The following is a 288358-nucleotide window of genomic DNA, read 5'->3' as shown; positions in this document are numbered from 1 at the left end:
ATATCCATTTTTAAGTTTTACATTCTTACTCTACAAAGGCGGTCGAGGAGCTCGAGGACGCGAAGGCACGACCACGTGCAGCTCAAAGCTAGCAAACTGAGGTGCCTGGCATACATAGAATAACCAAAATTTTTAAAAATTTGAAGGCTAGCAAAAATGCAACCACTTTTTCTCAATCATTTTTTAATTAAAAAACCCAAATTATTCTACACTTTCTCCCTCTCTCTCTCTCTCTCTCTCTATATATATATATATATATATATATGTGTGTGTGTGTGTGTGTGTGTGTGTGTGTGTGTGTGTGTATAACAAAACACGTGGAGGGAGGGCCTTCTAAATGAAAATTTATGCTCAAGAAAATATATAATTTTAATATTTAAATATTCATTTTCAAGTTTTACATTCTTACTCTACAAAGAGGAAAAATATTTAATAGATTATTCACTTCAAAAATGTAATCTAGAATATAAAAAATATGTAATAGACTATTCACTTATAAATGAAAAAAATGCTTAAGAAAATATATAATTTTAATATTTAAATAAAAAGTGAGAGAGAGAGATAAAGCACTTTTTATTTTAAATCATTTTTCTCTCTCTCTCTCTCTCTCTCTCTCTCTCTCTCTCTCTCTACCACGTGAATGCGTGGGGATTGACGTGGAGAGAGAGAGAGAGAGATAAATCACTTTTTACTCTCTCTCTCTCTCTCTCTACCACGTGGAACTGGGGATTGACGTAGAGAGAGAGAGAGAGATAAATCACTTTTTATTTTAAATCATTTTACTCTCTCTCTCTCTCTACCACGTCAACGCATGCATGCATCATCTCCCCCCCCCCCCCCTCTCTCTCTCTCTCTCTCTCTCTCTCTCTCTCTCTCTCTACCGCCTCTACGCCACGTGGAGAAACATGCCATGCATGCATCATCTCCCTGCCTACCTCCCTCCCTCTCCCTTCCTCTCTCTCTCTCTTTCGCCTTTACGCAGACGCTTGGAGTCAGCTTCTTGCACAGAGGCTTGGAGTCGGTTTCTTGCACGTAAACGCAGAGAGCTTCTCAGCGTTTCTAGGCAAAGCTCTCAGCGTTTCTGGGCTACGTCAAGGCTTGGAGGCAGCTTGCAGCTTCTCACTGTTTCTGGGCGCGTTGGTGGCATCTACGTCCAGGCTGGCTGCAGGCTTGGAGTCGGTTTGCAGAGAGCTTCTCACTGTTTGTGGGCGCCGTGGTGGACATGCATGCATCATCTCCCTCCCTCCCTCCCTCTCTCTCTCTCTCTCTCTCTCTCTCTCTCTCTCTCTGCCGCCTCTACGTCCAGGCTTGGAGGCGGCTTGTGTTTCTGGTTTTTGTGTTTTGTCTTTGAGGACTTGGTCTTTGAGTCAGTCCAGAAAGCTAGCTCTCAGCATTTCACAGCTCTGTGGACTCACTCAAAGACCAAGTCCTCATAGAGAATGTCTCTTTCAACCTTTTTCTCTTCTCTCCTCCATAGCAGCGCCCCTCCCTGCCTCCCTACCTGCCCTTCGTGCCTCCCCACTCTCATGTAAGCACCTTCACAATCACCACCTTCACAATCTGTTTGCATGCAACACAAAGGAGCTGTTGTTGCATGCAAACAGAGGAGTTGTTTTTGTTGTTGGAACAGGCCATGGGGGCTGTGGGCGGCTCCGTCTTCCATCTCATCAACGCCATGAAGAACTCGCCCAGATGCGGGCTATGGACATGTGCTGCAACCCGACGCTGCACCCTTACGACACCCTTACGACGTGGGCGACAGGCGTATCATCGATGGGGTCCAGGTAGAGCAAACACGGCGCCAACATGCCAGTGTTTGCTCTCTTTTCTCTCTCTCTGTGTTGCATGTATATTCTAGGGCGTTTTTGACGCTATGAGGAATCCTCTTGCGTATTTTGACCTAACTGTGGCTTGCTGTCACTTGCAGTTGTCCTTTTACCCATGCAGCTCAACATAGTTGTGCTTGGTAGATCTTGGTGTCCCTTTGCTCCTCTGGCTCTTCATTATCGACAGATCGGTAGTTTCCGCAAGGAATTAACTAATTTGGTATTTTAGAATCTACTTATTATTAACTGTGAAACGCGTGTGATTAAAGAGAATTAAGTTGAGTTGAAACTCCTCCATCCCCTGTTTCAGTGGTGCATGGCCATGCGAGGAGGAGGGGGAGGTCCAAACCGACACGGTGGAAGAGGCAGAGGCGGTGGCGGGAGAGGAGGCGGCCGAGGTGGTGAAGGAGGGAGAGGAGGTGGCCAACAGAGATGGTGGGATCCAGAATGGCGAGCAGAAAAGCTGACACAAATTCGTGCAGATGCAGGTCAACTTGTTTTTTTATCAGTCCCTCTCATCTTTGTATTTTTGCCTTCCCTCACTTACACCACCCACGTTTCTCTGTATCGCAGTCCCGACATGAAAGACGTCTTGCAGTAAAAGCAGACAATGGACACGGAGTAAAAGCAGACAATGCACGTGGAGGGAACCTTAGAAACGTACCTGCACCGTGTGGAGGTCGAGGCGAACAGCAGGCGTGGAACAGCAGGCGACCCGAATTGACTGGACCCGGCTATTTTCAAATTTTCAAATCCAAGCGTGGCGTGACTGGCTATTTTCAAATTCAAGCGTGAACGTCACGCTTGCAAGGAGGAGGCAGTATTTTGAAATAGGCCCCCCTCCTTTGCCCACGTGGAGGGAGGGCCACTCTCCCTTAATCCTGTATAGATAAAGGATTTTTTTAATTACAAAAGTGTTATTCTCATTAAATTTGATTTCTATGCATTTAAAGATGCATAAAGGAAATTTTTTAATTAAAAAAGTGTTATTCTCATTAAAATTGATTTCTATGCATAGAAAGATGCATAAAAGATTTTTTTATTATTACTAAAGTGTTATTCTCATTAAAATTGATTTCTATGCATAGAAAAATGCATAAAGGAAATTTTTTCAATTACAAAAGCGTTATTATCATTAAATTTGATTTTTATGCATAGAAAGATGCATAAAGGATTTTTTTAAATTACAAAAGTGTTATTCTTATTAAATTTGATTTCTATGCATAGAAAGATGCATAAAGGAAATTTTTTTAATTACAAAAGTGTTATTCTCATTAAATTTGATTTCTTCTCATAGAAAGATGCATAAAGGAATTTTTTTAATTACAAAAGTGTTATTCTCATTAAAATTGATTTCTGTGCATAGAAAGATGCATAAAGGAATTTTTTTTAATTACAAAAGTGTTATTCTCATTAAATTTGTTTTTTATGTGCATAGAAAGATGCATAAAGGAAATTTTTTTATTACAAAAGTGTTATTCTCATTAAATTTGATTTCTATGCATAAAAAGATACATAAAGAAAATTTTTAATTACAAAAGTGTTATTCTCATTAAATTTGATTTTTATGCATAGAAAGATGCTAAAGGAATTTTTTTATTATAAAAGCGTTATTCTTATAAAAATTGATTTTTATGCATAAATAGATGCATAAAGAAATTCTTTTTATTTTAAAAGTGTTATTCCTATTAAATTTGATTTTATGCATAAATAGATGCATAAAAGGATTTTTTTTAATAAAAATGTTATTTCCACTGAAGTTGATTTTTTTTAATAAAAGTGTTATTTTCACTGAAGTTGATTTTTATGCATAAATAGATGCATAAAGAATTTTTATATCAAAATTAGAATTCTCTTAAATTCTATGTTTAAATTCTATGAGTATTTGATAAATGAATACTCTAAGAGAGAAATTTCTATCGTTTTATATTCACACGGATTGTAAAAAGAGAACTCAAGAAATCTATCGAGATCGAAATATTCACATAAATGATTAATCTATTTCTCATTGGATTTCGTAACTAATTTAGAAATCAGTTAAGTGAATATTCAAAGAAAGAAATTCAGTAAAATAGTAACTGAATTATCAAACCTTTTCGAGCAAACCTTTTCGAGAAAGATAGATCAGAAAAAATCTTATCCAACTCGAACCTTGAATCAGACTATGACCAAGACCAAACTCTTTTGTCAGTTTTTGAGGAAAGAAGGTGTGACCAGTTTAGAAAAATACACTCAAAACTCCCACCAAATCTGAAACTAAGTTTGAGACCCTTCGAATTGATCTGTGGATCAAGGTTATCGAATTCAAGGAATTCTAGTATGAAATTCAAAATTTCGATGAAGAAGTTTTGGGGATACTGATTCAAGAAATACTCCTTGTATTCAAAAGAAAATCAAACTGAAACTTACATAGAAATGAGATGATGTGATGTGAATAGATGTGATATGAGATGCGATGTGAATCAGATAGATGTGAATGAATGGATAGATGTAATGTGATGTGAATAGATGTGATGAGATGCGTGTGAATAGATGTGATGAGATGCGATGTGAATAGATGTGATGAGATGCGATGTGAATAGATGTGATGAGATGTGATGTGAATCAGATAGATGTGAATGGATGGATGGATGTGGATGTGTATGTGAAGAATGGATGTGGATGTGTATGCGAAGAATGGATGTGGATGTGTATGTGAAGAATGGATGTGGATGCGTATGTGAAGAATGGATGTGAATGTGTATGTGAAGAATGGATGTGGATATGTATGTGAAAGAAGGTGATGTGACATGAATATATGTGGATGTGAAGTGATAGATATGAATGTATGGATAGATGTGAGTAGTCGTACATGTGAATGATTGGATGGATGTGGATGAATGAGATGAGATGTGTATGAATGAGATATGATGTGGATAGAAGTGATGTGATATAATATGGATAGAATGCATGTGATGGGATGGTTATGAGAATGAACGTGGTAGATATGAATGAATGAATGTGATGGATATGAATGAATGTGATGTGATGGATGTAAATGGATGTGATGTAAATGAATGTGATGGACGTGAATAGATGTGATGTGATGTGAATCGGGATGTGAATGAATGAGATGTGATGTCATGTGAATCGGGATGTGAATGAATGAGATGTGATGTCATGTGAATCGGGATGTGAATGAATGAGATGTGATGTCATGTGAATCGGGATGTGAGTGAATGAGATGTGATGTAAATTGGGATAGATGTGATATGTGATGTGAATGAATATGATGTGATGAGATGTGGATATGGGTAGATGCGAATGGATGAGATCTGATGCGGATAAATGAGAAAAGATGTGATGAGATGGAAAATGATGTGATGAGAATGGGAATACATATGAAATAAATGAGGATTGATGTGGAACAATGTGGAAAGACGAGAATTTGTTATAGAAAATGTATTTATGACATGTTTTTAAATGACTGTTTTATGTCAAAAATACTGGGGAAGCATTTTGACCGTCTTGTGATGAATGAAGTCGTGGAGACCTATCTGATAAAGTTACAACAGCTGACGACGAAGAGTCAACGGAGGACGTCTCTTGTAGCAAGGTCAGCCGAGGTCTTGACCACACATGCATTGCAGAAGATATTGGAACAAGGAGTAAGAGTTGTTTTCTGAATTCGGTCATGGATCTGGTTGATTGACCTTACTGGTCCTCAACGGATGAGTCCATGGCTCTTTTATATGGATCTATTGGTTTATCTTGTTGATCTTCGACGGAGATTCCATTTTGATTTTTATAAGTGAATATATTGCCGGGTACTATGAGCTAGGAACTATGGAAAAGGCCCCTGAGGACAGGTGGTGAGTGTTCTGGTTGCCAATGATTCCATAAGTACACCGATGAAGGAAAAATTAGAAATTAGGATTCAACCGGATTAATTTTGGAGGATTATGATTAGCAATACTATAGTTTCATTAAATGATTGTTTTAAAGATAGCTGAATCTTTGAAAAAGGCAATTTCATATTGGGTGTGTAAATGGTGTGACTAGTTTTAAGTTTGCATGAATATCCGGCTAGGGGGCCTGGGAACTCTTTTCCCTGGTACCCGGGATAAAACCTAACCAAATTCTTAAATGGATCCCATCACTACAGTGGTTGGGCGGTTGGCTAACCCACGAGACTGGATGGGGTTAGGCTGGACTGATGGATCCTTAAAAGGAGACTCAATTCTGTTATGGTACGATAGATGAAGTAAATCCCGAATAAAAATTGTTCTATGGAAAAGAATCAACGGCTGTGCCTCTCAATGAGGAAAAAAGCATTGGTCTTTATGATCCAAGTACAAGTCTTTTCCTTGATGTGACTATGATACTTATGGGTTCGGTCAGATTAGTTCAGTTAGTTAAGGCTCTTGACTACGTTAGAGTAAAAATATCCTGGAGGAATCGCCAGTGCTTTCCGGGTGAGGGAAGTTTTTCTGGGTTCGGTTTTGGAAGAACTGAGGGATTAGTCTCTTTCTTGGATATTCATGGGCGAGGCCCCGAGTGAAGGACCCTGCCACCCTACGCAAGAAGTGCTACTTCCGCTGCTACACCCCAGTATTTGTTGCGCAAGGGGACAGGGATCTTTCAGTTGGTATCAGAGCGAATTGACTAAAGTGGATCAACCGAGAAGCCAAAAATGTCAAAAATTTATGAAGTAGCAGTAAAAGGTTGTAATTGTGTGATGAAATTCATACAAATTGATATTCACACTGAAATTCATACAAATTGATATTCACTGAAATTCATACAAATTGATATTCACTGAAATTCATAAATTAGTAATTGGGTCTTCGGATGGAAGTACCACAATTGCATGGAATCCCTCACTTGCTTGAGGCCCAGACATGATGGTATTTACCTTTTAATTTTAAGGACCGTGACTACCTGTATATATCGAGGGTATAACTGCAGCTCTTTACTAGCAGTATATACGAGTAAATCTAAGACCTTAAAATTTTGAGGCAAAAATGCTATCCAGATGATGAATTCGAATGTGGTTGATATGATTTTAAAGTTCTGGTTGAGAACTGATGAGTTAAATTAGATTCTGATTGAAAAATGATGATTCCTAAATTTTGGTTGAAAAGCAATAAGCTGAGCAAAACCACAATGAGGATGAATGGGACCACGAGTCCCTGTGATGATGTTTGTAACTGAAATGATGATAATGACTTCAGCAAATCACTATGAGATTTGTGGATTGTGCTGACAAATTGCTACTGTTAACACTTGACCGAGTGGATCAAGTTAAGGGTTGACAAATTAAAAACCTGTATAATTGAAATTCCCATGGAGGAATGTTCAGATGGAAATTTCGGTCTAATGGACCATTATTGTGTTAAAGATATGAATGATATGATCTGAATGAATTACTATCTGATGATGAGTTCTATATAAGGGATCTTTATCCCAGGATTCTGTTGGGTTGACTAGACTATAAGGAACCCCATAATCAATTGGATCTTAAGGGAAAGAGTTGTCCTCTAGTTTGCGAGATGAGGACATCTCGCGTTTTTTAAGTGGGGTAGGATGTAAGATTCCTCCCTCCAGCTTTTGAGGTGTACAGGTGTAAGAACCTCCCCTGCTGATCTTATAATTACTCCCCTTTCTGAAATAAAAGAAAGATCCTGTTTTACCCTGTTTTGGCTTGGAGAGAGAAAATATCTAGAGGGAGGTAATTCAAAATTGAGATATTTTTGGATATAAAAATCCTCCTAGTGCCTAAAATGGTTTCCCCTGAAACAAAAATTCAAAAAGAACTTTCCAATGTGCAATTGGAATTAATTAAAAATAGGTATAAAAGACCTTAGCCTAAGGGTCCAGATTTTCAAAAAAATTTAGATTATGGTCTAATTAAGGTTCCTATAGACCAATAAGATTAATCCAAATGTAAGGAGGAGATAAATTGAAGAATTAAAGAAAAACCCCCCAAAAATGAGTAAATGCTCACATAAGATGAAGAGTGGACTAAGGACAAAAGAAAACAATAAAAAATTGAACTAAGGACAAAAGATGAAGAGTGGACTAAGGACAAAAGAAAACAATAAAAAAATTAAATTTTGACATCTCAGTAGTGTGGGGATCTCCCCTCATGAAGTAGACACCTTTTTCTCATCATCATCCCCAATTTTTAATCAATAAAATGAGATATTTTTATCTCTCCTCTCTCCTATTTCAAAGCTAGATCCAAAAAGTAAGTTGAACTGACCCAAAAATGGTCGAAAATTGACCAAACTGATCTGGAAAATTCTAGAATTAGTTTGCTTGGTTAGAGGCTCACCTTTTCCTATAAATAGAAGCCTCCCCCTTTGTAAAAGCTTAATGGTGTTTTATGCACTGTTACTCTACTCCTGCCCTGAGCCATCTACATTGAATTTTTTAATAATTCAATTGTTTTTGGCCTAATCCTCTCCAAAGTGAATTGGTGGCCACTCTTGCTTCCAACAAGAGTAGAACCCTCAATCCCTCAAGCCAAAGGAGAGCTTACAAGCTCCATGTAAGCTAATTTTCTTACTTGTTTAATGAAGAATCTATGGTTTTCTTAATTTTTATGTTTTGCAGATGTTGAATTAAGTTCAAATGCTATGCCTTTGATAAAAAGGCCACCCCCTTCTCCTCTTTACATTCCAACCTTTCTCAATCCTAAAAAGATTAACTAAAGGATTAATTAAACTCTTCTTATTGTTTACTCTCTTGAATTTAGAAAATTGTGTAGATTAAAGTTCTATAAATATAATTTGGGTTAATTTAAGTTAAATAAAGAATGATAAAAATGAGAAATGGTCAGCCATACAAAGAAGGTTATGGCAAAATTTTCTTGAATTTTGTGGAAAAGAAAGTTTATTTTTATGTTATTCCAAAAGAGTAATTCCCACCATTTTTGCATCTAAAAGAAATATTCTAATTACTCCATGTACATATTCACCTATGAATATGCATGGATATCACTGATATTAAATATTTAAATTGATTTCTATGCATAGAAAGATGCATAAAGGATTTTTTTAAATTTCAAGTGTTATTCTCAGTAAGTTTGATTTTTATGCATAGAAAGATGGATAAAGAAAGTTTTTTTATTACAAAAGTGTTATTCTCATTAAATTTGATTTCTATGCATAGAAAGATGCATAAAGAAATTTTTTTATTTCAAAAGTGTTATTCTCATTAAATTTGATTTTTATGCATAGAAAGATGTATAAAAGAATTTTTTTATTACAAAAGTGTTATTCTCATTAAATTTGATTTTTATGCATACAAAGATGCATAAAGGAATTTTTTTATTACAAAAGTGTTATTCTCATTAAATTTGATTTTTATTTATAGAAAGATGCATAAAGAAAATTTTTTAATTACAAAAGTGTTATTCTCATTAAATTTGATTTCTATGCATAGAAAGATGCGTAAAGAAAATTTTTTAATTTCAAAAGTGTTATTCTCATTAAATTTGATTTTTATGCATAGAAAGATGCATAAAGGAATTTTATTAATTACAAAAGTGTTATTCTCATTAAATTTAATTTCTATGCATAGAAAGATGCATAAAGGAAAATTTTTAATTAAAAAAGTGTTATTCTCATTAAATTTGATTTTTATGCATAGAAAGATGCATAAAGAATTTTTTTAAATTATAAAAAACTTATTCTCATTAAAATTAATTTCTATGCATAGAAAGATGTATGAAGGAAATTTTTTAAATCACAAAAGTGTTATTCTCATCAAATTTGATTTTTATGCATAGAAAGATGCATAAAGAAATTTTTTAATTACAAAAGTGTTATTCTCATTAAAATTGATTTCTATGCATAGAAAGATGCATAAAGGAAATTTTTTTAATTACTAAAGTGTTATTCTCATTAAAATTGATTTCTATGCATAGAAAGATGTATAAAGGAATTTTTTTAAAATTACAAAATTGTTATTCTCATTAAATTTATTTTTTATGCATAGAAAGATGCATAAAGGAATTTTTTTATTGCAGACGTGTTATTCTCATTAAATTTGATTTTCATGCATAGAAAGATGCATAAAGAATTGTTTTTAATTACAAAAGTGTTATTCTCATTAAATTTAATTTCTATGCATAGAAAGATGTATAAAGAAAAATTTTTAATTATAAAAGTGTTATTCTTATTAAATTTGATTTATATGCATAGAAATATGCATAAAGAAATTTTTTAATTATAAAAGCGTTATTCTTATAAAATTAATTTTTATGCATAAATAGATGCATAAAGAAATTCATTTTATTTTAAAAGTGTTATTCCTATTAAATTTGATTTTATGCATGAATAGATGCATAAAATGATTTTTTAAATAAAAGTGTTATTCCCACTGAAGTTGATTTTTTATGCATAAATAGATGCATAAAGAATTTTTATATCAAAATTAGAATTCTCTTAAATTCTATGAGTATTTGATAAATGAATAATTAAATACTCTAAGAGAGAAATTTCTATTGTTTTATATTCACATGGATTGTAAAAAGAGAATTCAGGAAATCTATCGAGATGGAAATATTCAGATAAACGATTAATCTATTCCTCATTGAAATTTGTAACTAATTTAGAAATCAGTTAAGTGAATATTCAAAGAAAGAAATTTAGTAAAATAGTAACTAAATTATCAAACCTTTTCGAGAAAGATAGATCAGGAAAAATCTTATCCGACTCCAACCTTGAATCAGACTATGACCAAGACCAAACTCTTTCGTCAGTTTCGAGGAAAGAAGGTGTGACCAGTTTAGAAAAATACACTCAAAACTCCCGCCAAATTGGAAACTAAGTTTGAGACCCTTCGAATTGATATGTGGATCAAGGTTATAGAATTCAAGGAATTCTGGTATGAAATTCAAAATTCTGATCAAGAAGTTTTGGGGATACTGATTCAAGAAATACTCCTTGTATTCAAAAGAAAATCAAACTGAAAACTTGCATAGAAATGAGATGTGATGTGAGTAGATGTGATGAGATGTGATGTGAATAGATGTGATGAGATGTGATGTGAATCAGATAGATGTGAATGAATGGATGGATGTAATGTGATGTGAATAGATGTGATGAGATGCGATGTGAATAGATGTGATGTGAATAGATGTGATGAAATGTGATGTGAATCAGATAGATGTGAATGAATGGATGGATGTGTATGTGTATGTGAAGAATGGATGTGAATGTGTATGTGAAGAATGGATATGGATGTGTATGTGAAGAATGGATGTGAATGTGTATGTGAAGAATGCATGTGGATGTGTATGTGAAGAATGGATGTGGATGAGTATGTGAAAGAATGGATGTGGATGTATGTGAAAGAATGGATGTGGATGTGTATGTGAAAGAATGTGATGTGACATGACTATATGTGGATGTGAAGTGATAGATATGAATGTATGGATAGATGTGAGTAGTCGTACATGTGAATGATTAGATGGATGTGGATGAATGAGATGAGATGTGTATGAATGAGATATGATGTGGATAGAAGTGATGTGATATAATGTAGATAGAATGCATGTGATGGGATGTGTATGAATGAGATGAGATATGTATGAATGAGATATGATGTGGATGAGATGTGTATGAATGAGATATGATGTGGATAGAAGTGATGTGATATAATGTGGATAGAATGCATGTGATGGGATGGTTATGAGAATGAATGTGGTGGATATGAATGAATGAATATGATGTGGATGAGATGTGTATGAATGAGATATGATGTGGATAGAAGTGATGTGATATAATGTGGATAGAATGCATGTGATGGGATGGTTATGAGAATGAATGTGGTGGATATGATGTGGATGAGATGTGTATGAATGAGATATGATGTGGATAGAAGTGATGTGATATAATGTGGATAGAATGCATGTGATGGGATGGTTATGAGAATGAATGTGGTGGATATGAATGAATGAATATGATGTGGATGAGATGTGTATGAATGAGATATGATGTGGATAGAAGTGATGTGATATAATGTGGATAGAATGCATGTGATGGGATGGTTATGAGAATGAATGTGGTGGATATGAATGAATGAATATGATGGATATGAATGAATGTGATGTGATGGATATAAATGGATGTTATGTAAATGAATGTGATGGACGTGAAGAGATGTGATGTGATGTGAATCGGGATGTGAATGAATGAGATGTGATGTCATGTGAATTAGGATATGAGTGAATGAGATGTGAGTGAATGAGATGTGATGTGAATGAATGAGATGTGATGTCATGTGAATCAGGATGTGAGTGAATGAGATGTGATGTAAATTGGGATAGATGTGATATGTGATGTGAATGAATATGATGTGATGAGACGTGGATATGGGTAGAGTGGATGAGATCTGATGCAGATAAATGAGAAAAGATGTGATGAGATGGAAAATGATGTGATGAGAATGGGAATACATATGAAATAAATGAGGATTGATGTGGAACAATGTGGAAAGACGAGAGTTTGTTATAGAAAGTGTATTTATGACCTGTTTTTAAATGATTGTTTAGTATGTCAAAAATGCTGGGGAAGCATTTTGACCGTCTTGTGAATGAAGTCGGAGACCTATCTGATAAAGTTGCAACAGCTGACGGAGAGTCAACGGAGGACGTCTCGCGTAGCAAGACGGAGAGTCAACGGAGGACGTCTCGCGTAGCAAGGTCGACTGAGGTCTTGACCAGCCTCGGTTTGATTTAAATGGCGAGCTTCTGGTATGGTGGATGAGGGACTAAGGAAGCGGCCTATGAGTGAAGCGCTAGGTGACCTGCAAAGGATCCTAGAGGGTGCTGACCATACGGTGCTCGGGCTCTGGATCGTCGAAGATATCGACACGTGCATCGGGGAAGATATTAGAACAAGGAGTAAGAGTTGTTTTCTGAATTCGGGCATGGATCTTGTTGATTGACCTTGCTGGTCCTCAATGGATGAGTCCATGGCTCTTTATATGGATTTGTTGTGGTTGATCTTGCTGATCTTCGACGGAGATTCCATTTTGATTTTTATAAGTGAATATATTGCCGGGTACTATGAGCTAGGAACTATTGAAAAGGCCCCTGATTGAGTGGACAGGCGGTGATGAGCGTTCTGGTTGCCAATGATTCCATAAGTACACTGATGAAGGAAAAATTAGAAATTAGGATTCAACTAGATTAATTTTGGAGGATTATGATTAGTGATACTATAGTTTCGTTAAGACAGCTGAATCTATGAAAAAGGCAATTTCATATTGGGTGTGTAAGTGGGTGTGTAAGTGGTGTGACTAGTTTTAAGTTTGAATGAATATCCGGCTAGGGGGCTTGGGAACTCTTTTCCCTGGTACCCAGGACAAAACCTAACCAAATTCTTAAATGGATCCCATCACTAGAGTAGTTGGGTGGTTGGCTATCCCACGGGACTGGATGGGGTTAGGCTGGATGATGGATCCCTAAAATGAGACTCAATTCTGTTATGGTACGATAGATGAAGTAAATCCTGGATAAAAATTGTTCTATGGAAAAGAATCAACGGCTGTGCCTCTCAATGAGGAAAAAAGTGTTGGTCTCTATGATCCAAGTGCAAGTCTTTTCCTTGATCTGACTATGATACTTACGGGTTCGGTTAGATCAGTTCCGTTAGTTAAGGCTCTTGACCACGTTAGAGTAAAAATATCTTGGAGGAATCGCCCGTGCTTTCCGGCCGAGGGAAGTTTTTCTGGGTTCGGTTTTGGAAGAAAACGGAGGGATTAGTCTCTTGCCCAGATATTCGTGGGTGAGGCCCTGAGTGAAGGACCTTGCCCCGCGCAAGAAGTGCTACTTCCACTGCTAGCACTTGTGCATAGTATTTAATTTGTACAAGGTATATAACCTGTTTTTTGGGAGTTTACAGTTCTAATGTTGGTTGAATGCAGTGGCCAAAAATGCAGTGGCCAAAAAGGGCAAGAAGCCTACCCCATTGAGCAAGAATTGACCCCCGTGAAGAAAAAGGGTTAGAAATCCACACCTCCATCGTCCCAAAAAAGGTCATGGCCTAGACTGGGAAGGGGATGACTCAGATGAGGAATCTGAGGATACCCATTCCAAGGATGATGAGCATGAAGATATAAGCGACAGTCCCATGCATAGGGCAAAGAGCAAGTGACCCCTTCGAATGGCGAGACCCAAGAGCAGGGGTCGAAGAGTTCAAAAGATGATGAGGTGGACCTCTTGGGATCTAGTAAGTAAAGTTAACATATTAAAGCATTCATTAGATCATTTATTCATCAATGCTCATAACATGTATTTGGTGTTGTGTAAACATAGACTATCGTCCCATCGTGGTGAACCCCCTGCACTTAGTTTTGATCTCGAACATTGATCACCTCCATCTCATGCTTATGGGAAAGCAAAAACACGTATGATCTCTCAGCAGTAGTGCGAGTGACTCTCTCCATTCTTTGCCATTAGAGGCGTTTGCACTCCCCTTACATGGACGAGCTGGGGAAGCATGGATTCATGGGATCTCTGACGAGCTGGGAAAGCATGGACGCCTTTGATAGCCTTGGAGGCGTGCGCTTGGTGTGGGCTGATTTTCCTACAGGTACGTGTCTCCACAAGGGCACTTTAAAGGTTCCTCAGTAGAATGTTTTTCAGGAGATACTTGTCGAGTTGACTTTTGTGCTTGTTGCAGAGTTCCTACATGCCAATGGCACTATGGTGTGCACTCTATGTGCGGAGCACTTGGGGATTACTATGCGGGAGGCGAGAACTTGGAACTTCACATTGCAAAGGACTTTGTTCTTGTGCGTCCCAAGATATCTCTGTCATGTCAGAAGATGGCGGCTAAGAAGAGGTGAGTGCAAGATTCTTTGGTTTGTGAAAGTCAACCTCAATGATTCCCCTCCCTAAATTACTTACTAGTGTGTGCAATTAGGTCTCTTTTCTAGTCATCACTATATTCATGCACCCTAGTGAGAGTATGTCCACTCGTCCTCCTAAGTTGCAACTCAAAGAAAAGGAACCCAGATTGGATTCTGTTTTGGAGGCATGGACAACAACGTCTAAAGTAAATGAGCTCTATAAGAAGCTGAAAACATGCCAAGTAGTAGACCTTGTAGACAAGAACATGCTAGAGGGTGAAAGCAGCTTTAGCCATTGGGATGTGGAGAGCTTTTGGCATCATTGAAGAGGCAAAGGAGGATCCTCTAAGCGAGAGCTGAAGTTTCCACCTTCATTCGCGCAAGCTAGGGTAGATGGAAAAGACGTAGGTGTTTGCCATGTAATGTTGTGGCCTTGTAAGTTTTCTAGGGAATATAAAATGTAAGTTTAAGATCATAATATGGTGACTTTATATAAACAAGTTGCAATGGTAGTTATAACTTGATATGCATTGATAGTTGTAAATGAGTTACAATGTGTATAGTGCTCTTTTATCCATCCACTCCTCTCCTCTACTGTCACCATGAGTCATAATGTTTGAGACCATAGAGAGCTAATAGACACTTAGAAGTGTAGAGAAACCGCTCGCCTAAACACCAAAAAGAGCTCGCTAAAAAATGCTCGCCAAAAAAATATACCCGTCCGACTCTACACTTACAAATTTAGTAACTTGCTTCTGTCTGTATTTTCTTTTGCTATGCAACATGTCTGGAAACATCAATGAATTGTTCAACATGCTGTCCATTGAGGACAAGTTGGATGGAATCGACTATCCCATACATGTGGGTATATATGATGCATCATGTTATGGTGGCCAAGAGCTTGTGGGGATATGTATCTGGTGCTGAGATGTCAAGCTCAACATGAGCTGACACTCACAAGGTGCCTGCACGACTGTTCGACATTTACAACACTAGTGGGTTTGGTAGCTAGCATTGACATATCTTTGCCAGAGATTCTACAGTTGGACTACACCGACTAGTCCACATCTACCCACTCCACTTAGCGTGTTCACACTATGGACTGCTTGTCTATACTCTATTATGTGTGTTAGTCACTTTTATCTTCTTAGTAGACCTCCTTGTTATGTGAAGAAGAAGAAGAATTTTCAGCCTCTCACCTTGTGTGTTCTCTTCTAGGGTTTGCGTGAGTGTGTTTGTGCTTGCAAGAGCTCAAGCTCTCTTCTTCCATGCATCTTTTCATGGTATTAGAGCCTAGTTCATGCTAAGGGCTGAGCAGCATGCAAGAGAAGCACAGGAAGCGGTACGAGGATAAGAGCTTTATCTACTCTTCCCCCTTTGTGTTAGCTACTACACACTTGTCGAGAGCTCTTCGGGAGGCACTGGCAAACGAACTCCGATTGAGGAGATTTCTTCGTGTGGGAGCAGAGCTACAAAGGAACTATAATTTCCGTTGGACAAAATTTTTCGGGCCTTAAACGTGTTTTGAGCACGTTTGGACCTCCGTTTTTCAGTCCACGGGCACTACGGGTAAGTTTAGATTCTTTGTAGAACTGTGTTTTGGGAACTGCAGGAAGGGCAATTGGTTATGTAGACATTGTGTGTATTGCAAAGAGGTCTCAAAGTTGCCACCATTGGGTGTATGTATGCAAATTGAGGTCACTGGTTGTAACAGTTTGGGTGCACGGTATAGTACCACTCTACAGAGAATACAACAGTTTATGTAGGTCAAAAGAGTGCTAATTTTGGTAAATTTGTGTTGTAGACAAGATGTCTAATGATAGAATAAACTAGATTGTTGCAGAGAAGCTTGAAAAGAACAACTCCCATGTTTGGAGTTTTAGATTGACAAATTTCCTGATGGAAAAAGGTTACTGGCACTACATTAAAGGTAAACACATGAGGAGGCACCAGAGATACTGCAGATTAATCCAACTGCTGCAAATGTAAAAGAATTCAAGGAGCAAGGAAAGTCAAGTATTGGCTTTCTATCAGCATACATGACACTATGATTGGGCATATACAGGATGCCAAGTCACCTAAGGAGGCATGGAATACCTTGGTGAAGTTGTATGAAACTAACACCAAGGCACGAAAGATTGAGTTAAAGAATGAGCTTCATACTGTGGTGGAGAAGAAAAATATGTTTGTGATGAATGATTATGCCTTGAAGATCAAGGGCATTGTGGAATCCCTTGCATCAATTGGTGTTTCTGTTGTTGATGTGATGATAAGGTGAAAGTGTGTCTACGAGGTCTCGGGCCACAATACGAGGCATTCAAGATGTCTATTCAAACTCGGGAGAACATTCCCAACTTCATAGATTTGGTGTCAATGCTCATCATTATGCTGATCATTGAAGAGAAGAATTTGGGTGAAGATTAATAGTCTTCACAAAAAAAAAATAGTTCAGAGTAGCAGGCCTTCTATACAAGTGCCGGTAGAGGATGAGGTAGAGGTTGTGGACGTGGCCAATGTGGTGGCCAAACAGGTAATCAGAATTATGGTCAGCAGCAACAGTCCCAGGATTTGCCACAACAACACACTAGTGGAAGAGGCCAGTTTAGAGGTAGGGGGAATCAAAGAGATCATGGTAATTGGCAAAGGCAACATAACGATACATGAGGTAGTTTTTATTATGGTAAGCCTGGACATGTGTAAGCAGATTGCTATAAGAAGCAAAGTGGCATGTGAAATGAAAAAGTGTAGCAAAACAACTATGCATCCTCTAGTAGAATTAATGAGGATAGTGAGAGGTTGTTTGTTATGCAACATGTGGTTAATGTTGTGTTTGGAAATGATGTAGGAGCATGTAAGGATGATGTATGGTATGTTAATTCAGGTGCTTCAAACCACATGACAAGTCATGGTGGTGAGTGGTTCAAGGAAATGAAGAGTCTTGAAAGACTAGGTTTTGTTGAAATAGGGGATGACACTGCTCATCTGATTGCCCATGTTAGAGATGTGCCATTGTGTCTATGCAGGATGGTAAGGTGAAGTACCTTGCAGATGTACTTCATATTCCAAACATTACAAATAATCTGGTTTCTATTGGCCATATTATTGAGTAGGGTTTGTAGGTCTGGTTTTAACCCTGATGTGGCTGTTATTTAGAAGACTTTAAAGATAAGTGCAGGTTGGTTGCAAAAGGCAACAGAGTGGGCATAATGTTTACATTGAATGTAAATATGCTTGAAGTGAGTGCTATAATGTTTATAAATGATTCAGGAGTTGCTGAAAGTATATACATTTGGCATAAGAGAATTGGGCATGTAAATGTGCAAAGAATGAAGTCTATGAAGACTAAAGAAATTGTGACAAGGCTGCCTAAGTTTAAAGTTAAAGGTATGTAGAAAGTATTTGAAGCATCTCAATTTGGAAAGCAAACAAAGCACGTATTTCCACATGACATAAATGTGAGCAGGAATGTAATAGATGATGTGCATTCACATGTATGGGGTCATGCAAAGACTATGTCTATGGGTGGCTGCAGGTACTACGTAACATTCATTGATGACCACACGAGGAAAGTGTGGGTGTATTTCATGGAGAAGAGTGAAGTGTTCACTCATTTTCAGAATTTCAGAGTGATGGTGGCTGAAATACAGATAGGAAAGCATGTGAAGTGACTAAGGTCAGATGGAGGGGGAGAATACTTCTCCGATGAGTTCTCTGAATTCTTTGGCATTTAGAGACAATTTACATGTAGATACACTCCACAGCAAAATGGAGTTACTGAGCAAAAAAAATAGGCACATTGCAAAGATAGCACGTGCGTTGATGGCAGAGAAGAATATGCCGCATAGATACTGGGCTGAGACTGTGTCTACAACAGCTTATATCATGAATAGGACTCCTACTAGCCATACATGATGTAACACCAGAGGAGAAGTTTATTAGCAGGAAACCTAATTCGTCTCACTTGAAAGTTTGTGGATGTATTGTATATGTGCATGTGCCAGATGAGTTACGTACCAAGCTGGATCTAAAGGCAGAAAAATATGTGTTTATTGGGTATTCCCTTGAGCAAAAGGGATATAGATGCTATAATCTTGCTACACATGAACTGAGGGTAAGCAGGGATGTTGTATTTGATGAGATCAGTAGCTTGTACACTGCTGAAAAAGATGTTGTTGGGGGCTGATGTAAGTGGAAATGTGCTTTCACAGAACAGGCTACGTCATATACCAATCCTGGAAATGTTGTTGGTACATCACATAAAGACAAAGAGAAAGTGGTTGAGCCCCTTGGTATGCTTGATATTTCTGTAGGGCATTCTCTTGTTGATTGAGAGTCTAGTGGCTTGGAGATGAGCCTTGATGAGGAGCTTGGGATTCCAGCAATGACGACACTTGGTGTGAAGAAGGCTATGGAAGCCATGAATTCAAAGTTACAAAGATTTAGAAGAGTCAAAAACCATGTGCAGAGGTTGACTTATGATGGTTGTGTGGCACATCACTATGCTTATATGGAAAAAGTTGTGCATGTTGTAGAACCCACATGTTTTGATGAGACTATTGAAAATGTGTGTTGGGAGAAAGCTATGGATGAGGAGATGGATGTATTGTATGGAAATGAGACTTGGGATTTGGTGCCATTGCCTGAAGGCAAGATAGATATTGGTTGTAAGTGGGTGTATAAGGTGAAACATAACATTGATGGTAGCATAAGAAGGTATAAGGCTAGATTGGTAGCCAAAGGATATGCACAGACACATGGGATTGATTATGAGGAGACATCTTTCCCAGTTGAAAAGATGGCAACAATGAGAGTTGTGATTGCTGGTGGATGCAGCTAAAGGCTGGTTTTTACATCAGATGGATGTAAAAAATGCATTCTTGCATGGCGACTTGCAAGAAGAAGTGTATATGTATTATCCACCTGGTTTTGAGGATACATGTCACCCAGAGTATGTATGTAAGCTTTGTAAGGATTTGTATGGGGACTGAAGCAAGCTCCCTCAAGTGAATACTCCTAGCACACCTGGACCCTATACCAAGTTTCTTTCTTACTTGATAGCCCACGACCAGTGTCTAGCACACCTCCCCTCAAGTTAACTTAGCACACCTGGACCCTGTACCAAGTTTCTCTCTTACTTGATAGTCTGCGACCAGTGCCTCAAGTCCCTAAACTCGTAGTCCTTGACACACACTCTCTCTCTATATGTCCAAGGCTTACTACAAGTGCCCGCGACCTTGACTAAAGTGCTCACACATACATCTACCACGTGGCCTACATCATCGGTGGCTTAGAGGTGGTTTTACTTTGTTGGGGCAGGTTACATTGGGTTGTGGGGTCTCTCTCTCTCAGAGATTTTCACATGGCTTCTCACTCTTTGGAGCCTCACATCTTTTCTTGTGTTCAGTCTTCTTGTCGTGGGGCAGCTTCTCTTCTCGTGTCCATGTCTTCCTTCAATGCTTCCTTTAGATCTTCTTCTCAGTGTGGATCCTCTTCTTGGAAAGAGACCTTCTTCTTCTTTCATGGCTGGGGCCATGAGCTTGTCCGTCAGGTCTTCTTGCTCCATGCGAGCAACATGTTTAAACGTTTTGTTGACAGTTCTTTTGGGCTTTTGATGTTTATCTTGTATCATTATGCAATGCAAACCTAAATCTATGCGGGAGGTCTTACCTCGCCTTATTCTGGACAAGGGCAGTGTCTGATCCCATTTTTACATTGATGTAATGTGCCCAATACGTAATGCATATAGCATTCATTCTTATGCACATTCCCAAATGCAACTCTGGTTGCTATGAATAATCTTGATTTTGAGTGAGATTTACAGGCATTAACCAAGGGTTAAATGCAAAATGATGATTACCATAAATTTATCAATATAAAATCACCAGAAATTATATTAAATCAAGGGTAACCAATTTGTACGGAATGGTTGGAGTATTAAACCAACTCTGAATTGCAATCTAAAGTTATAGGGATCTGTATCAGATACCTAATGGTTAATTTGAACCCTCAATTGCACCAAAATATAGTTATTATTTCACTGATTAGCAAATTAATCCTCTATTTTGTGTGCAAAAAACAGAGTATGCAGGGAGTCCAGATCTGGGGCCTTAGACTTCAAATGAGCTCAAATGCTTTCAAGGCCATCAATAGCAATTAGTCTAGTAGAGGATTAAGCTAAGAAACACAAGATTTGACCAAACATTGAATGCTTAATCTCTGTTTTACCAAAGTCACCTGCTGGTGCTGCAGATTTGATGAAGAGCTTGGATCTCACTCTAGACTTGATCAAATTGAATTCTGACTTCACCAGCTTGTAGAGCATGCTTGAAAACACTTGGGGCTAAGAGGAATTAGACCCATTTGAACTGATGAAGAAGAGATCTCTGTTTTTCTCCCAGAAACAGGCGCCTGAGAAAATCATGATTTTTTTTACAGCATCCGCCGGCGGTTTGCGCTTCTTTCTTGATGGGCTGGATCGTGGAGAGGCTGGCTATGTTGGGCTAGAAGGGTTTGGCCTAATGTTGAGTGTGCAAGGAGCTAGAGCTCCTCCACCAGCTGGGGGTATAGAGGTTAGTTAAAAAAAGAGGGAAAAATTATAGTTAGTTACTAATCCTAATTAACAAAATGATTAGCAAGATAATGAGCTCACAAATTGATGGATTCTAGGCATGGCTCTGATACCATGTTGAAATTACAACAATGTGATGAGCTATGGTGGATCAAATACTAGAATCAACATCATTAACAAAATGATTAGCAAATAATTAAGATATGATTAGTGAGTAATCAAATAGCTTAATGTAGGCATGGATAATCAAAAACCAGCAAATTCTCATTAGGCCAATGCCTCAATTTATAGTGTTTACATCCAAGCATCTAATCCCACTGATTTCTCCTTGATTCACTCCACCTCTTTTGCTTGATTCTCTCCACCTCTCCCAAAATATCTCCACACTTCCTAAATCTTCTCATGCTACCCTTTATTCTCTCCCAGTAGATTCTTCTCACCTTTTCACAGGTTCTTTCACATTTACACATTCTCTTTTACAGCCTCTAACCAAGGGCTTGTTCCCGCACACACCCTATTTACTTGTATATTTCAACAATTCTCACACCTGAGGGTATTTGGCTGTCACATAAAGGTCAACATTGTGGGACACATGCATATCACTAAGGTTTTACATAAAGGATATATATAAGTTGTAGATATGTAACAATATTAGCCCCATTTATTATATATGTTGTAGATATAGATGTTCTACTATAGGTGTAGATAAAAACTACCTCACGTGTTAGATGGAAGTAGATAAAAAGCTTGCTATGAGAAATCACCTCTAATTACCTTGGCGTAAATGTGCACTATAAAGATATCCTCTCCTATTATCTATTTTTATCATCTTTGCATGTCAAGCAGTAAACTACACATCAAAGTAGCTCAATTTGCAATAGCACATTGAGTTGTGAGGTAAAGTATTTTTCTCATATTTTTTGGCCACAAATACTTTGGCTGCCCATTTTTTAGAGGTAAAGTAGACATACGTCAACATACGCATACATTTGCAAATGTTTCCATGGTCAAACATACACATATAAAAAAAATGGCTCAAATGATCATTACATAGGTGGTGGAGACTGGCATGCCTAAAACCCAACACTAAAACTACCATAGCTCTCTCTAACAGCTTTCTACTTTCTAAAACAAATCCAAAATTCAAGCTACTTGGACCATCATGGACACAGGTCAACATTGTGGGACACATGCATATCATTAAGGTTTTACATAGAGGATGTATATATGGTGTAGATATGTAACAATATTGGCCCCATTTATTAGAGGACATATATGTGTTGTAGATATAGATGTTCTACTATAGGTGTAGATGAAATCTACCTCACGTGTCAGATGAAAGTGGATAAAAAGCTTGCAATCACCTCTAATTACCTTGGCATAAATGTGCACTATAAAGATATCCTCTCCTATTATCTATTTTTCTCATCTTTTGCATGTCAAGCAGTAAACTACACATCAAAGTAGCTCAATTTTTCAATAGCACATTGAAGTGTGAGGTAAAGTATTTTTCCCATATTTTTTGGCCACCAATATTTGGTTGCCCATTTTTTAGAGAAAAAGTAGGCATACGTTAACATACACATACATTTGCAAACATTTCCATGGTCAAACATATGCATATCAAAAAACTATGGCTCAAATGGTCATTACATAGGTGGTGGAGACTAGCATGCCTGAAACCCAACACTAAAACTACCATAGCTCTCTCAAACAGCTCTCTACTTTCTCAAACAACTCCAAAATTCAAGCTACTTAGACCATCATGGACATAGGTCAACATTGTGGGACAAATGCATATCACTAAGGCTTTACATAGAGGATATATATATGCAGTAGATATGTAACAATATTAGTCCCATTTATTAGAGGACACATATATGCTGTAGATATAGATGTTCTAGTGTAGTTGTAGATAAAAGCTATCTCACATGTCAGATGAAAGTGGATAAAGAGCTTGCTATGAGCAATCACCTCTAATTACCTTAGCGTAAATGTGCACTGTAAAGATATCCTCTCCTATTATCTATTTTTCTCATCTTTTTCATGTCAAGCAGTAAACTACACATCAAAGTAGTTCAATTTACAATAACACATTGAGTTGTGAGGTAAAGTATTATTCCCATATTTTTTTGCCCACCAATATTTTGGCTCCTCATTTTTCAGAGGTAAAGTAGGCATATGTCAATGTATGCATACATTTGTAAACGTTTGCACGGTCAAACATATGCATACATTTGTAAATGTTTGCATGGTAAAACATATGCATATCAAAAACTATGGATCAAATGACCATTACATAGGTGGTGGAGACTGGCATGCCTAAAACCCAATACTAAAACTACCATAGCTCTCTCAAATAGCTTTCTGCTTGCTCAAACAACTCCAAAATTCAAGCCACTTGACCATCATGGACACACGTCAACATTGCAAGGCACATGCATATCACCAAGGTCTTACATAAAGGACATATATATGATGTAGATATGTAACAATATTAGCCCCATTTATTAGAGGACATATATACGCTATAGATATAGATGTTCTAGTGTAGGTGTAGATAGAAGCTAGCTCATGTGTCATATGAAAGTGGATAAAAAGGTTGCTATGAGAAATCAACTCTAATTGCCTTGGCGTAAATGTGCACTATAAAGATATCCTCTCATATTAGCTATTTTTTGCTTTTTTTGCATGTGAAAGCAATAAACTACAAATCAAAGTAGCTCAATTTGGAATAGCCCATTGAGTTGTGAGGTTAGTCAAAAAAAAATTAAAAATTCCAATCGTGTCAATGCCCAAGTTTCTCTTTGTTTTATAAATGTAATATTTATTTATATTTTCCTTGCAAATGTTATGATCCTAGGTTAGAATCTCTCTCTCTCTCTCTTTGTAACACACACACACACACGCACACGCGCACGCACGGAGTCAATGCCCAAGTTTCTCTTTGTTATAAATGTAATATTTTTTATTTATTCCTTACAAATGCTATTATCATAGGTTAGAATCTCTCTCTCTCTCTCTCTCTCTCTCTCTCTCTCTCACACACACACACACACACACACACACACACACACACACACACGTGTCATGTATGACATGCTCTCATAGGTTAGAATCTCTCTCTCTCATAGGTTAGAATCTCTCTCTCTCTCTCTCTCTCACACACACACACACACACACACACACACGTGTCATGTATGACATGCTCTCTCTCTAGCATATGAAAAGAAGGCTTGTGGCAAGCTCTTCACTTGTTTTTGTTTTTTATATGCAATCTAAGAGCATTGTGATATATTTAGGCTATTGCCCATATCCATTATTTTAATGGATATGAATCAATGCCCAAGTTTCTCTTTGATATAAATGTAATATTTATTCCTTAATTACAAGTGTTATCATAGGTTAGAATCTCTCTCTCTCGCATGTGCATGCACACACACACACACACACACACGTGTCATGTATGACATGCTCTCTCTCTAGCATAGGAAAAGTAGGCTTGTGGGGCGAGATCTTCACTTGTTTTTGTTTTTTATATGCAATCTAGGAGCATTGTGTTTTTGTTTTTTATATGTAATCTAAGAGCATTGTGATATATTTAGGCTATTGTCCATATCCATTAACTTAATGGATACACTAAGGTTTATACCTTATTTTTTACATAATTTTTTTATTTAGACAAAGCACATTTCCAAGCCAGGCCTTCAACCCAATATATATATTTGCTGAACTTAAGCACATAAAGAAAAAACATTTGATCAACAAAAAATGTATTATTGTGGTTCACAAGTCAGACATTATCGTTTATCTTTATCTCATTTATTTCTCTCTCAACAAAAAATGTATTATTGTGGTCCACAAGTCAGACATTATCTTTATCTCTATCTCATTTATTTCTCTCTCAACATTGAGGTATTTTGACTCAACACATGGTCAAACGTTTGCATGGTCAAACATACACATAGAAGCGACTTGATCTTCAATGCATAGTCATTCACAGACATACTCTTTTTCTCCACAGTATGAAGTTCATTCTTCAACTGTATCTTTCGTGCCTTGGTATTCGTTTCATAGAGTTTTACCAAGGTGTCCCACATCTCCTTGGGGGACTTGGCATCCTGTATGTGCCCAATCATGGTGTCCTATATACTGATAGAGAGCCAATACATAACTTTTCTGGCTCCTTGGTTCCAGTCCTTGAACTCTTTCACATCTACAGCAGTTGGATTGATCTCCGATATCTCTGGTATCTCTAGTGCCTCTTCATGCTCACCTTCTATGTAGTCCCAATAACCCTTTCCCATCAGGAAATTCGTCAACCTGAACCTCCAAGCATGGAAGTTGTTCTTATCAAGCTTCTCAGTAATAATATGGCTTATGCCATCATTTGACATCTTGCCAGACACATAAATTCATCAACTTGAACCTCCAAGCATGGAAGTTGTTCTTATCAAGCTTCTCAGTAACAATCTGGTTTATGCCATCATTTGACATCTTGCCAGACACACAAATTTACCAGAAACAGCACTCTGGTTTGTCTTACACAAACTGCTGTATTTTTTGCAGTGGTACTGTAGTACACTCAAATGTCACAACTAGTGACCTCAATGTGCATACATACACCCAATGGCAACTGTTGACCTCCTTGTAGCACACACAGTGTCTGCACAACTAATCTGTCTTCCTGCAGTTCTTAAAATAGAGTTCTGCAGAGAATCGATGACTTACCCGTGCAATGCTCGAAATCGCCTGCTTTCTGAAAAACGGAGGTCATGACGCACTCGAAACGCATTTTCGGCCCAAAAAACTCAGTCCGATAAGACAATATAGTTGCCCTATAGCTTTACTCCCACGAATAAAGCTCCTCAATCAGAGATCGTTTGCCGGTGCCTCCCGTAGAGCTCCCGACAAGGGTGTAGTCGCCAACACAAATAGGGAGGAAGAGTAGTTGAAGCTCTTACCCTCGTACCGCTTCTTGTGCTTCTCTTGCTTGCAGCTCAGCCCTTAGCATGAACCAGGCTCTAATACCATGAAAAGATGCAGGGGAGAAGAGAGCTTGAGCTCTTGCAAGCACACACACACTCACAAAACCCTAAAAGAGAGCACACAAGGTGAGAGGCTGAAAATCTTCTTCTTCTTCACTCAACACTCAACACACCATATACAAAGATAAGAGTACACACATATGAAAAGGTACTCAACCAAATACATACTAGGGTTCTCTATAGTGTGAACCCAACTAAAAGAATATTGAGCATATTTTATTTTCAAAAATTTAAGAAAGAGTGTGAAAATATTCATATAAATACATCGAGAAAACATGGATAATTCTTAATTAGAAATACGAACGGATGTAGGAATGATGTGAATGGATGTAGGAATGATGTGAATGGGTGTGAATGGATATGAATGGATGTAGGAATGATGTGAATGGATGTGGGAATGATGTGAATGGGTGTGAATGGATGTAGGAATGATGTGAATGGATGTGAATGGATGTAGGAATGATGATGTGAATGGATGTGAGTGGATGTAGGAATGATGTGAATGGATGTAGGATGATGTGAATGGATGTGATATGAGGTGAATGGATGTAGGATGATGCAAATGGATGTGGAATGATGTGATGTGAATTGATGTAGAAGAATGTGGAATGATGAGAAATGACGTGGAATGATGTGGAAAGATGGGAGTTTTTTGGAAACTCTATTTGTATATGAGACATGTTTTTAAAGATTGTTTTATGTCAAGAATGTTGGGGAAGCATTTTGACTATCTTGTCAAATAAGGTCGTGATGAGGACCTAAGTGAAAAGGTTACAAAAAGATGACACAGAGAGTCAATGAAGGACGTCTCGCGTGTGGCAAGATCGACCGAGCTCGGTTCGATTAAAATGGTGAGCTTCCAGTGGATGAGGGACCAAGAAAGAGGCCTATGAGTGAAGCGCTAAGTGACTTGCGAAGGAACCTAGAGGGTGCTGACTATACGGTGCTCAGGCTCTGGGTCACGGGCTCTGGGTCGCCCAGGATACCCATGCATGTGACGAGGAAGAAAAATGAGTTGGAGCTGTTTTCTGAACATGGGCATGGATTTGGTTGATTGGCCTTGCTGGTCTTCAACGGATGAGTTCATGGCTCTTTTACATGGATCTTGTTGATCTCCAACTCAGAGTCCATATGGTTTTTATGTGATTAACTCCTAGGTACTATGGGCTAGGAACTATTAAAAAGGTCCTTGAGTGAGCAGGTGGTGAGCGTTCTGGTTGGCCGATGATGCCATAGGTATACTGAGGAAGGAATGACTGAAATTTAATTTTATGGCTGGAAAGTGAAAAAGTTGAAAATTGGATATGGAAATGGAATCCTGAGGATTAGGATGGAAATACTATGGTTTCATTCCAATTTTGCTTTAAAAGCTGAATATGTGAAAAAGGCAATTTCATATTGTAAGTGGTCTGTCTATTTAATTTGCATGAGAGCCGGCTAGGGGGCCTGGGAACTCTTTTCCCTCGTACCCAGGACAAAACATAACCAAATTTTCATAATGGATCCTATCAATACAGTGGTTGCTAATCCATGGGATTGGATGGGGTTAGGTTGGACTGATGGATTCCTATAAGAAAATTCAATTCTGTTCAAGTTACGATAGTTGAAGTAAATCACGGATAATCCTTGTTCTATGGAAAAGAATCAACGGCTGTGCCTCTTTGACGAGGAAAAAAGCGTTGGTCTCTATGATCCAAGTGCAAGTTCCTTCCTTGATCCGGCCATGTGATCCGCGGGTTCGGTCGGAATGCAAAAGGGAAGTTAAGGCTCTTGACTACGTTAGAATATTTTTCTTGGAGGAATCGCTTGTGCTTTTTGGGTGAGGAATTTTTTTCCGGGTTCAATTTCAGAGGAACCACCGGACTAGTCCCTTGCCTGGACATTTGTGGGGCGAGGCCCCGGTGGGAAGCTCTGCACTGCGCGCAAGAGGTTGCTACTTCCGCTGCTAGCTCCTGGACTTTGGTACGCGGAGGGGGTAGGGGTCTCTGGTATCAGAGCAAATTGGCTAAAGTTGATAAAACAAGAAGCAAGAAATGTCAAAAATTTATGAGTTACCAGTAAAAGATTGTAATTGCGTGTTAAAACTTGTACGAATCGATATTCAGAATGAAAATTCATAAATTGGGAATTGTGTTTTTAAATGGAAGTACCGCAATTGTGTTGAATCCCCGACTTGCTTGAGGCCTAGATATGATGGCATTTGGCTTATAACACCAAGGGCCATGAGAACTCGTATATACTGTGGATATAACTGCAACTCTTTACTGACAATATATACAAGTGAATCTCAGACCTTGAAGTTATAAGCAAAAATGCTATCCTAGATGATGATTTCGAATGCTGGTTGATATGATTTTAGAATTCTAGTTGAGAATTGATGAATTGATTTGGATTTTGATTGAAAGATGATTTCTAAATTCGGGATGATGAGTTAAATAAGTCATGATGATGATGAATGGAGAGAATTCCAGTAATGATGTTGGTAGCTAGGAAGATGATCAAGTCTTTCAGCAGATCACTATGAGATTAGTGGATTGTGCTGATAGATTGTTCGCAGCTTGACCTTTGGTCCAGTGGACCCAATTGTGGAATGACAAATTAAGAACTTGTATAACTAAAATTCCCGTGTGAAATGTTCAGATGATAATTGAAAATTACTGGTATGATGGACCATTATTGTGTTAAAAGAATATGAATGAACTATTTTTTGATGTGATGAGTTTTGTATGTTCTTCTTGTAGAAGGGATCTTTATCCGAGGATTCTGAGAGGGTTGACCAAACTTTAAGGAACCCCAGAATCAGTTGGATCTAAAGTTTTACTCCTTCAGATTTGAAGTGATCTTTTCACCTCATCGTCTTGAATAAGTTGGAAAAAGGGACTTAACAAGGAATTTTCGTATTGATAGGATCATGGATCAAGGTTGTCGTGGTAGAAATGTTAGCCCCGCCGATGCGATGAGGAAGAGATCGACCCAGATGTTCACAAAGCTCTTCATAGATCTTAGCTTGGACCTTTCAAAGGTGAAGGGAAGCACTTGGGAGAAATAGTAGAGAAGTGGATCGAAGCTATGGAAGAGTACTTCGATGTCACTAGTTACAATGAAAAAAGTAAGGTGGCTCTTGCCAGGCTGAAGATCGTAGATGCAGCCAGAGTAGCATAGAGGAACCACTATGAGACAAACAGCTTGGATCGGAACACTCATACATGGGATGATCTTAAAGCATACCTCGGGAGGAAGAGATTCTATCCTCCCGACTTCTAAGAAACTAAGATGAATGAATTCTTGGAGCTAACCCAGGGAGGTCGAACCATGGAGGAATATCACCAAGCGTTCGCTCTCCTCCTCAAATACTCGCCACCACTGGATGAAGAGCAGCTGCTGATGGCTAGGTTCATTCGGGGAATGAACCTAGCCATTGGATACCCTGGTGAAGAATGCTAAGGGTTCATTCGGGGAATGAACCCTTGGATACCCTGGTGAAGAATGCTAAGCCAGTTTCTATGGCTGAAGTAGTGCGGATGGTGAAGGATTTTGCCAAGGCCTTTGTTGTCAAGATCCCGTTGAAGCCAACACCATCATCTTTTAAAAGATTCCTAGCTTAGGAAGGTGATTCCAACTTTCCACCTCCTAAGAGACAACAAGGTCAAACTCAGGATACGGGAAGTTCCAGAATATAAGAAAGGTCTTTTCCCAGAACACAATCCCCTGGAATTCAACTTCAGAAGTTCCACCCATGAACAAAGAAGTTAAACGCTTTAACTTCCAAGGATACGATCATCGTAGTATGGATTGCCCAACTCCTTTTGGATCAAGGTTTTCAGGACAAGGAAGTCAAGGACCAAGATTCCAAATGCTAGCTCCTTCCTTCCAGAGTAATCAAGGTCGTTCCTGTCAAAATCAAGGAAACCCCAGAGGAAGATTCCCTAACCAACCCTTAGCTTCAATGCAAAGTAATGCAAGACCTCAACCCCTTAGAATAGGGAAAGTCAAAGAAAGATATTCCCAAATCGGCCATCTACTTCCAAGGCAGTAACATTGGAAGTAATAGAAGAAGAAAGAGAACTAAGAGATTATCCTCTAGCTGCGCGAGATGAGGACATCTCGCATTTTTTAAGTGGGGTAGGATGTAAGATTTTTCCCTCCAGTTTTTGAGATGTAAAGGTGTAAGAACCTCCCCTTCAGTTTCTGTAATCATCCCCTATTTCAAAATGCAAGAAAACATTGTTTTCCCTTGTTTTTGGTCTAAAGAGAGAAAATGATCTAGAGAGAGGTAATACGAATTTAGATATTTTTGGATACAAAGTTTCTCCTAATATCTAAGATGAATTCCCCTAAAAAAGAAGTTCAAAAAGAATTTTCCAATGTGCATTAGAAATTAACTGAATATGTGTATTGGAGACCTTAGCCTAAGGGTCCACATTTTCAGAGAAATTTTTGATTAAGGTCCAAATAAGGTTCTAAAGGGCCAATAGGATTAATCCAAGTGTTGGGATGAGAAAAATACAAAGAATAAAAGAAAATCCCCCAAAAATGAGTAAATGTTCACATAAGATGAAGAGTAAGTACTGGGTTTATTAGTTAAAAATTAAGGTTTATTAGTAAAAAACTCAATGTTTGACACCTCAGTAAGGAGGGAAAGGGATCATGAAGGAGGCACCTTTTTTTCATCATTACCTTGCATTATTAATTTAAAAAATGAGATATTTTTATCTCTCCTCTCTCCTCTTGCAAACAGGATCAAAAAGTGAGCTAAACTGGTCCAAATCTTATCTAAATTGGGTCAAACTGAAGCTACAAACTGAAGCTAAAAGCCTCTAGAACCCAGTTGGACTTGGTTAGTGTCCTCCCTCACCTATAAATAGACCCTCATTCCTTTGTATTTTCATCTTTGTGTATTTTACATGCCAGTATTATCTTCAAATTAGTGTAATTTTATTATCCCTCAATTTTGCCTCCACTTTGGGAAGCTTTGGAGCTTCACAAATCTCCATTCTCTCTTGGAAATTACCCTCTTTATCTTGGTGGCCAAGTTCTCCCTTGTGGGCTTCACTTCTCTCCAAAGAATCAAGCCAAAAATCAAGGATAAGCCTTAATCCATGGTGTTTTTCTATCTTTCTCAATGATAATCTTCTTCCCAACCCCTCTAATGCTTGGGAAGCTTTTTAATCAATGGTTTTTTTCTTGAAATCAAGCTTTTTAATGATTCATAATGTTTAAATGGTTTAATGCTAATCTTTAATTATAATATTTTTGATTAATAAATCTCTCTTTTTAAAAGATTAATCATCTTTTTGGATGGATCCTTGCTAGAAGGATGGATCTTAATGCTAATTTCATTATCTTAATCAAAACTCTAGGCTTGATAAGCTAGAGAAGAGGATTAATTATTTTTATGATTTTAATCTAGTTAAAAATGATGATTAATTTCTTTAAGCTTGTTTATGATTAAGAAAAATCAAATTAATTCATTTTAAGATTGAAAGAGAGTTATGCTAACATTTTGTAAGTATTTCATGGATATTTTAAGAATAATCAAAAGGTTTAAATATAATTATGTTTATAATTATGCTATGTATGCATAAGAAAATTTTAGTTTAAAAGAGGAGTTCCTATCACATTTCAATTATGAGTATTTACTTAAGATTAGAAAATTGGACATTCTTTGAAATTGCAACGAAGCTATGGTAAATTTTCCAGAAAAAAGATGAATCTTATTTTTATGCATAAATTTAATAAAGCAAAAAGGGGATTTCCCATCATATTCTAGGCATAGACATTTTTATGCTAAAAGAATGATTTTTGTTATATTTATGGAAAATACTTTTATAGTATTTATGCATAATTATTTAAATAGAGAAAAGAAGAAATTTTGTTATATTTATCTTTATATATGTACATGCATAAATAAATTTTATGCTAAAAATGGAGTTTTGAGCATTATTTAATAGTCAAAAAAATAAAGAAGTTTATGCACAAATTTTATAGAATCATTCAATTTATGAGAATTATGGAAATGATTCATTTAGATAAATGGATTAGTGTTTATACTAAAAGAGTAAATGTGGGTATAATTGATTTTGTAAATCCAATGAATCTTTTATTTAAAAGAAGAATATTGAGTATATTTTATTTTGAGAAATTTGAGAAAGAATGTGAAAATATTCATATGAATGCATCGCGAAAACATGGATAATTCTTAATCAGAAATACGAATGGATGTAGGAATGATGTGAATGGATGTAGGAATGATGTGAATGGGTGTGAATGGATGTGGGAATTATGTGAATGGATGTAGGAATGATGTGAATGGGTGTGAATGGATGTGAATGGATGTAGGAATGATGTGAATGGATGTGAAGGACGTCTCGCGTGGCAAGATCGCGGGTTGAGGTCTTGACTAGCCTCGGTTTGATTAAAATGGTAAGCTTCCGGTACGGTGGATGAGGGACTAAGGAAGCGGCCTATGAGTGAAGCGGTAGGTGAGTTGCGAAGGAACCTAGAGGGTGCTAACCATACGGTGCTCGGGCTGGGCTCTGGGTCTCCCAGGATACCCACGCGTGTGACGAGGAAGAAAAATGAGTTGGAGTTGTTTTATGAACACGAGCATGGATCTGGATGATTGGCCTTGCTGGTCTTCAACGGATGAGTTCATGGCTCTTTTACATGCATCTTGTTGGTTGATCTTGCTGATCTCCAACTGAGATTCCATATGGTTTTTATGTGATTAACTCCTAGGTACTATGGGCTAGGAACTATTGAAAAGGTCCCTGAGTGAGCAGGTGGTGAGCATTCTGGTTGCCGCCGATGATGCCATAGGTACGCTGAGGAAGGAATGAATAAAATTAGATTTTATGGTTGGAAAAAGTGGAAAATGGAATATTGAGGATTAGGATGGAAATACTATGGTTTCATTCCAATTTTGCTTTAAAGACAGCTGAATCTGTAAAAAAGGCAATTTCATATTGGGTGTGTAAGTGGTATGTCTATTTAATTTTTACATGAGAGCTGGCTAGGGGGCCTGGGAACTCTTTTCCCTGGTACCCAGGACAAAACATAACCAAATTTTCATAATGGATCCTATCAATACAGTGGTTGGACAAACCCATGGGATTGAATGGGGTTAGGTTGGACTAATGGATTCCTATAATAAAATAAAATTCTGTTCAAGTTACGATAGTTGAAGTAAATCACGGATAATCCTTGTTCTATGGAAAAGAATCAACAGCTGTGCCTCTTTGACGAGGAAAAAAGCATTGGTCTCTATGATCCAAGTGCAAGTTCCTCCCTTGATCCAGCCATGTGATCCACGGCGGGTTCGATCGGAATGCAAAAGGGAAGTTAAGGCTCTTGACTACGTTAGAATATTTTTCCTAAGGAATTGCTCGTGCTTCCTGGGTGAGGAAAGTTTTTCCAAGTTGGTTTCGGAGAAACTGCCGGACTAGTCCCTTGCCCAAACATTCATGGGCGAGGCCCCGAGTGGGAAGCTCTGCCCTCCTGCGCAAGAGGTTGCTACTTCCGCTGCTAGCTTCCCGGATTCCGGTGCCCGGAGGGGGCAAGGGTCTCACAAAAAGGAATTCCTTGAGCAAGAACTTCACCACTTCAAAATGTGTACCATGATCACTCATAGTGGGTAACCAAAACGAGTAATCACATTCTCATAGAGGAACTTGGCAGTACCTCTCGTGTTATCTTTTTACATTGCATTGGTCTCAGTCCATTTTGTGAAATAGTATGTGGCAATGATGATAAAAAATGCCTGGGGTCCCCTAGGAGCAAGGCTAATGGGATCAACAAAATTTAAAACCCCATTTTTAAAAGGGTTGTTTTGAAACTACCAGGTTAGGGGCATTATAGATGATGACAAACCTTTGGCATTTATCATAGTGCTTGACAAACTCAACCACATCTCCAAAGAGTGTAGGCCACCAAATTTTGGCCTAGAGAACCTTGATGTGGGTAGTTGCATCCCCACCGACAATGTGTCCTCTACCTATGCTAGAATAGGCATGTTCAAGAATGGTGAGACAAAGTTATCTTCAAGAGCACATTTCCTAATGTATCGTCTTGACCCTTCTGGTAAATCATTACTACCACTATCACTTGATAGCGGGGCACCTGCCTAATGAAGAATTTGGATCTATCTTTTTTCACGAGATTGGCCACTAAGCAGTGGACGATGTCTTCAATCCATTTAGGTACGTGGTCAATGTGCATTAGTGGAGTGTCGAAAGATCATCTTCTTCCACCCTTAGAGTAGTTCTCCACGTAGAATTCTGGAAAGGTGGTTAGTATGGACACATTGATGGTGAAATCAAACTCCAAGAGAATAAGCAACCATGGTGATGCACCCTGTGGTGCAAGGCTTATTCACACCAAGTAAAGCAATGCTTGATGGTCGAAAAAGAACATAAATTTGGTAGCCATTAGGTAGTCCCTACACTTCTTCATGGCATATACCATGGCTAACCCCTCTATTTCAATGGTGGTGTAGTTATGCTCAGCCCATGTTGTGCTTCTCTTGCTATGCTAACATGCATCCAATTGGAAAGGATGAAGCATCTATATGCACACGGAAGATTAGATCCCAATTGGGGGATTCCAAGATGGGTGTGCTTGCTAATGCCTCTCGAGTCTCTTGTATGGCCATTGGCATTTGAATCTTCATGAAGACAATCAATAGCTTATATAAAGGGGTTGGTACATATGGCATATTATAGAAAGAAAATCTTTTGTAATACCCTACATGTCCCTTAAATCTTTGTGTTGCTTTATAGTTAATAAGTGGTGGTAACTCTAAGATCACATGGAGATGTTGTTCTTAGAGATGATGTGTGCATAGACAATGACTCCATGTTTAACCCAAAGTTAGCATTTGAGTTTGTTTAATGAGATGTGATAAATTCTTCACCTTTTTAAGTCTAACTGAATATGAGGAAGATGCTCCTCCACTTGGAGTGCAAACATAGATTGTCAATGAATATCTCCCAGGATCTTCCAAAGGAGATCCTTGAAGGCTATACACATCAACCATTAGAAGGTGGTGGGGAAATTTGTCAGGACAAATGGCATGACATGAGGGGTGAGGTCCTTGGCAATGAACATTGGCTTAGGTTCTTCACCTGGGCCATCAAGGTTTATTTTGTTTGCCTTGAACATGACATTATATATATGAGGCATGTGGTTCTCTGTTCAAGATTCTTTGAGCCTTCTCATTATGTACCATTGTGTCCTCGATGTTGTAGGACTTGGAGTACTCAAGCACTTGCCTCAGATCTTTCTCTTGAGGCTTGATAAGCTCTTTTAGTTTTTCTTCCTTATCTGCCTCGGCCTTAACTGTATTAAGCTTGCATTTGCATTAGGAGAAATATAGACTCTCCATTTTGTCCCTTAAGGAGTGAATAAAAAAAGATTGGCCTGACCAATGAGAGATCTGGGATTCTAGATCCATGTAACATGGATCTTTTTGTCATATCTTTACCCAAATCTCTTAAGACAATAAAATAATAGAGCCCATATCTTTAAAAAATAGAGAAATGTCAGATTTCATGTCAGATTCCATATCTTTCATGTCAGATGTAGCTTGTGGTAAGCACATGGAAGTTTGAAAATCGAATTTTATTTTTTTCTTTTTTTTATGTTTAACTTTTTACTTTCCCTCCTTTTGCATTTCACTACCTTTTCATTTCTCCCCCTTTTTTAGCGGAATTCAATTTTGCCATATCTTCTACAACTCTAGTTCTTTCTTCTTCACGAAATTTTACAGGTATGTTCTTCTCCCACCATAGCTCTCTCCTCATAAAATTTCATCTCATTTGGACAAATGTACGTTTTCTCACATGAACTTTCTCTTCTTTGCGCCACAAATAGCTATCTAGATCTGAAGTGGCATCAAATTCTTATGAGTAATGATCATATGTTTAGGGTTTTTGTCTTGATGTAAGATAGGTTTGTTTATGTTTTGTCTTGATGTGTTGATTATTTTCACAGGAGCAAGGTTATGAGGAACAAGATTGTCCAAATCAAAGCAGTAAGTTGTTGTTTATTTCGTGTTGTTTTAATCTTTATTTGTTGCTTATAATCTTCTCTACACCACAAATAACCATCTTGATTTTAAGTGGCATAAAATACTTGTGAGTAATGATCATAGGTTTAGGGTTTGTTTATGTTTTTTCTTGATGTGTTTATGTTCATTTTCATAGGTTGTAAGCAACAAAGGTTGTGTGAATCAAAGCAATAGGTTGTTGTTTATTTGTTGTTATAATGTTTATTTGTTGCTTACAGTCTTAACATAGATATTTATTAATCATGCAGTCTAACTTTGTTAATTTGGTGCTTTGTTTTTTATTGTAGATGTGTTCAAGGAGGAGGAATATCACTAATATTCACACAGTGGAGGTGTTCAATAGGAGAGATGATGAAGGTGATTGGATCCCTGATCAATACATTAAGTTAAATTGGATTTTAATGAGACCAAGTGCTCGTGGGAGTTTCAACATCAAGCTCAAAGATGTAACAAATCCCAACAAACAATGGAAAGGTAGAATCATAGAGTTTAGGAGATGCACCAATGGTACAATAACAGAGGCTTTCATTCAGCATGTTTATATGCACAAAGAGATTTGAGTGCATCATGACAACTTCAATGTGAGACATAAGTCTAATAGTAAGTTTATATCTCTGTGCTTTGTGTTCTTGTGCTTTGAGTCCATAGTTATTAGATAGAGTTTTAATACAAGCACGTTTGTTGCTTACAGCTTTATATCCATCAACTCTGCATGAATGGCAAAATGTAGAGTGCTTACGTGGAAAGCTAAATGTTTTACATGCAGAGATAGGTGCCTTGATCTATGACAACAAGAGTGCAAGTGAATTGGCATCTCAGAATGTTTACTTTTATGATTCCACATATGTTGTGGAGAGACAGTTTGGAGTACATTCCACTATCACCATTGTCTAGCCAGGAATGGTATAATCCTAGCTTAGACATGTCAGAAGCATGTAGGGTAAAGATAAAAATTGATGTTCATGCTGCCATGAAACACTCCACAGGCTCTAGAGATGTGCATCTAAGTTGGTTTGTACCATTTGGTTTGTTTGCACGTTTGTTTAGATCCTGTGAAGAAGTAGTAAAGAAAAATAAGATTACGTATCAATGTAAGTGCACATATGAGGATTGGATGACTCAGTTACTAGGTGAGTAATGGCATCTCAAGAGAACTCACCATGATGATTTCATTGAGTGCAGAATCACTATGTCAGATGTTAACTTTAGGTAAGATTACACTGCTGTTCATTGTTTATAGTTTTTATTCATAAGTACTTCATTGCAAGGGACACCGATCATTGATTGTTGTTGTTTTTATGTTTTTATGTTGATTGTTGTTTTTATGTTTTTATGTTGGTTGTTTGTTTTTTATGATAGGTACTTCATTGCAAGACAAGCTTTCTGCATTCGCTTCAAGTATAGGAGGTGGCGACTTCTATGAGGAGAGTGGCTCACAAGACATGCAGCAAGATGGCACGCATTCAACACTCATTGATGTGAATATTATTTCGGAGGGTCATGAACCTTTAAGCGTTAATGTAGAAAGTCATTGGCCCCTTAGTTTTCTGAGGCAGGAAATCCAACTCATGTCCAATGATCCTCCTTGTAATTTTTATTCCAAGTTGGATGGTAGGAAGGTTGGGAGTCAAAGTGAACATTGCAAAACATGCAAGTAGTGTGTTGCTCCACACATCCTTGAAATTGTAGAGTCCATGTAATTCTTATTCTTCCAAGTGAATATTAAAAATTGTTTCTCTAAAAGTGTTGTAAATTTAATTTTATTTCATTTTACTAAATTGTAGTGGTTTTTTTAAGTCTACTGTGTTTCGAATCCATTAATATGTAAGAAAATAAAGATAAGTATGAGTAAGTACAATTGTAAATATAAGTATAAATATATATTTAAGTGTAAATAATAATATAATTAATTATCCTAGAAATATGAATATGATTTATGATTTCTTATATTTTAATGAAGTGTCATTAATTTTAAGTCTATGGATATAAGTATAAAAATAAATATAACTTTAAGTATATATTTAAGTGCAAATAATAATATAAGTAACTTTGTAAATAATATAATATAATATAATAATAATAATAATATGTAACAAGAAATAGAAGTATGATTTATTATTTATTATATTTTATTGAAGTGTCCTTTATTTACTAAAGTATAAACATAAGGTATTAAATAAATATAAGTTTATAGATATTTTAAGTATAATAATAAACATAAGTATAAATTGCATCCATCTAGCCTCACAAAACCCAAATTCATGATCCACCACTAGCTTCATTGAGTGCCATCACCATTGAAGGGGTGGAGTACCTCCTCATGCACAGTGGATGAGTCAAACCCATTATGGTCAGATGTGGGACTAGATTTACCCTAGGTTTTTGGCAAGATCTTCCAAGACATCATTGTCTTTCACAAAGTATGCTCGCCTGATGGATAAGTCTCTCTCATGAAGATCAAGGCTTTAACAAAGAGTGCTGCATTCAAGTCTTTGCCTATGACATTAAGCTTAGAGAAGGTGGTGCTTGTGAAGTGCTCCAAGCTCCTATATTTGTTCGAAGCTCAGCATGGAGGGAAGATTCATTCACTTGTTGGCCTAGGCCTTGCTACTAGGAAGATTGATCTTCATGCTATCCAGCTCGAGCTCGAAGTAAATTTTGTTGTAATTCCTTCACTTAAAGCTCCTATACTGACTCTATTGAGCCTAGTACTGAGGCGCAGATTTTAGGGTTTTTGTACTTGCTTCTATGTCATGATGTAACAGTTTCTATATTAATACAAATATATTTTTGAAGTTTTGTTATATTCGTGCGATCAACAAATAATATTTAATCATTAATTTGAAATTGAAATCACAATACAATTATGATTACCAGGTATAATCAAGTAGACACTTGGCAAGGATTAAAAAACATATTTTCATTAAGTAAAGCATTTATATCATGATCACATGAGATTACATTGTGGCATATACGAGATACAAGATCTCCCTAAATCTGCGGCTCAATCTTCCCTCCACTTCTGCCTGCATAGAACTAGCCGCATATCTTTGTCATCAATGTAGTTATCCTAGCGGAGCACAAGCTATATAGCTTGTCTCTTGTTATGCCAACCATGATCACTCTCTTGGCATGGACTGCTACGTACACTGTGCCACCAAACATGTCCACCAAAAAAGCTTCAGCAGCCTCTTGAAGAGCTTCCAAAGCTACTGTTATCCATCGTGTGGGAGCCTCACTATTACCAACCCGACGATGCCATCGAGATATCCAGCTCACGTTCAAATCATCCATGATCTCCCTAACGAGGAGATGAAAAGGTCTCCTCAGGATTAGAAGGTCTGTCATCTTCTGATACTTTCTTATTTCTTGAAGAGCAACAGTGCCAAGTCTCCACCAACGTTTGCGATGTGTGGGCGGTATTGGGGGCCTGACCTTCATGGAATCAGTCCTGCTCTGGCAGTCTTCTGGTGCAAGCCATATTCTTGAAGAAGATAAATCAAGAATAGAATATAAATGAAAGACTCTAAACTTATACTTATAACTTCAAAGACTGAAAATATAACTTATATTTATATTTTTATAGAATGAAAATAAATAACTCTTGAATTTTTTAGTAATTTTTATGACATTTAGTAATTTCCTTATTTATAAGAGCCCCTCTGATGCAACATCTCACTAATTCCCTAGGGTTTCTAGAACTTCATTTCATATTTAAAGTAATCTAATTTTTAGAGTAATTTTTATTATATTTTTTTAGTAAATACAAAATTTTAAAATTTCTAAATTCATTGAAATTTTATACACTTATAGTCTTTTATGCATACATGTGTGAAAAATCCTAAATCCATATGAGTCCTGTGAACAAAAAAATAATGCTTTTGATAAACTTGAAAAACTATACGAGAGAAAAAGATAATAACACCCAAGATATTGAGAAATAAATATCAAATTGTACTTGTATTAAAAACACTTCTCATAGATTACAAGTACATTGAAACACAGGTTTACAACGCATCATATGATTTACTCAAATCATAATATCCATGTTCAAACTGAAGGCATCGCCATTATTACGAATCCTTCGTACAAGTCTCAATCCTTGTCCATAAGAGTGATGCACTTCGCATGAATAGCTGCCAACTGATGACCATCATGCATGAGGTCCACCAAATATGCCTCAGCTACTTCTTGAAGAGATAGCAACGCTTGGGCTGACCATCGCTGCACATTGTTGACTGTAGAACTAAGTCTTGCATAGAACCTATTACGAGACATTCGCTGGAGATCTTGCAATATCTCTCTCACCAGTCTTGCAAATGGCGTCCTTGGTATGATTAAGTTTGTACTTTTCCTATACTTCCTTATTTCTCGAAGAGCAGCAGTGCCTGGTCTCCATCTATGCTTCTTGTGATGTGGCAGATGTGGATGCATTGTACATGTAGTAGTGCGCTCACTATCAGTATCCGTTGGTATATTGACCTGGGGCTGTGTTGGGTGAGTCTTAGTAGGGTTCCTCTTAGTAGTTTGCTTGGTGTGTGCCATGCCTTGAAATCTAGAAGACTATAAAATGTAAGTGTATCACCACTTATAAGCACTTATAAGTAATAGTTTAGTCAACTTTAAAAATAACGCAATTGTTCACACACAAGTATGCATATACTCTCACACATAAAATCATTTAATATTATGGTTATAATTAGTGAGATTATGGGTGATATATCACATTGGTTTACAAGCTCTATGTGAAAGCCATTTTGGTTTAGTACAGTAATACTTGTATCAATAAAAAATTATAGAGTTTCAACTTGCATTTGCTCATTTGAAACACTTGACTCTCGAGTTTTCCACTTGCTTCCCTCTCTTTCTTGAGTTCTCAACCATTCAGCATGTTTCTCTCTACCTGATGAATTCTCAAATCGTGCCTTTATAACCTCACATATGACTCTGTGTATTGCCTGTGATCCATTGGACATAGGTTTCTTCTCCTCCCTTAACCTTATTACTATCTTTCTATACCACCATAGAAGTAATTGTTTCATTGGATTGACATCATAGATTCCACCTCCATGAGCAGTTGTCTTTTGGAGAGCACATCATGCTTGCCAATGAGATCGCTCCATGCCATGTGTAGACCATATCACTAAACTTCCTTCATTTGCAAAGTAAGGACCATGAGCATGCAATATATGCTACATCAATAAACAACATAATCATAGTTAGTCACTAAAACCATATAAATTAAATGTAATGTCACACTTACCATGCAATGTGTTATACTACTTGAAGTCCGGGCTTCAACACTAATGCATATAATATATCAATCACCTCCTTAAACTCCTTGGAATCATCTGGTGTCCAAATGTCATCTTCTTGCAAAGTACCGCCAATTTGTTAGGAGCAATCCACACATTTGTTAGGAGCAATCCACACATTTGCTTTTGCTACTCTAGTCTTTCCTCCATTGCTTCGATTTAGGAATGGCCATATGTAACTTTTTCCATGCTTCATATTTTTTTGGTTGTTGTGCTAGTAGTTCTCCATTTTCATTTCGTAGTGCAGAGAGGAATTTCCTTGATTTTGAGCCGCCAAAGCAAGGCTTTCATGGTACATTGCCGCTTGCTTCGGACTTTGTTTCAACCTGGCCTTAATGTAAACCCATCCCAGATAATAATTCTTCCACCCTTTTACATGTTTCTTGGGCATCAGAAGCTTCAAAACAAATTTTAGCTTGCCTCCACATTTTGCAACAGATATACTGTAAAATTTTACCATTAGATATTGTAACTTGCATACATCTAATACAAAATTGTTATTTGTGTACAAGACAAATAGCACTTCCTTTGACCCATACTTGCATACATGTCTGTGACATAAGTGCATTGGCTTACCAAATTAATTGTTCCACCTTACTATTTAATGATTGTCATGTGCTTGCACCACATGAAATGGTTTAGGAAGAGGCAATACCCTTTTCTTTTGCAACATTTTTTTAAACCTTGTATCTAAATGTTTGTATATCATGCCGTAAGACTGAGAGCTTATTCCTACCTTATCACATATTCCCTGCATATCATTTGATGTGAAGGAATCACTTACCTCTTGTAAGCATTGTATGATAACTTCATCACTACAACTGACTTAAACTTTGGGCATGAAGCGCACACTTCACCATATCTTTAGTGATGAGTACCTTTTCAATTCCTTGATTCACTTCATTTTCTAGATTGCTAAACATCTTTTTCATGTTATCACGTTGTGCATAGATCCTTTGCCTGTATTGTCTTTGCCAACATGTGTACAGGTTTATATGACCTTTGGCGTTCATGTAACTCCCGTGTTGTTGTGGGCCCATAAGTGACAGTCTTCTCTAGCATTGTCTTCATCTTCTTATTGCTACCTTGTAAATCATTAACATGGTTAATCAAATTGGCATTTTGCATTACCATGTCATGCATAGCATGTTGCAAAACATTGTTCTCTTCTTGTTTTGCCAACAATGATCTATATTGTTTCATGATCTGTTGTGCAGAAACATGGGCTTGGGTTGCAAGTCTCCAAGTATAACCCTGTAACCCTGCATTACCCTCACAAACATACTTGACAAATGATGTTAGTCCTGAGAATTGGGGAGATTGTTGTAAAATAGGATCAGGTGGATATATAGACCCATCAACCCAAAGGTCTATATGTTTTTTCCTTGCTATTCTGTGTAATTGCATCACCGATGGATTCATCATTAAAATCTCAATTCTCTTGTACAATGGGGCATACTCTTCATCTAGCTGGAAGTGTATACTTCTCTTCTTAGAGATTCTTTCGTCCTAAAACATCAAAAAATTGGAAACACTTAGATACATCACTATCTCATGATTATTGACACATATGTGTAACTTAACACCAACTTTAACACATATTATTATTATTAACCAATAGTAATGCACATATTATTATTATTAACCAACAGTAAAACATATCTTACTATTAACTTTATTATTTACGAATAGTAATGCACATAACCAATAGGAAAACATAACTTATAGAACTCAATTGAACATAACCAACATCAAAACATTGCTAACCTCCATTTTTGTTCTCTGTTGCTTCTCTATGTTGGCTCTGTGTTGTCTCTTTGTTGCTTCTTTCCTTGATAGCAAGATTAATGAAGAGGGAAATGGTTTGTTGGCTCCAAGAAAATGGCACCAAAAAATCAAATCACTCTTCATTCTCTAGCTTTGTAGTGAACAAGCGCAATAGAATAGGAGGGAAATACAAACTGTTCGGAGATGCAGATTTGAAAGTAGAAGAAGAAATGAGCTAAAGAGAAGAAGAAGCTCTATCACAAAAAAAGGAAAATTCGTAATGCACTATTCTCTAAAATAATAAATCTAAACACATTCTTAAAATCTTAAAAAATATCTATTCTCTTCAAATTTCTATTAAAAAACAAAAAAACGCACCAGAATGTAGATAAAGCACGGATCTATGTACTTATAAAAAGAAATTATGAAATATAAAGTACAAATCAAGATATCCCATTTTTAAGATAAAATCCTTCTAGAATCACAAAATGATTGTTTATTCAGTCATCATAAATGAATCTAGGCATTTAAGAATGCAATATCTTTTGAGATATTCGAAACCAACTCAAATAAAAAAATAGTTTTTGAGATATTCAAGTTCTGAGCAGGTCTAGTACAGTTCTTGGACAGTCAATAAAATATAAGTGAATATATTATAAAACTAATATTTTGAGATGTACAAGATTCAAAAAGAGAAGAGAGAGGAGCAATATTATAACATTATTTTTACACTTTTCCTTGATTCATGGAAGAGAGAGAAATCCCTTAGAGGGTCAGTTTGTGAGTCCAAATTTTTCCTAACGGTAGTTCTGCAGAGCTTGGCTTGCTCAGAGCTTGTGGGATCCTCATCACTTTTCTGGACCACTCTATTGATCTCAATAGTGACCTTGTTTAAGTTAGCTCCCCACTGTTGGTGGGTATATATTTCATATGAATCCACGGCCTCAAGATAACAAAGCTAGTGAAGATCCTTCCTCATGGTGGGGAGGAGATGCTTCTTAGGCTTTCTATATGGTTTCCTTTTTCTCGACTGTGAGTAACATAGACATGATTCTGGACACGTAAGCCATGAGATGATGAGCCATGAGATGTGAATCATGGCTTGGACACGTGAGCACCATGATTCTGGAGACGTGAGTCATGAGCCTGGACATGTGAGTTATGAGCTTAGACATGTGACTCGTAAGCCTGGAGATGTGGGCCATGAGCCTGGAGGTAGGTATACCCAATATAGTACATACATACCAATTATCACAGCCATAAAAATAGAATCTCCATTGTAATGGTTTATCCAAACTGAACCCTAATTTAGTATTAAATCCACATGTGCATGTGCACTAGGCTTTTCTCTCTCTAGACTATTTCTCCTAATTTTGAGGTCGACTTAATTTTGTTCACCTAATCTCTTTCAAGATAGGAAAACTAATAATTCTTTAATAATCCTAAGGTCAATCAATTTTTTGGTTTTTAGGATATGGTGTAGAACCTTAGCCTATTTTAGAAAATTAATAAAATACTCAACCTTAGTCTACCTCAATCTTAATTTATGTTTCTTTGAGAATAAAGGGTTAATATAGGCTATTAAAGCCTTACTGTTCAATAGGGCCTTGTTGATAGAACCTTAAGCTAAGGTGAAAATAGACCTAGCTAAGCTACAAGGTATTAAATTAAATAGAGAATTATTGAATCAACTTAATTTAATTACAAGAAATAATTAATTTTTGAATATGAGAGTTAATTGCACCTTTTTGGCCTATAGGTCTGGGTTGAACTAGGGTCTAATTGTGAAGTGGTCGAGAAGTTGCATAGGTTCCTAGAAGTCCATGAGTTTTTTTAGAGCTCCCCAATGTTATGCAATGGTCCCAAAGGTCTTGCACACGTGAAATCGAAGCATCGAGAGTATAATATAATGATTGGACTAGGTAAAATGATGTACATGTGTTGAAAACTATGCAAAGTATACTCTCCTCTCCCTAGATAAAAATTTGTGCCTTTGCAAAACGAAGATGGAGGCCCTTATATACATGAAATTGATAAGTGGGGACTAGTAATACGCTCACACATGAGACATGCATGTAGCCACCAAAATCCATGCAACTTAAACTCAACTAAGCCTTAATCTCCATGAAACCTCTCCTTTTTCATGCATTCAACCACTCCCACATGCATCTGAAAAGATGCAGGGGGGAAGAGAGCTTGAGCTCTTGCAAGCGCACACACACACACAAAACCCTAATAGAGAACACACAAGGTGAGAGGCTGAAAATCTTCTTCTTCTCTACTCAACACTCAACACACCATATACAAGAATAAGAGTACACACAATATGAATGGTACTCAACCAAATACATACACGGGTTCTCTATAGTGTGAACCCGACTAAATGAGCTGGCGCTATAACTATGCCAGTCTCTAGAATGGCTGTCACACAGCCTGTCATCCCACTGGCCGCATATCTCCCATGATCTCACCAACCATGCCAGTGGTGTAAGTGTGGGGCCTATCCCCCAGGCGGGTCATCAGTGTCCACCGCCTCACTAGAGCTCGATATCTCAACACTCCCCCTCGAGCTCAACTCCATCTCATGTACACCAAGCGAAGCCCTGAATCTGCGGAGCTTCTCTGTACCCAATGCTTTGGTGAAGATGTCAGCTACCTGATCCTCTGTGCTGACATAAACAAGATCAAGGTCTCCTGCCAAGACCTTCTCTCTGACAAAGTGGTAGTGGACCTCTATGTGCTTCGTACGAGCATGAAAGACTGGGTTCCTGGCCAACTGTATACTGCTAATGTTGTCATAGAAAATGACAACTTGTCTATCCATTGATAGACCCAAATCTGCAAGTAGCTTTCTTAACCAAGCTACCTCACATGCTGCCATAGAAGCTCCTCTGTACTCGGCCTCTGTACTCGATAGAGCAACCGTAGGGTGCTTCTTGCTGCTCCAAGTCACAGCAGCACTCTAAATGCAGTTTCCGTGGAACCTGCATAAACTGACTCACCAACCCAACAGCATAGCTCAAATCTGGTCTGGTGATCGTCATGTAGATCAAACTTCCTACTATACGTCTGTACATAGTAGGATCCTCCAAGATCTCTCCTGAATCTGCACTCAACTTGCCATTCTGATCCAATGGCACGGAAATAGGTTTACAGCCTATCATACCATACTTGGACAACATGTCCAAGCCATACTGTCTCTGCAGTAATCCAATACCATGTGGTGACCTAATCACCTCAATGCCCAAGAAATATCTGAGCTCCCCCAGATCCTTCATCTCAAACTTCTGTCTTAGCAGGATCTTTACATCAAAGATCTCTGCATCATGGTCCCCCGTAATGATCAAGTCATCTACATAGATGAAAACAAGCACAACTCCTCTATCACCATGTCTCACATACAGCGAGAAATCTGCATTGGCTACATGAAAGCCAATAGTGACAAGATATATAGAAATCTTGTCAGACCATGCTCTTGGTGCTTGCTTTAAGCCATACAAGGCTTTCTTCAACCTGCAAACATGCTCGGGGTGACCCACATCCTCATAACCAGGTGGCTGCAACATATACACCTCTTCTTGCAAATCCCCATGCAAGAATGCATTCTTTACATCCATCTGATGTAAAGACCATTGCTTTGACGTAGCCACTGCTATCACAACTCTCACCATTGCCATCTTGGCAACTGGGCTGAAAGTTTCCTCATAATCAATCCCATATGTCTGTGCATATCCTTTGGCTACCAATCTAGCCTTGTACCTGTTTATGCTTCCATCAATGTTATGTTTAACTTTGTACACCCACTTGCATCCAATGGCTTTCTTGCCTTCAGGCAATTGCACTAAATCCCAAGTCTCATTTCCATATAGTGCATCCATCTCCTCATCCATAGCTTTCTCCCAACACACATTTCCAACAGCCTCATCAATGCATGTGGGCTCAACAACCTGCACAACCTTTGCCATATATGCATAGTGATGTGCCACATAACCATCATAGGTAAATCTCTGCACAGGATTTTTCACTCTCCCAGATCTTCGCAGCTTTTTATTCATGGCTTCCATAGCCTTCTTTACACCAAGTGTTCTCATAGCTGGGATCCCAAGCTCCTCATCAAGGCTCATATCTGAGCCACTAGACTCTCCATCAACATGAGAATGCCCTGCAGAAATGTCAGGCATACCAAGGGGCTCAACCACTTTCTCTTTTCCTTTACGTGATGTACTAATCACATTTGCAGGACTGGTATTATGACGCAGCCTGCCACTCCATGGTCTATCAATAGACCCACTAGATGAGGACTCTCCTGGTCCACTCAAAGACTGTGATTGCTGACCTGCATTCTGTGTAACCACACTTCCACTCACATCAGCCCCAACAGCTTCTTTTTCAGCAACATACCAGCTGCTCATCTCATCAAACACAACATCCCTGCTTACCCTCAGCTCACGTGTAGCAGGGTTATAACACCTGTATCCCTTTTTCTCAAGGGAATATCCAATAAACACACATTTTTCAGCTTTTGGATCCAGCTTAGTTCTCAGCTCATCTGGCACATGCACATATGCAATGCATCCAAAGACTTTCAGATGAGACAAATCTGGTTTTTTGCCAGTAAACCTCTCCTCTGGAGTTACATCATGTATGGCTGCAGTTAAAGTCCTGTTCATGATGTATACTGCTGTAGAAACAGCCTCAGCCCAATAGCAATGTGGCACATTCTTCTCTTCCATCAATGCTCGCGCAATCTCAGCAATGTGCCTATTTTTTCGCTCAGCAACTCCATTTTGCTGCGGAGTGTATCTGCATGTAAACTGTCTCCGAATACCATTCTTCTTCAAAAATTCAAAGAACTCATTGGAGAAGTATTCTCCCCCTCCATCTTACCTTAGGCACTTGACATATTTCCCTGTTTGCTTTTCAACCAAAACTCTGAAATTCTGAAAGTGAGTGAACACCTCACTCTTCTCTTTCATGAAATATACCCACACTTTTCTTGTGTGGTCATCAATGAAAGTCACATAATACCTGTAGCCTCCCATAGATATGGTCTTCGTAGGACTCCATACATCTGAATGCACAACATCTAGTGCATTTCTGCTCACATATCTGTTACGTGGAAACACATGCTTTGTTTGCTTCCCAAATTGGCATGCTTCACATATTTTCTGCATACCTTCCACTTTAAATTTTGGCAGCCCTGTCACAATTCCTTTTGTCTGCATAGACTTCAATCTCTGCACATTTACATGTCCAATTCTTTTATGCCATATGTCTGTGTCTACAACAACTCCTGAACCATTTGCAAACATCGCAGCACTCATTTCAGGCATGTCTAGATTCAATGTAAACATTCTGCCCACTCTGTTGCCTTTTGCAACTAACCTGCACTTGTCTTTGAAATCTTCAACATAACACCCATCAGGGTTAAACCGAACCTGCAAACCCTATTCAATCATCTGGCCAACTGAAACCAGATTCTTTGTTATGTTCGGTACATGAAGTACATCTGCAAGGTACTTCACTTTGCCATCCTGCATAGACAATGGCACATCTCCAACATGGGCAATTGGATGAGCAGTGTCATCCCCTGTTTCCACAAAACCTGGTCTTTTCGGGTTTTTCATCTCCTTGAACCACTCCCCATGACTCGTCATGTGGTTCGAAGTGCCTGAATCCACATACCATACATTATCTTTTTGTGCTGCATCAACATTTTCAGACATGGCATTCACAACATGCTGCATAACAAACAACCTTTCATTATCCTCATTATTTCTGCTTGAGGATGCATAGTTGTTTTGCTGCACTTTCCCATTTTGCATGTCAGCCTTCTTCTTATAACATTCTGACTGCACATGTCCAGGCTTACCACAATAATAGCATTCACGTGCATCATTATATTGCCTTTGCCAATTTCCACGACCTCTTTGACTCCCCCTGCCTCTGAATTTGCCTCTTCCACCTGCGTGTTGTTGTTGTTGTTGATTCTGGGACTGTTGTTGTTGCTGCTGCTGCTGGCCATAATTGTGATTACCTGTTCGGCCACCTCCTTGACCGCGTCCATGGCCTCCTCTACCTCGTCCTCTTCCTAAACTCGTGTAGAAGGCATGTTGCTCTGAACTGTTTTTGCTTTGTGAAGACTGTTGGTCTTCACCCAAGTTCTTCTCTTCGATAATCAGCATAGACACCAAATCTGTAAAGTTGGGAATGTTTTCCCGAGTCTGAATAGACGTCTTGAACGCCTTGTATTGTGGCCCGAGACCACGTAGACAGACCTCCACCTTATCATCATCATCTACTGACACACCAATAGATGCAAGGGATTCCACAATACCCTTTATCTTCAACGCCGCATAGTCATTCATAGACATGCTCTTTTTCTCTACAGTATGAAGTTCATTCTTCAACTGTATCTTGCGTGCCTTGGTATTTGTTTCATAAAGCTTTACCAAGGTGTCCCATGCCTCCTTGGGGGACTTGGCATCCTGAATGTGCCCAATCATGGTGTCCTGTATACTAATGGAGAGCCAATACATAACCTTCCTGGCTCCTTGGTTCCAGTCTTTAAACTCTTTCACATCTGCAGTAGTCGGATTTATATCCGGTATCTTCGGTGCCTCTTCATGCTCACCTTCTATGTAGTCCCAATAGCCTTTTCCCATCAGGAAATTTGTCAACCTGAACCTCCAAGCATGGAAGTTATTCTTGTCAAGCTTCTCAGCCACAATCTGAGTTATCCCATCATTTGACATCTTGCCAAACACACAATTTTACCAGAAACTGCACTCTAGTTTTTCTGCACAAACTGCTGTATTTTCTGCACAGCGGTACTGTAGTACTCTCAAATGTCACAACCAGTGACTTCAATGTGCATACATACACCCAATGGCAACTGTAGACCTCTTTGCAGCACCCACAGTGTCTGCACAGTCAATCTGTCTTCCTGCAGTTCTTAAAACAGAGTTCTGCAGAGAATCGATGACTTACCCGCAGTGCTCGAAATCGCCTGCTTTCTCAAAAACGGAGGTCCAGACGCGCCCGAAATGCGTTTTCGGCCCGAAAATTCAGTCCGATAGGACGATAGGACTGTTTAGTTGCCCTATAGCTTTACACTTACGAAGAAAGCTCCTCAATCAGAGACCGTTTGCCGGTGCCTCCCGTAGAGCTCCCGACAAGGGTGTAGTCACCAACACAATAGAGAAGAGTAGTTGAAGCTCTTACCCTCGTACCGCTTCCTGTGGTTCTCTTGCTTGCAGCTCAGCCCTTAGCACAAACCAGGCTCCGATACCATGAAAAGATGCAGGGGGGAAGAGAGCTTGAGCTCTTGCAAGCACACACACACACACAAAACCCTAATAGAGAACACACAAGGTGAGAGGCTAAAAATCTTCTTCTTCTCTACTCAACACTCAACACACCATATACAAGAATAAGAGTACACACAATATGAAAGGTACTCAACCAAATACATACACGGGTTCTCTATAGTGTGAACCCGACTAAATGAGCTGGCGCTATAACTATTCCAGTCTCTAGAATGGCTGTCACACAGCCTATCATCCAACTGGCTGCATATCTCCCATGATCTCACCAACCATGCCAGTGGTGTAAGTGTGGGGCCTATCCCCCAGGCGGGTCATCAGTGTCCACCGCCTCACTAGAGCTCGATATCTCAACAGCATCTAACCCTTATAATTAAGCTCTCTCATTTAAGCATGGTTGAAGTTTTCTATTAATTTTCTCAAGATTATCTCCTTACTTGGAATTTATTTTACACCTCAAAAACTAGACATGAGGTTTTAGACTTTACCATTCAACCTTAGACTTTACACTTTAACCATTTAACCTTAGCCCAATGAATGTACAATCTTCTATTTACAATTTTCGAAGGCTAATGCTTTTATTTGCATATGGATGATGATGATTATCATTATTTAACTTAATGTTTTTAGAATAACGCATTTTCTTTCATAATATTTTATAATATCATTTTTCTTTTTCTAACTCTAATGTGTGCAGGGGGTGCATATGCGCACATGTGCACATGGGAAGGCTCCAAATAAATATGTGCATATACTAGCTTGGCCAATTCACCTAAATTTTATTTTTCTTATAATTTTAAATTTATTTCATTTAAATATAAACCATCTCTTATTAAACCTATATTCTCCAACTAGAATATACACTAGAGAACAATACTTCAAATTATTTTATTACATAGAAAGAGGGATCGTACACTATCAAATCCACAAGAAAAAGGAGGAGAAACAAGAGGTAGGTAAACAAAAAAAGGGGGTGGCATGCCTCAAGGTGATTACCTGACAAAAAAGAACCAAAGAGATCATAATTGTGTGCAGATCTCTATACATAAGTATATGCACAAAGCCAACCTTCATGATGCAGTTGAAATAGTAACAACAGTGGAAGCCAACCTTCATGATGCAGTTGAAATAGAAACAACAGTGGAAACTTCTCACCTTGAGTTAGAGTTCATAAAGAAGGACCACCTAGCTGAGTGGCCAACCTTGACAGTGGGGCTAGTCACAACATAATGTTTTAGGAGACATAGCCACCCATCCCTAGCACCATGTGCACAACTACCCTCACTATGGTAAACAATAATTGCCTATCCTCACACTAGAAAATGTGTATGATTCCTGATGATGCATGTCTCCGCCATAATTCCTGTTATATGTACTTTATGTGTGCTATGTTATATGCACATTATGTGTGCATATACTAGGAGGCTAACCCACATTAGGCTTGTGAGCATGGGAGCATGGGAACAAGATCTAGTGGAGCATGGGTTAGGACTAACCTTAAGGGTGAAGGTTAGGGTCAAGCATCTAAGGGTCACACATGGGGAATGGAAAGTCAAGAGTCACTTGAGGGCCCTCCTATATAATAGGGGCATGGGGCACACTCAAGGAGGCTTGGAGGCTTGGAGACTTATGCTATGGTATCTTGTGTAGAGGTCCATATCTACTCACCTACCATTTCACACTATAGCTACATGCTATTGGATTGAAGTTATACCTCTTGATGGTATGGGACATCAAGGTAGAGGTATGATGTATTTCATTTATGATTCATGTGTGCATCCCTTGGGGTCGAGGGTGGTTGGGTGGTTGAGTTTATGCCTAATTTATGCATGTTTATGCATAACAATTATCTAGAGAGATCTTAGGGTTTTCACAATGGTATCAGAGCAATCTCTAGTTATTTGTTGTTGATTTTTTTTAGTAAATTTTAATATTTACTAATAAAAATGTTATTTTGTTGATTTGTGTTGATGAATTGCACGTGGATCATTGATATGGTGATTGGAACGTGTGTTACTACAATTCAATGGACGAATCGACGTTGCGGGGGAATTCCGTGAGTTTAATGCTATTTTCCCTATTTTTATGGTTAAAATCAAGCATTAATGGAATTTTTTACAAAAATACCACATATTTTATGGTGGATATTTTTGGTAGAATGGATTCCCTGAATTTCTATAACTTTTAGAAATTTTTTCTAATTTTTTAGGAATTTTTGAGCATTTTTATGATTAAAAATGAATTTTTTATACATTTTTGCAGGTTTTTTCCGCAGGTATGCGATCAAATTTCTGTCAATTTTCTACTGAAATTCAGTAGGAGACAGCGTGTTGATGCATGAAATGCTCTCCCATGTGCGTGGGACTCTCTCCGCCTCTCAAATCTGATTTTTCCTTCTTTTTTCCGTGAGAAATTCTCTTAAAATGTTTTTTTAAACATTAATCATGATTAATAATTATGATTAAGTATTGTTTAATTACAAACTTTAATCAAAGATTAAAGTTAATCTCCCTGTGGTTAATAGAGGAGAGATAGGAGAGGAGGATTGTATTTTGGATGGAGAAAGAAAGGAGAGAGGGGAGAGGGAGGATTCCCTCTCCATCACCTCCATCAGGCGCAACGCACCGGGGGGGGGGGGCTACGCTGTAGCCGCCGCCGCCGCCGCTGGCGAAAAATTCTCCCCCCCTTAAAAAAATCAAAACCCACAAAAGCTTAATTAAGATTTTTTATTTTTATTTTTTTAAAAAATAAGTTTTTTATATTTAAAAACAGCTTTTGATAATATTTCAAAAAAAGCTTGAAAAAAGCCTGAAAAATAGTGAGAAATTATGGGATTTGAGATAAAATTCTGTGAAAAAATTTTGAAAATTTTTTCTTGAAACTTTTTGGCTTTTCATCTTCCGGAAAACCTTTTAACCTTCCGAATTCCGGAAAAACTTTTGACCTTCCGTATTCCGGAAACTTTTGACCTTTCACATTCCGATTTTTTTTGTCTTTTCATTTTCCCAAAACTTTTGGCTTTCCGTATTCTGGGAAAACGTTGGAATTCAAAAAAATTTTGACCATTCGTATTCTAAATGCGTTCAAGGTAATTTAAAAATTTTAAAAAATTCTTAAAAATTAGTGAAAAATTAGACAAAGGTTATTTTAAATTTCGGGAAAATGTGGGGTTGGTGTTTGGCATGTGGTGTGTCCATTCGGGCGCCCGTGACCATTCAAATTCCTTTAAAAATATATTTTTTGACCCAAAAAATTAGAAAATCCATTAAAATTGTAAATTTTCATTGGATTTGAGGCGGAATTGGAAATTTCGTGAACGATGGGATTCTCAGAAAAAATTAGGAATTTTCTAGAAATTATTTTTAGAAATCCTAAAAATTTGGTATTTTGGCAAATTTGATTGCTAAATTTTTTTTGAAAAAATATAGGTTTGGAATGCCATAAGATAGGTTTGGTGGAATTCAAAATTATCATATTTTGAGGCCCTATAAAATTAGGAAAATTCAAAAAAAAATCATGATAATTATTTTTCTCGAGAATTTAATATTTTCGAGAGTTATTTAATGTTGAAATACGTTTTCTCGTACTGACATTAGATAGATGCGGGTTATTCGCATATTATTAATATGATTATATCTCGTATTAATGGATATTTATGTTTGGATTAATTCTAAACGATGTATTCATGATTTTTTACCATTATTTAGCCATTTTTGGACATGTTCCTTAATTTCTTTTGATGGCTATAATTTGTGTTCAAAGTGTGTTTCACCTTTGACACTTTTCCATGATAACTTATTTTGCACTTATTTAAGTGTGGTTTGTGCTTAATTTCTTAGGCCTAAGACAAATTCTATCATGGGTTAGTTGATCGGTTTGTTTTGGTGGATTTTTATTGGATGTTTTCCAAGTTTTATATGGACTCATCAAGTTTTGCCTAGATCACTTGTGTCTAGGGGTTTTTTATTGAGTGCTACACATATGTGTTTCACTTGCTTACTTTGGAGTTTCGCTTGAACGACACAATGTTCATATACTCCGGATTGATGAGTTGGCCACCAATTTTAATGCTTCTTTTGGCATGATTAATGTCCATTAGATGGTATGCATTGATTTTTATGATCAACTATGGTCTTTATGGATTCAAGGAGCTTCTATGCTTTTATCCATGGTTTTATAAGGATCTTTTGAATCATTACATGTGCTTTGAAGATAGCATTGGCCTTCGTTTTTTGCAAGTAATTTTGGAGTATATTTCTTGTACTCTTGTACATATTCCAACTTGGATACCTAGTTGCTTATATATCTAGGTGAGTTATTTTTCTACCCTAACTTTATTGTGTTTTGGGTAGTTATCATTAGAAAGGCACCAATAATTTAATTTCTTTTCTAATGATGTACTCGAAAGGAGTTATTCCTAATTTCTTTTCTAATGATGTACTCGGAAGGAGTTATTCCTTGATGTAGTCTTAAGTATATAGAGACAGGTTTTAGTATGTGAAAGTCTGGATAAGGCCATCTTATTCCTTTTATACAGGATTTTATTCATATTTCCTAGATGACATACTAGGGAGTTTCAAATTGTTAAGGTATGTATGGGTGGTATCATGGTGGTATGGGACGCTAGTGATCCCTCACATATATTATCTTATGGGATAATTTGGGCTCAAGATTGTTGCCTTGCTTACATCACTTAGCATGTTGTCCTCAACATTCAAAGATAATCTCATTTTCTAAATTCACTAGAAGTTATAGTGTGGGCATTCTTCTAGATAAACTTCTTTTATCTATAGCCTGCATGTTTTGATGAGGGTAATCTCATCGGCATTTTCACTTGTTGAAATCTCTTTCTTTAGAGTTCAAACAAGTTTATCTTGTTGTGTTCGGATATAAGGAAATTTGGATTCTTCCTTTGTTGGCATTTCTTTCTCTAGTTCCGTACTTTAGGTGATTTATATAGTCAACCTGATTGTTTACGGATGGACATATGTGACTCATCGAGACGCTGATGACTCTCTATGTTGATATGGGTAATTCGGGACGTCGATCATTCCATATGCAGATGTGGGTATGTCGGGGCGCCGAGATGAATCCCTGGTTTCTGCTGTTGTAATGCCATGTTTTCCTACTTTATTCTGAATGTTTTACAACGAGGAAGTTACTTTGAATGTGAATTGCTCTGATCATCCGCAGAGTCTAATGGGCAAACAGAGGTGGGCAAACAGAGTGTATGAATCAGATTGTAGAGTATATGCTTCGTGCATATGTCTCTAGAAAATCATCATATTGGAAAAAATATCTTCCCAATGATGGAATTTGCCTATAACAGTTTTAAATATACGGCTATTGGTTTTTAGTCCGTGCATACTTATGTATGGGTATCAACCCAGGGCACCTATTGATGTCGGTCTTAATAAGGACATCGAGCTTGATGCATCGAGGGATTTCTTGCATGATATGTAGGAAATGCTGATCGAAGCTCGGAATTCTATCAGGAGGAGTGCTCAAGATAGGGCACAGTTTTATGCTGATAGGGGACGCTCATCTCGATCTTTTGAACCAGGAGCGTTGGTTTATTTTAGTGTTCCTAAAGATTCTTAGACTTTGTCAATAGAAAAATGCTCGAATTTATCTCCTAGATATTGTGGTCCATTTTTTAGTTATACATCGGATTGGCACGGTTGCGTTTGAACTTAAAACTACCTCCACATGTTAGAGTTCATCCAATCTTTCATATCAATAGATTGAAAGGGAAACTGGGAGGAGAGGATAACACAGTTACTCCTCAAGAACTCGTTGAAGTTGAAGATTTATCCTATGTTCCACATGAACCTGATAAGGTACATGAATTCAGGGAAAGGAAACTTTATAGTTGACTTATCCTTGAGGTTAAAATTAGGTGGAAAGATAGGGAAATAAGAGGTTTCCACTTGGGAGTCGGTTGAGATTGTTCAGCACAGTTCTCCTTCTTTTCATTGCAAGAGTGCAATGTTTTGAGAGAGGGAAAGTATGTTATATGTACATTATGTGTGCTATGTTATATGCACATTATGTGTGCATATACTAGGAGGCTAACCCACATTAGGCTTGTGAGCATGGGAGCATGGGAACAAGCTCTAGTGGAGCATGGGTTAGGACTTACCTTAAGGGTTAAGGTTAGGGTCAAGCATCCAAGGGTCACACATGGGGAATGGAAAGTCAAGAGTCACTTGAGGGCCCTCCTATATAATAGGGGCATGGGGCACACTCAAGGAGGCTTGGAGGCTTGGAGGCTTATGCTATGGTATCTTGTGTAGAGGTCCATATCTACTCACCCACCATTTCACACTATAGCTACATGCTATTGGATTGAAGTTATACCTCTTGATGGTATGGGACATCAAGGTAGAGGTATGATGTATTTCATTTATGATTCATGTGTGCATCCCTTGGGCTCGGGGGTGGTTGGATGGTTGAGTTTATGCCTGATTTATGCATGTTTATGCATAACAATTATCTAGAGAGATCTTAGGGTTTTAACGATTCCCATAAGTAAGAGAATATTGGAAACTCTGGGGATCAACCACAATCAACGTCTTACTCCTCGATTTCGAAGGTGATAGCCTTGATAAGTTAAAATATATGATTCCTATGCCCTAATGTCTAATTTCCTACTTTATCTCAAGTCTCTAAATTTAAAAAACAACTTTTGGTCTCATTTGGAAAGCACACACTTGTGGTCTCGTTTGGTCTCTAATTTTTTTAAAAAAATTAGTCTCGTTTGGAAAGTACCCACTTGCTTGAGTCCACCACCCTGCCACCCGCTTTTTATCCTTTTTCAACTTTGCCCAAATTTATAGGCTCAACCTATACCCCATCCAATCTTAATAGACCTAATCTGCCACCCTACCATTGGGCCTATGGAGCCAACGTGAACTCACACACCCATAATTGATCTTCCTTATTTATTACTCACACACTCAACTAAAAACAAGGACAAAATTCATGAACGCACTCCATGATATATATCTCTTTTCTATTCATACACACAACTATAGAATAATATTATAAAAGAGATGAGTAACAATATCCAAAATATACTTTTTAAAAAACATCATTTGTCAATGTATATCTCTTGGCACCATGCTCGTGATCCTTGGACCAAGAAGATATGCACTACTGAGTCTAAAAACTCTACCACTCCTCCCAAGGCAACTGACACTTAGTCCAAGTCCTCACTCACTGCCTAGTACAACGAGAGCTGTCTCTTATCTATCACACCACCATCACACCACCACCACCATCACACCAAACCATGTCAGGAGCACACCCCCATCCACCACCACCACTGAGATAGGTCAAGGTCTCGAACTACCATCTATGTGATAGGATTCAGCACTTGGGTAGCATCCATCTGGCAACACAAATGTCTATGTGGTACCTTCATAGGCTTCCACAATAATACATATAATGAAAAATTTTATGTTGGAACTAAATCATCTTGTAAGTTGTATGTGACCCCCATAGGTACACTAAAAGAATGCATCATCCTCGGAAGGGGATGGATTGCACGCACTGGTTGAGGAAAGTGAACCCTGTAGGTACACTGAAAGAATGCATCATCCTCCGAATCCTCTGAAGGGGATTGGATAATGGGCAGTGATTGCTTTAAAATTTTACATTGGAGCTAAACCATCTTGTAGGTTTTCTGTGACCCCCACAAGTACACGAAAAGAATGTATCATCCTCAAAAGGGGATGGATTACAAGGAGTGATTTTATAATCAGTTGGAAAAAGTAAACCACTACACTCAAGCTTCCCCTCAGGATAGTTACTATACCTTTGGTGGATGGACAAGGGTACTACCCTTCAACATCCTAAGCATCATCTTCCAAATATATGCCATCACCTTAGGTAAACCCTAAAACTTAACACTCCTCTCGCCTCATCGTATCATGACCCTGCCCCCTCAAATCATATTCTCTGACCTCACCGGTAGAGATAAAGACTACCTCCCATCATGTGCCAACCTCAACAATTCCACATGAAGTCCCACATCTCCCATGGCTCCACATGAAGTCCCACATCTCCCATGGCTCCACATGAAGTCCCATTCATCCACCTCCAAAATTCCACATGAAGTCCCATATCTACCATGGCTCCAAATGAGGGTAAAATTTTGGCTATCATAGGTATGTGTAAGACACTTCATATAACTCCTTGCAGTCCCTCTCATGGAGAGCAACTCTTGTAGAAGACGACTATCACGTCATTGGCAAGTTTGCTAATGTACTCCTTGAGCGGTTGAGTCCTGAACCCTTCCCTGCCCCCCCGGATCTTCCACTCTGCCTCAACGTAAACTCATCGAGATACACAATTTCTTGCTCACACCAATTAAAATTGATGTTAGCATCGAACATGCAATGCATGGGAGAGGCATATTTTTTTTCCATAATTGAATCAAAAATTTTTCCATAATTGAATCAAATTTGCTGTGTGGGGTCTCCATGGCATGTAGAGGCCTTGCATGTGATGGCATGTCCATCTAGGCCATGGAAGCCACCTATCCGAAGGCTCATGTGGGTAGGCCTACTTTTCAAAGCACTCTTGACCATATGAGCCTTTGGATAGGTGGCTTCTAGGGCCCAGATGGACATGCCATCACATGCAGCCATGGAGGCCCCACAAATCAAATTTGAAAAGCAGGCCTACCTACACGAGCCTTTGGATAGGTGGGTTCCAGGGACCAGATGGACATGCCATCACGTGCAGCCATGGAGACCCCACACATTAGATTTGGGGAGCATGTGAAAAAAAAAATGTTCTCTGGTTCATTGAGATCCTTCTACATGGGTGTCTCTAGGTTTTCTCCTAGAGTGGGTCTGCTTGACTTGATGACAGGTGTGACATGATCTGGTCGAGGTCCGAAGAGTTTCTCTTGAAATCACTCAAAATCGGCATCATAAATCTCCTTTGGATAGGTGGGTTCTAGGGCCCAAATGGACATGCCATCACATGCAACCATGGAGAACCCACATATCAGATTTGGGGAGCATGTGTTCTGCTTCATTGAGCTCCTTTTGCATGGGTGCCTCTAGGTTTTCTCCTAGAGTGGGTTTGCCTAACTTGATGACAGGTGTGACATGCTCTGGTCAAGGTCCAAAGAGTTTCTCCTGCAGCAAAACAAGAACTCAAACTTGGTATCATAAATCTCATATTGAGGAGATGCATTCTAAATTTTCCTTTGGAAAACAATGATAGCAAAGATGTCATCTAGAGTGCTATCATAATATCACCCAACCTCGTCGACGTGTGGTATAGCTTCTTAGATGTCAAAGTCTAAGAACTCATCATTAGCATCTTTCATAAGTATAATGTAGAGCCTCTCCTCCCTCAACTGCAAGAGCTCCAACGTCGGGGATTGCACTACTAAGAAACCCTATGTATCACGTGCATTCAAGGGGTATTTGAAAGACCCCTTACCTGTGAATTTTTCATGAATGTTTTGTAATGTTCACTCCAACTTCCACCCTTCTTACCATCCAACTTGAAATAGAAGTCACAAGGGGGATCATTAGGATTTCTTACCTAAGAAAAATAAGGGGCCAATGACTCTCTACATTAATGCTAAAAGGGTCATGACCCTCCCAAAGAATAACCACATCAATGAGTGCTAAATGCATGCCATCTCACATGTCTTGGTCCAAGCTAAACCATTCCCCTCGTAGAAGGCCACTTCCTATACTTGAAGAGAATGCACAAAGTGTGTCTTGCAATGAAGTACCTGTCATTAAAAACAAACAGCCCGACATAAGTGCAATGGAGTACTTGTTAAGAAAAACTATCAATGATCAACATAAGTGCGGTCCTACCTAAAGGTAACATCTGTTCAAAGTGATTCCACTCAATGATATCATCGTGGTGAGTTCTCTTGACATCAACATAAGTGCGGTCTTACCTAAAAGTAACATCTGTCAAAATTAATTCACTCAATGATATCATCATGGTGAGTTCTCTTGACATGGCATGACTCACCCAGTAATTGAGTCATCTAATCCTCACATGGGAGCTTGTATTGGTAAGTAATCATAGTTTTCTTCACTACTTCATAGGATCTAAACAAATGTGCAAACAAACCAACTTAGGTGAGTTCTCTTGACATGGCATGACTCACCCAGTAATTGAGTCATCTAATCCTCACATGGGAACTTGTATTGGTAAGTAATCATAGTTTTCTTCACTACTTCATAGGATCTAAACAAATGTGCAAACAAACCAACTTAGGTGCACATTTCTAGAGTCTGTGAGAGGGTTTGATGGCATCATGAACATCAGTTTTTACCTTGACCCTACATGCTTAGATATGCTTCTAACATGTCTAAGTTAGGATTATACCATTCCTATGGTAGTGGAATGTACTCTAAACTACCAAGACTATTATGTCTCTCCACAACATACAATGAATGATAAAAATAATATTTTGATATGCCAATTCGCTTGCACTCTTGTTGTCATAGATCAAGGAATCTATCTTTGGATGGAAAACATTCAACTTTCCTCTTAAGCAATCTATGTTGTGCCATTCATGCAAGGTAGATGGATATAAAGCTGTAAGAAACAAACATGGTTGTATTAAAACTCTATCTAATAACCATGGATTCAGAGCACAAGAACACAAAGCACATAGATATAAACTTATTGTTAGGCTTATTTCTTGCACTGAAGTTGTCATGATGCACCCGAATAACAATATACATTGTGTCATTCATGTAGAGTAGATGGATATAAAGCTGCAAGTAATAAACATGCTTGTATTAAAACTCTATCTAGCAACCATGGATTCAGAGCACAAGAACACAAATCACATAGATATAAACTTACTATTAGGCTTATGTCTTGCACTGAAGTTGTCATCATGATGCACCATATCTTTGTGCATATAAACATGTTGAGTGAAATCTTTTGTTATTGTACACCATTGGTGTCTCTTGAACTCTATGATTCTACCCTTCCATTGTTTATTAAGGTACGCTACATCTTTGAGCTTAACCTTGAAACTCTCACGGGTACTTGGTTGCATTAAAATCCAATTTAACTTACTATATTAATCAAGGATCTAGTTACATTTATCATCTGTCCTCTTTAACACCTCCATAGATTAAAATTCTTCCTTCTTGAGGACATCTAGTTAATCAAGGATCTAGTTACATTTATCATCTGTCCTCTTTAACACCTCCACAGATTAAAATTCTTCCTTCTTGAGGACATCTACAATAAAAAACAAAGCACCAAAATAACAAAGTTAGACTGCATGATTAAGGAATATATGTGTTATAAGTAGTAAGAAATAAATATTGTAAGCATAAATAAAGATTAAAACAACAAGAAATATTACCTTCTACAACCTACTTCTTTGATATTAACACAGCCTTGTTTCTCACAAAGGCTTGCTCCTATGAAAATAAATAGCAACACTATATTAGGGTTCACATAAAGACAAAACATAAATAAACCCTAAACCAGTGAAAATGAGATATAAATGAGGACATTGTCCACAAGAGATGCCACTTTAGATCAAGATAGCTACAATGTACTTGAATCTATCTGTAGAGAAATAAAGATAACAAGTTAGCTATGGTGCAGAGAAAAGAAAGTTCATGTGAGAAAACAAGCATAACTCACTGAGGTTTTGTCCAAATGAGATGAAATTTTATGAGAAGATAGCTATGGTGGTGAATAAGCTACATGTAAAATTTTATAATAAGGAAGGAACCAAAGTTACAGAGGATATGACAAAATTGAATTTCGTCAAACAAAAGGGGGAAAATGGAAATGTAGTGAAATGCAAAAGAAGGGAAAGTAGAAAGTTAAACATTAAAAAAAAACTAAAAAACGAAATTCATTTTTCACACTTCCATGTAATGACCTCAAGGTACATTTGACATTCACACTTCCATGTGCTGACCACTACAATGTACATCTGACATGAAATTCATATTTCACACTTCCATGTGCTCACCCATCTGACATGAAAGAATAGTTTATGGTGAGAACTACAAGGACATCTGACATTTCTCTATTTTTTAAAGTTATGGGCTCTATTTTTATATTGTCCTAAGAGATTTGGGAAAAGATATGACAAAAAATCCATGTAACATGGATCTAGAATTCCAACTCTCTCATTGGTTAGGCTATTCTTTTTTAATTCACTCCTTGAGGGACAAAATGGAGAGTCCATATTTCTCCTAATGCTAGCTCTGATCTCAGGACTCGTTCACCTATATCCTCATGTAACTTTACCTTTCACCCTTTGAACATGATCCTTATTCTATCTTTTGACTTCATTTTCAAATTCATTAATTCCCTCTTTAATCTCAATATATTTGCTAGATTCCTTGACTTGTAAAGTCTAGAGAATGTCTCCCTTGTCTTGGACTTTGTGCGTGACGTACTTCTTCGGTCGGTCCATCCCTTAAACTTAGGCAGGCAAGGATGTATGCAGGGTGCTCTCTTTGTTGATAGTAATCGAGTTCTCTCTACTCCTCATCATCCATTTATTCATCACGTGTCATCCCTTCATCGGTCATCTCACGATCCCCACACCCCTTTTTCTTGTAGTATCATTTGCCGTCATTTCCATAGCAGGTAATTTTGCCCATCTACTCTTTATTAAACACAACTTACTCTCCACGTGGCCAAACTAGATGGAGAAAAGGGGGCTAGGGAGAAAGGAGGATTTTGAGATTTTTGAAATTTGAAATGAAGGTATACTTTTTCATGCTTGGGTTCAGGCGTGATTGCAGCAACGCGTGGGTCACCTACTTATTGAATTTATCTACGATCCTATTATCTTTATGGTTTGCTATGTGTGCCCTTGCAGGTTGTGTTGGTGTCTACATTATGCAGGATTCTAACCTAACCACTCTGGCGATGTCTAGCCCTATTGTAGCATACTTGAAGAGACTGTGCGTTGATAGAAAGAAAAGCTCTGATGGTTGATTAGTAAAATGATTATGGACATAATCAGAGATCAACAAATTTAGAGATAGAATAGCAAGATGCGCGTAGAAGTGGACTCTAACAGGGAGTATCCCATTGTTGATTGAATGTTGCCGAAATAGGCATGACAAGTCACATCAAGGAGTTGACTAAACTAGAATCCATTCATTTTTTTTTGGGTGGTGGTCTTCGTCACTTTTTCCTAAAGTTACATTATGGTTACTCTTTGGTATTAATGGTCCAAAGCGGCAACAAGCTGCATGCTTTGTGTGGGGTGCACTTTGCAACTCCTATCATCGTCATACAAACTGCACCACCAACTTGTGTCACGAGTGTGCCATGGCGGCCAAAACTCCAACACTCTGCCTTATAGCTTGCTATCCCATGATGCTCGCTCAGGCTCGTGACTCCTCAACAACACCTCGATGTGATTGACATCAACAAATCGACGATTAAAATCCTCCCCTCGGCCTTCACCGCATAAAAACAAAAATTTCAGTTATAAAAACTAAGGAACCCATTTTGGTTCCCAACATGTCATATATCATAAATCAATACTTTAATAAAATATATAATAAACGAATCCTTCAAAAATAAGCCCCATATATGAAAATTCCTTAAATAAGCCTTATGACAAATCCTTAAATCAGAGCTATATGAATCAGAGCCTTATGACAAATCCTTAAATCAGACCCTTATGACAAATCCTTAAATCAGAGCTATGTGAAAAATCTTACACGTTTCTTCATATGCCCCTCCCTCCTCCTAACCCTCCGGAAGAATCAGCTAGTTTCCCTTCCACCTCGCCCATTCTTTTTTTTTTGGGACCAATAATAAGTATATATATATTACCTCAAAACTGATTTTACAACTAGACCTTTTAAACCAACCAAGTCTACAAACTCAACACACCCCCTAATTACAACATTCCACTTCATTCAGAAGATTACACAGCAGATTCCATCATCCTCCAAAACAAAATTGGATTGGCCCCAAGAAATCTGATACCCCAATTGGATGCAAGCTTCCATCATAGCCTCAGTAGTACACCCTCTAGGAGTTTGCTTTTCCGATATGTCCCCCATTTTTGGCCAGATTTTAACCGTAGGTCTGGTTCGAACAGGATTTTCTATGTATGCCACAAATGTATGATCCACTTGCTTCTCCCTAAGGTGCCATCTTCTAGTTTCAGGTCCAAATTTGAGCAGTTTAGGCTTCAAATCCTCACCAATGCTGACCTGCATCTTATGAATCATAAGTTAGGTTACCCTAGTATGCTTGAAGGCTCCCCTAGTACATATAGAAATTAAGCGATGCTTATCTGCAGTTTCTGCATTAGCTGACTCATCCCCTCTTTTTCCAACTTATTCACACATTACTGAGGCTATGGAGAAAGTAGGGAAGGCCCTTACTTCCCTAAAGTCTCGATAAGAATGGGCGAGGTGGACTGTATCCCTTACAAAAAGCTTTTTAAACGAAGAAGCTTAATTTCAACGAAAGGAACTAAAAGTAACAAGTATTTCAACCAAAGGCACTAAAAATAACAAGTGAAACAAGAGGGGAACTGTATTCCATACAAAAAGCTTTTTAAAAGAAGGAACTTAATTTCAACCAAAAGAACTAAAAGTAACAAGTAAAACCATTACATCAGGTAGACCCATGTGAGTCTGAAATTCAACTCGTTTTAAAATATAATTGATGAGTTCAATTTCTCTCCACTTACTAAAAATCTTGAACATTTGATGAGCAATTTATTGCATTACGGTTGTCTTTTTATTGCTTTTATCAAGGTGAAAATCATTCTTTAGGTTATTTTTTTGGGAATTGGGAATGTCTGGAAAAAATGTGAAAGAGGAAAAGAAAACCCTTCTTTTTCAAGCATTACTCACTACATACTAAAATATACTAAAATGAAACCTTAGAAATGAAAATGCAGAAAACATTTTGGTGCCATTTTAAAATTGCAGTCGTTCAATTGGCCTTTGAGTTTAGTGGAGGGTTAAACGATCCTCTATAAAATAAATTAAAAATCTCGATTGTTAAAAAAGCAAAAAAAAAAAAGGCAGCCCACCACTCACCAAAAAAAGCAGAAAGTAGTTGTGTGGGCAGGTGTTTTTAAAAATTTAAAAAAAAATCATAAATAATCTCAAGACTAGAAAACTGACTAAGTGCCAACAGTACTATATATTCAGAAAAATGTGCGCGGATAATAAACGAAAAATTAGGAAGCGCTAATTATACGTAATGATGCATTCCGACTTTTTATATTTAAATCCGATCGGTGCGTGGGGTGCGCGCGATGTCGAGCTTTTTTCTGCTTTTTAATCTTTTCTCCATTCTTATTAACAGAAAAATTTCCAAGGCAAATAAGCCCCCCCCTCTCTCTCTCTTTTTTCTGCTTTTTAATCTTTTCTCTATTCTTATTAACAGCAAAATTTCCAAGGCAAATAAGCCCCCCTCCTCTCTCTCTTTTTTCTGCTTTTTAATCTTTTCTCCATTCTTATTAACAGCAAAATTTCCAAGGCAAATAAGCCCCTCTCTCTCTCTCTCTCTCTCTCTCTCACACACACACACACTGTTTTTGTAGATGGGAGACGCTCCTGTAAAATATGAAGAGGTGTGGATTATTTTTGCTTAAATTGATCTGGCTTTACCATAACGTGACATTTCTAGGGTGTTTTATGAATTGGCTGTCATGTTGAAATCTCAATTGTGCTTTTAAAATAAATAAAAACTTCGGGGTATTTCGAGCTGTGGATTAATGGGCTTTCTTGTGTGTTGTTTTCTGCATTTGCAGGAATTCGTGTTGAGCTCTAGAGGGTCAAAACTCTTCACTTGCAGATGGTTGCCTGCGCAACGCAAAACCAAAGCCCTTGTTTTTCTATGCCATGGTATCTCATTTTGCAATGTCTTGAACAGGCTTTAAAACACAAAAATTATGTGTGTGTGTGTGTGTGTGTGTGTCTGAGAGAGAGAGAGACTTTCTCATACACACACAAATTCATTGAGTAATCTACTTAGAATTGCAAAATAGTTATCAATATATATATATATATATATATATATATATATATAATAGTAGATATATATTATAATATATATATATATATATATATATATATATATATATGTGTGTGTGTGTGTGTGTGTGTGTGTGTGAGAGAGAGACACTCTTACTCAGACACACACAAATTCATTGAGTAATCTACTTAGAATTGCAAAATAGTTATCTGTATATATATATATATATATATAATATATCTCTATTTATAATAATAATAATAATAATATATATATATATATATATATAGAGAGAGAGAGAGAGAGAGAGATTTACAATTGCAAAATATCTTTATCTGACCATTGGAATTGCAGGCTATATATATATATATATATATATATATATATATATATATATAGAGAGAGAGAGAGAGAGAGAGAGAGATTTACAATTGCAAAATATCTTTATCTGACCATTGGAATTGCAGGCTATGGAATGGAGTGCAGCATCTTCATGAAAGGTAATTTGTACTACTATTCTGATTTTCTCTCGACATTATTTCAATTTGTCTAATTGAATAACCTTCGCGCCAATTATTCTTTTGAGAGTTTAAATTGATGATAATATATCAATGCAACACAGGCACTGGCTCAAGGCTGGCAGAAGCTGGGTATGCAGTGTTTGGAATAGACTATGAGGGGCATGGAAGATCCGAAGGCCGGAGGTGTTACATCCAAAGCTTCCATGACCTTGTCAATGACTGCGTCATCTTCTCCAGAACTGTCAGAGGTAAAGCTTGATGTATTGATTAGTTCATAATTATTAATCTTAATTATGGGTTTATAATTATGACTCCACATAACTTGATTAAGGTTCTCAGGGTCTTCCTCTCCTCAATTGGAAGCTATTAAGTATTGGGTTTTCTCTTAGGGCTATGGGGATCAATTATATACATATATATACTAACATTATTTTGGCTCCAGATTTGGAGGAGTACAACAACCTCCCGAGGTTTCTCTATGGGGAGTCCATGGGAGGTGCGGTCGCTCTACTCATCCACAGAAGAGAACCCATGAATTGGAATGGAGCGGTTCTTGTGGCACCCATGTGCAAGGTGAGATACTCATTTACTTCAATCTTGATTATATTTCTCACCTTGCACCCATGTGCAAGGTGAGATACTCATTTACTTCAATCTTGATTATATGTCTTTGAGTTTTGTTGTTGCCCTTCCAAACATGTGGCTGCTTTTCCGATATATGAGAAGCTCATCCTCTAGCTTTCTCATAAGCTCCACATCACCATCCACCAGCCATTGCATCAAAATCTTATTAACCCTTGCCCCTGCATAATAGTGATTGAAATGCCTTTTTGTTGTCTGAAGCAGATATCTAAGGAGTCGAAAACGCATCCGCTTATCGAGAGCATTTTGATAAAGTTAAGTTCTGCCTTCCCTACGTGGAAGATAGTACCCACCAAGGATGTGATTGAGGCTGCCTTCAAAGATCCCAAGAAGAGACAAGAGGTAAGGAATGTTTACATGAGCTGTCTAGAGCTCATCTTTAGATTAAATGCAATGTCAATCTGAGCCAGACTGAAGAAAACATATGCTTTGGAATTGCATTTAGTTTTGGTAATATTCTCTTTTGAAGCCGCAAAGGAGGGGTTCTGAGCTTGATGCCAAGCTTGGACCTTATAAAATATGCATGGTGTTTTTGCAGATAAGGGAGAACCCTTATATCTATCAAGATAGACCTCGTCTCAAAACGGCTTTAGAGATGCTCAAGGTCAGCGTAGATTTGGAGCAGAGACTTGAGGAGGTGACTCTCTCTCTCTCTCTCTCTCTCCCTCTCTTTCTATCAACCAAGTGTGGTAGATCGACTAGTGGAATTGCCCTTGGGATGACACGAACCCACCTGGGTTCAAGTCTCTCCATCGATTGGGTGTATAACCCTCTAAGTCAACGTAAAGCGACTCCGTCTCCGCCTCACTCTCTCTCTCTCTCTCTCTCTCTCTCTCACACACACACACACACACAGTTTTCATTATTGCTTAGTGTGAATTCAACAAATCATGCAGGTGACATTACCTTTCTTAGTGCTGCATGGCGAGGCCGACATCGTGACAGACCCTTCCATCAGCAAAGCTCTCTTTACCTCAGCATTGAGCTTTGACAAGGAGATGAAATTGTACCCAGGCATGTGGCATGGCCTCACTTCCGGTGAGCCGGACGACAACATACAAACGGTCTTCCAAGACATCGTTGCCTGGCTAGACAACCGAAGCTCCACATACAGGAGGAGGTACACCATCATGTAGGAAAGAGTGAAGGAGTTGTACGGCCTGAAAAGTTTGTATCCACCACCCATTCACCTATCCATGCACAACATTTGTGGAACTCATAGTAGGTAAGTGCTTCCATTGCAGTGGCCCAACAAGAATGTTTTTCTGTATAGTTACTTGATAGCTCGGAAGTTGTTTCTAGCTCTGTGAGAGGAGAACTATGGTGTTGGTTTGGTGGACGGGGTGACCGGATTATCAGTGTTGGTTTGGTGGATGGGACAACTGGATTATCAATGTGGACGACTGGATTATCAGTGTGGCTGAGTCTTCCCTTCACCTCTGAAGAATTCATTGAAGCAAAGAATCTCTCTCTCTCTCTCTCTCTCTCTCTCTCTCTCACACACACACACACACACACACATTTTAGGATTATTCTTTGCAGTTATCTCATGGTTGCTTTGCATTTTTGGATATATCTGAATGTTTTGGGGTGGGGTTTCATAAGTGCCATGTATTTAAGGATTTTTGTCTTTGTTATGCTAGAGTTTGCCTTTGAGATTTACGGTTCTTCTCTTTATTTTGGGAGGGTGAGAGGGTGCGTGTGCATTTTAGGGTTTTCCCTATTTGCTTTGGGGTTATTGTGTACATTTTAGGGTCTTCCAATTCCAACAGTGCCTATAAGGGCTGTAGTTTTCATCAGACATGATATGGGGAGTGATGGCCTACGAGGGCTTCATTTTTCATCAGACATATGGGGAGTGATGGCCTAATACAAGGCCATAATTGGTAGGGATTGCACACTAGGAGGGCTCTTAAGAGACATTTGATTTTATCATGAGACTTAGGCCGTTTGACAAGGGGATACACAACTCTAGTCCGCTTAGAGCAATGGGGGTTTGCCTGTTGTTAGTTACAAGGGGTAAGCCCACCCCCCAATATCCGCCAGCCTCACCCGATACAAACTTTCTTTTAAAGGAAAGTGGATTTTACCTTTTGGACGGTGAACAGTTATTTTAAAAATTGTAATTCTAAAAAAACAAAATCTACATTCTTGTACATCTACGTGAAAGAGAGATTTTGAAATTTCCCTCCATGCTACGAGCCCATTGATCTCCCTCAACCTTCATGCTCTCTCTCTCTCCCTCTCTCTCTCTCTCTTTCTCCTATTACCTGCAAGAAATCTCTCTCTCTCTCTCTCCCCCCCCTTTGTATCCCAAGTAGAAATCTGTCTCTCTCCTTGATACACTATCTTTCCCTTGCTAGAAATCTCTCTCTCTCTCTCTCTCTCTCTCTCTCTCTCTCTCTCTTCGTAATAGAAGATATATTACCAAAATTATTTTACAAATGGCCACATGGCCGTCATATTATGATGTACTAATTTTTTTTCACTAATTACTCCAAACCACAGGTGCAACTCAAAGTACCCTCATCCAATATATAGTCGTGTCATTCTTCACCAAATGAGCTGACCACAAGGAAGAGACTTGTCACAATAGTAGCCCTTTTATACAACTTAAGTGAGTTGTAATACCCCATTCCTAGTTAACCAGATATGCCATAAACCTATCCACCTGAAAAAATGAAAAAAAACTGAATGTTCCAGGTTATTCGGCCCACTTGGAATCTTGCCAAAAAAACCAGTCTTTAACCTTTACAAGCCTATCTATCAACGGAATCCATGCGCGAGAAAGGAAATCCCACACCTTCTTTACCACCGGACATGAAATGAAAAGATGTGGGCATGTTTCCACGCATGTAGTACAAAATACACAATTATCAAAAGCAATCCTCCGCTTTCACAATTGGTCCCCCAATGGTAGGCCTCCAATTAGCATGCACCATAGGAACACCTTCCCTTGATATGGAATCTTAGACCACTAGCCCTGTAAGATTTTTTCCTTCCACCAAGCTCTGCTTTTCATGATGTTGCATACAATATTATTAGCCTTCTCATTGATCCAGCGCTTATCTTCCACAATCATATGGTACACTTGATTTGTTGTACGCTAATGCCCAATCTAACCAAGGTTGCTGATTCTCCAAACAAGGAATATCACCAAACGGTGTAAGGCTTGCCCTCACCTTCTCTCATAACTGTATATATCCATGTGGAACCCGAAAATATTGACAAATTTTTTGAAAAGACAATAAGTAGCCTTTACGTGGAAACAAAGTATCCATAATTCTCACTAGTCCCAATCGAGCCATTCTATTGAATTTTAGTCGCTCAACAAGTTTGTCATGCCGCTCCGGAAGTCGTGAAGTAGCCAACAGCTCACCTGCCACCATAGAATTCAATTGCAACCTTGTTGATTTGAAGGCTTCCCTTTAGTGTGTGCCAACACCTCCTTCCATGAGATCATTAAATGAGAAAGGAGAGCGTGAGAGAGTTGCGTAGCGGAGTGAGAGTGTGTGGAGTTCATAAGTAGAGTAGTGTCCTGAGTGTCCCCATGACGACTCTAGAGTTGGTGTTTGAATCCAGAAGCTCTACCAAGTGGCTACAGCCCTCCCACGGCATTGCCTGTTGATTGTTCTGTCACCTGAGACCATTGTCTTTCCATTCCGCTGGAGAGAGAAATTGGCGAGAAACACCTGGCGATCCTATTGGGGAAACAACTCTACTGCAACTCCGCTCGAAAACATCCTATTGGAGGAAACTCCACCGTAACTCTGCTTGAAAACTTCCTATTGAGGGAAACCTCTACCGCAACTAGGCCAGAAATCTCAAATCCGCTAAGTAGCATTCTGCACCTTCAGACAAAGGAAACTCTGAAAAAGAAAGTTCTGGTTCCGCTCAAACTGATCTTTCTAGAAATAGATTCCTAAAACAAGTCTGCGAAGAAGCCATAACATGGAGGGGATTTTCTGGGAAGGTCGGTGTGCGGAGGACCTTTCACCACATAACCCAACCAGCAAAAATGGATTCAAGCATGCCTTTTGCATGATTGTGAACCTACAAATGGAGAAAAGCAATGCCTTCCTCTGGGAAGCTCGCATCTGGGAGTGTCTCGCGCTGTTCCAACTAGGAAGATAGTGCGAAAACTCTACACCCTTACACGAAGCGTCAGATTTCAAGCACAATTTAGACCAAGAAAAGGAGTTCTAAGAGCTAGAAGCTGTGTACAGTCCAGGTCCAAGAAGCCCAAGAAGGGTGAAGCAACAAAACCAAGAAGAACAACCACAACAACAAAACCCTCAGAAAAGGTTCAAGGGAGCCATGGCATTATTAGCCAAAAATTTCTCGGTGTTCTAAGGAGTCTTGAGCAATACTAAGTGGCCAGACCTCGGGATGTGGAAGAGCCAAAGCATCCGCAAAGATGCTTTCATGAACACCTTCAAAGAAAGAGCCACTGAGTGGGTATCAAGATACCAAGACAACCATTTCCAAACTTATGAAGAGGTTACGATTGCTTTTCTAGGGAGATTTCACAAGATAAATTCTGCAACTTAACTATGGATCAAATGAGAGAGCTCTGATGATAAGAAGACATGGATGTAGAGGCCTATGCAACAAAACTATTGATCTTAAGGCAAAGAGTGGCGGAACAAACTTGACTCTCAATGCAAGTAGTTGCAGATTGGTTTGTCCAAGGGCTTAAGCCGGAAAACCTTGCAGCAGTAACACAAAGCAGGTGGAAAAACTGAAGAGGAGTTTGAGGAACTAGTCGAGCTGGGCAAAATGGTAGAAAAAAGAAGTCGAGAAAGAAGACAAAAGAGGAAGCCCAGGAAAAGTGACACTGAGGAGGGTGATTCAAGTGACACCTCAAAAGACACTCCAGGTGGCAGTGAAGAAAAGGAAGGACAAAAAGAAGAAAACTGTGAAGGCAAAAATGAGTCCCAAAGAACGTGTTGCAGGTGAAGCAGCTCATGCAAGAGATGAAAAAGAGCAAAAAGCTCAGAATTCCGTAAAAATGTGTTCTAATCTCAATGCAAATAGGAAGGCCACCTTAAGGAGGAATGCCCGGTTACCACCAACATGTACCATTTGTAACATATACAATCATAGTACATGGAACTGCACGTACAACATGAAAAATAGAGCTCCCATGGTGAATAGCATGGAAGGAACAGAAAGAAGACCCCCATGAATGGGAAGGTATAGGAGCAAAGGCCGCGAAAATTACTTAGGAAGAAGAAGCCAAGGACATGCCGGCGGTTCTACAACCTTCACATCCTACTATTGTCAATAGCCTGGGCACACCAAGGTGGAATGTGCCATGAAGAAAAAACATGATGAAGAAAGACAGGCGGAATCGATGCAACTCAAGGAAAATCCACCAACATGATGCAGGCGAATGACATACAGATGGAGGTTCAAGACATCTTGGCAGTCCACAAGGGCTAAAGCAAATGAATCCAGTGTAGTAATAACTCTGCTAATCGGGACTCACCCCAAGCCCACAAGAAGGCAGCTGTGGAGACTGGGAACAATATGAGAAGTTGAGGATTCAAACCACTAAGGAAATAGAAAGAAGGCAAGGCAAGCAACAAGATGGCTCATGGAAGCAAGTGAAAATCGGCACAAGATGCGTGCAGAGCACAACAATGAAATCCGCTTGGAAGAAAGCAAGAAGGATGTTGAATGGTTGCAAACCAATGTAGTATCAATGCTACTAGATAGACAGTTTTTGTTGAGACAAGTGCTAGACTTATGTCCAAGATTCAAGGCTAAAATATTGATGGCAGGTATTGAAGGAGGACTAAGCAAGGAATTGAAACACTCAGAAGAAGAAGAAACCCCGGAATGTAGTAGAATGCAAGCTGCAGAACCTCTAGCATATAGAGATGATGAAGTGGCCAAAGTTACAATCCAAGTGAACAATGTGCTCATCAATAATGCAATACTAGATGGTGGACCAAAGTAAATGTTATTACCAAGGAAACTACAGTAGGATTGGGTCTCAAATGAGAGCCCATTCCATTCAACATAAGAATGACAGATAATAGAATGGTGGTTCCTAAAGGAATTATCGAAAATGTCCAAATGAAAATCAAACAAGTAGACTTCAAGGTCAACTTGGTGGTCATAACCATTGAAAACCACACCAGGACTTAGCAAGTATTATTGGGAAGGCCCTGGTCTTGAGACATGGCAACGTAAAGCAGGACTGGGGTAGAAATAGAATCTATATTAGAAAGGGGAAGCGAAAATTCCATGTTGATCTTTCCGATGTAAGGGGATCAGGAACACCAGCTCAAAGGCCAAATGCAGAGACATTCAATATGTTAGAAGGCTTTGATTGTTATATGCACATTATGTGTGCATATACTAGGAGGCTAACCCACATTAGGCTTGTGAGCATGGGAGCATGGGAACAAGCTCTATTGGAGCATGGGTTAGGACTAACCTTAAGGGTTAAGGTTAGGGACAGGCATCCCAAGGGTCACACATGAGAGTCAAGAGTCACTTGAGGGCCCTCCTATATAATAGGGGCATGGGGCACACTCAAAGGAGGCTTGGAGGCTAGGTTATGTTGTGCTCTCTTGTGTAGAGGATCATAACTACTCACCTACCATTTCACACTATAGCTACATGCTATTGGATTGGAGTTATACCTCTTGATGGTGGTATCGGACATCAAGGTAAAGGTATGATGTATTTCATTATATTTCATGTGTGCATCCCTTGGGCTCGCAGGTGGTCGGGTCGATGAGTTTATGCCTGATTTATGCATGTTTTTGCATAACAATTATCTAGAGAGATCTTAGGGTTTTAACAGTGGTATCAAAGCAATCTCTAGTTAATTATTGTTATTTTTCTTCTTTATTGTAATTTTTGGTATTTTTTGAAGTACATTTTAATATTTACTAATAAAGATGTTATTTTGTTGATTTGTGTTGATGATTTTCACGTAGGGGGAGAGGCTGCAGCGCAGCCTGCGGGCGAAAATCGCCCCCCCCTAAAAAATTTTCCAAAGCTTGTTATTAAATCTTAAAAGCTTTAATTAAATTTTTTTATTTTTTATTTTTTTTAAAAGAGTTTTTTATCTATTTAAAAAAAAGCTTTTCAAAGCTTGGAAAAATAGGAGAAAATATGAAATTTGAGGAAAAAAATCTTTGGTTTTTTCTAAAATTTTCTCTTCAAGCTTTTTGGCTTTTCATCTTCCAGGAAATCTTTTGGCTTTTCGCATTCCCGGGAAACCTTTTGGTTTTCCGAATTCCGGAAAATCTTTTGACCTTTCGGATTCCGGAAACTTTTGACCTTTCACATTCCGATTTTTTTTTGTCTTTTCATTTTCCCGAAACTGTTGGCTTTCCGTATTCCAGGAAAACCGTTGGGATTCTGAAATTTTTTGACCGTTCGTATTCTAAATGCGTTCGGGGTTAATTAAAAATTTTAAAAAATTCTTGAAAATTAGTGAAAAATTAGACAAAGGTTATTTTAAATTTTTGGAAAATGTGGGGTTGGTGTTTGGCATGTGGTGTGTCCATTCGGGCGCCCGTGTCCATTCGCGCACCCGTGACCATTCAAATTCCTTTAAAAATATATTTGACCCAGAAATTTGAAAAATCCATTAAAATTATAAATTTTCATTGGATTTGAGAATTGTCGGGCGGAATTGGAAATTTCTTGAACAATGGGATTCTCAGAAAAAATTAGGGATTTTTTAGAAATCCTGAAAAATTGGTATTTATTAAACATCAATGATATTTTGGCAAATTAAATTGCTATTTTTTTTTGTAAAAATATAGGTTTGGAATGTCATAAGATAAGTTTGGTGGAATTCAAAATTATATTATTTTGAGGCCCTATAAAATTAGGAAAAATTAGAAAAAAAATCATGATAATTCTTTTTCTCGAGAATTTAATATTTTCGAGGGTTATTTAATATTGAAGTACGTTTTCTCGTACTAACATTAGATAGATGCGAGTTATTCGCATATTATTAATATGATTATACCTCATATTAATAGTTATTTCTGTTTGGATTAATTCTAAACGATGTTTGCATGATTTTTTACCATTGTTTAGCCATTCTTTTTGGACATGTTCCTTAAGTTTTTCAATGATGGCTATAATCTGTGTTCAAAGTGTGTTTCACCTTTGACACTTCTCCATGATAATTTATTTTGCACTTGTTTAAGTGTGGTCTATGCTTAATTTCTTAAGCCTAAGATAAATTCTATCATGGGTTAGTTGATCGGTATATTTTGGTGGATTTTATTGGATGTTTTCCAAGTTTTATATAGACTCATTAGGTTCTGCCTAGATCACTTGTGTCTAGGGGTTTCTTATTCAGTGCTACACACATGTGTTTCACTTACTTACTTTAGAGTTTTGCTTGAACGACACCACGTTCATATACTCCGGATTGATGAGTTGGCCACCAATTTTAATACTTCTTTTGGAATGATTAATGTCCATTAAATGGCATGCATTGATTTTTATAATCAACTATGGTTTTCATGGATTTGAGGAGCTTTTATGCTTTTATCCATGGTTGTATAAGGATCTTTTGATCTTTTGGATAATATCTTGTGCTTTGAGGGTAGCATTTGCCTTCAATTTTTGCACTTAATTTTGGAGTATATTGCTTGTACTCTTGCACATATTCCAACTCGGATACCAAGTTGCTTATGTATCTAGGTGAGTTATTTTTCTACCCTAGCTTTATTGTGTTTATTGGGTAGTTATCATTAGAAAGGCGCCAATAATTTAATTTCTTTTCTAATGATGTACTCGATAAGGGTTATTCCTTGATGTGGTCTCAGGAATATAGAGATAGGTTTTAGTATGTGAAAGTCTGGGATAAGGCCATTTTATTCCTTTTATACAGGATTTTATTCATATTTTCCTAGACGGCATACGAGGGAGCTTCAAATTGTTAAGGTATGTATGGGTGGTTCATGGTGGTATGGGACGCTAGCAATCCCTCATATATAAAATTGTTAAGGTATGTATGGGACGCTAGCAATCCCTCATATATATTATCTTATGGGATAATTTGGGCTCAAGATTGTTGCTTGCTTACATCACTTAGCATGTTGACCTCAACATTCAAAGATAATCTCATTTTTTGAATTCACTTGAAGTTATAATTATGTAGGCATTGTCTAGATAAATTTCTTTTATCTATAGCCTGTATGTTTTGATGAGTGTAATCTCGTCGGTATTTTCATTTGTTGAAATCTCTTTCTTTAGAGTTCAATGAGTTTATCTTGTTGTGTTGTTCGGATTAAGAAAATTTGGATTTTTCCTTTGTTAGCATTTCTTTCTCTAGTTCTGTACTTTAGGTGATTTATACAGTCAACCTAATAGGTTTACGGATGAACATATGTGACTCATCGAGATGTTGATGACTCTCTATATTGATATGGATAACTCGAGACGTCGATAATTCCATGTGCAGATGTGGGTACATCGGGGCACTGATGAATCCCTGGTTCCTGCTTTTATAATGCCATGTTTTCCTACTTTATTCTGAATGGTTTACAATGACAAAATTACTTTGAGTATGAATTCCTATGATCATCCGTAGTGTGATGGACAAACAGAGCATATGAATCAGATTGTAGAGGATATGTTTCGTGCATATCTCTGGAAAAGTATCAATTTTGAAAAAATATCTTCCAATGATGAAATTTGCCTATAACAATTTTAAACATACGGCTATTGGTTTTAGTCCGTTTTCATGCTTATGTATGGGTATCAACCCAGGGCACCTATTGATGTCGGTCTTAAGAACATCGAGCTTGATGCATCGAGGGATTTCTTGTGTGATATGCACGAAGTTTTGACCGAAGCTCGGGATTCTATTAGGAGTGCTCAGGATAGGACACAGTTCTATGCTGATAGAGGACTCTCAATTTGGTCTTTTAAACCAGGAGCGTTGGTTTATTTAAAAGTTCCTAAATATTTTCAGACTTTGTCAAAAGGAAAATGCTCAAATTTATCTCCTAGATATTGTGGTCAATTTCGAGTTATACATTGGATTGGCACGGTTGCGTATGAACTAAAACTACCTCCACTTGTCAGAGTTTATCCAGTCTTTCATATCGATAGATTGAAAGGGAAACTAGGAGGTAAGGATAACACAGTTACTCCTCAAGAACTCGTTGAAGTTGAAGATTTATCCTACGTTCCACATGAACCTGATAAGGTACTTGAATTTAGGGAAAGGAAACTTTGTAGTTGACTAATCCTTGAGGTTAAAATTAGGTGGAAAGATAGGAAAATAGAGGATTCGACTTGGGAGTCGGTTGATATTGTTCAGTGCAGTTCTCCTTCTTTTCATTGCAAGAGTGCAATATTTTGAGAGAGGGGAAGTATGTTATATGCACATTATATGTGCATATACGAGGAGGCTAACCCACATTAGGCTTGTGAGCATGGAAGCATGGGAACAAGCTCTAGTGGAGCATGGGTTAGGACTAACCTTAAGGGTTAAGGTTAGGGTCAGGCATCCAAGGGTCACACATGGGAAATGGAGAGTCAAGAGTCACTTGAGGGCCCTCCTATATAATAGGGGCATGGGGCACACTCAAAGGAGGCTTGGGGGCTAAGTTATGTTATGCTCTCTTGTGTAGAGGATCATAACTACTCACCTACCATTTCACACTATAGCTACATGCTATTGGAGTAGAGAAAGTTGCTTGGATATCCCCAATTTTGGTAGTGCCCAAAAAGAACATGAATATCAGAATTTGTGTGGACTACCGTAACCTAAATGCCGCAACCGTCCTCGGATCCCTTTCCACTTCCGTTTATGGACTTTTTGCTGGATGAGGTAGCCGGGAAGGAAATGTACTCATTTCTCGATGGATCCAGTGGGTACAACCATGTAAAAATGACGCCAAAAGATAGGGATAAAATAGCCTTCATCAGTGAATGGGATATCATCGTGGCAACTATCATGATGTTCGGCTTGAAAAATGCACCGACTACTTTTCAGAGAATGGTGCAAAAGATTTTCTATGATTACCTGACAAACTTCATGAAAGATTTTGTAGATGACTTCAGTGTGTCTGGTGATAAGGCAAAACACATCTATCATTTGAGGTTGTGTCTGCAGAGATGTAGAGATACAAGGCTTAAGCTAAATCCAGCCGTGTGCATTTGTAGTAAGATCAAGAACATTGTTAGGATACATAGTGTCCATAGATCCTACTAAAGCAGAGGCCATACCCAGAATGTCTACTCCTCAAAATATTAAGCAACTAGAGAGGCTCTTTGGTAAGGTTAAGTGGCATGCTAGATTTCTAAAATATTTAACACATGAGGCTAACCCATTGTATGCACTTACCAAGAAAGATGCATTCCAATGGCTAAAGAGAATGGTGGCAACTGCACCAGTGGTAACCACCCCAGACTAGAATGAAATGCTTCATGTATACGTAGGTGCTTCAGACAAAGAAGTGGGCAGTGCACTGATGCAAGAGAAGCAAGAGGGGTATCTGAAACCCATTAATTATGCTAGAAAATCCCTCACAAGGGCGGAAAGGAACTATAGCACAACAGAGCGGGAGGCTCTCTCAATGATTTATGCTGTGAACAAGTTCCAACACTACCTCTTGGGAAACAAATTTGTTTTCCACGTGGACCACCATCAAGCCCTCATTTATTTGGTGAACAAAGCCTAATTGGAGGGAAAGATCGCAAGGTGGATGCTTCTACTGCAAGAGTTTGAATTCACCATCTAGCACACGCCTGGAAAAGAGAATGTGGTGGCATACTTTCTGTCCAAACTGGATTTTGGAGACCCTACCCTAGATGGAGTGGATGACCAACTCCTAGATACTAACCTACTCATCACAATAGCAAAGAAAATTGGTATTATGATATGATGCAGTTTCTAGAGGATGGAACATTCTCAAAAGGCTACACTGCTGACAGAAAGAAAAGGATTGCCTTAAGGAGCAGAAACTTCACTATGATTGCCGGATAGCTCTACAAAAGAGGCATAGACCAGATCCTACACAAGTGTCTCTCGGCAATAAATTTAAAGCTTTTGAATAGGAAGATTTTTTAACCCGCTTTTGGGAACTTTTTTTGGGTAACAAAATATATGAGGAGGGAAAATGTTTAAAGCTTTTTAATTCAAGCCTTATATCAATAATCTTTTGAGTATCAAACTGTAAGCTTTAATAATATAAGCTTTAAAGTATGTATAATGAAGCTTTATATTATAAGCTTTAGAACATAAATCTTTAATGTTTAAGCTATTACAATAAGCTTTTGAGTAAGTGTTGGAAAGCACGGCGGCTAACAGCACACAGTAAACCAAAGAAAGGGGCGAAAATCAATTGGAAAAACACATAAATTTCCATTTATGTTTAATTTTAATGGTTTTTAAGCATTTCTCTCTCTCCCCCCAAAGAAAGGTCATTCCTATGACCTATTCTCAATCCAAATGAAGCTTCTCATCAGGCATTTCTCTAATCCAAAAGTAATTTTTATACTTGTTTAATTTAGAGGCCAAAATAATGGCTTTTTAATGCTTTTATGATATTTATTTCATAGAGAAATTATGAATCAATCCATAATTGGATAATGATCCAATTAGTGGTCATTCTAATCATACTAATCATATTAAACTTCATTCTCTCAATTAAATTGAGAATTATCAGTAATAGCAGCGGAGCTATGGCAAAATTTTTATAAAATAAACACATAAAATATTTTCATTCATAATATGAAAAGAGGACTTTCTACCATATTCTAGAAATTATCATCCTAGATTAATTGAATGATTCTCATTGTAATCATGAAGAAATTTATTTTTATGATTATGCATAATTAGTAAATTAGGAAAAAGAGAAATTTTTGGTCATTTATTTTTATGTTAAAAGAGTAATCCCCAAGACAATTGAAGTTCATGTATTCCAATGATTTAGAGAATAAAATTGGAATGCTAAAATAATGTATAATTTATGAAAGATTTTAGTTAAATTTATCTTTTTGTATAAATAAACTTTTATGATGAAAGAGGAATTCCCACCATATTGAAATCCAATATTTAAATAAGGGAAGTATAATTCCTAGTGCAAAGGAATAAATGAAGATTTTTATTTAATTTTTAAGAGAAAATATAATTAAATTTATCTTTTTGTATAGATAAATTTTTATGATGAAAGAGGAATTCCCACCATATTGGAATCCAATTAATTAAATGAAGAAAGTGTAATTCCTAGTGCAAAGTAATTAATGGAGATTTTTATTTAAATTTTAAGAGAAAAAATTAATTAAATTTATCTTTTTACAGAGTTTAAGTTTAAATGATAAAAGAGGAATTCCTACTATATTGGAATTCAAATGTTTAGATGAGAAAAGTGGAATTTTTAGCTTAAAGGAATTAATGGTTATTTTTATGTATTTTTTAAGAAGACTTTTAATAGATTTAATTTAGGGAAAAGAGGAATTCCCATGATAAATTGGATTGCACTCATTGAAATGAAAAAAAGAAGGATTTCAAGTATATTCAAAAAAAATAGGTATTGATATTTTAGTTAAAAGATGAATTTCCATGATAATTGAGAAAATATGGATTTGAATTAAATTCTAATGTCAAAAGATGAATTTCCATCATAATTCTACCTAATGAATTAAGGTTGAGAATTTATGTGGGAAAAAGAAAATCTTGGATAATTGAATTGGAAAAATCACTAAATGGATATTTACCCAAAAACTAGATGTTTAGTTGAAAGGAATCTTGGTAGAACTAAACTGAATGAATTTAGTTAGACTACGTGAGGTCAGACAGTAAACCTAATTGTCCTTCTCTCCATCTGAATCAGACAAAAACTTCGTGACCAATTCCAGTTACTAAATCCAAAGAATAGACTGCCGGAACTAATCTAGTTTTTCCCTGACCAATCTCACCAAGAATCTAGTTGGATAAATGGATAAAATGACGGGTAGATTACCCTCATGAGAGATCAAGGATCCTCATTATGAAACTGGGAATTATTGGAAAAAGTGTCTTTGGAACCAATCTCAAACTGGAATCTCACTTGCATTGGAAACTCTGTTTTTCATTCAAAGGACTGTTTTACGCCAGAATGCTAGAGGAAGCATTTGGCTTATGTTTTTCTAAAGGAGGTTCGTTGGAACAGCTGGCAGGGAGTCGTCAAGGAATGTCGCCCGCCGCGGCAAAGCCTGTCGAGGTCTTGACCAGCCTTGGTACGGTTAAAATGGTGCGCTTCCGGTACAATGGGTAAGGGCCGACGAAGCGGTCCCTGAGTGACGTGCTAAGACACCTAAGGAGGATCCTAGAGGGTTCTGACCAGGCGATGCACGGGCTCGCGGTTGCTAGGACACCCATGCGTACATCGAGGAAGATATCTAATGGACAAAAAGGAAAGGCTTTGGGGAACAAAAATTTGATACTGGATCTCGTTGTTGGTTGGCCAACTGGTCTTCAACGAAGAGTTCCGATGATGCATTTTTGTAATACAATGGACTTGGAATTTTGGAAAATGATGATCGGAAATATTATGATTTTATTCAAGGATTGTCTTAAAGCCAGTCGAATCTGTTATAAATGGCAATTGCATATTGTGTATGTGGTGTGCCTATTTGATTTTTGTATGAATCGTCGGCTAGGGGACCTGGGAACTATTTTCCTCGGTACCTAGGCAAAAACCCAATCAAGTCTTTATAAAGGAATCCCACCAATTCAGTGGTCGGCGACCGAGTGGTTGGCTAACCCATGGGCTGGATGGGGTTAGGCTGGATCGGAGGATTCCTGAGAAACAACTAGATACGATTAGTTACGTTAATCAATTTAAATCCTGAGAAGACCTTGTTCTGTGGGAAGGGATCATCGGCTGTGCCTCAAAAATGAGAAAAAAAGCGGTGATTCCATGGACCAAGTGCAAGTCTCTTCTTGATCTGACCATGTGACTTCAAGCTTGGTCAAATCAATTTAGTTTAGTAAAGACTTGACTCGTTAGAGTAATCTCCTAGTTAAAAGACCTTTCCTTCCTGGCGGAATCACCCATGTCTTCCGGGCAGATTCGCCCGTGTCTTCCTGGCGGAATCGCCCGTGTCTTCCGCGGGCGAGGGGAGTCTTCCGGGCCTGGCCGACTGCCCCCCGGGCTAGCCTCTCATCCCAAACATCCGCAGGTGAGGCCCTGAGTGTGTAGGACCCCCGCCCCACGCGAGAGGCCGATGCCGCTTCCACCGCCCCGGCAGGAGCCCCCGGAGTGGGCAGGCGGGGACCTCACAGAGCTCATTTCAACATTCCTCTTTTCCCAATTTGTTACGATAATCCATTTCTCATTTAGAATGAATTAGAGTAGTTTTTAACTACTCATAAATAATCTAAAAGAATTTACCATTATTTTAATAGCACTCCCAAAGGTAGGACTCTGAACTGACAGTCATGTATATTCCCATCTAGATTGAACTGAATACAATCTGTATCATGGTGACAGTCACTGATAGTCAGTTATATTCCTATCTAGATTGAACTGAATACAATCTGTCTCATGGTGAGTGAAAAGGATCTTCCCACTTGGCCAATTCAACTTGCATAGGTTTCCCTGATTTCTGATCTAAGACTAGCTTACGCAAGCATCCATGGGAAATAAATGAATGAGTACTGCCTGAATCAATCAAAAGTTTGAATGACTTACCCTTATACTCAGCTGGAGTATGGATGACTGAGAATTGACAGTTTGGCCCTTGGTTTTCACTTGCGGCATAAATCTGGCCTCTTTCCTCTTCCACTACTTCTGCTATTGTAACCGCTCTGGCTACTGCAGACTGGGGCGGAACTCTTTCTCTTTGGTTACCCCAGTTCTGGGAGGGAGTTCTGAGATTACTCTATACAGAGGCAGATGGCTTAGCTGGATTCCTCCTCGGATTGCCTTGATTTTAACGAGATGGACCCTGATTTGTTGACTGATAGGAAGGGGCTGGTCTCTGCATTCTAGGTCCTTGACTTCCCTGCACTCTTGACATGGCAGGAGTCGGGCAGTCTTTAAGCTGGTGTCCGAAACCCTGACATCCAAAGCTGGTGGGGCTCCTGAGAAAGTGTTCCGAGGGAAGGGTCTTCCTTCACTTCTGAATCTGCCAGCATCTTGATTCTGACTGGGGCCTTGCTACCTCTTTGGGGGTGGAAAGTTTGAAGCACTTCCCGGGGTTTGGAACCTTTTAAAGTTTGAGGGTGTAGGCCTTGGCGGGACCTTGACAACAAATGCCTTGGCAAAGTCCTTTGCCATTCTGACAGCTTCCGCCATTGAGACTGGTTTGGCATTTTTTACTAAAGTATCCAATGGCTCATTCATTCCTCGAATGAATCTGGCCCCTCAGCTGCTCTTCATCCAAAAGTGGAGAATATTTGAGGAGAACGGCAAATGCCTGATGGTACTCTTCAATTGTCCGACTATCCTGCTTCATTTCCAAGAACTCATTCATTTTGGTTTCCAGGAGACATCCTGAAGCAGAAAAATTGGAGGTTACTAGCAAGGTAGCCACCCAACAAAGGAGTAAGGTGTAACAATCTATATGAGCTAAGTGCCCTTATAGCAACTAGCGGGGCTCCGGGGGCAGGAGCCCCCCGACAATATGAAAAGTATTCATAGAATATTCTCTAGGATATCTAAGTTCATTATTAGTGGGTGGTGGTGGATGGTTGGCCGTGTTCTTGATACCCGAGTGGTGTGATTACATCCATATAGCATAACCGAACCGTGTTGTGTTGTATACGTGCCAACAACCACACCACTTGCAACACTATATATGGACATAGTGACCACAAAATAAGGTATCCAAAGCTTGTGAGTATCCACACACACACTACATTTAGTATGTCCCCCATCCAGAGTCTGTCTAGATTTGTCATCTAAGTTCTACTTGAGAGTGTATGGGTGGACAACACCATCACATTGTACTATCTCAGAATTTTTAAATTCTCTACCTATTGAACTTTCTTTTGCTATCTATCTTTTTGTTGTACTATATTCTTATATAGTCAATTAATGGGGCTTGTTTTGGATACCCTTATAAATTATATTGCTCATATGACTTATAGCTCTCTTGTTTCTTGGCTCTCGAAGGCTGTGAAAATGTTGCCAACAAGTACTATTGTACTGGTCCATATGAATTGAATTTCTCATATGACTGATAGCTCTCCTGTTCTAGACTCTCAAAAGGCACTTCTCAAAAGGCACGGTTGGGATGTTAATACCCAAGGTGGGTATGGCATTGGTTGCTATCTATACGGACTTCTCGATAAAGGGTTTTGAATAATGGACACTTGATTATGTGCCAATTGAGAAGCATTTAATATGGAAAGTAGGGCTAGTGGTTGCTTTTGTGCCAGAATCATAGGTTATGGTTTCGATTTTCCTTGGCACCAACAATGGGGTATATCGTGATTTCCATGGCACTAGCAATGAGCACAATACTCTTGTTATCTAAGCCTCACCATCATACACTCTGTGCTTGTATGGTTTTGGGCAATATATTGTACACCAAGCCATCTCTCTGTGGCCCAAAAATTATCGATGTTCCACTTGAGGAATTGGCAGGCCACCCTACCATTGCTGGCCTAAACAGTTGAGCAGATTTTCTGCAACTCGTTCATGCTCATATATTGGCTAAACCATTTAGGCCATTACTGACCTAAATGGTTGCACAAATTTTCTGCTAATTTGTCCATGCTCATTTTCTTTACTAGAACTCTAGCATGTGTTGGTTGGGCACCAATAGAGTCCTATAACTCATCCATGATGCTCACATCCTTGACTAGGACTATATCATTTGTTGTTGGTTGGACACCAACTAGAGTAGTCCTAAGACTCATCCATCTCATGTCCTTAAACAGAACTCTAGCTGGTGTTAGTTAGGCACCCTTTATTGATGACGCTTTGGATGATGAGTCCTCTATCTCTTTGTTTGGATGGATAACTTCTACATCCTTGTCTTGTTTGCAGATTGTCTAGGTCTACTGTCTCATGGTAATACTCATTGAAAACATAGTGTTTAGACGTCTAGAGATGATCATGAAGCCACTTGCTCTCTTAAGATCGATCATAAATCGATTAAGCGATAAGTCATCTAGTCTCTCATGTCAGGGTTTCATCTCATGTGGTGGAGATACTTGGTTTTAGCAATGTAGTCTCGCATTATTTCACCATCCTCTTGCTTGAGGTTATAGATTTATATGATGGGGCTCCATCTAGAGCTGTGTGGTGAGAATCCCATAATGAATGTGTATCTCAAGACCTCGTAGTATAGCTGGCCTTTTAATAAGAGTTTAGAAACCTAAACCAGCATGCTTTGCCTTTAAGGCAAAGTCCAAACAAACAAATCTTGGTGAGATCATTAATCCTTTCGATGGCCTCACAAATTTGATCAAACTTCTCTAGATATTGAATTGGATCTCCAATGTTGTCAAATTTGGTCATCATCCTTGAGATGTGGATTGGCCCAACTTTGAGGTATTATATTTGCAAACCCCTTTCCCATTTCAAATGCTATCCTAAGCATGTATTTTGCATATTCATGTTTTTCAGGGAGGAGTGGTTACATAAAAACCTATGTTTTTTTCAGGGTTTGGAATTTCTTGCTTCACGGGGTTGGGCTATATGGTTTCTAATGGCAATCATCCTACACTAGCTTCACTATGAGACTACTGCTGCTCTGCACGACAACTAAGGACATGTTATGTAAATGCCCTTGTGGATCCCTTTGGTTTTAGGTGGTATTAGACATTGTCTCTTTAGCCTTCCCCATCTTCCATGTTCCTCGCGTGAACGAAGAAGAATTGAACTTGTTTCCATGGTGAAGATGCTTCTATAAAATGAGCTCCTCTGGAAAGTGGGACTTTTGCTTGTGCTATGTGCACCTTTTAGGAACATTCCTAATGGTACAACAACAAAGGAGGCATGTCCCGATTATTGTAAATGTGGTTGTTGGGTTGCTTATTATTTTTTGCAATGAACCAACATGAAGCTACTTCCTAGAGTAGAACAGACATAGCTACTCTATTGCTGCAAAGCCGAGTATAGAGCCTTCAAAGGAGACCAAAGTTTATGACTTATCTACTAATATTGATGTAGATAACTTTGAAATCAAAGTTGCTACTTTACATAGGCTACTACATTGACCAAATTTGGCTACGTTACTAGAACAAATGTATGTAGACTACATTGACCAATTCTAGCTAAACTTGGACCCGGACTGCCACCTTGATAGCCTTCAGAAAATAGTGCCTCATGATGATATCGGTGGCACCATGGCTCTAGTAAGTGGTTCTAGCCATAAGTAAATAGGGTCAGAGTATAGCTCATCTAGTGAGGCGGTGGACACTGATGACCCGCCTGGGGGATAGGCCCCACACTTACACCACTGGCATGGTTGGTGAGATCAAGGGTGATATGCGGCCAGTGGGATGGCAGGCTATGTGACAGCCATTCTAGAGACTGGCATAGTTATAGTGCCAGCTCATTTAGTTCGGTTCACATTATAGAGAAGTTAGAACCCTAGTATGTATTTGGTTGAGTACCTTTTTATATTGTGTGCTCTTATCTTTGTATATGGTGTGTTGAGTGTTGGGTGAAGAAGAAGAAGATTTTCAGCCTCTCACCTTGTGTGTTCTCTTTTAGGGTTTTGTGAGTGTGTGTGTACTTGCAAGAGCTCAAGCTCTCTTCTCCCCTGCATCTTTTTTTGGTATCAGAGCTTGGTTCATGCTAAGGGCTGAGCTACAAGCAAGAGAAGCACAGGAAACAGTACGAGGGTAAGAGCTTCATCTACTCTTCCCTATTTCTGTTGGCGAGACTACACCCTTGTCAGGAGGAGCTCTACTAGAGGCACCGGCAAACGATCTCTGATTGCGGAGCTTTCTTCGTGGGAATAAAGCTATAGGGCAACTATATTGTCCTATCTATCGGACACAATTTTTCGGGCCGAAAATGGGTTTTGGGCGCGTTAGGACCTCCATTTTTCAGAAAGCAGGCGATTTCGAGCACTGCGGGTAAGTCATCGATTCTCTGTGCAGCTCTATTTTAAGAACTACAGGAAGACAAATTGGTTGTGCAGACATTGTGTGTGCTGTAAGGAGGTCAACAGTTTCCATTGGGTGTATGTATGCACATTGAGGTCACTGGTTTGTGACATTTGAGTGTAGTACAGTACCGTTGCAGAAAATACTGCAATTTATACAGGACAAACCAGAGTGCTGTTCTAGTAAATTTGTGTGTCTGGCAAGATGTCAAATGATGGCATAAACCAAATTGTTTGCTGAGAAGCTTGATAAGAACAACTTCCATGCTTGGAGGTTCAAGTTGCCAAATTTCCTAATGGGAAAGGGTTACTGGGACTACATAGAAGGTGAGCCCATGAAGAGACACCGGAGATACCGGAGATCAATCCAACTGCTGCAGATGCGAAAGAGTTCAAGGATTGGAACCAAGGAGCCAGAAAAGTTATGTATTGGCTCTCTATCAGTATACAAGACACCATGATTGGGCACATACAGGATGCCAAGTCCCCCAAGGAGGTGTTGGACACCTTATTAAAACTCTATGAAACGAATCCCAAGGCACGAAAGATACAGTTGAAGAATGAACTTTATACTGTGGAGAAAAAGAGTATGTCTGTGAATGACTATGCATTGAAGATCAAGGGTATTGTGGAATCCCTTGCATCTATTGGCGTTTCAGTAGATGATGATGATAAGGTGGAAGTCTGCCTACATGGTCTCGGGCCACAATACAAGGAGTTCAAGACGTCTATTTAGACTCGGGAAAACATTCCCAATTGCACAGATTTGGTGTCTATGTTGATTATAGAAGAGAAGAGCTTGGGTGAAGACTAACAATCTTCACAAAACAAAAACAGTTCAGAGCAACATGCCTTCTACACAAGTTCAGGAAGAGGACGAGGTAGAGGAAGCCATGGACGCGGCCAAGGAGGTGGCCGAATAGGTAATCAGAATTATGGCCAGCAGCAACAACAACAACAACAGTCCCAGAATTCATAACAACAACAACACGCAGGTCGAAGAGGCCAATTCAGAGGGCAAGGGGAGTCAAAGAGGTCGTGGAAATTGGCAAAGGCAGTGAAATGATACATGTGGATGATTTTATTGTGGTAAGCCTAGAAATGTGAAGGAGGCAGATTGTTATAAGAAGTAGGCTGACATGCAAAATGGAAGATTGTAGCAAAATAACTATGCATCCTCAAGCAGAAACAATGAGGATAATGAAAGGTTGTTTGTTATGCAGAATGTCGTTAATGCCATGTTTGAAAATGTTGAAGCAGCACATAAAGATGATGTATGGTATGTTGATTCAGGTGCTTCTAACCACATAACAAGTCATGGGGAGTGGTTCAAGGAGATAAAAAACCTTGAAAGAACCGGTTTTGTGGAAACAGGGGATGACACTGCTCATCCAATTGCCCATGTTGGAGATGTGCCATTGTCTATGCAGGATGGCAAAGTGAAGTACCTTGCAGATGTACTTCATGTTCTGAACATAACAAAGAATCTGGTTTCAGTTGGCCAGATGATTAAGCAAGGTTTGCAGGTTCGATTTATCCCTGATGGTTGGTTGCAAAAGGCAACAGAGTGGGCAGAATGTTTATATTGAATGTAAACATACCTGAAGTGAGTGCTACGATGTTTGCAAATGGTTCAAGAATTGTTGCAGACATAGACATTTGGCATAAAAGAGTTGGATATGTGAATGTGCAGAGAATTGTGACAGGGCTGCCAAAGTTTAAAGTTGAAGGTATGCAGAAAATATGTGAAGCATGCCAATTTGGAAAGTAAACAAAGCATGTATTTCCACGTGACAGAAATGTGAGCAGAAATGCACTAGAAGTTGTGCATTCAGATGTATGGGGTCCTACAAAGACCATGTCTATAGGAGGCTATAGGTATTATGTGACATTTATTGATGACCACACAAGGAAAGTGTGGGTATACTTCATGAAGGAGAAGAGTAAGGTGTTCACTCATTTTCAGAATTTTAGAGTTATGGTTGAAAAGCAAACAAGGAAACATGTAAAGTGCCTAAGGTCAAATGGAGGGGGAGAGTACTTCTCCAATGAGTTCTCTGAATTTTTGAAAAAGAATGGTATTCAAAGATAGTTTACATGTAGATACACTCCGCAGCAAAATGGAGTTGCTGAGCGAAAAAACAGGCACATTGCTGGGATTGCGCGAGCATTGATGGGAGAGAAGAATATGCCGCATAGCTATTGGGCTGAGGCTGTTTTTACACCAGTTTACATCATAAATAGAACTGCAACTGTAGCCATACATGATGTAACTCTAGAGAGGTTTACTGGCAGAAAACCTGATTTGTCTCATCTGAAAGTCTTTGGATGCATTGCATATCTGCATGTGCCAGATGAGCTGAGAACTAAGCTGGATCCAAAAGCTGAAAAATGTGTGTTTATTGAATATTCCCTTGAGCAAAAGGGATACAGGTGTTATAACCCTGCTATACGTGAGTTAAGGGTAAGCAGGGATGTTGTTTTTGATGAGATGAGCAGCTGGTATGCTGCTGAAAAAGAAGCTGTTTTGGGACTGATGTGAGTGGAAATGTGGTTGCACAGAATACAAGTCAGCAATCAGAGTCTTTGAGTGGACCAAGAGAGTCCTCATCTAGTGGTTGATAGACCATGGAGTGGCAGGCTGCATCATAATACCAGTCCTGCAAATGTGATTAGTACATCACATAAAGGCAAAGAGAAAGTGGTTGAGCCCCTTAGTATGCCTAACATTTCTACAGGGCATTCTCATGTTGATGGAGAGTCTAGTGGCTCAGAGATGAGCCTTGATGAGGATCTTGGGATACCAGCTATGAGAACACCTGGTGTAAAGAAGGCTATGAAATCCATGAATGCAAAGCTGCGAAGATCTGAAAGAGTGAAGAATCATGTGCAGAGGTTAACCTATGATGGTTATGTGGCACATCACTATGCATACATGGCAAAAGTTGTGCAGGTTGTAGAGCCCTCATGCATTGATGAGACTGTTGGAAATGTGTGTTGGGAGAAAGCTATGGATGAGGAGATGGATGCACTATATGGAAATGAGACTTGGGATTTAGTGCAATTGCCTGAAGGCAAGAAAGCCATTGGATGTAAGTGGGTGTACAAAGTAAAACATAACAGTGATGGAAGCATAAGCAGGTACAAGGCTAGATTGGTAGCCAAAGGATATGCGCAGACATATGGCATTGATTATGAGGAAACTTTTAGCCCAGTTGCCAAGATGGCAACAGTGAGAGTTGTGATAGTAGTGGCTGCATCAAAGCAATGGTCTTTACATCAGATGGATGTAAAGAATGCATTCTTGCATGGGGATTTGCAGGAAGAGGTGTATTTGTTGCAGCCACCTGGTTATGAGGATGTGAGTCACCGTGAGCATGTTTGCAGGTTGAAGAAAGCCTTGTATGGCTTAAAACAAGCACCAAGAGCATGGTCTGACAAGATTTCTGAATATCTTGTCACTATTGGCTTTCATGTAGCCAATGCAGATTTCTCACTGTATGTGAGACACAGTGATAGAGGGATTGTGCTTGTTGTCATCTATGTAGATGACCTGATCATTACGGGGGACCATGATGCAGAGATCTTTGATGTAAAGATCTTTCTTAGACAGAAGTTTGAGATTAAAGATCTGGGGGAGCTCAGATATTTCTTGGGCATTGAGGTGATATAGGTATGACAAGCTGTAAGCCTATCTCAGTGCCATTGGATCAGAATGGCAAGTTGAGTGCAGATTTAGGAGAGATTTTGGAGGATCCTACTATGTATAGGCGCATAGTAGGAAGCTTGATCTACATGACGATCACCAAGCCAGATTTGAGCTATGATGTTGGGTTGGTGAGTCAGTTTATGCAGGTTCCTCGGAAGCCGCATTTGGATGCATTGAGACACATACTGAGGTATGTGAGGTCTACTTTGCATTGTGGACTATTTTATGAAACTGGGATAGAGATATGTGTACATGGGTACACAGATGCTGATTGGGCTGGTAGTATCTCAGATAGAAGATCTACTAGTGGCTTCATGTTTTCTTTGGGGAGTGCTGCTGTGACTTGGAGCAGCAAGAAGTAGCCTACGGTTGCTCTATCCAGTTATAGAGGTCGAGTACAGAGGTGCTGCTATGGCAGCATGTGAGGTAGCTTGGTTGAGAAAGCTACTTACAGATTTGGGTCTATCAGTGGATAGACAAGTTGTCATTTTCTGTGACAACATTAGCAGTAAACAGTTGGCTAGGAACCTAGTTTTTCATGCTCGCACGAAGTATATAGAGGTCCACTACCATTTTGTCAGAGAGAAGGTTTTGGTAGGAGACATTGACCTTGTTTATGTCAGCACACATAGGATCAGGTCACTGACATCTTCACCAAAGCATTGGGTACAGAGAAGCTCCGCAGATTCAGGGCTTTGCTTGGTGTACATGAGATAGAGTTAAGCTCGAGGGGGAGTGTTGAGATATCGAGCTCATCTAGTGAGGCGGTGGACACTGATGACCCGCCTGAGGAATAGGCCCCACACTTACACCACTGGCATGGTTGGTGAGATCATGGGTGATATGCGGCCAGTGGGATGACAGGTTGTGTGACAGCCATTCTAGAGACTGGCATAGTTATAGCGCGAGCTCATTTAGTTGGGTTCACATTATAGAGAACCCTAGTATGTATTTGGTTGAGTACCTTTTCATATTGTGTGTACTCTTATCTTTGTATATGGTGTGTTGAGTGTTGGGTGAAGAAGAAGAAGATTTTCAGCCTCTCACCTTGTGTGTTCTCTTTAAGGGTTTTGTGAGTGTGTGTGTGCTTTGCAAGAGCTCAAGCTCTCTTCTCCCCTACATCTTTTCACGAAGGTGTTTTTGGAGGCAATGCTCAGGGTGGCTCCGATGGTCATCTAGCTTCGATTGGCAACTCCATCGGTACTAGTGGTAATGTGTGCATGCACCTACCGCTACTATGTAGATAAGAAAAAGGCTCCAACATGTAATAGTAGTAGTGTGTGCATGCACCTACCCTGTTGATATGAAAATAAGGAAAAGGCTATTTTAGAGACAAGCCCTGAAGATATAATTGCCAAGATGAATAAAAACATGTCAAGGAAATCACTCTCACCTGCAGGCTGTCAACTGTAAGGTCCCTCCCAAGCCATGTATCTATCTCTTTTAATATAGATTTCAATAAGGAAAGAGAGTATACTTAGAGAAGAGTGAGACAATAACGCTAGAAACATTCGAAAAATGTTAGAATAAAAATATTAGCTCCAAAAATCCTAAAAGAAATAAGAAGACAAGAATAGATCTATTAAGAGATAAGTATGGAGAAGTACTCTCCCCCTCCATCTGACCTTAAGCACTTTACATATTTCCCTGTTTGCTTTTTAACCATAACTCTGAAATTCTGAAAATGAGTGAACACCTCACCCTTCTTCTTCATGAAGTATAACCACTCTTTCCTTGTGTGGTCATCAATAAATGTCACATAATACCTACAGCCTCCCATAGACAGTCTTCGTAGAATCCCATACATCTGAATGCACAACTTCTAGTGCATTTTTGCTCACATTTCTATTTAAGAAATACATGCTTTGTTTGCTTTCCAAATTGGCATGCTTCACATATTTTCTGCATACCTTCAACTTTAAACTTTGGTAGCCCTATCACAATTCCTTTAGTCTGCATAGACTTCATTCTTTGCACATTTATATGTCCAATTCTTTTATGCCAAATGTTTGTGTCTGCAACAATTCCTGAACCATTTGCAAACATCGCAGCACTCACTTCAAGCATGTTTACATTCAATGTAAACATTCTGCCCACTCTGTTGCCTTTTGCAACCAACCTGTACTTGTCTTTAAAGTCTTCAACATAACAACCATCAGGATTAAAACGAACCTGCAAACCCTGCTCAATCATTTGGCCAACTGAAACCAGATTCTTTGTTATGTTTGGAACATGAAGTACATCTACAAGGTACTTCACTTTGCCATCCCTGCATAGACAATGGCACATCTCCAACATGGGCAATTGGATGAGCAGTGTCATCCCCTATTTCCACAAAGCCTAGTCTTTCAAGGTTTTTCATCTCCTTGAACCACTCCCCATGACTTGTCATGTGGTTCTTCGAAGCATCTGAATCAATGTACCATACATCATCTTTATGTGGTGCTTCAACATTTTCAGACATGGCATTAACGACATGCTGCATAACAAACAACCTTTCATTATCCTCATTGTTTCTGCTCGAGGATGCATGGTTGTTTTGCTGCAATTTCCCATTTTGCATGTCAGCCTGCTTCTTATAACAAGATCAATGAACTACCCTTGAGTTCGTTGCCTAGTCTTGAAAGAGAATACCTTAGTGCAGATTCTGTTGTTTCGAGAATGATGCAATAATGTATCCAATTGCGTACTTGAACAGTTTGAACTTAGGTGGTGGTTACCCTCCTCACCGCTTACTTCTAATAAAGATTAATGCGTCTATCATTTTGCTCCGCAATTTTACCACTCAAGTATTCACACATGGACAACTGTATGTTGCTATGTCATGTGTTAGATCATCCGATGCAATGAAAGTGTGTGTAAGGCATATTGTGGAATATGAAAGTGGCACATCAGGTTCAAATGAAGTCTTCACAACCAGTGTTGTCTACAAGGAGGTTTTGCAAATGGCATGCCGAAGAATTTAAATGTAAATGGCAGCTTGCAAATGTTAGAGACTACATTTATACGTTTCTTTGTGCAATGAAGTAAGCATTTAATTGGAGAATGTTTGTGAAGATGTGCAAGTGCAGTCTTTGTTTACTTTTGGATTGCTTTTATATACAGTGCTCTTATATTATTCGTTGCTTGGCTCAAGCTACTGAGCACACACACACACACACACAGCCATATGTGTGTGTGTGTGTGTGTGTGTGTGTGTGTGTGTGTGTGTGTGTATATAGAGAGAGAGAGAGAGAGTGTTATATTTGATATCAGGGATATATTGCTTAGGATGGATGTGGCAAGGAGATCATTTTCATTCGTTTATGGTGATGGACAAGATATTGAAGGTAAATGTTTTAGATGTTTGCTATAATTTAGGTATTATTGTTTTTCAATATCTATTTAATATTCATGGGCTGAATTGTAGACCCTCCATTTTGGGAAGGCCAAGCAACATCTTCTCTAATTATCGAACTGTTAGAGAGCACTGGTGTTTTACCATATATATACAAACTTCTTTTTTATGTAGCTTTTGTGTTTTGTTTGATAAATTTATATTTTTATTGAAACATTCTTTTTACAACAGGGAATATCTTCACTTTTTAGAACCCAGATTATTGTTAGGTTTGTATGGTTGAGACAATTACGACCGACGAGAGCTTTGGGCTCCTAGGAATTTACAATCTACGATTGCAGAAGGTTGCAGATCAACTTCATGTACGTGTAATATTTGTGGATTATGAAAAGTCTGATAAGTTTGATTTTCGGTGCATAGGCACAGGACAATACAGAATTTTTCGATTTGCTGTTTACAAGCCTGTTCAAATGACGTTCGTCTCAAATATTGATCAACCAAATGAGTTTTGTAAGCTTTTATCCTTATCCAACTTTTTTCAACGAGAGTTATATTTTCAATGCTAATATTTTTTATTACATACATTTTGCTAGATGGAGGCGTGGGGTATAGGCTACCAAGGAGAGATAATCGAGTTGTCCGAAGATTGTTTTGAGGCCGTGTTCAAGTGTGCTAAGATAGTCATCATTTTATGGATTTATAATGCTATAAGTTTGGTGATTTAGAAGCTTCTATATGGATATATATGGCAATCATGATGTGTTTATATATAAGGTTGGCAAGTTGAGGGCGATGTATACGTATATGTATAAGTGTGACTAGTATCTATGGATATTATGAGTGCGTGCGCATACACAGACACATATTTACATGTGTGTATGTGACATGCACACATGCATTCATAGGCGCACACACACTTACACATATCTTCCAGTTATGGCATGTATGGTTTCAATGGATTTCATGTGCACGTACATGTACATACATACGTAAATCTTTATGTATGTTTGTGTGTAACTCAATCTGCCTAGCTTCTAAAAGGAAAGGAAGGGTGATACATATTTCTTTTGCATATTTCTTTATGTGTGTTTGTGTGTAACTCGATCTGCCTAGCTTCTAAAAGGAAAGGAAGGGTGATACATATTTCTTTTGCATGTACCTACATGGAAAGTGCTTCCTTGAAAATGCAAAATGCTTCTTCTAGACACTAGTGGTTGAAATAAGGGTAGCTACACTAGTGGTTAAAATAAGGCTTGTTTTTAACCATTGGGTAACCAATCTCTATGAATCTATTGCCCAAGTGGTTAATTAAAATAAAGCTTGTTTTTAACCATTGGGTAACCAATCTCTATCAATCGCTATTGCCCAAAAAGGTAAACCTAGATGGAAAACCATCAAGTGGGTTTCCCAAAACCACAAAACCACCTTCCTCAACACTAATCCTCTTCATAATTAGTATGTATGGATTGAATCAGCAAATAGAAGAGATTAGAACCTTGATTTCAAGATTGCTAAGCTATCTCTCTGTTCAATTCCTATAATGGAAGGATGAGGGGTTCCCTTTGATTTATTTTCTCCCAATTTACTATTTTCCTCTTTTTCTCTCTTCTGAATGCAAAAGCTTGTGAACAAGCTTAAAATTTATTTTATATATATATAATTATTAAATCCCGGGGAGCGCAGCGCGGAGTTAGGATTCTTCTCCTCTCTCTCCATCCGAACACAGGGGGTGGATTATAATTAATTTCATTTATTTTTTCTTTTTTTCAGTCGCGCTGGACGCCTTCTTTCTTCCAGTTGGCCGTGATCTTTTTTTAGCCCGTTGAGAGGCTTGATAACTCAAAACTTATAAAAGCTTTGATAAAGATTTATAAAACAAGCATAATATATATGTGTATATATATATTTGTTGTTTTATTTTTATTTTTTTAAATTATTTCTCCCTCCTTCAGCCCAGATGTGCTGCGCTAGTCTCAACCATGGAGGGGAGTTATTTAATTTCAAAGCTTATTAAGCTTTGTGAATAAAGCTTTATAGAGATAAAGCTTTACGATTGTTTCCTAAGCTTTATAATATTAAAGCTTTAATGCTGCGCTGATTAGCTGACCCATAAAGGCTTGTAAGCTTTAATTAATAAAGCTTGGTTAGGCAAAAAGCTTAGTTAAGCTTTAATACTAAAGCTTTGATAAGCTTTATATAACCAAGCTTTAAATATATATATATATATACACTTTATCCCTTCTCCATCCCTCTGAAGCAAATTATCCTATTAAACGATGACAGCTATTCTTCCTCGGCTCTTCATCGCTGGAGTCATTTACCGCGAGCTGGTCGTTTACACAGCTTTAATAAGCTTTTTGGAAAAGCTTTTACTAAGATTTATTAATTCCTATATTATGGATCGCAAAAACTTTAAAATAAAACTTCCAAAAGGATCTACAAGAGTAGATTGTGGGTTGCTTTATAATTTTTGTAATTTTAAAAAAATATATAGAGAGAGATATCCTCTTTACCTTCCTAGAGGCTCCAATTGGTTGTCTCTGTCCCCTTTATGCTATGCGTTTCAGGTTATAAGCCTTGCCAAGCTTTATTTTATTTATTTGTTGTTATTGTTATTATTATTTCAAGGCTTTTAAATATATAAATATATATTGCTATCTCTAGCGTCAATTTTCCTCCTTTCAGTTTCAAAATTGGCCATCGCCCATCTCTACACTACTGTGTCCTGGCCACCATCATTTGCCACAAAGCTTTAAGCTTTGATTATTGAAGCCACGTAATAAAGCCTTATATTATAAAACTTACAATATAAGCCTACATAGCAAAGCTTATAAGCTTAATATATTGATTGCTATAATTAGGGACTTTTGTAATCTACCAAGATAAACAAATACTTTAAAGATTCTTCTACCATTGCTTTTTGGAGGTTAAATTAAGGATTTTAAGAACTACAACCAACAATGGATTTTCAAAAGTTTTGTCAAGGTTTGTTTTTTACAGATTTCATAAGGGGTTGTTAATTATCACAAGTCAACTTGGAGGACAACTACTTCTCTTCAACATACAAGCTTCTAACTTTTATGAATTACAGGTGAAAGCTAACTAATAACTACACCCTCTAAATTTTAGAGATTAACAATTGAAGTTATGAATTAAAACTTACGTACAGATTAGTATATGCAAAACTTTTGATGATTTACCAGCTAAGTATTCATCTTCTGTAATTCGATTACTTGTATAAAATGAAAATTGTTACTCGTCGATTTGTTTTCTTTTAACTGATATTTTGCAGTCCAACACAAGCAAGTTTCCCTAATTTCCATAATTAAAATATCACATATACTTGCGATAGTTGTGACATTTTAATGATGTATTTTATAGCAAGGTTGTTCGACATTTGCAAGTAAGTTCCTATCCTTCATAGCTTAGTAAATAATTCTTCAAAATATTTCTAAATAAGTTTTATCTTTCAAACAATGATTCAAACACTTTCCAAGTAAGTTTATCATCCCTATTCTTACAATAGTGATCATGCTTAAGGATTTTATTTCTTATACTCATAAACAGAAGTTATGTATGAAACTATAATCCGTTCACGTTCTTTCTCATTTTTCTCAATGTAAAGTATCATTTCAATTGAATAAATATATATATATAAAGGTACGATTCTCTACTCTTGAATTTCGTGTCTATTATTTAAATTTATATCAACTTCAAAAGTAAATTAACATTTAATCATCCACACTTGTTTCATCTGCTTTCGGCTTATAATTACTAGTAACCTTGAATGTCAAAATTCTTTTGACATCTAATTTCAATGACACCAACAATGGAGGTATGTATACATATTCACCTTCTTTTATACATCTTTTCATAAGTTTTTCTATAATCTCTTTTCAACCTAATAATCTAATTCGTAAACCTTACCTTAAGATCAGTTCAACTTCAATAAAATCTGGTGGCATGGGACATCAGATTGGTTTCATATACTTTCTCCAGACACATTTATATCTTCTATATTTCTACCATCCTATTGTATGTACAACGCGCCTATGTGGTATGGGACACATAGACTCGTCTTACATACATTCATTTGATTGGTTCACTGCATATGCACTGTTTGAATAGATCTAATCTTGCACATCGATCATGAAGCCATCCTCTCATGCATTTATACTACTATATATTGGGGACGCCCGTATATGGCATGTTTTTGTGCCCTCACTATTTGTTTTGGTTGGTTCATATGGAGGGGTGATTCCCTGGGTACTTACACCTGGCAAACATGTGTGTGGCTACCTTCACTGTTTGTTTCAATTGGTTCGTGGAGGGGTGATTCCGTGGGTACTTATGCTTGTGGCAAACATGTGTATGGCTGTTATTTGATTATTTATGGGTTGTCTATATCTCTGGATGACGTGGAGGGGTGATTCCGTGGGTACTTATGCTTGTGGCAAACATGTGTATGGCTGTTATTTGATTATTTATGGGTTGTCTATATCTCTGGATGACGTGGATACCATCTAAGTATATAGCAACAAGAGTACGAGGATACCGATTGAGGTGTCGCACAGCATGAGATGTGCGAGGGTACCGATTGAGGTATTGTATGGCTGGTGGATTGAGAGGTGGTGTGAAGATGATGATCATTTTTCTTTTGTATTAAACTTTTTGTACATGTTATGTTAATTTGATAATCAGTGTGATGATCACCAATTTTGGTGTCGCATGAGTTTTCTTGTTTGGCATTCCATGTTCATGAGAAACTCTGAGCCATGTCGTTGTGCCTTTGAGCCATGTTCAGACCTCTGAGTTTACCTTGCAGGGAATCACAACAACAATCTTGTTCTCAATTACGCAATTGAGGACAATTGCTTCCTCAAATGGGAGGACTGTTATAGATATATATTTATTCATATTTTTGATGAATTAATAATCTTACAAAATTATGTTTAATTTAATTTGTGCAGGATTCAGTTTAATGGAATATGCAAATGTGCATGAGATTAATCTATAGGTATAAATGTGCACATAGTCATTTTATGTAATAAGGCCCACTAGCCATTTTATTTGGGCAAGGTTTATTTTTTATGAGATGCTTTAAAAGAATTGAACTAAGGTTCAATTTTGTAAAAAGCCCAATTTTTGAAAAAGTTATGTTATTTATGGCTCCAAGGGCTAAATTTATTAATATGATTTAAATACTGTATGTGGGAGTGAAGCCACGCACGTCGGGGGGGAGATTGCACCCAAAGGCTTGTGTTGATGGTGATGTTATTCTTTGTTATATACACATTATGTGTGCATATACTAGGAGGCTAACCCACATTAGGCTTGTGAGCATGGGAGCATGGGAACAAGCTCTAGTGGAGCATGGGTTAGGACTAACCTTAAGGGTTAAGGTTAGGGTTAGGCATCCAAGGGTCACACATGGAAAATGGAGAGTCAAGAGTCAAGAGTCACTTGAGGGCCCTCCTATACAATAGGGACATGGGGCACACTCAAGGGAGGCTTGGAGGCTTGGGGCTTGTGAGGCCAAGGCTATGTTATGCTCTCTTGTGTAGAGGATCATACCTACTCACTTACCATTTCACACTATAGCTACATGCTATTGGATTGGAGTTATACCTCTTGATGGTATGGGACATCAAGGTAGAGGTATGATGTATTTCATTATATTTCATGTGTGCATCCCTTGGGCTTGGGGGTGGTCGGGTGGTTGAGTTTATACCTCATTTATGTATGTTTATGCATAACAATTATTTAGAGAGATCTTAGGGTTTTAACAGTGGTATCAGAGCAATCTCTAGTTGATTGTTGTTGATTTTTCTTTGCATTTTTTTGTATTTTTTGAAGTAAATTTTAATATTTACTAATAAAAATATTATTTTATTGATTTATGTTGATGATTTGCACGTGGATCATCGATATGGCGATTGGAACGCATGTTACTACTATTCAATGGATGAATCGACGTTGCGGGGGAATTCCGTGAGTTTAATGCTATTTTTTCCTATTTTTTGTGGTTTAAAATAAGCATGAATGGAATTTTTTTATGAAAGTACCACATATTTTATTGTGGATATTTTTGGTAAAATGGATTCCCTGAATTTCTAAGATTTTTAGAAAAATTTTTTCATTTTTTTAGTTAAAAATGTATTTTTATATATTTTTGCGGGTTTTTTCGCGGGTATGCGATCAAATTTCTGCCAATTTTTTGCTGAAATTCAATAGCATGTTGATGCATGGAATGCTCTCCCATGTGCGTGGGACCCTCTTCGCCTCTCAATTTTGATTTTTCGTTCTATTTTCCTCTCCCGTGCGGGTGAACTCCTCTTAATATGAATTAATTTTTAATCATAGTTAACTTTTAATTATGATTAATCAAATCTTAATCATGTTTAACCTCTTTGATTAGCAGAGAAGAGAGAAGAGAAGGAGGAGGGTTGGAGAGTGGAATTCATTTGTTGAGGAGAAGGAGGGTTGGAGAGAACAGAAGCTTCTTCTCTCTTCCATAGTTTAGTGCACACAAGGGGGGGCTGCGCAGCAGCCGCCCGCCGCGCCGGGCGAAAATCCCCCCCCCTAAAATTAATTCTATAAGCTTTAAAGCTTATTAAGCTTTTTTTATTTTTTTTAAATGAGTTTTTAAATTCCAAAAAAAAGAGGCTTTTCAAAGCTTGAAAAAAAAAAGCTTTAAAAATGGGGAGAAAATATGAGATTTGAGAAAAAAAAATCTGAATTTTTTTCTCTTAAAACCTTTGACTTTTCGCATTCCCCGAGAAACCTTTTGGCTTTCCCGAGAGACCTTTTGGCTTTTCGAATTCCGGAAAATCTTTTGACCTTTCGTATTCTGAAAACTTTTGACCTTTCACATTCCGATTTTTTTTATCTTTTCATTTTCCCGAAACTTTTGGCTTTCCGTATTCTGAGAAAACCATTGGAATTCCGAAAATTTTTGACCGTTTGTATTCTAAATGCGTTCGGGGTAAATTAAAAATTTTAAAAAATTCCTAAAAATTAGTAAAAATTTAGACAAAGGTTATTTTAAATTTCAAAAAAATGTGGGGTTGGTGTTTGGCATGTGGTGTGTCCATTCGGGCTCTCGTGACCATTCAAATTTCGTTAAAAATATATTTTTTGACACAAAAAATTAGAAAATCCATGAAAATTATAAATTTTCATTGGATTTGAGAATTGTCGAGCGAAATTGGAAATTTCGTGAATGATGGGATTCTCGTGAAAAATTAGGAATATTCTAGAAATTATTTTTAAAAATCTTTAAATTTGGTATTTATAAAATATCAATTGTATTTTTTGTAAAATTAATTACTACAAATTTTCTAAAAAAATATAGGTTTGGAATGCCATAAGATAGGTTTGGTGGAATTAAAAATTATCATATTTTGAGGCCCTAACAAATTAGGAAAAATTAGAAAAAAATCATGATAATTCTTTTTCTCCAGAATTTAATATTTTTGAGGGTTATTTAATGTTGAAGTACATTTTCTCGTGCTAACATTAGATAGATGCGGGTTATTCGCATAAATTAATACGATTATACCTCGTATTAGTAGATATTTCTGTTTGGATTAATTCTAAACGATGTTTGCATGATTTTTTGCCATTGTTTAGCCATTCTTTTTGGACATGTTCCTTGATTTCTTTTGATGGCTATAATTTGTGTTCAAAGTGTGTTTCACCTTTGACACTTTTCCATGATAATTTATTTTGCACTTGTTTAAGTGTGGCTTGTGCTTAAATTCTTAAGCCTAAGACAAATTCTATCATGGGTCAGTTGATCGGTTTGTTTTGGTGGATTTTATTAGATGTTTCCAAGTTTTATATGGACTCATCAAGTTCTGCCTAGATCACTTGTGTCTAGGGTTTTCTTATTGAGTGCTACACACATGTGTTTCACTTGCTTACTTTGGAGTTTTGCTTGAACGACACTATGTTCATATACTTCGGATTGATGAGTTAGCCACCAATTTTAATGCTTCTTTTGGCATGATTAATGTCCATTAGATGGTATGCATTGATTTTTTATGATCAACTATGGTTTTCATGGATTCGAGAAGCTTTTATGCTTTTATCCATGGTTTTTTAAGGATCTTTTGATCTTTTGGATAATATCATGTGCTTTGAAGGTAGCATTTGCCTTCGTTTTTTGCACGTAATTTTAGACTATATTTCTTGTACTCTTGTACATATTCCAACTCGGATACCTAGTTGTTTATGTATCTAGGTGAGTTATTTTTTCTACCCTAACTTTATTGAGTTGATTTTATTGGGTAGTTATCATTAGAAAGGCTCCAATAATTCAATTTCTTTTCTAATGATACACTCGGAAGGAGTTATTTCTTGATGTAGTCTCATGAATATAGAGTCAGATTTTAGTATGTGAAAGTCTGGGAGGATAAGGCTATCTTATTCTTTTTATACAGTATTTTATTCATATTTCCTAGGCGGCATACTAGGGAGTTTCAAATTGTTAAGGTATGTATGGGTGGTATCATGGTGGTATGGGACACTAGTGATCCCTCACATATATTATCTTATGGGATAATTTGGGCTTAAGATTGTTGCTTTGGTTACATCACTTAGCATGTTGACCTCAACATTCAAAGACAATCTCATTTTCTAAATTCACTAGAAGTTATAGTGTGGGCATTCTCTAGATAAACTTCTTTTATCTAGAGCCTACATGTTTTGATGAGGAAAATCTCGTCGGCATATTCACTTGTTGGAATCTCTTTCTTTAGAGTTCAACGAGTTTATCTTGTTGTGTTCGGATTAAGGAAATTTAGATTTTTCCTTTGTGGGCATTTCTTTCTCTAGTTCCGTACTTTAGGTGATTTATACAGTCAACCTGATGGTTTACGGATGAACATATGTGACTCATCGAGATGCTGATGACTCTCTATGTTGATATGGGTAACTTGGGACGTCGATTATTCCATATACAGATGTGGGTATATCGGGGCACCGATGAATCTCTGGTTTCTGCTGTTATAACGCCATGTTTTCCTATTTTATTCCGAATGGTTTACAACGAGGAAATTACTTGAGTATGAATTACTCTGATCATCCACAGTCTGATAGGTAAACAGAGCGTATGAATCAGATTGTAGAGAATATGCTTCGTGCATGTCTTTGGAAAAACATCAAATTAGAAAAAATATATTCCAATGATGGAATTTGCCTATAACAGTTTTAAATATACGGCTATTGGTTTTTAGTCCGTTCATGCTTATGTATGGGTATCAACCCAGGGCACCTATTGATGTCAGTCTTAAGGACATCGAGCTTGATGCATCGAGGGATTTCTTGCGTGATATGCAGGAAATGCTGTCCAAAGCTTGGGATTCTATCAAGAGTGCTCAGGATATGGCATGGTTCTATGTTGATAGAGGACGCTCAATTTGGTCTTTTGAACCAGGAGTGTTGGTTTATTTTAATGTTCTTAAATATTCTCAGACTTTGTCAATAAGAAAATGCTCAAATTTATATCCTAGATATTGTGGTCCATTTCGATTTATACATCGGATTGGCACAGTTGCGTATAAACTTAAACTACCTCCACATGTTAGAGTTCATCCAGTCTTTCATATCAATAGATTGAAAGGGAAACTAGGAGGTGAGGATAACACAGTTACTCCTCAAGAACTCGTTGAAGTCGCGAAGAATTATCCTATGTTCCACATGAACCTGATAAGGTACTTGAATTCAAGGAAAGGAAACTTTGTAGTTGACTTATCCCTGAGGTTAAAATTAGGTGGAAAGATAGGGAAATAGAGGATTCGACTTGGGAGTCAGTTGATACTGTTCAGTGCAGTTCTTCTTCTTTTCATTGTTGCAAGAGTGCAATGTTTTGAGAGAGGGGAAGTATGTTATATGCACATTATGTGTGCATATACTAGGAGGCTAACCCACATCAGGCTTGTGAGCATGGGAGCATGGGAACAAGCTCTAGTGGAGCATGGGTTAGGACTAACCTTAAGGATTAAGGTTAGGGTCAGGCATCCAAGGGTCACACATAGGAAATGGAGAGTCAAGAGTCACTTGAGGGCCCTCCTCTATAATAGGGGCATGGGGCACACTCAAGGAAGGCTTGGAGGCTTGGGGCTTATGAGGCCAAGGCTATGTTATGCTCTCTTGTGTAGAGGATCATATCTACTCACCTACCATTTCACACTATAACTACATACTATTGGATTGGAGTTATACCTCTTGATGGTATGGGACATCAAGGTAGAGGAATGATGTATTTCATTATATTTCATGTGTGCATTCCTTGGGCTCAGGGGTTGTTAGGTGTGGTTGAGTTTATGCATAACAATTATCTAGAGAGATCTTAGGGTTTTAACATTCTTTCTCTCTTGCCTTATGTTATGCTATGTGATTTGATTTTCAATTCAATTCAAAGTCTGTTTTAATTTTGATATATTTTTATGAGTTTTTAATTATTTCTTCAAGAAGATTAAAGGGTCTCGTGACATTAAAACCAATAGCTTTTTTGCCTTCAGGTAATGGCACCAAATCCCAAGTCTCATTTTCATACAATGCATCCATCTCCTTATCCATAGCTTTCTCCCAACACACATTTCCAATAGCCTCATAAAAACATGTGGGTTCTACAACCTGCACAACTTTTACCATATAAGCATAGTGATGTGCCACATAAGCATCATAAGTCAACCTGTACATAAGGTTTTTGACTCTTTCAGATCTTCGTAACTCTGCGTTCATGGCTTCCATAGCCTTCTCCACACCAAGTGTCCCCATTGCTAGAATCCCAAACTCCTCTCATCAAGGCTCATCTTCAAGCCACTAGACTCTACATTAACAATGCTCTGCAAAAATATCAAGCATAACAAGGGGCTCAACCACTTTCTTTTTGCCTTTACGTGATGTACCCAACTACATTTCCAAGACTAGCATGCCTACCACTCCATGGTCTATCAATAAAACCGCTGGATGAGGACTCTCCTGGTCCACTACATTTCCAAGACTAGCATGCCTACCACTCCATGGTCTATCAATAAAACCGCTGGATGAGGACTCTCCTGGTCCACTCAATGACTGTGATTGGCTGACTTACATTCTATGTAACCACGTTTCCACTTACATCAGCCCCAACAGCATCTTTTTCAGCAGCATACTAGCTACTCATCTCATTAAATACAACATCCTTGCTTACCCTCAAGTCACATGTAGCAAGATTATAGCATCTATATCCCTTTTGCTCAAGGGAATACCCAATAAACACACATTTTCTACCTTTGGATCCAGCTTAGTACGCAACTTATCTGGCACATACACATGCAATATATCCAAAAACTTTCAAGTGAGACAAATCACGTTTCTTTGCCAGTAAACTTCTCCTCTGGCATTACATCATGTATGGCTGCAGTAGGAGTCCTGTTTATGATATAAACTGATTTAGACACAGCCTCAGCCCAATAGCTATGCGGCATATTCTTCTCTGCTACCATCAATGCTCATTCTATCTCTGCAATGTGCCTATTTTTCCGCTCAACAACTCCATTTTTATGTGGAGTGTATTTACATGTGAATTGTCTCTGAATGCCATTCTTTCGCAAGAATTTAGAGAACTCATTGGAGAAGTATTCTCCCCCTCCATCTGATCTTAGGCACTTCACATGTTTTCCTGTCTGTTTTTCAACCATCACTCTGAAATTCTGAAAATGAGTGAAAACTTCACTCTTCTCCTTCATGAAACACACTCACTTTCCTGGTGTGGTCATCAATGAATGTTATGTAGTACCTCAGCCACCCATAGACAGTCTTCGCAAGAGCCTATACATCTGAATGCACAACATCTAGTACATTCCTGCTCACATTTCTGTCATGTAGAAATACATGCTTTGTTTGCTTTCCAATTTGACATGCTTCACATACTTTCTGCATACCTTCAACTTTAAACTTAGGCAGCCTTGTCATCACAATTTCTTTACTCTACATAGTCTTCATTCTTTGCACATTTACATGCCCAATTCTCTTATGCCAAATGTTTGTATCTGCAACAACTCCTGAGCCATTTGCAAACATTGCAGCACTCACTTCAGGCATATTTACATTCAATGTAAGCATTCTGCCCACTCTATTGCCTTTTGCAACCAATCTATACTTATCTTTAAAGTCTTCTACCTACATAACAGCCATTAGGGTTGAACCGGACCTGCAAACCTTGCTCAATCATTTGGCCAACAAAAACCAGACTCTTTGTAATGTTCGGAACATGAAATACATCTGCAAAGTACTTCACCCTACCATCCTACATAGACAATTGTACATCTCCAACATGGGTAATCGGATGAGCAGTGTCATCCCATGTTTCAACAAAACTTGGTCTTCAAGACTCTTCATTTCCTCGAACCACTCACCATGACTTGTCATGTGGTTCGAAGCACCTAAATCAACATACCATACATCATCCTTACATGCTGCTACATCATTTCCAGACACAACATTAACCACATGTTACATAACAAACAACCTCTCATTATCCTTAATATTTCTGCTAGAGAGCGTATAGTTGTTTTGCTGCACTTTTCCATTTCGCATGTCACTCTGTCCAAGCTTACCACAGTAAAAACAAGCCTCGTGTATCATTATGTTGCCTTTGCCAATTGCCATGACCTCTTTGACTCCCCTTGCCTCTAAACTGGCCTCTTCCTTCTGTGTGTTATTGTTGCGAATCCTGAGATTGTTGCTGTTTTTGTTGATCATAATTCTGATTACCTGTTCGGCCACCACCTTGGCCATGTCCACGACCTCTACCTCATTCTCTACTTGAACTTATGTAGAAGGCCTACTGCTCTGAACTATTTTTGTTTTATGAAGACTGTTGATCTTCACCCAAATTCTGGTCTTCAATAACCAGCATTGACACCAAATCTGTGAAGTTAGGAATGTTCTCTCGAGTCTGAATACACGTCTTGAACGCCTTGTATTGTGGCCTGAGACCACGTAGACGCACTTCCACCTTATCATCATCATCAACAAAAACACCAATTGATGCAAGGGATTCCACAATGCTCTTGATCTTCAAGGCATAATCATTCACATACATATTTTTCTTCTCCACAGTATGAAGCTTATTCTTCAACTGAATCTTTCATGCCTTGGTGTTAGTTTCATACAACTTCACCAAGGTGTCCTATGCCTCTTTAGGTGACTTGGCATCCTGTATTATATGCCCAATTATGGTGTCTTGTATACTAATATAAAGCAAATACATAACTTTCCTTGCTCCTTGATTCCAATCCTTGAATTCTTTTACATGTGCAGAGTAGTTAGATTAATCTCTAGTGCCTCCGCATGTTCACCTTCAATGTAGTTCCAATAACCTTTTCCCATCAGGAAATTTGTCAATCTAAACCTCCAAGCATGGAAGTTATTCTTGTCAAGATTCTCTGCAACAATCTGGTTTATTCCATCATTCGACATCTTGTCTACAACATAAATTTACTAAAAATAACACTCTTGTTTGACCTACACAAACTGTTGTATTCTCTGCAGCGATACTGGACCCAAACTATCACAACTAGTGTCCTCAATTTGCATACATACACCCAATGGCAACTTTAAGATCTCTTTGCAGTAAACACAATGTCTGCACAACTAATCGCCCTTCCTGCAGTTCAAAAAATAGAGTTCTGTAGAGAATTGAAACTTACCCGCAATGCCGTGAACGCCTGCGAACTGAAAAACGGAGGTCGAGGCGTGCCCAAAACGCGTTTTCCAACAGATAGTATAGTTGCCTTGTAGCTCTAGTCCCGCAAAGAAAGCTCCTCAATCGCAGTTCGTTTGTCGGTGCCTCCCAAAGAGCTCTCGACGAGTGTAATAGCCAACACAAAGGGGGAAGAGTAGATGAAGCTCTTACACGCGTACCGCTTCCTATGCTTCTCTTGCTTGATGCTCAGCCCTTAGCATGAACCAAGCTCTGATACCATGAAAAGATGCAGGGGAGAAGAGAGCTTGAGCTCTTGCAAGCACACACACACACTCACACAAACCCTAGAAGAGAACACACAAGGTGAGAGGCTAAAAATTCTTGAGGACATGCCAAAACAATGAGTAGTAAGGTAGGCTACAAGAAGTGCACAATAAGCAAAGGTTGTCATTTTCACTAGGTCCACACAACCAGACCGCGAGTGCTATTGCCAAGTTGAAATCACCAAGGTCTAGCAGATATATTGGATTATCACCAGGTCAAACCCTAGGCAAAAGCAAGGTGTTTGGATCCGCGTCTACGGCCATGGTCCAAGTGACAGCGGGCATGTGGATTGCATTTTACAGCAGCCCTATTTTTTATGTTACAGAGGACATCGACATGGGTTTTGATACTGAGATGAGTATTCTCAATGTGCATACAGGTGAGCCATCAAGTTTGAAAAGTTTGGACATGTTGCTCCTAGGACATGCCAAAACAATGACCAGTAGGGTAGTGCACAACAAGTAAAGGTTGTCCTTTTCACCACGTCCGCACAACCAGACCCCAAGTGCTATTGCCAAGGTGACATCACGAGTGTCTAGTAGATATACTGGATAAAACCCTGTGCAAAACCAAGGCACGTGGATCAATCTACAGCCTTGGTCCAGGTGGCAGTAGAGGCGTGTGGATTGCATTTTACAACAACCCTATTTTTGATGTTTTTGATGTTATAGAGGACATCCACATGGGTTTTGATATTGAGATGAGTATTCTCAATGTGTATACAGGTGAGCCATCAAGTTTGAATAGTTTGGACATGTGGGCCCCACTAGGACAGGCCAAAACGATGAGCAGCACGGCAGGCTACAAGTAGTGCACAACGCGCAAAGGTTGTCATTTTTGCCAGGTCCACACGACCAGACCGCAAGTGCTATTGCCAAGATGACATCACAAGGGTCGAGTAGATATATTGGATTATCACCAGGTCAAACCCTGGGCAAAACCAAGGTGTCTGGATGCGTCTACAACCTAGGTCTATGTGGTAGGAGAGGCATGTGGATTGCAGTTTACAACAGCCCTATTTTTTATGTTTTTGATATTACAGATGACATCCACATGGGTGTTGATACTAGTATGAGTATTCTCAATGTGTATATAGGTGAGCCATCAAGTTTTGAATAGTTTCGACATGTGGGTCTCACTAGGACATGCCAAAACAATGAGCAACAGGGCAGACTACAAGTAGTGCACAATAAGCAAAGGTTGTCATTTTCATGAGGTCCGCACAACCAGCCATGAGCATTATTGCCAAGTTGACATCACGAGTGTCTAGTAGATATATTTTATTATCACCACGTCAAACCCTGGGCAAACCAAGGTTTCTAGATCCACCTATAGCCATGGTCCAAGTGGCATTAGAATCATGTGGATTGTAGTTTACAGCAGCCTTGTTTTTTATGTTGCAGCAGATGACATCCAAATGGGTTTTGATACTGGTATGAGTATTCTTAATGTGTTGCAGGAGATGACATCCAAATTATGGGTTTTGATACTGGTATGAGTATTCTTAATGTGTTGCAGGAGATGACATCTAAATGGGTTTTGATACTGGTATGAGTATTCGTAATGTGTATAAATGTGAGGCATCAAGTTTTTACTAGTTTGGACATGTGGTTCCCATTAGGACACGCCAAAACAATGAGCAGCAAGGCAAGCTACAAGTAGTGCACGACAAGCATTGTCATTTTCACCAGGTCCGCACAACTAGACCGTGAGTGCTATTGCCAAGATGACATCTCACGAGGGTCTAGTATATATATTGGATTGTCACCAAGTCGAATTCTGGGGAAAACCAAGGTGTCTGGATCCATCTACAGCCATGGTCCACGTGGTAGCAGAGGCATGTGGATTGTAGTTTACAGCAGCCCTGTTTTTTATGTTACAGATCACATCCACATGGGTTTTGTGATACTGATCTGAGTATTCTCAATGTGTATATAGGTGAGCCATCAAGTTTTGAATAGTTTGGACATGCGGGTCCCACTAGGACATGCCAAAGCACTGAGCAGCATGGCATGCTACAAGTAGTGCACAACAAGCAAAGGAGGTCATTTTCACTAGGTCTACACAACCAAATTGCGAGTGCTATTTGGCAAGATGACATCACGAGGGTCTAGTAGATATATTGGATTATCACTCGGTCAAACCCTAGGCAAAACCACTAGGACATGCCAAAGCACTGAGCAGCATGGCATGCTACAAGTAGTGCACAACAAGCAAAGGAGGTCATTTTCACTAGGTCTACACAACCAGATTGCGAGTGCTATTTGGCAAGATGACATCATGAGGGTCTAGTAGATATATTGGATTATCACTCGGTCAAACCCTAGGCAAAACCAAGATGTCTTGATCTGGTCCAAGTGGCAGCATAGGCATGTGGATTACGTTTTACAACCACCTTGTTTTTATAATTTTATGTTATAAAGGACATCCACATGGGTTTTGATCCAAGGATGTATACACATATGAGATAGGCATATATATTGCCACACATACGAACCATTTGGATTATTCAAACCACATAATGATTATAGAGACCACAAAAAAGATCACATGGATCCCATTCTAACCATGCATGCCACACTGAGACAATAGCGCCCTTGTAAAGATGTCTAACAACCTACTTTGACTATGTGTACAAGCCATATAAACGATACATACCACATCGGGATGACAATGAGTATGTAAATAACTCAAGAGACTTATTCCGACCATGTAGAGAAAATATGGACCTTACAAACCACACCTAGATGACACCAAGCATGTAAAGATCTCTTGGAGGCCATCCCATTTGGACCATGTATAGATCACAAAGCACAGTTTTAGAAGACCATGCAAATAGAAATCACATAGAGCCTTTTCCAACCATATATGGATCACATGGCCCATACAGAGCACAGCGGGAGAAGAATAAGCATATGAAGATTCCATATACAAATCACATGGACCATGCAGAGTACAGGAAGACTAAGCATATGGAGATTCCACACATGTATGGACCATCCAAGGCCATGATCTATGACATCATGCATGGCCATCATATTTTATGGATGATGCATGTATGTCGATGGTACACATGATAGCATGTATGTCCATGATGCATCTATGTCTGTGTCCATGCCATGTCACATGCTACATGGACATGTCACATGTTGGCATGGACACATCAAGTGCCACATCATTAGGGTAGTCCACATAAGCAAAACCCATGGAACTAAAGCTCGCCAAAAAAAAAACTCACTATTAAATGCTCACCAAAAAAAATTCCCCCTTTCAACTACGAGTGTCTCTGTTCTCTTATGAGCTTGTCAATGATATATATCTATGCCATTCTACTTAACTAATCCTCTTTTTGCAGGTGTATGATTTCATTGGTTAATTTAAGCTTTAAGTTTCTAAGGCAAAAATGAGCATTCCCTTACTATGTGAGATTCACTAGAGAGTTTTCATCATGAACAAAAATTGGGATTTGTGAGCCTATTTAGGAAGAGGAAAAGTTTATAGCTATAAGGGAAGGAGTTGGAAAGGCGGAGGAACAAGGGAGTGACACAAGTAAAGGTAGGAAGAAAAATTGTAGAATGAGGAAATAGTATAATTAACTTGCTATAGTTCTAGTGAGGAAGACTCTACTAGAAAATTGCTACATAATTGTTTTTCTAAGTGATGGGCTATGCTGGAAATTGAAGTTAGCAACTAGAACAAACACAACAATTGGTGAAAATAGCAACTATTTGGTGAAATTGGTGACTGCCAATTGTGACCCATGATTGGTAGCTAAAATTGGAGTTGTTATGGTATGGGGGTTGGTGACTGGCAATTCATAGCTGGAACTAATGATTGTTCTCACAACTGGAATTGGAGGTTGCTCATGGTGATTATTTTTTAGTAAATAATTATAGAAACCTAAATTTGCAACCGTTTTCATTGCAACATAGGTAGATTCGAGGATAGGAGAGTAGAAGTTGGTGAGAAATAGGAGTAGGATAAGTAGTCAAACATGTGCAACCACAACCATTAGACAACCCATGCAATAAATCAAGGCCACAAATAGAAGTAGGATAAGTAGTCAAACATGTCCAACCATTACCACATGAGAGAACCCACAAATAAAGGAGCTAGTTATTTAACTTTGACTAGAAGGTGTTAAATTTATCAAGCCTTTGGAAATTTCTATAGGCACTCTACACTAATTTATCAAGCCTTTGGAAATTTCTATAGGCACTCTATAGGCACTCTACACTAATTATTTAATGCAAAAAAGGTCTCTTAATATGGCACCAAAATTACATTTCCATTAAATATATTATGTGAGATTTTCAAGAATAAGAGTGTTTTTCTAAGGTTTCATTTTAGTATGTAATGATTAATGCTTCAAAAAGTCAATGAAATGATGACCCCATATCCTCTTTATTTAAGGCAATAAAATGATGATCCTCCATATCATTTCTGTCTACACCTACATTAATTATATAACTAGGCCATTGGGCTTGGTTAATTAATTAATTAACCTTATGAATTAATTAATTAATCAAGGTGAATTAATTAATTAAATTAATGCCTCTCTTCCTCTCTCCCTCTCATATCCAGGTCTTCCAACAACAGCAATGGACGCGCAAGGCATACAAACCACCATTCTCTCTCTCTCTCTCACAAACAAGAAGATACATTCATCTCTCTCTCGTTTTGTAGTGGACGGCAGCACACAGGCATACAAACCAACGTCCTCTCTCTCTCTCTCTCATGAATAAGAAGATACGTTTATCTCTCTCGTTTCGCAACCATTAGACCACCGTCCTCTCTGTCTCTCTCGCCCATGTGGGGGCTATTGCCTCGGATTGAAAATGGGAGGAGAGAGCTTTTAAACCCTTCCCCAGAACTCTCCAGAAAACTCGAGTCTTCCATGCCACGCGTAAAGAGCCAAAATTATTCACTAAGGTTCTCTTCTTTGAAAACCACATCACTAAGGTTCTCTTCTTTGAACTAATTAATTTATCCCAAAGCAAATTAGGGACCCATATTTGCATACATTCACCTATATGTTTCTATTTGCAATCCTATCTATTTAAGTCAATAAAATGATGACCTCCCATATCGTTTCTATTTGCATGCATTCACTCATATCTTTTCTATTCAAGGTCCACAATTCTCTATAAAAAGCTATTTGCATGCATTCACCCATATCTTTTCTATTCAAGGTCTACAATTCTCTATAAAAAGCTTCAAAGGGCTGAATCAACGAGAGGAGGGAAAGAGAGAAGAAGAAGCCCTTTTTAAGGTCGTAGGAACAATCCCAAGAGACCAAATATGATCTATCCGATGGGAGTGAGATTCAAACACAAGACTTGTTGAATAACAACTCCATGAGCTAACCAATCTACCACACTTGGGTGATAGAGAGAAGGAGGGGTAAAAGAAACCCATCTTTTAAGGTTCTAGCATTTAATTTTAATACATATCAAATAATTTGTATATATACATGTCGTTTCCTATTTAAGGATATATACAACAATCTAAACCTATGATGAAATTCTTCTGGTAGTATCGAGTTTTAGTGAAAGGAGAGTGTGGACTTGTGATGGCTCCTGCAGGATTCACAGTGCGAGCTTTAGGGATATCAAGGACAGGTAGCCTCTTCATGCGCTCCATGGAATTCTCATCACTCTCGTATATCCAAACACTGCACAAGCCGTTTTGTCCGCTGCTTCTCCACCCTCGCCTTTCTGGCCATCGTCCCCTTTACCAGCATCGACAGGCAGCTCGAATGGCCCTTGCCCCTGCAACAGCAGCACCGTCATCAACAGCGGCTGAAGATGACCCCGCCATGGCTGCCTCCCTCCTTGACAAGCTGAGAACTCGGCAATTGAGAGACCTTCGTAGCCCCGCAAAATCCAAAACCCTAAAAGAAACTTCAGTGAAGAAGAAGACCTCCCCTTCTCCTTCTTCTTCTTTGCTGTCGCAGGAACCCTCCCTTGCCATGGCTTCTTCCTTCACAGAGCTTCCCCTTAGCGGCGAGCTCATGGCTGCCGTTGCGGAGCTTGGCCTAACTCAGCCTACTGAGGTCCAATGTCGCTCCATCCCTGCAGTTCTTGATGGACATAGCGTGGTCATTGCTTCCCACACTGGCTCTGGCAAGACCTTAGCCTACATGATTCCCCTTGTGCAGGTATTAAGCTTATAGACGCACACACTGTCACATGCACATATATGTGCTTAAATTTGCTCACATTCAATGCACACGCAGCAAGTGTGGAGAGAGATATAAACGTTCATATCGTGCACATATGTATGCACGCATCAATAACATATGCAGCACGTGTGTATATGTCAGTCCATACTATGCGTGGTGGAGTTGACGATGTGAGTAGACTCTCATGGAGTCAAGATTGCACGTTAGTTTTTGTTAAGTTTGGAAAATAATGTGAACTTTCTGTTAGTATATCGTGTGTATACGTGTGTGTGTGTGGGGGCCGAGAGAGGGAGAAAGAGAGAGAGAGAGAGAGAGCAGTTGCTCAAACAACTCTAACTAAATATGACATCGTATACATATCACACTGCATACTTTTACATAGATATGTTTGCATGTTTATCATGGGCATGCAGGCGTTCATGTATGCATGCATAGATGTTTGCTTGCAGGCCTATGTATACATAAAGAGCCTGCTTTATGCACTTTTAATTCTATATATGCATAATGTGTGTAGGGTTTGTGTGGTTGGATGATTAGATGGGCTTCAGTTCTGAGTGCTTTACTTCTGTCCGAAGTGTTGTACAGATTCTATTTTCTTAACAGTGCCTTGGTTTCAATGGATTTCCAGTCTCTGAGGAAGGATGAAATGCAGCAAGATAAAGCTCCTAGACCCAGAAGGCCTCGTGCTGTAATTCTCTGTCCCACCAGGGAACTTGCAGAACAGGTATATCCACACACAATCTAACAAACAGGACATGCTGTGATTTTGTTTTGGTCCAGCTAGGAAGGCCTATGTGCATTGGACCGCAAGGGAGGTCATCTATGTTTGTGTGTTCACACTCGTGCAGCACAGAAGCATCAATGGATGATTTTTACAGAGCATCTTTATTTGTCTTGGTCCAAGTTATGATTTGCTGAGCGTCTTTGAGCTTAGGTTCTCTTTTTCTCTGTGCAGGTTTTTCGAGTAGCAAAGTCCATTTGCCATCATGCAAGGTTTCGTGCAACGTTGATTGGTGGAGGTGTGCGGATGAGACCTCAAGAAGATGCCCTGAATTCTCCTATTGACATGCTGGTTGGCACACCAGGGAGGGTGTTGAAGCACATTGAAGACGGGAACATGGCATATGGAGATATCAAGTATGTGGTGAGCTTTTCTTTACCCTCCTATCTAGCTTTGTAATTTTTAGGCTTTCACACTATTGTAGTGTAATAAAGTAGGAACTTTATTCAATAGGGTTAATAATGGGACAAGTCCATGTATAAAAGAGGGGACTTGGACCATGGTTGTAACTTTTGATGATCATTTTTAGAAATGGAAACTTATGTTTCTTGGAGCTCATGGCTTCTCTCTTGGCTTGTGGAAGGCTATTTCCATTCTCTTGGTGAGAGACTAAACACACTTAGGCATCATGTTTACATGGTGATTACTCATATTTTTCATGCATTACATCCCTTCATTCCAATTGGTATCAGAGCTCTTGATTTTGATCATGGGCATGCATGGGTTGTTGGGAAAATTTTTCTTTTAATTTTTTTCTCATTTTCTTGTAATCCTTGAGTGATTCTTGACAAATCTTCTCTAATCTTGATTAATCTCATGGGGATGGTGAGCATTTCATGTAGATTGCTTAGATTTTGAGTGATTTTGGTCATTTTTTTGTCCTTTTTTGGACCAAATCTGGGAGTATGGATCAAATTTTTTAAAAGTTTTGGACCAAAAATTGGGAGAAATTACTAATCCTGCTTAAGCATCACTAATCCAAAACGTTTTTGATTAAAGGAGCTTTCCTGCAAACCCTAGCTATGGTGGGAGCAAACCGGGTCATTTTGGAGCACCTTTAGCACTTTCTATGAGCAATAGGGTTGCATCTTCACATAAAGGAGACCTCTCTGATGAAAACGCGTCGGTCGGGGCAGCCTAACGGCGCACGGCGTCAAAATTAGGGCTAGGAAGCTAAGCTAAGCTTAGCTTAAGCTTAGCTTAGCTTAAGCTTAGCTAATGCTTGAGATAGCTTAAGTTTAGTTGATTGGTGACTTTGGTGGCTATTTGCAAGCTTCTTTATGGGAGAATGGTGGATTTTCTTCAACTCCTCCATGGCTGAAAATCAGAGGTAAAATGGCTCAAATCTTCATCTCCATCAACAAATCTCAAGCATTGAAGCTTTTCCGGGACCATTGGTGAGTTGCTACATCCATCCTTTGCAAGATTTGAAGCATTTGTGAGCAATGGAATGAATTAGGGTTTTCCACATGAAGAAACCCTAATTTCCAGAAATTAGCCATTAAAGCTTGACCATTCACATGCCAATATTGCTTCTCCATGCATTATTGATGGCAATGGTGAAAGGAATTGATTCCACATGAGCTTGGCCAATTCATAGATCACATTTTGGGGTATTTTCTTCATTATGTCTCATTTGGCATGCCATTGATGGAATAGCAAGCTTATGCAATGTTTTTGGAGTCTCTCATGCTCATCTTGATGCCATATGGACACTATGGATGCTATACATAGCCATGCCAATGCTATGTTTTACACATGGGCATAAGAGAGCATTTGGAAGCATGCATTTGTCAATATGATGTGAAAGGGATTGTTGGAATGCAATTGCAAATGCCTTGATTGTGGTTAACAATTGCTTATGCAAATGCCATGGTGAGGGCATTGTGAATTGTTGGTTTGTGTTGGAGCTTTTGGATGATGGATTGAGGCATGAGTCCATGCTTTATTGATGAGTTCTAAATTGTAAAAGGGCATGAGTCATGCTCAATACTTGTAAGCCAACAAACTTGTTCTATCATTTGATATTATCCACATCATTTTGTACCTACACTCACCATTGCTACCACTTCAAGTTTCTATAGAATCTAGCAATGTGTGAGGGTACCTTGGCATTGGTTGGAGAGGCCAAGGGGAGAATGGCTTGAACTCTTTGTGCCGTGATTGCCTTGGAAAAGCGGTACAAAGGGGGATTAGGTACACCGGTGTGAAGAAATGGCCTCAACCTTCACCTTGGAGGAAAACTCGGTGAAGGGGTGAGAAGAGCTTGGCCGGGAGATCGGCAAGCTTCAACGCGCGTCCTCAACAATCCTCACCATCGACTTTGTGGATGCATTTGGGCAATGGGGCTCTTTTTCCGTCATATTGTGTGGATATTGCAAATGCTTTGATGGACAAAGAGTGCATATGATCTTTCATGACATTGTGGGATACAAAGAGTATTGCATTGTGATTTGAGAAGTTGCATTTCCATTTGAGATTTGGTTCCAATTACAAAGGAGACTATGGCGGAATTTTTCCAACAAGGGAGCCAAACAAGCTTATTGATTGGAGATTTACCCCATGGATACACTTGAAGAGTTATTCACAACTACCAAGGGGAGAAACACCAATCATTTGTAGCCGGATTGAGCTTTGGGACCGAATTTTGGAAATTTCTGGGATTTTACAAAACCCTAATTCAGTCCTAGGGTTTTTGGGATTAGGTCCGAGTGATTACACGACTCTATTCTACTCATTGAGAGTTTTCAAATGAGCCATAGAACCCCTTAATCGGATATCACAATCTTGGTCAAAGTAGTCATGTTGACTTTCTGGTCAAAGTCAAACAGAATATACTTCCACTTTGACTGAATCAAAATGCTTTTAGGGGTAGGTTCTATCTTCCGTTAGCTTTCTATAGAGCCGTCAAAATCCTAATTCCGACATATATTTTGCATTTTAGAGCCAAATTACTACTTTCAGCTGTCCCGCACAAACCCTAAAACAGAGAGTACTTGCCCACACCTAATTCTTACTGTGTTCATTTGGGAGGATAGTAGACACCATTACCTACCCATAGAACCTTCTTTTGTCCAATTCTGACATCATTTGGGCATTCTATCAACATCTTGCATTTCTTCACTATGCCGAAGGGAAGACCACGCAAGGGTGGGGATGTTGTGCAAGAAATGATCATTGGTGATGAGGACATGGAAGGTAATATGGATGCAAGGGATGCATTCATCAATGAAGACAATGGGGGGAATGTACATAATCAAATTTCTCAAGGGACACAAGCGGCGGTTAACCATGACACCCTCATGCGAATGCTTGTACAACGGTTGGAGACCTTAGACTCCAAGCTTGATTCTCATTTTGAAACATTATCCTCACGGATTGGTGTGATGGAAGACAAGTTTGGGAAGTCTCAAGCACAAGAAAAGCATGGGAATTATGGTGACTATGAGCAAAGAAAAGGCAAGGGCATCTTGAATGAGGATTCCATGAAGGCCGTACAAGAGGATCCATTGGGAGCATCCACTCGGGGATTCATGGCGGATGCACGGAAACCTCTTGTCAAGGATATGTTTCCTCCTTCTTTTCATTCGGGTTTGTCTCACCCTAATGCATCAAAGGGTCCTACCTCTTCTAGGGCAATGCATTCAAGGGAAGAGGATGAGGCGTTTGTGAATGATGAGGAGATTGCACTCGATTGGAATCAAACGTCCTTTGCCCAAAGACAAAGGGATGCTCACGAGAAGTGGATGGGATTGTCGAATATCATCAAGAGGGATTACAAAGACTTTGCACAATTTATGGAGTCATACTCAAAGATGCAAAGATTCAAGCCCTCTACCCAACATGATAACCCATCCCACATATCTTCCAAGGATGTCAAAGACAAAATCTCACTATCAAAGTTCAAAGGTGACGGGTCATCTCCGCAAGAGTTGGAGGAGTGGGCTACCAAGCTTGACACCTATTTCCAACTTTACCCAAAAAGTGAGCGTGATATGGTACAATTTTCTTCCTTACATCTTGAAGATTATGCTCATCAATGGTGGAGGCACTTGGTCAAACAAGGGAACACGCCATCAACTTGGGAAGGATTGAAGCGGGAGATGAACTTGGCCTTCATTTCACCCTTAGTGCTTGATCGATACCATGAAGAATTGTATGAGCTTTGTCAAAAGGGAATAATGGTGAGAGATTACATCAAGAGATTTTTGAAGCTTTCAATGTACGTGGAAGGCTTGAGTGAAGACATGAAGATGAAAAAGTTTGTGCATGGGCTTGAACACTTCATCAAGGCGGGTGTGTCGGCTCAAAGGCCTAGCTCTCTCAAAGAAGCTATGAGGTTAGCCGAACTCTATGAGCCAAAGTACAAGAGGTCTCAGCCCATGACCTCCACCAAAGACACACTCAAACCAACCACTACTTCTTACAATTTTGGGAAAGGTCCTACCTCTACATTACCATCCTCTAATCCAAGAACTCCTACATCATTTGGGGGTGGACAGCCAAAGAATGGGAGTAGTGACTTCATGAAGAAGAAGCCCTTTCAACCCTTCAAGAAGACTCAAAGAATGGATGATCCAAAGATTGAGGAGTTGAGAAGCAAAGGGCTATGTTTCAAGTGCAAAGAGAGGTGGTCACCCGGGCATGTGTGCAAATCAAAGAAGATTGTGGCCACTATGATCCTCATGGATGAGGAAGAGAACAAGGATGACTCTCATGACATTGAAGAATGGGAGGATTGCAATGAAGAAGCACATGAGGAGTCACTTGAAGACCATTCTTTCATCACGGAGGATGGTGAGTTTCCGTTTGATCCGGGAGGTGGAGTTAAGGAAAGCCTTGTGGACGGAGACATGCCTACCAATGCAGAAATTTCAGCTTGCATATGCTCTCTCTCACAAGAGTTGTTGGCGGGTTGCAAGAACCCAAGCACACTAAGGTTGGTGGGGACCATCAATGGGAGGGTTGCACATATTCTTGTGGATTCCGGGAGCACTCATAGCTTCATCAACTCTAAATCCATCAACTCTCTCAAACTCAACACAAAGAAGTATACATGCTGTAATTTCTGGACAGCTTTGGGAAGGTCTACTATTGGGCCTATTTTTCTACTCCAACAAGCTTCATGGCGTATCCTAATGAAAGATTATGATGTGGGCTACATATGGCTGAGTGTACATATCATTTTCAGCCCAATATATGGAGTCTAAATGAAGGATTTTCAAGGGTCTTCATCGACTAGAAGGGCTGTCATAACAGTTCCACTCATACACTTTGGGCTTGAAGCTTTGTGGACTTGTATACATCCGGATTTTCATTGTATATGTGCTTTGGATGTACTTGAGAACTCTTAACCACTTCCCATTGATTACATTAGAGTCTCATACTTTGAGATTGTACATGTTATTGATTTTGAGGACAAAATCTTTGGGAAGGGATGGTTTGTAATAAAGTAGGAACTTTATTCAATAGGGTTAATAATGGGACAAGTCCATGTATAAAAGAGGGGACTTGGACCATGGTTGTAACTTTTGATGATCATTTTTAGAAATGGAAACTTATGTTTCTTGGAGCTCATGGCTTCTCTCTTGGCTTGTGGAAGGCTATTTCCATTCTCTTGGTGAGAGACTAAACACACTTAGGCATCATGTTTACATGGTGATTACTCATATTTTTCATGCATTACATCCCTTCATTCCATGTAGTGGTACGAGTCTGTCTGAGTGTTGGCTTAGGAGGCTGAGTGGGCTGAGTGTTAGGCTGTCTGGTGAGGACCAAAGAAGTTAGTATAGATGTTTGTGACTCGAACGAATTGGTGGGGTGTGCATACCAGCATTTCTATGACCCTGCTGTGCCAACTGTCTAGAACTGTGGAAGGCGATCTCTATGGACATACTGTATGTATGTGATGGCTTGGAACATGGCGTATATGGGGAGAGGGGTTGATCCAAAGGATTCCAAACTCGACCAATACTATGGCACGTGGCTTGGAGGGCTTACTCTTGATCATGCTAGAAAGCATAATAACCTGCAATCTCCACTCTCCTCTAGTCCTTCTCTGCCAAATTTGGTCCCAAAAAGACACCTTTTACTACCACTTTGCTTCCGCTATGTGCACTCTTTCATGGTATCATCACTCCCGGTTCAGCGACTCCTCTGCTGCCCCAGATTCAGCCCTATTTTCAGCACCCTCTCCTCTGCATTTTTCTCAGATTTGCAGCCTCTTTGTTGCTGTGTTTTCTGGACAGCACCTGCTGGTCACTTTCTCTCCAGATTGGCTTCATCGCTTGCAGCCATTAGGTAATTTTCTGATCAGTGTTTTTCTCCACGTGGAGTTTGGACATTGGCGGCCTGTTTTTTCAGGACAGCGGCCCTCTTCTGGCTGCGTTTTCCTCTCCGGTGGTCTTTACCTTTTGCAGAGGGGGTTTGTGGTGTTTTGGGCTTTGGTGGCACACTTGGTACTTCTGGAGGACACTTCTTCTTCTGAGTTTGTGCATATTTCTGAGATTGAGCCCAAGCTTTTGTGATGGCTGCTTCGACTTCTCTTCATATATTCTCTGAGTTCGCAAAGTTGGATGGTTCCAACTACACCCTATGGAAGGTGAAGGTGAAATCGGTCTTGCATGGCGTGGATCTTTGGGATTGGCTTGTTACACCGGCCAATGCCACCGCTCCCAACCTTTCTTCCGGTGGTGTGACTTAGGCACAGATTGATACATGGTAGGGGAATGATCGTCGCGTTTTCTCCTTTCTGATGTTGAGCTGTCAGGATTCTGTTCTCTCTCATGTGTGTACAACAGGTGCTGCACATGAAGTTTGGAAGGCTTTTGTAGATCTCTACGAGATTAAGTCTCCAGGTCGGATTTTGGCGTTGGAAAAGCAACTTATGAACTTATCAGTTTTTGCCTTTCCATCTTTATCTGCTTTCATTTCGAAGATGAAAGAACTCTGGGACGAGCTTGCTGTTTGTGGTGGCAAGGACATCTCTATAGAGGATATGGCTATTCGGCTTCTTTCCAAGCTTCTAGAGAGGTTTGATGTATATTTTTAGTCTCTTGTTTCTTCTCCTCGTCCTGTTCCAATAACTTAGAGGAAGTTCTCCCCTCCGTTATGCAGATTGAGTCTCGCTTTGAGGAGCGGACTGGCACCTTTGGTGGCCTTGATGGAGCTTTGGTAGCGCGAGAGGGAATAATCAACAAAAGAAAGGGAAAGGGGTTTCTGACAAGAACTCCAAGGATTCCGACAAGGATAAAGACAACAGTAAATCTTCTAAGAGCAAGGACATTGAATGTCATAATTGTGGCAAGAAGGGTCATAAATCACCCCAATGTCACAAGAAGAAGCATGATGAAGCAACAAAGAACTCTTCCTCTATAGTGGTGTCCCAGACCAAGAAGGATGATGGCATTCTTCTTTTAGCAGGTACTCGTCGTATACTTGCTCTTGTGACTTCTCAATCACGGTCGTGGATTGTGAATAGCGGTGCTACTGCTCACATGACACTCCATTGAGATTGGTTCGAGGACTTCACTGCCAAGTCAGGCGAGATCACTTTGGGCGATTCTTCTTTTGTGCCGGTGCATGGACATGGCACTATCCCCATCTTCGCTCTTCCGAGGACAAGAGGTACTTCTCTGACGTTATGTATATTCCAGATTTGGCTTTTAATCTTTTGTCAGTGAGTGCTCTTACAGCTTAGGGTGCGGAGGTGATCTTTTCTCGTTATGAGATTACCATTCGTGATAAGGCGACTGGTAGCATCTTGGCTCAGGGAGTCCGAGATAGTGGTCTGTACAAATTGACCGCTCTACTTTCTTCTGGTACTTCTTTTGCTCTTTGGCATGCTTGGTTTGGCCATTTGAGCTATCGGCTTCTGCAGCGAGCTTCGAAGGATGGGTTGGTTGAGGATTTACCGACCATCAAGGCTCCGTCTTTTGCTTGTTCCTCTTGTTTACAGGGTAAGAAACACTGAGCCGCCTTTCCGAAGGAGGCGACATAGATCTTCGGCATCACTTGCTCTCATTCATGCAGACTTATGTGGTCCTATGAGTACCGCGTTTTTGAGTAAGGTGTTGTACATGCTCGTGATGGTGGATGATTTTTCTAGATATAGTTGGGTTTTCTTTCTGAAGATCAAGGATGAGGCTTTTCAGCACTTCTGTGAATTGGAGAGTTGAGGTGGAAAAAGAGACCGGTCATTCGGTCAAGGCTCTCAGGACTGACGGAGGGAGTGAGTTCACAACCCAGGAGTTTCAGCAATATTGCAAAACACATGGCATTCGGAGACAGGTTACTACATCATATACCTCATCACAGAATGGAGTTGCAGAGAGGAAGAATAGGACCATTATGGAGATGGCCCGTGCTATGCTTGAGCATTCTTCATTACCTCGACGTTTTTGGGCTGGGGCGACTTTCATTGCTGTCTACATTCAGAACATGTCTCCTACTGTTGCTCTTCTCGATAAAACTCCATATGACGCTTTCCATGGTGAGAAGCCCTCCATTGTTCATTTCCGGATATTTGGATGTTCGGCGTATGTTCATGTGCCTAAGGAGCATCGCTCCAAGTTGGACTCGAAGTCTCAGCGCATGACTTTTCTTGGATATAGGACTGTGTCCACGGCATATCGTCTTTATGATCCTTAGGCCGGCAAAGTTGTTGTGAACCGTGATGTGGTGCTCGATGAGACTCCTACATCTTCAGACGGGGGTGGTGAGCTTCTTCCTCCACCTCCGTCTCTCCGCCTTCTCCTCCTCCTCCTCCTCCTCAGTCAGATGATGATGATGATTGCTCCTCCTCCAGCGAGCTCGAGCAGATCTGGGCCTGGATGGTATTATCAGACAGTTCGTGATTCTGGGTTACGTGAGCTTCCTTTTGCTCCTTTGCCTGGTTCTCTTTGGCGTTCTTCCAGAGTTACAGGGAAACAAATTCATGAGGGCAACATGTTTGTTAACTATGCTCTTATGTCCTCGATCATTAATGGTCCTCCTGATCCCACTTTTGCCTTGGCGTCGTACTATGCAGGCATAGCTGGATGCTATCGAACGGAATGGCACTTTGATTTTGGTGCCTAGACCACTGCAGCGTAAGTGATTGGTGTGCGTTGAATCTTCAAATCGAAGTTCCGAGCTGATGGCAGCTTGGACAAGCACAAGGTGAGGTTGGTTGCCAAGGGTTATGCTCAGCGCCTTGGAGTTGACTTCGATGAGACCTTTGCTTCGACGGCCCGAATGACTACCATTCTCACTATTCTTGCTCTTGCAGGTCATCATAGATGACCCGTTATCGAGATGGACGTCAAGTCGGCTTTCTTGAATGGAGAGCTTACACAGGAGGTTTATGTTGATTAGCCGTCAGGATTTGTTGTTCCAGGCAAAAAACAGGATCACGTGTACCGGTTGAAGAAGGCTTTATATGGTCTGAAGCAGGCTCCGCGGGCTTGGTACCAGCGAATTGATGAGTTCTTTTAGAAGCTCGGCCTGCGCTGTTCTCATGCAGATTCAAACCTTTATATCCTCCTTGAGAGGGGGTTGATTGTTATCTATGTTGATGACCTTATCTTTTCAGGTTCTTATTCTGTTAGGATCCGTTTTGTCATGGATGCTTTGGAGACAGAGTTTGAGATGACGCATCTTGGCCTTTTGCATTATTTTCTCGGCTTTGAGATTTGGCAAACCTCGAAGGGCATTTTCTTCTCTCAGTAGAAGTACACACAGGAGATTCTCGACAGATTTCAGATGACTGGGTGTAGACCAGTATCTTCTCCTATGGATATTAGTGAGAAGCTTTCTCTACTAGATGCTTCTCCAGGGATTGAGCAGGGACAGTATCGGGTTCTCGTCGGTTGTTTGGTTTGGTTGACCTACTCCCGATTGGACATATGTTTCGCAGTCAGTTTATTGAGTTCTTTCTCATCCAAACCCCGTTAGCAGCATTGGCAGTGTGCTCTCAGAGTTCTTCGGTATTTGCGTGGCACTCTGGACTTTGGCATCTTCTATGGCCAAGGATGCACTCTTGTTGGATGGTCTGATTCAGATTGGGCTGGAGATCCAGATACTCGGCGTTCGACCACTGGTTGTGTTTTTACACTCGGGTTTGGAGCCATTTCATGTAGTAAAAAGCAGCCTACTGTGGCGCTTTCCTCTACATAGGCGGAGCACTGTGCGGTTTGTTATGCTGTATGTGAGCTGATATGGTTGCGGAGATTATTGGAGGAGCTCGGTCGTCCTCCTACCGGATCTACTCTTTTTTGTGTGACAATCAGAGTTGCATCGCCATTGCCAAGAACCCTGTGTTTCATGCTTGTACGAAACACATTGAGATACAGTATCACTATGTTTGTGAACGGGTTCTTGCTGGAGATTTGCGTTTGGAGTATTGTCCTTCAGCGGAGAACACTGCAGATTTGTTCACCAAGCTGGTTTCTCAGGCTTCCTTGGCTCCTCATCTTCGGCTTCTTGGAGTTTGTTCAGCATCTGGTGCTGAGAGGGGGTGTCAGCACATTCATCCCCAGTTTTTGCCCATTTGTGGTGCCCATTTGGTCCCTTTTGTATGGCCCTTGATTGTGGGTTGGCCACTTCTTCCCAGTTGTTTTGGTATTTTACCAGTCGGCCAGCACATGCTCTAGTCGGCCAGCATATTCATTCCCAGTGGGCCAGCATACCTCACCTATAAATAGGTGGTGCTGGCCTCTTATTTCTCATTCAATCTTGTATATAGTTTGCTCCCTCAATTATAAGACGTCTAGTGTCTCTTGCTTGGGACTGTTTTGCTTCAGTATATTCAGCATAGTTGCTATATCTCTCTCTCTCTCTCTCTCTCTCTCTTGCACTCTCTTTTCAGCACACTCTAGTGCCACTTTGCTTCCGCTCTGTGCACTCTTTCATTATAGGCCTTGGAAAAACTAGAGATCAGGTCGACTGCTGGTCGGCCAGCCGCCTGGGTTAGCCGCCTGGACACCAATATCTTTGACCTGTTTTACTGCAGCCGACACAGTCTCTTCTTGCATTCCCCGCAGCCGACAGGTCATCATGTCCACTCCAATCCATCACTTGCCATAACTTACACATCCATGCTCCAAAATCTTGGTTCTATCTGGTTCTTAATCCTTCTTTATCTAGTTGCACTCTAGGATTAGTCCTGGGATTAGCATGTACATGTGCATACACATGACATCCCCTCCTTCTAAACTTGGTGACGGATTCCAATCTGTCTTTCTTGGATGATTGTCATCATCCCATTCTATTCCCGGAGTCTCCTTTTCATCCTTCCTACTGTGGCAACCTTTTCACTGAATACTCGGCCCGGTCTCCAAATTCACTCTAACTCTGAAGAAGATCTATCCATCTGTTCCATCCAGTCTCCATTCTGTTCCTACCCTTTCTTTGAACATTGTCTTGGTCTTCATTCTCGAGAAATGAGTCTGGCACTCTCACTACACCCCTTGGAGGATCATCCTCCCTTGGAACCGTTGCCTGAAAGCCTTTCTTGGCATGCCCCAAGTGGCATCTGACTCACAGGACTGCCACACCAGTTCTTCTCGGTCTTGTGTTACTTGCCTTGGGCCTCGTACTTGTGCACTTTCTTGTACCTTGGATCTGTACACCTTCATATGGGACTGAATCAGTGTTTAGCTTGAAAGAATGGCTGTAAAACAGAAAAAACAGCAAATAGATCTTGCAAAGAAGCACATGTGCAAAAGAACGGAAGTAAAAAACTTGTTATCTGCTGAAGTAGAGCACGAGGGCTCCTCGTAGGTGCATACAACCAACAGCAATAGCTGAGCTGAATAATGATGTGCTAATGATGCTAACCCAAGCCACCTATTTATAGGTTGGACAAGAGCTGGTCGGCCAGCATAAAAACAGTGGGCCGGCCGACTATGCAAAAAATACTAGAATAATGTCTAAAAAATAGAAAAAAATAGCATAAAAATATCTAAAATAAGATGAATGCATGGCCTCATAAATTTGGCCAGATATAGCATGAAATATGCACATATATGCCCAATCTGGAGATGATAATGCCAACACCTTCTCTTCAGCGCTAGATGGGCGGACCAACTCCAGCACGCTGACGAAAGACCTCCAAAGAAGCTTGAGGGAGCGGTTTGGTGAAGAGGTCAGCAAGATTGTCCTGAGTGGAACAATACGCAAGTCGAAGAAGACCAAGCTCAATATAATCCTGAACAAAATGATAGTGAACCTCAATGTGTTTGGAGCGGCCATGTATCACAGGATTCTGAGCTAAAGCAATGGCACTCTGAGAATCTGAGAAAATGACAACAAGGGAATCATCCGCACAACATAAATGCTCCAAAATTTGATGTATCCACAATGTCTCGGCTGCGGAGAGAAGATAGGATTTGTACTCAGCCTCGGTAGAAGAAGTAGCAACTGTCCTCTGCTTCTGAGATTTCCAAGAGACCAATCATGTACCAAGCATGAAACAATATCCCGTAGTAGATCTCCGAGTATCAATGCAACCAGCCCAATCAGCATCCGTAAAGCCCACCAAAGAAGAACCACCAGAATAAGCGATGCCATAATTTGATGTGCCACGAAGATACCGAAGCACTCTCAGAGCTGCCTGTTGCCAATGAGATCTCCGAGCTTCTGAAGAGAACTGGCTGAGTACGCTCATAGCATAAGACAGATCCGGTCGGGTGTTGACAAGATAAAGCAAGGAGCCAACTAACTGCCGGTATTATGTGGAATCCACCAAAGGTGTATCATCCTCCTTAGACAATTTCGCATTGGGATCCATAGAACAAGAGAGAGGAGAGCAATCTATCAAACCATAAGTTGCAAGCAACTTCTTCACATACTTCTACTGGGAAATGAAGATGCAATCATTTCTCTGCCAAACCTCCAGACCAAGAAAATTATGAAGTAAGCCAAGGTCCGTCATGTCAAACGTGAGGGAAAGTTGAGACTGAACCTGAGTGACCAACTCAATCTGTGAGCCTGCAAGAATGAGGTCATCAACATAAAGCACAATGATGCATATATCCTCATCAGAAAGAAGCACATAGAGGTTTGGATCTGCATATGACCTCTCAAAACCAAGAGATAACAAGAAAGTATCAATCTTTTCATACCAAGCACGAGGTGCTTGTTTGAGACCATAAAGAGCTTTCTTCAACAAGTAAACATGGTCCTCATGTCCTTGAATCACAAAACCAGGAGGCTGCTCCACATAAACTTCCTCCTCTAAATCACCGTTCAGAAAGGCAGATTTAACATCCATATGGAACACAGGCCATCTGAAACGAGCAGCCAGAGCCAAAATAAAACCTGGCTGTAGGAGCAAATGTCTCATCAAAGTCCTCGCCGGCCTTTTGAGCATATCCACGAGCAACAAGACGGGCCTTGTACTTATCCAAAGTACCATCTGCATGAAACTTGACTTTGAAGATCCATTTGACACCGATGACTCGTCGATGTAAAGGCCGTGGTACTAAATCCCATGTATGATTCCTCTCAATAGAGGACATCTCGGCTTCCATAGCCTGTCGCCACTGTGGTTGGGCAAGGGCCTCCTCTGGAGATTCGGGCTCATCAATCGTCTGGAAAGTACTTATAAGAGCATAATTCATTGTGGGAGTGGGAACCCGAGAAGATCTCCTCAGACCGGATGAAGAAGTAGAGACCTGGTCATGCAACTGACTGTTAGAAAGGCCAGAATCTTGAAGTAATTGCTGGACCCAACGGGGTGGACCAGCCCTCCTCAAATGTGGAAGAGGAAGTATCCGCAGCTGTAATGGACGCACCCCGGGCAGCCGGGGATGAAGAAGGGATGTCCGAGCGTGTGGGAGATGATGTAGAGGCTGTCCAGACTGGCTGAGAAGTTTCGGAAGATGGTCCAGCACTCTGTATGGGGCTGAAAACAGCAGAAACAGGGGCTGAAACAGTAGCAACAGCGGGCTGAATCGCTGTCGAAGTCACCGGAGGCACAGGGGGTGATGAAGTGCCTGATGGTAGCAAAGAAAATTCACCGATATCGGGCGGAAATGGATCAATATCCTCAGAAAACTGCATGGGTGAAGAGGAATCAAATCCAAAGAGGGTCTCATCAAAGCGAGCATCACGAGATATGATGATGTCCTCCAACGCAGGATCCCAAAAGCGGTATCCTTTTGACTTCGAACTATATCCCGTAAAGATCATCCTCTTCGACTTCGGGGAAAGTGTAGTCCTCTTTTGACCTGGCACATGTACAAAAGCAACACAACCGAAAACTCGTAAGTGAGACGGAGGGCTTATGTCCAGAAAACGCCTCCTTTGGTGTCTTCCCATCGACCGCCTTTGTGAGAGAGCGATTGATGAGATAAACTGAGGTAGCCACAGCTTCACCCCAGAAAGAGGGAGGAAGACTCACATGATGCAAGAGGGATTGAGCCATCTCCTTCATTGTTTGGTTCTTCCGCTCCACTACTCCATTTTGCTGAGGAGTATAAGGAACAGTCGTCTGCCGGTGGATGCCTTTAGAAGTAAGAAACTCATTAAAAGGTTCAAACTCACCACCATTGTCAGTTCGTAAGAATGAAACTTTGCTTTGAGATTGGTTCTCAACCATTGGAAGCCAAGACCTGAAATTGGCAAATGCATCAGATTTGCGTGCCAAGAAACACACCCATACCTTCCGTGTGAAGTCATCCACCAAGAGCATATAATAATGGGCCCCGCCAAGGGACTCAACCTCCATAGGGCCAGCCAAGTCTGCATGGATCAGCTCAAGTCTCTGAGTAGCTCGACTCCCCGTGATGTTTCCCCATCATGCAAGAGGAACAAATGTGTGGGAGAGCTCTCAACTCTGGAAGTCCACTAACAAGTTGCTTGGAATGAAGCTTTTGCAGAGCGGCAATAGGCACATGACCAAAACGTGAACGCCACAAAGAAGTATCTACCTTAGAAACTAAGGCATGGGAGGGAGAGAAAAGTTGATGAAGATGAGATTCCAAGGAAGAAATCTGAGAAGAGAAGTTGGTGATCTTGTAGAGGCCTTCATCATGAACACCATTAGCCACAACCGTAAGAGTCCTCCGATCAATCACCTCATCATCGAAATAAATGCCAAGTCCCTTCCGAGCAGCCATGTTCACTGAAAACAAATTCTTCGAAATACGTGGCACATGTAAAACATCATGTAAAGTAGCAGAGGAACCAAAAGAAATGTTACCAACTCCATGGACAGGTAAGGAGGAGTCATCTCCAATGCGCACAGAAGAAGAAAGTGGCTTGTAATCCTCCATAATGTGGGAATGTTTGGTCATATGTGCCGAAGCGCCGCTATCACCAATCCACTCAATTTCTTCATGTGTGGCACTCACTTCTGCATCAGAAGTGATCTCTGTGACCACAAGGAAGGAATCCTGTGAAGAAACGGGAGAATCTAACTACCATGTATGCCACTTTGGCATTGCCCTCCTCTGGAACCTTGTCCTTGTCCTTGCCTTGGTCCTTGGAATCTTTGTCAGCATCTTTGGAGGTGTCCTTGGCTTTGTACTTGGCTTTGGCGGCTTTGGAATCATTACGCTTTGCAAAACACCGAGCCTCCGTATGGCCAGGTTTGCCACAATAGGCACACTCCTCTTCTTTGGAACCTTTGGATTCCTTAGAACCCTTGCTTTTGCCCTTCTCGCTTTTGTTGTTGCTGCCTTCTTTTCCTCCTTTGAACTTGCCCTTACCTTGGGCAACAAAAGCAAAATCTGTCTTCCCTTTGCCTCTCAATAAACATTTGTCATGTAAGTAAGTCACAACTTCCTCAAAAGAGGGTAGAGGCTCACGGAAGTAGATGCGATCTTTAAAAGAGTCAAAGGATAATGGCAGCTTACCAAGCAGTTTATGGATTGGGTTGTTGAACAAGCTCCCATACTCCTCAAGCTGCCTCTTGATCCTTGTGAATTCCCCAATCTTATCAATGATATTATCTGAGTCACTGATGGTAATCTTCTCAAGATCCGCCTCCAACTTAGCAATCTTCACGGAAGATACTCTCCCGAACCTCCTCTGAATCTCATTCCACATCTGACTGGCATCACTCCGAGAAGATATGAATTGTGCCTGGATAGATGGTGTCATACAATGGATGATGATGAGACGGGCCCGTGCATCCAGAACTCCACGAAACGCGGGATCCACCAAGTGAGGAGTGGTGACAGAGGGCCACACACCTGTTCCTTCAAGAAGCAATTGCGTATAAAACGACCAAGTATAGTAGTTGGTAGCAGTCAGCTTCATGAAATCACTCACTTGAGGAGGTGAATAGGATGGCACATGGGAAGGGGTTGGGATGAGGGTTTGTGGGAGGGGAGAAAAAAGAGAAGTGGTGGTGGTGGGGAATATGGAAGGAAAAGAAGCAGGACTCTGGGAATAAGGTAGAGAAACAGGAAGCTCGGAAGAAGATCCTTGTGAATTTGGGGCTTGGGATCGGGGAGAAGAAAAGAGAATCCCCGAGTGAGAAGAATGACTATGACCAGATGTGATATGCAGTGGAAGTCTTTGTATTGGAAGATCCTGTCACACAAATGCTCACACCGTCTTCTGTATCCTGAGTTTCGTGAGTTTAGCAATCCACTTTAATACTTCAAACTTTAAAGAGATATGAGAACTGTACACCAGATTGGGTCCCGAATTACCCACTGAAGGGTCCCCTATCCTGATAACGAGATAGTATTTGCTTTATTTCTTTAGAGAGAACGACTGTGGACTGTAGATAAGCCAAACGCAAGATCTCGGAGGATCGGAGCTTGGCTGAACCGTACACGGCTGTAGAAACACCTCGATGAACTGATCTCGAGCCTATGCACTCTCCCCAAGGGCATGAGGAAGGGCTACACACCTGAGGCTGAGAAAAGGAGACGGTGGACTAGTCTAAGCTATGTTAGAATGCTGTAAATGCTTATGAATGCTGTGTTACCTTCACCAGAGGGCTGGTGTATGACTGGATGATGCTGAATACTGATGTAAACTGTTGTGGGGCTGAAAACGCATGAAAGGGGCTGCTGGAAATCTGCAAACGCAGGGCTGAATGGCTGTTTTCTGACGTAGAACTGAGGCTGGACTGAAACGCTTGCTACAGGACTGCTGCTGGACAGAAATGCTGAACTAGAGGTGCTGCAGATCTGTAAACGTAGGTTGCCAGGGACTGGACTGTAGGCGGCTGATTCACATGCAGAAAACACAGGTGTTTATGCTGACTTGGGGGCTGATTTGATGCGCTTATGGCTGTAGGGACTGCTGAAGATGCATGCGTTGGAGAACCAAGATTGGCTGAAGCAAACTCAAGCACTCCAAGGGCTGGATGAGACTAGTCTAGTGCTGAAGGCAAGGGAACTCCTAGGGCTGAGGAGGAAAGCTCTTAGCACATTGAAGACTGAATGAGAAACTAAGCCCTATGCAAGCCTATTTATACTAACTAGAGGTTGGTCGAGTTGGCTGGTCATTTAATAAAGTTTATATTTATAAATGACAATAAATGCTAAATAAATACCAAAAAATATGAAAAAAATACCAGATAAATCCTAGTAAATTTCCTAAGGCTTCTGGGATGTTCTAAATGATGCACAGGCATATGAATGCATATTATGCAGAATGCAGAGTGCTTTCTGATGCAAATCCTAAGGCTTCTATTGACTCTACATGCATGAATGATTCTCTCCAAGTGGGTTAAGGGACTTGACTGACTGATTGACCCGCTAAGGCTGAGGAATGACCTACGTAGCTCGTGTCTGACTTATCCTGGACTGAGGATGTACAATGGGGTCACGGCGTACGACAAATATTATCCTACTGGGTTCTAATACTGTATAACTGTTGCACTGCTGATGATGAGCCAGTTTGTCACCATGCACTGAGTGCAGAGTGCATGTGACATTTCCTCCTGCTTAGCTTGGCGGCAGGTTCATGGCTTCCAAGTAGTCCGCTAACAACTGGGAGTACTCCTGGAAGAACTCCTCGTCTAGCCATACGGCTTCGTGGGTGCCTCGATCTCGGAATTTCGTATAGAACTGACGTATCCGTCGACCGGAACCATGCTTCCATCGATGAAGAAGGATCTGCTCAGGCTCAATAACTTCTGCTTCGTCTACCACGTCTGGTTGCTGTTCATCTGAAACATCAAACACTTCTGGACCAACATATGTGTCATGTGCATCCGTTCATCCCAATGCTCATAGACATGTATTATCTCATTAGCAAATATATGGGTAGATCTAGGGGCAGATTTAGAGCAGATTTTGTAGCCCTACAAGCTCTAGGAAATGCCCAAAACATAGCCCAATGGTTGGGACACCTTTTGGGCATAGTTTGGACACAAAATATGACTGTTTGGACAATGTTTTGTGGGAAAAATAGGCAAAACCGACTTGATTACGAATTGATTCCTTTTTCCTATAAATAGGATCATTAGGCATTCATTAGAATCATCATTCAAAGATCAAGAGGATCCATTTGTCAGAGTCTGCAAGGCAGCAAGGACACAGTGGTGGATCAACTGGAGCTTCTCTTGTTCGATTGCAAGTAGAGGGTTGCAAGGATCTTTGGTATGCATCATGAGCTGTGAATCAGCAAGATCATTGTATATATAGCATGTTTTAGCAATATACAGTAGATTAGGTCTCTCTCTCTCCCTCTCTTTTGTGTCTTTGCTAAACATAGGATTAGTGTTATCTTCTTTGCTTAGCGTTAATCATGAACACGGTTCCGCAACGCATGTTACATTGGTATTAGAGCTTAGGTCATCCTAGGACAGTTCTTAGCTTATATTTGGTGCATGCTGAATTAGGGTTTGCGTTTTAGGGTTTATGAGCAAGATTAGGGTTTGCGTTTTTGCGTTAAATCTGTGTTTTTGCATCAACTTTTTGCTCTTTTTCATCATAGTATAGTGCTAGAAAGTCTAGTTTTTAGCCTAGCATGATCCTAGGGAGTTTAGAAAGCATGTAGAACTCTAGAGATAGGGTTTTTGGATTGATTACAACAGAAAAAACAGCAAAATAATATCATGAGTTCAGAGGCAATGGACGATGACTCTCACGACTTTTGCTGTTTTTTCTGATTACAATAGAAAAAACAGCAAAATAATATCATGAGTTCAGAGGCAATGGACGATGACTCTCACGACTTTGCATAGTCGTCGGAGATAGGAAGATGAACGATACAAAAGGGAACAAGAACGCTATGCTCAGTATGAACAAATCATCGTTGGGGCCAAGTTTAGGCAACAACTCATAGAAGAGCTTCAAGAAGAGATGCGTCAAGACCCACTTCTATACGAGCAAAGATGGACACAACTCAAGGAGACATGGGCACAATTCATGGCAGCATCAACAAAGGCCAAGAAGGAATCACCTAGGGTTGTAAAGGAGCCCATGACCGAGAGCGTTTACCCAACGAAAAGAGAGCTTCTGAGACGAGTTCTTGAGAGACGTGATCACAGAAAGAGGTGTTTCCAAGGAGGTGCCATTATTCGGGATGCACTTGCCAGAACCAGAACCAAAGCCAAAGCTAGAGCTAGAAGCCAAACCAGAATCAGAACCATAGTCGCGCAAGTGGATCTTTCCAAATTCTATTTGGAGGAGGATGAGGTCAACCCGATAGTTCCCAAGGAGGTGGATCTCTCCAAATCCTATTTGGAGGAGGATGAGGTCATCTCGACAGTTTCAGAGGAGTTTTCAGAAGATCCAAAGACCAAGCCAGAGAATTTGAAGACCAAGTCAGAGAGCTTGGGGATTGAGCCGATGGATATGAAGTGCAATCTTCAATTGGACCAGAACGGAATCGGAGCAAAGGCGTATGGATTACCCCAGCGCTCCAAGCTTAGCAAAAGGGGATGGCATGTGCATCCGTTCATCCCAATGCTCATAGACATGTATATTCTCATTAGCAAATATATGGGTAGATTTAGGGGCAGATTTAGAGCAGATTTTGCAGCCCTACAAGCTCTCGGAAGTGCCCAAAACATAGCCCAATGGATGGGACACCTTTTGGGCATAGTTTGGACACAAAATATGACTGTTTGGACAATGTTTTGTGGGAAAAATAGACAAAACCAACTTGATTACGAATTCATTCCTTTTTCCTATAAATAGGATCATTAGGCATTCATTAGAATCATCATTCAAAGATCAAGAGGATCCATTTGTCAGAGTCTGCAAGGCAGCAAGGACACAGTGGTGGATCAACAGGAGCTTCTCTTGTTCGATTGCAAGTAGAGGGTTGCAAGGATCTTTGGTATGCATCATGAAGCTGTGAATCAGCAAGGTCATTGTATATATAGCATGTTTTGGCAATATACAGTAGATTAGGTCTCTCTCTCTCCCTCTCTTTTGTGTCTTTGCTAAACATAGGATTAGTGTTATCTTCTTTGCTTAGCGTTAATCATGAACACACTTCTGCAACGCATGTTACAATATGGTTTTAGCCAAGAAACATGGAAAACATCATGCATTGTCCAACTGGTAGGCAACTTTAACTTCATGGAGACATCACTTAACTTTTTGACTATTGGAGAAGGGCCAAAACTATGGAATGAAAGCTTAGGACAATGTTTGCCGACTTGTTTCAATCTTTGTTTCATGATGCACTGAGAGACCCAATCCCCTTCCTTGAAGTGGATATCTCATCTAAACTTACATGCCTGTCTGTGAACTGAATGATGGTGAGGCTCAAAATTGAGGGCCAAATTGGGTTGAGTACCAAACTCTGCGGAATCGACATACTGATCTTCTAAGTCTTTTCCAGAGATGTTGAGAATGATAGACTTCTGACTGGTCGGAATGCTGGTCTTTCTACTAAGAACATCTGCTATTGGGTTATGCTGACCAGGGATGTACTTAATCATTCCTCCAACTTGTTGGAAGAGCTGACCCTGTCTAGTGTGCTGAGCGCTCCACTGGGCACTTGGCATCGTCGGGAGCCACTTAAGTGCTTGGTGGTCTGTGGTGACTGTGAAAATGTGTCCATAAGGAACATGTTTCAAATGTTTGAGAACTGACTGCTGTTCTAGCTTGTCCTTGAAAGTCTTGGAAAGACGAGGGAAACTTGCTAGGAGGTTCTGCTAACTGTGGGATACTGGGTAGGAGATCATCCTTAAAAATATCTGAATGAGAAAGGAGATCTGCTAACTGAGGGACTGAAGATGATGAGACAATGGTTATTGATGAGACAGAAGCTGTCTGAGCATAAATCAATGCTTCTTCTGCTCCCTTGTACATAGCTCGTCGGGCCTGGAGATGAGAAATCATAGGAACGCCAAGAATGTGTAGGGTTTGAGCTGTTAGGGTTAGGGTTTTGGAAGGCACTTCAACAGGAGGCGTGAGAGTGAGAGAGAGGAACACGACTGCTCATATATTGATTGTGATAAAATGAAGTACAATAGCCACAAAAAAGATGTGACCTAAAAGTGTGTTCACATGGTCCGGCCATAAAGTGTGCCAAGTGGACCAAATCACTTATAAACCATTAGAAGTTAAACTAAGCTAAAACTGGGCGAAAAAACCTCCACTAACTGAAGTAAAAAGTGCCCTAGTAACCTACTGATGATCACTAGCACTCCCCTGGGTGCATACACAGCATAAAACCCAACAAACCCCCCTGGAGTGATATGTGATCACTGTACAGCATCCACCAAAAGGAAACAAATTCAAAGCAGTGCGGAATGCTTCGAATTTCCGACGTGGTAATGCCTTGGTGAAGATGTCTGCCACATTCTGATTTGTAGGGCAATAAATCAGACTCATATCACCTGCCTGGAGTCTCTCCCGAACAAAGTGATAGTGAATCTCAATGTGTTTCGTGCGAGCATGAAACACAGGATTCCTGGCCACGGCAATGGCACTCTGACTATCAGTATAGATAGGTGTAGGCTCCTCCACTGAAATATCCATACCATAAGACAACGCAGCCAAACACACTCAACGGTAGTAGTGTAGGCTGCTCTGTACTCTGCCTCACAAGACGAAGTGGCCACTGTGGTCTGTTTCTTGCTTAGCCAAGAAATACATGAAGAGCCAAGAAAGAAACAATTTCCACTAGTGGAATGTCTGGTATTAAAATCACCAGCCCAATCTGAATCGCTGGAAGCATATAGCTGCATGTCACCCCCCTCAGGATAAATCAATCCAAGAGACAAGGTACCCTGCAAATACCGAAATACACGCTTCACAGCTTGCCAATGTGACAATCGCGGGCTGTGCATGAATCTGCTCAACTGAGATACGGCATACTGAATATCTGGCCGTGTAGTACACAAGTAAATAAGGCACCCAACAACCTGAGCATATGTAGTTGCATCAAATAAAATACTGTCATCTTGTAGTGAGAGTTTCATCCCAGGCTCCATAGGAGTGCTAATAGGCTTGCAATCCTAAAATTTAAACTTCTCCAGAAGTTTAGTAACATACTGAGATTGCAACAACCAAATGCCTCTGTTATCCTGCACAAATTGTATGCCCAAATAGTAGTGTAGAGCCCCAAATCAGACATGGCAAAAGTGTGTTGCAGTATGCCTTTAAAAGCTACAATTTTGTCATCATTTGATCTCATGAGCAAAAGATCATCTACATAAAGACTGATGACCAGTAGATCTTTCTCTTCTTTCTTTACATACAAAGTGGCTTCTGATGGACTGTTCACAAAGCCTTGAGTGAGCAGGAAAGCATCTATCTTTGCATACCAAGCTCGTGGAGCTTGTTTCAAACCATACAAGGCCTTTTTCAGCCTGCATACTTTCCCTTCATGACCATGTTCTGCAAAACCTATGGGCTGATGTACATAAACTTCCTCCTCGAGGTCCCCATGTAGGAAAGCAGTCTTGATGTCCAACTGATGAACAACCCAACCACGATGTGCAGCCAATGCAATGACACTCCTAAGTGTCGACATACGGGATGTAGGAGCAAATGTCTCCTCATAATCAATGCCCTTCTTCTGTGCATAGCCCTTTGCAACTAGACGGGCTTTGTACCTATCAATGGATCCATCTGCATATTTTTTTAACTTATAGACCCACTTAGTACCAATGGCTTTCTTGCCTTTGGGCAGATCAACGAAATCCCATGTTTGATTCTTTTTAATAGAATCAAGTTCATCCTGCATGGCTTTGTTCCAATGCACATTGTCTCGAGCATCCACAAATGAATCAGGCTCATCATCATCCTGTAAACTGGCTGCCATAACCATATTTAAATCCATGATGTGTGCATGCTCATTGGTCCGTGTCTCCCTAGGAGTACGGCCAGCAAGAGGAGTCTCTAGATGGCTGTCCTGTAATGTCCTCAAATACCATCTAGGTATATGTCTCACCTGTGGAGCCTGTTGCTTCATATTTGGCTCAACTTCTGGCTCAATGTCCTGCTGAATTTCTGCACCACCTTCATGATTAGCTGGCTGCCCTGCACCCTCATGGGTTGGTTCACCAACTGTGGAATGAAACTCCATAGGTAGCAGGCCTTCAAACACATCATTTTCAGCCTGATTTGCATCATAACTAGCCATGGATAATTCTGATTTTTCATCAAAGATCACATCCCGACTAGTGAATATCTTCTTGGACAGTGGGTCATACAACCGGTAGCCCTTGCTCTCACGGCTATACCCAACAAAATACATTTTGTGGCTTTATCATCCAACTTCCTCCTCAACTCTTTGGGTATGTGTGCATATGCAAGACACCCAAAAGTACGAAAATCTGATACCGAAGGCTTGCGGCCATGCCAAGCCTCAAAAGGAGTAATGGAAACCAATGCCTTTGTGGGACTTCGATTCAAAATATGACAAGCACACATAACAGCTTCCACCCAAAAGACATGTGGTAGCTTCTTTGCCTTTAACATACATCTGGCCATCTTCATGAGTGACCGATTCTTCCTTTCTGCAACCCCATTTTGCTGTGGAGTATAAGGAGTAGTATACTGATGCTTGATACCTCTACTCTCAAGAAAGGAATTCAACATGTGTGACACATATCCCCCCCCCTCGGTCAGAACGGAGAGTGTTAACCTTGCATCCTGACTCTGTTTCAGCAAGTGCTATAAAGGCCAAAAATGCATCATATACCTGTGATTTCTGTGTCAACGGATAGACCCAGCATATACGAGAGAAGTCATCAATAAATGTAGCAAAATAGAAGCAACCTCCTAATGACTTCGTCTACATGGGACCACAAAGATCACTGTGTATAAGTTGTAACTTTGCAGTTGCTCGTAGAGCCTGATCACGTGGAAAGAAAAACCAATGCATTTTTCCCAAAATACATCCTTCACATATGTGATCTGGAGGCTTCTCCATAAGAGGTAGGTCTGTCAACATGTTATGTCGCTGCATAAGCATAAGACTACCAAAATTTACATGTCCCATGCGAGCATGCCATAACTCTGCATTAACCATAGCTGGAGTAAGAGTGAATGCATTATAAGCAGACTAATCCACTGGCTGAAATGCATCCAGCTGATAGAGTTGTACCAGTAAGCATCAAGGTCAAGGCATTAGCTTTGTCTCTGACCATGCATTTGTCATCATCAAAGTTGACTTGCATACCACATTGTGCTAAAGAAGAAATGGACAAAAAATTCTTCTTTATCCTTGGTACATATAAGGCATCTGTAAGGCGAAGAATAGAGCCATCAATGGCTGTGATCTGAATCTCCCCAATGCCACGAACTGGATATGAAGCATTATTGGCACACTGAACGGTCTTGCCAACAGGGGCAAGGCATACATTACAAAACAAATCCCTGCGAGATGTGATATGCTTTGAAGCACCACTATCAAAATACCAAGTACATGCATGCTTAGTCACACTGAGTGCCTGTGAAGACCAAGAGGCATCATAACTGCATGTGTAACATTTGCTCCAAAGTCACCCATGCATTCCGTGAAGAGCGAGCTGAACGAATATGAGGTATAATAGACTTCTGTACTTACAATGCAATAAGTGATAAGGCTTGTGCATCTTTGGCATCCCATGTCTTTTGAGCATTTGTTCTTTGAACAGGCAGTGGCCGACCTGGTGCCTGTGCCTGTTGTCCTCTTCCACGAGCACCTCCTTGAGGAGGAGTCTCTGGAGCCAATGGACCTGGACGTGGTTCATCACCACTAACAAAATCCCAAAGACCTTTTGCCACGAGCACATTTCTCAGCATAAAACTCCACAATGAGTAATTCATGCCATCCAGCTTGTCTTCCTTAGACAAGTACGTGAACACATCACTCTGCTGTTGATTTGCCATTATGCCAGTGCACAATGCTGTACCTGTGTATAAAAAACCCAAAAGCAACAACCCTGAAAGCAACTGTACTACACTGAATACAGCTGACCCAAATATGCCTGCACTCTCAATCCTCTGAATGTGCAACACAATGCACCACTGACTGAGTAGAGTAGCAAAAATGGCTCACACAGTGCCAAAATGCCCAAAAATGCCCAAAATTTCTACACCCAAAGCCTTGCAAAAAACCTGTAGAGGTTTCTTTGCAAGAAAACCTCCTTGTATCTGCCAGAAAAACTCTCACAGAGAAAATGCCCAAATTTCAAAACATGTAAAGCTGTAAATTTTTACCCAAAAGATTTTGCAGGTACACTCGGCTGTAGGCTATACGGAACAGTAGCAGTGTACTGGGCGACTGTACGGAGCTGTAGGTACTGTACGGAACTGCAAGTATACGCAGCAGGTGCTAATCGCATGCTGTTTGCTGTACGGAACAGCTGTCGCCTGTATGGACAGACAGGTGCTGGTCTGCTCTGCAGGTATACGCAGCGCTGTCTGCTGTACGGAGCAGAGCAGGTGCCTGTACGGAGCAGGGCAGTCTGATGGCGAGGGACTGTACGGGCAGTGCAAGCGAACCAGTACGGGCAATTGGAGGCGAGGGCTTGTACGGACAGCTAGGCGAACTGTACGGGCAGCTGCAGGGTACGGAATAGCTGATGGCGAACTGTAGCTGTACGGGCAGGACAGGCGAAGGCAGCTGATGGCGTGGAACTGTACTGGCAGGGCAGGCCAACCTGCTCTGATACCAAAATGTAGGGTTTGAGCTGTTAGGGTTAGGGTTTTGGAAGGCACTTCAACAGGAGGCGTGAGAGTGAGAGAGAGGAACACGACTGCTCATATATTGATTGTGATAAAATGAAGTACAATAGCCACATAAAAGATGTGACCTAAAAGTGTGTTCACATGGTCCGGCCATAAAGTGTGCCAGGTGGACCAAATCACTTATAAACCATTATAAGTGAAACTAAGCTAAAACTGGGCGAAAAAACCTCCACTAACTGAAGTAAAAAGTGCCCTAGTAACCTACTGATGATCACTAGCACTCCCCTAGGTGCATACACAGCATAAAACCCAACAGAATGCTCCTATCCCCCCGAATCATGACAGGCTCAAGAAAACCTTTAGAGATAGTAAAGGTGTCCTGCCCCCAATTGGGAATAGGTTCATACTCACGAAACCACTGGATTCCTAAGATCATGTCACATCCCAAAAGAGGAGAGAGAATGAATTCTCGCTTGAAGGAGGCCTTTTGAACTTGAAAAGAAAACTGCCGTGCCTGCTGAGAGGTGTGGGTGCGGAGACCAGGTGTAAACCCATCTACCTCCAAAGGATAGGGCACTAAGGTACAGCTGATGTTGGTAGCCAACTGGGGAGAGATGGTGTCCTAAGAACTGCCCATGTCAAAAAGGATTATGAACTGTCGGCCCTTGGTAGAGCCATAAGCTCGGATCAGGATTTTCTGTATGGTTGTTGCCTCACCCTCCTGCTTAGCATCAAGTACCACGGATGGCATGGAATGCATAGAAGGTAAGATCTGAACCGCATTGGTGGTAGCAGGCAGGTCTGGAGGAGCGGGGCATACTGCGGCAACTGTGGTAGAAGGCTCTTTGGAGGCTTGCTCCGCTTGTCTTTTTGGACAATCCTTCTTACCATGCCCAACGGTATGACAGAAAAAACATCTATTTTATGACTGATACTGTCTTTGCTCCTCTGGAGGAAGATAGCCGCCAGTGATGCCTGCTTTAGCCTTTTCCTCAGGGGTCTTCTTAGGCTTGGATTCCTTACCCCCTGAACTAGCGCTAGGACTGTTGTCTGTCTTAGTGTCTTTAGAAGACGAATTATCCTTCCCCTGTTGGGGTTTGGTACTGGACTGAGATGACTGCTTGGGCTTGCCTCCGTTCATCTTCATTTCTTCATTCTGAGCGAGAGTCAGAGCCCGGTCATATGTACTTGGTTCAAAGTTACGAACTGTGAACCGAATGTTAGAGTCCAATCCACGAATGAATTGCTCCATCTTAGCCTGCTCAGATAACCCTAACTGATGTGCTAAAGTTATAACCTTACCGGAAAACTGAAGCACTGGGGATCCGTTCTGTCTGAGTCCATAGAACTCGTCTTTCAGACTGGTCATGTACTGGGGCGGGAGAAATCTAGTCTTTAGGTCATGGACAAAGATGTCCTAGTCAAAGGTTGTGACACCTATGGCGTGGTTTGTATGAATACTAGACCAATGCTGCCACCAAGTGACTGCTTCACCAGTGAGATGGAGAGCCGCTAAGTGGACTTTGTCTTGAGGGTCTGTGATCCTAGCTAAAGGAAAATGAGCATTAAACTGATGAATAAATTGATTAACTGATGAATGATCACACTTACCATCATACTTACTGAAGTTTGGTTGACTGCGAATGACGGTGGTTGATGCTGCTCTGCGGACTGCTGGCTGGTGACACCTATGACTGGGGAGACTGAGGAGAGCTGCTGATACCTCAAGTGTATGGCCTCCTTTTCCCGTTGGTGCTCGAGTAACATACGTTCTCGATCAAGCTCACGTTGGTGTTCCCGAGCGGCGAGTTCAGCCTGACGCCGGTCTTCGTCGATCCTGCGTTGGGCTTCCTCATAGTCCCGTCTTTCTGCTTTCTCTTTTTCTTCGGGCCTCATCCTCTCTCCTTTGTTGTTCCATCTGAAAGAAGAGGGAGATGTAGTCGGGTGTTGCTCGAGGTGTAGAAGGACGTGCTGCTGCTGCCTCCAAGAGTTGGAGACGCTCCATGAGCAGCTGGTTCTGAGCTCTAAGAAGAGCTATGGTGTGTAGATAAGCCAAACGCAAGATCTCGGAGGATCGGAGCTTGGCTGAACTGTACACGGCTGTAGAAACACCTCGATGAACTGATCTTGAGCCTATGCACTCTTCCCAAGGGCATGAGGAAGGGCTGCACACCTGAGGCTGAGAAAAGGAGATGGTGGACTAGTCTAAGCTATGTTAGAATGCTGTAAATGCTTATGAATGCTGTGTTACCTTCACCAGAGGGCTGGTGTATGACTGGATGATGCTGAATACTGATGTAAACTACTGTGGGGCTCAAAACGCATGAAAGGGGCTGCTGGAAATCTGCAAACGCAGGGCTGAATGGCTGTTTTCTGACGTAGAACTGAGGCTGGACTGAAACGCTTGCTACAAGACTGCTGCTGGACAGAAACGCTGAACTGGAGGTGCTGCAGATCTGTAAACGCAGGCTGACAGGGACAAGACTGTACGCGGCTGATTCACATGTAGAAAACACAGGTGTTTATGCTGACTTGGGGGCTGATCTGATGCGCTTATGGCTGTAGGGACTGCTGAAGATGCATGCGTTGGAGAACCAAGATTGGCTGAAGCAAACTCAAGCACTCCAAGGGCTGGATGAGACTAGTCTAGTGCTGAAGGTGAGGAGGAAAGCTCTTAGCACATTGAAGACTGAATGAGAAACTAAGCCCTATGCAAGCCTATTTATACTAACTAGAGGTTGGTCAAGTTGGCTGGTCATTTAATAAAGTTTATATTTATAAATGACAATAAATGCTAAATAAATACCAGAAAATATGGAAAAAATACGAGATAAATTCTAGTAAATTCCCTAAGGCTTCTGGGATGTTCTAAATGATGCACAGGCATACGAATGCATATTATGCAGGATGCAGAGTGCTTTCTGATGCAAACCCTAAGGCTTCTACTGACTCTACATGCATGAATGATTCTCTCCAAGTGGGTTAAGGGACTTGATTGACTGACTGACCCGCTAAGGCTGAGGAATGACCTACGCAGCTCGTGCCTGACTTATCCTGGACTGAGGATGTACAATGGGGTCACGGCGTACGACAAATATCGTCCTACTGGGTTCTAAAACTGTACAACTGTTGCACTGCTGATGATGAGCCAGTTTGTCACCATGCACTGAGTGGAGAGTGCATGTGACACCAGAAGCCATATCTACCATAACACAGCAGAATCCTCCTCTTCAACAGAGCTGAGTAGAAAATTAGCAGACTCCTCCTCGAAAGCTGAGTGCAGCAAAGAGAAAGGAAGGAGAAGAAGGGATGGGAGTGTGGGAAACCAAAAGGGGAGGTAAGAAACGACTCCCCTGGGTTAAAACCCTGTTGTAGCACCAAAATACGGGGCTGAGATCTGAAAACGCAGATCTGAGGCTGAAAACGCAGCACCTTTGTGGAAAACGCAGCTCCTTCTGCAGCAGTAGATGTAGAAAACGCAGGTCCCTTTGCAACATTGGTTTCAGATACCATGAAAGAATATCTGTAAAACAGAAAAAATAGCAAATAGATCTTGCAAAGAAGCACATGTGCAAAAGAACTGAAGTAGAAAACTTGTTATCTGCTAAAGTAGAGCACGAGGGCTGCCCGTAGGTGCATACAACCAACAGCAATAGCTGAATAATGATGTGCTAATGATGCTTGTTGGGTTTTATGCTGTGTATGCACCCAGAGGAGTGCTAGTGATCATCAGTAGGTTACTGGGGCACTTTTTACTTCAGTTAGTGGAGGTTTTTTCCCCCAGTTTTAGCTTAGTTCCACTTAAGTGATTTGGTTCACCTGGCACATTTTATGGCCGGACCATGTGAACACATCTTTTAGGTCACATCTTTATGTGGCTATTGTACTTCATTTTCATCACTCTCAATACATGAGCAGTCGTGTTCCTCTCTCTGCTTCTCAATTTTCTTGCTGAAGTACCTTCCAAACCCTAACCCTAACAGCTCAGTTCCTTCATTTGGTATCAGAGCTCCCAGGTTGGCCTGCCTTGCCCGTACTGTTCCACGCCATCAGTGTCTGTACATTATCGCCTTCAGCTGCAGCCACGTATAGGTAGTCGCCTTCAACCGTACACTCCGTACAGGCGCCTGTCGTGTTCCGTATTCTGCTCCGTACATTAGTCGACCAGCTACTGTTCCGTACACAGCACCGTCGTGCAGCGCCTGCTTTGCTCCTTACACAGTCGCCCAGCCCCGTACAGTACCTGCAGGCGACCTACACTCGCCGTCAGTAGCTGCTCGCCCAGCTCTGTACAGTACCTGCTGCCAAGTTGTCGCGACTGCTGTTTTCGTACAGTACCTGCTGCGCGTACCTGCTCCGTGCAGTTGCCGTACAGTCGACCTGCTTCCGTACTTCTGTTCCATACAGCGTGCAGTCGACCTGTACCTGTACTGTACCGTACACTAGTTTTGTACAGTCTACAGCTGCCTGTACCTGCAAAATCCCATTTGTGGTAAGCTTTACTAGTTTTGAAATTTGGGCATTTTCTCTGTGAAAATTTTCTGGCAGATATACAGGCAGATTTTCTTGCAAAGAAATCTCTACAGGTTTTTTGCAAGGTTTTGGGTGCAGTAACCTTGGGCATTTTTGGGCATTTTGGCACTGTGTGAGCCATTTTAGCTGCTCTACTCAGTCAGTGGTGCATTGTGTTGCACCTTCAGAGGATTGAGAGTGCAGAGGCATATTTGGGTTAGCTGTATTCAGTGGAGTACAGTTGCTTTCAGGGTTGTTGCTATTGGGTTTTTTGATACACAGGTACAACATTGTGCATTGGCATAATGGCAAATCAACAGCAGAGTGATGTATTCACGTATTTGTCTAAGGAAGACAAGTTGGACGGCATGAACTACTCCTTGTGGAGTTTTATGCTGAGAAATGTGCTCGTGGCAAAAGGTCTTTGGGATTTTGTTAGTGGTGATGAACCACATCCAGAGACTCCTCCCCAAGGGGGTGCTCGTGGACGAGGACAACAGGTACAGGCACCAGGTCAGCCATTGCCTGTTCAAAGAACAAATGCTCAGAAGACATGGGATGCCAGAGATGCACAAGCCTTGTCACTTATTGCATTGTCAGTACAGAGGTCTATTATACCTCATATTCGTTCAGCTGGCTCTTCACGGAATGCATGGGTGACTTTGGAGCAGATGTGTGCTGCTCGTAATGAGGCTCGGATCTCGTTTTTGAAAAGAGAGTTGGAAAATCAGAAAATGCATGAAGGAGATGATATGTCTAGCCACTTGAACAAGCTGCAGGATTTGAGAGAGCAACTCATCAATGTGGATGAGATTATTCTTGAGACATAGCTTGTGTCCACCATCTTGAACTCTTTGCCAAGATCGTACTTGGCTTTTCATACCTTTTTGAACCTCAGCATGAGGAATGTTGTTGAACCCCGTAAGTATCAGGAACTTGTTGCTCTCTTGTTACAAGAAGAGCAAATCAGGAAGAACATGAATATGAACACAAGTGCTGAACAAGCATTTGTGACAGGTCAAAAAGAGAAAGGCAAATCTCAGCCAAAGAGTTCAAATCAGAATTCAGGTGATGGTGGTTCATCTCAGGATACCAAGAAAGGTGATGGACAGCCCAAGAAGAAGGGCAAATGCCATTACTGTAAGAAGCCAGGTCACTACATCACAGAGTGTAGGAAGAGGATTGCCAAAGAAAAGGCAAAGGAATCTGGGATGTCTGTAAATGATGCCTCTAAAGCTCCTTCGGAGACTGCTTCTTTTGTTGAGGACAGGGATTACTGTTTCTACACATGCAGCTATGATGCCTCTTGGTCTTCACAGGCACTCGGTGTGACAGAGCATGCATGTACTTGGTACTTTGATAGTGGTGCTTCAAAGCATATCACATCTCGCAGGGATTTGTTTTGTCATGTAGGCCCTGCCCCTGTTGGCAAGACCGTTCAGTGTGCCAATAATGCTTCATATCCAGTTCGTGGCATTGGGGAGATTCAGCTCACAGCCATTGATGGCTCTATTCTTCGCCTTACAGATGCCTTCTATGTACCAGGGATAAAGAAGAATTTGTTGTCCATTTCTTCTTTAGCACAGTGTGGTATGCAAGTCCACTTTGATGATGACAAATGCATGGTTAGAGACAAAGCTAATGCTTTGTCCCTGACCATGCACTAGGGATAAAGAAGAATTTGTTGTCCATTTCTTCTTTAGCACAGTGTGGTATGCAAGTCCACTTTGATGATAACAAATGCATGGTCTGAGACAAAGCTAATGCTTTGACCTTAATGCTTACTGGTACATTATGTCATGGACTTTATCAGTTGGATGCATTTCAGCCAGTGCATCAGTCTGCTTATAATGCATTCACTCTTACTCCAGCTATGGTCGATGTGGAGTTATGGCATGCTCGCATGGGGCATGTAAATTTTGATAGTCTTATGCTTATGCAGCGACATAACATGTTGACAGACCTACCTCTTATGGAGAAGCCTCCAGATCACATATGTGAAGGATGTATTTTGGGAAAAATGCATCGGTTTTCCTTCCCACGTGATCAGGCACTATGAGCAACTACAAAGTTGCAGCTTATACACAGTGATCTTTGTGGTCCCATGCAGACGAAGTCATTAGGAGGTTGCTTCTATTTTGCTACATTTATTGATGACTTCTCTCGTATATGCTGGGTCTATACGTTGACACAGAAATCACAGGTATATGATACATTTTTGGCCTTTATAGCACTTGCTGAAAGAGAGTCAGGATGCAAGGTGAAGACTCTCCGTTCTGATCGAGGTGGGAGAGAGAAGAATTAGGGTTAGGTTAATTCATGTGGGAGACATACACAGAGAAACAAGGGAGAGAGAGAGAGAGAGAGTTGTGGGGATAAGTCAACTCATGAGACATGAGTGTGTGACTCCCCTATCACACATGTATATTGCACTAGCACACATAGTGCACTTAGTACATTAAAAGTACTAAGTGTACTATGTACTATAACTTATGGGCTTGTACACACTATAAGGGTGGGCATAATGCCTTTACCCCAACAACCTCCCACTTAAAGGCAAAGTGCCCTTAAGTAAAGGAAAAGAAAAAATCAGCATGTACATGATAATATACAAGGCCATATCAAGGCTGAAACTAGCCTCATCCAATGCCCATCAAGTGTCTGCAATGAGCAAACCGCTCCGGAGGCAAACTCTTTGTCAAACAGATCAGCCGGGTTGTCATCCGTATGAATCTTAACAAGCTGAATTTGCTTGTTCTCTATCACCTCTCTGATGAAGTGATACTTCACATCCACATGCTTCGTCTTTGCATGAAAGACAGGGTTCTTTGCCAACTGGATGGCACTCTGACTCTCACAATGCAACAATGGAATATCCCCTGTATAACCCAAATCAACCACTAACCGAGATAGCCATAATGCCTCCTTGCAAGCCTTTGTGGCTGCAATATACTCGGCCTCTGTAGTAGATAAGGCTGTGCACTTCTGCATCCTGGATATCCATGACACAGCACCTCCTGTGAATGTAAATACATAACCGGTAGTAGACTTCCGGTTATCTGGATGACCGGCATAATCCGAATCCGTGTAACCATGCACTAATGCATCCTGTTTGCCAAAGCAAATGCACATATCCTGTGTGCCCTTCAGGTATCTCATGACACCTTTCACTGCTTCCCAATGCTTCTTGCCAGGGTTGGCCATGTATCTAGAAACCACTCCGACTGCAAATGCAATGTCCGGCCTAGTAGCAACCATGGCATACATGAGACTGCCACATGCTGAAGCATACGGAATCTTGGCCATATCAGCCCTGTCTCTATCTGACTGTGGGCTGTCCATAGCACTGAGTTTCACATATGGAGGCAAAGGAGTACTAGTCTTCTTCCCCCCGTCCATATTGAACCTCTGCAAGACTTTGCCAATGTATTCCTTCTGAGACAAATACAACACATGCTGATTTCTGTCCCGAAGTATCCGCATACCCAAGATGTGATTTGCATCACCCAAATCCTTCATATCAAAGGTTTGATGCAGCCTCTGCTTCAAGGTATCCATCTCCTTACGAGATTTCCCGGCAATCAACATATCATCAACATACAAGATGAGGATCAATAGACTGCCATCCAAAGCTTTCTTGGTGTACAAGCAGTGATCTATGTCACTTCTCCTGAATTTCTGAGATTTCATGAATGTATCAAATTTATGATACCATTCTCTTGGTGCCTGTTTGAGCCCATAAAGACTCTTTTTCAGCTTGCATACAAGCTTCTCCTTTCCACTTACTGCATAACCCTCTGGCTGTTGCATATATATCTCCTCATGGAGATCACCGTGAAGAAAAGCAGTCTTCACATCCATCTGAATCAAGTCCAGATCATCATGCGCAACCAAAGCCAACACAGCTCTAAGTGTGGTCTTTTTGACCACTAGAGAGAAGATCTCATCAAAGTCCACACCATATTCCTGCTTGAAGCCCTTAGCCACTAACCTGGCTTTGTATCTTGGCTTTGCATCTGGTGCAACTTTGAGCCTGTAAACCCACTTGCATGGCAAAACCTTCTTGCCTGCAGGCAAAGGCACCAACTTCCATGTTCCATTTTTATGCAGAGAATCCATCTCTGACTTCATGGCACGCTCCCAAAGAGCCTTGTTTGCCCTTTGTAAAGCCTCCTTATAACATGAGGGCTCCCCACAGTCAGTGAGCATCAAGTAGTCAACCCCTGGAACAAACCTGTTAGGGGCTCTGGAGGGTCTTGTGGACCTCCGTACCCAATGACCATCATTTGCAGGTTGCTGTCCAGCCTGCATATCACCCATTGGTGGCTCCTGTTCCATGCCATAAGGCTGAAATATCATGCCCGGTATCTCCTCTAACTGTGGTATATCCATAGGGATATCTTCTGCCATCTCTGGCTGTCCATTTGGACCATTTTCAGCACCATTTAAGGGCTGGTTTTCCTGCTGTAATGGCTGATTTACAGCCCTTTGTTGTTGTCCATGATGTCCATCATCATCAAAGATGACTCTGCCAGGCTCCTGTTGCCTTGCAGGCTCCTTATACATGCATGTTTCATCAAAAATCACATCATTGCTGCGTATGATCTTTCTATTCATGGGATCCCAAAGTCTATACCCCATTTCACCTCTGTCACCATATCCTAGGAATATGCATTTGTGAGACTTAGGATCAAGTTTGGTGCGCATTTCCCTGCGTATGTGCACGTACGCAACGCAACCAAACACTCTCAAGTGCTTGTATGATGGAGGCTTCCCTTTCCATACTTCTTCTGGCACTTTCCCACCTAGCCTCGTGTTAGGTGACTTGTTTATAAGGTGAATGGCTGTGATAACAGCTTCAGCCCAAAAACCATGAGGTAATGCAGCATGTGACAACATAGAACGGACCTTCTCCTGAATGGTCCTGTTCATTCTCTCTGCTGTCCCGTTTTGTGGAGGATCATAAGGAGTAGAGAGCTCCCTCTTGATGCCTTTAGCATCACAAAAGTCCTGAAACTGTTTGGACATGTACTCTCCACCATTGTCGGAACGCAAAGCCTTCAGTGTTTTGCCAGTTTGATTCTCAACAAGAGCAACAAACTTCTGAAACACTGAGAATGTATCACTCTTCAAACGAAGAGGATAAACCCACACCTTACGTGTGGCATCATCAATAAAAGACACAAAATATTTTGCCCCTCCCAAAGAAAGCTGAGGCATCTCACATACATCTGTATGCACAAGCTCTAACTGAGCATCTTTCTGTCCAAGAGCTTTCTTGTGGGGGCACTGTAGTTGCCTACCATATATACAATGCTCACAAAACTGAAAACTTGAAAACTTTAGAGAAGGCAAGTAACCCAAACGAGACAATTGCTCCATTCCCTTGACACTCATGTGTCCCAACCGGCTATGCCACATAGAGATTTCCGGCAGCTCGGTTGCATTTACATTAGCATGGTGACAAACACCTGCATGCATAAAGTAAAGAGTGTCCACCTTAGAGCCTCTGGCAACAACCAGTGAGCCCTTACTAATCTTCCACTTTCCACGACCAAATGTGGTAACATAATCAGCATCATCAAGCTGTCCAGTAGAAAGCAGATTCTTCTTGATCTCAGGCACATGCCTGACATCATGGAGCATAAGCTGTGAGCCATCTGAAAACACAAGCCTCACATCACCTCTGCCAAGAATCTTGCATGCATGGTTATCACCCAAATAAACCACTCCTTCATTGTCAGCAAGATACCTGACAAACAAGTCTCTGCAACCTGTGACATGAAAGGAGGCACCTGAATCAATGATCCATGAGTGCATACCATGACCACCTGTAAGAAGTGAATGGGCATCAAGTGAAGACGTAAATAGGACCTCATCCTCACTGCCACCTGCATGTGACACATTGATTTCTTCAATCTTGACTCCACTTTTGCCCTTTGGCTTTACATCTTTGGCTTCATCTTTCTCTTTGTCTTTGCCTTTTCCCTTTTCTTTTTGATCATTTTTCCATTTGTAGCATTGCTTTTTAATTTGTCCCTTCTTGCCACAATAATGGCATTCCAAATCCTTTTTGGAGCGAGACTTGCTCCTTCCCCGTTCTTGGCTTTTTCCCCTTTGTTGGGATCTCCCACGTGCATTCATTGCATTGGACTTTCCAACAGAGTTGTTTTTCCTGTTCATCTCTTCTTGAAGAAGAGCACCCTCAACATCTGCATATGACAGCATAGCATGCGAATTGCTAGTGGCTGTCTTGAATGTATCCCAACTCTCTGGCAAAGTGCATAACAGAAAAGTGGCTTTGAACTCATCGTCCATTGCCAACTTTTGATTAATGACCTGGCTGACAATACCATTAAACTCATTTAGATGGGCTGTCATAGACGCCCCTTCCTTCATCTGAAGACCTATGAGTTTCTTCAACCAATACACTTTGCTTGAGGCACTTTGCTGGGCATACAAGTCCTGCAATCTCTGCCACATTCCCCAAGCTGTCTTCTCTTCACGAATGCTGAAAAGTAATGAGTCTGACACAGACAACATGATAGTAGATCTTGCCAGCTCATCCATATCTTCCCACTCTTCAGCAGTAAGAGAAGCGGGCATTACACCCCTTTCTTTGATAGGCTTGTGTTGCTTTTTCTGGAGCAACACATTGTAGCACTGGGTTTGCCAAATATCATAGTTATGCGAGCCTTCAAGCTTCTTGATGTGAAGCAATGAAGAGCTCTCACCTGTGGTTGCCATAGCAATATGCAACCTATCAATGCCTGACTCCCTGCAAAAATGTGCAAACACTGCACCAAAAGCGCACAAAGTGCTCACAGTTTTTCTCCCAAGCTTTATCTCCCACTGCGGAAGCACAAATGCAACTTTTCTCCCACTTTATGTGATGAAATCACCAAAATCTGGTTGCTGCAGATTTTGGACAGCACCTTAAATGTGCTCTGTTGTCCTTCCAAAGTACTGTACAACAGTACCAATTGCTCACAAATGATGTACCAAACCTGTACCGGCAAGTACAGCAACTGAAATTGAACCTTTTGGTCACTCAAAACAGTGTACAGCCATGCCAAAACTTGCACAAAGCTGTGCCAAATCTGTACCAGCAGGTACAGTAGCAATAAATGCTCTCCTGGCTGTCCAAATGAGTGAAAATCAGACTTTTACAGTCCCGAACACTGCATACAACAGTTCCGAACAGAAATTGGGCAAAAGCCCCTTGACTGCAAGCTGATTTCTGAGGATTCAAGGCATAAATGTCTTGCCTGCTACTTTGCCAAGCTCAACAAGCATACGAACTTGAAAAGCCCCTTGATTTAAGATCAATTTTTGATCATACATGGTACATTGACGCACATGAAGGCATCCAGAGTGTTCACGATGCTTCCCCCTGGCCACATATACATCAAATACATGAAACCCCCTTGATTTACAGGCACATTGAGTGCTTGTAAGGCATCAACACATTATCCACAGCATCAAATGCGATTGCCTGCATGCAAATCAACCAAATCGGTACAAAAGCCCCTTGATTTGCACTGCAATTTGCTGCAATTTTGCCCAAATGTGCGTTTTTTCACATCATACAGCATGTATGAGTGCTTAATTGCACAATTACATCAAAAGCCCCAAATTTCGACATCCAATTTCCTGCAAATTGATCCTGATTGTGACCAATGTCACCCAATTTTGCCAATTTCGCTCAAAATTGAGCAATCCGGCACCTGTACCTGCTCAATTGATAATTGTACCTACTCAATTGCAAGTCCCAAAAAAAAATCGAAGCAAAATACCTTGTAATTTTTTGATTTTTTGTTTTTGTTGCAAGAAAAGGGGGGTTTGCTGATGCTGCTGCAGAATTAGTGCAGATGAAGGACTCCTTTGCAGCAGCCCGTGCGAATCTCTACAGTTCTCTGATGAGACCCTTTTCTGTGCCAAAGTGTGCTGACGATGACGTCTCCGGCACGACTGCACGTGCGTGTGTCCTTCGTTGATGGAGATGGTGAAGAGGTCGAGAGATAAAGACTATTCTCCTCTCCTCTTCGTCGAACTCGCAGCTGGCCCTGAGATGTTCGCCGAGAACCGCAAGTTGGAGCCCTACTTGACAGGCGAGTTCCGTGCAGGTGGCTCCATTGCCACTGCGTACTGGCGCCAAGTGGTTTCTAGATACATGTTTGTGGCTACGTGAGTGCCGACTGCTGCTGTATGTTTACGTTGCCGCTGTTGTGCTGGGCGCTTATGACTCCATGCTTGGCACCTTCGACACCGTGTATTCGCCTGCTTACGCTGCCTGGTTATGAATGATTCAACGCCCGCTTGGTTTACGCCTTCGCTGTCTCCGCCTACTGCTGACGCCCGCCTGTGGTGTGCTACGCGTAGCTCTGCCACGTCAACCCTTAGTCGACTGTCTTCAGCTGCAGCCTGCGTAAGCTGCAGAGAGAGAGAGCCACGCTTGTGGAGGTCCCTTGTAGTTGGCGTCAAAATCTATGGCACAGCTGCTGCTGCCCCTGGCTACAACCGGCACGGAACCAACCTATGGCAGTACCCAATCAGCACCCAGCTATGGAAGTACTACAAGCTCTGATACCAGTTGTGTGGGAGAGAGAAGAATTAGGGTTAGGTTAATTCATGTGGGAGACATACACAGAGAAACAAGGGAGAGAGAGAGAGAGAGAGTTGTGGGGATAAGTCAACTCATGAGGCATGAGTGTGTGACTCCCCTATCACACATGTATATTGCACTAGTACACATAGTGCACTTAGTACATTAAAAGTACTAAGTGTACTATGTACCATAACTTATGGGCTTGTACACACTATAAGGGTGGGCATAATGCCTTTACCCCAACAACTCCTTACACTCCGCAGCAGAATGGGGTTGCAGAAAGGAAGAATCGGTCACTCATGGAGATGGCTAGATGTATGTTAAAGGCAAAGAAGCTACCACATATCTTTTGGGTGGAAGCTGTTATGTGTGCTTGTCATATTTTGAATCGATGTCCCACAAAGGCATTGGTTTCCATTACTCCTTTTGAGGCTTGGCATGGCCGCAAGCCTTCGGTATCACATTTTCGTACTCTTGGGTGTCTTGCATATGCACACATACCCAAAGAGTTGAGGAGGAAGTTGGATGATAAAGCCACAAAATGCATTTTTGTTGGGTATAGCCGTGAGAGCAAGGGCTACCGGTTATATGACCCACTATCCAAGAAGATATTCACTAGTCGGGATGTGATTTTTGATGAAAAATCAGAAATATCCATGGCTGGTTATGATGTAAATCAGGCTGAAAATGATGTGTTTGAAGGTCTACTACCTATGGAGTTTCATTCCACAGTTGGTGATCCAACCCATGAGGGTACAGGACAGCCAGCAAATCATGAAGGTGGTGCAGAAATTGAGCAGGCTATTGAGCCAAAAGTTGAGCCAAATATGGGGCACTAGGCTCCACAGGTCAGACACGTCACACATACCTAGATGGTATTTGAGGACATTATAGGACAGCCATCTAGAGGGTCCTCTTGCTGGTCGTACTCGTAGGGAGACACGGACCAATGAGCATGCACACATCATGGATTTGAATATGGTTATGGCAGCCAGTTTACAGGATGATGATGAGCCTGACTCATTTGTGGATGCACGAGACAATGTGCATTGGAATAAAGCCATGCAAGATGAGCTTGATTCTATTAAAAGGAATCAAACATGGGATTTGGTTGATCTGCCCAAAGGCAAGAAAGCCATTGGTACTAAGTGGGTCTATAAGTTAAAAAAATATGCAGATGGATCCATTGATAGGTACAAAGCCTGTCTAGTTGCAAAGGGCTATGCACAGAAGAAGGGCATTGATTATGAGGAGAGATTTGCTCCTACATCCCGTATGTCGACACTTGGGTGTGTCATTGCATTGGCTGCACATCGTGGTTGGGTTGTTCACCAGTTGGACATCAAGACTGCTTTCCTACATGGGGACCTCGAGGAGGAAGTTTATGTATATCAGCCCATAGGTTTTGCAGAACATGGTCATGAAGGGAAAGTATGCAGGCTGAAAAAGGCCTTGTATGGTTTGAAACAAGCTCCACGAGCTTGGTATGCAAAAATAGATGCTTTCCTGCTCTCTCAAGGCTTTGTGAACAGTCCATCAGAAGCCACTTTGATGTAAAGAAAGAAGAGAAAGATCTGCTGGTCATCAGTCTTTATGTAGATGATCTTTTGCTCATGGGATCAAATGATGACAAAATTGCAGCTTTTAAAGAGATACTGCAACAGACATTTGACATGTCTGATTTGGGCCTCGTACACTACTATTTGGGCATACAGTTTGTGCAGGATAACAGAGGCATTGGGTTGTTGCAATCTCGGTATGTTGCTAAACTTTTGGAGAAGTTCCAATTTCAGGATTGCAAGTCTATTCGCACTCCTATGGAGCCTGGGATGAAACTGTCACTACAAGATGACAATATTTTATTTGATGCAACTACATATGCTCAGGCTGTTGGGTGCCTTATTTACTTGTGTACTACACGGCCAGATATTCAGTATGCCATATCTCAGTTGAGCAGATTCATGCACAGCCCGCGATTGTCACATTGGCAAGCTGTGAAGCGTGTATTTCGGTATTTGCAGGGTACCTTGTCTCTTGAATTGCTTTATCCTGAGGGGGGTGACATGCAGTTATATTCTTACAGCAATTCAAATTGGGCTGGTGATTTTGATACCAGACATTCCACTAGTGGCAATTGTTTCTTTCTTGGCTCTTCATGTATTTCTTGGCTAAGCAAGAAACAGACCACAGTGGCCACTTCGTCTTGTGAGGCAGAGTACAGAGTAGCCTACACTACTACCGTTGAGTGTGTCTGGCTGCGTCGTCTCATGACTGATATGGTTGAGGAGGAAGCTGGATGATGTATAGCCGTGAGAGCAAGGGCTACCGGTTATATGACCCACTATCCAAGAAGATATTCACTACTCGGGATGTGATTTTTGATGAAAAATCAGAAATATCCATGGCTGGTCATGATGTAAATCAGGCTGAAAATGATGTGTTTGAAGGTCTACTACTTATGGAGTTTCATTCCACAGTTGGTGATCCAACCCATGAGGGTACAGAACAGCCAGCAAATCATGAAGGTGGTGCAGAAATTCAGCAGGCTATTGAGCCAGAAGTTGAGCCAAATATGGGGCAGCAGGCTCCACAGGTCAGACACATACCTAGATGGTATTTGAGGACATTACAGGACAGCCATCTAGAGGGTCCTCTTGCTGGTCGTACTCGTAGGGAGACACGGACCAATCAGCATGCACACGTCATGGATTTGAATATGGTTATGGCAGCCAGTTTACAGGATGATGATGAGCCTGACTCATTTGTGGATGCACGAGACAATGTGCATTGGAATAAAGCCATGCAGGATGAGCTTGATTCTATTAAAAGGAATCAAACATGGGATTTGGTTGATCTGCCCAAAGGCAAGAAAGCCATTGGTACTAAGTGGGTCTATAAGTTAAAAAAATATGTAGATGGATCCATTGATAGGTACAAAGCCCGTCTAGTTGCAAAGGGCTATGCACAGAAGAAGGGCATTGATTATGAGGAGACATTTGCTCCTACATTCCGTATGTCGACACTTGGGTGTGTCATTGCATTGGCTGCACATCGTGGTTGGGTTGTTCACCAGTTGGACATCAAGACTGCTTTCCTACATGGGGACCTCGAGGAGGAAGTTTATGTATATCAGCCCATAGGTTTTACAGAACTTGGTCATGAAGGGAAAGTATGCAGGCTGAAAAAGGCCTTGTATGGTTTGAAACAAGCTCCACGAGCTTGGTATGCAAAAATAGATGCTTTCCTGCTCACTCAAGGCTTTGTGAACAGTCCATCAGAAGCCACTTTGTATGTAAAGAAAGAAGAGAAAGATCTGCTGGTCATCAGTCTTTATGTAGATGATCTTTTGCTCATGGGATCAAATGATGACAAAATTGCAGCTTTTAAAGAGATACTGCAACAAACATTTGACATGTCTGATTTGGGGCTCGTACACTACTATTTGGGCATACAGTTTGTGCAGGATAACAGAGGCATTGGGTTGTTGCAATCTCGGTATGTTGCTAAACTTCTGGAGAAGTTTAAATTTTAGGATTGCAAGCCTATTAGCACTCCTATGGAGCTTGGGATGAAACTCTCACTACAAGATGACAGTATTTTATTTGATGCAACTACATATGCTCAGGCTATTGGGTGCCTTATTGTGTACTACACGGCCAGATATTCAGTATGCCGTATCTCAATTGAGTAGACTCATGCACAGCTCGCGATTGTCACATTGGCAAGTTGTGAAGCGTGTATTTCGGTATTTGCAGGGTACCTTGTCTCTTGGATTGCTTTATCTTGAGGGGGGTGACATGCAGGTATATGCTTACAACGATTCAGATTGGGCTGGTGATTTTGATACCAGACATTCCACTAGTGGTAATTGTTTCTTTCTTGGCTCTTCATGTATTTCTTGGCTAAGCAAGAAACAGACCACAGTGGCCACTTCCTCTTGTGAGGCAGAGTACAGAGCAGCCTACACTACTACCGTTGAGTGTGTCTGGTTGTGTCGTCTCATGACTGATATGGATATTTCAGTGGAGGAGCCTACACCTATCTATATTGATAGTCAGAGTGCCATTGCCGTGGCCAGGAATCCTGTGTTTCATGCTCGCACGAAACACATTGAGATTCACTATCAGTTTGTTCGGGAGAGACTCCAGGAGGCAGGTGATATCAGTCTGATCTCCTGCATCTCAAAGGGAGTCACATGAGGATTGAACAGATTGACGCAGGTATCCCTCATGAGTGGCTCCCTGGCACATTTCATGATGAGTTGACTTATAATAGTTTATAAGTGATTTGGTCCACTTGGTACATTTTATGGCGGGAGCACGTGAACACAACTTTTAGGTCACATCTTTATGTGGCTATTGTACTTCATTTTCATCACTCTCAATACATGAGCAGTCGTGTTCTTCTCTCTCTTCTCACGTTTCTTGCTGAAGTACCTTCCAAACCCTAATCCTTACAGCTGAGTTCCTTCAATGCTAACCCAAGCCACCTATTTATAGGTTGAACAAGAGTTGGTCGGCCAGCATAAAAACAGTGGGCTGGTCGACTCTGCAAAAAATACTAGAATAATGTCTAAAAAATAGAAAAAAATAGCAAAAAATATCTAAAATAAGATGAATGCATGGCCTCATAAATCTAGCTAGATACAGCATGAAATATGCACATATATGCCCAATTTGGTGTCATGTGCATCAGCAATGCCATGGACTGTCTCAAGACTAAATCCAGAAGGGGCAAGCAGATAAAGACTATGAACCAGTAGAAGATGGACATGGAGCAGGACTTGAACCATAGCATGGATCAGAAGGCTGTCGGCTGCATGGAGGCTGACATCAGCATGACCAAAGGGCTGTCGGCTGCAGGTCAGAGAGTGCTGGCAGCAGGCGCATCAAGGAAGATGGAAGATACCACAGTCGGCTGCATTAAAATGATTTTATGACTTAATAACTGGCCGACCAGCAGTCGGCCAGTTTCCCTCAGTTCCAAGGCCTATATAAAGGCAACATTGCTCCTTGTTTTAGTCATTCACTCCCACTAGGGGTGTGGGTCACTTAGAGGTCCCATAGGGGACAGAATTTAGGGTTAGGAACCTTTTTATGAAGGCAGCCCATGGCTGTAAAGATTTGTACCTTTTTTGTACATAGTATATACTGAATTTCCAGCACTTCTCATTCTCTCTCTCTACTCTCTCTCTACCTGCGTTTTTGCATCATGGTGCGTTTTTGCATCAGAAGGTCTTCAAGAGTGTTTAGGGCTGAAAGAAGACTACCCAGAGCTTCCGCGCGTTACATTGGTATCAGAGCATCAGGCTCAGCCAAGCTAAACATTGAATCAGTCCCAGATGACGGTGTACAGGTCCAAGGTACAGGAAAGTACACGGATCCGAAGCCCAAGGCGGGAACACAGATCGGGAAGAACTCCCAGGAGGTTTGTTGGTGGTGTTCCACAGTGCCAGATGGGGATGGCAGTTCCGTGAGCCAGATGGGTTCTAAGGGAACGGTCCCAAGGGAGGTTGATCCTCCAAGGGTGATGTGAGAGTGCCAGACTCAGTTCCAGGAACGAAGACCAAGACGGTGTTCAGAGCCAGGGCAGGAATGGATTGTGGACTAGAGGAAGACCAGATGCATAGATCTTCATCAGAGACAGAGTGGTTTGGAGAACAGACCGGATTTTCAGAGAAAAAGGTTTGCCAGGGATGGATGATGACAGAGGGACTTCGGGACAAGATTGGGATGATGACAGTCATCCAAGAGCAGGTTGGATTCCTGTCATCAAGTTTAGCAGAGGGGGATGTCATGTGCATCAGCAATGCCATGGACTGTCTCAAGACTAAATCCAGAAGGGGCAAGCAGATAAAGACTATGAACCAGTAGAAGATGGACATGGAGCAGGACTTGAACCATAGCATGGATCAGAAGGCTGTCGGCTGCATGGAGGCTGACATCAGCATGACCAAAGGGCTGTTGGCTGCAGGTCAGAGAGTGCTGGCAGCAGGCGCATCAAGGAAGATGGAAGATACCACAGTCGGCTGCATTAAAATGATTTTATGACTTAATAACTGGCCGACCAGCAGTCGGCCAGTTTCCCTCAGTTCCAAGGCCTATATAAAGGCAACATTGCTCCTTGTTTTAGTCATTCACTCCCACTAGGGGTGTGGGTCACTTAGAGGTCCCATAGGGGACAGAATTTAGGGTTAGGAACCTTTTTATGAAGGCAGCCCATGGCTGTAAAGATTTGTACCTTTTTTGTACATAGTATATACTGAATTTCCAGCACTTCTCATTCTCTCTCTCTACTCTCTCTCTACCTGCGTTTTTGCATCATGGTGCGTTTTTGCATCAGAAGGTCTTCAAGAGTGTTTAGGGCTGAAAGAAGACTACCCAGAGCTTCCGCGCGTTACATTTGGAGATGATAATGCCAACATAGCCTTGCTGAGCTTGATGCTTTGATACCAATGTTGCATGCGGAAGCTCTGAGAGTCTTCTTTCAGCCCTAAACACCACCAAGAACATGCTGATGCAGAAACGCAAACAGAAGAGAGAGTAGAGTAGAGAGAGAGAGAGCTGTAAATTGAGTATATCATATAGTACAAAAAGTTACATGAATCCTTGCAGCCATGGGCTGCCTTCTGGAAAAGGTAGAATACCCTAACACTAGTCCTATGTCACATCCAAGAGGGAGTGAATGAACAAAACGATGAGCAAAAGTGCCTTTTATAGGCCCTGGAAAAACTAGAGATCTGGCCGACTGCTGGTCGGCTAGCCGCCTGGACACCAATATCTTTAATGAAGTACCCGAGGTGTTTTACTGCAGCCGACACAGCCTCTTCTTGCATTCCACACAGTCGACAGGTCATCATGTCCACTCCAATCCATCACTTGCCATAACTTGCACATCCATGCTCCAAAATCTTAGTTCTATCTGGTTCTTAATCCTTCTTTAGTTGGTTGCACTCTAGGATTAGTCCTGAGATTAGCATGTACATGTGCATACACATGACACATCACCATCGAGCAAACAAAGGTATCAAATGGCTAGCATTTGGTAGCAGACATGCAAATTTCACATTGTGAAGTTTTCGTCCAAGTTGTAGCCAGTTAATATCGTGTTAATTCTTTCTATCTTTAGTGGTGCATATGTCCTATCAACTACCTTTTTGTTGTAATAATTATTTCTATTTGTATGATCCTTAGTGCTAGGCTTCATTATGGCTAAGTCTGCCCTGTATCTCCGGAGCTCTGACAGAAACTCAGTACATAGACCTTTGTATGAATGCATGCTCTTATGTGTGTGTGTGTGTGCGCGTGGGGGGGGGGGTGTGGGAGCATATATTGATACCAAGCTCTACACCCACTATTGGGCACTGATGACATTAGTGGGGATGTCGTAGTATCCAGTCCATACTATGCATGATGGAGTTGATGGTTTATTGTCTTGTGGATGACTACCATGAGTTATAAATTGCACATTCTTATAAGGTGAATTTGGGCATGTTCTTGGATTCATCTAGGTATATATAGCATTTGGTACTAGGTTTTTGGAAATGGGTTTGGAAATATTCTCTCTCCAAGGGTGCTATATTCCCGCACCAGATGAGCTTGGAGATGTGGTTGTCTATTTGTTGCCATCCAAGGTTTAGCCTTGGGATTAGCCCGCACATGTCTTGCACATGACAAATTCAGCCTCATCTTGTCTGTATGTGAAATGTATCAAACATCTAGCAGTTGGTACTTGGTTTTGGAAAATGAGCCTGGAAACACTATCTCCCCAAGTGATGAAGGGTAGTATATCCCTGTGCTAGCCGTGTGTGGGCGGCCGGGTACATAGTATAGAGTGGACTCTTAAGAGTGATTGCCATGTATATGTATGACCTAACCAACTCAACGTCATCTTGTGTGGATGTGAAATGTGTGGGATTCATATAGTGCTATGTTATATCCAACTCCTGGAGGCATTTGAGGAGCTGTGCCCGAGACGCAGTGTTAAGGGCCTTATAGAAATCCTCCCTAGACGCTAGGTGAGGTGAAAAAAAGATGTAGAATTATACTCCTTTTGGAGATCAAGGCACACAGGTGAAGACGGGAGCGGACCGGATGCGCGATGAAGTAAGGGAGGGAAAGACTAATGGAGCAAGTGCACAGTGCTACCACTAGTCCGGGGTATGATCACAATACAAACATTCGGGTTGCTGCAAAAAATTTGTGTTGAGTTGCAGGGAGGGAGGGCTGGAAAAAAAGAAAACGCTGGCTGATAGTCTTTCTGTAGGGTGTAGAAGCAAGAGCTTGAGAACCTTAGCGCTCTGATACCATGAGAGAATGGTTGAAGGCAAGCGGCAGCAGAGGAGATACTTGGAGCAGCCAACAATGATCCAACAACTTGAGCAAAATGATGAATGAATTAAATGGCAAAAAGCCTGTTCTTATATACAACACAAATAACCAAGTCGGCCGGTACAAGAAACCCATGATTGGTGAAAGTACATACGACTGGGAAAAATACCTCCATTGCTGCATGTATGGTAATTTGCTAAGTGTAGTGTTGGAATTGACTATATGGGCCTTTTATTTGTGGTCAAGGATGGGACTTGTATATGGACAGGAGAGGCATTGAAAATGGGCCTTAACATGAGTTTTGTTGTGTGGCCAAGAGATGGTAGTATTGCTTGGCCATCTTCATGGGTGAACAGTAGGAAAAACGGGTTTGCCTGTTTGGCACTGGTTCACATCCATAGGAAGAGCCCTTTTCAAAAAGTCCATGTCGAGCATACGCATAGCTATTGCATTTTGTGCTAGAGCTGTTTTTCCTTGCTCTACTTGTGCAATCTACATACAGTAGGTTAGCTATTTGGGATTATTTATTGTCTCTGTTAAACATGACTTACAGTGCGTACAACTGTGTGTGTGTGTGTGTGTGTGTGTGTGCCCACACATGAGCAGATTTTGATAAATCTGTGCGGTTTTGTTTGAGACAGGTTCTCGATGAGGCAGATACAATGTTTGATCGTGGTTTTGGACCAGATGTAAAGAAGTTCCTCAATCCTTTACGAAACCGCTCTCATAAATCAGAAAATGCAGGCTTCCAAACCATTCTTGTTACAGCAACAATAACGCAGGTGCTTGCTGAGAGTTTTTTGTTTGAATTGTGCCCTATGTTTTGAAAGTCAGTGTCTATGAGAGTTTTTGGGGATATTGTGATTGGTTGCAATATTTGTGAAAATCAGCAGTTTTGAGACAGTATGCATGGGTTGGCTGGTCTTGGGCACCAAATAAGGGGACAAGTGACCTCATTATCGCGGACCAACACAACCCATATAAACCAGTCTGCTTGAAATAAACAGCCTGATCAGCACCCAGCGAGCTCTATAGACAAGTACCGCAGCACCCAGCATTAATTATCAGATCTCTTTGTACAACCAGGACGATTCTAAATAACAATACACACAATATGATTTGGATGTCCATTCCTTACGATCAAACGTAACTACGACACGTAACGACCATTTTATCCATTGATTGTACAATTGTCAAACTTGAGCAACACCCAATTGCCATCATTGAAATCCAATTCTCTTCATTGCTGGTGGTTGCCTTTTTATGTCTCTCTTGAGACTTGACTATGGCTGTTCATACCTTACCATAGGCATCCTGCAAATCTCTTACATATTCATCCGTGGCCAAGATCTCATCTTTGGTGCAGAATTGGTGGAAGCACCACCTTTTCATGAATAACCTCTCAAGGCGCCTTGCTCATAGAAGAGTCCACTGTGTTATATGCAAACTCAAGTACTTTTCCCACATGCTTTTCTGCTCTGCCACATAGCATTTAAGAAAATCAAGTAGGACGGCTGAATTTGCAGCCTTTTGACCATTCGTCTCGGGGTGATATGAGGACGAAAAGTTGAGTTTTGTTCCCATATTGTCAAACAATGCCCTCTAGAACAAGCTAGTAGATTTGGGCATTCCATGACGTTTGAACACTTGAGCCAAAAATATTTTCACCATGTGATCCAACTTTATGGTTGTCCTCATTGGCAAGAAATGAGCCTATTTGCTAAATCAATCCACGATAGTCCATATGGCATCATTGCCATTTTGTGTGCCAGGCAAATCCTTGATAGAATCCATGGTAATTGTTGGTAGGAGGTGGGCAAAGAGAGAGAGAGAGAGAGAGAGAGAGAGAGATTAAGATTAAGATAGTTAAAAAGATGATTAGCATACACTCCTAGACTAAGAACACAAGGAGCTTTGAGGGCTACATCTTTGTTGGAGTTGTACATAAACATTAGTACAATGTCCTTTTACAAGGTTCATGCATGTGTTGCCACCACACATGCCACATGTTAGTACATGATGCCAAGTGTCCCTAATAGGTGTCATCTTTATGCACTATTACATAATATTCTTAGGAGGTTGTTTCCACGAAAAGGACTTACCAAGGTTGGATCAAAACGTACGTACGGATCCAATCCGTACCGTACGGGGATTCGTACGTACGGATCGATCCGTACGTTTTTTTTGGGTGCCTTGCTTTGCTTTGCTTTGCTTGCCTGCAATAAACGTTTCGCCTGCGATAAACGTTTTTTTTTGGGTTTCGCATGCGATAGCGTCTGGACTCCGTACGGCGCACACCTTCCGGTAAGGGCCTCTACAGTCGCACTCTCTCTCTCTCTCTCTCTCTCTCCGCTACTGTCGCGGTCGCTACTGTCGCCGCCGCCTTCCTTTCGCTTCGCCTCTTTCGGTGCCTTGCCACCCTTGCTCATCTTCTGTGTTCGCCTGGTCTCGCCCCCTTTTTGCTACCCACCCTTGCTCAGGCCCCCAAGGCAGCAACATAACTCTCTCTCTCTCTCTCTCTCTCTCTCTCTCTCTCTCTCTCTCACAGAGCCTTAGCCCACCCTCTGTGGACCGTGCATAGAGCTCTCAGCCTCTCTCTCCTTCAAGTATCTCTCTCTCTCTCTCTCTCTCTCTCTCTCAGCTGAGCTGCCCGCTAAATATTATGCATTGCATGATTGCTGAATCCTGATTGAAATTGTATGGCATTGTGCATTGAATTTGTCAGAGCAAGCATGCATTGACTTGTGATTCTAATTTCTCACTTTTGAATTAGTAGGTTTTTGACCTTGTTGTGTCTCTATTTCGAAAGTTTTATATGTCAATGTGGACATGGACTGAAATACCGTGTAGGTGGTTGAAATTTTTGAGATTTTATGTATTTTTACCACTGGTACGTATTTTTACGTACCTTAAAATTTTTTTCCGTACCAAACAATGTACAGTACGTACGGATCCGTACAGTACATAACGTTTGGAACCACCTTGGGACTTACTCTCTAGCGGTTGTTCACACACAGTGGAAGCGCGTTATTTATGCCTATTCTAAGTGCTAGATTATTATTACCACTTAGGGATGGTTGAGATGCACACATACATGACTCCTTTTACATTGATTTCCACAACAAACCCTCCCTCAATGGAAATGAGGCATGAGCTAAACAAGAAGATCTGATGATGATATGAGATGGTGAGTATGAGCCCACAAACTCTTGCTCCAAGGGATGACGAGAAGTTTTCAAGATGTCAAGTCACACGAATAATTTCCATCAATAGTCTGTGTGTGAATATATGCTCTTATGTGTGTGTGTGTGTGTGTGTGTGTGTGTGTGGAGTGCGTGTGTGAGAGCATATCTTGATATAGAGTTCTACACCCACTATTGCACTGATGACGTTAGTGGGGATGTTGTAGTATCTAGTCCATACTATGCATAATGGAGTTGATAGTTATATAGTCTTGTGGGTTGACTACCATGAGTATATAACATGCACGTTCCTAAAAGGTGAATTTGGGCATGTTCCTGGATTCATCTAGGTATTTAATTCAGCCGTATTAGCGGACATGCAGATTTCACATTGTGAAGTTTTCGTCCGAGTTGCGGCCAATTGATATTGTGCTAATTCTTTCTATCTTTAGTGGTGCATTTGCCATATCAACTACTTATTTGTTGTACTAATTCTTTCTATTTGCTACTTCCCTTAGTGCTAGACTTCATTATGGTTGAGTCTGCCTTGCATCTCCAGAGGTTTGACAGAAACTCAGTACGAAGGGCTTTGTGTGAATATATGCTCTTATGTGTGTGTGTGTGTGTGTGTGTGTGTGTGTGGATTGCGTGTGAGAGCAGATCTTGATATAGAGCTCTACACCCACTATTGGGCACTGATGACATTAGTGGAGATGTTGTAGTATCTAGTCCATACCATGCATAATGGAGTTGATAGTTATATAGTCTTGTGGGTTGACTACCATGAGTATCTAACATGCGCGTTCCTAAAAGGTGAATTTGGGCATGTTCCTGGATTCATCTAGGTATATAAATAGTCTTTGATAAGATCCTCCTTTGCACTAGGCTTTGAATGTGCCATAGGTGAGGATGAGACTATGAACATAACCCTCCCAAAATTGGAACTTCGTAGAAGAGTGACGAGAGATGGAGAGGATGAAGTGAATGACTTAGTGGCTTTGGGAAATTAGAGTGTGAAAACAAGATGACTGATGTATTTCCTTTCATGGTATACACTCAAAAAACATAATATACTCCTCTTCTCTGAAATGCATAAAGACCAGATGCACGAGATGAACAGGATCTTCTCACAAACGTAAACACATTAGTTGTTCCAATTAAGTGCTATCTCCACAATTGCAAGTCTACATCGACAACCACTTGTTTGCAATACTGTATTCATATGCATTGGTATGGAAATCTGGTCAGAAATGCCCATGACACTATGTACTTGATTCTCCCAAGATCAATATACTTTATTTGAGAGAGGGGTCGGCCGTTCCGGCTCATTGTGTGTCTCTTGTCAATTCAGCAATTTACTTCTTGTATTTGAGTAAGTGTCCATCAAATCTTAGTGTATTTAAGTGTATTGATTAGCATTGTGTTCAACCAAGTTACATTGGTATTAGAGCATACGGTCTCTTTCACTTCCATCGTGAGAGATGATCACCGTGAATACTAGCTATCTCTACACTTAGAACATTATGGACAGCCATACAATGAATGTTGGAGATGCTAACACAAGAGGCAAGGACAATGAAATGCATGCCTCCAATGCTTTACAGGATGAGCAAACACATGTGGTGCATAATAGGGAACATGAATATGTGGGACAGTCGTCCCGTGGCAAAGAGAAGATGCAGGAAGAAGAGTCCATAGCCTTGAGGATTGAACTTATTCGTATGCAGACTCTTCTCCATGCACAACAAGAAGAATTGAATCTCTGCCGCGGCGAGGATCTATTGGTACATGACCGTTTGAAGGCCAAGAAAGCTGACTCTTATATGGATCATGCACTGGCAATGATTGCTCAAGAGTTGCACATGCAACCGTGGGATGTAGCACGTGCATATTTGGCTTGTACCGAGGATGCCTATGCAGAAAAGGCAACCATCCCACATGTCTTGGAATCCCCACAGGTGTCCGAACAAGAACTTATGTATAAGAGGATGAATCTCCATGCTATGGGAGAGGAACAATCAGTGACTTCATGCCATGGAGGAATACCTTATGTAGCCTGTGAAGGATACAATGTTTATGGTAGTGGTCAAAATGTATGTCAAATGCCATTGCCGGCTGAAAATATGCATGCACAACACATGCAACATGGGCAGCAATTTTCTGTTGGTGCAGGTGAAGCAAAATCAGGGGGAATCGGTAAATGCGTATGTACAAAAGTTTTAGAAAGTGCTTTTGGAGGTGTCTCCATTTATGCATGTCACTGAGGCAGAAAGGAAGAGAAGGTTTCAATCGGGATCGCAATCCGTGTACAAAGTGGGACTACAAATGTATCCTGGTCATACATTACACCAACTAATCGCCGCCGCCACCGCCACCGAGCAATTGGAACTCAAATTGAGTCGATCCAATAAGGCTAAACCCTCATTTCAAGGCAAAGAGAGGGCTGTCCAAAACCTGCAAAATAATGGACAGCTACCTAAAAAGGACCAAAACCAAGATAAAAATGGTCCAAAGGCTGAAAATAACACTATCAAGAAGCGTCCCTTCAAACTGAGAGACTATGGTCTCACTCCGGAGCAGAAAAAGCAATATATGAGTGAGGGGAAATGCTTTACTTGTGGTAGCACTGAGCCTATTGCAAAGGCATGCCATAACAAGAAGCAGCGTGATGCAAATGCATCAAAGCCTAATGTGCATATGGTTCCGAATGTGCAGGGCAACACTTCACATGATAGCAAAGACAGTGTTGTATGTAAAGCTTGGGGACAACTCAAGGATCAGTCCGTTTTGTTCATGTTTGTCACATGCACTCTGCACTCAGTGCATGGTGACAAGATGGCTCATCATCAGCAGTGCAAGAGTTGTACAATATTAGAACCCAATAGGATGATATTTGTCGTACGTCGTGACCCCATTGTACATCCTCAGTCCAGGATAAGTCAGGCACGAGCTACGTAGGTCATTCCTCAGCCTTAGCGGGTCAGTCAGTCAATCAAGTCCCTTAACCCACTTGGAGAGAATCATTCATGCTGTAGAGTCAGTAGAAGCCTTAGGGTTTGCATCAGAAAGCACTCTGCATCCTGCATAATATGCATTCATATGCCTGTGCATCATTTAGAACATCTCAGAAGCCTTAGGGAATTTACTAGGATTTATCTGGTAATTTTTCCATATTTTTTGGTATTTATTTAGCATTTGTTGTCATTTATAAATATAAACTTTATTAAACGACCAGCCAACTTGACCAACCTCCAGTTAGTTTAAATAGACTTGCATAGGGCTTAGTTTATCATTCAGTCTTCAGTATGCTAAGAGCTTTCCTCCTCAGCCCTAGGAGTTCCCTTGCCTTTAGCACTAGACTAGTCTCATCCAGCCCTTGGAGTGCTTGAGTTTGCTTCAGCCAACCTTGGTTCTCCTACGCATGCATCTTCAGCAGCCCTACAGCCATAAGGGCATTAGATCAGTCCCAAATCAGCATAAGATACCTGCGTTTTCTGCATGTGAACAGTCACCTGCTTCCAGTATCTATTTAGGCCAGAATTCAGTCTGCAGCCTTGCGTTGTCTGTCCAACATCAGCATTCAGCCTGCGTTTCAGTCCAGCATCATCCCTACAGGTCTGCGTTTCAGTCTACAACAGTTCTCAGCCTTGAATCATCAGTTTACATCAGTATCCAGCCTTTAGTACATCATCCAGTCATACACCAGTCCTCTGGTGAAGGTAACACAACATTCATAAGCATTTACAACATATTCTAACATAGCTTAGAACAATCCATCATCTCCTTTTCTCAGCCTCAGGTGTGCAGCCCTTCCTCATGCCCTTGGGAAGAGTGCATAGGCTCAAGATCAGTTCATCGAGGTGTTTCTACAGCCGTGTACAGTTTAGCCAAGCTCCGATCCTCCGAGATCTTGCGTTTGGCTTATCTACAGTCCACAGTTATTCTCTCTAAAGAAATAAGGCAAATACTATCTCATTATTGGGATAGGGGGCCCTTCAGTGGGTAATTCGGGACCCAATCTGGTGTACAGTTCTCATATCTCTCTCTCATATCTCTTTAAAGTTTGAAGTATTAAAGTGGATTGCTAAACTCACGAAACTCAGGATACAGAAGACGGTGTGAACATTTGTGTGACAGGATCTTCCAATACAAAGACTTCTGCTGCATATCACAATGTTTGATGATTGTTCATCTGAAAATTTCATATCCACACAGATGGCAGCTGCTTTGGGTATTGAAGTGGAGGACATGGGTCCTCAAATTGAAGCAGGGGTTGCCTTTGTTGGTAGAGAAGTGCAGGTCATGCCTATTTTTGGCAAGTTGTGCATACACATTCAAGGCTATGTGGATCATGAGGTTTTTCTTGTGGCGCCTTTGAATGGCCGTGATGTATTAGTTGGAAAGCCTTGGCATACACGTATTGATCCGTGCAAGGCTTACAAGACCAACAGGATCACCTTCATGCATAAAGGCCGAGAGCATGTAATTGATGCTGGTGAAGAGGGTGATACCATTCCCCTTGTATCTCATGTACAAATCAAGAAAGTAATGAAAAAGAATGTTTTTGCGTACTTGATTTTTGTACGAGATCATGTTGAGGAAAATAATGTATATGTAAACACTCTTAGTAATGATAGGCTGAAATTTTTGGAAGAGCACGATGATTGTTTTGCTGATGAGTTGCCATCCGTATAACCGAAAGATCATCGCATTGATCTCGTGCGGGGTAGCTCACCACCTAATAGGCCAGCCTATCATGTAAGTGCATCTCAAAAAGAGGAGATCATGAAGCAGGTGAATGAGCTTCTTGAGAAGGGTTTGGTTCAGCCAAGCACTTTCCCATACTGTTCACCCGTTCTCTTGGTTCAAAAGAAGGATGGATCCTTTCGTATGTGTGTGGATTATAGAGCTTTGAATAAGCTTACCATCAAGAATTGGTTTCCGATTCCACGCATAGACGACATCCTTGATAAGTTGGATGGATCGGCATGCTTTAGCCGAATTGATCTCAAGAGTGGGTATGATCAAGTGCGTGTAGTGCCTGAGGATGTACACAAAACTGCTTTCAGGACAGCATTTGGGCTTTATGAGTATCTTGTTATGCCTTTCGGTCTTACAAATGCCTCGGCTATATTCAATAGAATGATGGATCGCATTTTCCGTGGGTACAGAAAATTTACAGGTGTCTTCTTTGATGACATCCTAGTCTTCTCGAAGACCGAAGAAGGGCATAGAGCTCATTTGGCCATTGTTTTTGAAGAACTTCGTAAGCATATACTCTTCATAAATGCAAATAAGAGTGAGTTCCTCGTGTCAGAGGTACATTATCTTGGGTATATTGTGTCCAAAGATGGAGTGTGGATGGATCCTGCAAAGATTGATGCAATTCGGAAGTGGCCCGAATTGAGTTCAGTGCATGAGATCCGTAGTTTCCTTGGATTATGCTCTTACTACCGCAGGTTCATTTGGCACTTTGCATGGATTGTGTATGATTTGACAAAGAAGAAGGCCGTGTTCAAATGGACTAATGTAGAGAGGGATGCATTCCTCAAATTGAAAGATGTAACTACTCATGGTCCAGTGTTGATCATTCCGGATTTGCAAAAGCCTTTTAGTGTGGAATGTGATGCATCTGGAAATTGCATAGGAGCTGTCCTTAATCAAGAGGGACATGCTGTGGCTTATGAGAGCAGTAGATTGCATGATGCAGAGCTATCTCTTGGCATTTATGAGAGAGCTCTTGGCTGTAATTCATGCACTTGCTATATGGAAACATTACCTTCTTGGGGTTGATTTCACTGTGAAGACAGATCACCAGAGTTTGAGGTATTTTCTTACCCAAACTAAGTTGTCAGAGAAGCATATGAGGATGGCCAATTTCCTCTCTATGTTTCATTTTCAGATCTTGCATACCCCAGGAAAGAATGTAGTGGCCGATGCATTGTCACAAAAGCCGTATGTATTAGCTATCTCAGTTGCCTCTCATGGGGACTTGTCTGCCATACGTGATTTGTATCATACGGATGTTGATTTTGCCACTATTTGGGCTGATTTGATGGCTGGTCATGCACATCTCTCATATGTGATCAAAGAGGGTTATCTCATGAAAGATAATTGCCTATGTGTGGTGTCTGACATGAGGCAAAAGGTTTTGGATGAGTGCCATGCTCCACCATATGCTGGTCATAGAGGCATAATGCCTACTACGCACATGATTGAGCGGTATTTCTTTTGGCCAAGTATGCGGAAGGACATAGAGGCACATGTCATAGTCACAGGGGACGGTGAATGGGAGAAGAGAATTAGGGTTAGGTTAGAGTTCATGTGTGGGAGACATACACAGAGAAACAAGGGAGAGAGAGAGAGAGAGAGTTGTGGGGATAAGTCAACTCATCAAGATGAGTGTGTGACTCCCCTATGACACATGTATATTGCACTAGTACACATAGTGCACTTAGTACATTAAAAGTACTAAGTGTACTATGTACTATAACTTAGGGGCTTGTACACACTATAAGGGTGGGCATAATGCCTTTACCCCAACAACCTCCCACTTAAAAGGCAAAGTGCCCTTAAGTAAAGGAAAAGAAAAATCAGCATGTACATGATAATATACAAGGTCATATCAAGGCTGAAACTGGCCTCATCCAATGCCCATCAAGTGTCTGCAATGAGCAAACCGCTCCGGAGGCAAACTCTTTGTCAACAGATCAGCCGGGTTGTCATCCGTATGAATCTTAACAAGCTGAATTTGCTTGTTCTCTATCACCTCTTTGATGAAGTGATACTTCACATCCACATGCTTTGTCTTTGCATGAAAGACAGGATTCTTTGCCAACTGGATGGCACTCTGACTCTCACAATGCAACAATGGAACATCCCCTGTATATCCCAAATCAACCACTAACCGAGATAGCCATAATGCCTCCTTGCAAGCCTTTGTGGCTGCAATATACTCGGCCTCTGTAGTAGATAAGGCTGTGCACTTCTGCATCTTGGATATCCATGACACAGCACCTCCTGTGAATGTAAACACATAACCGGTAGTAGACTTCCGGTTATCTGGATGACCGGCATAATCCGAATCCGTGTAACCATGCACTAATGCATCCTGTTTGCCAAAGCAAATGTACATATCCTGTGTGCCCTTCAGGTATCTCATGACACCTTTCACTGCTTCCCAATGCTTTTTGCCAGGGTTGGCCATGTATCTAGAAACCACTCCCACTGCAAATGCAATGTCCGGCCTAGTAGCAACCATGGCATACATGAGACTGCCACAAGCTGAAGCATACGGAATCTTGGCCATATCAGCCCTGCCACTATCTGACTGTGCATAGCACTGAGTTTCACATATGGAGGCAAAGGAGTACTAGTCTTCTTCCCCCCGTCCATATTGAACCTCTGCAAGACTTTGCTAATGTATTCCTTCTGAGACAAATACAACACATGCTGATTTCTGTCCCGAAGTATCCGCATACCCAAAATGTGATTTGCATCACCCAAATCCTTCATATCAAAGGTTTGATGCAGCCTCTGCTTCAAGGTATCCATCTCCTTACGAGATTTCGCGGCAATCAACATATCATCAACATACAAGATGAGGATCAATAGACTGCCATCCAAAGCTTTCTTGGTGTATAAGCAGTGATCTATGTCACTTCTCCTGAATTTCTGGGATTTCATGAATGTATCAAATTTATGATACCATTCCCTTGGTGCCTGTTTGAGTCCATAAAGACTCTTTTTTAGCTTGCATACAAGCTTCTCCTTTCCACTTACTGCATAACCCTCTGGCTGTTGCATATATATCTCCTCATGGAGATCACCGTGAAGAAAAGCAGTCTTCACATCCATCTGAATCAAGTCCAGATCATCATGTGCAACCAAAGCTAACACAGCTCTAAGTGTGGTCATTTTGACCACTGGTGAGAAGATCTCCTCAAAGTCCACACCATATTCCTGCTTGAAGCCCTTAGCCACTAACCTAGCTTTGTATCTTGGCTTTGCATCAGGTGCAACTTTGAGCCTGTAAACCCACTTGCATGGCAAAACCTTCTTGCCTGCAGGTAAATGCACCAACTTCCATGTTCCATTTTTGTGCAGAGAATCCATCTCTGACTTCATGGCACGCTCCCAAAGAGCCTTGTTTGCCCTTTGTAAAGCCTCCTTATAACATGAGGGCTCCCCACAGTCAGTGAGCATCAAGTAGTCAACCCCTGGAACAAACCTGTTAGGGGCTCTGGAGGGTCTTGTGGACCTCCGTACCCAATGACCATCATTTGCAGGTTGCTGTCCAGCCTGCATATCACCTATTGGTGGCTCCTGTTCCATGCCATAAGGCTGAAAAATCATGCCCGGTATCTCCTCTAACTGTGGTATATCCATAGGGATATCTTCTGCCATCTCTGGCTGTCCATTTGGACTATTTTCAGCACCATTTAAGGGCTGGTTTTCCTACTGTAATGGCTGATTTACAGCCCTTGGTTGTTGTCCATGATGTCCATCATCATCAAAGATGACTCTGCCAGGCTCCTGTTGCCTTGCAGGCTCCTTATACATGCATGTTTCATAAAAAATGACATCATTGCTGCGTATAATCTTTCTATTCACGGGATCCCAAAGTCTATACCCCATTTCACCTTTGTCACCATATCCTAGGAATATGCATTTGTGAGACTTAGGATCAAGTTTGGTGCGCATTTCCCTGCGTATGTGCACGTACGCAACGCAACCAAACACTCTCAAGTGCTTGTATGATGGAGGCTTCCCTGTCCATACTTCCTCTGGCACTTTCCCACCAAGCCTCGTGTTAGGTGACCTGTTTATAAGGTGAACGGCTGTCATAACAGCTTCAGCCCAAAAACCATGAGGTAATGCAGCATGTGACAACATAGAACGGACCTTCTCCTGAATGGTCCTGTTCATCCTCTCTGCTGTCCCGTTTTGTGGAGGATCATAAGGAGTAGAGAGCTCCCTCTTGATGCCTTTAGCATCACAAAAGTCCTGAAACTGTTTGGACATATACTCTCCACCATTGTCGGAACGCAAAGCCTTCAGTGTTTTGCCAGTTTGATTCTCAACATGAGCAACAAACTTCTGAAACACTGAGAATGTATCACTCTTCAAACGAAGAGGATAGACCCACACTTTACGTGTGGCATCATCAATAAAAGACACAAAATATTTTGCCCCTCCCAAAGAAAGCTGAGGCATCTCACATACATCTGTATGCACAAGCTCTAACTGAGCATCTTTCTGTCCAAGAGCTTTCTTGTTGTGGCACTGGAGTTGCCTGCCATATATACAATGCTCACAAAACTGAAAACTTGAAAACTTTAGAGAAGGCAAGTAACCCAAACGAGACAATTGCTCCATTCCTTTGACACTCATGTGTCCCAACCGGCTATGCCACATAGAGATTTCTGGCAGCTCGGTTGCATTTACATTAGCATGGTGACAAACACCTGCATGCATAAAGTAAAGAGTGTCCACCTTAGAGCCTCTGGCAACAACCAGTAAGCCCTTACTAATTTTCCACTTTCCACGACCAAATGTGGTAACATAATCAGCATCATCAAGCTGCCCAGTAGAAAGCAGATTCTTCTTGATCTCAGGCACATGCTTGACATCATGGAGCATAAGCTGTGAGCCATCTGAAAACACAAGCCTCACATCACCTCTGCCAAGAATCTTGCATGCATGGTTATCACCCAAATAAACCACTCCTTCATTGTCAGCAAGATACCTGACAAACAAGTCTCTGCAACCTGTGACATGAAAGGAGGCACCTGAATCAATGATCCATGAGTGCATACCATGACCACCTATAAGAAGTGAATGGGCGTCAAGTGAAGACGTAAATAGGACCTCATCCTCACTGTCACCTACATGTGACACATTGACTTCTTCAATCTTGACTCCACTTTTGCCCTTTGGCTTTACATCTTTGGCTTCATCTTTGTCTTTGTCTTTGCCTTTTCCCTTTTTTTTTGGATCATTTTTCCATTTGTAGCATTGCTTTTTAATGTGTCCCTTCTTGCCACAATAATGGCATTCCAAGTCCTTTTTAGAGCGAGACTTGCTCCTTCCCCATTCTTGGCTTTTACCCCTTTGCTGGGATCTCCCACGTGCATTCATTGCATTGGACTTTCCAACAGAATTGCTCTTCCTGTTCATCTCTTCTTGAAGAAGAGCACCCTCAACATCTGCATATGACAGCATAGCATTCGAATTGCTAGTGGCTGTCCTGAACGTGTCCCAACTCTCTGGCAAAGTGCATAAGAGAAAAGTGGCTTTGAACTCATCGTCCATTGCCAACTTTTGATTTATAACTTGGCTGACAATACCATTAAACTCATTTAGATGGACTGCCATAGACGCCCCTTCCTTCATTTGAAGACCTATGAGTTTCTTCAACCAATACACTTTGCTTGAGGCACTTTGCTGAGCATACAAGTCCTGCAATCTCTGCCACATTCCCCAAGCTGTCTACTCTTCACGAACGCTGAAAAGTAAAGAGTCTGACACAGACAACATGATAGTAGATCTTGCCAGCTCATCCATATCTTCCCACTCTTCAGCAGTAAGAGAAGCGGGCATTACACCCCTTTCTTTGATAGGCTTGTGCTGCTTTTTCTGGAGCAACACATTATAGCACTGGGTTTGCCAAATATCATAGTTATGTGAGCCTTCAAGCTTCTTGATGTGAAGCAATGAAGAGCTCTCACCTGTGGTTGCCATAGCAATATGCAACCTGTCAATGCCTGACTCCCTGCAAAATGTGCAAACACTGCACCAAAAGCACACAAAGTGCTCACAGTTATTCTCCCAAGCTTTATCTCCCACTGCGGAAGCACAAATGCAACTCTACTCCCACTTTATGTGATGAAATCGCCAAAATCTGGTTGCTGCAGATTTAGGACAGCACCTTAAATGTGCTCTGTTGCCCTTCCAAAGTACTGTACAGCAGTACTCAGTGCTCACCAATGATGTACCAAACCTGTACCGACAAGTAGAGCAGCTGAAAATTTAACCTTTTTTCCACTCAAATCAATGTGCAGCCATGCCAAAACATGTACAAAGCTGTACCAAATCTGTACCAGCAGGTACAGTAGCAATAAATGCTCTCCTGGCTGTCCAAATGAGTGAAAATCAGACTTTTATAGTCCCGAACACTGCATACAACAGTCCCGAACAGAAATTGGGCAAAAGCCCCTTGACTGCAAGCTGATTTCTGAGGATTCAAGGCGTAAAAGTCTTGCCTGCTGCTTTGCCAAGCTTAACAAGCATAAAATCTTGAAAAGCCCCTTGATTTAAGATCAATTACTGATCATACATGGTACATTGATGCACATGAAGGCATCCAGAGTCTTTGCAATGCTTCCCCCTGGCCACATATACAGCCAATACATGAAAGCCCCTTGATTTACAGGCACATTGAGTGCTTGACAGGCATCAACACATTGCCCACAGCATCAAATGCGATTGCCTGCATGCAAATCAATCCAATCGGCACAAAAGCCCCTTGATTTGCACTGCAATTTGCTGCAATTTTGCCCGAATGTGCGATTTCACATCATTCAGCATGTATGACGGCTTAATTGCACAATTACATCAAAAGCCCCAAATTTTGACATCCAATTTCTTGCAAATTGATCCTGATTGTGACCAATGTCACCCAATTTGCCAATTTTGCTCAAAAAATTGAGCAATTTGGCACCTGTACCTGCTCAATTAATGATTGTACTTGCTCAATTGCAAATCCCAAAAAAATTGAAGCAGAATACCTTGTAATTTCTGATTTTTTGTTTTTGTTGCAGGAAAAAGGGGTTGATGAATTTGGTGCTGCTGCTGCTGAGAGAGCTTATGGCTGCTCGTGCTATCTGCAGTGAAGAAATGCAGCTCTGTTGTTTGGGATTAAAGGCTACCTTGCTGGTGTGTTTGCAGATCTAGCTATGGAGGGCAAAGCTTTGAAATTTTCCCCAGCAGCAGCAGAGCAGGCACATCAGCAAGAAGCGCTCCTTTCTGCATCAGCAATAGCACACGTGCAACACCCTTCTCATATCAATGGAAGGAGATGAGCTCCTGCAGGAAGGCGCAATAGAGCTTCTCGTCTCGCAGACGGGGTGTTGCTGGTGTTGTCAATGGGCGGCGAAGGGCAGAGCACGCTGGTTGGTAACCAGCCTTCGCTCCGTCGGGTCCAGTGGCTTACGGCACGCTGGTGGGTAACCAGCCTTCGCTCCGTCGGGTCCAGTGGCTTACGGCACGCGTTGTGTGTTCGCCCGACTACGCTCACTCACGCCCAGTTGCCGCCGTCTTCGCCCAACGCTCACGTGTTTTCGCTACACGTTCACCTCTTGTGACCAAGTGTCTGACGTCCAACGGGTTGCTGTAGGCGCCTGTTGTTGGTGCGCTGAAGTGCGCCTGCTGGGCAGCGTAGGCTACCTGCTGCGCTGCCTGCACTTGTATCTGGTCGCTTCTGGCCTCCTCACACACAGGTTGCGCCCAACACACGAGAACCAGCACTCACAGGCAACCAACCCTTGCTATGATGTAACACGCAGATCCATACAGCACACGCAGGTTCTCTGCAGCGACGAAACCCTAGAAAAATAACTAGCTCTGATACCAGTTGAATGGGAGAAGAGAATTAGGGTTAGGTTAGAGTTCATGTGTGGGAGACGTACGTAGAGAAACAAGGGAGAGAGAGAGAGAGAGTTGTGGGGATAAGTCAACTCATCAAGATGAGTGTGTGACTCCCCTATCACACATGTATATTGCACTAGTACACATAGTGCACTTAGTACATTAAAAGTACTAAGTGTACTATGTACTATAACTTATGGGCTTGTACACACTATAAGGGTGGGCATAATGCCTTTACCCCAACAGACGGAAGGGACGAGGGCTTGGAACGGAGGGACACCGAAACGAGACGGACCAACGACGGGGATGGAAGGGGACAGACGGATGGACGTCCCCCTGGAAGCGTTACTCACAAGGGACGGGGACGGGGACGGGGACGCCTTCAAGAACGGGGACGACAGGGAGCCATTGCGTGCAGTCCGCCAGTTTTTTTTGCCCGTTTCTAGCCGTTTGGGGACGCTTGGCCGTTTCTAGCCGTTTATGGCTGTTGGCTTGGCAGTTTGGGGATGGCTTGGGCCTTGGCCCTTGCCTCTCTCTCTCTCTCTTGCCCTTGAGGCTTGCCTCTCTCTCTCTCTTGCCTATCTAATATCTATATAAGAACAAGCCTCTACAAGGCTACAAGCACACACACACCCCTTCAACTTTCAAGGCTTCAAGGCTTCAAAGTTCAAGCAACTCTCTCTCTCTCAACTTTCAAGCCTCAAGCCACACTCTATGAGACTTGAGTGTATCTACTCTCTCTTGTCTCTCCCTCAACTTTCAAGCTTCTTCTAGCTTCCAACTTCCGAGTTCCAAGCCTCTCACACAAAGCCCTACTCTCTACTATCTAGACTCTCTCTCTCTCTCTCTCTCTCTCTCTCTCTCTCTGTCTCACCTCTCCCTCAAGCCTCTTGAGTCTTCCAACTTCCAAGCCTCTAGGCCCCTAGGGGTTACCTTCTCTGCAGCAGCCACACGCTTCACCATGGGTTCAGCAGCGAGAGCTAGATTGACACGGGGATATGAAGCATTGGCTATGCTAGAGAGACAGTGCCACCAGGCGCATTTTCAGGAGCCCCGGACGAAGGGGTGGCTATTTGACACATTAGTCACACCGGCATTGATGTATGGAGCAGCAGTATGGGCGCCAGGCCTTGCTACCCATTGGTGGACACAGATAGAGAGACCACAAGCCCTCATGATGGCACGCATGATACGCAGCAAACCGTCAGTACCTCATGACATTATCCGAGCAGAGTTTGCTGCGCCTCCTATGATGGTAGAGGCCATATTTCAGACTATATGCCTGCTAGACAGATTCAGAGAGATGCCACAGGACAGATTATCATACAGAGCTTTTGAGGCATCTAGACAGTTGGCTGAGGCAAGAGACAGAGGATCATGGTATGCACAGGTCACACATTGGTTCTCACAGCATGGCCTAGACATGGATCATCTACCACCATTCCAGTATGACAGGGATGCACCACATATCCGTCTCTCTCATAGTGAGAGGAACAGAGTATTGAGACAGGATTTATGGCAGCTCTATACACGAGAGACATGGATATCGCCTACACAGCCTCTTCCACCGAAGATGCTATACTACAGAGATCACTTCATGAGTATCACTGATGATGGATTTATAGAGAGGCCTAGATACATGGAGGGCTTTTTACCACACGGCTCCCGAGTGGCTATTGGTCAGCTCAGAGTTTCATCACACCGATTGGAGATTGAGACTGGTAGAGCAGCACGGATCCCCCGAGAGGAGAGGGTATGCAGATTGTGCAGAGAGGAGGTGGAGAGTGAGGAGCATTATGTATGCAGATGCAGAGCATACACAGCCATCAGAGAGAGATATCCCATTTTATTCAGAGAGCCACATTCCCTACGCCAGATCTTTGAGGCAGCAGACCAGCGCATACTGGGGAGGTACATTCTAGACATACAGCGCCACAGAGAGACATTATTACAGGCTCAGACAGCTCCAGAGGGGGGGCGACAGACACAGATTACTACATTTTTTCAGAGATCCATCCCCCTCCGAGTCCCTACACGGCAGGGAATTACTCTCCAGAGAGCAGAGACACTTAGAGCCCGCAGGAGACAGAGGACACCTGGCTTTCGGACACCACGTCTATACCAGAGAGAGATGACAGAGATCAGAGCTCAGTTTCACAGAGAGGGTGCGGAGCGACTGGCTCGCTTCAGAGCACACCCAGGCATGTTCTTCAGGGAGCTGTGGACACCCCCTTCACTGATGTATACCATTTTATACCCCCAGTATGGTACATGATGGAGCTAGCTAGGTTGCGTATCATGATTGTATACTCCATGCATATAGCTTTGCATTCTCCTAGTAGTAGAGCTCCATCCCCTGCACACCCAGATTCAGCTTTTTTATTCAGTACTTTTTCATTTTGTTGGGATGACAGAGGATACCCCATACAGGTACTCCGATTTGTCTCATAGGCCGAGTTCGGTCTTTTGGAAGATGTTAATAAAATCTTTCTTTCTTTCTTTCTCTCCCTTTCTCATTGCTCAAGGCTCAAGAGTCAAGCCATCTTCAACCATGGCATCCTCCTCACGTGTCGGGGCTTCCGGTAGATGGACAATTGGATGGACATGGTGGGAGGAGGTTAACTACACCCCATCCACTCATGGAGGCGGTTCTCGGCCATGGGCATGCAAGCTTTGCCCGTGCCGGCGAACGTGTGGCGCCGACAAAGTGCGAGCCCACCTCTTGCATGAGAGTGGGCATGAGGTGAGGGTTTGCATGAATGTCACTCGCGAGAAGAGACGGGAACTTCTTGACAAGCTTAGCGTCTACGAGGCGGTCGAAGCGGTAAGAAGGACACCACGAGTGGCCGTGGATCCCGCGACGATATGGAGAAGAACTCAAGCCTCTACAATGGAGTCATGTGGTGTATCGGGATCATGCACACCATCACCTTCACCATCGGGTCAGAATGTTACTCCATCCACGACGCCGGCACTCTCCATCTCCATGACCTCTCAACCATTATGTGGCCCACGGCAGCAATCTACACTTGGGGAGAATTGGAACCCCAAAGTTGAAGGAGGAGGTGGATATGGCGGTGGCCCGCTTCTTCTTCCACGACCACATTGCCTTTCAAGCGGCTAGGTAAGTGCAATTGATCATTGCCAATTCATCATGTTTTCATCGTCCTAGTCCCCTTCTCATTAGTAAATTACTTTCTTGAATAGGTCGGAATACTTCAAGGTCATGGTTAAGAAGATTGGGGAGTGTGGCTCAACCTATACGTCCCCCTCATGCGAGAGCTTGCGCACTACATTGCTCAAGAAGGAGTAGCGCATTGTAGAGCAAGCGGCCGACAACACAAAGCGGCAGTGAGAGAGGAACGGAGTCTCCCTCATTGTGGATGGATGGAGTGACACCCGCAAGAGGAGTATTCACAGCGTGGTTACATATTCCCGTAGAGAGATGTACTTCATCTCATCTCATGATGCATCCGGCACCGGGAAGAGCGCGGATGTGCTTGCAGCGGAGTGGGCTACCACCATGGAGATCGTTGCCCCCGAGCATGTAGTGGGCTTTGTTGCGGATGGGAAGCCTTCCAATTAGGGTGGCGGGAGCTATTCTCCAAGGTATGTATGGCAGAGTCACATGGGGACGGGGGACGGGGACGGGGTCGGGAACGGCAAAAAAAAACCTCTTTTTTAAAAGCAATTTAGGAGTTGTATGCATGACATACATATAGAGACACACTTTGAACAAAATTTTACACCGAATAGACAAAAAAACAAGAGTCATTTTGAGCAAAATGCGCTAATAAAACATCGATGGTACACTGATTATGTGATTGATCCAAAGTTGCTCCAAGCAACTAGAGCTCACAGCCTGGCTAAGGATGCGAATAGCCAAGCGTTGCAACTCCGGCCCATCTGATCCGTAATCCTCCCACCAAAGAGGAGACCCAATCTTGAGGCGGTCAAGCTGTGCATCTAAACATCCAAAAGATCCCTGTCGCGTCCTGTACTAAGATAGTTGGTCTCTGATCTTCCGCCTGATGGTAGGGTCGGGCTCTAAGCGCTCCAAAATGATCCGCCATCCCCTGCTTACTTCCTTGTCGGCCTCTTGCTTTCTACCCTGGAACTCTGGATCAACCACAAAGGCAGCCGCATGAAGAGGGGAGTAGTAGGAGTTCCACCTGGACTCACATAATGAGTGGATCTCCTCAAACTCGGCCCTGTCTGGCACAAGCTGCTCGAGTGACTCGATCATGCGATCCATGGCCTCATAGACCTTGCCGATACATGGTTCACGGCCGTCAATGACTCGTAGAAGGTGAACAATAGGCTTGACCAAGGTGTCGAGTGTCTTCACCTTCTCCCACCAAGCGGCATCGTCGGCGCGATCTCGGCACGTTCTCCCTGTTGTTGCCGATTTTGACTACGTCATGGCAGAAAATTCATCACTAAGGAAAAGCCCTCTTAGGGCTCCGCCACATGTAGACAAGCGGCCTAGCATGAGGAAGTTGTATGCAAACCTTGTCTCAGAATACTTGAGGAGAGAAAGAGTGCTCCTTTTAGAGAACTCATGTCGCAGCCTTTGGTGGTTGAGGACAAAGGATACAAGCTGGTTAGCCTCCTCAATGGTGGGTGCAATCCATGGCAAGGCACCTATGTCTTTGAGGAGGTTGTTGAGACAATGGGCCATGCAAAAAGAAACTGTGATGGATGGATACATTGACTCAATAATGGTCCCGGCTGCCCTATTTGACGCCTCTCCATCCGCCACCATGCCGACCACAAGCTCTGGCCCAATGACCTTGATCGTGGACGTCCATTCCGCGGCAAGCACATCCACGGCCTTCCCAGTGCCACTCGCATCATGTGACTCGATGAAGTACACTTTGCTCCTTGAGTAGGCCACCACTCCATGGATGGAGCGCTTGCGCGTGTCACTCCATCCGTCTACAATGAGAGAGACTCCGTTAGTCTCCCACGTTGCCTTCGTATCCGCCGCCGCGTGCTCAACGGCCAACTTCTCCTTATCAAGCAAAGTGGTGCGAATCTTTTCCGATGAAGGTGGCACATAAGAGGGGCCATATTCCCCGATCTTTGTGGCCATCTCACGGAAGTAAGGAGACCTATTTCAAGTAAGGAAAACCATGTAGCATGTTAGCTTTTTTTGGCAATATGACAAATGCTTTGAAGCATGAGACATTTAAAAAAAAAAGAGTGAAGAGAATTGAGTCTCGATTCTCACCGTGCCGCTTGAAACGCAATGTGGTTGTGGTAGAAGAACCTAGCCACTGACCTATCCACCTCATCCTTCAATTTTGGGTTCCAATTCTCGTTAAGAGTGGATTGACGGCGGATGGGAATGGAGGCACCCGATGTGGATGGAGTGGACTTGAATGGTTGAGAGCTTGAAGCAAGATTTGGGTTCATCTCCACCTCCATTCGCGTCCGGTTGCTCTCGTGCTCTCACCACATCATGAGGATCAACGGCAACATGTCGCCCTCTCTTTGCCGCCTCGGCCACCTCATAAACCTTGAGCTTCTCAAGAAGCTCCGCTCGCTTCTCAGGAGTAATGCGTGCGCAAAATTGCACTTGATGACCGGCCTCGTGCAAAAAGTGAGCTCGCACTTTGTTGGCGCCGCCACTTCTCTTGTAGGAACAAAGCTTGCAATTCCATGCCCTTGAACCACCGCCCACTCCACGACTAGTGTAGTGGACCTCATCCCACCATGACCATGTGTGCACCGCCGGCCTCCTTCGTGAAGAGCCCGCAACGGAAGATGTGGCGGCGGCGCCTTCACCTTGAGATGCCATGAATGATGATAGTGTGAGAGAGAGGGAAGAAGGGTGCAATAGAGAATTGCAAGTTGCCGCTTGACTCTTGAGGCTTGCAAGTCTCAAGAGGGATGGATCATGGAACTTGGAGAGAGAGAGAGAGAGAGAGAGAGAGAGAGAGAGATGGCTTGGAAGTTGGCACAATGTAGATAGTATAGAGAGAGAGAGAGGGCTAACTTGCCACTTGGGCCTTGAGGCTTGGACAATGGAACTTGGAAATTTGGAAGCTTGAGGCTTGAGCAATGAGGCTTGAAGCTTCAAACTTGAGTGTGGAGAAAAGTCCTAAAGTGTGCCTTCTTTTATAGCTGGAAATTTGCCCGTTTTTGGCCGTTTTCTGACCGTTTATGACCGTTGGAGGCATCCCTTGCCCGTCCCACGTTTCGGGAACGCGTCCCCGTGATGACTTTCTGCGTCCCCATTCTGCACCGCGTCCCCTGCGCGTCCCCCCCGTCCCCTGCGCATCCCGGCCGTCCCCGTCCCCCCGTCCTGCGTCCCGCGTCCCTAAGGATCTGATGTATGGACATGTCACGGTGTCCTTTTGTATGGCTCATTGCCTAAACAACCTCCTCAAGGACATTGGGGCATTGCCATGGATCAGGCCGCTCATTGAGGAGGCCAACACCATGGTCTCCTTTGTCCTCAACTACCAAAGACTTCGGTATGAGTTCAACAAGAGGTCCTCTCTCTCTCTCTCTCCTCAAATATTCCGACACTCGGTTTGCGTACAACTTTCTCATGTTGGGCCGGTTGAAGGATTGTAGCGGTGCTTTGAGGGGGCTTTTCCTTAGCGACGAGTTTGTCGTCATGCAAGAGTCCCGTACAAACACTGGCCAAGAGTGTAGGTTACGGGCGGATGACGCCTCTTGGTGGGAGCGTGTGAAGACCACGGATGCTATGGTGAGGCCCATAGTCCACCTATTGAGGATTGTAGACGCTATGCAACCATGCATAGGCAAGGTCTACGAGGCCATGGATCGCATGATAGAGAAGTTGAAAGACTTTGTGCCTGACAAAGACAGATACGAGGAGATCCATGCCTTGTGTCTAGGAAGGTGGAATTCCTACTACTCTCCATTGCATGCAACAGCTTATGTGGTGGACCCAAAATTCTAAGGCAACAAGCAGGAGAGCGATCGGGAGGTGAGCGCTGGATGGAGGATCATCTAGGATCGTCTTGTGCCTGATGCATCGGTTAGGCGCAAGATCAAGGACCAGTTTTCCATGTACAGGTCATTTCATGGCTCCTATGGTTGTCATGATGCACAGGTTGACCGCTCCAAAGTTGGTGCTGCTCTATGGTGGGAGGACTTTGGTTCGGATGGACCGGAGCTACAACAGCTTGCCATCTGCATACTTAGCTAGGCCGTCAGCTCCTCTTGCTTGGAGCAACTTTGGAGTACCTACAGCCACATTGCCTCTAGGAAGAGGAACCAACTCGAGGTAGAGCGTGCCAATGACCTTGTCTTCGTTAGCGTGAACTTGCGAATGCTTTGCAAGAGCGTGACCAAGAAGGCAGATTCCTTCACCGAGTGGGAGATGAGTCAACAAGAAGAGCAACAAGAGGATGAGGTGCAGGAGTAGCATGCCAGTGACGATGAGACTGAGGATGAGCTTGATGCTTCTTTGGCACAAGCTACCCATGATCATGAGGCGAGCACTTCATGTGGATGATCATTCATGGATCATGATTCATGGGCCTTACTACTTAGCTCTAGCCTCTAGCCTCTAGACTTTAGCACTTTTTGTCATTGACTCATTTGAGTCCGTCCATGTATTTTGCCTCCTTAAGGCTTAGTCCTGGCTCTTAAGTCATGACTTATTTTGTATTTACTTAATTATTAATACAATCAACGGCGAACACCTTCACTCTTTGATTGGCATATTTTGTTAATATGACTCAAAAGCTTACCATTTTAGTGTAAATTTGTGCTCATTTTGATGTACTTCCAAAGTAGAATAAGTGTAGAGTAGAAAAACTTTAAAAAAAAGTATTTTTTGAGTGCCGTTCCCTCCCCCATTCACGTTCCCTACTTATGGCCGTCCCCCGTCCCTTGTGACTATGGCACATGTACGTGCATGTATCACCTGTCAAAAGGTGAAATTTGATAGGCAAAAGGCACCAGGTTTGCCTCAGCCATTGTCTATTCCCACGCAGCCATGGGAAAGTATTACAATGGATTTCATTATGGACTTGCCACGGACCCAATAGCGTAATGATGCAATTCGGACAATTGTGGACAGGTTTAGCAAGCAAGCTCATTTCTTGCCGGTCAAAAAGACCATCAAAGCTGAACATATGGTTAAATATAGCTTGCACAAGTGTTCAAGCATCATGGAATGCCGAAATTCATTGTGGGGGATCGAGATCCCAGGACTACAAGTCTCTTTTGGTGGGCCTTATTTGATAATATGGGCACCAAATTGGACTTCTCATCAGCTTATCACCCTCAAACAGATGGGCAAAGTGAGGCTGCAAATTCAGCCGTGTTGGATCTCTTGAAATGTTATGTAGCGGATCAGAAGTCTTCTTTGGGAGAAGTACTTACCGCTTGTGGAATTTGCATACAACAACACGGTGCATGCATCTACGAGAAAAGCCCCGTTTGAGATTGTTTATGGTAAAGTGGTTTTGCCACCCATCCTTCGCACAAAGGATGAGATATTTGCAGCTGATGAGTATGTAAGAGACTTCGATATTGCTTTGCCTCAGGTGCAGACAACCATTGCAAGGTCACAAGACAAGCATAAAAAGATTGCCGACAAGCATAGAAGGCAATTGGATGTTAAAGAGAATGATTGGGTATTGCTGAAATTTGAGAAAGCAAGACTTGCAAAGAGGGTGCATACTGCAACCAAGTACTATGGGCCTTTTCGAGTGATTGAGAAGATAAATGAAGTGGCTTTCAGATTGGCATTACCTAGTCATTGGCACATACACAATGCTTTTCATGTGAGTCTCCTTCGCAAGTATGTAGGGTTGGAGCCCAGTGAAACAGTCATTGAGGATCCACCAGAAGTGGATGAGCTTGAGGAGACGGCCCGCCTCACGCTCCTCTCCACACCTCTGCAAAGGTAGATTTGGTGCAAGACTTAGAGGTATTTGTTTTTGGCTTCTATTCTTATGGCTTTTGTGAATTACATGCTTCATTGCAAAATTCCAGGTGCAGGCAGCAGTTCAGTGCAAGATTTGGTGCAAGTTTCAGTGAAAATTGGAGATTTGTTGAAATTCATGCTTGATTGCATAATTCAAGGCAAACAAGACAATTTCATGGACACATCTGCAAATTTTTTTGCTTGATTGCAGAAATCAAAGCTGCAGGCGTTGCTGAAATTTGGGGGGTTTTTAGAAGTTAGTGCTTAATTGCACAATTGAATTTGTAGGAAACACACATATTTGGGGCTTTTTGCATTTGTGTGCAATTGGCACATCATACAGCTCACTGGTGTCCTAGTCACACAATGAGGGTCTTCGTCACAAGGTTGCCCAGGCTCTTCTAATTTAGGCAACGGTAACAAATTCGTTCGTGATGGTTCCAAATCTTTTGGCGGTTCTCAACCTCGACCCAGTTCTCAGCAGCATTCATTCCAGAAGCCTCGCCAACGAGAGGAGCCATCTTTTGACCGACCATGGTGCAACAGTCTTATCAACCACGAGGATCATACCGTGGACAAGACTCTGGACATGACGAATCCCAGTCTCTTGCTACATGCCAATAGAAGACATGACTATGCACCATTTGTTTCGGAAACCACCGATGGTTTAAGTGCCCTAAACGTCCCAGTAATCTGCAGAAATCCAATGTGGAACCTTCCACCTGGGAAGACAAGTCTCAGGTTTAGTCTTTAGATACTAGAAACTTGATCTTCCACGCGTCGCTCACTCTATCTATGCGGGGAAACTCGGAACAATCTTGTTTGAAGAGTTGGTTGGTTTGTTGCTACAGGAGGAGCAAAATCGGAAGAACAAATCTTCTGTCGTGCGTGGCAGTGATGGGGCTTTTATTGCCCAAGGCAAGGGCAAAGGAAAAGCCAAAAGCAATTTTTTGGCGAAAGGGTGATTTGGGACAACCTTCACAAAAGGCTAAAAATAATGGAGGCAAGCCCAAGAAAAAGGGCAAGTGTCAAAAGCCGGGTCACTATTTAAATGAGTGCAAAAAGCGGCTTGCAAAGGAGAAGAAAAAAGAAAGCAGCATGGCTGCAGATTCTTCTTTTATCACTTGCAGTGAAAGATGATGCATGAGTAAATTTTGTGCAGGATGAGTGGATTTTTCTTACTTGCAGTTATGATGCATCATTAGAGCATATGTCTCTCAGTGTCAAGGAAAGACACGGCACATGGTTCTTTGACAGTGGTGCTTCTAAACACATTACCTCACAGAGGAATTTGTTTAAGAAACTTATGGCTGCCCTTGAAGGCAAACGGGTGACATGTGCAAACAATTCTTCTTATCTAGATCAGGGTATTGGTGAGGAGATCCTCACAATAGCAAAATGGTGTAGACTTACGTCTTTCAGATGTATTGTATGTGCTTGGGATTAAGAACTTGCTGTCCGTCTCCTCTTTTGCTAAAAGAGGATATGCAGTAAACTTTGAGGACGATAGGTGCATAGTCAAAGATCGTTAAGGTGGCTATGCATTAGTCACATCCGGCATATTGCACCATGGGTTATATCAGCTTGCCAAGTTTGACAGGAGAGAGAATGATGCTCATGTGGTTACTACTCTCACACCTGCCATGAAGAGGCAGAATTGTGGCATGCTAGGTTTGGGCATGTGAATTATGGCAGTCTGATGCTATTGCAAAGGCATCAAATGGTGCAGGACCTGCCTCATGTGTAGAACTGCCACCAAAACATGTATGTGAAGGGTGCATATTGGGTAAGATGCACATAAATGCATTCCCAAAAGATGGATCAACAAGGGATGTCCGGAAATTACAGCTTGTGCACAGTGATGTGTGTGGTCCTATGCGGACACCATCCCTTGAAAGCAAAATCTGATATATTTGCATGTTTTTAGCATTTTGTGGCATAGACTGAAAATCAAACAGGTTGCAAAGTGCAGACCCTCCTTACAAGGGGGGGAATACATGTCCATTGCTTTCAAAGCTTTTATGACAGAAAAGGGCATAAAGCATGAGTGATAGAATGTGCAACGGAAGAAGGGAAAGTTGAAACACAGGAGAGAGAGTGGGAGAGAGAGATGGAGAGAAAACACAAGTAAGAACCTGCTCTCAATATCATCATCCAAAGGAGTACATGTCTCGAGCAAGAGGGGAGAAGACCTCGTGTGTGAGGGACTGCAGCAAACAATGCTAAGCAAGCAGTTAAGAATGAGGGAGGCAAGCCAGCTATATATATGCTCATATGAAGGCAGCCGACTAGCATCCACATGACTGGGTAAATGTCCACGACTAGGATAAATATCCAAGGCACCATAAAATGGGGAATAATATGGGAAAACATATGTGAGGGGTGACCAACCCCTCTAGCTAACATGGTCAGCCCTAGAGGCTAAAATAGGACACCAAACAGGAAGCCAGCAAGAAGGGGATGATGTCTAACATCCCCTCTCAGCACCGGATACTGAGTGAACTCCAAGAAGCCAGAGACGCTGTCCTCAATCAAAGACGAAAGACTGCAAAAACAGGTACCAAGAAAGCTCCATAAGCAATCTCCTCAACGACTCAGCTACAAAAGCAACAGAACAAGTTGCCAGGTACACCACTCCTCTGGAAGAAAACAACCACGTAGGCTACGACGTGTTGCTCTAGATAATGGTTCCAAACCCAAGTGTAAGAACACTCCCCGAAGTTGAATGTCGTATATCTAGCTTGGAGAAGGTATGAAAAACCTCATAACCAACCAAGATCAGATCTTGTATATAACCAATCCTGGGAGAAGCAAGTTGCTCCTCACTGAAACCCTCAAAAGAAAGAGTTAATCTGTCCCAACTTTGTACCAAGAGTAGCCAAATGCTGTACAAAAGCATCCTCTGAAAAGATTGGCATTGCAAGATGTAAAGACTTTGTAGAAAAGATGGGGTCCATTTGCTCAAACTCCGTACCATGAGTTGCCCAATGCTATACATAAGCACACGCCACTGAGGTGGGCATCGCAAGATGAAAGGACTCCACATCCCCCTCTGGAAAAAAATGTCGTCGGATTGGTACAAGCCCAGCCTAATTTTGATCCAAATCCAAAAAACTTTGGAAGTACCACTATGCCCCTGGCACGGTTAGCAACCACAGATCCAAAGCATCCCACTGGGTCCAAAAAACCATCCTCCAAAACAACAAACCTGCAGAACTGGTAGGGGGAGGGGCATCCTCAGAAGCATCACAAAGAGATGCAGAGGTAGACTCCTCACAATGAGGAAGGGAAGCAGGAATATAAATTGCAGTGGTAACAAAGTCCTCAAAAGCATCATTGATAGCAGAAGATTGTTCCATAAGTAGAATTAGATCCCAAGAATCAGCAACGAACAAATGATCCATGTGAAAGGATCACACCTCACAGGCAAAACACCCTCCTTGTTTTGCAAACACTGCAAAGAACGCAGGCTCGGACGAAATAAACTCTGCTCAAGATCTTGAAAAGATCACTGTTCTCCAAAATCTGTAAACTCGTCACAGAAGAAAGTCTCCACAGAAACAAAACAGCTCCCGAAACTGATCCTCAAGTGAAGTAGCTACAGATGGGCCTCCTCTGAGTGTAGAAAAACTCCTTTGGGAAGCAAAATGCAGCCAAAACACTGCTGTCCAGCAAAAAAAAACAGCACTCCACCGCCAACAGAAGGCAAGGAACATGAAGAAACCGGGTAAGTGTGTAGGCCAGGAACAAAACACAGGTATGAATGCTCCAAAAATCAGCAAAATGCTGACTGAAAATCAGAAATTCAGTATCCTCCTCAAGTACCAAACTACCTCAAAAGCCACAATCCAAACAAGAAACCCCCTCTGCAAGTGATGTGTGTCCACTGGAGAAGAAAACGCAGCCAAACAAGGGCTACAAACCTGAAAATTCAGGCCAATTAGTGTCCACACCTCCTTTGAGGAAAAACGCTGAAGAGAGAAGGTACCTTCGGGTCCAACAGATGAAGCCCAAGTGAAGGTAGAGCTACCAGCAAGATCTATTCAGAAAAACGCAGCAACTATGGCTGCAAATCTGAAAATGCAGAGGTATTCGGGGCGGTAGATAGGGCTGAATCTGGAAAAACAGAAAATATATGGTACCATCAAGTCCTCAGATCAGCAAACAGCATCAAAAACCTGTAGAAGAAAAAAACGCAGCAAATATGCTGCTGCTGGTTTGTACAAAGCACCCCTTTCACACTTGTTTTCTGCACTGTTTTCAGGGCAGCAGCACCTAGTTTGCTGCGTTTTTCTACAGGTGGTTGTCATCAACAGATTGCAGCAGTTCTCAGTATTCATAACCCCCCTGTAGTGCTGGCCGCCTTCTCAGAGGTCAAACTGATGAAGAAAGACCACGGGCTGCTGAGAAGAAACGCCTGGAAGAGGCAGGCGACCAGCAGCAATTCTAAGAAAAAAACGCAAGATCTGTCCACCTTGTTGAAAATGCAAAAACGTAGGAGGGAGAGGAGGGAGCATCCAACATTGAAGATCACCGGCGCTCTGATACCATGATAGAATGTGTAGCGGAAGAAGGGAAAGTGGAAACACAGGAGAGAGAGTGAGAGAGAGAGATGGAGAGGAAACACAGGTAAGAACCTGCTCTCAATATCATCATCCAAAGGAGTACATGTCCCGAGCAAGAGGGGAGAAAACCTCGTATGTGAGGGACTGCAGCAAACAATGCTAAGCAAGCAATGAAGAATGAGGGAGGCAAGCCAGCTATATATATGCCCATATGAAGGCAGCCGACTTGCATCCACACGACTAGGATATATATCCAAGGCACCATAAAATGGGGAATAATATGGGAAAACATACGTGAGGGGTGACCAGCCCCTCTAGCTAACATGGTCGGCCCTAGAGGCTAAAGTAGGACACCAAATAGGAAGCCAGCAAGAAGGGGATGATGTCTAACAATCAGTGCACGATGCCATATTCTCCTCAGCAAAATGGTGGTGCTGAGAGAAAGAACAGGTCATTGATGGAAATGGCTAGATGCATGGTTAAAGGCAAAGGCTCGCCTCGCAAATTCTGGATGGAGGCAATCATGAGTTTTTGGATGGATTGCTTATGCACATGTACCTCAGCGATTGCGAGGTAAGCTTGATGGCTTTGGGTAAGGTTGATGACAAAGCCACTAAGCATATTTGTGGGTTGTAGTAGTGGCAGCAAAGGCTACCATCTCTTTAATCCTTCCACACAAAGGATTTTGGACAATAGAGACGTGTTTGCTGAAAATTCAGACCAGCCATTGGCTGAATTTTTTGGACAGCTACCTTCAAGCCCACATAACATGTTTGAAGGACTTCTCCCGTTGGGAATTCATGGCACGACAGATCAGCCATCAACTTTGCCTAATGGACAGCATGTGGGTGCTCAAAATCAGCCCATAAATGAGCTCATTACACCTCAAATTGTAGAGGAAGCAGTGGAGGAAGAGCGGACAGCAACGGAAGAGGCTAGAGTTGTGCCTCGTTGGCTGCTCCGTACCTTATAGGAGAGCAAGGTTTCAGCTCCACTTGGTAGCAAGACTCGGGCTGGTTCGCTTAATGCAAGAGAACATGTAGATGTTACTTGCATGAGTACACTTTGTGACGCAGATGAGTGAGATTCATTTGAAGAGGCTCATGAGGATGATCATTGGGTAAAAGCCATACAAAATAAGATGGATTCTATCCACAAAACAACACATGGGATTTGGTATACTTGCTTGCTGGGAGGAAGTCAATTGGCACAAAGTGGGTATACAAGTTGAAAAGAAATTATGATGGTACCATTGACAGGTACCGGGCTTGTGGCCAAAGGGTATTCCCAGAAAAAGGGCATTGATTGAAGGTATATGATAAGTTTCATGCATATTGTTAATAAATATTTAAACAATGACACATGCTTAGGTTGCAATTTGTACTTTGTTCTTGTTTTCATTTGACTGATTTGACAGAGGGTCATCTTAATTTACTTTCATATTGATGAGTTTAGTCTGAATAGAGGCTTTTGTTGCACCTAGATTGTAATGAAACCTGGAGTTAGTGTATCCTGGTCTTGAATTTCTTCTTCCATTTTACAATGCAGGCGGTGCAAAGACTTTTAGATGATGAGTTTCCTGGGATAAAGCATATCCGGACCTCCACATTGCATAAGAAAGTGTCTAATGCTCGGCATGGATTTATCAAACTTTCGGGTAGTGAGAACAAGTTGGAATCTCTTCTTCAGGTGAAGTTGAAATCTATTTGTCCGATGCTTTCGCTTCTACTTTTGGTATGCGTGCATGAAGAGGATCAATTTACTGTGGAAGTGTCTCATAATTTATGAGCTTGAAACAAATATAGAGGTGGGTTCACACACACACACACACTCACACTCACAAAGCACTATATTAGATTTTATTCTGCCTATGTGCTTGGCGTGCTCCTCAAATCATGCCTTTTTGGACTGTGTGTGCAATCAGTTTTGAACCTTTGGAAACATTTACTCATTTCTGGCTGGTTTTCCAAGCATGCAGTGCTGTTTTCCCTTAGGCGTTGCATTCTCAGATGACCTTTTTACATGATACAGGTTTTAGAGCCAAGCCTTACAAAAGGTGAAAGGGTGATGGTTTTCTGTAACACCTTAAACTCTTGCCGTGCTGTGGATCATTTTCTGAATGAAAACAATATTCCTACTGTCAATTATCATGGTGCGGTTCCAGCTGAAGAGAGGTTATGCATTTCTCCTCCTTATAGGTTTAGGTCTTATGCTTGCGAAAGATCAGGGCTACAAAGGTTGTTTTAACTGTGTATCATGATGTACGTTCAATTTTAGCCAGGTATAGTTTCTTGTATGAATTTTGTTATGTCCCTCTCCCTCTTTTGTTATGTCCCTCTCCCTCTCCCTCTTTTGTTTTCCACTCATCTCTGATTTTCTACAATCGTAGTATGGAAATGTAGTGTATAAAATTATGATTCTGATCTTGTAAGTTTGAATAACTGTATGTGTTTCAAAAAATGTAAGGAGGTATGATAAATTCTTAATTAAGGTCTTAAATGATTGGTGAAAGCAGTGAGCACGCATAATGGGCCCAATTGGTCAAAACTATTTTTGAATAGAATGAGAGAGATTGATTGATGAATGGGTTTACTAATGATGATTAGCTCAACTTATCTATACCAATCAGTTTATTAAAAGGGTTATTGTTACATGCGGCTACAATCCTAAAAAGTACACACTGGTAAAGCGTGGGGACATGTAGATATAGTGCGTGGGATCCAATGATAGTGTGTGGGATCCAATGGCGGCCTTATGAGATTAATTGTGTAATTGTAACGTTTGTGGGTGACGGGTTTTAGGCCAAAGATACAGTGATGTGTACGGGAGTACCAATGGGGATACATGGGGCGTGTGAGTATGGTGTGTGGGTGGTAAAGTACACACGGCTGCCCGGGGTCACTATTACATGTAATGGTTGGGTGGTTAAAACAAAGTTCGCCATGCTAGGGTTTTTGCTTCTATTTTTGAGAGCTTCTCTTCTTTATGTAGACATCTTCATTCTTGTTGCGGAGAAGTATGTCTGAAGTGTGTCAAGAACTGTGAGTGGCAGTGGTATAAAGTACTTCTACAGGGTGGGCATGAATTCTAGTCAACTTGTGGCACTAGTGAGGATCTCTTTGTAAGGCCAAGTAAGCTAATTAAAGCAAAATAACCAGGAAGATGTAGACATGTGTAGTATGGGATGTGTATGTCATCGCTTGTTCTAAATGTTGAAAAAATAAGATACTTAAAGGCTCAAAAGTAAACTGTGGAGACATGGAAGGGATTGCAAATGACAGGAAGATGTAGACATGTGTAGTATGGGATGTGTATGTCATTGCTTGTTCTAAATGTTGAAAAAATAAGATACTTGAAGGCTCAAAAGTAAATCGTGGAGACATGGAAGGGATTGCAAATGAATTGCTTGGCTTTGTAGCAGATCAAGCTAAATATAAACTATGTTAATTTTGAAATGAAGAACAAGACGATTATGATATGGTACTCTTCGAGATTTCTGGTTGTTTGTGTGACATTGGTCCTTGAGAGTTTATCATGGAGAACAATGATTCCTAAAAGGGGGAAAGAATGTTATGACGCTAACAAGTACATTGGCAATGTGGGACACGGTGGTAAAGCGTAGGACACGTCAATAGCGCATGGGATCCAACGACGGCTTATGAATGCACATCACTACTTATGGGATTAAGTGAATGGGTAACGTTCGTGGGTGATGGAAAGACCTAGTGACGTGTAGTACGGGGGTACCACTGTGGACACAGGGGGTTGCATGAATATGGTGTGTGGTTGGTAAGGTACACACTGGATGCCTGAGGTCACTAGTATATATAATGGTTGGGTGGTTAAACAAAGTATCCCCTGCTAGGGTTCTTGCATCTATATTTGAGAGCTTCTCTTCTTCTTCATCACGTTTTTGCATGAGGGTTGCAGAATTAGGGTTAGGGTTGCATGAAGGCATTACAAATGTGTAGCAAAAGAACTGACGATTAAGGTTGGGGGCGACATTTTAGGGGGGTGGGGGAAGGGCCCGCCCACAAGAGTGGGTAAAAGAGGGTCAACGCACCTTCAAATCTTTGCATTACTGCACCACTTGTTGATACAGGAAGCGGTGTAATTAGTAGGTTCTAGGATGTGGTTCTCCAATTATGCTATCCTCGGAGATGACCTAGTAATAGGTTCTTCGAAGGTGGCAAAGCAGTAATTGCGTCTGCCCAAGGTGATTGGGGTTGAAGTTTCATGGCACAAGTCTCTTGAGTCATCGAACGATCCACTTGAGTTCGCTTCGTGATTCAAGTGGAAGGGAATTAATATATCCCTGATCTCATTCAAGCTTGTTACCACTACTAGAGTTGCTCTAGTCCACAGTCTTCTATGCTGGTGATCTGATCTAAGGAGTTTAGAGAGGTTCGCGTTTACCTAAAAAGTGGAAGCGGTGTATGTCTCTTTGGTTGGGCTGGCGCGGGACTTCTATCTGTGGGGTGGGCCTGCAAGGGACTTTTATTTGTGGGTTGGGCAGGATCATTAAACCCATTAATCTTCGCGAGGGTCAATGCACCTTGAAATCTCCCAAAAAAACGTAATCGATGATCAAGGCTTGATCAAGAACGCAACAAACATAATGGAGAGAATGAAAGAAACTTATATTAATTGTCCACGAAAGACCCAAAGGGTCTATGAGAGCAAAAAGTGTACAATGATGTCCATGGAATCGCATCATCATGGAAAAAAAGAAAAACCCAACAACAACAAAATGTAACAATGATGTCGAGAGACAGAGTGATATATATATCCAATCTTGATCTAAAAAATCGATCTATCAATATTTATTAGCCTTTCTCAACAGTTGCAACCAACGGGACGTGCCGTGACATATCTAACCACGTGTCCAAGAGAGAAATTTAGAGAGAGAAGACAGAGAGGGAGAGAGAGAGAGAGAAGAGGTTCTGGGATCTTGCATAGTACAGACACACTGAGCGAGGAACAGGCCTCGCCCCCTTTCAGGAATTTATTTAGGAACAATCCACGGGCTTATCAAGCCAGGATCAATACAACCAATGAATACAAAATCAAACAAATATGTTGATCTAGAAGTCCAAGGCGAAGTCGATGTCGAGGCACGAGATCTCTGATGCCGAGCACACCACGGGGATGACCCACAAGGACCAGATCCAATATCCAAATCCAAGTGGAGATCCAAAACCAAATCCAAAGTCAGTCCAAGTCCTGATCGAAGTCCAGATCCAAATCCAAATCCAACCACAAGGACCAAATCCAATATCCAAATCCAAGTTGAGATCCAAGTCCAAATCCAAATCAGTCCAAGTCCGGATCGAAGTCCAGATCCAAATCCAAATCCAAATCCAAATCCAAAACCAAGTTCAAATCCAAGTCCAAGTGGTATGAACTGCTGGTGAAGACAGCAGCAGCCAGGTGACAGGTGTGCTGACAACTGGTGCTGGCTGGCGGCGGTAACAGCAGCACAGCCAGGCGGCGTTGGCAGCAGCAGCGTCGGTGATGGTAGCACTGGCTGCTAAGATTAGGCGGCACTTAGCTGCTGGGCGGTGGCAGCGCTGGTGGCAGCTGGTGCAAAACAGGCTGTAGGCAGCCTGCAACGGCGCAGGTTCAGTATCGACGGCACAGCCAGGTGGCGCAACCTCAGCAGCTGGCGTCAGAAGGTAGGGCACAAGTGGCGAACTGCAGGTGCAGACACAGGCGGTGCTGACGGCAGTGGCCAGAAGGCAGCAGGTGGCATCCAGAGGGAGGCGATGGGGTAAGTTCCCACACTTGGGTGATGAAAACGATAGTGAGCTTCCCACTTTTCATGTTGATGGCGATGATGAGTTTTACTTTTCCACAAAGATGGCCATGTTTCATTGGTGAAGTTGATGAACTTCATGCCTTGTCCAATCTTGTTCTTGATGCTCAAAAGGGGTTCATGTTTGTCACGTGCACGCCCGTGCCATGGTTAATCTTCAGCATGAACTAGCTTAATCCTTGATTAGTGCAGCAGTTAAGATAAGCATTTAGGTCACCATCAGTAGCATAAGCATCAGAACCATCATCTTCATCATTATTGTAGGCATCAGCATCATCATCATATTCAGCAGCACCAACATCATCATCATCACATGTGGGCAAGGAACCTGTCGGCAGCAGCAACAGCAGCCAGCAAAGGTCCTTGGCAGCCAGTCGGCTATCCTCAGCAAGCAGTGGGACACCTCAGGCATAAACGCAGCATTAAAGAGAAGCACCAACGTGGTTCCAAATGTAGTGAACGATATGTTCAGTACGTTTGGAAAACGTGCTGAAAAGATTCCAAACGTAGTGAACGCTGCCCCCGATATATATATATATATACAAAATTTATAGTTTACTTATAAAACTTTGAAATATGAAGTTTGAAGATTCATCAATGAACATTAAAGCACTTACTAATACTATACAACCTTTAGTTTCAATTTTGCGGGGGGAGAGAGAGAGAGAGAGAGAGAGAGAGAGAGAGAGAGAGACTTGAGCGTGTGCGGGAGAGAGAGAGAGAGAGAGAGAGAGAGAGAGAGAGAGAGACTTGTGCGCCCTTCTCTTCTCCTCCCCCTCAATACGTATGCATGAAGTGTGAGACCGGTAGCAAGGTTGATGCCCTTGCCGATTGCTTGACATTGTTGCTTCTCCAAGAGGGTTAGAAGAGAGCTAAGCATCCTCTTCGGCTCATTGCCATGTTTCCAACAACAATTGAGCGGAAGGCTTAACACAGAGAGAGAGAGAGAGAGAGAGAGAGAGAGAGAGAGAGAGGGAGGAGTAGAGACTTCCTATACGTTGTGCACAGTTGTCGATTTGTTGCTTGCACGCCTGCCCATACCTCGCCATACATCTGTGCTGCCTGCTGGAGACTGTTGTACGCTTGTACTCCTCTGTGCAGGTTGTTAGGTGGGGAAGGTCTGTGTATTCCAACATCCAAAAGTTCATCCAATTCCAGTGTACAGTAAATGGAGTTGCTCTTGGTTTGAATTTCATTGCTGCTCTTGCAGACGGTGAAGCTCCGTTGATAGCTGTACAGACTGCTGAATTAGGGTTTGCAGGTGCTGAATTAGGGTTTTCAGGTGCTGAATTAGGGTTTGAGAGAACGGGTTTTCTTTGCTTTTGTTCATGGATTTGGATGACCCGGCTGCTGTTGGTGGCATGGCTGCCAATAGCCTTAACATGGATCTTATTGAGGAGATGATCGAGAAGGATGTGGGTTATGCTTCAGATGCCTCGGAGCAACAAAAACGTCAAAGGCTTGATGTTGATGCAAGCTACACTCCGGTGAATGTTGGAGAGAATGCAGAGGAAAGTTCTCAGGTACCTTCTCCGGAGTTTGCACGTTTGCTGCAGATCACTGGTGAGCTTCTGCAAGAATATGTGAAGGCAAATAGTGTGCAAATGGCTGCAGTAGATAATGGTGGTGTGGCTGATGTATGCATGGAGACTCCTTTGTTGCTACAACAGCTAGCAGATTTTCATGATCGTGCTGCTATCTTCTTCTTTACTGGACGTATTCCGTTGTTGCCTCGTCTTAGAGCATGGTTGGGCCGCTTGGTGTCGCCTGAGGCACTTGAGGAGATTTATGATGGTCCGAGAGGCTTTTATGAAATACTTTTTCGCACTTCGGAAGCCCGTAGGGCAGTCTTGGAGGAGGTGCCACTCTTTTTGGATGGGTAGTTGGTTCATGTGGTTCTGTGGGAGCCTATGGCAGAGTACCAAGATATGTTGCGCCAGGCTTGCCCAGTTTGGGTTGAAGTGAAACAATTCACACCAATGTTTTGGCGTGTTTTACCAGGTCTCATGCGAGGTATCGGTGATGTCTTGGTGGTGCCTCGAATGACATCTAGAAACCGAAATCGTCTATGTATGTTGTGGAATACTGGGAGACCTAGGCCGACACATTTGCGTGTCAATATGGCTGGGCTGCAACCTTTAATGTATGAATTGAGGTGGGATACATTTGCTGGCCACTGTTTCAAATGTGATGAGATGGGCCACTTTGTCTCCGAATGTCCTAAGAAAGAACAAGTTGTTGCTACCAAGGATATCGTTGATGGGCAGTTGTCCGTGGAAGATGAGCATGATGCTCCTTTACATGATGCCCAGCACATGGATGTACATGTGGATGTTCAGAATGAGGTTGAGCAGCCATGGGTGGAAGTACGTGGTAAAAAGACACGATTTGTCCCACGGGGGGATTTCTCAGATGCTGTTTGGTGGGGGCCTTTGCGTACTCATCAGGGGCCCTTACATACATATGCTCATCGCCCTTTGGGTTCAGGTGCCCAGCAACAGACCAGGATTGGGGAGGCCAACTTTCTCAGGGTACAGGGGCTCTTGGGGTGGATAGAGTAGAACGCTATCCTATTAGAAGTCGCCTAACAAAAGAAGCACAACAACAATTGCCTCTTGTGTTTGGTTCGAAGAGTGAGGTCATCTCGCCATGGGATGGTCATTACCCTTCGGCACGTGCTCGGGAACTCCAAGGGTAGTCTGAGATCACAAATACCATGTCTAAAAATGCAATGCTTCAAAAGGTTCATGATTTGGCAGATTGTCCTGGGCCTAGTACACGGCCTTGTTGATTCCTTTTCTAGGAAGGCTTATGAAAATTGTACAATGAAATGTAAAGGGTATTTCTTCGCGCCAAGAGCAGTTGAGGCTTTGCGTACAACTTTTTGTCATGGTTGGGATGTTTTGTGTGCAGTTGAACATACGCAGCATAAGTTGGTTGGCAAAGCCTATGTATATAAGGGGTTTCATGTTTTCTACAGCAGACATCCTGCTTCGCAGTCAGGTGTTATGTTTGCTGTTCGTTCGCAGTTTCAGCCTTCTCTTGTGATTCAAGATGTTCATGGAAGATTTCTAGTGATACAGATTGTTTGGGATGATACGCCTTTATGGTTGTTAGGGGTGTATGCTCCAAATAATGCTCGTGCACGCCGTTTGCTGTGGAATGACCTGTGTGCTCTTTCAATCTCTCATCCTGGCTTTGTGATGGGAGACTTTAATATGTGTGTCTCCAGGGAGCAAGCCACGTCGCCTCATTCTGTAATGGATGGCCCGGAGAGAATGGCGTGGGAAGCTTTTGCAGCAAGGTCGCTAAAACAAGACATGTGGTCTTGGTTGCATCCAGATGAAAGGGGTGACACTTATGCCTCACAACAGTTTCGGGGCACTTATGCTAGATTGGATAGGATGTATATTTTACATCAAGATCTCTTTTTGCCAGAGGTTCTTACTATGATGGTTGATCAGCAACAGGTTTTGTCGGATCATTGGCCGCTTGTGTTTGAAATGGTCTATCATCCTGTGGATGCATATAAAGGCTTGTTGGGACGCTTGCCTTTGCGCTTAAATCACACTTTTTTGGAGCATGAAGTTTTTGATGTTTATATGCGTCAGTTGATACAACATTTCTCCACAAGAGTGTCCATGGCTGATTATCATGCTTGGCCAGTGTTCCTTACCAACACTCGAAAATTAGCGCGGCATTATGGTCTTGCTAATGCCTCTATACAAAAACAGCATGTGGCTCTTCTTGAGTCGCTTTTAAAGGGCTTGCAGGCGTTCATGTTTACTGACTCTATGGATGCTGAAGTTGTGGATGCCATAGAATGGCTGAAAAAGGAGCTATCTAGGGTGCAGGAAGCACAATATGTTCGCTTTAAACTACTTGCACGTCTTGATGCTTTGCAGGATGCTAACTGTCAATCTCATCGCTTCTATGATAAGTTGCATCAAAAACATATGCGTGAGAATATTGTTAGGTTGATGGATGCCCAAGGCAACCTTGTTACTCAACCTTCTGAGGTTATTCAGCATTGCATTAGGTTTTATGAAGATTTGCTTGTCCCTCGAGAGGATGTCTCGCCGGCTGTCCTGGCTGCAAGGATGTCATTGTTAGCTGAAGTATGATATCAAGTTGACCCTGATGTGGCGGTTCAGCTTGATGCTCCTATTACTCAAGGGGAAGTGGAAGCTGTTCTCTCCAAACTTCCCATGGGAAAGAGCCCTGGTTGGGATGGTTTGACAAATGAGTTTTCCGAAAATATGCTGATCAGCTTGCAGAGCCTTTGACGCTTATTTGTCAAAGGGTTTGGGATGAGGGATATATGCTTGCCGATTGGAAGTTGGGTATACTTCGTTTGTTGCCCAAAGTCCCTTCGCCTACTTCTTTGGCTCAATGGCGCCCGATCTCACTTATGGGCGCCCGATCTCACTTATGGGTATTATGTATAAAATCTTTACAAAGATTTTTGCCAATCGCTTGCAGAAGGTGCTTCCTACTCTTATTCATCCATATCAATATGGATTTGTGCATGGCAGGAATATTTTGCATAATATTCTTAATGTTCAAATTGGAGTGGATTATGCCAAGGCAAAGAAGCAAGAGATTGTGATGGTGCAGCTGGATCTTGAAAAAGCTTTTGATCATGTCAGCTGGTCTTTCCTTTCTCAGTTAATGACAACCATGGGCTTTGGTCCCAAAATGGCTAATTTGGTGCATTTACTTGGCTCTGGTTCTATCACGCGGATTATGCTCAATGGAGGACTTTCGGATGGTATTTCTCTCACCCGTTCTCTCCGGCAGGGCTGTCCTCTTAGCCCTCTTTTCTTTGCCATTGCCACTCATCCTATGTTATCTCGCCTAGATGCTATGGCATCGCATGGTGAAGTGGTTGGTTTGCATCTCCCTCATGGCAAGCAATTGGTTGCTCAAGCCCGTGCGGATGACACTGTTATGTTTCTCAGGGCCGAAAAAGCCAATATAGATCGAGCAATGGAAGCTTGGAATAATTTTGCATTGGCTTCTGGGCTGAAAATAAATTCATCAAAATCAGCCCTCATTGTATGCACGGAATTGGATCTTGAGGCAGTAGGGTGGCAAGGCCGTGTGGTGCATACAGGAGACATTGTTCGTCATCTTGGGTATCCGGTGGCCTTGGGTATTCATGGCTCGTGACTTGATTGAGTTGGAGGGATTGTCACATGGACGGACTCATGTGCAGGCTTCATGGTGGGACATTGTGAATGCAGCTCATCCTGTCCGTATTTGCTCATCTCACATTTTATCGCATATTCTCCTTTCTTGGCATGAAGTTCTACTATTGGCTCGGTGGGATCCTGGTCATGAAAGACTACTTTTGAACTCTTTGTAGCTCGAAACATTTGTGGAGTCGCGTGTCATTGTTTGGCCAGACAGAGATGCTTCACGCATACGACTCAACCGCATGGTCAGGTCAGGCTTGGTTAGAATCCGAGATGCTGTGATACCTGGTCGTGATGACAGGCCATATTCGTTTCGTCGTATTCGGCAGCACTTTAGGGTTCCTCGGACATTTCAGCCACTATGGGTTGACATCATGCATGCAGTTGAGCCTTTTACTCCATTGCCTCGGCCATCTGCAGATCAGCATTGGCTTGATTGGGCACTATGTAAATCTGGTGACTTGATATCACTTTCAGCTAACCAGGTCTATCATAAGCTCGTATCAGAGAAAGATTGGGTTTCAGCCAAGGCCAATAAGGTGTGGGGATTGCACAAGTCTAAATCATGGTGGCAGAAAACTCTTATGCGTGGTTGGCAGTCTAAACTCCCTTACCAAGGTAAGGTTTTCATTTGGAGGATGTTGGTGGGAGGGTTACCTACACGGGATCAGCTCAGCCGTCGTAAAATTACATTGGCCTCTTCCTTCTTCTGCACGACATGCACTGAAACAGTGATGCATCTGTTCATGAGTTGTCCAGTGGCCCGTCAAATTTGGTCTTTTGTCTCTCGTGTTTGGGAGGCAGTAGAGAGGTCTACTGTTTCGGCTCATCAGTGGATATTTGGGATTTGTCCTCAAGTCATTACTTCGGACAGTCACCTTGTGATATTCCATTTCCTTAGATGGACAAGACTTTGGCATATTTGGACTACACGGAATGGGTTCATCTTTGATTCCTTGTATGGAATACATGGGCACATTCTACGTATCCGCGGTTTGCTGCTTTGGCAGTTTTCTTCTCTTCTCTCAGCTTAGCTATTGGATGCAGATGTTATTTCGTTATGGTCTACGGCAGCTCGGCTGGCTCATCTTTGATGCTTTTATCTGGGATGCTTATTTGGCTAGGAGGCTTTCTTATTAGTGTACAGGTTTGCATGGTCATGATCCTTTAGAGGATCTTTTGTGGGGTTTTTTTTGGGGCCATAGGTTCTCTGTGAGCCAGGTGGCTGATGTACATTTTTACATATAATATAAAACACCATTTCACGAAAAAAAAGAGACTTGAGCGCCGCATAAAGACGCCCGCAGGAGAAGACTTGAGTGCAACACAAAGACGCCGCATAGAGGCTGCCACACGCACGTAAGGAAAAGCAAAAAAAAAAAAACGGCGTTGACTTGCGTCCGTTTTTTAACCTATAAAATCAAAAGTGCACGTTCACTACGTTTCCAAGCGTTAGTGAAGTTTGAACGTTCCAAACGTTTGCAACGTTTGGATTACATCCAAATGTAGTTTGGATGCAACTATGAGAAGCACAACTGAATATTTGTCCAGAATAACTGGCCGACAGCATGGACAGCTGGCCGATTGCATCCTCACACATATATATAAGCATAACTCATAATTCAGCAAATAATAACTCATTAGTTCATCATTCATTCATCTTTCTTCAGGTAGAATCATGTAGAAGGGTGGTATCAGTGGATTCAAGCTCTGCCCACTAAGCTATGTCCCAAGGAAGGTGCACACTACACAGTTCTGGCAGAAAGGATGCAGTAGGGTAGTAGATGGAGTGGCCAGCGAAGCTAGAGGAAGCATTCCCTTGAGGGTAGCTACGCATACCCAAGACCTCATTAAGCTCTCAGATCATTTCCAAAGGCCTAGCAACAGGCATGATCAGTTCTTGTAGGTGACCCGATGCTGTGTCAAGGTTAAGGGAAAGCAAGCATGGGGACATTAGTGAATAGATGCTCAGTTCTTCATCAAGACTTGGAAGCGGAGATCAGGAGTGAAGGTGTTCAGACAAAAATAGCAATCAAGGTTAGTAAGTAGAAGTCAAAGGCAGTAGCAATTCAAAGTCAGTAGAAGTCCAGGGAGGAAGGATGACAGAGTGTCCAACCCCGTCATCAAGTTTAGCAGAAGGGAATGTCACGTGCACGCCCGTGCCATGGCTAATCTTCAGCATGAACTAGCTTAATCTTTGATTAGTGCAGCAATTAAGATAAGCATTTAGGTCACCATTAGTAGCATAAGCATCAGAACCGTCATCTTCATCATCATCGTAGGCATCAACATCAGAACTATCAGCATCATCATCATATTCAGGAGCACCAACATCATCATCACCACATGTGGGCAAGGAACCTTGTCGGCAGCAACAACAGCAGTCAACAAAGGTCCTTGGCAGCCAGTCGGCTATCCTCAACATGAAGGCCAACAGTGGCACACCTCAGGCATAAACACAGCATTAAAGAGAAGCACAAGTGAATATTTGTCAAGAATAACTAGCCGACTGCATCCTCACACACATATATAAGCATAACTCATACTTCAGCAAATCATAAGTCATTAGCTTATCATTCATTCATTCATTCTACTTTAAGTAGAATCATGTAGAAGGGGCCTAGGTCACCCCTATGGGGCTGAGCATAGCCCTACAACCATGTACAAGCATAAAGTATATAACATGCACGTTCCTAAAAGGTGAATTCGGGCATGTTCCTGGATTCATCTAGGTATATACATATTAATACAAGAAAACCTTGACACTCAATCTCTCTTTTCTTCTCTCTCCTCTTGTCTTAATCATGTTAATTAGCATCAATGTTCTTAATCAAGCTTAGGGCTACAACCATGTACAAGCATAAAGTTACCTTTCTGTACCATATTAATACAAGAAAACCCTGACACCCAGTCTCTCTTTTCTTCTCTCTCTTCTTGTCTTAATCATGTTAATTAGCATCAATGTTCTTAATCAAGCTTAGGGTTGTGGATCAGTACAACAAGGCTTCCGCGCATGCTATAATGTTTCTTTTATACTTGAGGAGGGAATCTTGCTTTTTGCCAGAAAGCCATGCTTTTGCTTTGCCTTTTTCTCTTTGCTTTCCTCTTTTGCTTTTTAATAATAAAATATTCAACTTTTGTCAAAGTTCTTTAGCTTTGCTTTTATAACGTCAAGGCCTTGCTTTTTGGCCCTAGAGTTGCATCTTGAAAAAGCGGCTTTTAGCTTTTTGGTCCGGCTCAGTCTCCTCTTGCCAATGGTGCTCCTAGCTTGCGGTCAACCCAGTTTGACTTTTTGCTTTTCTTTGCTTTTTGACCAAGATTGGTGCTTTTTCTATAGCAAACCTTATGGTCCCTGTCCCCAAGCCTTCTTCCACCTGTTTGGTGTCCGAGCAAGGGTTCCATCATCTGAAATTGAGCTAGGAGTGCCAAATAGTTACAACGTCACCTGAATAAGTCAATCCTATGGTATTGGGAGAGGCCCGTCTAGGATATCCAGTGTGGGAGAGCTAAGTAGAGTCGACAGGCTTGCTAGATTCACCAGGTGTGGGAAAGTGACCCTATGTCGCTCAAAAGTCTCTTTAATCTAGAGCTGGTGGGTGTGGTGGGGCTGGGTTCTGGAGGTCGGGGGTGTTGTGCTTGGTTGAGTGTGGTGGCTCGATCCAATATGACGCCAATGTGTGGCTGGGTAGAGGATGGTGCAGCCAAGGCTTTGGGTTCCACTATGGGAGGTGGGTCAGCTCTGTGTGGCTTGTCCTGGTGTGGTCGGCTGGAAGGGGTGTGGGTGGTGTCAGGGTGAGAGGTTGTGTGAACGGAGCTCAAGGAGAAAGAGTCCGAGGCAGCGATGATCTGGATAGTCTATTATCATGTCTAGAGGCCCAAAGCCTTCTCCGAAAAGGCAATGAAATCTCCCCCGGATCTCCTAGTATACTGGGCAATGGCAAATGTAGTGTTCCTTTGACTCAACCTCTCGCTGGCACAATCTGCAGATCCTGTCCTTCCGGGGTATCCTCTCAGCTTTCCGTGTCTTTATCCGAAGGTGGTGTGAAGATACCTGTATCCCGGCATCTGGATGAACCCATCATCTGTGAGCCTCAAGAAATGATCTCTGTACTATGTAGTATTGTATCTTCGTGTGCAATGGCTGAAGTCTATGAGCCTCAAACCATGCACATACAATAGCATACCATGAGGGTTGTCTCTGGATTGCTAGCTGCTGGGATGGCTGTAAAGCAAGCCTCGGAAGTCGTGAGAGATGCATGTCCTGAATGCAGTGGATGTAAGTGACTCTGTGGAAGAGGGCCTTCACTACCATAGGAGGTGCATCAAACTCTGCTTGAATAATCTGATGTGGGACTGATGGTTTGCTGCGGATCATGAGTGAGAGCATTATGACTTGTTGCCACTCTAGTTGCTGCCAGGCATCTGCTAATAGTGCTGCCCAGAACGGTGCTCCATACATCAATGCCTAGGTGACTTGGGTGTCAAAAAGCCAACCCTTCGTCCTTGGTTCCTGGAAATGGGCCTGGAAACATCATCTCTTCATGAGGACTAGGGCTGCATATCCTCGGGTCAATCTAGCCTCTGTTGTGTCCTGCGTGGCAATTCGTGGGCTGGATAAGGTGACTGCAACGTATACACAGGATCGGACAATCTCCACCGGACTGCCCATGTAGGTGAACCTCATCCTAGATGCAACGGGGTAGGATGTATTGAAGACTATAGGCTTGGTTTTCCCAAGATTAACTGAGAGGTCCTGTTGCATATAGAAGTCCTGTAGAGCATCCAAGTGCTGGAGATGCTCCGGAGAATCTGCAATAAAAACAATATCATCAGCATATAGCAAAATGGAGACTAGTATGCCGGCTAGTGATGCTCCTCCTCCTCCTGCCCCGTCGAGTTTGAAGCCCTGCTCCTCACAATACAGCCACTTCTCCAACCATGATCATCGAGTTCATTGGCACTTCAAGGGGAGTCTTCATAGCCATCAAAAGTTAAGGGAGAGTCTTTGGCTTTGATGTTGGTTGCTTCAGATTTTGTGGCAGCGCTGGTGGAACTGTATGCAGTTTCTGATGTCATTGTCACACCGCAAGAGGGCATGTTTGTGGATGTGCCTTCACTCAGGAGGATATGCCAATTGGTAGGCTGATAGATTCCTCGGATGTTGTATAGGTTATAGCTGGAGTTTTTGCTTTGATGTATTGCAGGGTGTACTATTCGGAGTATGTTCCACATTGTAGGAAGGTGTTCGTAAGGAGGGCAAACATTGAAGTCTAGTAGGTGTTGGTCTGAGCATACTAGGTCAAGGAGGTACATGTGCTTATACCAAGGTGCGGTGGTTTTGAGGAGTGTGTTCTATGGATGGGATTATGTCGTCTGTAGGAGTGCATTATTGTATTTGGTAAAAAATTGGTTTGGTGATCCATTTGAGCCGATGCATTTGTGAGTGGATTTTTCTTGACTTCTTGACGAGAGTTGGGGGCCAAGAGTGTGCTTAACGGCATGCAGTTGTGCCAAAGCTTGAGGAGGATGCTCTTGAGAATTCAATTCCTCTTAGGACGTGTTTGTTCAAGGGATGCTTGATCAGGAGAATGATGTGATTATTCAGGGCTTAACCATTCACGGAGCCTACATTGATGGAGGAGTGGCCGTGAACGTCATGAGTCAAGCTGCCATGGGAAAGCTTGGGATTTGTTGCCATGAAGCTTCTCCCTTTCGTATCAAGTTGGCCAATAATTTTCATATGCGAGCTCTTGGGGTGCTTAAGAAGCTTAACATTGATATATGTGGTATGCAAGTGCCTTCGGGTTTTCAGGTTATTCCTGCCAAGGCGGATCAAGCAGCCTACCCTCTTATCTTGGGAAGGCCTTGGATGCGTAATTGAACATGACCCAAAAGTGGAAGTTCTTATGCAATATCGTGACCATCGAATAAGGTATACCATTCGAAGTGGGCAGGCCCAAGAGTTGGAGGAGGAGGAGACCTTCTACGATAGTGGAGAGTATGAAACCGATGCTACAAGCTGTTCTCATGATGATGAGGAAGAGGATTCACCACTCAACAAGATTTCTATGGATGTGTTTGGGGTTCATCTTGATGTTTTGGATAGGCATACCATGCCAGTTCATGAGAGGAGAGCTAATGTCACCATTTGGCCGCCCATTTGGTCCATCTCCATTTCTGGTGCCACTTCTATGGGACTGTCACTCCATAGAGCTTCCAAATTTGTGCCATGTTCACATGAGGCCAAGCCGTGTCTCATGTGAAAGGGCTAGTCACTTTGTGTCACATGGATGGGAACCAGTTTCATGGCACCCGTGTGTGACCAGGATAGTGTCATTTGGATGGGTGCTTGTATCGTGCCACCCGTGTATGACCAGGACGGTATCTTGTCCTTAGGATTGTCACTCCATGGAAGGACCCATGTTTGTATCGCATCTTGCCTATGGGACTGTTACTCCATAGGAAGGCCATGGTTTTCACATTCTGTCACGCTAGATTTGTGCCCGACTAGAATGTTTTGTACAAGTTTCATAAAAGGGAGATTCCGTCCATTACATGTGCATGTGCATGGAAACTGTTTTCGCATGACTTGTATTTGTGTATTTGCCTGCTATGATGTGTCACTTACTGAGCGGGAATGCCTACCAGTGAGGTGTGAAGCTTGCCCTGTCTTCTAACACGTTTTGCTGCATGTGAACAGGTGGTAAGTATACTTTTTAAACCCATTTTCTAAGGTTATAACTAATATTAACCTTTGCATTTATAAAGACTATGTGTTCACATTCATTAAAACTTTTAGCCATGGGCAATAATAAGTGTGGGTGTCCAAAAATTCATTTGAGGAAAGTCATGTACTTGTCATGTAAATTAATTACATGCAAGGAGGTTGGGAAAGGGCCACGTAATGCGTGAAGATGAGAAGAAAAGGTGGTAGCTGTCTTCACCAACCGCTCTCTCTCTCTTCGAAAGTGCTATAACAAAGACGCGACTGCACTCTCTCTCTCTCTTCGAAGGTGCTGCAGCAACTATCCGACTTGCTTCTCTCTCTTCCAGCTAACTGAAGGAAGGTGAACAACAACAACTACCCGACTTGCTTCTCTCTCTTCCACCCGACTGAACAAAGGTGGACAGCACTTGCTCTCTCTCTCTCTCTCTTACACAGACATTGTATCAGATCCACCAATTGTTGTAACCTTTTTGGTCTCATAGGTCATTTTGGCCTTTTGAAGACGTTAATATATCATTTCGTTTCATTTCTCTCTCTCTTTCTCAACCCTTGTGCAACAGGGATTACGGCTCCGTACAGCATGTACCTGCCCGACTTGATTTGTACCAGCATGTAGGCTACACCATACAACACCACGCGGGAAGGCAACAATTGACACTAGAAAACAGATTCTTTCTACTCTTGTCTAGCAAGATTTTTGTGCAAATCAAATATCTCTACTTTGTTTTGCAGAATTTCTTTTACAAATGTTTCTCTCTCTCTCTCTCTCTCTCTCTCTCTCTCTCTCTCTCTCTCTCACTTTGGGAGTCTATGAGAACCAATTGTCCGTGTGTTTGCCCTGACCGTGCTCTCTAGTTTTTGAGAGCCAGTGAAGGTCAGAGGGCCTGGGAATTTGGGAACAAAGCTTCATTTCGAGTACCAGGTTTTCATCCCTCCGCGGTGAATCACCCTGCCAGGTGCTAGTACGGGTGTGCATGTTGGTGCACGGTCCTAGAAGACCAGTATAGTGCGGGTGCTTAGCCCAGTGAAAGTGGGAGACTGCATGTGACACGATCTTCATCAACAAATGGTTTCGACACCAACAATATCTACAATATTTGATTCATTTGTATTCACTCCATGAATGGAGGAGTCTGGTTTATAAGCTCTTGAAACTTAAAATCATCAAATACTCCAAGAAATAGATATTGTATTGAGGGGGGGGGGTCGGCTCTTTCGGGCGGTGTCAAGTTATGCATTGTCATTTTCAGACTTGTAGATGCTTATGTTGTTCATTATTTATCAAGGTTAAGTGACCTAAATTTGTGCATTTGTCTTCCGATTGTGGTTGGTCTCCACCGAGGAGTAGTTGCAACTAATAATGCAAAGATACTTGGATCCTCTTTGACGGAGGAAGAGAAGGAGGATTACCTTGATATGCTTGACGGTTTTTCCCAACTCTTTGCTATGGAGTACATGGATCTTCGATGAGTGACTATGATTGAGCACAAAATAGATTTGAAGCCGGAGGTTGCACCATACAACTCCATGTGGGAAGGCAACAGGTTACACTTTGAAAAACAGATTCTTTCTACTCTTGTTCAGTAAGATTTTTGTGCAAATCAAATATCTCTACTTTGTTTTGCAGAATTTCTTTTACAAATGTTTCTTCTCTCTCTCACTCTGGGAGTCTATGAGAACAAAGCTTCATTTGGAGTACCAAGTTTTCATCCCTCTGCGGTGAATCACCTTGCCAAGTGCTAGTATGCGCGTGCTTGTTGGTGCACGGTCCCAGAAGACCAGTATAGTGCGGGTGCTGAAACTGCTTCTCACTGGAGACCAACCACAATCGGAAAACAAATGCACAAATTTAGATCACTTAAACTTGACAATTAATGTACAGTACAATCATTCACAAAATCTGAAAATAACAAAATACAACTTAACACCACCATTGGGGTTGGAAAGGGCTGACCCCCCCTCAATACAATATGTATTTCTTGAAGTATTTGATGATTACAAGTTTCAAGGACTCATAAGCCAGACTCCTCTATACATGGAGTGCATACAAATGTGCCAAATACTGTAGATGTTATCGATGATGAATCCATTTGTAGATGAAGACCATGTCACAGGCAGTCTCCCACCTTCACTGGGCTAGGCATCCGCACTGCACTGGTCTTCCGAGATTGTGCACTAGCAGGCATGCCCGTACTAACACCTGGCAGGGTGACTCACCATGGAGAGAAGAAAACCTGGTTCTCCAAATAAAGCATTGCTCCCAAATTCCCAAGCCCAGTGACCTTCATTGGCTCTCAAAACTTGAGAGCATGGTCAGGGCCAACACAAGGACAATTGGTTCTCATAGACTCCCAGAGTAAGAGAGAGAAGAAACATTTGTAAAAAAAATTCTGCAAAACTAAATAAAGATATTTGATTTATACAAAAATTTTATTAGATAAAAGATGAGAAAACCTGGATTTTTACAGCATGAATGAATTATTTGCCATTTCCATGTGAAGTTGTATGGTGCAACCTACAGCCTGGTTCAATTCAAATCGGGCAGGTACATGATGTACGGAGCTGTAATCCTGTTGCACAAGGGTTGAGAGAGAGAGAGAGAGAGAGAGAGAGAGAGAGAGCTAGTGTTTTGAGGTCTTGGCTACAACTCCTTTGAAGAGAGAGAAGAATACAATCGGGTCTGCTACAGCACCTTTGAAGAGAGGAAAAGAGTGCGGTCGGGTTTTTTGCTGGTCACCTTCGAAGAGAGAGAAGTGCAGTTGGGTTTGCTACTGGCCACCTTCGAAGAGAGAGAAAAAGTGCAATCAAGTTTGTTGCTGGCCACCCGAAGAGAGAGAGAGATAGTAGTCGACAAAGATAGCTGCCACCTTTCCTCCCCGCCTTCACTCATTATGGGGCCTTCCCCCAACCTCCTTGCGTGTAGTTCATTTACATGACAAGTACACGACTTTCTTTAAATGATTTGTGGGTACCTACACTTATTAGTACCTATGGTTAATAGCTTTAATGAGTGTGAACACGTAGCCTTATAAATACACAGGTTAGAATGACAACATTTAAAATAAATGAATATGTCAAACTTACCACTTGTTCACATGCAATAAAATATGTCAAAAGACAGGCACACCCACGGTATTCTGGAGGGCGTTCTCGTCCAGTGCACTGGCACGACATAGCAGGCAGTCACGAAAATAAATTACGCGAAAACAAATCCAGCATACAAAGATGAATGCACGTGCACATGTAATGGACGAAATCTCACGCAGTACAAACATGGGTTCTTCCATGGAGTGACAATCCCATGGACAAGATACCGTCCTCGTCAAACACGGGTGGCACTATACAGGCTCCTGTCCATATGGCATTGGTCACACACGGGTGGCGCGAAACTGGTTCCCATCCATGTGACACAAAGTGATTGGCCCTTTCATATGAGACACCGGCTTGGCCTCATGTGAACATGGCACAAATTTGGTCGCTCTATGGAGTGACAGTTCCATAGAAGTGGCACCAGAAATGGAGATGGACGAAATGGGTGGCCAAATGGTGACAGGTGCTTAGCCCAGTGAAGGTGGGAGTCGCTTGTGACACGGTCTTCATCAACAAATGGTTTCGACACCGACAACATCTACAATATTTGATTCATTTGTATTCACTCGAGGAATGGAGGAGTTTGACTTATAAGCTCTTAAAACTTGTAATCATCAAATACTCCTAGAAATACATATTGTATTGAAGGGGGAGGGGGTTGGCCCTTTCCGGCCCCGCTGGTGGTGTCAAGTTGTGCATTGTCATTTTTAGACTTGTAGATGCTTATGTTGTTCATTATTTATCAAGGTTAAGTGATCTAAATTTGTGCATTTGTCTTCCGATTGTGGTTGGTCTCCACTGAGGAGCAGTTGCAACTAAGAATGCAAAGATGCTTGGATCCTCTTTGACGGAGGAAGAGGAGAAATACCTTGATATGCTTGACGGTTTTTCCCAACTCTTTGCTATGGAGTACATGGATCTTTGACGAGTGACTATGATTGAGAACAAGATAGATTTGAAGCCGGAGGCAAAGCTAGTGGTACGATGACTTCGAAGATTGGAGACCGTGCAACATGATGCCTCGAAGATAGAGATTGACTAACTTTTGAGAGCGGGCTTTATCTTTCCCATGGAGAATTCTGAACAGGGTTCACCCATGGTGGTGTCTCCAAAGAAGGGAGGTAAGTGGCGCATATGTGTTAATTTTCGGCCTCTTATTTGCTGTACTATTTGCTACTTCCCTTAGTGCTAGGCTTCATTATGGCTGAGTTTACCTTGCATCCCCGGAGGTTTGACAGAAACTCAGTATGAATTGCTTTGTGTGAATATATGCTCTTATGTGTGTGTGTGTGTGTGTGTGTATGTGTGGAGTGCGTGTGTGAGCATATCTTGATACAACGTTCTACACCCACTATTGAGCACTGATGACGTTAGTGGGATGTCGTAGTATGTAGTCCATACTATGCATAATGGAGTTGATAGTTATATAGTCTTGTGGGTTGACTACCATGAGTATATAACATGCACGTTCCTAAAAGGTGAATTTGGGCATGTTCCTAGATTCATCTAGGTATATAATTCAGCCGTATTAGCGGACATGCAAATTTCACGTTGTGAAGTTTTCGTCCGAGTTGCGGCCAATGGATATTGTGTAATTCTTTCTATCTTTAGCGGTGCATTTGTGCATTTACCCTATCAACTACTTATTTGCTGAACTAATTCTTTCTATTTGCTACTTCCCTTAGTGCTAGGCTTCATTATGCCTGAGTCTGCCCAGCATCTCCGGAGGTTTGACAGAAACTTAGTACAAAGGGCTTTGTGTAAATATATGCTCTTATGTGTGTGTGTGTGTGTGTGTGTGTTGAGTGCATGTGTGAGAGCATATCTTGATACAGAGGTCTACAGCCACTATTGGGCGCTGATGATGTTAGTGGGGATGTCGTAGTATGTAGTCCATACTATGCATAATGGAGTTGATAGTTATAGTCTTGTGGGTTGACTACCATGAGTATATAACATGCACGTTCCTAAAAGGTGAATTTGGGCATGTTCTTGGATTCATCTAGGTATATATATCTTAGTACTTTCTCCAAAAGGGATTGTCATCTATTTGCCTTTCCAAGATTAGATTCTTGATTGCGTTGCAAGTCATGAGATGTATATGGTGTGTGATGGGTATTCGGGTTATTTCGAAATTCATGTTGCCAAGGAGGACCAATTGAAGACTACTTTCATCACACCATGGGGATGCTTTGCTTATCACGTGATGCTCTTTGGATTAATGAATGTGCCGGCAACCTTTCAACGCTTTATGAATGCAGTGTTTGAGCTATATCGCGGTATGTTCCTTCGTGTTTATTTGAATGATTTTTGCATCTATTCTTCTAGGTTTGAGCACGTCGAGAAGGTTTGTCAAGTTTGAGTCTTAATAAGGCTCAAGGATCTCTCAACCCTTCAAACCGTTACATTACCGAAGCCAAGGTATCTTTGCTTGGGTATGTGGTTTCAGTTGATGGTATTGCTATGGATCCCGAGAAGGTGTAGGCTATTCTTTCTCTACCTATTCTCGAATTGGCTCGCACGTTGTTGACTTTCGTTAAGAAAGGTAAGCATTACACACGATTCTTGGAGGAGCTTGCACAACTTCTCTACCATCTTCATCGTCTTACTCCTCAACCACATGTTTATACTTGGACTGATGCACATTAAGTCGTATTTGAGTCCACAAAGCAAGCCATTGTGGAGGCTCCTATCCTTATGCCTCTTAAAGGGGTCTCGATCAAGTTTTGAGAGGAGTTTTAGATCCTCAAGAAGTTCGTCGAGTTTTGGAAGCATGTTGTGGAGATGTATGTGGAGGGCACTTTCATGATGCAATGGTTTCAAAGATTCTTACTATTGGCCTACTATACACAAAAAACGGCCAAAAATTGGCCACGTGGCAGAGATTTTTTTTTTTTTTGGGGGGGGGGGGGGGGGGGGGCTCAGCTACGCTTTTTGCTTCGCAGTGCTCATTCTCTACGTTTTTTGCTTCCAAGCACACCTACACTCGTGCACTCTCCCGTGCGCACCTGCATGCCTACAGGTTCATGCAGGAAGAGAAGATTGGTTCAACAAACCAAAACAAACCTCTCCCGTGCTTGTGCTTTCATTGTGCCCCGAGAACCATGCTTTTCTCATCTTGCAGGTGCCCCCTTGATCTAAAAAACTCTCTCACTACCTGATGCTATTCAAAAAAGAGCCCTAAATTGCAAATACATTGAGCTTGTGCTGGTTCTAGAGTGGCTCTGCACCAAGACTCTTGAGTTTGAGCGAAAAAACCCACCTCAAACAAGAAGAGCCCCTGCATTTAGGTGACTCCAACAATGTTTTCCTCACGATCGACTTCCGCAGTGCCTCTTGTGAACCCATTCAAGCCCAAACCACCAGTCACCCCTGAGCCCCTTTGGAAGTATGTCACTCCTATAGCTACATTCAGTAAAGGGGGAAGCAAGAAATGGAAGTGTAGCTTCCGCGAGATTGAGTTTGCTGGCTCCTATTCTTGAGGGCGAGCCCATTTGCTTGGCATAACAAGGGAAGGTATTCAGGTTTGCTGCAAGGTAACTCTTGAAGACCGGGCAAATATGGTTCGGGAGGACTATGAGAGTGCTCTCAAGAAGCAAAAAACTCAGCATGGTGCAGCCAAGAAGACATTGGTGCCACAAGTTACACAACCCTCTTTGCAAGGCATGTTCAAGGAGCAGTCCAGAGATGAGGTAGATGAGGTGGTGGCTCGTTTCTTCCACGTGTGTGGTCTTGCTTTTGCATTGGCTCGCTCCCCGTATTTCCATGCGATGGTGTCAGCGACCCCATATTTGTCTCTCAATGTTTGATTCATGAGAAACTCGGAGCAGGGCTTTCTTTTAAATGTGGTTTTAATGTTTCGTTTATGTTTTGCACTGTATATTGGCTATGAAACTCAACCTACCCTTGGCATTTCCATCCACATAGGTTTGCCGTTTCCTCCTGTTTCTTGTCCTAGGACGTTTCCCTAATAGAAACGTTTCATGCAACCTAGCTTTGTGGACTTACCGCACAACACATAAGGTGGCTTTGGGTTTACTCCTTTTTGCCTTGACTATGGTATGGATGCTATTCTTCCTATATCGAGCTTGAGGTGCCTAGCTTGTGGATAGCTCTTGCTCATGGATGGGGAGATCAGTAGGCATTAGTATGACGACTTCGTCAACTACATGTGCTAGGATGATCGTGACCATGCTTTGGAACAGTTTGAGAAGCGAGCCGCACGTTCAAAGAGCTTGTTTGATGATAAATTCACAAAGGAGGAGGCTATTGAGCAAGGTGACTTGGTTTTGAGGGATGACATCCGTTTGGATAACCACAAGAAAAAGAAGTTTCTTATTCGTTGGAAAGTACCGTTCATGGTACACAAGAAGTTTTCGAATGGTTCTTATCGTCTCAAAGATTTGGATGGCACTCTTCATTTAAGTCGCGTCAATGCATAACGATTGAAGCTCTATTGTCATCAACATGAAGGCACTTTGGAAGACACTCTTGCAAATCGAGGTGTGCAAGACACCTCGATTTGGCTTTGCTCTTTTCCATTAGGAATTTACACGTCCACATTGGGTTCAGCGTCGTGTTTTTTTTGAATCTTGGCGGACTCTCATCCGGCGATCTTTTTTCCCAGTTTCTTTTATTGTAAATATTTGGGATTAAGTTCTATAGAAGGCTAAGCTAAGTTTTGGTTTTTTTTTAAAAGCCATGTATAGCCATACTTGGGGGAGGTGTTTTTTTAATAGCTTTTTAAAAAGCTAGGTTAAGAGCTTATGGCTATAAAAAGCTTTGGTTTCTATTTGTGAAGGGAAAAATTGGGTTTTTTTCAAAGGAGAGAAGCATGGAAGGAATAGAAGGCTTTGTTTTCCTTCCACAATCTTTGAAAAGCTTTGTTTTTTCTCTTCTATATGCGCATATATGAGAGAGAGAGAGAGAGACAGGGCTTGAGCTTGCTACGCATACCACATAGTAAGCGCCATCACCATCAACATCATCATCAACACGTCGTCGTCGGCAACGTCAAGAGCAGAGTATAGCAAGGAAGAGGGCACCTTATTAGTCTTGTGGTTGCCTTCTCTAGCACGCGATTCGTGTGAGGTGCCTTGGCTAGTGGGAGATCTTTAGAGCTTTTGCTTGTGCCTTGACCCGGGTTCGAATCGGGCTCTTCCGCGCCTTTTGGGTGTGGTGTTCACACCGTGGTGTCTGTTGGCGTCCGTTGGTGTGGCTGGTTGCCATAGCCCTGTATTTGGAATTTTGGTGGCTTCTCTGGTCGCTTTCCGGTAGCTTCGTGTAGTCATTCCGGCGGCTGTCTGGTGGCGGTTTTTGTGCAGTGAGATTGTGAACTTCTCGGGCTTGGCTGGGCCTTTGCGGACATCCGCACCGCCATTTTATTTTTAAAATTCATTTAAAATATTTTTTTTTCTAAAAAAAGAAAAACCCAAATACCATGTAGAAATCCAGAAATCCTCCGTGAGGGGATTGTTTTTTTATGAGGAATTCAAGTCCACAAGGATGACTTTTCTTTGAAGTGTGTTCATGCACGCTTGGTACTCTTTGTGAGACTAGTTGGGGCAATACCCTCTTGTCGCTTCCATGAACACAAATTGACGCATTCACACAGATCCTTGGACGTGTTGTATTCATTTGTATAGGGGTGCAATACCTCCCCTTTGGTGAAACCTGTAATGCTTGCATGTTTTTTTAGGTTATGATTGAAACCGGTCTTCAGAAACTTGACGGGTGGTGAGCACACTTAATCACACTTAAAAATCTTTATGAATTGGAATAATAAACTTGGAGGAAGAAGAAAAAGAATAAGTGGAGCTAGAGTGCTCCTACACAAAAGACCAATTGACCCCAAAGTGTGGCGCCCCCACAGGTATTTATTTATCACTCGAGGTCGGTGTAGCCCTTGTACAATTCCCGAGAAGATGCCTCCTTGCTTCACGTGGAGGAGATCTTCTCAAACTTTCACCTAGTTTGTGTTGTGTTGAAACAAGAGCCTTGGCCCCCTTTTTATACAAGTTTAGGGGTGAAAAGCTATGCTTTTTCCCCTTAGAGAAAATCTATTTCAAGTGCTTTTCCCAAAAAGAAAGAACTCTTCGAATAGCTTTTCCTCTCTCTCATTTTTTTATTAAAATAAATAAATAAATAAATAAACGTGTGGCGCTTAGCGTTTTCTTCTTTTTCGAAAACTGGGCTGCCCGGTGCTTTTCTCCATCGCGCTTTCCTTGCGCGTTTTGCTGCTGCCCAGTTGCCCATGTCTTCGCCTCTCTTTCTCTTGCTTGTGAGCGCATGCCTGCCTATGTGGCAGTGCCCGTACCTGTGCAGCCAGCCGTCTACATGGTAGCGCCGGCAGCCAATCGACTCACCTGCAGCCAGCCACGTCAGTGCCTGTCCACGCGCGCCACGTCAGCTGCAGTCCATGTGCGCCACGTCAGCTTTACTGTGTGTCAGCTTCCACATCACCTGCACCTATGCCATGTGGTAGTGCCACATCAGCTGCTGACTGGACCGACCCACAAGATGCCTCAGCTGCTGCTCTTGCAACAAGTTAGGAGAAAGACCAAAAACATGCACATGAACAAACATATGATCATGCACACACATGAACACACACACACCAAACATGTATCTGCATCCACACACGTGTACAAACTTACACATGCATATACAAGATTAAACATGATGAGTGAATGCTAAACATGATTAAACATAATCACAATGCTTAAGAAAAAGAGGTAAAATACTCAGTCTTGTAACATAACCCCTCTTAAAACAAAGCAATCGTCCTCGATTGTTCATTCAAAGGATCTACCAAACTGAAACAGAACCTAAGAGACCAATAAGAAAGCTATGTCCTGCCTACTGAAACAGAACACCTGAATACATAAATCAAGAGCATCCATCTCGTGAATAGTCATGTCTCCTTGGATGCTTTACCTGCTCCGCTCATGGCCATCCCACAGGACCTACGATCAGCAGTACATCATGAACATGAGTAAACACTAATGCTTATCAAATGAAAGTCTAGAATAGGCATCCCCATTCTCTCAAAAGATTCGTATAACCATGAATCAAACCATGTGACTAGTACACATATATCATAGAAATCCCATAGGCAGATATACTGTCAGTTCATTATCTCGAGTGTGTTAATAAGAACACCAAGCGACTTCTAGATCTCATCCAAGTGAACTCTGTGACAAGGGAGCGGAGTCACCCCCCTCTTGAGTAACAGGTAGTACTCCAAAATCCACAGCTGAACCTGTTGAAGCACTTTCTAAGGTAGGCTCCAAACCAAAAGCCTCGAGGTAAAGTTGTAGTATCCTCGTTGAATCTGCCAAGTCACCCTCCTCCATCCGCTTTGAATCCATAGGTGAATAGTTCACAAACTTCACCAAATATTGACGTGAAACTTTTCCTTTGACTTTTCTTTCTTTATGTGATCTGTTCTGGTTGAAGAATCTCATCTAGTACTTCGACTTCTGGTTGTGTCTCATCAACCCGATCTGTAGGCACCTCACCTCTAAAAGGTTTAAGAAGACTCACATGGAATGCATTATGATCCTCCAATGATCCAGTAGCTGAAGATGATAAGAAACATCACTAATCTTCTCAATCACCTGAAAAGGCCCATAGTACCGCATACTCAGTTTAGGATATAAGTGCTGTTTATCCTTCATTTTCTAGAGTCTAGCCTTCTCAAATCTCAAAAGCACCCAATCACCCAAATCAAAAACCAATGATTGGCGGTGAAGGTTTGCTGCTTTCCTTTGTTTCTCTTGAGTGCTTTGAAGAGCCACCTTGACCTTCTTGTAAGCCTCATCCATATTTTCCACAAAATGATTTGCCTCAAAGATCTTATCTTTTGTATGTAGGATCGGAGGTGCTTTCTTCCGGCCTTCCATAATCTCGAAAGGTGCCTTACCGGTTGAAGTGTGAATGGTGTTGTTGTAAGCAAACTCCACCAAAGGAAGATACTTTTCCCACTGCTCCTTATGATCCGAAACATAACACTTTAGAAGATCTAGTATAACTGAGTTGGCAATTTTTGGTTGCCCATCTGTTTGTGGATGAAAAGACGATGAGAATTTCAATGAAGTATTCATGTTCTCGAACAATGCTCTCCAAAATAAACTCGTCATTCGAGGATCTCGGTCACTAACAATAGATGTGGGCATCCCATGGTACTTGAAGATATTTGTCAAAAATATCCTCACCATTTGCTCTGCATTAATCTTCTTCTTGACTGTAATGAAGTGAGCCTGCTTGCTGAAACGATCCACGATAGTCCAGATGCCATCATTCCCACTCTTTGTCCTAGGAAGATCAAAGATAAAATCCATAGCAATACTCTCCCATGGTCTATCTGGAATAGACAAAGGATGAAGTAACCCAAGTGTCTTTTGATGGTCACACTTCACCTTCTGATAAATGATACAATCACGAACAAAAGCATTAGTATCTCTGCGCATACTAGGCCAATAAGAGAACGCCTCCAAAGCTTTCACTGTAGCCTCAATACCATAATGGCCTGCATAAGGTGGGGCATGGCATTCTGTCAAAACCTTCCGTCTCAACTGAGATGTGATACACAATTTGTCATGCATCATCAAAAATCCCTCCTTGAGAGAATAATGATCAACTCGCTCTCTTTCAGTCAAACGATCAAAAATCTGCTCAAAATCTGTGTCATGAGCATACTGTTCTCGCATATCATCAAGTTCATGATGAAAGATAATAGAGACGGTTGCCACATGTGGTTTCCTAGATAAGGCATCCGCAACCACATTCTTTTTGCCATCCACATGAACAATCTGAAAGTGAAACATGGACAAAAAGTTTGCCCATCTCATATGCTTCTCTGAGAGCTTCGTTTGAGTAAGGAAGTATCGTAGAGTCTGATGATCACTCTGAACAATGAAATCAGCCCCAAGAAGGTAATGCTTCCAAGTAGAAAGAGCATGAATAACCACAAGAAGCTCCTTCTCATAAACTTGTAGATTCCTTTCTGCTTGTGACACAGTTCTACTCTCATAAGCAATAACATATCCATCTTGCATAAGAACAGCTCCAATGCTATTCCCACATGCATCACACTGTACCACAAAAGGTTTATGTAGATCTGGTAAAACCAAAACTGGATGAGTGCTTAGCTTTTCCTTAAGCTTGTTGAAAGCTTCCACTTCCTTCTCTGTCCATCGAAATTTTATATCCTTTTTGGTCAGGTGATGTAATGGTGAAGCAATTTCCGCAAAGAATCGGATAAACCTCTTGTAATATGAACAAAGTCCTAAGAAACGTCTCACATCATGAATAGTCTGCAAATCCGGCCAATTCTTTATCGCTTCAATTTTTGATGGATCCATCCTGATGCCATCCTTAGACACTATGTGCCCAAGAAAGTGAATCTCCTGCATGAAAAATTTACTCTTCTTTCCGTTGACAACCAATCTATGCTTTTTAAGTTCCTCAAACACTTTGGTCAAATGCTCCCGATGCTCCTTCTCTGAATGAGAAAACACAATCATATCATCAAAGAAGGTGCCCACAAAAGCACGGTGTGGTCGGAAAATTCGATCCATCATCTTGTTGAAAGTTGCTGGAGCATTCGTAAGACCAAAAGGCATGACCAAAAACTCATAAAGTCCAAAAGTTGTCCTGAAAGCTGTCTTGTGCACATCTTCTGGCGTGATGCGAATTTGATGATATCCACTCTTCAGATCAATGCGACTGAATTAGGCTGCTCCCTGTAACTGATCCAAAATATCATCGATTCGAGGTATAGGGAATCTGTTCTTGATGGTAATCTTATTCAGTGTTCTGTAATCAATGCACATCCGCCAAGAACCATCTTTCTTTTGTACCAAAAGCACTGGTGAACAATAGGGCGAATAGCTCGGCTGAATCAATCCTTTGTCCAACAGATCACGCACTTAGCTTATAATCTGTTCTTGTTGGGCCGCACTCACCCTATAGGGTGGCTTATTCAGTGGTGAACTTCCAGGAATCAAATCAATCCCATGATTCTCAGGCCTAGCAGGCGGCAACTCCCTTGGCAAAGGCTCTGAAAAACAATCTTGAAAACTTTTGAGAAAGTCCAATCTTTCCTTGTCCAACTCAGACAGGTTAGAATTTGTGGTATCCTGATTCTCTTTAACAAACACTAAGTAAACAGAAAAATGTTTCTTTATTAAACGAGAAATGGCCGAGGCCGATACAACATGAATAGATTCTCCTTTAAGCTTTACATCAAGAGTGTGTTCCTTATTCTTGTGAGTGAGTGATTTTCCTGTTGAAAGTATCTACTACTGCTTTAACTTTATGGCACCAAGGCATACCCAACAAAACATCACAACCCTCCAATGGCATAATGTAGAAATCATCCTCTCTGTCCATGTAAGTCTGCACACTGAGACGCAGTTTCCCAATGATCCGTATAACCTCAACCGAATGTCCAGGACAAGCCAAAGTAGCCTCATGCAACACACCCATCTCCTCTGGTTTGATGCCCAACTTTGCTGCAAGCTCAGGGGTGATGTCATGACCTTGTGAAATTGGTGGAGCACAATTGTGGGCATGGTGGTCGGTGAGCAAGATAAATATTTCACGATTCATACTTGGGTGCTTGGACAAATGGTCCCAACTGTGAAGGGGGACCAAGGGATTTAATATTTATAATGTTTTAACCTTGGGTGGCCCCTAGGGATAAGTTTTAATGAACTTAAAAGGGCCTTAGGGCCTTAGAATTTCTTATGGATAAGTTTGGGGAGAGGCTACTCCATTTTTGGAGGTACACGCCTCTTTCCCCATCTCTCTCTTGCTTTTGGGAAAGGGGAAGGCGGCTGGCTGCGTGGAGAGGAAGCGCGAGGTCGCCTGAAGGGATTGGTACAAGTTGGCTGGTACAGGACAGCTGGTGCAGGTCAGCTGGTACAGGCGGCGATTCATACAGGCGGCTGCTGCAGGTCATCTGGCGCAGGTGGCTGTAGGGCAATTGGTACAGGCCGGCTACAGGGCAGCTGGTGCAGGTCTGTACAGGACAGCTGGCGCAAGTCGGCTGGTGCAGGTCTGTGGAGGACAGCTAGTGTAGGGCAACTGGTACAAGCAGCTGCAGGACAGCGGGTACAAAGACGAGAGAGGCCAGCAGGTGCAGCCTGAATCTCTCTCTCTCTCTCTCTCTCTCTCTCTCTCTCTCTCATGTGAGCTCTGGAGGGCAAAGGCGGGTGGCTGCAATTCAGGACAGCATACTCTATACTCTCAGGGCTGGTGTTTTTGAGGAGGATTGGACTGAGGGACAACAGTGTACCTGCTGAATATCTTTCTCTCTCTTTCCACTGGCTTACGACTGCTTCATAATTGTTTCTTTTGGCCCTTTGTGAGAGGAGGGGTGTGGCAGTTTGAAGGATCGAAACAGAGTTAGATTGTGGAATTGTTCTTTGGCTGAGTTCGAGGCTAAGATCATGGAACAGCCAGATGCGTGCTCAAGGCTTCCCTCTTGCATTGTCTTGGTTGATTAGAGGAGACAGCAATGTGTTGCTTTTGTGGGAGACAGATCTGTGTGTGTATCCTCTATGCTAAGAGGTCTTGAGGGTTACCAGATTGGACATGCAGGTTTCTTTTCCTTGACTGGCTTTGTTGTACTCAGTTAAGCTTTTCCATTGAAATTGAATAAAGAAATACCGAAAGGGGCACCAAGCTTTGGGGCCAACAGGTGTCGTTCTCCTTTTTGTTTTGGAGCACACTAGCTCTGGTTTATTTGTTTAATTGTCTGGACTACATTGGATAGGTGACTGCTAGTCTACCGCACTTTGGTTTCTACCAGAGGCCGGTTTCAGGTGATGAAGTTTGCACGAGCCCCAGGATCGAAAAAGATCAAAACCTCCTGATCTCAAAGTCTTCCCCATGCTCTGCACAACTCTGAAGATGCATCCCCTTGCTTCAACCCTATCAAGTCAGGTACTAGTCTAGCAGACAGTTTTTGTTTTTTTGCTTTAGGCTCTTCCTCTGAGTCATCTGCGTTTTTAAGTGTGCTCTTCGGACACCTATAGTACTGATGTCCCTCTTTTCCACAAGAGAAACATTTGTTGGCAACTATAAGTTCTTTCTTTTCTTCATTCGTCCTTTGAGGTAAGGGCTGAAATTTTCTCTTCTTGGATTGCCCCTTCTCTCGTGGTTCAGTGTCTTTGTTGTCCTTTGACTCCTTTGCCTTTTTAAATGCCTTCTTTGAGAAGAGACGTTGATCCTTAAATCCTGACATTTGACCAGTAAGCATGGCATATCCAGTCTGAGCATTTTCTATCATCTGAGTCATATTGATGACCTTTGTTTTAATGCAATAGTCACGAAGCTCCTTGGGTAACCCACAGCAATATGTCTCTACTTGCCCAACCTGTGACATGGGCCTAAAGGATGTGACTGGTAGCAGAGTATCCCAAAATTTCTTGTTATATTTTTCCAGATTGCTACAATCTCTGGAATCTAATCGATGCCAAGCTGTCATAACATCCACCTCAAAAGTCGGTGTCAACCATAAAGAAGAGAAGATTTGCTTGAACTCCACCCAAGTGCTAGGTGCTATACCCTGATGAAGAAGTGTCGACCACCATTGAAGAGTATTTCCCTTTAGAAAAGAAGCTACCTTCCGTACCTTTGATGCCTCTGTGAAGTTACCATGAGAAAATGCCGCATCAAACTGTTGAATGAAGGTGAGAGCCTTCATTGCACCACTAAAAGTATCAAACTTTACTGCAGCACCACCTTCTTTATAATCTTTTGGCTTCTCGCCCAGAACAAGATTATCATAGGGATGTGGTTTGAGAAAAGAATTGCCCACAGCATTAGATCCCATGCCCATCATACCACCTCCCATACCAGGCATACCAAAAGCACTTCTGCCACCACCACCATAAGTTCCATACATACCTCCTGGCATACCTCCATGCATACCTGGTTGCATACCATAGCTCCCCATGTTGGGTACACCTGTCATGGAATGAAAGACAGAGCCTCCACCAAAGTAACCAGGATGATAAGTATTAAAAGGGTTTCCATGGGTAGGTGGGATAAAAGAAGAAGAAGAATTGGGGTATGGCTGAAAATTTGGGTAGATGGGAGCCAAATGTTGAGGCTTGGGTTTCTTCTCAGACCCCTGCTTCTGTGGTTTAGAATCAGCTTTGAAGTTTTGTGGAAAACGTGAATCCTTCGCGAGTTCCATTAATCCCTCCATCAAACTCTGCATCTTTGCTTCATAAGTGGCATCATCATCTTTAAATTCTGGCATATCGGGAGGTAATTCTTGCTTGCTTTCCTCATCTTCATCGAAGTAGTCGTCCTCTTTCGAAGATAAATCCTTCATCTCTGCACTAGTTTCAGCCATAGAATTAAATGTGTCGACCACAGGCTCGTCCCTTGAAAAAAATGACAATGAAATCCCGGCAATGGAACTTTGAAACCAGCCTTCAGAAACTTGACGGGCGGTGAGCACACTTAATCGCACTTAAAACTCTTTATGAATTGGAATAATAAACTTGGAGGAAGAAGAAAAAGAATAAGTGGAGCTAGAGTGCTCTTGCACAAAAGACCAATTGGCCCCAAAGCGTGGCGCCCCCGTAGGTATTTATTCATCACTCGAGGTCGGCGTAGCCCTTGTACAATTCCCGAGAAGATGCCTCCTTGCTTCACGTGGAGGAGATCTTTTTAAAATTTCATCTTGTTTGTGTTGTGTTGAAACAAGAGCCTTGGCCCCCTTTTTATCACGTTTAGGGGTGAAAAGCTATGCTTTTCCCCCTTAGAGAAAAATCTATTACAAGTGCTTTTCCCAAAAAGAAAGAACTCTTCGAATAGCTTTTCCTCTCTCTCATTTTTTTATTAAAATAAATAAATAAATAAATAAATAAACGTGTGGCGCTTAGCGTTTTCTTCTTTTTTGAAAACTGGGCTGCCCGGTGCTTTTCTCCATCGCGCTTTTCCTTGCGCGTTTTCCCGCTGCCCGGTTGCCCATCACTTCGCCTCTCTTTCTCTTGCTTGTGAGCGCATGCCTGCCTACGTGGCAGCGCCTGCAGCCAGCCACACGTGCCTGTGCCTGTGCCTGCGACGTCAGCGCCTGCACACGTGCGCCACGTCAGCTGCAGTCCACGTGTGCCATGTCAGCTTTACTGTGTGTCAGCTGCCACGTCACCTGCACCTGTGCCACGTGGCAGTGCCACATCAGCTGCTGACTGGGTTGACCCACAAGATGCCTCAGCTGCTGTTCCTCTGCAACAAGTTACGAGAAAGACCAAAAACATGCACATGAACAAACATATGATCATGCACACATGAACACACACACACACACCAAACATGTATTTGCATCCACACACGTGTACAAACTTACACATGCATATACAGGATTAAACATGATCAGTGAATGCTAAACATGATTAAACATAATCACAATGCTCAAGAAAAAGAGAGAAATACTCAGTCCTGTAACAATGACAACCCTTTTGCGACCAATAGAGTGTCCAACATTGGTCTTTGTTGCTCTTTGGTTCCTTGGTTAGATGATCATTCCCATAGGCCATGTCCCTTTGGGCAGCTGTAACACCTCATAGGTGTGCACCCACATCCATCCTGCAAATCCCAGCCTACACTCACAGTCACTCCATTTCTCTTTTCTACCCCAGCCTACCCTGTATATGTCCTTATGATGTCTTGGCACATGCATCTGAGGACTGATGCAGGTGACGGAATCTGCATCTTTTGCTGCCCTTGATGTGATTCAGTAAAAGATGGGTAGCACTTTCTTTTTAAGTGTAGTTAGTAAAATGGCTTATGTTGTGTCTTGTTATCACAACTGTAGGGTAGTACTTTTTTTTAAAAGTGTAGTCAGTAAAATGGCTTATGTTGTGTTTTGTTATCACAACTGCCTGCTCAATCATTATCAAATCATTTCATGAAGCTCAAGTTGCTTGCAGGTTATATGCTGGAAAAATGTGAGTATTTTATTTATGGAAAGGCCCTAGGACCGTTTCCGCAAGCTGCTGGGTTTTGAGCAGGATTTCTTTGTGCTGATATTGGCTTGCCTTGTGCCATCACAATTTGGGTCCCATTCTTGGGATTCTATGATTGTCCCTTGTCAGAAGCTGACTTTCTGTCTGCATGTGGAAACTTCAGAAGCCTTTCTTTCTTTTTTGTCTGTCTGAAAAGAATGCCATTTGCTTCTCTGTAAAGTTATTGCTCAAGAAATACATTAGCTGGTCAAAACCTGTCTCTCAGACTGATAGCATAGTTATTTCTCTCTTTACCATCAGTGGTCCAATGGTATCATAATGTTGTGTTTACAACTGCCAAACCAGCTGGTTTTTTCAAGGAGTTTTCTCTCCTCTAGGCCAACTTTCTTGTTTTTCATGCTCACTCGTAACAATTGACTTAATATGTTTTGAACCTTACTTGTAGGGTGGAAGTTTTAAATAAGTTCAGAAGTGAAGACCACAAGTGCCCGGCCTTGGTTTGTACAGACTTGGCCGCACGTGGACTGGATCTGGTTGTAGATCATGTGATCATGTTCGACTTTCCTCTAAACTCTGTGAGTGTTTTCTATCTAATCACTTAACCACCCCCCCACCCCCCCTTTCCCCCCTTCTCTCTCTCTCTCTCTCTCTCTCTCTCTCTCTCTCCTTTTTCACTAGCATGTTCCTCATTGCATCTCTCCTCTGTGGGCTTTAGGTTGGTTGGGATGGGTGCACGTGTGCCAGTGTTTGTTTTTGTGGAGAAATTCTTTTTGGCTAGCTTAATGTGTCACCAAAATGGGGGAGGATTATTTTTCATTAACTGTGTCACCAATGTTCTAGGTGGATGACTTCTGAGTTCTTTTTCCTAAACGTTAGTTGACTTGCGTATCTTCCCCTTCTGCAGATTGATTACCTCCATCGAACTGGTCGAACAGCAAGGATGGGTGCCAAAGGTGAGCTTTTTAGTGCTCTCCTTATCCTCTCCTTACTCGCATCAGTACTCCTATTAAGTGTCCCCATCACTTCTGTACTTGATGTTATACAGCCAGACTGAAAAAGAGAGTTCAGGATTTGAGTTGTGGCTCTCTGCAGGTAAAATCACGAGCCTCGTTACCAAGCGTAGTTTGGCTCTAGCTGAACAGATAGAAGAAGCGATTCACAAAGGGGAAACTTTGGAAGGTCTCTCCTCAGTGAGGAAAGAAACAGCTGAGGTGAAGAGACAAGCTATCAAAACAAAGCTGAACGAGAGAGGAAAGACTGGGAGGCCAGCTTCTCCAGCAAGCAAATATCCAACCCAGCGGCAAAAACCGGGTATCTTGAATTTGAAGAGGTCTCCTGCTGCTAAAACAGTTTCCCAAGCAACCAGACCTTCAGCTAAGGGGTCCAAAGTAGTGATCTCCAATTCGAAGAGAGCACCAGTGGTACGAGTTACCAAAACACGAGCCTCTGTCAAGCCAGGGGCCCAAAAGACGACCAAAAGAGCAGGTCAGAAGATCATGAAACTATCTGGTAAGAGGTAGTTGTGTCAGTAAGTATGCTGCCTCACTGGCAAGCACTCACGTTGTTGAACTGAAAGTTGTGGCACCTCCATGCAGTCAATCGGATTCCTTCTTCGGTGAGTTTGTATATATCAGTTTCAACAAAGCTTTTGGCCTGTCTTTATGATTTTTTCGGCCAAGTTGGGGCCAGCTGGTTTATATTAATATTTCAATTGCCTAACTAGCTATCATATGTGGGTGTGTACATGCTCTCTTTAAGGATAGCCTTCCCCATTCACCTCAGAAGAATTGATTGAAGCAAAGAATTAATTAAACTTGCTCTCTCTCTCTCTCTCTCTCTCTCTCTCTCTCACACACACACACACACACACACAAATTTCAGGATTATTCTTTGCGCATTAAGGGTTTTTGCATTTTTTGGATGTTTCTCTGCATTTTAGGGTTTCATAAGTTCAGTGTATTTTAGGAACACTTTTGGGATTTATGATTCCTCTTTAATTTTTTGCGAAAGTGGGAGGGCATGGTTTTGTGTGCATTTTAGGGTTTTCCCTATTTGCTTTGGGGTTATTGTGTACATTTTAGAGTCCCAATTTGAACTACAAGAGCTTCAATTTTCGTCAGACATGATGATATGGGGAGTGATGGCCTCATACAAGGCGAGGACTAGGAGGGCTCTCGAGGGACATTAGTAGCACTAGTGGGGTCAAACAGGACTACTACCCCCAGTCTCCTACATTGTTTGAGCTGAACATAGAGATCACTGGACAGATTTGGGGGGATACACTCATAGTTGGCCCAGCCAGTTGTATCCATTCTAGTGTATGGGGATGACACACTCCTGATTTTCGACACTATTGACGGCATTACAAAGACACTTGGATGCATGACAACGTATTGTGATGAGAGATCTCAAAGTTAATCTTGACAGAGAGTAGCATGGCTTTTGTATACAAAGGGTCCCAAGTGCAAGCTGTCTAGTCTTGAGTTTGGCTTGGAGTGACCTTCATAGGATGCATTGCAACCTATTGTGATGAGAGATCTCAAAGTTAATCTCGACAGAGAGTAGCATGACTTTTGTATACAAAGGGTCCCAAGTGCAAGTCGTCTTGTCTCAAGTTTGGCTTGGAGCGATCTTTGTAGATTTGATTTTACCCTGAGACTAGGCACATAGGCCCGTTTGATGAGAGGATAACTAACTCTAGTCCGCTTGGAGAGGCAATGCATTCAGGTCACTAAGGCCTGGCATGTAGAGAGTGGTCACACAAGCCATCGACATACCAGACATGAGACTTTGGCCACGCACCTGCGGAGTCAGTAGAGTGTCGAATTTCTTGTGAGATCTAGAACCATCCACAGAGATCTTGACCTACCACCCGTTAGCTCATATCTACTATACACCTTAAATGGAGCATAGAAGGTGAACTTTATCACAACCGAGCGCTTAATTATGAAAAGGATGGTACTACTGTTGGATGAGGCATGTATCCCTAGTGTTTGCGTAATTCAATCATGGAGTTGTACATGATAATACCCACCCACATGGTAATCCCCAATTACATGCTCTATTGAAAGATATCTTACTTCTTGTAAAGTGAAAAGGCCCGTTGTGCTTTGTGTCTGGGCCATAGAGGTCTTATGAAGCAGTGACATGTGGTAGAGTAGTCACAACCTTTGTGATTGTGGTAGCAATGGCACTGGATCCTCTTTTAGATTTCTCTTACTAATGCAAGTCGTGCATATTGTTGTACTTCCGCCGTTGTAATAATAGGCATGGGCATGGACTACTCCATATGTATTGACAATAGCATGGACCCCACGTCACTGAGGATATGCATAGACATGGACACATCCAAAGTGTCATTGTGCATGTGCATCTGGAGGGCATCCATGTTCTTGCGAGTGTTGCCTAGCTCTCCTAGGTGGCCTCCACAACAAGAAGCTCGTTTTGAAGACTGGGGTTTTCTCTTTTTGCTTTTTTTGAGGTCGGCATCTAAGTTGGTATTCTTCTTATTGGCAACTTGAAGTAGTTGTTGGGAGTGGTTAAGCTTCTGGCGCTCTTCTTTGATAGACTCATCCCGGCACTTGAGCTCATATTGTTTCCGGAGGATGTGCCTCTTGTATGTCTTGGCTATATAGTCAATAAGCTCAATCCACTTATGAGTATCAATTTTTGAAATGCTTGGGGGAGCTAGAAGGTCATTATGGGTCAGGTCCTAAGGGATAAAATGGTCCGTGAGAGACTAATGTATAGCATCTTTGAGAGTTTTGTGGAGGCGTATGGGATAGTCCATGAGAGGCCAAATGTGCTTGGGAGAGCTAGAAGGTCATTATGGGCTAGGTCCTGTGAGATAAGATGGTCCGTGAGATACCAATCTATGGCATCCTTGAGAGTTTCTTGGAGGTGGGTATGGGATGGTCTAGTTGGTGGAAGGTGGACCAAAGCGGATGTTGTAGGGGTTATGAACGTGTCGGAGTGGGTGACGGAATTATGGAGGGGGGGAGGAGCATGCTCATGGGCCACTTGGTGACATTCTTGGTAGGCATCTTCGGCTTGGGCTTCAAGCACCTCTCCGTGATGTGGGCCATGTGCGAAGAAGTCATGTGGCTCAAACATATCACTTGCGGAGACAATAGGATCTTCCTATTGGGTGCATCAGAGAATAGGTATTGTGGTTTCTAGAGGAAGTTGTGGTTACTCTTGTGTAAGAGATGTGTGAATAGTTGAAGGTTCCTCCACGTGTGGTTCGATGAGGAGACTTGAGGGACGTCTGAGCTTTTGCTTCTTTGGGGGGAGTTGAGGCTTGGGCTTCTCTTAGAGACGTCGTTTCGTAAGTCGAGATAGTGCTGGGTGAGGCACATGGGGTGGAATCTCTTTGTTGAGGCAGTGTACCTTGGTTGCTAGATTCTTACACGAGCCTTGGAGTTCACTTGTAATAATATGCATTGGCCCAATTTGTCGATTGGCATGAAAGTAGCTTGGCTTGGATGGTAAGTTACACCCTATTATGATAGTCCCTAGCCTTTTGGTGAGTGAAGAAAGTGAGTACATAGGCCGAGGACACCAGTCCAGGGACTATTATGTCTTCAAATTTAGCGCCATTAGAACTGAGACCTTCCTTGGTGACCAACTATAGTACCGGGGACTATAGTTCCAATCCGATAATTATTGATGTCTTAAAATTTAGTGTCATTGGAATTGAGACCTTCCTTGGTGACTGGTACCGAATCCCAGCCCCTTTCCCACTATGGAATTTTGATGAGATTGTTGGGAGGTGTAGGGCTTTTCTCTCATGAGATTCTCTGTGAGAGGGATCCGGCGATGCGGCCTATCCAACATCTCAACCCCCTTTGAAATGTTCGTATTGTGGAAGGACTCATTAAAGTGTAGGGTGAGAGGGAGATATGAGCCCTATAAGATGATTGGCTTATGAAGGCCATGAGGCTGACCTTGTCGAGGTAAGGGGCTACTTCGGGTAGGTTAAAAATGACATGACATTCTACCAACGGATAGGCAGTCCTAAGAAGTGAATTTTGAAGGGGTTTCTTGGGCATGAATGAGTGTTCTTGGGACTTTGTGGAGCATGCGAAGGTTGAGGGAGAGTGAATTGTTGGGTAGGGATTAAGTACTTAGTTTTACTATGTGCATAGTCATTTTGTGTTAATTTCAATCACGGGGAAGAGAGTTGGAAGTAGCAAAAAACAAGACTCAATGAATTGGCGGGGCTACATGAGAAGAATGATTGCGCGCGAGTAGTGGGTGCAAGGTTAGTGTGGTCATACGTGAGCTTAAAATGGCTTGTACACTCAGCGCTTTCGAGAATGGGAGGATTTGTTAGGTTTACAATCAAGATATGTGAATGCTTCGTTGTAGATTTTGAGATTTTTTGGTCAGAAGCTCGTTGACTTTTCGAGGTAACTTTTTGGACTTGTAATTGATCCCAGCTCCCCACCTCTGCCCTCCACGGGGAGCACTCCCCAATCAAGAAAAGGCCACTTGTGGTTGTGGACACATTATGTAAATACTCTTGTGGATCCCTATGGTTTGATGTAGTCCCTGTCATTGGCTCTTTACCCTTCCCCATTGTCTTTGTTCCTCATCCAAATAGAGAGGAACTAGAACTTGGTTCAGTGGTGAAGAAGCTTCTGTAATGGGATCTTGTGGAAAGTGGAACTCTTTCTTGCACTATCTATGCTTGTTGTTGGTTGTTTTATGGAACACTTGTCCCTAATGGTATATCAAAAGAGACATGTCTCGATGTGTGTGGATTCATTTTTAGACCTTCAAAAAGCACTAGAGGCCATTTCACTAGAGTGAAACCCTTTGATGCAAATCCAATCTAGACTAATTTTTGAAAACGACAATACAGTTGATTGTAGCGCATCAAACCACAACCCACATAGCCTTTATCAGTCCCAGAAAATGACCAGACTTCGGATCCACTTGAAGCAAGGAGATTTAGGATGAGATGAGCCAATTAAACTCACACGCGAACGGAGAAACAGGGAAATCCTTGGAAACAATGTAACAGTGCCATAAACTTCATGAAAAGTGTATTAAACCGCTCTATCTTTTTGGTGAAGCTCCAATGAAGGAGTGGGAGTAGCACTAGGAGCCTCAAGGTTTTCTCCCTTAGGAAGTGGTCAAACCATGTCGAAAAGCATAATGTTTTAAACTTTTGGTGTTGATCCTGAGCTGAGTTTATCCCAAGCTAACCATGGCCAAGCTGACTCCAACAACCATAATTACAGTAAAATCTCTTATGCTCAAGCAACAAAAATATGTGGTTTTTGTTAAAGAATGATTTTTTGTTTGTTTGTTTTTGAGCATAAGAGATTTTTTGTTTGTTTGTTTTTGAAGCTAATGAGAGGGAGCCAACCTACAAGAAAACCTATTCAAGCAACAAGCAACCATCTAGCATGCAAGCATACAAGCAAGAATAGAGAAGAGAAGATCTCACAAGTATTTTTTTGAAAGGTAATGAATGTCTGCTACTTAGTGTCAAAATTGACCAATATACAAGTGACTGTTGAAATTGTATACTCATGTTAGAGATAAGTTGTGAGTGTGTGTGTAGCGAACCATCTCATGTTTGAGATAAGGTTTGTGTGTAGCAAACCCTACCCTAGAAGCTATAAAGGGGCCAACTCTCTCTCTCAATATGGTGTGAGAGAAGAAAGGCATTTTGCAAGCCTTTGATTTTAGCTAAAGTACATGATAAACTTTTTGCTACATGGCTTTCTCTCTCTACTCGTAAACTTTATCCTTATCTTGGTTTCGTTGAGCTCATCCATGTTTTATAACATGGTATCACAGCCAGATTTAGCAAGTTTGTTTCGCTCAAGTGTTCTTAGTGGCTTCCTGTTTTTTTTCTCACTGCTCCGTATGCAAGCCTTGCTGCGTGGCTAGGCGACTCCTTGGCATCGCAATTGGTATTAAGTTTCAGCAACTCGTTGGTGTCCGGAAGAGCTGAGGCGACTTTGCTTGTTGGTGTTCGGTAATGCTGAGGTGGCGCCTTCGTTTTGCAGCTTGTGTGGTTCACATGCAACTCTATATTGTGTTTTGCAATAAAAGCATTGTTTTGCAATCAATCATTAAGCTTGTTTGGACATCCGGTTTGTAAAGGAGCTAACACTACTCTTGCCATTCTACAAGGCAAGTAGTAAGACCTCTCATACCTCCCCATCATCATCATGTCGAAAGATACATATATCATTGACAAGTTCGATGGAGAAGGATTTCACACTTGGCAAGTCGAAGTGCAGTATACTCTCATGGGCAAGGGTTTGTGGCCTTTGGTGAAAGGTACAAAGGTGGTGGATTTTGATGATTCTGAAGTTGTGGAAGATGATGAACGAGCTCAGTCCATTATAGCTCTAAATATGGACAAAAATCTTATCCGTTAGTGGCAACATGAAGACTGTGAAAGCAATGTGGAATGAGATGGCAAAGTTGTATGGAGAAAAGGGCAAGCATTCCCGTATCTCTCTCAAGGTGAATTTTTTGACCTTGAAATGAAGAGTGGAGAGTCCCTTAGAGGCTTCATAAGCAACATCTAGAGCATAATGGACAACTTGCAAAGCATTAATGCAAGAATCGAAGAGAACACCGTGACAGTTCTTGTCAGGGTGATGCACGATGAGTTTTCCAACCTCGTCACCATGCTAAAGCACATTCCCAACCCTAACTTCGAAGGAATCGAGGCGGGCTCTCCTTGAAGAAGATCAACGACTACGGGTGAAGAATGGAGGATCTACATTGACTTCTCCTACTACATCAAATGAGGTTCTTGTCATGAAGCATAACCTTAAATGCTCTTATTGTAACAAAAAAGGGCATATGATTGATCAATCTTTGAAAAGGTATACCCTTAAGCTCAAATGTAGTAAGTATGGAGAGAAAGGGCACACTACTTAAGCTGTGTCCACAACATGCTTCTAAACAAGAGGTGGGAAACATTGTATCCAATATCTCTACTCCTAATGATGGACTCCTATGATAAAGAAATGTTGTAATATGCACACATTGTAACTCACAAGCCAATTCTTATACAAGTCTATGTTATAAAGGCTTTCTGCCGCCTTGTTTTTGGTGTATGAGTATGTCCAATGTCTTTCCATGTCCCATAATTAGCATTGAGGGGGGGTGTTGAAATTATATACTCATGTTAGAGATAAGGTGTGTGTGTGTGTGTGTGTAGCAAACCATCTCATGTTTGAGATAAGGTTTGTGTGTAGCAAACCCTAGCCTAGAAGCTATAAAGGGACCAACTCTCTCTCAATATGGTGTGAGAGAAGAAAGGCATTTTGTAAGCCTTATTTTAGCTAAAGTACATGATAAACTTTTTGCTACCCAAAATAAAATGCACAAATGATTTGCATTGCTTAAGGAGCCATGTGTGAAGATTAAGGGAAGAAACAAATGTATAGAACATTCAAAAAATCAATGGGCTAGTTTATGGGCTGAGCCTACACTACAAATGATGGCACGACTAAAAAGGAACTTCTTTAATCAATAAAAGCACAAACAACAACTGCTTGGATTTTGTACACTGTCAAAATGTTAGATATCAATGCTTCACCCTCATATTTTGTTCGTACACTATCAGAATACGCCGACGACTAGCTCATATGTATACGACCTTCATTATGAGGAGTAGCCATGGTTAAGTAGCTTGAGCACAGACACCCTCATATTCATGGGAAGGTGGCCTAGATGGTTTAGAGACGGCTTGGATTAGATTTGGCACACTTTAAAATAGGCTACATGTTATATGAGATTGATAGATTCTCATAATGGTCTAAGCATGGATTAGGTAGACTAACAGTTTCTATTTCATCTTTATGGGCCAAGGCTACATCGTGGGCGATGGCACCGATTATGAAAGCGGACCTACACTATAGTCATTTCATTGTTTCTCCACATATACATGCCCATATAGATACATGGCTAGCTTCCTCTTCTTTTGATGATTCATTAGTCATAATTGTGAGTTTACTCCCTAGCTTATACCAGCATATGGCTTCCATCTTAGCATTTTGAGATCATCCATCAAAGCTCCCTTTATACGAGCACATGGGTGTGGGCCTTTACAATTATCGTATCACATCGATTAATAATATTCTTCTCTATCTCTAGTGTTGTGCAATTTAACTTTTAAAGTTTTGTGCCGTGAGAAAGGTCCTACTCTTCTCTTGTATACATAGCACGGTGTATCCTCTTACATGGTATCAGAGTTCTGGCTCAGCACATAACATTTGTGTTGATAGTCCCTTGCGAGAAACAACATCTTCCCCACAAGACCTTACCCCCACCACCATTTGGTGTTGATGAAAAGCTTAATGGGACTAGTTATCCTCTTTAGAAGTTTAAGATAATTCTTTTCTACCCTCCTATGAGCTTTGGGATGCTGTTATTAATGTTATTGTCCACCTCCCACCAACAAGTGATGTAGATGATGCCAATCTTGTAGCCGAACTTGTCCAAGCTTGGAGATGAAGAAATGTAGATTCTCTCTTCATCAGCATTATCACCATAGTGTGGAAGGTAGTGTGTTGACCATGGATCAGCATGTCTCCATAGCTTCAAAAGCATGGGATTTGTTGTAGAACCAATACGAGACTACGAATCTCTGAAGGATTAAGAATCTCAAAAATCAGCTTCAACAAGAGAAGTTGAATGGAGGTGAGAAGTGGTGTAGATATTTCTCACCATAATCAAAGATCTACATGACCAAATGGCTCTAAAAATTGGCATGAGTGTGCTCTGCCTGGATCTCGCTTTGTCGCTAAAGAAGGTTATACAAAAAATCTTTCAAGTCTTCTATGGGGGTTCCAGACATGAAGACAAATCTCCTTTTTTTTTGTCTTGGCTATCCCGGACCATGACTTGGGAGTTCACTTTGACAAGTATGGTGCACTTATTCTTGATGGAGATGATAAATTGTAGGCTATGAGAAATATATTATACATGGCCTTGCATATCCTGTGTGATAGGTTCTTGGGTATCCTCAGCAAGAAAGGCTCATCATCCTCAAGGAATTCCTGGGACAAGAGGAGAACTCTGACCTAAGCCCTAAAATTTAGCACTATAGGGTAAATAGGAAACTCAAAGACATCATAGGGTTCCTACAATGCTAGGTCTCCATGAAAAACATGAATTGTTCGTAAAATTATATATATTGGCTAATCCTTTACAATGCAACTTTTATGAGATTTCATTTGTTGTCTACAACAATTTGGGTAGTACCAAAATTTGGCATGAGAGATATGGGCATCTGACTATGTAAACCCTTTCAGAGATGCAGTTAGGTAAGCTAGTTGAGAATTTGTTACCAATTTCTAACAATAGTAATACATGTGAAACTTGCATGATGATGGGTAAGCAACACCTAAAACCCTTGCAACAAGTAGCTAGTTTTTAGGCTAAGGCTCCTCTTCAACTCTTACAAGATGATCTCTGTGGAAAGATGAGTAATATTGCACTTAGAGGTTCTTCCTATTTTTCACATTGACAATGGATGCAACTGAGATAGAAATAAAAGTGAGCAGTTTAGAATAGATCGAGGATGATAATTCATTTCCCCAATGAATTGTGTCTGATGAGTTCTTGAACTTTTGCAAGGAAAGAGGCATAAAGCGCTATGTGCTCACACTTCGCATCAAAATGGTGTTGCAGAGAGCACAAGTATCATGCTATTTTGGTGGCAAGGGGTATGCTTAGTGGCAAAAATCTACCTAAATCCATTTAGGTTGAGGTAATTAACATGGTTGTGTACATTCTTAACAGGTGTACAACAACAAAGGCCGCCAAAGGGATGACTCTATTATAGGCTTCCTTAAGTAAGAAAACTTCTGCTGCATACTTGAAAGTATTTGGGTGTGAATATTATGTACATAATCCCAATGCTCAAAGAACCAAATCAGGTGTGAAAGTTCAAAAATGCATCTTCTTGGGTTACAACATGGAGTCTAAGGGTGTATGCAAGTATCTCAGATCATAAACGTGACATGCCATTGTACTCTAGTATATGACTCGATGAGTGTGATCAAACTGCACCCAACAATTACAAAAATCTCCATTCTCCCCTCGTCGCATTAGATTTACAAGGTCCACACCAGATGCTAGTTCTCTAGTTGACATCTTGAAGACAAAACATTTTTTATCTGGTAAACCTTGTCCCGAAAATTAACTACCATGTAAAAAAGAATATATAGACCTTTTCGTCAGGAGAAAAAAGCTATCAAATCCTTCCCCAAAATTGGGAGCCTTGCCTTTCCTTCTAAAGCAAAATTCCTTCTGAACCTACATGATATTACCACAATATTAGTTAGCAGAGTTTGAATTCTTAAACATGATAGATAATATTTTATTTTCAATTTATCTTTTACCTTTAATTTTCACGAGTGGTACCAGCTCATCAAGGAAGTTTGTTAGATCATTGTCCCCCACCACACATCCTTTTATAGTATCATCTCTTATCAAGGAATCCATAAGCTCTTTTGCCACACTCCAAAGGGCGTTATACATATCCCATATACCATTACCGGCCCTGAAAGTTAAGTAATAATGGATAAACACCTAGGGGGAATGGAACTCACCGCCTTTCTTTCCTCTTAAGTCTAGGTATATGTTAGCTCCTTCCTCTAAGGAAGAATGCCTAAGCCTAAGGAAGGACTTAAAGGATGAGATGAACGGAGGATTAAAAGTGGGTATGGAAGAACAACTAATTCACGACACCTTAGATGAGTCTGATATAATGACGAACCCATTAAGGAAGAGGTACTTCACCAAGTCTTTCCGAGGTACTGGTGAATAAGCTAGGCTACTAACTTTGAGAGAGTAATGATGTAAATCCCATCCTACCTCTAAAATACCAGGACAATCAAGTCGCAACCATCCTAGATATGGAGGGACTGAGGTCAATATCATTACCAAAGCACTGATGGGAGATGTTGGGGAACCATCACTTTTGACACTTCTAACCTAATAGTCAAGCTCTCACCACCCATCGATGGGACCATAGAAAAACCTATGGGGCAATTGCAAAATCTGAGAATCAAGACTTTTGGTTTAGGTTTTTGCCACTCTTTTGTGGTGATGAACTTTTCATAATAGGCCAATTCCTATGACTGCATCTCGAATGGTCCATGATTGGGACACATACCACAACTATGTTTGGAAAAGGAATGAAACCCTCAAAGTAAAATTACAAACATGGAAAATGCATCCTATTAGTGGTGGTGGTTTTCTCAAGACTTAATAGCCACCAATAACATCATTGAGCTAAACATATGCCAAACTTATGATAAAACATTGGATGAGGAATGTGAGAGCTCAAAGTTTGCCTCACTTCTAGAATAAAAATTGGATGCACATTCTTGCGACTATGGACATCCTCCCCAATGAGAATAAGCACAAGATATGCCACAACAGAGATGGCAAGGAAATTGCTTTGATATATATGTTGAGTGATGTGCATGTGCTAGAATTTGAAGGAGATATCCGCGAACTAGGAGGTGGTAGCTTGGGTCCTACAAAGATAAAAAAGAGAAGACTTATACCTCTTTTAGAAAGGAAACGAAGACCATTGGCTTTGATAGATCAAGGCCATAGACTCCCATGTAGACTTTTACCATCAGTGCGCTCAATATTTTTAAAATTCTAAATAGGTTAATGGCCATAGAGAGAGAGAGAGACAAAACTATAGGATTGAATGAGTCTATAAAACTCTCTCGCTCTACAAGAAAGGTTAAAAAAAGCCTTATTAGGGAAAAGCCAGAGCATAAGCCTAGGTGTACATAGAGCTAGAAAAACTAGTTTTGGGCTCTCAATTGTTAAATAGGCGGTCGACCATTGTAAAAAGAGAGCTCATTATAAGTGACTTATGAAATATGAAAAGGGACAATCCCATTATCACAATTGAGTTTCTCTCTCTCTCTCTCTCTCTCTCTCTCTCTCTCTCTCTCTCTCGGCTATGGTGGTAAAGCTTGTGCGCATGCATGCATGATTGCTTGGTTATGTGTGTGCATGTAGGTGATGTTCTCTTTGCTTTCCTCTTCTTCTTCTTGTTGCTCTCTCTCTCTCTCTCTCTCTCTCTCTCTCTCTCTCCCTCCTTCAATCTTGCACACATGAAGGCATTGAGTAGGAGTGGAGCTCTCCATATCTTCTTCTCTCATTTCTCCTCACCTAGCTTGAGGAAAGTTCCACTTGGGTGACACAAGTGGTGGTGGAGTGAGTCCCTAGTAGCTTCATATCGAGGAGTTAACCATCGTTAGGGTTGGCTAAGTGCTTGTTCCCAAATCGACCCTTGCGTTATCTCTCTTCTCTTCTCTTCGTCTTCTCTCATGCAAAGAAGTATGTTCAATGAAGACTTACAAGCATCCAAATGACTGAAAGTGTGTCTTACCCACATGGCCATACATATCTAGGCATCCTAAGCCATCCACAACAAGAAAAAGATTAAAAATCATCAGAGGGACTGAAATCAGTGAAAAACCAAAGAAGAAACTAGGTGCAGTTCAGTCTTGGCGTGCTTCTATGAGAAGTGAACGACCATACGCTCTTAAGCGACGCCCGTTCACTTCCTCTGGAATAATCTTTTCATATCTAACTCATCAATGTGAATAATGTGCATTAAAGAGAGAATAAAAGTGCATTAAAAAGGGCATAAAAGAAGTACAGCTAAAATGTCAAGGGAATATTTAAAGGCAGCTATCAAAAGATACGATGTTTTGACACAGTTCAGATACGTGCCACTATCTGTGAGTGTACTTCTATACCTTCACAAAATTATGTCCGTTAGTATGTCCCTGTGGTGAGTGAACGCATGTACCTTCCCAAATGAATGCTTGTTTCCCCACTGAAGATCTTTTTTGATAACACTGGTTGTGTCCGCACATCTCCTAAGAGAACAATCATTTCTCCCCACCAAGGAACGTTCGTTCCTCAATCTATCCACATCCATACCCTTTTGGCTCATGAATGTTCATTCCTCTACAAGAAAACGCTTGTTCTTTCTCTCTAACCTTGATTGTTCCTACATCCATGTATGATCGTAACTCTCACTAAGCCATGCCCGTACCTTCATGAGAGAATGACCGTTCCGAAGCTTCTAGAGGGAAAATTTTTCCCTGTCCAGAGTGTGATTCGACAGTCACTCAACACATTCATGCACCTACGCTCAGGGAAATTGGCGCAAAATAACCCTTTGTTTGACAATGTTGAACCATCCTTTGCATAGTCACTAGGGAGATGTGACCCTTCGGTCAATACAACGTGGAGTCAAATGGTGTTAGTCCTTGACAGAACTAGTGAAAACAAAGAACATCCAAGCACATGATGCACTACCCTTGACCTAGAGACATGAGGATTGGCTGCTCGGTGCATGGACCGACCATTCACTCACAAGTAAGACCAAGGATCCCCTGCACTCTCGCTATAATTATAGAGATAAGTTCTCTGATAGAAGACTGATTGGGCGATTCCTAGAGGGCCTTGAAGATGTAGCCTTGCATAAGTCCTTGTATGTCTAGCCCATACCATCTTTGAGTAGTGCTGTCGAAGTGCCATGGATTTTGAGAACAATTGAACGAGGGAACTTCTGAAGCTTCCTTCAAAACTACAAGCACAAAATCTAAAGGAAAGGGAAGAGAGTCCTCTTCAGGACAACAAGTGGAGCAGCTAGTAGCTGCATTAATGCGGTAAATGACCCAACAATGGAGAGTAGGCCAAGGCCGTGACCAAGCTAGGCAATCCCATCTTTACCCCAAGAGAGAGCTAGTATGGTGCCCGATTTGTCAAGCAAACCATGCTAGTATAGAACATCCACATTTGAGACCCCAACCCACTTTTTATTGTGCTTATTGGCCAAAGGTGGGGCAATCACAAAACCTCCAACTTCTACCCACGAAAGAGTTGCTCGAGTAAGGGCTCTATTTTTGCAGGCCTTGCCACTAAACTTGAGATAACCGCTGGCCTTTCCAGCACCCACCACACAGCACAATATACCTCACAAAACCTCCAACTTCTACCCACGAAAGAGTTGCTCGAGTAAGGGCTCTATTGCAGGCCTTGCCACTAAACTTGAGATAACCGATGGCCTTTCTAGCACCCACCACACAGCACAATATACCTCAACCTAGGCAGGAAGTGGCCCCGAGAGGAATCCTTAGGGTTCCTTCCTGAAGTACCCTTACCACCCCTAGTTCTTCTACCGTAAAACCACCATTACCTTGAGTGACCCATGTTCACCAATTGACCCTAACATAGATCTTTGAAGAAGGTGAGGAGGGAGAAACTATTAACAACACCACCTTTGAACCCATTTAGTCAGGCAGTCCACCCCCCTAAATCCCAAGTCATCACATGATGGAGGGTGAGCACATGTACCCCATGTACCTAGCAACTTCCTGACACCATGGGGTAGAGATTTGAATAGCATGGCTGAACGACTGCCTATGCAGTGCTCTATCACTATGCTGGACCTCATCGAATAGCTAAGTGCCTAGTCAAGAAAGGGATGGCTAGTACACCAGAGTACTCCCACCTTAACTCCCTTATGCACAGGTTGTGGGATAGACCATATGTACAAGGATTGCCCATTAAGAACCAATTGGCTACACCACAGAAGTTAGCCAAATATCCAAACCCAATCGAGAAGAAGGGACGGCTAAAAGCCGCTCAGGAGTTGGTCATGGAGTATCAATCTTGATTGGAGGAGAACCTTCAAGCAATACATGCCACAGAAAGTTCCTCTATGCCAAACTTACAACCAACTGAGGGAACCAAGAGCTTAACAAAGTCTCAATAACCAAGCACTCATTGATAATCTCCTTCGAAAGATAGACCCAAAAGCCACGCTAGTCCCGCACCACTAGGCAGACCCTATTTTGCACATCTTGAGAATCTAAGGGACAACAACCCAAGAAGAACTAACACAGAAGTTCATATCCCAATACCCTACACCTTGAAAAGCTTGAGCACAATAGGGATAATCAGTTTCATGAACTCACACCTGTTCCAAGAGTTTTTGCAGGTCTTTCCTCCTTCCTATGTCTTCATAAGTTCAGATTCCCATTAGCACCTTACTTCAAGATAGCCTGAGTCTATGGAAAAATTTAAAGGATTGGATGGAAGGACGGCTTGGAGCATGAATGGAAGAACATGTAGAATTAGGGAGTTCTGAGACGAGACCGATGAGGATGGATTGATATAGAATAAAATGGAATTACCAACATTCCTATGGTTTGAGTAAACAAGTTAGGGCTATATTTTAAAGGAGACAAACTCAATGCAGCATTACCCTTAAATTTTGATGACCTTCAAGTCATCACCATCCTAGATGGTGAGGTCGGAGTAAGCATTATTACCAAACAATGCTAGGAAAAATGGGGAAACCGCCTATGGATGACAATGCACTAATCATGAAACTAGCTGACGGAGACATCGCAAAGCCCATAGGTCTTTTGCAAGATTTGAGGATTAAGATTCTCGAAACCAATTTATGACACCCTTTGTGGTTGTGATGAGCTTCGGCCAACAACCTGTTTCCTATTGGATCTTAGGATTTCCCTTCGTAGTAGTGAAACCAAGATTAAGATTCTCGAAACCAATTTTTGACACCCTTCGTGAGTGATGAACTTCGGCCAGTAGCCTGTTTCCTATTGCATCTTAGGATGTCCCTTTATGAGAGAAACCAAGATGATCCATGACTTGGACACAGATCACATTTACATCTAAAAAAAGGAACAAACACTAAATGTGAGCCTATGCACTTGGAAGATCCATCCTATAAGTGGGGGACCCTTAGCAGAGGATTCGATTACAAGGGCCATAGCACTACACTTATGCTAAACATGCCATAAAACGTTGGATGATGAACGAGATAGCATGGAATTTGCACCTCTCCGGAGTCGAAAGACTTTGAGAATTAGATGCACATACTTTCAAAACACACAAGTACCAGATTTGCCATGGGGCTGATGGGCACAGGAGATCACATCCCTCTTCATGCTCAACGCCACATGCATGCTCGATGTTACAAGGCATGAAGCTGTTGAGTGCTAGAGAGGAAAGACTATTATGGGAAAAACACTCTTGCAAAACCTATAAAACAAATGGCTTTACAGGAAAGGAGACTTACATCTTCCCAATAGAATCGAAAGAACATTGGCTAAGGTATGTGGAAGCGATTAATGCACATTCCTACTTATGCCAAGTCTGGCAAAAGGAGCTCGACGAGTTCCCCATTCTAGCTAACACTGAGACCACAAAAAAGGAAGGATTAGCCAATTCCTAGTCCGAACCCCAAAAGCTTTGCTGCTATGTGCGCAAAGCAGGAAACAAAAAAATTGGTGCTAGCCAAGTGAGAAGCCAAAAAGATAATGGAGGAGGAAAGCACTAAAGCTGAGGAGACTAAACAAGTCCCCAAACACTTCAGGACCTACAAGGTAGGAGACTGTTTTGTACAGTATGAGAAGGCCCAAAGAATCCATGATGGGAAGCCAAGAACATCCTATGATGGTCCAGCCAAGGTCAAGGAAATTAACTTGGTAGACCTAGGGGAGGATTTGAAACCCATCTATATAGGGGGACGTCTCTGTAAAAGACGAGAAATACCTTGTCACCCTCCTCACAAAATTCCAAGATTGCTTCACCTGGAAGTATATGAATATGAAGGCTGTACCTCCTAAAGTGGTCAAACACACCATCCCCATGGTTGAGGGAGCAAGGCCATTAAAGCAGGGAGCATATCCTATGAACCCCAAATACTCCAAGATGGTTCGAGAAGAAATTAATCGATTAATAGATGCCAGATTTATGTACGAGATAGAGCACACCGAATGGTGAACATGCCCACAAAGAATGGAAAAGTGTGTGGACCTCAAAAATGTCAGTGCCGCCACAATATGGGACCACCATTAATTGCCCTTTAGAGAGCATGTGCTCAAGCGGGTCGCAACAGAGAGGAAGCCTACATCTTCCTTGACAGATTTTTTGGCTATAGCCAAGTGCTGTGATTGACCCAAAAGATCAACATAAAATATCCTTTGCCACTAGATGGGGCATGTATGCATATTGAGTCATGCCATTTGGGTTGACCAATGCCCTAGGCACCTTCCAATGCCTAATGTGTACAGCCTACAAGAAGTATCTATGGAAATTCCTTGAAGTCTTCATGGATGACCTTTGTGTCAACTCTACATGGAAAGCACATTTGTGGTGTCTGAGAAAAGTGCTAGAGAGATTTTGGCTTTACATGATCTCTCTTAACCTTGTGAAATGTCAATTCTAGGTTTGGCATGGAGTAATCCTGGGGCACATGGTATCTCCACCGATGACAGCAGCAAGGTGCGACTCATTCTTGAGCTACCACCCCCTACTAACTTCAAAGGAGTCCAGTGATTCATGGGGCATGTCGATTATTACCAACATTTCATCTTTATGTATGCCAACATAGCTCATCCCCTTTATGGACTCCTAGTGATTTTTGAGTGGACAAAGGAGTGTCAACAAGCATATAATACCCTAAAAAAGGCATTAGCAAAACAAGAGCTTCCATTTTGAGATCCCCTAATTGGGAAATCATATTCCATGTTCACATAGACGCCTCTGTCTTTAAAATTTGTTTTGTGCTAGATCAACCTGGAGAACACAATAGGGATAGCTTTGCCAGTCACTAATTAAACGAAGAAGTATGAAACTATACCACCACAAAGAGAGAAGGGTTGGCCATGGTTTATACTATTAAAAAGTTTTGCCATTATCTTTTGGCAACCAATTTTTATATATATAGTCCATCAAGCCCTTCTTTATCGGGTAAACAAACCTTGTACCACTGACAAAATCACTGGATGACTCCTAATTCTGCTAGAATTTGACTTTACCCCATCACGGTATGTAAAGGCTCCTAGCATGTATTGGCCGACCATATGTCACACATCCCTTAGAGAGTGATCGGTGGGTGTTGATGATGGCTTGCCAGATGCCCCCATGTTCCAATTATGTTTGATTCTTGAATGGAGAGAGGAAGTTGCACACTTCCTAGCTAATGGACTACCCATCGAAGCACCAATCAACAAGGATCAGGTAAGACGCCTCATGAAAAAATCTACACCCTATCAATTGATTGTTGCAGGGAAACTCTAAAAACAAGGAAGTTGTTTTCATGAGGATGAAAACGTCTCTATTTTGGAGCAAGCCCACTTTGGAGTCGTAGGTAGACACTTCGCAAAAACAACAGATACCATTGATCGAAAGATCCTTTTGGTAGGCCTATGGTGGCCAACCTTGTTTGGAGTCGCACAGCTGAATACGTCAAACGAGGTGATGAGTGCCAGTGGAGAGTGATTCCACACAATAAGAATAGAATTCATCTATACCCTATCATGTCCTTATAGCCATTTGAGACATGGGGCATCGATTTTGTGGGTCTTATTAGTCCGGCTGCTCGACACACCCAAGCCCGGTACATCATAGCGGCCATAGACTGCTACACAAAATGGGTTGTTGAACCTAGAGCCACAAGAAAAGCTGATGTAAGGTCCATGGTGAAATTCTTTTATGAGTGCATGAGTACTCGCTTTGGGTGTCCCCTTGATCTCGTTAGTGATAATGTCACCCACTTCATTTATGAGGTAATACAATTCTTACTTACAAGAATTCATGGTCACGCATTGAAAATCTTTGCCCAATTACCCCAAGATCCTATGCGCTATCTTAACCAAGATCGTAGAGGGCGAGTCACACAACTGGGAACAAAAGTTGTCGACTGTACTCTGGGCTTATCATGTTGCATATAAAGTGGCCATTAACATGACACCCTTCAACTTAACATACGGAACTGAAGCAGTTATGCCTATGGAATTCTTGTTGCCAAGCTTAAGAGTTGTTGAACGGGAAAGGTAAAGAGAATGTGGGGGAGATGGAGAGCTTCAAACCCTAGCAAGCAAACACACACACACAAGAGATAGCAAGACACAAGAGAGAGATGGATAGTTGAATTTTCTTCTATCTTCTTATCCAAAATAGCTGTCACATAGCCTGTCATCCCACTGGCCGCATATCACCCATAATCTCACCAACCATGCCAGTGGTGTAGATGTGGAAGCTATCACCTAGGCGGGTCATCAATATCCACCATAGCACTAGTTGAGCTCGATATCTCAACACTCCCCCTCGAGCTCAACTCCACACATTGCACTCTAAGTAAGCTCGTGAACTTGTGAAGCTTCTCTGTGCCCAATGCCTTCGTGAAGATGTCAGCCACCTAATCCTCTGTGCTGACATGTACCACATCTACATCTCCTGCTAGAACCTTCTCCCTCACAAAGTGATAATGCACCTCAATGTGCTTCATTCTAGCATGAGATACTGGGTTATTGGCCAACTGTATGCTGCTCATGTTATCACAATATATGACAACTGCCCTATCCACCCACGAGCTCTCCCATGTCACCAAGTAGCTTCTGAAACCAAGCTACCTCACAAGATGTGTTAACCTATGGCGGACATTGAGACATATTACTTTTTATGTCATATAATTATTTTACGTATTCTGAGTCATGGGCCGGGCTTGTCAGCACCACATGTAAAGGGTAAGGGGATTGGGGGTGATCGCCGATGAGAGGTGCACCTCGAATTTCATCAAGGATAAGGGTTAGGATCGGTCGGCCATGTGTGGGCGTCCATGTGTGAACGGCCAAGTCACATATAAAAGTCAAATGTAACCTAAAACCTCTCATTCTCTGAGTGTTGAATACAAGGAGTGCTCTTGTTTCATCTTCTCCATCTCCTTCTCCAGTGTGTGTGTGTGTGTGTGTGAGAGAGAGAGAGAGAGAGAGAGAGAGAGTGAGTGAGAGAGAGAGAGTGTGTGTGTAGCGATCGAGCATTGCATGGTGGCACGGCGGTGGCGAGGCGGTACAGCGACGACGACGGCTCCTTTATCGTTGCCGCGGCGCGAGAATCCTTCACGAGACGGCAGTCTGAGCGGTGAGTGACACACCATTGCTCCCTGTTTTGAGCTTGCTGGTTTCCTGGTTGTGTGCTTTGCAGCCATTCATGGCTTGCACACGGTGCTTGGGGAGTCCCTAACTCTGACACGTGCGGCAAGAGCGCACATTTTTGGCGCCGCTGCCCAGGGAATTGCCCTCCTGCACCAAGCTCCAGATGCAGCTCAGGCTGCTGTTTGAAGTCTATTTTATCCTACAGGAAAGGCAAAGAGAGACGTGTTTGTGTGTATGCTGCTGTGTGCAGGTTTGTGGAGCTGTATGTGTGTTTGCTGCTGTTCTTCAATCATTTTTCAATTTTGTTTAATAAAAAATTAAATCAACCCAACCCGCATGGAAAGATATTTTTTATTGAAAAAAAAATTGAAAAAGAAAAAACCCCCAATCGACCCCGACCCCGGTCTCGGTCTTTTGATATATATAGCCTCCATAGATTTCTCTCAAGTGAAAGCTTAAGGGAGTGAAGCTCTATATATAGTCTACCCCCCCAAGGAGTGGAGTGGGCATGTGGGACAAAGCCTTCATCTTTCCTCCCATAGGCACCCTTGGACTTTTTAATTTAAGCCTCACACCTAGGCACAAATAGAGTGTTCTGAGGGCCACGGGAGCTCCGGATAGGCAAACACTGTGCTGTAAAGCACGCTAGGACCCCTTGAACGATACGCTCGTCTTGAGCTATCACATGCCTTAGTCCAGTTTTCGACCATTAGTAAGGGGGTAAAAACGGGTTGAAAACAAGATAAAAACAAGTAAAAACGGGGTGCGAAACACGTGAGAAACCACTTGTGTGGGCTTCAAGGGTAGTTACCAATGCTCGTAGGATACCCACATCACATGCATCTATGCTCTGGTCAGGTGCTAGAGTCTAAGCAACTAGAAAGCATTTCAGTTTAGGCAGGCTCACACCATCCCTCCACATTAGCATCTTGGCCTTCAGTTGGAACCCAAGGAAGTGCAACCCAAGATCAAGAAACGAAGGAGGTGGGAAAGTAGATTCGCCATTCACATCTCATGTAGACCCTGCCCTCCTCCCAAAGAGTGTCCATGTGGATATTCTACCCACTTGATGTAATGAAGGTCCTACTGAGCTACCACCTTCTGATGCTCTTCCTAAAGTAGAGGCCCCTAGAAGTCAAACCACAAGAAGTGACATTGCATCCACTTCCAGAGAACCTTTTGGCATGCCAAGTTTAGATGGGATATTTCTCAATGAAAATTGGAAATATGACCTACACATAGAGACTCTGACTGACCTATACACGGGTTACACATACCATGTAGGTTGGATAGAAGTCATACGATCTACATCTAGTGCCACCAATCTAGATGAACAACAACAAATGATATGTGAAGTTATCCATAGAATTATCCAATTCAAGAGGCAGAATAGGGGAGTGAACCTAGTTTCAACTGGCCCTATGAGATTTTTGGATACGGGCAAGGCTAAACAACCAACCTTGTGGCAATTGGAGACTCCCTCAGTGAGTCCCGTAGATCCTTCGTATGTTGTTTCACCTGGAGTCTCAATGCAAGTTAAGCCCACGAGCAGTAACTTTAGCTTTCAAACTTTGGCTCAACTTTCCATTAGGGAATCCACAATGCCTACTCCGATGATGAGCATGACAGAAAGTGCACCCGTTACCATTGTAGTTAGTACACCGCTACCTAGTGGTACAGTACTTACAATAGTGCTGCGTACCAGTGCATATCGACCATATGTACCTATCGCTACTCATGCTCATGTAGCTCCTACGCCTCCTGTTATGCCAATGGCATATGCTCCATGAATGCCTTATCAGAACCCTTATCCAAGAGGAGGTATGTCTAGTCACATATCATATCCTGCATCATACATACCAAGACCAATGCCAACTCCTGTCAACCAGGCCATCCCAGAAGTGCCTCCACCAACTATGCCTGCTCACTTAGGTGATCTAGCAGCATTTGCTCAAACGATCGGACGATCTATTATGGAAAACATGCGTGGCATACCTGAGAGAGAGCCTAGAAGTAAGGCGGTACAAGTTGCCAAGCTCACTCAGAACTTCAGTGGTAACGAAGATGTTAGGAAGCACATTGAAGTTTTTGAACACGTGTGTGATTCCTTGGAGGAGCACAATGAGCTACATAAGTGTAAAGCCTTAGGCTTAACCTTGAGTGGAAAAGCCGGAGATCAGTATCAAACTTTAAGGGTTGAAGAGCGTACTCACTATCCCACTCTCAAGAGATTGTTCTTGAAAGAATACATACGTGAGGATGTGCTTTGGGGTGTAGCATCTCAACTCCAAAAAGCTGAACGTGAGGAAGGAGAGTCAGTGAGACTTTATTAGTCGACTAAAGCATCTAAATTCTCGCTGTACTAGAGAACTTCAATAACAACCAACTTCTTGATAGATTCATCCAAGGATTACGCCACGAGGACATATACAATGGCCTAGTCATTAGAGGTCTTACGACGTGGGAAGCAGTCACTGCCAATGCAATCCAGTTAGAAGACAACTTGATGATTGCAGGTAAAAAGGTTTCTTCGGAGACAAAGTCTATTAGTTTGCAAGTATCTGGGCACGAGCCAATGACTGTAAAACCTATTGCCAAGGAGCCCAAGATATCCGAAATGTCTATAGCTGACCTTACTAAGGCTCTCCAAGAATACTTTAGGGGTAATCAAGCTCCTCAAAATAGCCATATGTACCCAAGAAGAGAGCAACAATGGTGTTCGGTTTGCTTAGGATCACATAGCATGAGTGAATGTCCCACATTTAGAGTTAAATTCAATGGGACTTGCAATACATGTGGTAAGTATGGCCATCAATCTAAGGATTGCCTAGTACTTAAGCGTATGTTAGCAAATTAGGTACCACTAGCCTGGTCAAACACACCTCAAGTACCCGCACTGATACCCTGCACCACTTGTCGAGCAACCGTCACAACACATAGTTCCAAGGAACACAAATTTAGTCCAGTTTGTGCCGTTACCATCGCCACTGTTCCATATGGGATTGATACGTTTGAAATGACTCCCCCACACAGTACTACATGGAGGATCATTTCGGGCAAGTCAAGCCTGTATATTAAGGGGCGGCTGCTCTCGCCACCACAAGAGGGCAAAACCTTAATACCTTTGCCAGAAGACCACCTCTTCAATGCTACGATTGTGGTGGACCGCATCGTGTAGCAGAGTGCCCTAATAATAGGCTACAGAAGATCGCTACTCAAATGCAACCAAATCAAGGGAGCACGTCAGGAATGCCAATACTTACATGTAATCGTTGTGGCATAGATCATTTGATTGCTCAATGTCCACATAATCCAAGTGCACCCAAGATTACGCCATTGAATTTGGTTGAGGTCACCAATGAGGCACTAGGAACCACACCTGTTGTACCCGCAAATGTAGTCACACGGTCAATGCTTCAAAATCAAAACTACATTCTTGAAGAGAGGGATACTGCATCGATTGCTCGAGCAAAGAAAAAGAAAACATGACGGAAGAGATCGCTTAATGCCACAAGCTTCAAACCTAGTTCAAAGACTAATATAGGGATAGGAGACAACCCTGCGTATATGAATGATCCTGAAGATGATTCTGATTCAATAGAAACCATGGAGACCAAAGCCACTACTTTAAGGGAGGAACCCACTTGGGAGCGTAACGAAGGAGAATCAAGCAAAGACATAAATTGGGGGAAACAAAAGGAAACTCCTCCTGCCCCACAACCAAGTCAGCTAATGCCCTCTCGGCTACCCAGACTGAGACTCTCAAAGACAAGCCACGTGGGCCAAAAACCCTCAAGAAAAAGATTGGGACTTACCCAAACCCAGTAGAGGAGATTGAATGAGTGCAACACTTAAGGGGTTTGGTGGAAGAAACACAAAGAGAACTAGAGCCAGAACCTAGAAAAATCAAGATCCTAGACAGCGTGTGTCCTACACAAGTTCAGCCTCACAGGAGCCATAAACCGTTAGCTATACCTAGTATCATTCGGGAAGAAAGTGAGGATAGGACATTAGGAAGTGGGCAGACATCCTTCTTGCTTGAAAGAATGTTTAGTGAGGGAATGCCTGACCCCATCGAAGAGGAAGTGATTCCATCTTCACCAGTCCCTAGTCAAGGGCCGATATCTCAAAAAGTACCGTTGAATGTGTCCAAACTAATGGATTTCATGTCCTCTGAAATCAGAACCACGATCATATCCAAGTTATACGGAGATCCTGATCTATTCTTAGCTCTTCGAGCATTTCTCAATGGAGAACTGGGGTTAACACAATTTGCAAATATGGATAGACCCAACACGCTTCAAGATGTAGAGGAACATTTGGATCTACAGCCCAACCTAGATGAAGACTCGATCATCGTTGAAATACCCGTTAACAAGTTGGGACAGTACTTTGAAGGGTGACGAATGAGGGAAGCACAAATGGTGCATGATTGGTCAAAAAACCATGTCTACTTACAATTCCAGGACTCTGTCATTCGAGTTGATCTTGAGAATGTCGCGTGCATCCTTTTGGAAGCAAGGTTATCATTGATAATCGATCGGATACCACTATTCACTCAGTCCAATTAAAGTATTGCTATACATGCAAAAAAGAGACCGATGATGGGGAAGATTCTCCTTATATGGATGTCCTACCGGGCATGACTGAGTCAGATAACGTAGATTGGATACACCTAGCGGCAGCCATAGACACATGGGGAAATAGAGGCACAAGTTGGGTAACACGTGAGGGGCAAGATATGCCACCATTAGTGCCAATAAACATGATAGGTGTTATGCACTTGACTTCTAATGGCAAGAAAGTGGCAAACTCCCTTGACACTGAAAGTAGCAAAGACTCTGACCAATGCGACTCCGAGTCTGAATCTCAAGAAGAAACTGACTCTGAGCCTGATAGGGGGTATGAATTGAATATTCACCCAAGTGTGGAAGCCACGTGCTCAAGGCCTAGGACAGTAACCTCTTGCAGTTCATCCGAGAGTGAGGGGGGACACAAGTGAAGATCCGAGAGTGAGGGGGGACACAAGTGTGGAAGCCACGTGCTCAAGGCCTAGGACAGTAACCTCTTGCAGTTCATCCGAGAGTGAGGGGGACACAAGTGAAGATCTATCAAGTGAGTCTGAATCTGATATAAACAAAAATCAGAAACTAGGTAAGAAGAAGACGAGACATAAGCGACAATGCTATCGAGCTAATGTATGAGCTAGAATAAACAAAGAGAGATCCACTGCAGAATGGCTTAGTTATGTAGGAGCATATGACGCTCATCGGAAGTTAGTGGATAATTGGGGAGAATACCTCCAAAGTGTCATGTGGTGTAGTCCGCAACCTCATGACATCGCCCAATTAGAAATCGAAGAGAAGCCGAAACTAAGTCATACTGCGAGAAGGTGTCAAAATCGAGAGTTAGCTTAGCAACAAAAGGAAGCGGAATTTAAAGAAAAAAGCATGGCACAACAAGAATCGGTAGAATTACACCCCGCACCCGAGCATTTCAAATCTTTTACCACGGGGGAATGTAAAGTCATCTACACAAAAGCCCAACGAACGCCTACCAATAGGAGTAGCAGTGTCTACGATGGCCCGGCGGTAGTTAAGGAGATAGAACTAGTAGATCCAGGTGAGGAGTCTAAACCAGTTTTTATTGCTCAAGACCTCACCAAGACGGAAGAAGATACACTTAAGATGCTTCTTAAAGAATTCAAGGACATATTTGCTTGGACATACCATGATATGAAGGGTGTTCGACCCTCTGTGGTGCAACACACAATTCCAATGATTAGCACTGCTAAACCAGTCCAGCAACGTCCCTACCCAATGAATCCTAAGTATGCAAAGATTGTACAACAAGAGAAAATTGAAAAGCTTATAAAATGTGGATTCATATACCCTATTGAGCACTCAGAATGGGTTTCTCCGATAGTCATTGTACCAAAGAAGAATGGGAAACTCAAAGTGTGCATTGATCTCAAAAAGGTTAATGCAGCCACCAGAAGAGATCATTACCTCTTGCCGTATTCGGAACATGTGCTTGTTGAAAGAGTTGCAGGCAAGGAGGCTTATAGCTTTTTGGACGGATACTCTGATTATAATCAGATCACAATTGCAGTAGAGGACCAAGCTAAAACAACTTTTATAATAACGGAGTTTGTAGTGTTTGCCTTTCATGGCCTTTGGCTTAACCAATGCACCTGCAACATTCCAACAATTGATAAACACAGCTTTTAAGGAATATCTAAGGGACTTTTGTGAAGCCTTCTTAGATAATCTTTGTGTTCATTCCTCTTAGGACGAGCACTTTATGTGTTTACGAAAAGTATTTGAAAGGTGTAGACTATATCGCATCTCATTGATTCCCGTGTAATCAAATCCCTCTTCAGAAATATAAAAGATCTTGTTTCTAACTGTTTTAACCTAGAGAGAGAAAATATTCTAGAGAGAGAATATTCAGATTTTGAATATCTTTGGATAGAAAAATATCTCATCGTATTAAAATAAGTTCCCCTGAAACAGAAGTTCAAAAAGATTTTCAGAAGGTGCATTAGAAATTAAGTATAATCTGTTCAAGAGGCATTATCCTAGGGGTGAAGATTTTTTCGAAAATTTAAATTAAGGTTCCTATGGACCAATAAGATTCATCCAAATGTAAGGAGGAGATAAATGAAGAAATAAAAGAAAAATCCCTCAAAAATGAGTAAATACTCACATAAGATGAAGAGTTGAATAAGGACAAGGCTAATAGTTAAAAAGGGGAGATATTTAGAAGTAAATACTCACATAAGATGAAGAGTTGAATAAGGACAAGGCTAATAGTTTAAAAAGGGGAGATATTTAGAAGTAAATACTCACATAAGATGAAGAGTTAAATAAGGACAAGGCTAATAGTTAAAAAGGGGAGATATTTAGAAGTAATGACGCATTTTTGACACCTCTGCATGGGGATTTCCCCCTCATGAATGAGGCGCCTACTTCACATGTACAATTGAGTTTTAAATCTTCAAAAATTGAGACATTTCATCTCTCCTCTCTCCTAATTCAAGTCTAGTTCCAAAAAGTTAGCTCAACTGACCTAAAAATGGTCAAAAATTGACCAAACTGAATTGAAAAATTCTAGAATCAGTTTGTTTGGTTAGGAGCTCACTTTTTCCTATAAATAGAATCCTTCCTCTTTGTTGAAACTCAATAGTGTTTTATGCACTGTTACTCTACTCCTCCCAAGCCAAGAACTGTGAATTTATTAATAATTCACTAGTTTTTGACATTTTTCTCTTCCAAAGATTGGTGGCCACTCTTGTTCAAACAAGAGTTGAACCCTCAAACCATCAAGCCAAAGGAAAGCTATCAAAGTCATTAGTAAGTTGGTGATTCTTCTTTTTTTTACTTATTTTATGGTTTTAAATGGTTTTTATGCTTTATGTCTTCTCTATAATGTTATGCCTCATTACAAAAAGGCATTCCCCTCTCTTCTCTAGCAAAACCAACCATTCTCTATACTAGGTGAATGGTTAATGATTAATGTCAAGTTTTTATAATGTTTATCTTAATTAAGTGGAAAAATATTTACTTTAGGATAATTTCAATACTTTTGGTGCACTTTTAATAAGTTTTAAAGACTTAAAAATTTAAAAAATGGTCAGCCATACAAAGGAGGTTATGGTAAAATTTTTAGAAATTAGTGAAATAAAATTCATCTTTTATTATTCTAAAATAGTAATCCTTATGGTTTCTATATTCTAAAGTATCATTTTCATGCATAGAAGATGCATTTTGATTATGTGTTTTGGTGCACTTTTAACTAGTTTTAAAGACTTAAAAATTTGAAAAACGGTCAGCCATACAAAGGAGGTTATGGCAAAATTTTTAGAAATTAGTGAAATAAAATTCATCTTTTATTATTCTAAAAGAGTAATCCTTATGGTTTCTATATTCTAAAGTATCATTTTCATGCATAGAAGATGCATTTTGATTATGTGTTTTGGTGCACTTTTAACTAGTTTTAAAGGCTTAAAAATTTGAAAAATGGTCAGCCATACAAAGGAGGTTATGGCAAAATTTTTAGAAATTAGTGAAATAAAATTCATCTTTTATTATTCTAAAAGAGATCCTTATGGTTTCTATATTCTAAAGTATCATTTTCATGCATAGAAGATGCATTTTGATTATGTGTATAAAAGATAATTTTTTATTATAAAAGTGTTACTTTTATCATATTTGATTTTCATGCATAGAGGTTGCATAAAAGATAAATTTTTATTATAAAAGTGTTACTTTTATCATAATTGATTTTCATGCATAGAAGTATGCATAAAGGATAATTTTTTATATATATAAAAGTGTACTTTTATCATAATTGGTTTTCATGCATAGAAGTATGCATAAAAATTAATTTTTTCATTATAAAAGTGTTACTTTTATCAGAATTGATTTTAATGCATAGAAGTATGCATAAAAGATAACTTTTTTATTATAAAAGTGTTACTTTTATCATAATTGATTTTCATGCATAGAAGTATGCATAAAAGATAATTTTTTCATTATAAAAGTGTTACTTTTATCATAATTGATTTTAATGCATAGAAGTATGCATAAAAGATAAATTTTTTTATTATAAAAGTGTTACTTTTATCATAATTAATTTTCATGCATAGAAATATGCATAAAAGATAAATTTTTATTATAAAAGTGTTACTTTTATCATAATTAATTTTCATGCATAGAAGTATGCATAAAAGATAAATTTTTATTATAAAAGTGTTACTTTTATCATAATTGATTTTCATGCATAGAAGTATACATAAAAAAATAATTTTTTATTATAAAAGTGTTACTTTTATCATAATTGATTTTCATGCATAGAAGTATGCATAAAAGATAAATTTTTTATTATAAAAGTGTTACTTTTATCATAATTGATTTTCATGCATAGAAGTATGCATAAAAGATATTTTTTTAATTATAAAAGTGTTACTTTTCTAATAATTGGTTTTCATGCATAGATGTATGCTTAAAAGATAAATTTTTTATTTTAAAAGTGTTACTTTTATCATAATTGATTTTCATGCATAGAAGTATGCATAAAAGATAATTTTTTTAATTATAACAGTGTTACTTTTATCATAATTGGTTTTCATGCATAGAAGTATGCATAAAAGATAATTTTTTTAATTATAACAGTGTTACTTTTATCATTATTGGTTTTCATGCATAGAAGTATGCATAAAAGATAATTTTTTATCAGAGATTGAGGTAAATGAATATTCCTCAAGAAATCCATGTTTTTTATCAGAGATTGAGGTAAATGAATATTCCTCAAGAAATCCATGTTTTTGAAATCTATAAACAAATATTTGTCGAAAGAAATTTAGAAAAAGAGAAATTGAGATAGTACCTTTCGAGAAAGATAATTTTAGGAAGAACCTTTCCAGACCAAAAATCTGATTCGGACTATTGACCAAGACCTAATTCCTTTGTCAGTTTCAATCAATGACGATGTGCCCAGTTCAGGGAAAATGTACCCAAATCACCCACCGAATCTGAATCTAAGTTAAGACTTTTGATTTTGATCTGAGGATCAAGTTAACAGAATTCGAGGAATTCTGTTTGGAATTGAAAACTAGATCTAAAAGTATTGAGATATGGATTTAAGATATACTCATGGTATCCAAACAAAATCAAAACTAGATCTAGAAGTATTGAGATATGGATTTAAGATATACTCATGGTATCCAAACAAAATCAAAACTGTGAACTTGCATAGAAACACTGCCTTCTTAAAAGACTGTCTTACGCCAGAATACTGGAGGGAGCATTTGGCATATATGTTTATCTAAGGGAAGTTCGGTTGCAACAGCTAGCGGGGAGTGTTCGAGGGGACAGCTCACGCGGCAAAGCCTGCCGAGGTCTTGACCTGCCTCGGTATGGTTAAAAATGGTGCGCTTCCGGTACGATGGACGAGGGCCAACGAAGCGGTCCCTGAGTGAAGTGCCAAGACACCTAAGGAGGATCCTGGAGGGTTCTGACCAGGCGATGCACGGGCTCGTGGTGTCGAGGACATCCATGCGTATGTCAAGGAAGATATTATATGATGGACCTATGTTTTTTGTAATCTATCACTGGATCTCGTTGTTGACTCCCTGGTCTCAACGGAGAGTCCAGAGTGATACTGTTTTGTGAGAAACAAAGACTCAATGGAAATTTTGAAGTATGACATGTGTACCCAGTAAATTGTTTGGATTGTTTTTATTAAAGTTTTAAAGAACGAGTGTGTGTGTATCTGTTTTCTAAAGCTAAAGTTAAGAAAGGCATTTCAATTATGGGTGGGTGAGTACTTAATTGGATCTACCGATTCCAGTGGTAGGGTGGTGGCTAACCCATGGGCCGGATGGGGTTAGGCTCGAATCAGTGGAATTTTAATAATCAAACTGAAAAATCTTAGGATTACGCTAAGATTCGAGTAGTTAGTCAATTCCTTGATAAATTTTCAAATAAGTGGATCAACGGCTATGACTGATCTTAATCTGGAAAAAAACATTGAATTTACTAAAATGATCAAATTATATCAATGATAGCTTAGAATAAAATAGAATTGATTTACGTTAGAAAAATTCGTTAAGAAAATTCAAAAAGGTGGAATCGTCCACGCCTTCCGGGCATGGAAATTTTTCCCGGTTTTCGGTTTTCGGAGTGACTACCAGCCTAGTCTTGTGCCCGGACATTCGAGGGCGAGGCCCCGAGTGAGAAACCTTGCCCCGCACATGAGGGGGACTGCTTCCGCTGTCAACTACCGGGAGTCCGCCGATGCGCGGAGGGGACAGAGGGATCACACAGTTGGTATCAGAGCCAAGTTGAAAGCTAATAAGGATAAATAAATTCTTATCTGAAATTGATAATAAGAACTCAAAAAAAGCATTTTCATAATGTATTTTCATTCCGTAAGCTTCTTTAATGAAGAAATTTTAATCAAAGAAATTATTTTTATAGATGGAAGTTTCCTATTTATCTGGTATTCCCGACCTCACCCAATCTCAAGATATGATTGCGTTTGTCTTCGAGCATCTCATTTCTTCTGCTTCAACTCGAACAAGCCGAGCAAGACTCGTACGCCATTTCGAGGATTTATATTTTTCTAACCCAACGGAGAGAATACAACATAAGTGGTTTGTAGGGCAATATGTCCACACCCCTTGCGACTGTCGTGCAATGCTGTGGCAGAACCTCTCATTGGTTATGATCCTATTAAAGCTGAAAATGGTGCGTGGCGTCATTCTATATCATTCGACGCCTCGAAATTTCAGACTTTCATGTCGAATTTATAGACTCCTTAGTCGATTTATCCCTAAGGAGAAAATAATAGCTCCCTTCGCAGTTAGAGAACTTATGTAACAGGGCATGACTATGGCCCAGTACGGTCCTCTTATACATCTCCCAAGGAGATTTTGAACTCAGAGCCGAGCTGCTCTATGTACATATTGCAACTTTTATATAAATAAAGAAATGTTTTCCGGAGAAAAATTTCCTGTTGTATAAATAATTGTTTACGGACGATCTGATAAAGAAAAATCTGTTATCGGACATATGTCATAGATCTCCAATAAGATCATTGTCTTGTTTAAGAAATTGTTTTTCGAAACTCTTAAGTCTTAGGATCTCGTGGATAATATCAAAATAAAAATTTAATAATATATAAATTTTTGGCAGAATCATGAGACGAGGAAACCGTGGTCGTCAGCCAGACCCTGTCTCTGAAGATGACGAGCTTGACCTTGATGTTCGCAAGGCTCTTCATAGGACTCAGCCAGGACCCTTCAAAGGAGAAGGGGAGAACCTGGGCGAGGCTGTGGAGAAATGGGTGGAAGCCAAGGAAGAGTATTTTGACGTTCACAGGCTACAATGTGCGGAGCAAAATGGCTCTTCCCCGGCTGAAAATAGTGGAAACAGCCAGGGTAGCATGGAGGAACCACTGTGACACCAACCGTCTGGACAGAAATACTCAATCCTGGAATGATCTAAAAACCTATCTAAGAAAGAGATTTTGTCCTCCTGGATTTTTGGAAACCAAAATGAACGAATTCTTAGAGCTAAAGCAGGAGAACAGAACCATCGAGGAATATCACCAGGCCTTTGCTCTTCTATTCAAATATTCATCCCCTGTTTTGATGAAGAGCAACTCATGGCCAGGTTCATTCGAGAATGAGCGAACCCTTGGACACACTGGTCAAAAATGCCAAGCCAGTGTCCATGGCTGAAGCAGTAAGAATGGCAAAAGATTTTGCCAAAGCCTTTGTAGTTAAGGTCCCACCAAAACCTGCACCCTCTAACTTTAAAAGATTCCAAGCCCAGGGAAGTACTTCAAACTTTCCACCCCCAAAGAGGCAGCAAGGCTCGAATCAGAATCAGGATGCAGGAAGATTCAAAAGTGAAGGAAGACCCTTCCCCCAAAGTACTTTCTCAGGAACCCCACCTCTTTCAAGAAATCAAAAGGATGATCTTAGAACTGAAAACCGATGTTTTGGATTCCAGGGTTTTGGTCACCAGTTAAAAGACTGCCCGACTCCTGCCATGTCAAAGGGACAGGGAAGTCAAGGACCCCGAATTCAAAGACCAAACCCTTCATACCAGTCTAATCAGGGTCCGTCTCGCCCAAGCCAGGGAAACCCCAGAAGAAATCCAGCTCAGCCATGTGCCTCTATCCAGAGTAATCTTAGAACTCCTTCCCAGAACTGGGGCAACCAAAGAGAAAGAGTTCTACCTCAGACTGCAGCAGCCAGAGCAGTCACAATTTCAGATGTAGTAGAAGAGAAAAAAGGGCAGATCTATGCTGCAATTGAAAATCAAGGGCCTAACCAGCAGTTCTTCGTCATCCATACTCCAGCAGAATATCATGGTAAGCCTTTTAAGCTTTTGAGATTGATTCAGGCAGTTCTCATTCATTCATTTCCCCTGGATGCTTGCGTAAGCTAGTCTTAGAACAGAAATCAAGGAAACCTATGCAAGTTGAATTGGCCAGTGGGAAGACTCTTTTCACTCACCATGAGACAGATCTTATCCAGTTCAATCTAGATGGTAATGTAACCGACTGTCAATTCAAAGTCTTACCTCTAGGGGTTTTTGACAGGATCCTTGGAATGGATTGGCTCCACAAAAATCAAGCTGACATACACTGTCACAATGGAACCATTTCCTTCCATGACCTTCACGTGAACAAAATCCATGGAACTGGGGAGTTTCCGGATCCCCAGAACTTCAGTTAGTAAAAGCTTCCAGGTTACTAAAAGGACTTAGGAAGAAGCAGCAAATTTATGTTATCAAAATGAACCCAGTAGACTCAAAGCTTAAAGCTAAAGAACCAGAATGGTTAAGTGAATTTGATGATCTATTCCCAGCAGAGCTAACTGAAATGCCTCCAATTCGGGAAGTAGATCATGTGATTAAATTGACCCCCCCCGGAGCTCAACCAGTGCCCTACACTCATACAAAATGCCAGTTCTTGAAGCCATCAAACTCAAGGAAGCTGTTAGAACAAGGGTTTGTAAGACCCAGTGTTTCACCTTGGGGTGCGCCAGTTCTCTTTCAGAAAAAGAAAGATGGAACGCTTAGACTCTGTGTGGACTACAGAGGTCTAAATCAGCTGACAGTTAAGAATAAGTATCCTATCCCAAGAATTGATGAGCTTTTGGACAGGCTAAATGGAGCCCAGATCTTCACAAAAAGATCTCAAATACGGGTACTATCAGATCAGGATCAATGATCCAGATATACCAAAAACATCCATCAATACTCGCTATGGGCATTATGAATTTATTGTCATGCCGTTCGGATTAACTAATGCCCCAGCTACATTCAATCGCCTAATGCAGGACATCCTCAGAGAATACTTGGATGATTTTGTTCTAGTTTTCTTTGATGAAATTCTGATTTACTCAAGGAATGCAGCTAACCATGAGACTCATGTCCGAAAAGTTTTTGAGATTCTAAGGAAGCATCAACTCTTTGCCAAAAAGAGCAAATGCACTTTCTCTGCCGTGACCATGTTGAATACTTGGGCTTTCTGGTATCCAAAGATGGAATTTCTCTAGATTTCGCAAAAATCCAAGCCGTCATAGATTGGCCCGAACCAAAGATAGTGAAAGAAGTCAGAGGATTCTTGGGATGATTGACTGGTTGGTATAGAATTTTCATACCAAAGTATGCTCTCATAGCTTCCCCCCTGACTAACCTTCTCAAAAAGAATACCCCATTTCAATGGTCTGCCAAGTGCCAAAGCTAAAGACCACCTTTGTAACCAGTCCCGTTCTGAAGCTGCCAGATTTCTCTCTACCCTTTGAGGTAGTAACTGATGCAAGTGGTTTTGCCCTAGGAGGTGCACTCATACAAAAAGGTCATGCAGTGGCCTATGAATCCCGAAAGCTCAGAACGCATGAGAGGAATTATGCTGTCCACAACCTGGAATTGCTTTCAGTAGTCTATGCCTTAAAGTTGTGGAGACATTACCTACTAGGAAAAAGATTCACGTTGATGACAGATCATCAGAGCTTAAAGTGGATCTTTACTCAGAAGGACCTCAACATGCGCCAAAGAAGGTGGATGCAAACCCTGTAGGAATTTAATTTTGAAGTCAAGTACCGCCCAGGCAAAGAAAATGTAGTAAAGCAGATGCCCTCAGTAGAAAAGCCTCCTTGCTTGCAATTACTGTAATATCAAATCCTTTGATTATTCAAGCAAGTGAGAAGATCACGCAGGATAGATTCTGTGGCCCTATTGCTACCCTACTTATGCAGGAAAGCAAAACTCCGTAGGAGTTGAACAGAGTTCAAGGGTACTGCCTGGATGATGGCATTATGTATTATAATCGTAGATTATGCATCCCCAATGATGAGGGAACCAAAGTGCAAATTCTGAATGAAGCCCATGACAGCCTTATTGCAGGACATCCAGGTTTCATCAAGACCTACATGTCTGTAAAGAAAAGCTTCTTTTGGCCTGGTCTGAAAAAGGATGTACTGAATCATGTACGTCAATGTCTGACATGCCAGAAAGTCAAAGCTGAGAGAGTAAAAATGCCTGGAAAATTACATCCATTGGACATCCCCCAGATGAAATGGGAATGTATCAGTATGGACTTCATTACTGGATTACCTTCAGTGCAATCAGGTTACAACTCCATCTTCGTGGTAGTCGACAGACTAACCAAAGTTGCCCATCTGATTCTAGTAAAAGAAACCTACACTACAGTGGATGTGGCCAGAGTGTTCCTCAAAGAAATCTTCAGATTGCATGGCCTACCCAGGAGAATAGTAAGTGACCGAGATCCCAAATTTACTTCAAGGTTTTGGACTGCATTTTTCGAAGCAGTGGGAACTTTCTTGGATCTCAGCACAGTTTATCACCCTGAGACTGATGGTCAAACTGAAAGCGTAAACCAAGTAATCGAAGATATACTTCGGTCATGCTGTGTGGCAGAGAACCCAAGAAGTGGCTAAGCTATCTGCACCTAGTTGAGTTTGCCTATAATGCTTCTTATCACCGAAGTATCGGGATGAGCCCTTTTAAAGCTCTGTATGGACAAGATTGCTTAACTCCATTAACTTGGTCTAACCCATTAATTAGGGTCGAGATGTCTAGACAGATGCTTGACGATATGGAGTAGCAGATGCAGTCAATTCGTAAAGATATTAAAGCTACCCAGGATAGACAGAAGCAATATGCAAATAAGAAGAGGACAGATAGAGAATTCAAAGAAGCAGATATGGTCTTCATTCGAGTACGGCCCAAAAGAAGTTCCTTATCTCTTGGGAAGTACAAGAAGTTATCCCCCAGATATTGTGGACCATATTTGATTACAAAGAAAGTAGGTGACTTAGCCTACGAGCTTCTTCTGCCTCCTCATCTCAAAATTCATAATGTATTTCATGTAAGCCTTCTAAAGAAATATGTGCCAAGCCCAAATCATATGCTTGATAATGAAATCCTAACCTCTTCAACCCAAGGACAGATGGAACTCCAACCTGAAGAAATTCTCGATGTTCGAGAAAAGATTCTCAGGAATAGAATTCTCAGAGAATTATTAGTAAAATGGAAGTTCTATCCTTTTGAAGATACCACCTGGGAGAATGAAGCCGATCTGTTGGCGGGACTATCCCCAGTTTGCGAGATGAGGACATCTGGCGTTTTTCAAGTGGGAGAGAATGTAAGATTCTTCCCCAGCCTCTCAAGATGTCCAGCATCTTCCCGTGTAATCAAATCCCTCTTCAGAAATATAAAAGATCTTGTTTCTAACTGTTTTAACCTAGAGAGAGAAAATATTCTAAAGAGAGAATATTCAGATTTTGAATATCTTTGGATAGAAAAATATCTCATCTTATTAAAATAAGTTTCCCTGAAATAGAAGTTCAAAAAGATAGAAGGTGCATTAGAAATTAAGTATATTCTATTCAAGAGGCATTATCTTAGGGGTGAAGATTTTTTTAAAAATTTAAATTAAGGTTCCTATGGACCAATAAGATTCATCCAAATGTAAGGAGGAGATAAATGAAGAAATAAAAGAAAAATCCCCCAAAAATGAGTAAATACTCACATAAGATGAAGAGTTGAATAAGGACAAGGCTAATAGTTAAAAAGGGATATTTAGAAGTAAATACTCACATAAGATGAAGAGTTGAATAGGGACAAGGCTAATAGTTTAAAAAGGGAAGATATTTAGAAGTAAATACTCACATAAGATGAAGAGTTGAATAAGGACAAGGCTAATAGTTAAAAAGGGGAGATATTTAGAAGTAATGACGCATTTTTGACACCTCTGCATGGGGATTTTTCCCTCATGAATGAGGTGCCTACTTCACATGTGCAATTGAGTTTTAAATCTTCAAAAATTGAGATATTTCATCTCTCCTCTCTCCTAATTCAAGTCTAGTTCCAAAACGTTAGCTCAACTGACCTAAAAATGGTCAAAAATTGACCAAACTGAATTGGAAAGTTCTAGAATCAGTTTGTTTGGTTAGGAGCTCACTTTTTCCTATAAATAGAAGCCTTCCCCTTTGTTGAAACTCAATAGTATTTTATGCACTGTTACTCTACTCCTCCTAAGCCAAGAACTGTGAATTTATTAATAATTCACTAGTTTTTGACATTTTTCTCTTCCAAAGATTGGTGGCCACTCTTGTTCAAACAAGAGTTGAACCCTCAAACCATCAAGCCAAAGGAAAGCTATCAAAGTCATTAGTAAGTTGGTGATTCTTCTTTTTTTCACTTATTTTATGGTTTTAAATGGTTTTTATGCTTTATGTCTTCTCTATAATGTTATGCCTCATTACAAAAAGGCATTCCCCTCTCTTCTCTAGCAAAACCAACCATTCTCTATCCTAGGTGAATGGTTAATGATTAATGTCAAGTTTTTATAATGTTTGTCTTAATTAAGTAGAAAAATATTTACTTTAGGATAATTTCAATACTTTTGGTGCACTTTTAATAAGTTTTAAAGACTTAAAAATTTAAAAAATAGTCAGCCATACAAAGGAGGTTATGGCAAAATTTTTAGAAATTAGTGAAATAAAATTCATCTTTTATTATTCTAAAAGAGTAATCCTTATGGTTTCTATATTCTAAAGTATCATTTTCATGCATAGAAGATGCATTTTGATTATGTGTTTTGGTACGCTTTTAACTAGTTTTAAAGACTTAAAAATTTGAAAAATGGTCAGCCATGCAAAGGAGGTTATGGCGAAATTTTTAGAAATTAGTGAAATAAAATTCATCTTTTATTATTCTAAAAGAGTAATCCTTCTGATTTCTATATTCTAAAGTATCATTTTCATGCATAGAAGATGCATTTTGATTATGTGTTTTGGTGCACTTTTAACTAGTTTTAAAGACTTAAAAATTTAAAAATGGTCAGCCATACAAAGGAGGTTATGGTAAAATTTTTAGAAATTAGTGAAATAAAATTTATCTTTTATTATTCTAAAAGAGTAATCCTTATGGTTTCTATATTCTAAAGTATCATTTTCATGCATAGAAGATGCATTTTGATTATGTGTTTTGGTGCACTTTTAACTAGTTTTAAAGACTTAAAAATTTGAAAAATGGTCAGCCATACAAAGGAGATTATGGCAAAATTTTTAGAAATCAGTGAAATAAAATTCATCTTTTATTATTCTAAAAGAGTAATCCTTATGGTTTCTATATTCTAAAGTATCATTTTCATGCATAGAAGATGCATTTTGATTATATGTATAAAAGATAATTTTTTATTATAAAAGTGTTACTTTTATCATATTTGATTTTCATACATAGAGGTATGCGTAAAAGATAAATTTTTATTATAAAAGTGTTACTTTTATCATAATTGATTTTCATGCATAGAAGTACGCATAAAAGATAAAAAAGTTTTATATATAAAAGTGTTACTTTTATCATAATTGATTTTCATGCATAGAAGTATGCATAAAAGATAAATTTTTTATTATAAAAGTGTTACTTTTATCATAATTGATTTTAATGCATAGAAGTATGCATAAAAGATATAAGATAAATTTTTTATTATAAAAGTGTTACTTTTATCATAATTGATTTTCATGCATAGAAGTATGCATAAAAGATAATTTTTACGTTAGAAAATTCGTTAAGAAAAGGTGGAATCGTCCCGCCTTCCGGGCATGGAAATTTTTCACGGTTTTCAGTTTTCGGAGTGACCACCAGCCTAGTCTTGTACCCGGACATTCGAGGGTGAGGCCCCGAGTGAGAAACCCTGCCCCGCGCATGAGGGGGACTGCTTCCGCTGTCAACTACTGGGAGTCCGATGCGCGGAGGGGACATAGGGATCACACAGTTGGTATCAGAGCCAAGTTGAAAGCTAATAAGGATAAATAAATTCTTATCTGAAATCGATAATAAGAACTCAGAAAAAGCATTTTCATAATGTATTTTCATTCCGTAAGCTTCTTTAATGAAGAAATTTTAATCAAAGAAATTATTTTTATAGATGGAAGTTCCCTATTTATCTGGTATTCCCGACCTCACCCAATCTCAAGATATAATTGCGTTTGCCTTCGAGCATCTCATTTCTTCTGCTTCAACTCGAACAAGCCGAGCAAGACTCGCACGCCATTTCGAGGATTTATATTTTTCTAACCCAGCGGAGAGAATACAGCATAAGTGGTTTGCAGGGCAATATATCCATGCCCCTTGCGACTGTCGTGCAATGCTGTGGCAGAACCTCTCATTGGCTATGATCCTATTAAAGCTGAAAATGGTGCGTGGCATCATTCTATATCATTTGACACCTCGAAATTTCAGACTTTCATGTCGAATTTATAGACTCCTTAGTCGATTTATCCCTAAGGAGAAAATAATAGCTCCCTTCGCAGTTAGAGAACTTATGTAACAGGGCATGACTATGGCCCAGTACGGTCCTCTTATATGTCTCCCAAGGAGATTTTGAACTCAGAGCCAAGCTGCTCTATGTACATATTGCAACTTTTATATAAATAAAGAAATGTTTTTCGGAGAAAAATTTCCTGTTGTATAAATGATTGTTTACGGACGATCTGATAAAGAAAAATCTGTTATCGGACATATGTCATAGATCTCCAATAAGATCATTGTCTTGTTTAAGAAATTGCTTTTCGAAACTCTTAAGTCTTAGGATCTCGTGGATAATATCAAAATAAAAATTTAATAATATATAATGTTTGGCAGAATTATGAGACGACGAAACCGTGGTCGTCAACTAGACCCTGTCTCTGAAGATGACGAGCTTGACCTTGATGTTCGCAAGGCTCTTCATAGGACTCAGCTAGGAACCTTCAAAGGAGTAGGGGAGAACCTGGGCGAGGCTGTGGAGAAATGGGTGGAAGCCATGGAAGAGTATTTTGACGTCACAGGCTACAATGTGCGGAGCAAAATGGCTCTTGCCCGGCTGAAAATATTGGAAACAGCCAGGGTAGCATGGAGGAACCACTGTGACACCAACCGTCTGGACAGAAATACTCAATCCTGGAATGATCTAAAAACCTATCTAAGAAAGAGATTTTGTCCTCCTGGATTTTTGGAAACCAAAATGAACGAATTCTTAGAGCTAAAGCAGGAGAACAGAACCATCGAGAAATATCACTAGGCCTTTTCTCTTCTATTCAAATATTCATCCCCTGTTTTGATGAAGAGCAACTCATGGCCAGGTTCATTCGAGAATGAACCTGGCCAAGCCAGTGTCCATGGCTGAAGTAGTAAGAATGGCAAAAGATTTTGCCAAAGCCTTTGTAGTTAAGGTCCCACCAAAACCTGCACCCTCTAACTTTAAAAGATTCCAAGCCCAGGGAAGTACTTCAATCTTTCCACCCCCAAAGAGGCAGCAAGGCTCGAATCAGAATCAGGATGCAGGAAGATTCAGAAGTGAAGGAAGACCCTTCCCCCAGAGTACTTTCTCAGGAAGAACCTTCCCCCAGAGTACTTTCTCAGGAACCCCACCTCTTTCAAGAAATCAGAAGGATGATCTTAGAACTGAAAACTGATGTTTTGGATTCCAGGGTTTTGGTCACCAGTTAAAAGACTGCTCGACTCCTGCCATGTCAAAGGGACAGGGAAGTCAAGGACCCCGAATTCAAAGACCAAACCCTTCATACCAGTCTAATCAGGGTCCGTCTCGCCCAAGCCAGGGAAACCCTAGAAGAACTCCAGCTCAGCCATGTGCCTCTATCCAGAGTAATCTTAGAACTCCTTCCCAGAACTGGGGCAACCAAAGAGAAAGAGTTCTACCTCAGAATGCAGCAGCCAGAGCAGTCACAATTTCAGATGTAGTAGAAGAGGAAAAAGGGCAGATCTATGCTGCAATTGAAAATCAAGGGCCTAACCAGTAGTTCTCCGTCATCCATACTCCAGCAGAATATCATGGTAAGCCTTTTAAGCTTTTGAGATTGATTCAGGTAGTTCTCATTCATTCATTTCCCCTGGATGCTTGCATAAGCTAGTCTTACAACAGAAATCAAGGAAACCTATGCAAGCTCTTTTCACTCACCATGAGACAGATCTTATCCAGTTCAATCTAGATGGTAATGTAACCAACTGTCAGCTCAAAGTCTTACCTCTAGGGGTTTTTGACGGGATCCTTGGAATGGATTGGCTCCACAAAAATCAAGCTGACATACACTGTCACAATGGAACCATTTTCTTCCATGACCTTCATGGGAACAAAGTCCATGGAACTGGAGTTTCCGGATCCCTAGACCTTCAGTTAGTAAAAGCTTCCAGGTTACTAAAAGGACTTAGGAAGAAGCAGCAAATTTATGTTATCAAAATGAACCCAGTAGACTCAAAGCTTAAAGCTAAAGAACCAAAATGGTTAAGTGAATTTGATGATCTATTCCCAGCAGAGCTAACTGAAATGCCTCCAATTCGGGAAGTAGATCATGTGATTAAATTGACCCCCGAGCTCAACCAGTGCCCTACGTTCATACAAAATGCCAGTTCATGAAGTCATCAAACTTAAGGAAGCTGTTAGAACAAGGGTTTGTAAGACCCAGTGTTTCACCTTGGGGTGCGCCAGTTCTCTTTCAGAAAAAGAAAGATGGAACGCTTAGACTCTGTGTGGACTACAGAGGTCTAAATCAGCTGACAGTTAAGAATACGTATCCTATCCCAAGAATTGATGAGCTTTTGGACAGGCTAAATGGAGCCCAGATCTTCACAAAAAGATCTCAAATACGGGTACTATCAGATCAGGATCAATGATCCAGGTATACCAAAAACATCCATCAATACTCCCTATGGGCATTATGAATTTATTGTTATGCCGTTCGGATTAACTAATGCCCCAGCTACATTCAATCTCCTAATGCAGGACATCCTCAGAGAATACTTGGATGATTTTGTTCTAGTTTTCTTTGATGAAATTCTGATTTACTCAAGGAATGCAGCTAACCATGAGACTCATGTCCGAAAAGTTCTTGAGATTCTAAGGAAGCATCAACTCTTTGCCAAAAAGAGCAAATGCACTTTCTCTGCCGACCACGTTGAATACTTGGGCTTTCTGGTATCCAAGGATGGAATTTCTCCAGATTCCGCAAAAATCCAAGCTGTCATAGATTGGCCCGAACCAAAGACAGTGAAAGAAGGCAGAGGATTCTTGGGATTGACTGGTTGGTATAGAATTTTTATACCAAAGTATGCTCTCATAGCTTCCCCCCTGACTAACCTTCTCAAAAAGAATACCCCATTTCAATGGTCTGCCAAGTGCCAAAGCGCTTTTGATAAGCTGAAGACCGCCTTTGTAACCAGTCCCGTTCTGAAGCTGCCAGATTTCTCTCTACCCTTTGAGGTAGTAACTGATGCAAGTGGTTTTGCCCTAGGAGGTGCACTCATGGAGGAAGGTCATGCAGTGGCCTATGAATCCCGAAAGCTCAGAACGCATGAGAGGAATTATGCTATCCACAACCTGGAATTGCTTTCAGTAGTCTATGCCTTAAAGTTGTGGAGACATTACCTACTGGGAAAAGGATTCACTTTGATGACAGATCATCAGAGCTTAAAGTGGATCTTTACTCAGAAGGACCTCAACATGCCCCAAAGAAGGTGGATGCAAACCCTGCAGGAATTTGATTTTGAAATCAAGTACTGCCCAGGCAAAGAAAATGTGGTAAAGCAAACGCCCTCAGAGCAGAAAAGCCTCCTTGCTTGCAATTACTGTAATATCAAATCCTTTGATTTTTCAAGCAAGTGAGAAGATCATGCAAGATAAATTCTTTGGCCCTATTGCTACCGTACTTATGTAGGAAAGCAAAACTCCGTAGGAGTTGAACAGAGTTCAAGGGTACAGCCTGGATGATGGCATTATGTATTATAATCGTAGGTTATGCATCCCCAATGATGAGGGAACCAAAGTGCAAATTCTGAATGAAGCCCATGACAGCCTTATTGTTTTGCAGGACATCCAGGTTTCATCAAGACCTACATGTCTGTAAAGAAAAGCTTCTTTTGACCTGGTCTGAAAAAGGATGTACTGAATCATGTACGTCAATGTCTGACATGCTAGAAAGTCAAAGCTGAGAGAGTAAAAATGCCTGGGAAATTACATCCATTGGACATTCCCCAAATGAAATGGGAATGTATCAGTATGGACTTCATTACTGGATTACCTTCAGTGCAATCAGGTTACAACTCCATCTTCGTGGTAGTCGACAGACTAACCAAAGTTGCCCATCTGATTCTAGTAAAAGAAAGCTACACTGCACTAGATGTGGCCATCCTCAAAGAAATCTTCAGATTGCATGGCCTACCCAGGATGTGGCCATCCTCAAAGAAATCTTCAGATTGCATGTGGCCATCCTCAAAGAAATCTTCAGATTGCATGGCCATCCTCAAAGAAATCTTCAAATTGCATGGCCTACCCAGGAGAATAGTAAGTGACCGAGATCCCAAATTTACTTCAAGGTTTTGGACTATATTTTTCGAAGCAGTGGAAACTTTCTTGGATCTCAGCACAGCTTATCACCCTGAGACTGATGGTCAAACTGAAAGAGTAAACCAAGTAATCGAAGATATACTTTGACTGTGGGAGAGAACCCAAGAAGTGGCTAAGCTATCTACACCTAGTCGAGTTCGCCTATAATGCTTCTTATCACCGAAGTATCGGGATGAGCCCTTTTAAAGCTCTGTATGGACAAGATTGCTTAACTCCATTAACTTGGTCTGACCCATTGATTAGGGTCGAGATGTCTAGACAGATGCTTGATAACATGGAGTAGCACATGCAGTCAATTCGTAAAGATATTAAAGCTACCCAGGATAGACAGAAGCAATATGCAGATAAGAAGAGGACAGATAGAGAATTCAAAGAAGCAGATATGGTCTTCATTCGAGTACGGCCCAAAAGAAGTTCCTTATCTCTTGAGAAGTACAAGAAGTTATCCCCCAAATATTGTGGGCCATATTTGATTACAAAGAAAGTAGGTGACTTAGCCTACGAGCTTCTTCTACCTCCTCATCTCAAAGTTCATAATGTATTTCATAATGTATTTCATGTAAGCCTTCTAAAGAAATATGTGCCAAGCCCAAATCATATGCTTGATGATGAAATCCTAACCTCTTCAACCCAAGGACAGATGGAACTCCAACTTGAAGAAATTCTCATTCGAGAAAAGATTCTCAGGAATAGAATTCTCAGAGAATTATTAGTAAAATGGAAGTTCTATCCTTTTGAAGATGCAACCTGGGAGAATGAAGCCGATCTGTTTGCGGGATTACCCCCAGTTTGCGAGATGAGGACATCTCGCGTTTTTCAAGTGGGAGAGAATGTAAGATTCCTCCCCAGCCTCTCAAGATGTCCAGCATCTTCCCGTGTAATCAAATCCCTCTTCAGAAATATAAAAGATCTTGTTTCTAACTGTTTTAACCTAGAGAGAGAAAATATTCTAAAGAGAGAATAATCAGATTTTGAATATATTTGGATAGAAAAATATCTCATCTTATTAAAATAAGTTTAAAAAGATCTTGTTTCTAACTGTTTTAACCTAGAGAAAGAAAATATTCTAAAGAGAGAATATTCAGATTTTGAATATCTTTGGATAGAAAAATATCTCATCTTATTAAAATAAGTTCCCGTGAAATAGAAGTTCAAAAAGATTTTCAGAAGGTGTATTAGAAATTAAGTATAATCTGTTCAAGAGGCATTATCCTAGGGGTGAAGATTTTTTCAAAAATTTAAATTAAGGTTCCTATGGACCAATAAGATTCATCCAAATGTAAGGAGGAGATAAATGAAGAAATAAAAGAAAAATCCCCAAAAATGAGTAAATACTCACATAAGATGAAGAGTTGAATAAGGACAAGGCTAATAGTTAAAAAGGGGAGATATTTAGAAGTAAATACTCACATAAGATGAAGAGTTGAATAACTACAAGGCTAATAGTTTAAAAAGGAGAGATATTTAGAAGTAAATACTCACATAAGATGAAGAGTTGAATAAGGACAAGGCTAATAGTTAAAAAGGGGAGATATTTAGAAGTAATGATGCATTTTTGACACCTCTGCATGGGGATTTCCCCCTCATGAATGAGGCGCGTACTTCACATATGCAATTAAGTTTTAAATCTTCAAAAATTGAGATATTTCATCTCTCCTCTCTCCTAATTCAAGTCTAGTTCCAAAAAGTTAGCTCAACTGACCTAAAAATGGTCAAAAATTGACCAAACTGAATTGGAAAGTTCTAGAATAAGTTTGTTTAGTTAGGAGCTCACTTTTTCCTATAAATAGAAGCCTTATCCTTTGTTGAAACTCAATAGTGTTTTATGCACTGTTACTCTACTCCTCCCAAGCCAAGAACTGTGAATTTATTACTAATTCACTAGTTTTTGACATTTTCCTCTTCCAAAGATTGGTGGCCACTCTTGTTTAAACAAGAGTTGAACCCTCAAACCATCAAGCCAAAGGAAAGCTATCAAAGTCATTAGTAAGTTGGTGATTCTTCTTTTTTTCACTTATTTTATGGTTTTAAATGGTTTTTATGCTTTATATCTTCTCTATAATGTTATGCCTTATTACAAAAAGGCATTCCTCTCTCTTCTCTAGCAAAACCAACCATTCTCTATCCTAGGTGAATGGTTAATGATTAATGTCAAGTTTTTATAATGTTTCTCTTAACTAAGTAGAAAAATATTTACTTTAGGATAATTTCAATACTTTTGGTGCACTTTTAATAAGTTTTAAAGACTTAAAAATTTGAAAAATGGTCAGCCATACAAAGGAGGTTATGGCAAAAATTTTAGAAATTAGTGAAATAAAATTCATCTTTTATTATTCTAAAAGAGTAATCCTTATGGTTTCTATATTCTAAAGTATCATTTTCATGCATAGAAGATGCATTTTGATTATGTGTTTTGGTGCACTTTTAACTAGTTTTAAAGACTTAAAAATTTAAAAATGGTCAGCCATACAAAGGAGGTTATGGCGAAATTTTTAGAAATTAGTGAAATAAAATTCATCTTTTATTATTCTAAAAGAGTAATCCTTATGGTTTCTATATTCTAAAGTATCATTTTCATGCATAGAAGATGCACTTTGATTATGTGTTTTGGTGCACTTTTAACTAGTTTTAAAGACTTAAAAATTTGAAAAATGGTCAGCCATACAAAGGAGGTTATGGCAAAATTTTTAGAAATTAGTGAAATAAAATTCATCTTTTATTATTCTAAAAGAGTAATCCTTATGGTTTCTATATTCTAAAGTATCATTTTCATGCATAGAAGATGCATTTTGATTATGTGTTTTGGTGCACTTTTAACTAGTTTTAAAGACTTAAAAATTTAAAAAATGGTCAGCCATACAAAGGAGATTATGGCGAAATTTTTAAAAATTAGTGAAATAAAATTCATCTTTTATTATTCTAAAAGAGTAATCCTTATGGTTTTATATTCTAAAGTATCATTTTCATGCATAGAAGATGCATTTTGATTATGTGTATTGGTGCACTTTTAACTATTTTTAAAGACTTAAAAATTTAAAAAATGGTCAGCCATACAAAGGAGGTTAGCGAAATTTTTAGAAATTAGTGAAATAAAATTCATCTTTTATTATTCTAAAAGAGTAATCCTTATAGTTTCTATATTCTAAAGTATCATTTTCATGCATAGAAGATGCATTTTGATTATGTGTATAAAAGATAATTTTTTATTATAAAAGTGTTACTTTTATCATATTTGATTTTCATGCATAGACGTATGCATAAGAGATAAATTTTTATTATAAAAGTGTTACTTTTATCATAATTGATTTTCATGCATAGAAGTACGCATAAAAGATAAATTTTCTTATATATAAAAGTGTTACTTTTATCATAATTAATTTTCATGCATAGAAGTATGCATAAAAGATAATTTTTTCATTATAAAAGTGTTACTTTTATCATAATTGATTTTAATGCATAGAAGTATGCATAAAAGATATAAGATAAATTTTTTATTATAAAAGTGTTACTTTTATCGTAATTGATTTTCATGCATAGAAGTATGCATAAAAGATATTTTTTTCATTATAAAAGTGTTACTTTTATCATAATTAATTTTAATGCATAGAAGTATGCATAAAAGATAAATTTTTTTATTATAAAAGTGTTACTTTTACCATAATTGATTTTCATGCATAGAAGTATGCATAAAAGATAAATTTTTATTATAAAAGTGTTACTTTTATCATAATTAATTTTCATGCATAGAAGTATGCATAAAAGATAAATTTTTATTATAAAAGTGTTACTTTTATCATAATTGATTTTCATGCATAGAAGTATGCATGAAAAATTAATTTTTTATTATAAAAGTGTTACTTTTATCATAATTGATTTTCATGCATAGAAGTATGCATAAAAGATAAATTTTTTATTATAAAAGTGTTACTTTTATCATAATTGATTTTATGCATAGAAGTATGCATAAAAGATAATTTTTTTATTATAAAAGTGTTACTTTTATCATAATTGGTTTTCATGCATAGATGTATGCTTAAAAGATAAATTTTTTATTTTAAAAGTGTTACTTTTATCATAATTGATTTTCATGCATAGAAGTATGCATAAAAGATAATTTTTTTTATTATAACAGTGTTACTTTTATCATAATTGGTTTTCATGCATAGAAGTATGCATTAAAGATAAATTTTTATTATAAAAGTGTTACTTTTATCATAATTGATTTTCATGCATAGAAATATGCATAAAAGATAATTTTTTTATCAGAGATTGAGGTAAATAAATATTCCTCAAGAAATCCATGTTTTTGAAATCTATAAACAAATATTCGTCGAAAGAAATTTAGAAAAAGAGAAATTGAGATAGTACCTTTCGAGAAAGATAATTTTAGAAAGAACCTTTCTAGACCAAAAATCTGATTCGGACTATTGACCAAGACCTAATTCCTTCGTCAGTTTCAATCAATGACGATGTGCCCAGTTCAGGAAAAATGTACCCAAATCACCGACCGAATCTGAATCTAAGTTAGGACTTTTGATTTTGATCTGAGGATCAAGTTAACAGAATTTGAGGAATTCTGTTTAGAATTGAAAACTAGATCTAGAAGTATTGAGATATGGATTTAAGATATACTCATGGTATCCAAACAAAATCAAAACTGTAAACTTGCATAGAAACCCTGCCTTCTTAAAAGACTGTCTTACGCTAGAATGCTGGAGGGAGCATTTGGCATATATGTTTATCTAAGGGATAACTTAGAATTGATTACGTTAGAAAAATTCGTTAAGAAAATTCAAAAAGGTGGAATCGTCCCCGCCTTCCGGGCATGGGAATTTTTCCCGATTTTCGGTTTTCGGAGTGACCACCAGCCTAGTCTTGTGCCCGGACATTCGAGGGCGAGGCCCCGAGTGAGAAACCCTGCCCCGCGCATGAGGGGGACTGCTTCCGCTGTCAACTACTGGGAGTCCGATGCACGGAGGGGACAGAGGGATCACACAGTTGGTATCAGAGCCAGCTAATAAGGATAAATAAATTCTTATCTGAAATTGATAATAAGAACTCAGAAAAAGCATTTTCATAATGTATTTTCATTCCGTAAGCTTCTTTAATGAAGAAATTTTAATCAAAGAAATTATTTTTATAGATGGAAGTTCCCTATTTATCTGGTATTCCTGACCTCACCCAATCTCAAGATATGATTGCGTTTGCCTTCGAGCATCTCATTTCTTCTGCTTCAACTCGAACAAGCCGAGCAAGACTCGCATGCCATTTCGAGGATTTATATTTTTCTAACCCAGCGGAGAGAATACAGCATAAGTGGTTTGCAAGGCAATATGTCCATGCCCCTTGCGACTGCAGTGCAATGCTATGGCAGAACCTCTCATTGGCTATGATCCTATTAAAGCTGAAAATGGTGCGTGGTATCAATCTATATCATTCGACGCCTCAAAATTTCAGACTTTCATGTCGAATTTATAGACTCCTTAGTCGATTTATCCCTAAGGAGAAAATAATAGCTCCCTTCGAAGTTAGAGAACTGATGTAACAGGGCATGACTATGGCCCAGTACGGTCCTCTTATACATCTCCCAAGGAGATTTTGAACTCAGAGTCGAGCTGCTCTATGTACATATTGCAACTTTTATATAAATAAAGAAATGTTTTCCGGAGAAAAATTTCCTGTTATATAAATGATTGTTTACGGATGATCTGATAAAGAAAAATCTGTTATCGACCATTTGTCATAGATCTCCAATAAGATCATTGTCTTGTTTAAGAAATTGTTTTTCGAAACTCTTAAGTCTTAGGATCTCGTGGATAATATCAAAATAAAAATTTAATAATATAAAAATTTTTGGCAGAATCATGAGACGAGGAAACCGTGGTCGTCAGCTAGACCCTGTCTCTGAAGATGACGAGCTTGACCTTGATGTTTGCAACGCTCTTCATAGGACTCAGCTAGGACCCTTCAAAGGAGAAGGGGAGAACCTGGGCGAGGCTGTGGAGAAATGGGTGGAAGCCATGGAAGAGTATTTTGACGTCACAGGCTACAATGTGCGGAGAAAAATGGCTCTTGCCCGGCTGAAAATAGTGGAAACAGCCAGGGTAGCATGGAGGAGCCACTGTGACACCAACCGTCTGGACAAAAATACTCAATCCTGGAATGATCTAAAAACCTATCTAAGAAAGAGATTTTGTCCTCTTGGATTTTTGGAAACCAAAATGAACAAATTCTTAGAGCTAAAGCAGGAGAACAGAACCATCGAGGAATATCACCAGGCCTTTGCTCTTCTACTCAAATATTCACCCCCTCTTGATGAAGAGCAACTCATGGCCAGGTTCATTCGAGGAATGAACGAACCCTTGGACACACTGGTCAAAAATGCCAAGCCAGTGTCCATGACTGAAGCAATAAGAATGGCAAAAGATTTTGCCAAAGCCTTTGTAGTTAAGTTCCCACCAAATCCTGCACCCTCTAACTTTAAAAGATTCCAAGCCCAGGGAAGTACTTCAAACTTTCCACCCCCAAAGAGGCAGCAAGGCCCGAATCAGAATCAGGATGCAGGAAGATTCAGAAGTGAAGGAAGACCCTTCCCCCAGAGTACTTTCTCAGGAACCCCACCTCTTTCAAGAAATCAGAAGGATGAGCTTAGAACTGAAAACCGATGTTTTGGATGCCATGGTTTTGGTCACCAGTTAAAAGACTGCCCGACTCCTGCCATGTCAAAGGGACAGGGAAGTCAAGGACCCCGAATTCAAAGACCAAACCCTTCATACCAGTCTAATCAGGGTCCGTCTTGCCCAAGCTAGGGAAACCCCAGAAGAACTCCAGCTCAGCCATCTGCCTCTATCCAGAGTAATCTTAGAATTCCTTCCCAGAACTGGGGCAACCAAAGAGAAAGAGTTCTACCTCAGACTACAGAGCAGCCAGAGCAGTCACAATTTCAGATGTAGTAGAAGAGGGAAAAGGGCAGATCTATGCTGCAATTGAAAATCAAGGGCGTAACCAGCAGTTCTCCGTCATCCATACTCCAGCAGAGTATCATGGTAAGCCTTTTAAGCTTTTGAGATTGATTCAGGCAGTTCTCATTCATTCATTTTCCCTGGATGCTTGCGTAAGCTAGTCTTAGAACAGAAATGAAGGAAACCTATGCAAGTTGAATTGGCCAGTGGGAAGACTCTTTTCACTCACCATGAGACAGATCTTATCCAGTTCAATATAGATGGTAATGTAATTGACTGTCAGTTCAAAGTCTTACCTCTAGGGATTTTTGACGGGATCCTTGGAATGGATTGGCTCCACAAAAATCAAGCTGACATACACTGTCACAATGGAACCATTTCCTTCCATGACCTTCACCGGAACAAAGTCCATGGAACTGGAGTTTCGGATCCCCAGACCTTCAGTTAGTAAAAGCTTCCAGGTTACTAAAAGGACTTAGGAAGAAGCAGCAAATTTATGTTATCAAAATGAACCCAGTAGACTCAAAGCTTAAAGCTAAAGAACCAGAATGGTTAAGTGAATTTGATGATCTATTCCCAGCAGAGCTAACTGAAATGCCTCCAATTCGAGAAGTAGATCATGTGATTAAATTGACCCCCGCGGAGCTCAACCAGTGCCCTACGCTCATACAAAATGCCAGTTCCTAAAGCCATCGAACTCAAGGAATAGCTTAGGCAGCTGTTAGAACAAGGGATTGTAAGACCCAGTGTTTCACCTTGGGGTGCGCCAGTTCTCTTTCAAAAAAAGAAAGATGAAACACTTAGACTCTGTGTGGACTACAGAGGTCTAAATCAGCTGACAGTTAAGAATAAGTATCCTATCCCAAGAATTGATGAGCTTTTGGACAGGCTAAATGGATCTTCACAAAAAGATCTCAAATCCAGGTACTATCAGATCAGGATCAATGATCCAGATATACCAAAAATAGCCATCAATACTCGCTATGGGCATTATGAATTTATTGTCATGCCGTTCGGATTAACTAATTCCCCAGCTACATTCAATCGCCTAATGTAGGACATCCTCAGAGAATACTTGGATGATTTTGTTCTATTTTTCTTTGATGGCATTCTGATTTACTCAAGGAATGCAGCTAACCATGAGACTCATGTCCGAAAAGTTCTTGAGATTCTAAGGAAGCATCAACTCTTTGCCAAAAAGAGCAAATGCACTTTCTCTGCCGACCACGTTGAATACTTGGGCTTTCTGGTATCCAAGGATGGAATTTCTCTAGATTCTGCAAAAATACAAGCTGTTATAGATTGGCCCGAACCAAAGACAGTGAAAGAAGTCAGAGGATTCTTGGGATTGACTGGTTGGTATAGAATTTTTATACCAAAGTATGCTCTCATAGCTTCCCCCCCTGACTAACCTTCTCAAAAAGAATACCCCATTTCAATGGTCTGCCAAGTGCCAAAGCGCTTTTAATAAGCTGAAGACCGCCTTTGAAACCAGTCCCGTTCTGAAGCTGCCAGATTTCTCTCTACCCTTTGAGGTAGTAACTGATGCAAGTGGTTTTGCCCTGGGAGGTGCACTCATGCAGGAAGGTCATGCAGTGGCCTATGAATCCCAAAAGCTCAGAACGCATGAGAGGAATTATGATGTCCACAACCTGGAATTGCTTTCAGTAGTCTATGCCGTAAAGTTGTGGAGACATTACCTACTGGGAAAAAGATTCACTTTGATGACAGATCATCAGAGCTTAAAGTGGATCTTTACTCAGAAGGACCTCAACATGCGCCAAAGAAGGTGGATGCCCTCAGCAGAAAAGCCTCCTTGCTTGCAATTACTGTAATATCAAATCCTTTGATTATTCAAGCAAGTGAGAAGATCACGCAGGATAGATTCTTTGGCCCTATTGCTACCGTACTTATGCAGGAAAGCAAAACTCCGCAGGAGTTGAACAGAGTTCAAGGGTACAGCCTGGATGCAGTACAATATACAATGCATGGAATAATATTTTCCTTGACTTACAACAACTTCAAAAAAGAATGGTAGAATTTCATGGTTTCATGTTTGAAGAATGTAAAGGTCTTCTTAATTTTGTGATGATCAAATTGAGATAGTAAAGGAAAAGAAGGTGGAATGCGTGATAGTCACGTTGGTGAATAGGGCACTTGATCCATCCATGACAGGATAACACAAAGTATTTCAGTGTGCAATCGGAGAAAAATACATGGTGGTTAGGATCATTTGAGGTAAGTAAATTTTTGAAACGTATATCTACTTAAGTCATCTGTATTAGGACCACTATTGAAGATCTACTTATGTTACTTGTATGTTTACAAGTTAGGATAAAGGATCACCAGATACTAAATTGGGTGTAGAAGGGAGGTGAACTACTTCATGTAGAAGGGAGAGGTGATTTTCAAGCTGAATGGCATCTTGCTGGGGACCTCAAAACACCAAAGTGTATGTATAACTTTAGCAAAGGAGGCAACTCAAAGTCCCCATGCATATATTATAAATGAGCCAGCGTCAAAGTTGAGCCAAAAGTGGTGGAAGAAATCCCCCAACAGAAATAAGGTTGATCCAAAAGTGGTGGAAGAAAGCCAAAAGTGGTGGAAGAAAGCCCCCCCAACAAAAATAAGGTTGATCCAAAGTACAAGCCCGTGCACTTGACATTCCTTTATCTATGTACACATATGCACATTTCATGCTTTATGTCAAATCGTTGAACTATACATTGGATTTACTTGGAAATTTCATCCAAAAAGCAAAGAAAGCAAGCAATCAAGCGCATTGGAAAAAGTACTTTTAGACATTGAACTTCATGGTGGTGATGTTAAAATTCGTAAAGACTTGAAAAGTTCGATAGATGGTAAGAAAGTTCCAATCAAACCATCCATTGGGGGTGTTAAGACAATAAGGTTTTTGTCAAGGCCATAGGTTAAGAGAAAGCTTTGAAAATGAACACATTATATCTCTACAATCAAGTACAACTTGTGGAAGGGGGTGCATAATACTGTGAAAGATCATGAAAGCGGATGGCCTCGCACAAGGAACGTAAAGTATGCAGTATGGCAATCTCTTGATCAAGTATTGATATTCTGTGAGTGACAAACAAACTTCGAAACAAAACTGATCATTCATAATGCATTTGAAGAACAAGTGAAGATTTTTGGAAAGAGCATGAAGGAGGCTTGGACAAATTGCAACATAACACATTACAACGTAATAATATCAACCTAACCCTATTATATCAATTACATTATGAATGTTTTAACCTTTGTTTTATTAATGCAGCATATAATTCACAATCATCTACCTTACTTTGTAAAGAGGTATGGATGTCCTGCAATCTGGTCAACGCAAGGCATGGAAAAGTCCCATTATACAGCATGCAATGCATTCTTTCAACACACACACCATTTTGGAGGAATAAAGAAAGCAAATAGTATGATTGGAAGTTTTTCAATGGTTTTATAAAAATATACTATAATGACTCAACAGAAAACGAACTGTTTGCAAACTCACAAGTACTATTGACATTCATAATTGCTTTTAAAAAATAGAGAAGAGAAACATTCAACAGTTCTATAGCTACACAAAAGCATGCAAAGTGGAGACAAAGTAAAGTGTTTGCAAACCATCATTGGTAGATAAACAGTAGAAAGTACAATAGATCCGAATATAAAGGACCCTTTTGAGTCAACAAAGATATATCTTGTATAAGAAAAACCAAACATTTTTGGTGATATGCCTACACCATAATATGCAATTATGATATTTTTCTATATCTCTTCCCATAATCTATGAGCAGGAGCCTTCATTTGCTGTTTTTGTTGGTGTTCACTTTTTCTTCAAAATGAAACCTGTTCTTTAGGAGTTTCAACACTAGGCTCTTCTTGGGTTTTCTTTGACTCTTTGCCTTCTGCCTACATGCTTCAGAGTTGCCTCCCTAAACCTTATTAGATAGGGCTTGCCAAAATCATCAAGCTCTGAAAGGATTTCTTATGCCATTTTCAAGTGAATAGGCAGCGTAGGTGGCATAGTATGCTACCCTTGAGCATTGTTTACCTGGATAGTAGCCAAAAATATTCATAGCACTTACTTTCTCAATAAGAATTACTTTGTCATAGTTAGTAGGGATAACACTTCCTCCAAGGAAACGAGATAAAATTTTGAATAAGAGAATAGTAGCTTCCCCATCATTGCTCAATAGTTTGTGATAGACCAAAATCTTTGCATCTGACAATTTGATAATGTAGTGAAATAAAGCTGCATCTCTTCCATGTCCTCTCTCTCTTTTTCTAGATGCTCAAAGCAAGAAGTCATCCTCTTCAACAAGCAACTAAAATAAAAAAAATATATGAAAATACATATTCCCAATGATAATATTAATACAAAAGCATTACATGCATATTTTCATCTAGTCCTAATTGTTTATCAGTCCACAAGTCGATGGTATTATCAGCTATATTAGCTTTGTATTCTCTCTTTTCCTTGCTCTTGCCAAGTTGGTTAAATTTGTATTGTTGTTGGACTTGGTGAAGCGTTGGATCATTCATCTCTTCAGTCACTTCAAACTTGGCAGCCTCATCAAAACATAGTGCCAGAGATGCCTATGGATTGAAATTATCTTCCAATGGAATTAATGGATCATCTTCATCAATGAACTTAAAGTCTAGAGTACATGACTGAGCAATTATTGCTAGTACATAATCTTCTCTTAAGTTGAAGATTTGTTGTATATCACTAAGAAGAACATAGTCTGAATCTTGAATCCTAAAAGGGGTTGTTGCAAGATGAGAGTGTCCAGTTTTATCCAGTTTATGCTGGACTAGGACAATGCTTGGAGAGCAAATTTTGGGGAGCAAGGTACTTAAAAGAGATCAAGCAAATAATAGAAAATATGCTTGCCCTTAAATTAACCCAATATAACTTTAATTAATATAAATTAGTCTAATTAATCAAAATTAATCAAAAATATGATGAAATGATAAACAAACGATCTTTCCATACTTAGAGTGATCCAGTTTATTTTTCCATAGATACACCATTACAAGTACACTAGTTCCTATAGGTTTTAGATGATTGACATTAAAAATGTAATTTTACTAATTAGATTATTAATATTTGCAGGCCTTCTGATAGTTTGGAAGAATTTTCAAAAAGAGATCATTGCAAATCCAACCATTGGATTTGTAATTTTTACTAACCACCACATTCTACTAATGTCTCAGTATCTACCCACTCTTTTGATCTACAAGATTGAGGATTTTAAGTGGTAGCTATTGTGGGTACAAAAAGTGGCGTATATTATAACACTTTAAAGACATTGAAATATTTAAAGAAAATAGACAAATATCTTAAAATTTTCTCGAAAAATCAAGTTAAGTTCCATATTATGTGAAGATCTAAGGTACAAAGTGGGAATCTCATATGAGTTTATATGTAAAAGATATTAGCATTTTATGGAATCATTTCAAATTTGGGACAGGGTGCATACATTGACTTTGTACCTAAGAAAATGAGGACTTTTGAGTATCTAATGCTTAATCAAATTATGCAACTATATTTCCAACTTTGAATATGATGTTCCAACAAAAGAACTTGAAACAAAATTCCTTATTTACTAGGAGAGATTAGCCACTAAAGGTAAACAAATGCCTGTTTTTTTTACTGTTTACAGGGTGCCTGAGTGGACAAAACTAGGCACCCTGAATAGCATGATTGCAACTCTAAATATCCAATGAGCCAATGTCCTCAGCTGTCTTTAGTGTTTCTAACTTTAGACCAATTAGATCCATAGCAGCAACCCCCTTCTCTTCTTCTTCATGATTGAATTCCTCTTCTATATCATCAATCTCTTTTGGTAGATGTGATTGGCCTTCAGCACTAGATTCTTTCTCCTCTTCATGATCCTCATGTTAGCACTAAATTTTTTTGTGTAAAAGCAAGGTTATCCTCTAAAAGCCTGCACCTCCTTGGATGAATGCCACATTTTGCTTTAACTATCTTTGGCAGAATATCGTACTTCTTATTTACCATATTTTTCTCTCCCTTCTCTACCATATAGATGTCTGTGATATGCACAAAGTCTCTATCTCCAATGCATATCCTTCCTTCATATGTATGGTTCTTAAAAACATGTAGATCTTCCCCTAGGAAATCATTGTGCTGAGAACAATTATCTTTGCATAATCTAGGGGTTTAATAAACATCTCATGAAAAATATGGAACTCCTGGTCAGCTTTACTTCTTTACAAGAACTTAAATAATAGCATATTACTTGAATTTTTCTTTTTAAGGAAATACACTCTCTATTAGGTAATACAATTCACTAATTAAAGAAAAATAGTAAGAAAAAAATACAAGTTTCTACCTTCTTTAAGTTTGGTGCCTTGGATATTAAGCGATCTTTTGAAAGCTTTTCTTAGTTCCATATCTATAAATAATCAATGCATTTTCAACTTTAGTACATAAGATATAAGAGGAATGCAAAGTAATGGTATACTAGATGTTATTTACCTGGTTTTAGTTTTGTAGATGTTGGATTTTCAAGGGCTTCCTTCCCTTTTCCAAATTTCTTCCTTTTTCCTATTACCAATAATATTTCATAAGCTAAAATTCAGAATAAACCTCACAAGGCCTATAATAAAATGGATGAGAAGAAATTCTACCTGCAGATTCCCAATCTTGGTGAACCTCACTAGCAAGGCAGACTTTTCTTTTGAGCCCCATCTTCCCTGTCAAATAAATCTAGGGCTTAAGCGATGCAAATAATTATAATATTATATACATAATGCATAAAGATCCCAAAACATTCTCATAATACTAATAGCCCCCAAACGTGATTTAGGGGCCTAGTGATAGCCCCCAAATATGACTCAAGGCCCTCATATGCATTCCAGGTCCCTAAATTGCATTTGGGGGCTATCAATATTTTTGGTTATTTTATTCATTGCAAAACAAAGTATCTTTCTCATTTGGGTCCATTGCAAGAATTCTGCTTCACTGTGAACATAGGGAAGAATCTAATTGTTTAGGAGAGGTGGATGCAGGATAGGTGGCCACACAACTTGAGGGAGCATAATACTGGTGATGATGTCCATGTGGTAGCAATGAAAAGGACTCTGGTTGGAGACTAAAAATCTTTGGGGGTTGTAGCAGATGGGTTTCCAGACGAAGCAATGGAGCTAGAAGATGAAGCAGGAGACGTGGAGAGGCATGGAGAAAGATTTAAAAAAATGTTCAAAAATTATGCAATAACGTCACAATAAACTCGCATGCACGGTCGCTTTTCCTCGCTTCTCACCACTTTTCGACACGATTTTCAAGACACATGGCCACGGTTTCCAAGAGAGATATGTACCTTTTGGATGTGATTTTTGAGAAACCCCCATTGGGAGACGGACTTGTATTTGCATCTTGTTATGGTTTTTGAATTCACACAAACACTGTGCACCTAGTTCAATAGCATCTCCTTATTCACCAAGCTCTCCATCTTGAGCAGGATCTCTGTGTTAGCCTACCCTTCTAAGCTAAGATTTTGCTCAAGAGGAAAACATGTATTCAGACTTCTCATTTACCCTTGTTTCCACACAGAAGTAGCCTCCAAAAGCAATTATCATGTTTCAAGAGACCTTTGACATGGTCTCTTCACTTTAGATGGCTATTGTTACATAAAGGCTTTGGTTTGCAATTAGTAGCCTTGAAAAGTGCCTTGAAAAGTGATATCATCACCTCTTTTGCCTTGCCATACACCCAAATCGCTTTTGAGGGCTATTAGTTAGCTGGTTCTTCTTAGAGTTTGTTCATGGCAAGAACAAAGTCAACCACTAGGAAGAGTGGAGAGGGCCCTCCTATTGCAAAGGTTGCTACAGCTAGAGGTTCACATCCTAGAACTAAAAGTCAATGCACACATTGAACCAAGCAAAGAAAAAAAGATTGACTCAAAACGTAAGTATTTTAAGGTAGATTAGACAAGCTCAAAAGGCCATAGGGTTTGCAATCCCTAAGGCACCATTTTAGAGACTTCTAAGAGAGGTTTGTGATCAATGGTCACTTGGATTGATGTGGTAGAGAAGTGGAGTCTACACCCTTTAGGAAGAAGCAGAGGATTTCCTCATAGAATTCTTTCAAGACACTATGTTAGTAGTTGTGCATGCACACACATTGACAATCATGCACAAGGATATGGAGACACTAAAGAGGGTACGTTAGAGATGATATGACAAGATTCTTCATCCTGTTGAATGGGTGGACATCAAGATGAGAGATATTCTCCTAGTACCACCATCAACAAATTCAAAGGAAGGTGAAGTGAAGGTGGT

The 288358-nt window shown here is 41.1% G+C and overlaps 2 protein-coding genes and 1 pseudogene across 3 annotated transcripts; 2 read left to right on the top strand and 1 right to left on the bottom strand.

Moving 5' to 3' along the window:
* The first annotated feature begins 65962 nt into the window (after positions 1 to 65962).
* On the top strand, positions 65963 to 69375 carry LOC147619965 (caffeoylshikimate esterase-like). 2 transcript variants are annotated; one of them, XM_086772677.1, is made up of 8 exons: positions 65963 to 66020; positions 66537 to 66630; positions 67228 to 67260; positions 67383 to 67529; positions 67724 to 67854; positions 68128 to 68265; positions 68462 to 68560; positions 68820 to 69375. In XM_086772677.1, exons 3-8 carry the CDS (start codon positions 67236 to 67238, stop codon positions 69057 to 69059), a joined length of 780 nt encoding a protein of 259 aa, XP_086628803.1. In that variant the 5' UTR covers positions 65963 to 66020; positions 66537 to 66630; positions 67228 to 67235; the 3' UTR covers positions 69060 to 69375. The 2 variants fall into 2 exon arrangements, with proteins under 2 accessions (XP_086628803.1, XP_086628802.1); XM_086772676.1 differs by lacking the exon at positions 65963 to 66020 and adding an exon at positions 66168 to 66356.
* Positions 69376 to 114540: 45165 nt separating this feature from the next.
* Positions 114541 to 230437, top strand: RH39. Its single transcript, XM_086772061.1, has 9 exons — positions 114541 to 115204; positions 115857 to 115952; positions 116184 to 116372; positions 164134 to 164274; positions 194353 to 194493; positions 194836 to 194978; positions 229070 to 229199; positions 229529 to 229577; positions 229717 to 230437. The coding sequence occupies exons 1-9, from the start codon at positions 114617 to 114619 to the stop codon at positions 230142 to 230144; spliced, it is 1905 nt and encodes a 634-aa protein (XP_086628187.1). The 5' UTR covers positions 114541 to 114616; the 3' UTR covers positions 230145 to 230437.
* LOC147619964 (uncharacterized) lies at positions 183267 to 184765 on the bottom strand (annotated as a pseudogene).
* Positions 230438 to 288358: the final 57921 nt, after the last annotated feature.

Source organism: Cibotium barometz, chromosome 32 (genome assembly GCF_041138505.1).
Source record: "Cibotium barometz isolate CiBa-2024 chromosome 32, ASM4113850v1, whole genome shotgun sequence".
Classification (NCBI taxonomy): Eukaryota; Viridiplantae; Streptophyta; class Polypodiopsida; order Cyatheales; family Cibotiaceae; genus Cibotium; species Cibotium barometz.
Note: the sequence above shows the minus strand (reverse complement) of the source record. Positions and strands in the feature narration are given on the sequence as shown.

Excerpts from the sequence above, each read along its gene's own strand:
- RH39 (XM_086772061.1), top strand. The coding sequence starts at position 114,617 with ATGGCTCCTGCAGGATTCACAGTGCGAGCTTTAGGGATATCAAGGACA. Across the intron at positions 115,205-115,856 it reads ACATGATTCCCCTTGTGCAG|TCTCTGAGGAAGGATGAAAT; the intron begins GTATTAAGCTTA and ends ATGGATTTCCAG. Across the intron at positions 194,979-229,069 it reads GCGGTTCCAGCTGAAGAGAG|GGTGGAAGTTTTAAATAAGT; the intron begins GTTATGCATTTC and ends CCTTACTTGTAG.
- LOC147619965 (XM_086772676.1), top strand. The coding sequence starts at position 66,327 with ATGGGAGACGCTCCTGTAAAATATGAAGAG. Across the intron at positions 67,530-67,723 it reads CTTCTCCAGAACTGTCAGAG|ATTTGGAGGAGTACAACAAC; the intron begins GTAAAGCTTGAT and ends TTTTGGCTCCAG. Across the intron at positions 68,266-68,461 it reads ATCCCAAGAAGAGACAAGAG|ATAAGGGAGAACCCTTATAT; the intron begins GTAAGGAATGTT and ends GTGTTTTTGCAG.